Consider the following 218,715-nt stretch of genomic DNA (forward strand, 5'->3'; position numbering starts at 1 on the left):
TTATTGTTTATTTTGTCTATTCTTTTCTTCCATATATACATAGTTCCATCAATCTTTGACTCACCTGAAGCTTTGTATGGTTTGCTTTAATCACTTAATATAATCTGATAAAAAATTATAGCTAACTTTGTTGTCTTAGGTATTAAGCACCAAGGAAATAATTATTTCTGAGCCATTTATAGCATATGGTCAATTTAAAGTAGATTATTATTCTTATTAGAATTTTACTTACAGCAAATCACTTTAATACTGTAAAATTGTTTATTTATTTAGTTAATTTTAATATTAATAGGGTTGTCGAATTATTTAAAACTTGTAAAGTACATTGTTAAATATTATTACTAGTATTATTCAAATAACAAAACAACACCAAACTTAAGCATCAACTTAGCTTTCGTAAGTCTCCCGCCGCGTCTTTTGTCGTGTTTGTGTAAAGAGGCCCTTGGATTCCAGGGAGAGGCGCTTTTTATAAATGAAAAATTTAAAAACCTGACGCAGGAGATAAAAGACCATGCATGACGAACGCTGAACTACGTTGCTGCTAATAAAACAAAATATTTTTTTTTAATTTTTAATCAAAATTTTCTTTTTTTTATTAGAGCAAACGGGCAAGAGTCGAACCTGATGTTAAGTAACACCGCCGCCCATGGATACTCTCAATGCCAGAGGGTACGCACGGCTTTTTAAGAATTGATACGCTCTTATCTTGTAGGACCCTAAGTTGAATTGGTTTGGAAATATGTATTTCAGTTGACAGCTGGTTCCAAATGGTAGTGGTGCGTGGGAAAAAAATGCTCAGTAGTGGAACAACGTACGTCTAGATGATACGGGTGGAATTTCGTATTCTGCCTCGACGTCTGATGATGAAACTATAACTACCTGATTCACAAATTTTACAAATGGCCTTCTAATTCTATATAACTAAAAATATTAAATGCATCCGTAAATACTTTTAAATATTTAAAAAATAAAATAAACAACAATACAAAGAATATGACAATTCTCTTAAAAAAATGCGATGTGGCATCTTAAAATACACACATTTGACGTATCTTAGAAATGCTAAAAAATAAATCTCGTGCGACATGGAATATCAACTACCAACAATATAAAATACCAACTAGACCAGAATGTCAGTCCTGAAGTTACTAGTAAATTGATTACTTAATGAAAATAACGAAATTATATATGTTATGTTAATGTGACGAAATATTTAAAGCTATAAATAATCTTAATAATACTACAGCAGCAGGTTATATACTCAAAAACTACTGAAGTGCTAAAATTCTCCGCACACCAAAGTATTCTTACCCACCTCATAAATTTATCTTTTACACTGGCTATTTTTCCTAGCTGTTTGAAACTATCTATAATGAAACCTAGGTTTAAAAGGTAATATAGGGGATATTAGAAACTACAGACCTATAACTTTAATACCAACTTTAGCTAAAGTGCTGGAAAAACTTATGCACGATAGGTTGAGTTCTTTTTTAGGCAAATTCGATGTAAAAAAATTAAGATTTTTTTGATATGAGCCAAGCATTCGATTGCGTAGACTATAGCATTCTACTTCAAAAGGGTAGACTTTATGCAATCCGAGGATTACCTTTGGCTGGAAAGTTATCTGACTGGTCGTAAACAATATGTTGAAATCACACATACTTCCATAAACATATTGAAAGGAGGTACAAGTCTGTGGCTATGTATTGCCATAAAGGCATTCCTCAGGGTAGCATGAAATGAAATGGCGCTACAACATTTTTAGGTCTGGGCCTCAGATTTCTGTATCTGTTTCGTGATCATTTGTTAATTGAATAGGCAAGTAGGTGATCAGCCTTCTGTGCCTCAGGGTAGCATACTGGGCCCATTACTGTTTCTCCTGTACATTAATGATTTACCCAATTTGTTTAGTAATATATGCTTTCTATACGCGGAAGATATTTCAATGGTTGTGACCGAAGACAATACCCGTAACTACGAATCTTAATTAAATAAAAGAGTAATAATAATGTAACGGAATGGTTGGACAGTAATAATTTAAGTGTAAATATAAAAAACAGCAACTATATACAATTTCGGAATCATAATAATAGCATATCCAATAACGAGTCAATTGAAGAAGTAGTATCTACTAAGTTTCTAGGAATAACACTAGACCTAAATCCATACCTGGAAACAACACATTACATCTATATATACGCGCCTTAATAGCTTTGTGTTTGCTTTGAGTTGAACTCGCAAAGTGGCTTCAAAGCAAGCAGCAATTATGGCTTATCACGGCTATGTTGCCTCAATTCTGCACTATGGTATCCTTTAATGGGGAAATTCGGTAAAAATTTATTAGAGCTATTATGGGCGTTGGACTCCTTGTAAGCTGTAGACCATTTTTTTACGAACTCCGTATTTTGACAGTACGAAGTTTATATATTCTTGAAGCAGTTATGACTGTAAAAAAACATCCAAAATTGTTCAAAACATTTAAAGAAACTGGCCTTTATATACCGAGGGATCCAATACGGCTGCATGCTCCACCACGATGTCTACAAAAAATTGTTACTTCATGGCTATAAAAGTGTTAAATCACCTTCCTAGAAGCTATAGATCACTGCCATGTAATTCTTTCAAGGGGAAGTTGATTAAATTTTTAAAAGCAAAGTGCCTTTATAGCGTAGGTGAGTAATTGGACCATATATTTGACAAAGATTGTAAATAATTTAACTTTGAAATTATCTTATGTTCTTAATAAGACATTATACAAATTTATATGACATTTGCATGTCTATTTATAAAAGGCTAATTGTGCTGATATTTGTAATTGATCAATCTAAACACTGCACCACTATCTTGGCAAATAAATGATTATTATTATTATTATAAATGAAAAACTATATATTTGTAGAAGTATTTTCCACAAAATTTATTCAATTGTTAAATTTGAATACGAAATTAACGTTTTGTTTAAAGTCTTAACAAATAATTACCATAATAAAGGTTTACGTTCGTTAATAAAATGTTTATTTATGTACATAATACAAATGTGTATTTGTATGTATATAAATATCTGTATGATAAATCATACTATTGAATACTACCAAGATTTAACGCAATGATTTTCTTATCTGTTTGTAATGGAACGGTGCAGGGACGGATGGAATGATATTAGTCTTCATTAACGTTTTCTTACCAAGTAACTTACAAGATTCATTGCGCAAAGTAAAAAAAGGTTCAAATACAAGAAGTTTTTTTATATTGATTTTCTAAGTGTTAACATAAAAAATGTTATTCGTCTGTAGAGAAAAACTTTGGAAAACCTTAAGAAAATTAACCAAAAAATGTCGTTTGTCACATAGGTGACAAGAAAATTATACATTGAATAACTACTTAATTCAATATTTTAATTTTCACGGACTCATTTCCGGTTCAAAATCTTCTTTTCTATTTCCATCACATGGCGTTCGAGTACATGGTCTATGTTGTTCCTCTATTTCACCTGGGGCACATCGGCCGGCGACGCACAGACGCCTTCTGGATATTATTCCGTTCCCACATGTAACTGAACAATCACCCCATTTGCCCCAACGACTCCACACTTTATGGCGTTTTGTTAAGTCTTCTGACAAATCTGAAAAGTTAGGTTATTTAATGAGATTTCTTTAAGATCCTATTAATTTTTAAAGGCGGGTCAACGGTCCTTGTAGGTTCCGTTGCACAAATATGAATTACCCCAATTGACTCCAAGTCATTGTAATGTCATGGTAAAGCCACAGAACAACTTTTAATAGTCAAAGTTCTCAGATTAAGTAATAAATGTTAGGTTGCTATGGTATGTTCTGCTGCCACCCGGATTCTCGACCCCAGCTGTGCGCCATCAATTATTTTTGCTTGAATGAATTGTGAACATTACTCAGGAAACTAGTCAACAAGTCATAAGCTAAAACTCAAAATCTAGACAGCGCGAACTAACTATATAACATTATAGTTAGCGCCGAGTTTCGATTCCTGTAGTCCCTAACACTCGCTGTATTCAGGCATAGGCTGATAATCTGAGGAAAAGGTAGGAACAGATTCTGAAATACATCTGGTCAACTAGGGACAATTTAGACATTCATAAAGGATCGTGTAAAATAAACGATAATATTTTTTTTTATACTCTATTGACTAAATATTTGAGTCTATTCTCCAACTTTAATATTGTTCTCTTTGAAGTAGACACTCTTGGTCCATGTGGTTCAAGTGCACAGACGTTAATTAAAAATTAATATTGGCGCCTGGGAGATAGTACCGGTGAACGTTTCCTCGCTCAAAAAATAAGTATCGCAATATAGCGAGTAAATGCTGCCAGCATTAAATGTACACTGCCACAGGGACCTAACTTTTTGAATTTGTTTTAATTTTCTATGTATCCATTTTTGATTACTTTTATTATTACTACGTAGATCCAGAATATTGTTTATTACTTACCAGTATTAATATTCAATGATAGCGACGGTGTTGAAATAGATGTAAATATTTCCTTCCATTTCCAGCAAGTGGACTTGTTTAACTTACCATAATTATTTTCCTTTGCAATCAGATCTACCAGCTCTTCTATTTTAATATTAAATCTATCATTAAAGCTATATTGATCACATGATATGTGTTGGCGTATTATAACTAATAATAAAGTTGAATATGTTTGTAAATTCATTAAAAATATAATTAAAGCAGGTTCTAAATTATAAACTTGCCAAGAAATATAATGAACAGAAATAAATGTCACTACGTATAATGACGGTACTTTGATGTTTCAAAGAACATGATATAGTACCGACATATGACGTGCTTAGTCTGAAACCGTGAATAAGTACGAGTTGGCAACCAGCTATATATATGTACGTGGTGATTCGACGTATTATCGTTAAGAGGAGATAGACATGGTTATTTGTGATAATTTCATATATGTTAATGCAAAACTAAATCATTTTTTCAAAATAAGTGAAAAATGCAATATCAAAAATTTATTTACATTTTTTTCTGATTTGATGTAACAATCTGGGTAAAAAAATCTGTGCCATGGACATACTCAAGCGCGTCAGATATTGATAGCATCAATGTCCTACGTATTTTTAATAATGTTACCTACATTTATGTTAATGTGATTGTTTGTACGCAACGAGGGAGGACGTACGTATGGGTTGAAAATGAAAAAAAAATCGAGCGCGTCAGATTTTGTAAGGGGATGTTAAGTGAGCCTAAAAATCGATCTCATCTAATAATCTTACGATTTGGATGCGACGCAAACTCGCGTTATTAGAATATGCACGAATAATATGCGCGTCGGATTAAGATATATATGGTTCATCTTTATGTCCTAGACATGATGTCTCATAATCTCACGATTAGCTGGAGGGATTCACCTAATCTGATAATTAAAAAATAAGTAAATCATTTAGCTTAATTGGGAGGTGGGCCAATTTCTCACCAAACCTGGCAATATGCTCTGACTTTGCTTTAGTGATTTCCCGTTTGAAGGACCTAGAGGCTGAATTGTATGCTTTTTTACGTTCACTGATGGCCGCATCACAGGATGTCGCCCCTTCTGCCCAAGCTTTAAAGCATTAATGCATTATAAAATACTTTAAAAAATTATGAACCGGAACAACCAGTTAACCTCGATGATATTCTAAAATATTATTACATTTTTCGAATGTAAATTTTGTTGATTTTTGCATAGTAGTTTCACCACAAAATACACACTTTATAATATTACTCATAGTTAATATTTTTAGCGAATATAGGCATCATGCAGCCGCATGTATTTAAAAGAATCAACGAATCTTTACTTCGGCATGTGAATATCGTCAGTTTATATCTTTTTCGTCATCCATGAATTATTTCTTTCAAAATAAAAATAAAACCAGCCACGTTCGAGAATGGCGAGATGACGATGTTTACGTCACTTGCAAATTGTCAGATTAGTGAAATATACACTTTTAACCATGTAATTAACTCACCCTACTTTAATATGACGCGCTCGAGAATATTTAATGATTATTTTTTTTACCAATCTGATCCTTTATTCTTGACGAGCGGCCATATATATGGGGCTTATATTTGGTGGAGGTACTTCACTGGGTACAAGGTATCCCCCTGTATATTAATCTGCCACGCTGTAGTAAATCCCGAAATCCCCTTTCGGGATCCCCTACTATTAGGTGTTCAGACATATAAAATATCAGCAAAGAACGGTACGATCCGTACGATCCGAAGCGTCAACCCTGTCGTCAAACGCAAGAAAATTTTTGATTGTTCGCTCCCCGATCCTAAAATGTGTAGACTTCATTTTATTTAGAATTAATACATAAAAATTGAAAGCAAAATAAACTTTATTCTATTTAATTTTACTATTTATTTTTAAGTAAAAGTTGAATTATATCTGACCTCACAAAATTTCCTGAGGTTCCAAAATGGTTAAACCATTATAAAATCATTCCTATAAATTGCTAATTATTATTGTATAGTGATTTTGTCTCAATGTAATATTAAATACATAGATCGATGAATACATTGTTAGGGTACCTAGGTCTAGACAGGTATTTAAGCAGTTAAAATAAAACACGAATTATTATTATTATTATTTTTATTTTAAGTCGAGTACACATTGACACAGCATTTTGTTCGAGCCGCTGACCTTATGCTTAAGTTCTTATTAGGTATTTAGTTCGCGTAAGTTCAGAGCTCGAACAAAGCCTACGTCAGCCATTTAGAATTAGGTTTTACAAATACCAAAAAGAAAAAATTTAAAATCCGGTAACTACACATATATAAAATAGAATTTAATGTTATCACAATAAGACTAGATAAATAGCAATAAATTAAAATCCCCCTTGCTTGAGCGCTTCCCAATTAACTACAGGCTATTATTCTTCTAAAACAATATAAATAAATATAAGACGCGCAAACAATTAAGCCTAGTGAATCAAAGCAAAAACGGTAATTAAAAGTATTTTAGGCCCAACAGTGAATACCACTACAGCGTTTAAAAATAGTCAAAAACTTGAATGCAATTTTCAATATAACGAAAAACAATTTAATTTACGATACTAAAATATTAAAAATCAGTCCAATATAATAACAAATTCATATTAGGAATCCCACCCTTATTAAGTCAACATCAGGATGTATTATAAAATTAGTTACAACGATGGAAACAAAATATTGTAACTAATTGTATAATTTCACACAGAAGAATAGTTCAACGACTGAGCTATTGTTCTGCATGTTAGTGTCTCTATCTGATAAAGTCCCCGACGCAGGGGACGAAAGAATGAATGTGAAAGAAGACTAATAGAAGTGAGACGCTATGAGAATAAGAAAATAATTAGTTCGATAGATTAAAAAGACCTTTTTGATTAATGTGAGAATACGTAGAAAACATGATTATAGTCAAATGAATTATCGATAGTTATAGCACAAGAAAAATTAAAAAATAAATGTCCCCAACGGTTTACGGGGAAAACAAATTTGTCTCTTATGATGTCTGGCATGAGTCCATACTCATTGCCTTACTTTGCTATCAAAAAAGTCTTTATTACACCATACGGGTTGTGTAATAAAGACATCTTGCTGTGTTTGTATTTCCGGTAATTTAAATCGTCAGTAATGTAACGTCCACGATATCCTAGGAAACTCTTAACGACGACTACAAAATATTTACATTTATACAGGTTATATACATATAATTACGGTCACCTACTAAGAAGATATGAAACCTTATAACTAACACACAAATTGCGTGTTTATTTCTTGCTTACACAATATACGTAACAAGTTCTCAATCGAAATGAGATTCAATGTCTTTGTAGCAAAGGCACGGTGTGTCCGCAATCTAGTAAATTAAATTTAAAATTTAGACATTAAACTGGAGCGCCGATTCTGTATTTACATGGTAACATCGGAACTGCAACAAGTCTAAGTCTAAGTTTTGCGTCCGTCGTATCAAGCTCAAAATGTTTGGACCCAGGATGGACATCCGAGTTCGTATGTACAAGGCTCGAACATCGTACTAACGAGCCCGTCCGTAATTAAGAGCTTTAGACAACTTGCGCCGAACACTCGGCTGCAGCACAATATTTACAAAAACCCGTGACAATTGTCAACTCCACTTTGAGAATTTAACGTCACACGTTATATCCTCTAAAGCTCTTTTCCAAATCCATACAGCCAAGTAAACGACAAATAATGATAAGCAAATTTTAAGAGTATAATGAACACATCGGAAGTAGAAAAATTATTGCTCTAAGATCACTCGCAATATATTATAGATCAGGTTGGAGTTGATGTTATAATAATCTATAATACACCGAGGACGTCGAGCGACAATGTAAATTAAGTCCTGCGATACAATTGCCAAAATCCTGAGAAAACAGAAGATTTTATAAGTCAGATCTAAGCCAAAACAAACTAAATATAAAACAGAAAAGTAAAGACACAGAGAAAGTGGTGGTTAAAAATAGATTCTTGTAGATCGAATTGTTGTTATTAAATAAAAAAATGATATCTTTTGTATCTGTAGATATACTGAGAACGATGTTTACATAATTGTGTAGTGCTATCCATAACCATCAAAGACAGCAGATTATAGTTTAGTCTTCTTTACAGCCAAAGACCAGTTTTAAGTAACACGAGGTTTTACCGACATAAAATTTCTAGATTCGACCTTACAAACATACGAGCACTTAACGTATGTTTGTAAGGTATTAAATTAGCATGATCAAAGTATAATATCACAGGTCACAATACAGGTTTTACTCGAATTTATTTGCACTAAAAGTAACATGCTGAAGTTCCACCTAAAACTGGTCAATAGGTCGTTTTGTGTCTTTGATGGTTATAGATGATTTGAGGGCTAAGATGGTCACCTCAATTGTCCATATGTTTTGCGGCTCCCACACCTGAGGTTTTAGACAAAGTCGCTTTGAGTATGACCCACTAACCAAAAGGATTTGTATACATACATCCAAATTCATTTGGCTGAGTGTCACGTAAGATTCAATGCGGTTTTGTCTATTACCTTTAACTGTGTACAGTGCAGATGTGGAGGTGGTACTTCCCCGTTCGAACCTGGACTAGTTCTCCCACTTGCTTTTTGTTATTTATACAATAACGTATTCGGTCTCAAGTGAATCAACTTTAAACGTTCAACCAACTTCAAGTATTTTCTTTAATAAAAAATCGAAAATCGACTTAGGAATGTGGTATCTATTAAGAATCGTGTACTATATATGTGTATATAACGCATGATATAGGCCACAAAGCTTACTACGCAAGAACTTTCTATTTATAGCATCGTTTTGGTTTTTAAAAATACACTCGTCAACAACCAACTAAATTGACATAACATATAAAAAATTTTTTTTAATACAAATTGGGGGGGCAAACCAGCCATTTAAGTGGGTGTGTTGCCGGCCTTTGAGGGAGTATACTCTAGTAGAGTTTAACGAATTCTAGAGTAGTTTTTAAACAATTGGAGGTAATCCGGTAGGGGCTAATCCCGTTTTATACGCATCTCAGATAGCAATAGCAACGGATGTTGTCGATATCGATGTTGAACACATTGATATGCAGAAGGAACGGAGTGGGCAAGAAAACACAACCTTGTGGAACGCCTGCATTTACGAGTCTAGGTTTGGCTCCGTCGACTAGGATTTTAATGCTCCGTCCTACAAGGACATTATTCAGCCATCAACATAATCCAACAGGCAAGTCGTATGGCGGTTGTTTCGAGAGAAGCGCTCCTTGTCAAACTCTATCGAAGGCTTTGTCTATATCCAAGCTAGCGGCCAATGCCTATCCCCTACTTTCCACACGGCCCCTACGGCCCACCTAAGAGTCAGATAGGCAAGAAGTTCACCAGGCGACGTTCAAGCGACCTTAGCGAAACCTCACTGACAAACACTAATTGCTGGTTGTGCTACAGATATAGCAAAAGCTGCCTATTATGATAGAATTGAAGTTTTTAGCTACAGTGCTACAGATATAGCAAAAGCTGCCTCTTATGATAGAATTGAAGAAGAATTTAGTTAGCTTGAAAAATAAATAAGTGGTTTCAAAAGGTGTGTAGCTGGATGAGTGAAAGAGCCGTGTGAGCACCGGAGTCAACTTTCTTAAGTATTGATCGAGGGATGACTTGACTTAGGGTAAGGCCGCAGACTAGTTTGCTCGAATTGTACCCGGAATAATAGACGGTAAGGTCACCGAGTCATCGAGCGTGGATATAGACTTAAAGAGAGAGGAAATAAGCTGTGCTTCCTTTTTCGCCGAGTGAGCTATCATATCGTCCTCCCTTTGCATGAATGGTAGAGAGGGCTGGCAAAAGTTTCCCCAAGTTATTTTCGCTAAAGACCAGAAGGTTCAGAAGGCATTTTGGCGAGCTTCTCACCGATTCCGCTAATATGTTCCGATTTCACCCGTCAAAAGAAACACTATAATATCAAGACCAGACAATAATCAGTGGAAAAAACTTCAAACATGTGCAGACGTGGGAGGCCACGAAAAAATTACAACCCAAAAACACTTTAAATCACTGGAACATAGGACTTGAATGAACCAGTTCAGTGCGACAAAGACGGACGACAGACACATTGAAACTTTAACAGGTAAGTCACGACAATTTTAGTCGAGATTACGTGAAATGCAGCGTTGGTTATAAGACTCAAAATCTCCCGAACGGGGCAAGATAGTAAGCAATGTAATGAAGAAAACAATGTAAGGCAATTATAAATAAAATGATTATTCCCAAAAAACCTTTGCAAATTTCTTAGACATGCTTATATCATACAATTAACGAGTTATGAATTTTATTTCTAATTATTTTGTAGCCGTCGCAATTATTTTACTAAAACACAGTCCTACTCATTATACATTACACAGGATTTTAATATTTTGATTATTCGAAGACCTCTGTCTCCATTTTAAACAGCTAACATACAGAATTTTAATTTAAGGACCAAAAATGACAAAAATCTTTACCATAAAATATAGCAATTTGAAATTATATAGGATCTCGACTAGCGAGATACCTTCGATTACCTCCAACAACCAAGATAGTTAATCGAGTTATTTATTGCTGATAATTCAAAATCAATCAATATTATATTGTTGATAAATTTATCGTTTAGAAAATAGATAATAGAAGACAAAACTTCAATATTATTGCATTCAAATTTCTCTCTGAGATACAAGTCTTATATTAGTATTAATTTACTGTAAGAAATAAATTATTACTTATACCCGCAACATTCCTCTTATGACAAAACCGCGGTGTAATTTATTGCCAATATAATACAATTTCCTAATGCTAATAAATCTAAAGGCAACTCTGGGTTACAAATAAACGTTGGAACTTTATAACTGCCTATTCATATTGTCTTCTATAGTAACCTACACAAATATAATATTATAGACGTATTAAAAACGTGATAAAAAACGGATTTTTATATCTATATGTCACCGTTAAATTGTAAATATCGTTAGATTGTAATCTATCTCGCGAGATTATGAACTGTCGAAAGATTGTGATCCTCAACGTACTGCTTACAATTTGACGTATGATTATTCGGTAGATTGTAATTAATCGAAGTGAAACCGTCAAATTGTGAAACGGGACGCAACTCACGTGCTGATTTAGTTGGACGGCATATGTCCCGCGACACCATATTTGTTTGTTCTACGGTCTGCTATAAAGCTCACCAATCAGGGACAGCCTTCGGACAGTTGACAGTTTGACAATTTTAAGATTGTAATTTGACGGATTCACTTCGATAGATCTTCCGAATAATAATACGTAAAATTGTAAGCAGTACGTTGAGGTTCACAATTTTTCGACAGTTCACATATATATATATTTATATATATATATATATATATATATATATCTAAATTGCAGGACATTCATCACGATCACATAACTATGGAACACTGGAAATTTTAAATAGATATAGAACAAATGCAGACATCTAACGTACAAATGTCTTTGTTACAAAAATGTACACAATAAAAATAACCATTACTATAGAAATAGGATTGAATACACGATATTTAAGCACGAGCGTAGTCATGAAAGATGAGGTCAAATAAGTCAACATTTTCTTCATAGATCGCTTAGCCAGGCAAATTTTTAGTTATAGAATACACATTTATTATGAATGGGAATTTAATGCCGAAACATTCATCTTTTTATTTTTAATGAACCTTCTATGTTTGCATATACTATTCTATGAAGATATTGTATATATAAATGTATTTTTTTTTAAATTAACTTCTACTGTCAATAGGGACCACTAACGTCAAAATGATCGATATAAGTTTGCTCTAGGACACTTTAACGACTAAAACTTTAACATTTAGTATAAATCATAAGATCTACCTAAGTTTTCTATATTTATTGCAACTTTGCTTTTCACATTACTTACACTGACAATTATCCTATGTTATCCAACGACAACAATACTAACTTTAGCACAACACAAAAATACACAACAATAATTATGTAGCGATATCTTTCTAAGCGTTTAATAACAGGCACGTGTATAACTTTATGGTTACTAATATTAACTTAATTTCATTGACTGGACTGAGATCGATTTCTTTGGAATATCAATTTTATGGCAATGTATTACCGATTCCAATAAACACATCTGAATCACATTGACGCATAATTTCAACGCTTGATTTTATTTGAGCATTTATAAGAGGAAGTTGTGACTAGTGCAGCTATACGTTTATATGAACAAACTTATGAACTAATGGAGTAATTATTTTAAATTGTGATATTGTCTATTATAACGTATTTGTTGTAATTAAATCTACGTGCTATAAAAGCCTTTTTGTCTATAGACATCTCAATGCAATGAATTGTGAAAATTCTTAAAAATCGAAATAATATTTAAAATTTTACTAATGCCCTTTCAACGAAAATCTCCAGGCTTTACTACTTTCAAGAGTACTGTGAATTAAGCCAATATAAATTAATTTTAAGGTGTCATTTCAGATATACAAATATATTATGAATAGTTTAGCAGCTGAAATCCATATTAACCGGCATCTTAGAGTCGATTAATAACAGGCGATAATTGACCTGTACCGCTGCCAATTTAATCAAGCGACTTAAAGAGCAACGATTTCCCTCCCAAAACCTGGTGTGTCTTTTTTCTTCAACATCTAATACTAAACAGGGCATAGGTTATAACGACTATAATCCATGAGGTCATCCATGAGGGATGAATACAATCCAAAATTAACATCTGAGAGATATAGTCATAATTTAAATCAGTTAAATCTCGTATCAGAAATGGCACCTTACAAAATGTGACATAAATATGTACATTTTTATACATTCAACAGTTCCCAAAAGTTAGCATGTTTCGGAATTCGGATAGGATATTATTTCATTTACTGTACCCAAGAAGCAGGAACCCAAAGCGGCTCAGATTGAACCCTCCATGAGGTTTTTAGGAGCTGTGATAATGCACTTGCCAGATCTTCATTGACAATCTCCTCATCAAACATGTAGCCGTAGAGGAAGTTGATACGCGTCGACGAACGAATAATATCGTGAAACTCTTCTTCCTGAAAATTTTAAAACACTAGTTAATCTTTAAATAAAAATTCTAGCTCAAGATAAAGAAAAACCTTGATACTTTGCTAGCCTTTTAAAAACAATTAATATCAAATACGGCAGACACTCTCACTAACCGCGAGTGCTGAAAAGAATTATATTTTTATAATGCATTACATTTCCCGATTACATCATAGAAAAGATAAGATAAATTAAAGATAAGTAGATAACATAGTATTATAACGTCTCCCCTTTAAAATAAGGATCAAAAATGGCAGCTCTCAGTTAGTCTCGGATAAACATTTAAGCAGTAAAGGCTAAAAAAATAATATTTGTAAAAGTACATAAATAAATATACTTACTGTAAAAGCCCTTGAACTTTCTTTATCAAAGGTAGAACGTGCGTTAGCGTTCGTTCTGGTTTCAACCAGACGTTCAAATGACGGCGGCTTTACGAACACAATGTAGGGACGTAAGCGGGTCGTGCGGAGCATCTTCAACGCTTGCCAATGCGGACTCAAGACGCATACACGACCTGTTAAACATATGATAAAATAATTTGGTGCTCGTTATTAATTAAGTTATAATTAATTAAAGCAACGTTTGGACTTTTACTATATATAAAAAAATGTTCTAATAGAATGAACGTGCTCCTCAGAATTTAAAACATAAAAACAATGAAACCCCGCAGCCTTCATTACTTAGTAACTCGATATCACATAAACTAATCGTTATTTTAATTTCATTACCAGAATTAACGATCGTCTCCACGCTCTCCGCCGAAGTCCCATACAAATTCCCTTTGTACTCGCCGTGTTCGATAAATTTTCCATCGGCAATATCTTGTTCCATCTTCTCGCGGGTAACGAAAACGTATTCCTTCCCATTTTGCTCGCTGGGCTTCAATGGTCTCGATGTATCTAAAATGAATTATTGAATATATATGTTATAAAAGTTCCAGATACAGTTGATATCGAGGTCGAATGCAAACGGCAACATGGGTGGGGCCAAAACAAAAACAGCAGAACAATAACCGTTAAACAATACCGATTTTCAACAGAATCGACATAGAATTTGCTTAATAAGGATGTCGCATACCTCAACAAGACATCAAAACAGGGACGCAACAAGTTATGATTTAACTTGTAAGGGCTACGACGCATGCGTCAACAAAAGATGGACGATCTAATTATCGACTCGGTGCTATTTTAAACCCATAGGCACAGTACTCTCACTAAACTTGGCACTTTTAAAGGCTTTATTACAAATATCTGTATAGATCTATACAGATAAATGTCAGTCGTTACTAAATAGATATTACAAGAAAGAAACGTGTGCAATTCACACATGGTAGAAAACCTTCAACACTTTTGGTTTCAAGATAATGGAGATGACTGTAATTGAAATTTTTAAGATAAAATCAATTGTTAATTAATAATACTATTTTATAGTTAATAATACTAATCTATACACTTTTTTTACTATATAAATGTACGTAGTTGGCCCCAAAGTTCTGTCACTGGTACATTATCTTTAAAAAAATATTACATTCTATTTTTGAATGTTTGACTTGCCTTAAAACAAAAAACAATCACTTTCCGTAATTTTTCACGATGGAGTGGACATTGAAAGAAAACCGAATAGCTGTTATTGCGTTGCACCGCTGTGGGCACTCGCCTAGTACCAATTTCAAGTTGCTCAAAAATTTGAATATAACGCTTAGGTTTAACCGTACCGTAGGTACAATGAAGTCTCCAGAAAAGAAAATAACTGACCGGCCACGCTCCGCAAAAACACCAGCAGTAATCAAAGCTATCAAGGCGCAGATAGCAAGAAATGCTGTCCGAAAACGGAAGTTGATGGCTTTGCCATTGGGTGTGATAGAGTGGGCACTCGCTCACTTAATGCTCGTCTTAAACCAATAAGGCATTAGAGTTCGCGGGCGTTGTTAAATCGGAACGCGAAAAACCGACACCGTGATCCTCTTTACGGACGAAAAAATTTAAGAAATTGCAGAGAAGTACAATAAACAGAATGATAGTGAGTACGCTAGGGGTTTTGAAGAAGCTGAAAATAAAGATCAGAGTGTGCATCATGGACATCATCCATCATCAGTAATGGTCTGGTTGGAAGTGTCCTACTACGGGCCAACTGAGGTTCATTTGTTTCACATTACGATGACAAGTATAGTTTTAACTGAAGTAAAAAACAAGGCACGAATAACTATTAAATCAAACTACTCGGTTTTAAAATACCCACGATATTAAACACACACATGTTAATGTTTTTATAAACTCAAACTGTCAACTGTCAAAATTTAATAAGAATGGTAAAAACACAACCATGACAAAGAGACAAAATTACCTAACTGTAAACGGGTCTAGACACTGATGCAGGATATCCCGAGACTCAATTAGATCTGACCCCAGACGAAGTACCTCAATCGATCGCAGCATCAAATGTACTATTTATAAATACTCACTAATCAAATGAACTAAATATAAACCTACTGTTTGATGTACAGCTGCACACTATTTCAGTTAAATGCCTAATGTGTGCACGGCCCGGGCAGGGATGCAACTAGCTTGAAGCCCCTGACAACGCACCTCAGCCGATCGATGTTTATTGTCCTACCTCACACGTTTAAAAATATTTAATTATAAACATTAGAAAACACGTCTGATCACAAAGATTGATACGAAAACATTTAACAAATCTTTAATTATATTAGATTCCTAAAGTGCATGCGCGGCCCGGGCAGAAATGCATCTGGCTTCAAGCTCCTGAGAACGCACCTCTACCGATCGATGTTTATAGTCCAACCCTACACACGTTTCACAAATATTATTTAAAAACATTTGAAAACACGTCTGATCACAAAGATTAAAACGAAATAACTGAACTAATCTAGAATTCTGTTAAATGCCTAAAGAACATGCGCGGCCCGCGCAAGCTTGCAACTAGCTTCAATTTCCTAAGAACGTACCTAAACGGATCGATGTTTAAAGTCCAAGCCCACACGCTTACAAAATATGAAGTATAAACATTTGAAAACACGTCTGATTACAAAGATCAATACGAATAAATCGAACAAATCTAGAATTCTGTTAGATGCCTAAAGTGCAGGCGCGGCCCGGGCAGGGATGCAACTAGTTCGAAGCCCCGGACAACGCACCTCAACCAATCGATGTTTAATTATAAACATTAGAAAACACGACTGATCACAAAGATTGAAACGAACTAACTGAACTGATCTAGAATTCTGTTAGATGCCTAAGGTACATGCGCGGCCCGGGTAGGAATGGCCGAGTTGTAGGAATGCAACTGGCTCCAATTTTCTAAGAACGTACCTAAACGGATCGATGTTTAAAGTCCAAGCCCACACGCTTAAAAAATATGAAGTACAAACATTTCTAAACACGTCTGATTACAAAGAACGATAAGAATAAATTGAACAAATCTAGAATTCTGTTAGATGCCTAAAGTGCCGGCGCGGCCCGGGCAGGGATGCAACTAGTTCGAAGCCCCTGACAACGCACCTCAACCGATCGATGTTTATTGTCCAACCCCACACGTTTCGCAAATATAATTTATAAATATTTGAAAACACGTCTGATCACAAAGATTGAAACAAACTAACTGAACTAATCTAGAATTCTGTTAGATGCCTAAGGTACATGCGCGGCCCGGGTAGGAATGGCCGAGTTGTAGGAATGCAACTGGCTTCAATTTTCTAAGAACGTACCTAAACGGATCGATGTTTAAAGTCCAAGCCCACACGCTTAAAAAATATGAAGTACAAACATTTCTAAACACGTCTGATTACAAAGAACGATAAGAATAAATTGAACAAATCTAGAATTCTGTTAGATGCCTAAAGTGCCGGCGCGGCCCGGGCAGGGATGCAACTAGTTCGAAGCCCCTGACAACGCCCCTCAACCGATCGATGTTTATTGTCCAACCCCACACGTTTCGCAAATATAATTTATAAATATTTGAAAACACGTTTGATCACAAAGATTGAAACGAACTAACTGAACTAATCTAGAATTCTGTTAGATGCCTAAAGTACAGGCGCGGCCCGAGTAGGAATGCAACTGGCTTCAATTCCCTAAGAACGTACCTAAACGGATCGATGTTTATTGTCCAACCCCACACGTTTCGCAAATATAATTTATAAACATTTAAAAACACGTCTGATCACAAAGATTGAAACGAACTAACTGAACTAATCTAGACACGTGTAGGACCCCTAAAGAGCATGCGCGGCCCGGGCAGGAATGCAACTGGCTTCAAGCTCCTAAGAACGTACCTAAACGGATCGATGTTTAAAGTCCAAGCCCACACGCTTAAAAAATATGAAGTACAAACATTTCTAAACACGTCTGATTACAAAGAACGATAAGAATAAATTGAACAAATCTAGAATTCTGTTAGATGCCTAAAGTGCCGGCGCGGCCCGGGCAGGGATGCAACTAGTTCGAAGCCCCTGACAACGCACCTCAACCGATCGATGTTTATTGTCCAACCCCACACGTTTCGCAAATATAATTTATAAATATTTGAAAACACGTCTGATCACAAAGATTGAAACAAACTAACTGAACTAATCTAGAATTCTGTTAGATGCCTAAGGTACATGCGCGGCCCGGGTAGGAATGGCCGAGTTGTAGGAATGCAACTGGCTTCAATTTTCTAAGAACGTACCTAAACGGATCGATGTTTAAAGTCCAAGCCCACACGCTTAAAAAATATGAAGTACAAACATTTCTAAACACGTCTGATTACAAAGAACGATAAGAATAAATTGAACAAATCTAGAATTCTGTTAGATGCCTAAAGTGCCGGCGCGGCCCGGGCAGGGATGCAACTAGTTCGAAGCCCCTGACAACGCACCTCAACCGATATATGTTTATAGTCCAACCCCACACGTTTCACAAATATAATTTATAAATATTTGAAAACACGTTTGATCACAAAGATTGAAACGAACTAACTGAACTAATCTAGAATTCTGTTAGATGCCTAAGGTACATGCGCGGCCCGGGTAGGAATGGCCGAGTTGTAGGAATGCAACTGGCTTCAATTTTCTAAGAACGTACCTAAACGGATCGATGTTTAAAGTCCAAGCCCACACGCTTACAAAATATGAAGTACAAACATTTCTAAACACGTCTGATTACAAAGAACGATAAGAATAAATTGAACAAATCTAGAATTCTCTTAGATGCCTAAAGTGCCGGCGCGGCCCGGGCAGGGATGCAACTAGTTCGAAGCCCCTGACAACGCACCTCAACCGATATATGTTTATAGTCCAACCCCACACGTTTCACAAATATAATTTATAAACATTTGAAAACACGTTTGATCACAAAGATTGAAACGAACTAACTGAACTAATCTAGAATACTGTTAGATGCCTAAAGTACAAGCGCGGCCCGAGTAAGAATGCAACTGGCTTCAATTCCCTAAGAACGTACCTAAACGGATCGATGTTTATTGTCCAACCCCACACGTTTCGCAAATATAATTTATAAACATTTAAAAACACGTCTAATCACAAAGATTGAAACGAACTAACTGGACTAATCTAGACACGTGTAGGACCCCTAAAGAGCATGCGCGGCCCGGGCAGGAATGCAACTGGCTTCAAGCTCCTAAGAACGTACCTAAACGGATCGATGTTTAAAGTCCAAGCCCACACGCTTACAAAATATGAAGTATAAACATTTGAAAACACGTCTGATTACAAAGATCAATACGAATAAATTAAAGAAATCTAGAATTCTGTTAGATGCCTAAAGTGCCGGCGCGGCCCGGGCAGGGATGCAACTAGTTCGAAGCCCCTGACAACGCACCTCAACCGATCAATGTTTATTGTCCAACCCCACACGTTTCGCAAATATAATTTGTAAACATTTGAAAACACGTCTGATTACAAAGATCAATACGAATAAATTAAACAAATCTAGAATTCTGTTAGATGCCTAAAGTGCCGGCGCGGCCCGGGCAGGGATGCAACTAGTTCGAAGCCCCTGACAACGCACCTCAACCGATCAATGTTTATTGTCCAACCCCACACGTTTCGCAAATATAATTTGTAAACATTTGAAAACACGTCTGATTACAAAGATCAATACGAATAAATTAAACAAATCTAGAATTCTGTTAGATGCCTAAAGTGCAGGCGCGGCCCGGGCAGGGATGCAACTAGCTCGAAGCCCCTGACAACGCACCTCAACCGATATATGTTTATAGTCCAACCCCACACGTTTCACAAATATTATTTAAAAACATTTGAAAACACGTCTGATCTCAAAGATTGAAACGAATTAACTGAACTAATCTAGAATTCTGTTTAATGCCTAAAGTACATGCGCGGGCCTCGCCCGAAGCCCTTGACAACGCACCTCAATCGATTTTCTAATTATAATTTTATAATTTAAACATTATAATTAATATGTTCAAGAAATATATTTTTTTTATTTACTAAGTCTTGCCTTTAAAAAAAATTAAATGTATCTTTTTTACTATCACTGCTTCAATTTTTAACGATTACATTTCAAACATATAAACTATATACATAAACAACACTTTTCACAGAAACCTAAACGAGGGAATTGAGAGGAGTCTACAATTCAATTAAATGCTTTAAATGCTTACGCGGCCCGAGTTTGCTAATACATAGAAATTATTTAAAATACTAACTTCAAAGTATAAATTCCTTAATTATAAACGACTCATTAGAAAGGCTGATGCGAACAAAGTGAGACAAATCTAGAGTGCAGTTAGATGCCTAAAGTGCATGCGCGAAACGGGCGTGGATGCAACAGGCTCGAAGCCCCTGACAACGCTTATTGATCGAATAACAACTTACTGTTATGATTTATATTTTAAATATATTTATTTACGCAGCCTAAAATCTTTTTATCTTTACAATCTTCTATTAAGTATCACCGTTAAAATGTGTAAAAAGCAAGGTAACACATTACAAAAATATAAATATACACCTGAAACTAAACACTGAAACTAGCAGTAGCACTTCTAGATAAGTAATTGTTTAAAAGTATTAAGCATGAAAAATGTATTATGCATAGATAATAAAGCAATATTGAATTAATCCAAAATGGCTCATAGTAAGAGGTAATTAATGACAAAAGCATAGATAACGCAATTAGTAATTATCAAAATATATTACCGAATGATAGCGAAGAAATCGACATTAATAATTTTATGACACAAAATCACTTGAACAATAAATACTCACTATAAATACGTCTGTCTGCCAGCTCTGCCTGGATCGAAAAGGAGGAATCTAGACTTCAGTGCAATGGCCTAAAATGCATGCGCGAGCCTGGATGCTATAATCCTTTGTCCCTGACAAGGCACCTCTATCGATCGTGCATTATTAAAGCGTCATATCTCTGGGACCTTATGCATTTATGATACATCATATACTATGAATGTACCAATTTATTTGCAGATAAAAAATTTATTATTTTATTATTATTATTTATAAACTAGCTGTTGCGAGTTGCTAAATTTCAACGATAAACGTTTATAACGACGATTTTAGCTAAGTATGGTTCTTGTTTCTGCATTCCCGCCATTACTACATTCAACAACCAGACCCAATGCCGCAATACAAACTGGGTTTCGTTTCAGATAGGTTTCTCTTTTACATGGGATTGGGTTCAGTGGCGGATTTACCAACAGGCTGAGTATGCTTAGCCTTAGGCGGCAAATTTGGGACCAAAATTTATTTTTTCTACCTCATACAAATCAAAAAGATTTCTGTAAGGTAGCAAAAGAAAAACGAAGTCTTCCCTATCACTTGTCATTGTACATTCGGAAAAGCAAACTTCCATATTCTAGAGTGAAACAGCTAGATCGCCGCTCCAAAGCTGTAATCGACATCAGCGACCTCAGCTCACACTCTGTATGAGTGAAAAGAGCAAAATTACAGAAAATGTATTTCCCTCTTAACCCTATCAGCTTATACATGTCAGTCCCACTACGTGGGTAACACTGAAAATGTTTAGAACTGGCCCGTTAGAAACATTGCTAATAAAAACTTTTTTTGAATTTCAATTTTAGAACTGTTTGGTAACCTAATGTAGTATATTGCATTCAATTGTCATTAGTTTTTGTGAATTGACGGCAAAACTAAAACTCTTGTTACACGTGAAAATGAGCCTAACTGAAGAAAATTTTCGGTCAATGATTTATCATGACTTTCGTTGTTGGCTTACTCAACAACAAAGCTATGATAGGATGCGATCAGCATTTCTTAATGAAGACCCATCAAGGGCCACTATTTACAATTGGTTTAACGAGTTTAAGCGTGGACGTAGCAATTTCAATGATGATCCGCCTGAGGGCTGTTCTTTAACAGCGACTACTGAATATAACATCAGTGCTGTGCGACGCATGATAGAGGAAGATAAGAGATTGACCTATCAGCAGATACGGGCAATCCTAGGAATTGGTATGAGTCAAGTTCAAAAAATATTACACGAACATTTAGGCGTCAGGAAGCTTTGTACCAGATGGATTCCCCATACTTTAACCGACGACCAGAAACCCATGGACTGGTGAATATATGAGTATGGCAGTTGTCAAGTTAATAAGTCATCCGCCATACAGTCTCTGCAACTTTCATTTATACCTAAGAGCTACATACTTTATACAAATAAAAATATTCGAGGTATTCGCCTTTCGAGCCCTGAAGATGCGGTGAAAGCGTACGAAAGTCCCATAGAAGAGACCCATAAGGAAGAATGGGCCCACTTTCTCAGTGGTTCCATGGAATGAGACGATGTGTAGAGAGGAATAGAGATTACTTCGAAACACAATAAAAGTATTGGCAACTTTCTACATTCAGCCGTTTTTCATTTTCTAAACATGTTCAGTGTTACCTAGGTACTTGGGTACTAGGATTGGAGCCGGCGAACTGGATGGACTCTGTATAATTTTGTGCTTAAACAACAAACCCCAAAAAAGTAGTAAATTCAAGTCGATTTTTTTATTTCTATACGAATCTGTCAAATCTATCTTCAGTAATAAAAGCAGACACGTAAACAAATGTAACTCATGTATTTTATACCGTAATGACATCTAAATAAAACTAAAGATAAAAATATTTATTGAAGTCTAAACAAGTCAAAGATGGACAAGAACCGATGGACCCGCAGGCTCCTTGAATGGAGACCTCGTCAGATCAAAAGACCACGCGGTCATCCACCGAATAGGTGGACTGACGACATCGTCAAAGAGGTTGGCTCCCAGAGGATAAAGGCCAGTGCCAGTGTATTGTAGCGAAATGGACTAAATAAAAAGGCTGATGATGATGAAACAAGTCAATAACTAACAATTCTAATTAGAAATTGAAGCCTTGATTCCAGCATATAATGTGACTGAACACGCATCTTTGCGTTTATTCCCTGGTTCCATAAGCAATTAAGCCAGTGCTGCGGCAGTCATTTCTTAGGGGACTCAATGTTTGTGCATCGTTTAGAGCATCTTTTGGCCTCTAAAATCGAGCATGCTTTGTTATCTCAGAGGTTGCGCTAAAAAATGACCTGTTTTTAGCTCCTATGAAGATCTGAATGTTGGTTTAAGTCAGGTTTAGGTGTTCGCGTATTGTGACTAATTTAGTTGTCATGAGGGATGTGGTAGTTAAATTTCAAAACCACATTTCATATTATTGTAGCGTCTAAATTTAAAAACGTATGAAACCTACATACTGCGCTTGTGTCTATGATTTGTGATCATCAACGTTATGGCATTTCATTACTATGCATAACATATTATCGTTAAAGTACATGGAATATGTGGATAACTAAGAAACCCGTTTTCCCATACAAACAAATTTAGGTAAAAATCAACTCAACTGAAATCCGAGAGCCAAAAGGCAAAAGGGGGCAACCGCGTCTTTGCCTACTATTACAAAATTTCCGCATAAGCGCCGCAACGTCGGATACAAATATTGTCAATCGTCTGATGTATTTTTATTACAAATTGTTACATGTACTAAAAGCGAATAAACGTTATTGCGACAATTTATCACGTTATCGTATCTAGACGTACAAGCCGACATAGAAAAGTGTTATTTTTGTGATCAACAACAAAAAACCAATCTCGTAACGCACCCATAAGTATAAATTATGTCCAATTCATTTTCCCATATTATCGTTTTTACTAAAAAAAAAGGTCTGCAACGGTATAATGTACGAAATTAAATATTAAGTAAATAGTTACTCTCACATACACACACAAAAATGTAGCAGAAACACGAACATTCATATTATATTTTAATGTGTATAATGCTGTTTATGTATATATGTAGAATAATTAAAAATCGTAGTTCCCTATAGTAAACGATTTAACTTTTTTCTAGATTATAAATATTGTATTGTATAATTTATTATAGCAAAAATAAATGCAAATGTAGTAAGGACGCAAAGCAATCAATATTTTCAAGTATTTTTTTTTACAAAACATAAATCGGTGTTTGGTTTTAACTAAACTCTTTCGTCTCTTTTCGTCAAATAGTGTTTACTCTGTTTTGTATAGAGATAGATAAAAGACGGTAATTAAAATAGTTTAGATGTACCGATTTATTTTTTATAAGTGAGTTAGACATCACAATACTTATTTCGAAAAACATAAGAAAATAAAAACTTTTACATGTATTATGCACAAATAATGTTTGTTTTTATTTACATTTAATTATAATTCGCATATCGCGCTGCACAGCGAAGTTTGTCATAGTTTTTTTCAAATAACAGTTTAGGCACACAATAGGTCATAATAGCTCTGGCGCTCTGATTTCTGTATCTGCTTCGAGGACAATTTGTTTTTTATTCTAATATGTCCGTGTTCAGCCTTCTGTACCTGATACACAATGTCGAATTTTTGGGTCTAAGGTAAGCCGGTTTCCTCACGATGTTATCCATCACGGTACAAGTGAATGTTGAATTCGGATATACAATCAAATGATTTATTCTGTATAGTGGAATAACTTATTTAAACGTAGTAATCACTATAACTATTTTAAAAATATGGATAATAGATAGATAAATAGATACGAGTTAATAATAAAATGATAGCAGTTGGCTATTTGGTTCTGCTTCAGCCCGTCGTACGCAAAGCTATACACCGCTAGCTAGAAATTATATTCGCAAAAGCTTACATTAAAACGCCACACTAAACTGACATATTAGATTAGCTAAGTATACAAGCCTATATATACTTTACAACCAGAAACATGTATCTTCTTATATTAGGTCCAGGAGCCATGCATTTGACAATAGGCGTATAAAAAGTAGGCCGAGTGGGTCGTGCAAATCCCGGAATGATTCCCACTGGATACATTACCAATTCTTAATTCTAATCTAAGGAAACACACCCACACCCACACCCACCCACATTTGACTAGACACAAAAGAAATCGGTAAAATTCAATTAATCAAAATAAATTTGTCAAAAGCGCTAATATATTAGAAAAAATAAATGATATACAATATTCTGAAAGTAAATGAAATATACGTCGTAAATTTAATAACTTAAGGGATCGGGTATATGATATGAAAATAACCATTTAACATATGATATTTACTTTTGCATTTATTTTTCACATAGTGACGAAAACATATTTAAATACAAAATTTATAATCTGTTAATAAAGTCATATAACAACCTCCGGTGTTTTTTATTTAATATAAGCGAAGATGTCCAGTCAGATGTAGCAATTCAAGTTAAAGCAAACTATAAAATGATAATTTTAATTTGACTGATGTATCTAACCCTTTTTTGCATAATAATTATGCTTATACAAAATTAATAATGTATATATCATTAATAAATAGAAAAATATACTTTTTTTTAAAATAAATAAATGTGTTTCTTCATTCAAGTAATGTGTGAGATTTGGGAACCCTTTTAAGTAAAAAATACCTGTGTCAGGGATTCCAGCTCTTTCATAACAAACTTAATTAAACATTCCTTAAAATATTTAATTTATTTTTTGTTATTAATTTTTAAATGTTGTCAACACGCTTGAGTGCATAAGTGAGTGTGTGAGTGAAAATGCGTGAGTGAGTGAGTCAGTGAGCGAATGAACAAAGTCTGTAACTTATTTGTTTTAACACTTCAGTATATCATTGCTGTTTAATGAAAAATACGCGGTAGTTCAATTAATTTTTTCTCACAATTTGCTTAGATTAATTATTAAACGTTAAGCGTCAGTATATTTACGACCCTGATTATTAGAACATCATTTAACACATCGGTATTCATCACATCTGAACCCTATTTCATAGAAGTCATATAAACGTAGAAGTAAAAGGAACGTAAAAGGGAAATATTTATTTTAATCAAGGTTTCTATGGCTTTACCTCACTGCAGTGAGGAGTGTTGGCCTAGTGATTTAAGCGAGTGCCACTCAAACTCTGAGGTCGTGCGTTCGAATAGCGGCTATGCACCGATGGACTATTTATTCTCTCACACGAAAAAGTCACGAGGCAACCGGCATGTCTTAACAAAAAAATCCACATGTCAGGCATAGAAGACTGATAACCTAGTTGCCTATAAAAAAAATATCACGAAACATAATAGACGTTTCAAAAACGAGATTTATCGCTCTTGAGGACCGTACTTCAAAAATGTATTGGATTTACACATACGGGAGTCATATTCTCCTTTCGTTATGTTTCCGTTAAGGGTAATAGCAACACTTAAGGGAGCGTTTAAGTATTACGTCACGCAATTTTTGGAGATTCTTGACACCCCCCCCTTAAACGTGCCGTAACGTTTTCTGTATCCAATAGCAAAACGTTTCGTGACTCTTTATACCTAAAACTTACCATTATGTGGTGTAAGGTCCTTGAAAGTCGAAAATAATATTAACAATAACGCGTAATTCAATCCTCGTCCAGCATCGTAACGTTTTATAAGAGAACCCCCCCCCCCGAATTCGTTACGTAATACTTGAACGCTCCCTAATTCACTCAATATTTGAGAGTACTCACATGGAATCGGCGTGACGTACTTTTCCGGATCGGTAGCTATGAGACGTCGCCTCATTTCATTTCTACCAACACCCGGTGCCCCAACCAATACAATAGGTCGAACAAAACCCGGCCTTGGATACAATCTTGCCACTTCTTCGTATGTCGGTATCATCTCCCGATCAAAATCATCATTCTCTTTTATATCGTAGATGATTTTCTTCACTTTAGGCGTAGATTTGCAAGGAAGAAGCGCAGTCGCGTTTGGAGTCGGCGAACAAGGTGTTTTTGGGCTACAGTCCGTGTTGCCATTTGTTGGTGAACATAGAGCTGGTTTGCCTGAAGGAATAAAGTTATTATAAATCTTAAAAATATATTAAATGTTTTTATTTAATGTAGAATTAAAAAACAATTTTTTTTCTGAATAAGCAAGTATTACGTAACGAATTTTGGGGGGGGGGTCCCCTCTTGTTAAACGTTATGATGCGGGGCGGGGATTAATTACGCGTCATTGTTAATAAGTTTTAGGTATAAAAAATCACTGGGGTTGGTCATGAAACGTTTTACTATTGGATACAGAAACGTTAAAGCGCGTTTCAAGGGATGGGGGGGTTTGTCAAGAATCTCCAAAAATTGCGAGACGTAATACTTGAACGCTCCCTAAATCAGAATGTATGCCTGACTATTTGCACGTCTAAGACACACCGGTTTCCTCAGCTTATAAAAATCATACCGTCCGTAGATTGTGGATCACTTTGCCGCTCATGTATAATCCGACCTTCCTGCAAAGCCCGAGACGGTATCAAACCCGCTCTCATAACTTTATCGTTTTCTCGCCGAGCCTGCCACCTAAAATAATGTTATAAAAACCATGACTATGATGATTGTAAAAAAAAAGTTTTTTTTCGTTTTTGCTGTTTATGCTGTGTCTACATACCAGTATGCATCATCCTGAGAAACAATATGCAAGATATCGCCCTTTTTGAAATTAAGACCCGCCTCCTTACAAGGGATGTATGGATCTTCATCCGAGTTATAATTAAAAAGAGCTCGCACTCTCACTTTAGACTCCCGGGACCCACCTTTGCCAAAAGAAGGCACTAGCTTGAATGTTATTGTCCCCTCAGAATTTTGCTGAAAAGTGTATATGACTATAAATAATGAACACTTTACTTTGTATAGTGCATTTGTTTTGGAACCTAGATCGATAAAAAAAAATCGGTGCCATCAAAAAATATACAATATTAAATCATATACAAACATTTGTATGCGAGACTGTATTTTTTTGATTCTGATTTTTTTTCTGTAAATCCTTTGCAGTGCATTCGTGTACAAATACATATTCAATCTGGATATGTAGAAAGTTTTACGTACTTTATAAACGTTAATTAACATACGAAATGACTATGTTAAAGCTACTTACTAAAATATCGAGTACATCAGCAGGCGTTTTATTTTCGACACTTATACCGTTCACTTCAATGACCTCATCGCCAGCATGAATGAGGCCGGATCGATCAGCCGCCCCGCCGTGCATGACGCGAGCTATTACTATTTTACCAGTCTCCTCGTCTGTCTTAATAGTGGCACCCTGAAACATCGGTGGTGACCATCACTCACAACTTTACCCTGTAATAGCCTGTTTTAAAAAAAAATCTATTTATCTGTCCCTAATTGACATAACTAGAGTATACATATTTACGACCCGTTGAACGTTTTTAAAACAAGTAGACCAGCCATTGTTTTGTCCGGAATGGAACGTAACACTCCCGGTTATACACACATTATCTTAACTACGAAGTCTATGAAAACTGTGCCATAACTGGGACGGAATAGACTTATGGCATATTTTTTCAGAATCATCAATCTGACATTACCACCATCATCATTTCACACTTTTCATATTCAACAAAAAGTCAATACCATTTAAGCCGCATAAAAACGTGTAATCGTAAACTCTATTTTATATATAAAACTAATATATTACATATCCTTACACTGCAGCACTTATTTTATAAAGGTTTATCATAGATTTTATTTCAGTAATTTAAAACAATTTGTAATGAAATAATATTTTAATACATCAAAACATAACCTGTATAAAAAAATTATTAAGATTAAAAACGATTGATTGGACGATAAACAGCAACATTACTAATTCAATTGACAAAATCCTATATCAATTATAAATGTTAACTGTAATTTATTCTTACTGAAGTCATTACTAAACTTTTCTTTTGCAATGTATAGAATCTCTGTATACCTTGCATTATATAAACTTCTCAGCCGATTATTACTATTGTAACCGAGTCTTTGTAAGCTAAACCATTGTTGAAAAGAGTGTCCATGGAGTTTCTTGCCGGTTCTTCTCCATGAGACCCACTTTTTGGAACCGTGCAACTAGACGTTTCATAAGAGCCTGCAAAGGCCTATTTGAAATAAAAACTTTTGATTTTAAAGAAAACAATTTTTAATTTAATCATAGGGCACAATTTATGTTAGCTAACATAATTGCTTAAAGTTCTTGAAATATTGAGTTAAGGTGAATAATGTTGAATAAGTTTCAATAAAATGTATAGTCATTGCGTTAACCAAAGATAATATATAAAGCTATATTTACTATTACCCAAATATTGATTTTAAGTCTTCACAAACCAGCGTATCTAAATTACTGAAATCTACTCTATAATATGCTTAAAAACAATATTTTTAAGGGTCAGGTACTAAAAAAACTTCATAATAAGCAATCTGTATCATGTTTAACATAAAGTGATGATTAAAAAAATTTGACACTGGAGGGGGTTTGCAAACCACAATACAAATTGGGCCAACATCTAGATATAGCAGCTATAAAAAAAGAAGAAAATGTTTAAGGTGGATGAGTCGACAAAAAATATGAAGGGAATAAATGATGAAAAAGCAAGAAGTAATGATAAAACTTACCACAATTGGTTCTGCACTCAGTGCTCCACCCTTTTGATAAAAGATCCAAATTGAATATTTAATTTAAGAAAGCTACAATGGTAATGAATACTTATTTCACCGTCAAAAGCTTTGTCCTTGAAATTTAGATTTTAGTAATAAATATAAAGTACATAGAAATAATTTCTTTAAGAAGTTATAAATTGAGATTACTTTTGAAATAAGAATAAATTTGACTATAAAGATTTATAGCTTTAGTAACACATAGCTGCTATTTCTAAATGGTAACACATTATACAAATTACTTTTTATTGGTATTGTGAAAATAATTTTCTTTTAAAAAATATTAATTTTATACAGAAACATGATGATTAATTAAAAATTAGTTTTATTTTAACTGTTTATTTTTGTTTTTTTCTTTACAATATTTATTATTTAGTTTTAGTAGTAGGTGTTTAAATATAATATAAACATTATATTAATAAAACAAAAATCTAAAGCTAAATTCAAATAAAATATAACTTACCAAGGGTTCATCACTTTTAACTAATTGTACAATTTTGACAGTTTCTTCATCCTCATCTCCATCTGGAGGAATGTCTGGTAAATGTGGGTAATAATCTTTTTGAGCTACTGCATCATGTGTGCATAAAATGGCCTGTAATTAATGGGCAGAATTCAAAAAACACAATTGGGAAAAAAATTCTTTGTTCTAGAATACTACATACTATATATATGAAGCCAACAAGACAGTTTCAAGCCAATAAGGTTTAGAGAAATACATAAATAGTTCAACATATAAGAGCATAAACTTCATAGCAATTTATAACTGATTTATGTTATTGAATATTTTTATAAGTTTGGAGCCTAATAGTCTATATCAGTAAAAAAGCCAGCTTTATTGACAGCTAAAGCAAAACAGCCGAAAAAAGGTTTGCTATAACTTACCTTAGATCATAAATTAAGTTCTACCTAGACAAATTGTGGTACAAACATACCTGAAAATGTGGTTTTTGAAGTAAACTCAGGAGCTCTTGAAATTCTTTAGAGACAGTTTTCAATTCACCAAACATTTCTAAAACTTCTAAAGTAACTTGCATTGCATTTGACAACAATGGATAAAATTTGTCATCCTTTCCTTTGGCTACTATTTTGTTATGTACTTGGACAAGAGCATGCAGTTGTTTGGATTGTAACAATTCACTAAGAAATGCTACATCTTCACCACCTGACTGTACTTCCTTTAATGATGTCAACAGTCTACTCAAGGCTAAAAAATTTAATTTTAAGTCATCATAAGGTATCCAGTTTTGTTTTTCAGATTAATATAGTATAAATTACAATATTATTTTACTGAGCTTTATATTCATGATGTATAAAAATAAGTAAAATTACGAAGCAATACTTACAAGGGTCCCAATTATTATCAGCGGCGTTAGGCATCATCATCGTTAGGATTCAAATTCTTGATAACATAACAAGTAACCAATTAAATTGTCATGAATGGCTGAATTCAGAAAAAAATCATATCTATACTACATACTAGTAACATAAGCCATTTTGAATTAAAACATAACATCAGAATTCAGTACAATGATGTAGACTAATGAAATCACTCACAAATAAAAATACGTAGTGATTTTATACAAAAATACAAGCTACTAAAATGATTTTTATTAAAATCACTAGCTACAGGCAAGGACTGCAGGGGTATAAACTGGTAAAGACCATGTATAGACTATAGAGTATAGAGTTTATTGACTATACTGTCTACTTATATTATATATGTATGATTTTTGTTGCCCAGCTAGAAGCCTTGAAAGTCATAAATCAATTGCCAGTTTGGACGGCATACTTATAATTATTCTTTTTAGCACTTTTTTGACTCTATCAAGACTCAAAGTTGTAATTTTTTAATACAAATTTTATATATAATATATAGTAGGAAGGACTAAAATATGTAGCCAAATTTATAAATTAGTAAGAAATATGTTGGTCCTTTATTTGTTAAGGACATCTTGTTATCAGTGCCGATTAGCCATATAGCAAGAGTAGCAAATGCTACGGGCCCCGCTCTCCAACGTACCCGTAACCGTAATAAAAAAATATAACATAGGACTGTAATACGTGGGTAACACTGAAAATGTTTAGAACTGGCCAGTTAGAAACATTGCTACAGAAAACTTTTTTGAATTTAAATTTTAGAACTCTTTGGTAACCTAATGTAGTATATTGCATTCATTTGTCATTCGTTTTTGTGAATTGACGGCAAATCTTAAGCTCTTGTTACACGTGAAAATCAACATAACGCGACAAAATTTTCGGTCAATGATTTATTACGACTTTCATTGTGGGCTTACTCAATAACAAAGCTATGATAGGCTGCGATTAGCATTTCTTAATGAAGCCCCATCTCGTGCCACTATTTACAATTGGTTTGACGAGTTTAAGCGTGGACGTAGCAATTTCAATGATGATCCACCTGAGGGCCGTCCTCTAACAGCGACTACTGAATATAACATCAGTGCTGTGCGACGCATGATAGAGGAAGATTGACCTATCAGCAGATACGGGCAAGCTTAGGCTTTGGTATGAGTCAAGTTCAAAAAATATTACACGAACATTTAGGCGTCAGGACCACCGACATTATTGCCATGTGAAGTTATATTCCGGAAACGTACTATCCGTAAAGTTTTAACTTCCCAGGACATCCATAAGTCGAGCGGGCCTGATGGCATACCCTAATTGTGCTGCGTAGGACCACAAGCTGAATTGGCTCCGGTCTTAACGTGCCTTTTCCGGTACTCGCTCGGCATTGTCCCTAAGTGCTGAAAGACCGCTTCAATACATCCGATTTCTAAAAAAGGCGATTGCTGTAATCCTTCCAACTATGGCACAATAGCAATTACCTCCTTGTTATCCAAAATAATGGAATTTATTACTCGGCAGTAATTTCTCGGGCAGTTGTCGATGAGAACCGGAACAAACATGTAACTGAAGTCAAAAATCTGCTACTGTCGACGACCAGTCAATTATAAAATATTAGGGTAATAATGTCTACTAGATAATTGTTTAGTTCATTAAATAAAGCAGGAAATAAATAATATACATTAATATACTTTTTCCAAATTATATCAAATAACCAAACAATCATTTGTATTATTTAGAAACTATTAAATTAGCATGGTTGCATCTGCATTTCGTATCGTAGTTTAAACCTGTTATATATCACTCATCTATGGTTTCAACCTATAGGAAATTATAACATGCGCAGTAACTTAACATTTAAAGAACGCGCAATGCTTTATTATTAAGAAGGCGATATTATTTTGTGTTATTTGAACAATCTGTTTTAAGAAGAAATGTATTAAAGGAATTATTGATTAAAATAACATAGCTACTCAAAGCACTGATTCCAAAATAAAGGTAAGACAAACTGTCCTTATTGAGCTGTATACAGTAATACCGGCATTTTCTATGTAGCTATTTGACATATTTCCAAATCGGTTATCGGCTCTCAAAAACATGGCGCTGTGGATCGATCCAAGAAAATAAATAATACATAGTTTATCTATGTATCGTAACGTTATAAATAGATAAAGTTAGTATCTATGTAACGTTATAAATAGATAAAGTTAGTCAAAAAAGAGATATGGCTAATTTATTATCTGTGTATTAGGACCTATGTATTTGGTATAATATGTATAGATAGTGTGACAGACGAGGTGACAATCCGCCAAATACTGCGAATTATATTTGAAATTTGGAAAAATAATTAATAATTACTTGAATGTGAATACTGATTTTTCTATTTTTTTCTACTACCGGTTTTTAATTAGATTTTCGTCTGGTATTCGTATTATGTAGTGACCTCTCACCAGTAGTGATACTGACTTCGCGCACTGTATACTTAAACGACGAAGCACGAACCTAGTGGTAAAGTACAATATCTTTTAGACAATGCTTAATTATAACTTATACGTTATAAAATTATAGGTTTTAATAACATATTGTGTCTGTTATATTTATGATTAACATATTTACTCATACATATATAAGGTGTCAGTAGATTAATTTAAATATTATTAATTGAAATCCATTAACAATTAATTATTAGTTAAAAGTATAAAGTTTTTGATTGTATAGAACTTGTTCATAATATTATCTAAAACATACATATATTTTTTTCTCTAAAGTTTGGCTACAGAGATTGCTTATGTACCAATCCCATAATAGCAAGAAATATTAAAAGGAAATAAATCTATATAATAGGGACCCTATCATTTATTTCCTTTTAAAACTACCCTTTTCCAGAAGGTTCCTGAATGATTTTTGGTTTACATTATGTGGCCTTGTAGCCAGGTATCTAACTTTTTGTTTGAATTATTTGATGTTTGATGATGTCATATTTTAGTATGAAGTAACATCTAAATGCAAATGAATTGAATACAAGTAATATTAATGATTAGTATGTGTGAGCTATATCTATACCTTTTTACTACCACTTATAAGTATGTGTAAATCCATTTCTTACCTTCATATTTTCTTCATCATAGTATTGTGTGTATGTAATTTAAATTATGATAATAATTTAATATAATTTTTTGATTAAGCGAAAACTTGTTGTTTTGCATGAAATATAAATATCCTATAATCATATTAAACCAACCAAGACAGCATTTTATCAGTTACATTCCTGTATCACTTTTTATTTTGTATAAAAAATACATATATTGAAATAAAAAGTTAAAAATACAGTTTATAAAGCAACATTATTATATTGTTATTGTAGTGTTAAATTATTCATTTCAAAAACAATTTAATAGTAAACTTACCTCAAATGTAAAATAGAATTCATATCAGGACAATAAGACAGTCTTAGGATCATAGACAATAAGATATTTACATTGGATTGCAATTTAAGTTTTAAGTCATATTGTTGTGTACTATGTTAATTTATTAATAGAACCTGTTTCCATTTGCTGAACACTAGCTATGTGTTACAGTTCTACCCACATTGATTTTCCTAGCGCTTCAAAATGTGTTGTGACCATTATTTTGTTGAGGTGGAATTTTAAATATCCCAAGATCGTTATTAAATTCCAATAATGTCAAGGGCAATTTTGTTTCTTAATTATGATGTATAAGATATTTTTTGGAATACCAATACCAAACCAATCTTAAAAGATAAATGTGTGCTAACATAATATGACTTGAGTCTATGCAACCGAAGATTTGAAAAGGAGTTGTTTTTCTAATTTTTTCCCCGTTGTTACTAATAGTAGCATGATGTTAAAATGTCTAATTAAAACTGCCAACAAAAATAAAACTTTTTTTCCATACATATGGTGAAATTATTCTACAGAACTGTGGACTTGCTTCTGAATTAAAATATCTTGAGATTTGCTATTATTCAATTGATTGTATATGTTATTGCATAGTTATTATAACTAGTTTTATTCACTTCTCTGGTATAAACTTTATTTAACAACTTATTTATATATTTTTAGGGACATTTATTTCAATTCGAAATAACATTGATTACATTTTATTTACAGAATATTCGATGATTCTATTTATTCAGACATTGCTGTGGTGTGCAGAATACTTCATTTTCTTACCCATATCTGCGTTTGAAAAGTGAAATCGTACTCGTTTCATATGTCTGCAGCAGTAAAGTACCAAGCACCAAGCCCACAACAATGGATGATATCTGCACGTCATCTGATTTAGTAAAAGATTCACAGGAAATTATTTATAATACCACAAATGATCTAGACGTACACAATGATTTTGAGTTTTATGATTCTGAAGATTCTTTTAATCAAACAGCACAATCAACTTCAGTCTTAAAAATAACATCTGCGCATGATTCTGTGTTGAATGTAAATGAAAAATACGTTAGTCCAACAATAATGAATAAGAAACAAAGTGAAATTTCAGAAATAAGAACTGATTTTGTTGCAGTCATAGAACCAGTATTTTATGCCTCAACACCAAATAATTCTATTTTATCAGTGAACACAAATAATGACCATGATCATGAAGTATTGACTACTTCACAAGAGGCTTCTGCCAATGCAATAATTACTCAACATGATTCTTCTCGGTTGAACGCCAGCGAAGTTAAATCTTTGGAAAAAATTGATGTCTATTCGTTAGCAACTAAAAATGTAACGAGTAATACCACTAATTGTGTGGTAAATACGAAATCTGAAAAAATATTTACGGAGCTAAAAATTGAGAATAGCGATGATGATTGTAATACTAAAAGCCAAGTCTCATTCGATTCGGGAAATGAAAGGTCGAGCCACAAATATTTTATTGATTTGTCAAGTTTACCTGATTCGTCGCCTCCTAAAAAAACAAGTGAGTTAGAGAATGCGCATGAAAAAAGTAAGATTTTCAACATATTTGTCGATTTAGGTGATAAGGCACCAGTAAAGGACATGCCCAGTAGACTATCATCAGCATTGAACGTAAAAAGACAAATCGATAAAAGTCAACCAGCTCCAGAAAAACCCAGTAAAAATTCAAAAATATTGAATGCTGAAAAACGCCAATCTACATCGACCGAAAAAACTACATTGTGTAACAACTACACACTATCTGAGTTTGAAGCAATAGAAGCTTTATGCAACGACCCAAATATAAGTCTTACTGAAATAATTCATATACCTAAAACAAAAAAGAATAAAAATGAAAAAACAAGTTTGTCTCAAGAACCATTTCGAAACCCCAGTGAGCAAAGCAAACCTGCAAAATCTAAAGAAGTTTTTCAGAAAGCCGATTCTTACGTAAAATTGTCCGACTTGGATAATCCAGTGTCACAAACAGATTTATCTGAACGTCTCGAAACAGCAAATGACGCCCGAATGACGAGATCTATTCCAGACAATAACTGGAGAAAACAATATCAGTCTACCTGTGTATCGATAGGATTGTTAAGTTCCTTTCACTCTGAGAACGCATTGAGCTTAAATAGACTCTTTCCGAATTTGAAGAATGATATCAGTAGAAGTATGCCCGGGTCATTGTCAGCTAGAACATCGCTATTAAAGTCTGGTATAGTTCCAAGTCCCGGAGAGACTGATGAACCGAATATGACGTCGGATGTTTCGGAAATTAGCAGTGTCCAAAGCAGTACATGCCGCTCTATTGTTGGTAAGATTATATGTTTTTAATTGTTTAATTTTTTCGTGTGTTTCAATCACGGCGATGCACCAATGGATTTTTCTTTCTAAGTGCGCATCTGACTAACTTGTACGGTGACGAAAAACATCATAAGGAAATCGCACTGCCTTATACCCAATAAATCGACGGTACGGGTCAGGCAGAAAAGGCTGATCACCTGGTTTATTACGAGAAATAAATGAAATAGTTCTGAAGTAGTTGAAATATGAGCCAGACCTAAAAGTTTCTAGCGGCATTGATTTTTAAAACAACGTTTACGTATATATAGAACGTTTTTGTATTTAACAATCACTTTTTAACCGAAGAGTGTATGCACCATATTATTTTTCACTACTAGAATTTACGAGTAGATTCGGATACCGGGCTTGAAAATTTAGTAAGAAGATATTTAAATTTTTAATGTATGTATAGACTGTTGGTGAGTCTAGTGACTTCGATGGTTATTTTACAGTATTAAAGATGCTTGAATATGTTTTAGTATAAACTTTTTATTTTCCAGAAAGTACAACAGAAGAGTCAAGTCATGTGGCAAATTTGATTGTCAATTGTCAGTCCCGTTTAGGGCAAGATTTACTTCGAATGTTCATAGAGGAAATAGCGCCGGACGTTATAGTAGAAGTGGCAGGAAAACGTATTAAGGCGCATAAATGTATTTTATCTTCCCGGTAAGTTTGTATAAATGTCGTTAATTTTATATGTCCCATCCATTTCACACAACTTTGTATCGCATGAATTATGACGAATGTATAATATAACAATTGATTGTAGACTGTTTTTTTTTTAAATTACCTTTCCATATTTTTACTTGTCACCCGTCTTATTTATCTTTTTTGTCTACTTTTCTCTCTTGTCACATATGTTTTGTCCAAGCACGTTTCAGTTTCAATCATGTATGAATTGTTTTATTTTGTATATTTCGCAGTAAAGTAGTTAAATCAGAGAGCTAATTGAATCTCTAGACAGTTAATTAATTCCATAAATTAATTAATTAATCCAATCAAGTCGCTAGCATTTTGATTTAAATAAAGCAGCGTCGTGAACGTTTAACTAACTGTCTCACCGAAAGCCAGCGTGTTGATTAATAATGTAAAACAAGCCTCCGCCATGATTATTTCATTTGTTATTGTTATTTCGGTGTGATCCTGAAAAACTGAGAGCTTGGAAAGTCCGTGTTTTCTTTTATTGTAAATAGTTAGTTTGTGTTAGGTTACTTTCGTTGCCTAGGAACGTTTAGGAAAGTCGTTAAACGTTTCGTTCACTCACTTGTCTGACTGAACATTAGCGACTAGATTGAATATCGATTTTTAATTAACTGACTTCAGATTCATTTAACTCTCTGCTTTAACTACTTTACTGCGACATATACACTGTTTTGTTTTATTATAAAGCATGCTTCTATTTTATTCTGAAGATTTTATATTTTTATTTCTCTGATTAGCCAAATTTATAGCCATGTGCTAGCAAGTTGTTTATTAATTAAGCGTTATTAATAATTTTACTATGTGTGTTTTGACTTGAAATATTCAACCAAACTAAATATATCAAGTATTATTTTCAATGCCATAAATTTAAATATTTTTTTTTCAATGTTGTCAAAAAATATCCTGTCATTTGTATAAGTTTATACAGTATTGTTAATGGGTGATTCTATTGCAGATGTCAATATTTCGCTCGTATGCTCAGTGGAGGCTGGGTCGAAAGTGCTGGAAATGTCATTACTTTATCGTTGTAAGTAACTATATAGAAATTAAATTTTCGGTATATGAATTATTTATGTCAAATGGGACGATTTTCACTTGCATTTTTGGTGATTTCATGGAATAGTTCCTTCTCCTTTTTATTCTTTTACTTTCTATTATTGTATTCTTTAATTATCTTGCTAAATAATAATGAAACTTAAAGTTGAAATGCGTAATTATTTTGTTTCTGTGTATAAAGTTTTATTTGTATATGGGATGGTAATATAGATTTTTTATTAATAAATGGTTATTCTTTTGTATGTAGGTAAACTTTGACAACTTTATTTTGTCTTCAAGAAGATCTCAGTCCCAACAGCAATTAAAAGCATTTTTAAAGCAAATTCAATATATCTTGATTCCCCAAACATTGAATTAATTAATTGCTTGAGACTTTAGACACACCATTGTAATAAATATCCGTTTTCAGATTTTCCTTTGAGGCCGTTCATTTTGTGCTGTGCCATATATATTCGGGGACGTCCGATCTTCCTGACAGTATACGCATTGTTGAGTTAGCAGCCATGGCGGATATGTTGGGACTAGAGGGACTCAAGGAAGCAATTATGGTCAAGCTTAAAGTCACTTATTGTCATAATTTCCATACGGTTAGTGTAATTTATTGTTTTATATGAAAGTACGTATGTATGTACACCTTACATTAAAATTAAGTTTTTAAGTCAAATAGCCCTTTATCTATTTTATTACGTATTCTCGGCTAATGGCCTGGTCACAACTCGTGTGGTGGGCCTAGTTGGCGTATGTACTTTAAGTACGCAAAACCTTTAAAACTACTCCTGCCCATCTATCGTCAGAGGCCAACTTATTTGTCGAACATGAACGGCCCAATATTGACACATTTAGCTCGAATCTAAATGGTCTATAGATAGGTCAAATCACAGATGCGCAAATCGATTCACCGTACCGTCTTCATAGTAAAATAGACCATACATACCAACGTCTTTTGTTGTTCATTATTTATGTGTAGCCTATGTTTTAATAAAGTCTCTCCCTTCCGTTCTATGCCCGTGATTTGAGAACTGGCAGCAAATGTAAAATTAGAAGCATTTCATATATATTTCGTTTTTGACGTTCATAAGTGTACGTTGTGTTACTTATATGAATAAATTGAATTAAATACAAGAACTTGTGTTTCAGCCGTGCTCAATTTGTATTGTGGGTGTCGTGGAGTGTTTACCGCTGTCGGCTGTGTATGGGTTGGACGATCTTTACCGCAAAATCTTAAGATGGATGACAAAACATTTCGCGACAATATGGCCGACTAAACCCTTCGCTACATTACCAAAGGAACTCTTAGAAAAATGTTACCAAGAGCATGTTGTTAATTTATCAATTGATAATTTTCTCGACACGGTGTATGGATGCGGAAGCATAGGTGAGTATATTGGTATTCAAGAAGATACTTCATCTTTTAAGCATCTTGGCGTTACTTCTATGTCCCAAAACATCTAAACTGTTGGGGCAGTTCAAGTATTTCGTAAGCAGATTTACAGCAATTTATATCCTCTTGTCACCAAAATTATAGTACATAAACGTATAAATATTTTGTAGGCATTCTCGAAAACGCATTTCGTTTTCAAGCATAAACAATATGTGGGTAATATGTGAGAATAAAGTAAATAATTACTCTTGACGTAATCACCAAATAATAAATTCATTGTACCCTATATAGTGCTTACGTTATACTTGAACGGCCCCATATGTCTGGTTCAATGATATATTACATAATCATTATGTATCGTAAACATTACACTTATAAATATCCAGGCTAAAAAAAAATATTATTTGTGTTCCTACTACTACAATTTAAGTTATACTAAAGATATCCGAAGATGAACGGGTATTTTAAATTAACACATTTAAATAAGCAATTACTAATCCAACTTTGTTGTGTGATGGTGTGAATGTGAGTGTGTGTATGAGACGTGTGCTCATATTATAGCTTATTTAGCATTTATACTATTACGCATATATTCGGGATAGATTAAATAAGTTGAGGGTAAAATAATGGTCGTTGTATGTTGTGTGCGCGGTACAAAACTGAGTTCGTTGCATAGTCGGTGTTAATGTAAGGAACGTGAAACAAAGCACGATTTCTAATTGCTGCCATTAATGTTATCTTATGTTATGATGTCGTGCCTTTGGTCTCCATATTTCTTCGTTGACTACGTAATATCCATTTAAGCGTTTGTTTGATTCTATATCATCATCTCGTTGTGTTGAGGCTCAAGTCGTAATCGTTTTTATTTTTCTTATAGTTGGCAGACTGGAAAATACAAAATGGGCTGACAAAGTGGCTCAAATGTGTCGACGGTTGGTCAACGCAGCCGCGCATTTTGCTGCACCGAAACTAGTTCAAATCCTCGAATTAGTTGCAACCGTTCCAAACGACTCAGCGCCGTTAGCAAAGCAGGCTTTAAAAGACTGTTTAACAGCAGCTATAGAATGGGCTCCACCAGGCGAAACCTGCAAAGCATACGCCTTTTTATCAAACCTAGTTAAAATAATTCGATCGAGGGCAGATCTGATTTTGAACGTGAATGGCAAAGTGGCAGATCCCGATAACCTATTGTACACAAACGCGAATAATTGGCGTTTGCAGTGTGAGAATACATTGGTCAGAGCCGCACCGCGCGTTGTTAGCACTCAAGCATTTAAAGATTTACCATCGGAGTTAAGGAAGAGGCTGAGAGAACTTGGCTGTATTGTGTATGGACATCAAGCGAACCCAACATTCTCACCCATTCCAGGAAGATATACCAAAAGCATGTGTCAAACTAAACCTTGCGAAGATGTAATAAAAAGCCTTGATATGGAACACGTGCGAAAGTCGTTCGTTCCCTACAAAGCCAAACCCTACACGGTAACCACAGAGAAAGTTAAGTGTGAGCGAGAAAAGAAAAAACCGATTTTAGTACGCACAACGCGGGCCCAAGAAAAACGCGCTATATACAATATGTCGAAGACGGGGCCTGCGAAATCGACTTCACAAAATCCATCAGCGAAAACAACGCGTTACCTAGACCCGAATACAAAGATGCCGCAAAAGAATTTTATTAATAAAGTTATGTCATCTACCGAGAGCTCCCGTAACTCGAGTCCCGTGCTTAAGAGGAATGAGAAGAAGCAAACTAAAGCAATGTCCGAAGATAGCCTTGCAACGACGTCGAGGCCGAGAACTGCCGAACCATCGACGGATTCACTTAGCGAGTCGCAAAGTAACAAGTACGGCACCTATACCAAAACAAAACACGCCTTAAAAGGATCTATCGAATGTAAGTAGTGTGTGTGTGTGTACTTTGAGTTTGTATTAAATATACATTCAAATTGATTATGACCTCATTCGCATCGATTCTTCATCGCAACAGTTCTTTATCAATTTTAGTTATTATTTTGGATAATTATGTAACAAAAAAAGCTAGTGGCGCTACATCCCATAAGGCCTCAGATATCTGTAGTTTTGTGACCATTTTAACTTCCTCATAAACGACAAGCAGATGATCAGCCTTGTGTGACTGACACACTCCATCCATTTTTAGTTAGTCTTGCTGGTTTTCTCACGATGTTTTCATAAATGCGCATACACAGAAAGGCCATTGATGCACATACGTGATTCGAACGCACGATCCTAGACAACACTGTCGACTTTAATAATTTACAGTATAATAAGTAATAGTAGTGGCTATAATCATTATCAGTCTTGGCATGGTCATTAATCATATTATTTTATAGACAACTATGCCTTATATTTTTCTTTGATATGCGGGTAAGGGTTTGATATGCGGTGCAGAATATTTGTGGATTCAAACACTCCATTTTCATCTTGCGATTGATATAAAGGCTCTGATAAGTCTCCGATACTTAAGCAGTAGATTTATATTTCAATAAAGTGTAAATTACTTTGTTACAGCAGTAACGACGCAACATAGTATAAACTCCAATAGAAACACGAGTACAAAAATACCTTTATATTCACATGCTGGATCCAAAACTGAGAGCCAATGTCGTCGTCAGTTTGCTCAGAATGCTCAAAATGAGACAAAAATAAATAAAACACAATCCAGTAGGATGACAACAAATATACCTAAACCGAAGATTTCATTCCCTGGTTCCCTCATGATGGCTACTAAAGCCAGTTCAGCTAAAATAGTGACGAAAGTTGTGAAGGAATCCGTCAAAACGAAGAAGGCGCCTAAAAAAGCAAAGGAGGTGGAATCAAAGCCAATTGGAAGATCAGGGACGTTCTTAAAGGATGAACCAACCTTCAGTGAAGAATCAAGATTAATGAGTAAATAATATTATTTTCGTCCTAGCGTTATGCTAAGCTATTATACATAAAATTTATTTTTACCGTGTGTACTATGAAATATTTTTTTCCATTCCTTATGGAAAAAATAATAGTACATAAACGTATTATTTTTTTGTAGAAATCCCCGACGAAAATGCATTTCGTTTTCAAGCAGACAATGTGTGTAAGAAAGTAAATAATTACTGTAACTGTAATCACCAAATACGAAAATCAAAGCTTACGTAATACTCGAACGGCCCCTAAGACATCAGCCAGTCTTATTTGCTGTATTATGTTTTAATATGATTATTTTCCTTTGAAATAAAAAATAAATTACCTTTATGCTTTCTGTATACACGCAATGACATTGCTATTATTTTATAAGCGATCTTGTAACGATACGTATTTTCTATACACCTATAAAGGTTGTATTGCTTAGTATATCAGATAGAAAATAAACTATTCCTGACAAGCTAATGTGTTGATTAACTCTTTAGGCTTAAATAGATCTTATAGGTTTTCGTTTATAAGATCGAAACACAGCAGCTATATAAAATCTTAAATAGTCTCATCCCCTGATATTATAGATAATGCGTCAAGAATGACTAGTCTCGAGACTTCGTTAATTAGTCTTAGTTTTAAATATATTAACTACATTACCATCGTAAGTCTATTTATTGACATTCCAGACAAGCTCGACGTTAAATTTAATTTGATAACAAATATTTTTTTATTATATTTCATTATACTCTGCTATATTGTATAAATGTATCGTATAGGCTATTTTTCTTTCTTACTTTTGTTCCATAGTATATATTTTATATGAGATTCTATAATCTTACGTACGTTTAAATGTTAACTATACGTTAAGGTGTTTATTGACATTGTATTTTAAGATGGTTAACTTAATAATAAGTGATAAATTTATAGACTTTTTTTTGACACTTTTCTGTTTTTTACTATGGTGTTACATTTTCTTTACTATTTACTTTACCATAGTTTATATTATACTGAATTATTTATACTAAACACATCAAGGCATAATTTTTATTTTACCAGAACACTAAATGTTGCTGCTTTGGTATTCTAGACATGTATTGCCAGGTACTTGTAAAAATAAAGGCTGGCCCTGGATTAATGACAAACGATGATAACACCTAAGAAATCGTTGGAACTTAATGTGTCAAGTACTTAAAACAATATATTCAAAACAATAGAAGATAAATTAGATGTATCATTGTTGTTTTTTAGTTTTTATTGTAAGAATAGTTTTTTTAGATTTACTTTTGAAATGATCTCAAGGATGCACAGTATTTAATTGTTTGGTCAAGCATCAGCCATTTTTAGAGACTATTGTTTTTCTTTATTAATAAAGTACGCTAAGCTAAGCTCTAGTAATTGTGATTATTATTCGAAGACTAAGCAATCGACAGACTTTAAGGACTGAAAGAGGTTATCGATTCAACCTATAAGTATTCTGTTTCGCATTTCTGCAATCGTTTTTACTTTTCTGGTTCATATCCAACATTTCATGTAACTTTTAATATTTATTATTTAGTTGTTAAATGTACAATAGATGTTTTGCTTGATGTTTAGTCTCGAATAAAAAACGTAAACGTGTTATTGTAATATTTATTTTTAAACAATATAAATAAAATTTCAATCACATTTTTGGTTTTATTCGTATAAGTTTAATAGTTTAATTCGATAAATTTTATATTTAATTTAAAAAACACAAAACCAATTACATTTTGTACTTAATAAAGGTTGTAAACATACAATAGGCAACCTAATCGTTGAGATACAATATTGCTTTCGCATATTGTAGTACTAAACCTACTTATATTATTATCTTCCCTGGCTATATTAATTATTAGTGTTTCAATATTTCAAGACGTTCATAAGTGCACATAGTTATCAAAACGATTAAGTAAATGTTGATTTTACTAACAAATATATCTATTTCGACTAAAGAGCAGTTGTAAGAGTTCCTTTCAGAGTAAAGCACACCATAGAGTTACGAGAAGTAAGGTAATAAATAATAAGTAAATCCATTTAAATAGTTTCTTTTGAACTAGCGAACTTGTTTCCCAACTACATGCTTCTTTATATTTTAATAGGCCAACCAAACGTAACGCTAATCGAGAAGACGTCCGTACCTATTAAGGTACGTACCATTAGGTAACAATATATTTTCTTAGTTATGATTACAAGGTTGCTCATATAAGGTCCTTACATATGAAAATACGTTTTGTCGTACTGGCCACTGACCTCAAATATCTCCTCTTTGGTTAGAAATGCCAAATTACATTTTTTTACAGCTGTTTACTCGTGCATTTGCTGTTCGAAAACCATGATTAATTTCATTTTCCCGTTTTAATTTATTTTCTTTGCTTCACTATTTATACAATGGAAAACATAAAATATCTCGTTTTTTACCAGTTCCATCGTGGCACCAGTGTTGCAGTAACAGCTCGAAGGATTGATGATGTGTATGGCGGTGTCGCAATGGAAAACACAGTTCGTTTTGGGTTCCAACGTTTTCGTTCTGGAATTTTCGACCTGCAGAACAAGCCCCGTGGACGGCCAAAGCGGATCTCAATCCATTTAAATCAAATTGGGAAGGTCAAAAAGCTTGAAAGGTAAGTACGTACCTCGCAAATTGAGCGCATCGACTATTGAATTATATTAATGATAGAAATGGGGTCCTGTACGATAATCGGAAGCGCTTATCGCAATTGCTAAACCCTTCAGGACCAGCCAGTTCGTACAGCCAGCGAAAATTGACTCCGAAAAAGTTACTTGTGAGCGTTTGATGGACTTGTGCCGGTGTCGTTCACTATAGCTTTTTTAAATGTGGCTGGTGTCTATTGTCAGCAACTGCAAACCATGATGGAAAAGCTTGCTGCTAAACAACCAAGGTCTGGTCAATCCCTCTAGGCCACTGCTGCTTCACATCAACGCTAGACCACACACTGTACAACAGACTGCTACCAGATTAGAGGAGTCTAAGACATCCACCGTACTCCCCGGACCTTGCTTGATTAACACGTTTTTTTCAAAATTTGGATAACTTCTTGCAAGGTAAAAAATTCAACATCCGCCTTCAAAGGTTTTATTGATTCCCGACTGAATGGGTTTTTTAGTCGGATGGGTTTTACGGGATCAATGACCTATAATATGGCAAAATTGCATAGATAGCAATGGTGCATACATACCTTTGTACTTTGATTAATAAAATATATTCTATTTAAAGAAAATGTAATTATTATTCCCCCTATACAAAACGACAATTTGATATGGACCTATATATGGTCTAATCTGCTATAGAATTTCACATACTTATTAATAGTGAAATGCACACTTAGTGAGATGTGTTTAATGGCTCAGAATTTTACGGTAAGTGGGGTGATTTTTTATTGTTTCTCCTAGTTTAAATTATTTACAAACAAAAAAAACAAATATTCGAAATTTCAAGCAAAAGTATTATTGACATATTAAATATTTGTTTTTTTATTTACAATTATTATACATTTCCTCAATTTTACAAAGTTCTATTACTTGGGCTTGCCGGGACCCGCCGCCCAGCTGCATGCACTAACTAGGTCATCGGCCTAACGGCGACGGCCGTCTCAAAGCTCCTCAACTCCACCTATTGTCTCTTGCGCAAAATCCGGCCCACTTAGGCTATAAGCCAATTCAACAGCATCGATCACATAACACATTTTTATAATATATATGTTATGACTTGCGCTTTATTATTTATAGTATAAATATATTTATTTAGCATACGAAAAGTACAGATATATCATTATCTCTTTGAAAAATATTTATTTTGGTAATAATGTCTTTCATAAATAATTTTCTTCAGACATCAATTTTGGAGAATTGTCATCGTCATTTATGAGAATATTTCTCAACCACTTCTTCACCTGTGACTCCTGAATTTTTTTTATAAGAAAGTCCGATAGGTCGTGAATATAAAATATTTGTCCTCGCGTTTTTGTTATTTATTGTATGAGTTCTCATGTCAGTTTTTAATTCAAAATTTGCTTTACTAATGCTTTCCTTCCTAAGCATACTGTTTTATCAATCAATCTATTTACATTAATTAATACGTATTTTATTAAATTACTGTTCTTACAAAGCCACTAAAATGTAGAGGTAATCGGAACAAAATGTTAAGCCAGTTATGTTATACATAGGTTTATGTTACTGTATGAGTTACTTATGGTCAGAGATTTTTCAAAATTTATGACTGGCTCAAAAAATCTATTTCAATCATAGTCATATAGCTTAAACTTATTTTTTTTAATTTCTAATAAGATTTCAATATTGACATTATTCTAAGCTACAGCATTGCAAATGATAAATAACAAAAATAATTAAAGGTAAATAGGTTAACGGTAATACTTAGCTACATAATAAAAAAAATCTGTGTCATTAAACAGTTTATTTGACAATCGGTGTAATTCTAGATTTGCCATATTTCATTCTATTAAAGTCACTATTTATTATTTTAACATTGTTAAAGGTTGCAGCCGTTTTAAGTGTAATAATACCTTAATTCACGTCTGAAGTAACTACTTTCCTTTGTGCCTACTAAGCATAACATTTTCTTAATATAACGTCTAAGTCGTCAAGTTAACTAAACTGGTAAGAATAAAAATACTTAATAAAATAGATATTAATTTAGACCACCATTAACTGGCAGTTAAATCTAATACTTAAACTAAAAGATGGTAAATATATGCTAGAATGAAGAGGAAATATTCATGTATGCATTAATGGTAGGCAAATAAATAAGTAGTCATAAATTAAGTCTTTTATTGAGAAAACGATACAATATAGCATAATATAACAATACCACACGGAAATTTTATTCAATTTAAATATTATTGTATTTACTTAAAGATAAACCTAAGAATTTATTACTTAATCATTATCAATCCAAGAAACCTTACCCAACATAATATCCACGACATATTCACAAGCGGTATTATAATTTTTTGAGAATAACAATATTTGCCAATGAACCGAAACAATTCTTAATATGGTTGCTTATAATCACTCCAAACTAGATACATAACTGATCTTACGATTTACATATTTTTAAAGTGCTACACCGCAGAGCTTCTACATGGTATGAATAGTTACTCGACCGACCATTACATTCAAAGCCATAATGCATTTATCACACATTCACAGGCAAAAACTATAACTACATAATAAGAATAATTTTAAATATATATAAATATATATTGAACATCGTTTCTTGATATAACCGTTATAATTTAGGTAATAATACAATTAAAACAGAAACGATGTCTCGAGTAAACGTTAAATTTTCATGCAAATAAATGTCCTGTGTTTTTACAGCATATATTAATCTAAGTGCATACTAATTTTCTCTATAGCAATATCATTAACGAGATAAGCTGTTACGGAACTGTTTGTACAGGCAGTGGCATTATTAATAACTATTGTACTTGTTCGTATGACTATTAGACATTAGTTACCAAACGAAAAACGAAACAAATGCAATATATTTTAAGATGACAGTATATTTAGTATTAGTAAACGCTTTTGCTCGTGACCACTATAAGTTCCCTGTCCTTCACCAATTTAACTTCTGGGAAACGAATAATATTTGCTTAGACTAGCCAATATTTTGGAATTTCTTAAATTTGGGCAACCTAGAATAACATAGGTTGTATTTTTATTGTATGACATTTTTTGCCAAGTGACCACATCAAATCTTCGGAAACCCTCGACACAATACATTATTTCACTTGGAAGCCTTTAACCGCGACTTCTTTCTTAAAACTTCAGAACACGTTAGCAAAACGTAATAGGAGGTTTAATACGTAAATGAGAAAGAACCACTTCCTAATTATCATAGAAAATATTTTATTAACTAAGCCACCTGTTTGGCCTTTGCAACTTGGGGCATGGTGTATTTAACAGTAAAATTTAACTTCTATTCAGGCCAGTTAAAATCATTACCCAAAAGAGTTATTGAAGTTACAAATGATTCAGAATTTGTAAAAAATATGGATTTTTTTTAAACATGAATCAAATGTAAGATGTGAAAAAATTACATCTATTAAAAATTCCTAATCTATATATTATTTTTTAAAATGACGTTAATTGATTGGAACAACCATGTTATTGCCTACACGGCATAAATTTAAAGCAATATTTTCTGTATTTAACGTTGGACAACACAACAATAACAAATTTGACAACAAAAAAACTTTGTTGTCATATAAGTTGTTACCAAAATGGTTAAAAGAATTAAATCGTATATTCGGTGTCGCTATCGATTGATCTTTCTATCCCGATAAGATGCAGAAGGTTCGCTAAGCTAGAATAAGTAAAATGAGAGTAAGAACAAACAAATTTTATTACACTATATAAGTAAAGCAAAAAACATAACTCGGAAACAGAAAATGCATCTTGTTGCAATGAATATCCAGCCAAAGCTCCATTTGCAAACTCTTCTTAAATGGTGAGGACTTTTTATTTTGCAAGTCGTCTGTTTAATGTTAATAAACATTTTCGCAGACAGTAGTTAACCATTTTCCCTCAACTCATACGAAGGCACTTGTATCTATATTAGATTTATTACAATAATAATCAAGCGATAGCGACATCTTTCTCAGTAAAGGACTAATATTATACTTAAGTGAGCTTGTCGTTCGGTGAGTTAATACAACATTAAAATTTTGTACATCAAATTTACTGTGACTGACAATGGTACATTTCAATGCTGTTTGCGTCCAAATTTAGTTAAAGGTTAATTCATTTAGCAGGGAATCAATTTTATATTTTTGAAGACGGGCAGTTTGTAAGTAAATGGAAGACATGTATGGTTTAGACTCAAAGCCTATCATGCACACGCATATGACTGGTAAAAATATTCATATGGTCTTAAAAGAATTGTTTTGAGTCTATAGTGAATGGAAGTAGTATTTATAAGTAAATATTAATGAGATTCCCTGCTAAAAACAGAAAATCACCACGTTTTTATAATCTACAAAATCTTTCAATAAAAATATTAAGGGACTAAATTCTTACTTTCAAAGTAAAATTTAGAATAATGCCAGTAGGGGTATGCTGACCTGCCACTAAATGTTTATTTTTATTGCATGGACAAATTTGGAAAGCTTAGAAAACTATACTAATAGGAATATGAATTTATAACGTAAGCATGATGCTTCTAAATCCACAACTATCTTACATAGTTAGCCATGGAGAAAAGCAATGGATACATATTTTTTGACATATGATTAATTGAAATGAAACACTTTAGTGTTGTTGTGCATTGTTTATTAATAAGATGTATCTATTTAAAAATAATAAAGTCAGATATTAATTACTTTTTAGAAATACCTATGGGTTTTTTAATATACATTACTTTCCTCCACAGCTTACATTTTGACATACACATACATCACCTAACAGGTTTGAATAGTCAAGTAATAATGTGTGCACAATTCGATTTGCATGATTAGAACACAAGTTACATTGGACAATAGTATCAACATTAATAAATATGCCCTAAAATAAAAACATAATTATAATTTTATTAACATTAAAAACAAAACATATTACCAGCAACACTGATTAAGTGAAGACGCGGTCATGGCTGCAAATAATATAGCATAAAACGAAACATTTAGTCGCATTTTAACCTCTCGACAAGCCCACCGTTCAAACTAACTGGTTCTAATTCATACGATGATGATCAAAATCACACACAAATAGAAACACAACATCCAATACGTGTAACGCGCAATGAGTTCAACAAATGCGGCACTGAAGCGGAAGTTTGCAAGATCGAAGCTGCCTTGTAATGTGGGCGTGTCTGTGGGGGTTAATCCGCGAAATGGGGGGGCTATTATTCACATGAAAAACTTGCCAATGATGATTCCCAAAAGTGCCATAGCCAGGGTGATACCTAACCATGGTACAGAGAGCTGTTCCTTCCTATCAGGGGCGTACGAGTGGCCACGTTGAGCCATGTGCTCACCTCCTACTTGTTGATGCAAACGCAGAAGCTCCTCCTGTAAATTTAGTATGGAAAATCAGTCTTGATCAGTCATGTCGTGGTAGTTAATAATGTGTTTTAATCGCAAATAGCCATTAAAAATCAGCAGTTCAAAATCGCTATGCAATAAATTTTTTAATCAATAAGAGTAAAGTTATTCATATAAAAAATAAGGTTTTTATCACACAATAAATTTATACTTTTATGAAATGGTAATGCAGGCTTTAATCATGCCGCATGCTTGTCATACTTCATAGCCTTTGCATAAGGCACTAGTTGTAAGGAAATTATGACATATTACCACTAGTTCCAAGAAAATTTTATCTAATTATTAACCATCGCTGTTAAATTTTGATGTAGAGTAGGTGAAGAAATTATCATTACTTTCTGCAGATGTAATCGCGGGCTCAATTACACGAATTAGCCAAGCTTAGCTGTATTAATTAGGATTCGCTTGAGCAGTTATAAATAAACAGTCAACTCATAGGCTGGCACACAGCATTTTTTTTTTACAAAAGTTGAAAACACAACAAATTCCATAAATCTATATACAAAATATAATAAAAAATTAAGTGTCCTTACTTTTAGTCGCAAGTTTTCGTGGCGTAGTTTACTCTCTTCCTCTCTAAGATGAATAACTTCGCTTGATACTTTTTGCATATCATTCTCAACGTTTTCGGACTTCGAGAAAGCCTAGAAAAAAAGATAATCATAAAATATTCAATTATATACAACCAACGGAAATTTGACAACTAAAAACTAAAATCAAAAGCAAATAAAATTTAAAATGCAATTGTGAAGTATACATTCTTGTAGTATGAATTAAGGAAATCGAAAGTGCAATATGAATTCTGACTATACCCTAAAAAGTCCACTTCAATTTCTGAGATGTCCGAAACTATAAGTGGCTAAATTAATTAAAAAATAAAACCGTTTTTAATAGTTTCCTATTATTTAGCTTGTGTGAATACACAAATCTATTCAATATTCCATTCATCCATAACATCAACATAAATAGTATTGTAATAATAAATTTAAAGTATAGATAACAAATAAATATAAGACAGGTAATTTGAGGTTGACAATATAACCAAACAACACAGGATGATATCAAGTCTATTACAGCAGTCACAAAATACTTACACTCACACAATATTGACTTTTAATAATAATCAGAAGTTTTTTGGTTTCAGTTACAAGAGTAAAGGAGCGCATTCAAACTTCAGCTATAAGATGTTAATAATTGCACACTTGTGTAATTAAATATCATTAAAACTACTTAAAAATCAAAATTATAAAAAATGATCCATATGTAATACGCTCATAAATAGTTTACAAAACCGAAGTACCGTAATCCTTACAGAATCATCTGCTTTCTCCTCCTCGTCTATTGCTTTCATAGATTTTGTAACACTGACTAACTCTTCCTGTAATAAAAATATTTAATCTTGCCAAAACAGAAATGTATTCACATTTAGTAGGAAAGTTAAGTTTCTACTTAAGGCCCTATTTAAAAGTGATTTTCTGGATAAATATATAAAAGGCAAAATAAAGCAAAAAACAAATCAGGTGTAATAGAGTTTCACACTATTATATTAATATTGTGATATCATATGCAATATATTTATTTTGCAACTGTTATTTATGAAGGCTAAAGGATTTCAATGAGTCATATAATTTATTAGATAATAACATCAGGCAGTATCATATGAAAAATATGATAACTAATTTAATTATTTTATTTAATAATTTTCTTTTATAAAACATAATAGTATGAAACTCTAAAGCCTTAACATAGAGAATACTACCTTAGACACAGATTGCGGTGCTGGAGGCTTGCCCTCTTCAGCTACAGCCACCAGCTTTTTAGTAACTTCATTCTGAGCTGCAGTATCACCCGCATCCTGCTTTCAAAGAACATTGAGAAAAGATTCTTTATAAATATAATCCTATTTATTATAACATCAACTATTTTATAGATGACTTACATTTGTATTGCCTTCCCGTGGGGACACAAACACACAACGTAATTTGTAATCCATGAGCTGGTTAGGATGCGTTTCCTTCCACTGAAAAAATATATTAAAAATGATTTATACCTGTGACTATACCAAATCTATGTCACAATGCTGTTTAAACACTTACTACTTGATCAATGTTGGTTTTATTGTCAGGAGCAATAACACTCTGCACCATGAATTTATGTTTATGGGTCTCATTAGGATCTACATAGAAGTGTTGTGGAGTGACTGTAATAACAAATTGTTTGATAAGAATATATATTTTTAAAAAAAAGCAGAAAAAAAACTATTGAAATGTATTAATATATATTCAAATAATATTTACTTGCAATGTCCACTTTTGCGTTGGGCTCGAGAACACCAGAGTTTGGTCGAACATAATACTTTTTTGGTGCAGTTGTTTTAATTTTGAATAAAACAGTATTACTTGTTGGATTAGTAAGCTTCATGTGAGTTGTATGGCCTTGGTCAAAAAGCCCTGAAAGATTAACTACAATACTGAATTAGGTAAACTATACAATTAAGATTATAAATCATTAGTAAAATTTTGGAACTTGGGCATTTTACAGTTTATTTCCAAACATACAAAAAATACAGATATTTACTGGTATTTATAGAGAAGAGAGTAATTAATAAGTTCTAACATCTCCAAAATAGTAAGTAGTTTAACATCTTAACTCATAAACATAAAACTATTGATTGTTTTATTCTAATAACTGGGGTCAATTGGGTAGTAAATAAATAAGAATACATTATATAAGTAATTTTATGTAATAATAATAGTAAAAACTAAACTTTAGTATGTTTATAAATAACACTGTAAATTTATAAAATAGGTTGTAAAATTTACATAGTAAGCTGAAGATTTAATAGTTATAACCCAAAAGTTGAACAAATTTGAGCTTGATTATGACTTAAACAGTGTTCTATTTTATATGTTTAAAAAATGACTAACTATAAATGAGTAATCAATAATTTATTTGAATGATTTCATATCAGTTAACACAGCTTATAAATATTATTATTTAATATTATTAAGCATCACTATTTTAGTACTAGTAAATATATGACTTGAGTAACATGTGGTATTCTCATCTAAATATGTGAGAGATAATACCACTGACCACATGAAACTCCTCTTAGTATTATACATATTAAATTTAAAAAACAAATGGATTTTGTTGTATCAAAATCGTTTATTATGACTCGACAACGAAAATGGAGAGATGGCTAATCAATCAATTACCACCCGACCCATTGCAACGTTTACGCGATTACAGTGCTTATATACCGATACAAAATGAAAAATGATATTGGAATAATTCTTTAAACAAAAAAGTTTGACAAAACCGCACCCTGAAAAAATACTGAAATCTTGAAATAGAAACTCCATTTGTCACTAGTTAACATGACCTATGTTGCCCAAGTCCCAATGCGGCTGCCGAAAACGCAGTGATTGGCAAAGTTAGTGTATCTACTTACCTTTAAATTTCAGCTCATTTTGTGGCTCTATTATTAGTACCTGGTTAGGCATTTTCTTAAATCGTTATATCACTGATAAAAATTAGAAACAGCAAAAATTTTATTTCTGCGTTGTCAGTCACAGCGAACGGAAAACGAGAAACGACCGAAATCCAAATGGCGAGTACGACATGCGCAATACGCATGCGTTCTCAATTATTCTATTTTCTGAAAAACGTTCATAGACAAGAAGCCTGTATGATCTCCTAGTATATTCAACAAGCATTTGCTTAGTGTACTTAAATTATAATTATGTTTAATGATTTCAGTTTAATTATTTAATAATATTGTAATTGTATCTTCTCGGTAATTAAAAATATTTAGTGATATCAATTTTAATGAAATTTAATATATTGAACGCAACTTTGATCAGATAATTACTTGAATATGAGTTGGCAGATATGAATTTCAGTTGTCACGATCCAAAAACAGCTAGTTCTTGTTCAGGTCAGGTCAGGGATAAAAATTCAATTTTTAAACAACTTCAAAAAGTAATATTAAAAATAATAGATTTTCTGTACAAAAAATCCTAGTTTGTGGGTTTGCTACAAAGTTATGACACTTCGATGACAGTAAATTAAATTGACACTCCACTACTATATCTGTGGTCTTCAGCTTGCCGCCTGCGCATAGGTCACTATAAAAAAATACACTGAAAAAACTTCCAGTGTCAAAATTTCTACAAAAATAAAACAAACACAGTAGAAATATAGCTTCATATATTTAGTCAATTATCGAATATCTTATATCTTGGTCTTAATAAGAAAGCGAAGTTTCAGTTTAGCCACAAACCTCGTTCAACTTATAAATTACCATTCTTTACATTTATTTTTAAAAACGTATTGTTATAATTTTTGTGTTGCATAATATGGCCCGGTAAACAAGTCAATTATAATTATGAATTATTCTAATATTTGTATTATACTGAACGGTTGCATAAAACTAGACCGCGGCTTACGGCAAACAGTTTTCTTTAAAAACGGTCATTGTTACAAACAAGGTATATTTAGGAGTTCTGTACGTTGCCTTCGAAGCTACCCATACCTTAGACAAGCTCAGGATGATAGTGTTACGGTGCTTCCATCTCCTCAGGAGGTATTTGAAATTATTTTAGTACTAGAAATAGCATAGTACAACAGACCCAGGCAATACATAGAATTTCAAAAGGACTGAAATTTAACCTACATTGCACAAGTAAAAGTAAATCATATTGTGGTTACCATGATAATTTATAAATGTTTGATTTTATTGATGTAATATAATTCCACTAGTGTGCGTCTTATTACATAAATATATTTTGGTATTTTCTAGGTGACAGCAACACTGAGAAAAAATGAATTTAACAAAGAATTCACATATGGCACTATAAAATCCTATGACTCAAATCAATTGGCTTCAAATAATCCAATTGAAGACACTAGAAGTGAGGGTCAATGTATTTTCACTCCAGGTACATACATACTCATTAAAAATTACCATTTATTAATAAATCTTCAAAGGACATCCAATAAGTGTCAGTAAAAGCTTACTTGCTTTGATATCACAACTATTAGCTGCAGGAAATTCTCTAGTAATATAATTTTATTAGCAGTTCTTTGTAAAGTAAGAATGATAATGATTAGTATAAAATTTAATTATTAATTAAAATGTGTATAGTACAACTTAATAACAATATTAAGTTGTAAATAATACTATAAGTTGTAAATAATAACAATATTAAAGGGTTTCATTTTAAATTGTCAGTTTAATAAAGTTGAAAGCTTTTACTGTGTTGACTAAACTTTTAATACGTGTAAATTATATCACTTTGTTTATATTCTTTCGGCGTGAAAATAGTATTTTTTTTGTAAGTCTTTCTAATTTCATACTTCTTACTTAAAGAAAAAAGAAAACTAACCACATATGTCTGGCTTTTACCGAAGTGTGTGTGAAACATTCACTATGTTTTTTTTTCCAGGCTTTTTAATGGGAGTCTTTGATGGACATGGAGGTCCAGCTTGTGCTCAGGTTATATCTAAACGAATGCTAAAGTATATTGCTGCAAGTCTATTATCTGTACATAATTTAGAGAAAATTAAAAAACAGGAGGTCATGGATAATTTGATAGAAACATTCAATGATAAGGTGAGTAGATTTATGTTCCTTTACCATCTTTATAGCGGCCCCATTTATCTACAATACAATTCTTTAACTAGATGATGCTAACTACTCAGAAAAATCCTATTGTTGTGGTTTGAAAGATCAATTGATATTTTATTTATCTATTCAAAGAACCAATGTTCAAATAGGTTCTAATATGTACTTGTCTAGTCCTGAAGGACTATGGAATTTCACTTAAATGTAATATTTGTTAAAATCTTAAGTTGACTAATTATTGAAATGCGGTGGTAATAAGAAAAATTATAATTTTGTTACACTTTACAGGCAGATATAGTTCAAGATTTAAAAGTGATATATGAAAAGAGTTTTCGGAAATATTTAGATGATTTGTCAAAATTGCATGAAGAAGGTGATGTTGATGTTCAAACTTGTTTGGAAAAAAGTATACTTCATCTAGATGATGACTTATCAAAGGAAGTCTTAGACCCATACTCAACCGATGGATTTATCAACCACAAAACATTATCTGTTGCATTGTCAGGTGCTGTTGCCTGCATTGCCTATATTGATGGACCTCATTTATATGTAGCTAATATTGGTGACTGCAATGCTGTCTTAGGGACTATGACTGAAGAAAATGAATGGATCTCAAAGAAGATAACCAAAGAGCACAATTCAGAAAATATAGATGAACTAAAAAGGATATGGAATGAACATCCAGAAAATGAGAGAAATACAATTATCAGACGTGATAGACTCTTAGGTGAATTAGCACCATTAAGGAGTTTGGGTGACTTTAGATATAAATGGTCAGCTGACATGTTAGGAAAGCTTGCTGTTCCTTTAATAGGTCAAAGAGCAATCCCCGCAAACTATCATACACCTCCATATTTAACTGCAAAGCCTGATGTCTTCTATCACAGACTGACTCCAAAGGACAAATTCTTAATTATTGCATCAGATGGAATCTGGGATATGATGACGCCACTCCAATCTGTGAAATTAGTTGGTGAACACATGAAAGGAAAAGTGTTTTTCAATCCACTTAAATTGCCAAAAAAGAACATTCAGTTGGGTGATATAAATGAGTTATTATTGCATAGAAAGGAGAGTTTAAAAAGTAAACCAAAAGATAGGAATGCAGCAACCCATTTAATAAGGCATGCTATAGGTGGTACTGAATATGGTGTTGATCACTCAAGACTCGCTCATTTACTCAGTTTGTCACCAGATGTCAGTAGAATGTTCCGAGATGATATGACTGTTACAGTTATTTATTTTGACTCAGAGTATCTTCGACAGTGCCCGGCTTAAGTGGTGATATTTGTGCCTATTTAAATTTATTGCGCTGTGAGTGTTTGTTTTATCACAAATTTTTATATTGCTCATGCACTTAAGTCCTCCTTTATAGAATGAAATATTTGATTTTTCAAAAGTTTGCTCATTGTATATCAGAACTTGTGCATTGTTAATTGTGTGATTTGTAAATGTAATATTTTTTGTTGTTTATAGTGTCACACCTTTGTTTAATGAGTAGTCACCTACAAGTTTCTTTACTTTATTATGGACACCTAAACTAATGTTTGGCCTAATTTCACAGAATTGTTAACATATTGAAGATTGATAAGCTAAGCTTATGCCAGAATATTTACGTATGAACCTTTAAAATACTGTTTTCAATCATGATGAAATTTTGTTTTATATTAAAAATGTTTCTTGTTAGTTTTATTCCTTGTTTAGAATTTTCCTCATTTTGTTGTTTCTTAATAATAATTTTTTTTTCTTTACAGCCTAAACTTTAAATTTTTTCCAAATCATTAACATATGTATTTATTTCTCTGGCACTTATACAAAAAATAAAGGGAATAGGAACATTTGTATATACAAAATGATGTCACTATGTATATCAATTCTTAAAAGTAAATATATGTTGACTGTCTAGATGATGGTAATTTCATGATATAATAGGTTTTACTTATATGATATTTATGGTAAATTCTGGTAATTTCGTGCATATACTACGATGCTGAGAATTATATTTCTACTCAGTGGATTCCTTTCCTAAAACTAAAAGAAATATTTGTATCTACTGTTCTGATTATCTTAATTGGCCGGAGTGGTCTATAAAAATATTTAGCTTTAAATGTTGCATACACATTAATTTTATGTTTTCCAAGTTAAAGCAATAAATACATTATGTCATTATTTTATAATCACTATTTCTATTTCCAACTCTTGCATGTTGTGGTAACATACCGGATAATGGGTGGTCCTTTGAATTAATGAGACACACTTGACAAGCTCAAAAAAGTTGTTTATTCAGAAAGGTTGTGTGATTTCATTTTTGTTTTATTAGTTTGTGTTAATTTCTTTGCATGTATATTATATACTTAGAACAATCAAACAACAAAAATGCATGTCATGTGTTTAAGATTTTATTATATTGAATATCTACCTCAACTTTAGTTTTTTTTCCTCAAAGTTATATCAATGTAAATACCATTACACAAAACAAATTAATATATAATTTGTGTGATAACTTGTGTTACCTTCTTGCCATATTTATAACTTAAAATTAAAACGTTATTTTTACTTATAAATATTAACAAATAGCATTCGTATATACGACTTTTACCGAATATATGGAGAACAGTATTATATAGTACTGCCAACCATTGCATGATAGCCTATTTATTTAAAATACATGAAGAAACTGTCATAGAGTTTGTGATAAGTGTAGGTCCTTAAAACTATAATAAATAATAAGTTCCAACTGCTAAAATGCTAACTGTCTCCAAAATAACAATATTTCTTGTATTTAGTGATTCGTCTTGTATTTAACAAAGTGAATTAAATGTATAAAACGATAGTTTAATTATTTATTTATATTGGGGTATGATCATCTTAATCTTTTTATTCCCATAAGCGAAATTATACATCGAATTGATGATTTAAACCTTCTTTGGTTTTAAGTCGATTAAAGTGCCTTTGCTAGTATATTGGTGTATCCTAATTTTATATGTCGCAGAAAAGTTGTTATATCAGAGAGTTAATTGAATCTCTAGACAGTTAATTAAATGTCGATATTCAACCAAGTCGCTAAAGTTTCGTCAGACAAGTGAGTGAACGAAACGTTTAAAGAGTTTCCTAAACATTCCTAGGCAACAAGACTAACCTAACCTAATCATTTACAATGAAGCAAAACACGGAATATCCAAGCTCTCAGTTCTTCACGATCATACCGAAATTACAATAACAAATGAAATAATCATGGCGGAGGCTTGTTTTACATTATTAATCAACACGCTGGCTTTCGGTCAGACAGATAGTGTAACGTTTAACGTTTTCGATGCTGCTTTATTTAAATAAAACTGCTAGCGGCTTGGTTGAATATCGACATTTAATTAATTGTCTAGAGATTCAATTAACTCTCTGATTTAACTACTATACTGCGACATATACACCAATACGCAACGAACGCCCACCGAGAGCTACTGAAGTTTCTTAAAATAAATATTTTGTAACAATTCAAGTATCTTTTAGTATATTACAAGTCTAGTATTTTCTTTTAATTACATCTGTTTAATGTTCAATGAAATAACATGAAATAAAACTACATATTGGTTAAAATTAAACAACGTTACCATATCAACATCTTTATTAATAATTTATAATAAAAGTGAATATTAGTAGTAAGTAAAGTAGGCAATTACTATTTACACAGAATTACTAATTTCAAAAATATAGAATGCAGCGAACTGAACTTCAAATTGTTTCTTACAAATGTGACAGATGCCAAAATTTGAAAAGAATTTACGAAATAGAACAACACAGTATCAAACAACAACTATAGTCTATACTATGGGCAATATTTAGTGATGAGAGTAAACGCTAATTGTGACTGTGTCTAATCCAATAAATCTAAGTATCGACTGAATCTGAGGGTTAGTCTACGTCAAATACGTGTATGAAAAATCTTTAGATTTATGCACGCCTTCCACAGCGAGCGGAAAGTACCCATTACGGCCTCCGCTACATTTTCATACATGCCGTCTCCGCTTTGGTGGAAGCACATGTATGAAAGTCATCGTTACCAGTATAGCGGAGTCCGTAATGGGTCCGTTCCGCTTGCAGTGGAAGGCGGGCATTAGAGTCGCTTTACACTTAGCGAGTAGCGATTAATTGATACAAAACAGCTGCCAAAATCACGGATATATAAATACTTTAATATACTTTTTACGATATATAACTGGTAATTTAGTAGAATATTTGCAAAGAGATGTATGCGATGGATAATCAAAATTACATTTCTATCAAAATTGATTTTTTTTCAGTTCGCTGCTGACAATCGATAAATTATGGAAATGTTTAACAATTATAGCATCATAGTGTCTCTGACCACTTCTAAAAGGTAGCTTATACAAATACGAATTAGAAGTTATGTATTTTATCTCTTACCTAGAGTATTCAGCAAGTAGTGATCAAAGTATGGTTAATATTGAATTTAAAAGGCTGTATGTGCCTATTCACATTTTACAACAGACACCTAACAACTATATTTACTACATAAACGCACGACACTTGAAAGTTGTATTAAAATTTCTAAGAAATTATAAGTATAGACATTTGTGGTATATTTCTTGAAATGGTTTTGTGAAAAGGTTTTAAAAATAAGCGGAGTTAGAAGCGTTATTTCTGTGTTGTCTGTTTAAGACTTGCCAACTACAATTCAAATGCAAACGTTCACTTAATACAAAGCACAGCCCGCAACGGTTATCCTACTCTAAAAAGTCTACTTTGTTATGACTTATAATGCTTGAAGCCTTAAACTTACCTACAAATTGACAAGCATTTGTTTTTTCACTTTTTGACAAATAATTTTTAAATTTCAGATAATTTCCTTAGTTTAGTAGTAGCTGCAGCAGTCCCGACGTTTATGTATAAAATTTTGATGTTCTTTAAATCCGACATGGAAACTTTGGGGTTTCGCAATACAAAATCTTAACATTGAAGTCGGGGTTGCTATTTATTTGCGAAAACAATTGCTCGAATCTCAAAACTTAATTTAAAAAAGTGCAATAAGCACCACAGGCGGTAATTTTTTTGCACGAATTAAGTAAATATAAATGCAAGTTATGTACGTCAATACTTATCTTTATTTTACTATTAAAATTCATTTAATTCAAATCTTCCTTAATGCTACCATCCACAACCTTACTCGCCATTACACATTTTAAATTTTTCTTATCCATTTTAATTTTATCCAAAAATTTAACGACAAAACGCCTTACATTAACTGTTTTATGTAAAATTTATCTTTGATTTTTTTATAATTTTTGAAGTTGGGTATAATGTTTCTAAAGTATATCGGGTTGTAAAAACCCAGCGTACGCAATATGCCAAAACAGATTGTATTGTCACAAATACGAAATACAACAATTGTCTGCCTGGATCGTAACACTTAAAAACCTAACAACTTTTAACAACAGCAATATTTGAATTAAATGCTATCTGATGACTCTGAAGTGTTATAAAATATATGATTACTATCCTATTATATCCTGAAATTGGAAATAAGAACGGTAAGTTGTTTACACAATGATTCATGATTTCATTAAAAGATTTAAAACTGTGAAACATTTATATATGACGCCAAGATTTTAATAAAATATTCTTTGTTATTATACACATATAAAGTATACAATCGATTACTGCCTTATTAATTCTTATTAGCAGACAGATAACAACTCGTTTCATATAGCAACGAACCAATCCATGCTTCGAAGGATTTTATAGACACCTAGCCCACAGCTGAGCAACAGAGAGGGTCCCTTTTCGTTTACAAATGTTTATGAACAAGGATGTAGATTTTATTTGAAATATCCAGTAAACAGCTAAATGTGTGTTTGACATAAATGCATAGTTCTATATATGATTTGTATGAGTGAATATGTTTCTATTTATGAATCGATAAATAGTTACAAAATTTGTATTGTGCAAAGCGGTTGGATTTTTCTTTTTTACGCAGTTTGGCATATCATTATTAAAAGTGCAACAAATGCTTATAGACTAATACATATATGGAATGTTTTGTACTTAAAATGTTTGTCATGAAACAGTGAATATGGTTATATAAGATTTAAGAATTGTTATCTGTGATCTCTCGCTCGGATTTGCTTTGCCACAAAATGTTAATTATTACTTTGTAGTTGACATAAATGGCATGAGTATTTTATCAAGTCCTTTGTACATAATTTCAAAATGGGTCAGGGATAAGACAGCCTTAGGGATGTCTGCGTTCACGGATTTTGAACATGCTCCGTCAATGACGGCATTGATGCTTCGATCGGCCAGAAAGCTGGAGATCTTGCATAATTTGTTGGAGAGGCCCTACATAGGCTGGAAGCTATGAGAGAAGCGCTTTATGGCACACCCGATCGAAGGTTTTCGCTATATCCAAACAAACCGCAAGCTCCTCCTCGTAGACTCATTGCTTCTGCACATATATGGGTAAGGTCAGTTGATCGACCACTCTAGATATGGCCTGGAGATGGATATTGTTAATAGCTCCTATTGTTTTGTAGATCAAGGAGGTTATGGCTTTAGGAAGATAGTTTGAGAGGATGCTATCAGAATCGCTCTGTTTATGAATATCCAAAGAAGTTAAGACTTTTTAAATATTCATGACGTAAAAAGATGTCGGAATATTTCTGGTGCAGTACACTTATTTTATGTTCTATTAACTGTAGATTTTGTTGTGTAGATGCAATAGTTATCTTTAAGTAACATAACTCCTAAAGAAACATTAAAACTGTCAAAATTAACGGAAACGTTGCTCTTTCTGTTCTCTACAAGTCATTGATTTTCGATTAACGCTATTGTTCTGATAAACTGATCCACAGAGAGGTTCTTTTGTTCTTCTGATCTTTTAAGAGGCTTTCATGACTGTTATCAGTGATTCATTGTTGTCTTAATCCTTATATTAATTATTATGAACTTTATTTCATATAACTTTAACCAGAATCAGAATAAGAGAGCAAGAGTTTTCGGATGAACGTCTAATTCAAAGAGCAATTTTGACTTTGTAAAGTGACCCAACACGTCATGGATACGACACTCTAATCCTGAATTTATAACGCTCCAGCATGGGTCTCTATTAAATACTACAAATTTAACGGCTACAAAATCATTATATTTTTTAATGACCAAATATTATATTCCTAAATATTCAATTATGTTAAACGGTATTTGCGTGTTTAAAAATTATGAATCATTTGGGGTTTTTTACGACAGAAACATTTTTGTGTCAGATGTTTTACCTTATTTTAGTAATTATACACGACCATGTCGTAATTTTTTTCCTTTGTGTAGGGTACAACACACAATATTACAGAACAAATATGGTACTCAATTTTGATCCATAAATACACCGATAACAAATTAAAAGAAAGTAAATCCAATTATAAACCCGTTATGCAAGATTAAATAATACCAAAACCTACTGTTTTTATTTAAAATATGTTGTTTAATATACGAAGCAGTCCATAGTAATGGACATTCTCATTTTGAAATCCAAAGTAGAATGCAACACGTGGCGTTAGTATTTAATTAAAGGAGAAATCCGGCGAGAGAATGACTGTCGATTAATCTCCCCCAAGGGAGAGAGCTTGTACAATGCGAGGGTCGGCCTTACTGCCCTCACGAAACTCCTCCAGTGTTAGCCTATCGTCGTGATTCTTGTCCATTTGGTCGAAGATCTTGTCGACGCGCTTTTGTGGGGTGTTTTCGTCCTCCGGTTGGGGTGTTTGACCCTGAAACATTAATAAATCTCTGTGTTTATGAATCGATAGTTAATTTGCCGCCTATTATACAAAAATATTTTTTACTGATACCGTGTTCGTATATGTGTTACGAGTAGTTCTCACTCAACAGATACTTGCAAAAAAAATATTGGTTTAGTTTCTTCTTTCTTTTTCTCCCATGCGTTCTTGAACATAATTAGTTAGGGTCAGATATGTTTTATCACTTTGTATGACAAAACATTTGTCCACTATTTTATTTGATATTGTAAAAGCGCTATTGAATAGTCGAAAATTAACTAAATTTTCGTATAAATGTATTTAGCATCCCTGAAACCCACTGAAGCTTTGTGATGTTTTGTGTGCGTGTTTTAGTAAGTACTTCGGCTAATTAACCTTACAAAAGCTGTGCATGTGTTTTTTTAACTGGAAAAATGATACTTACAACCATCTGATATATAGCATCCACTATGTTATACATCTCGTCTCGTGTTATATATCCGTCGTTGTCCACGTCATAGAGTCGAAAAGCCCCTAAAATGTTAAAGATGTTAAGACTAAAGAATATGTTTTTTATCTTTCCTTGCACACAAACGCAAAACGCAAAAACTGCAGTCAAGAGGTAGTTTTAATATTGCTTTTCCCTTTCTATAAATGCGCTCATAAAGATTGCTGTTGACAACAAGTTAAAGGTTCAGATTATTTAAAATGACGTATTTTTGTGTGTTGCGTAAATTTAACCAATTAATTTACGCTACTGTATTTACATTTTACATAAAGTTTTTTAAATACTTACAATGCAATTTTTCGTCCAAATTTCCTCTCGATGTGACAGATAGGGCTCGTATGAATTCTTCAAACTCAATTGACCCATCCTGCAAAAGTATGAAAGATTGGTTTTCTTATTTAATTATATTTATTGCGTTAGGTATATAAAAAAAACGTATGTGTACTTATGTACACGCGTTATAACTTATAAGTTATACCTCTTTGGCGTAACAAGATAAATATCTTTTCAACAATTTTATTCTACGTTTGTAGAAAAAACGACACTAAAAAAATAAAAAAAATGTTGACTATAGCTAACTTCAGGTTGTCATTTTCCCCTCACGAGCCAAAAGAAGTATAACTTCAAAAATATTATTATTTATGAAATCAGGAATAAAACTATTGAACTGTCCTTATCATTTTCGTCCTACTTAGAAAGCGTTTAATGTTATTTTTTAAGAATACTCAGTGGAAGTTTATCAAAAGAGTAGGTACGCTTCTAAGGTAAGGTAAGAACGATCTCCTGAAAATAATCATAGACCCTTAAGCTAATAAATTAAAAAAAATATTTAACTCGAGAGCCTTGCCTTTCACCTACGTATTATTGTTAATAAAAGAAGACTAACATCTGTCCGAAATCTAATTTAAGTGAGTGCGGCATATTTTAGAGCAAGTTCAAAAAAGCTCTGGTGATATTTCTTGTGGTAGAATAAAGTGTGTGTCCCACGTTTTTGTTTTGAAACCAATAAGCATACTTCGAGTTTAATTGGTATAAAAGCAATAGACCAAACAACAAACCACCTTTGGTTAATTTTATCCCTTAAATAAAATTTCTTCTTACAAAATTGAAGAATTCAATAACTTTATATTGCAGAGGCTTAACGTTTCTAATACGGTTGATTTAACATTCTTGTTAACTTTCACGAATTTCCTGTTGTGTTATAATTCATATAACGAAGGCGTAATGGTGGTAGTAAACGATTATTCATGAAATTAACTTTTGAAATGCTTTTGGGCTTTAGATGATAGGATTTTTAGGCATACTGTACAATTTCAAATAGAATCCGAGTAATAACTAGATCCCCCTGCCCCTAGTTGAGCAATATTTGTAAAAATGCAACACCAACAAGCACGATAACTTAGGCCCCACAACTGCAAATTGTTCGGTATGTCATTAAATTAAGAGGTCGCCCTATTATATAACATTGACTAACCGTGTCGGCCTGGGTTTTTGAAGATTGTATAATTAGTAGAAATTTACATAGACATTTTTTAAAATTAAAAAGTATTTCGGCTATCACTAGAATCCAATTCGTTCACTAACGAGGCCTTATGAATATTTACCACTGCAGTGTTACCAAGTTCTAGGTAAATAATGGCAATCGGTATAATTTGGATAAATATTTTACCAGCTTTGAGCTTATCTCAATACTCTGTGAAGTCATAATGACATGTTAACAGTACAATTTTTTTTAATTTGTAGCCTTAACTTATTTCCTAATGCAAAAATATCTAATTATCTCATGTGTTAGTGAATATTTTTTACAGTTAGTATGTATCAGGAACAATCTCCAGTAAAGGCCTCCTCCAGCTTAACAGTACTAAGGAAAGTTAAAATGTTATGAGAATTTCATGTGACACATAGTAAACATAAATATAATAAATCTAAAACACGAATGGGTTTATCATCATGACATATTAATTAAAATATAGACTATATTTTAATATAATATAGACTACATTCCCGATAAGGTTTATTTGCAAACTTACGTTGTTTTCATCGAAGACTCGAAATACAAGTGAGGCAAATTTGCTCGGGTCACCTTGAGGGAAGAACTGCTTGTAGATTTTTATGAAGCCCTGAAACAATTGGATAAGATTTAGGCTAGGATTTTACATATAAAAGAGCAAATGACAGAAATGGATGTTAATAATTTTGTTTCTTTTAAAAATTGATTTAATTTGACTATCAAGTTTTAGTTAATGAATTTTAAAAAAAATGTGTTGAATTTTAGTAAACGTTAACATGTCTACAAATTTATGAATAGTTTACAGCAAAATATAGTTTTCAATGTTATATAAATATGGACATTACTAAAGAAAGTATTATAAAAAATAAATGAAACACACCTGTTCTGTTAATAAGCCGTTAGGACAGTCTTTTAGAAATCCTTTGTGCCTGTAAAAGTAAAAAATTGTTACACGCACATTTCAAAACTTCATAAACGCGAATTTGTTACATATTGCCTTGCTCGGTTGCTGTACTCATAGTGTGGAATTAGGTCAATAATTTAAAATAAATATATTCATTTTTATCAAAGCAGGTAAACGTTATAATACAGAATAGAGTAACTCTAATTATCGCACACGAACTATAGAAGTGATTTTTGAAGGTAATGATTTACTTAACTGTGAACTTATTTTCCGTCCCAGCCTAAGATGTTGAATTGGAAACTCGATATCCTTTGGTAGGACAGCCTATATATAATCTTTTTATGACTAGTTAATCTATATTACAATGTCTTAGTTTAATAAAAGATACAGCACGAAATGTCGCGGTTTCAAATTATAGCGATAATTATTGCGATTTTCGTTTCCCCTGGAACGAACGAAACTAAATTAACAACCTATTTATTCTTTTAGCATAAAATACTAATTATAAATGATATAATTAAAATGTTTATGACGTCGGTTTTTATTAAAAACAGTTAATTTATCACTGTTTATAGCTCAAAATAAATTAAATGCCTCATTGAGACTTAATTAAACATTAAATAACTTACCAAAGCCGTATCTCTTTTTCGGTAACTGAAACAAGTAATATCTTTATTATAAATTGTTACCAAAGAAAATGTAAAATATTTCTAAAAACATCTGAAAGATTTTCCTGTATAATTCAGTGTCATAAATCAAGTAATATCCAGTGTACACAAACACTTTTAACAACCAGCAAAATAACCAGTGGCTACAAGCCTTGCTTAAGTTTTCTGTATGTCTTGGCCTTCTTTATAGGAAATTGACTGCCTTATGTGCTTGCCATACGTTTTCTTGCTTGCTTTATGGTTTGTTCGCGCACTAGCAAGTATTAATTGCACACATAATAAGTCGGAGTGCACAAACTCTGGGTAATCAGGTAAATCCCTTATCTTACTCTATATATTTCTATAATGTTTATTTCCTTTAATTATTATATATATATATATATATTGTTAAAATCGTTATTCATTTTAATTACAAAATAAGGTTAATTAATGATTGGATAAGTGAATATGGTATAACAATTATAATTTAAAAATCTTTTCAATTTAAATATAATGTCCTTACATATGAAATTGACCGTTTGTAGTTCTGGCCACTTTGACCTCAAATATCTTCTCTTTAGCTAGTATTTCCAAATTTATTTACTGGTGCATTTGTTTTTCGAAAACCATGCTTTTCCATTTCATTTCCCCTTTTTAATATTTTTTCTTTGCGTCATTCTATTTATAAAACATGTAATTTCGCGTTATCTACGAGTTCGAGCTCTACTGTGGCACCAATGCTGCCGAAACGGCTCGAAGGATTAATCATGTGTATGGCGGCGGAGTCGCAAAAGAAAACACAGTGCGATTTTGGTACCGACCTTTTCGTTCTGGAAATTTCGACATCCTCACAAATTGAGTGAAGCAAATCGACAAATGAGCGTCGACTGCTGAATTACATTAATTATCTGGCACAATACGGATTTTAAATCGATTACCTGTGATGGAAAGTGGATCCTGTATGATAAATGGAAGCGATCATCGCAATGGTTGAAGCCGAACCAGCATACCACGAATAGTGCCCCAAGTGAAAATTGACTCCGAAAACGTTACTTATGAGAATTTGGTGCACTAGTTCCGGGGTCGTTCACTATAAATATCTTAAATCTGGCCAGAATAATATAGATGTCTATTTTCAGCAACTGCAAGCCATGATGGAACTGCTACAAAATCAAAGAAGCTTCAATTGGTATGTATTCAATTGGTATGGTAGGCTTCCTGGACCTTATCAACTCTGATGGGACAATCGAAACTGCCTTCAAAAGTTTTATTGATTCCCGTCCTAGATATAAATGGTTTTTTGATAAAGGGATCAATGAACTACGTATAAGATGGCACAACTGTAATAGCAGCGTGGAATGACTATGGTAAATTAGTTGAGTAAGTACTAGTAAAGCTTGCTTTCTAAAATCTAGATTCACAATACTGTTTACACAATACGGAACGACTGCAAACTGCGCCCTTACTCTTAACTTAAAATAGCGACAGCAATAAATAAACCAAAGTTTTTGTATGCAATGTAGTTCAAGTTCTCTCAATATCTGTAGCACTGATGTCGCAACATTGGGATCACACGGATCAAAATCTCATTAATGGGATCGAGGTCGCTGTTTCGCTATGAATGTATAAAAAAAGTACCGTCTCGAAACAATTATGAATTGTATTTAAAGTTATGAAACTCAGGATCTAAGTAAACCCCTGAAAAGTTAATTTGAGATTACATTGTTACGATAATCAAGCCAAATCTCTTGGGCCCAATTCGTCAAAGCTTGAAATTGGGGAATTGAACTTCAAGTAGCACGGAATTCGAGGCAACTTATACTAAACACTAAGATTTAGATTATTCGAATATATTATACATATAAATATATTCGAATAATTATTGTGAGAAACTACGTAATTACAACGTTAATTAATATATATGTGATTAATGTTACATATCCTATCTATATTTTTCTGTTCCATTTTCTCGAGAAGATTTAGCTTATTTTTAACAATTTCACATATGCAGGGTATATATTTAACGTTACAGTTCGTTTGAGAACAAAATAAGCTAGACTAGTCGGATCGCTGGTCGCTAATCTTTATTTGTCAGTTAACCTAATACTGTTAAACCAACGTTACTCAATCTTCCGTGGTTAACTAAATTTAATCCCCGATATCCTGGGTTCTATGACCGCAGAAATAATAATGGTTCCGGGTTGATGGACACAGGTAGATCACCAACTCGTATTGAAGATAACTCATATATAGGTAGGTGTTTCTTTGCTACCCAATCGAGTGTTATTCGACTACTAACATTATTGAATTAAGAAAAAGTTAAAAAAATAATATTTTATCTTGTGCAGCCAGCACTGCAAGTGCATTTAAGACCGAACTCAAACCGAAGATATTTTCTATATGTGTTATAAACACTTGCTTGTATCTCGAAGGAATGTGTAACATCGTGAGGTAACTGGCATGTCTATACTAAACAATTGGCAACGTGTGTCAGATGCACAAGTCTTCTTTGACATAATGGACAATTTATACGGACAGACTAATGTGCGCCAAAACTAACAGAATTTACGTTATATTATTCTAAGCTACCCTACTTTAATAATCGCGCAAATAATCACGTATGAGTTACCTATAAGCCTGAGATAGACCCAAGGTGATTTCAAGATCTTTTCTCTATTATGCAAATCATAAAGAGCGGAAGTATACTTAATACGAGATTTATGCTAATCTATCAAACCTTTTTATAATATCATGGGGAAAAGTTTTATATAAAAACTAATCGTAACATAGAGCGTTTCAATATTGTGACAACACCACTATGGACAGCTTTAGAATAATTTTAATATCTGTTATATTGGTTAGTAAACTAATTAATAAGGATTTTTTTCTTTTAAATTGTTTCATTAATATCTTTTGTTACAGGTCATACCGTTCGTTCATTGTTTACCTCAAGGATACTTTTATTCAAGACCCGATAACGTCTTTGAGTTACCAAGAGTTGAAAGTGATAAACTGACAGGACATACCGGACACGTATTACAAAAAACTGTCTCATTTAAAGTTTCACATGAAGATCATCAGCCGTTTAATGTTTATACCGATGGCGTTTTTATAAACCCCAATCGTCCTGCTACTACTGGATATTATAGTAAAGGAACGTTGCAAAATGATAATCCTTACATCATTAATACATTGAACGGAAACCCCATACAAAATACCTACTCATCCTCACAAGACACTAACTCTTTCCTAAACAACGTCAACAACGGATATTCACAGGCTAATCATCTAAGTAAGATCCCGCCAGATATTTTAGGTGCGACCAGTCAAACAACTCAATCACCGTCAATTATAAAACATATATACTTTCACGTTCCGCAACCGGACATAGAAGAAAACGTTCGTCCGATCAAGCCACAGGCAAAGAAGACGTACAGGATTGTATTCATAAAACTTCCCGCCCAAACGTTATTCAATTCACAAACTCAATCAATAATCAAACCAAGTGCTATCGAAGAAAAGACGCTTATATACGTTCTAATAAAGAAACCGGAAGAGAAACAAACTATTGTTCCCACGTCGCACAAATTGTCAGAGCATGAAGTCGTCTTTGTCAAATATGGAGAAAATAAGGGTACAAGAACTGAGACCGTTGAAACACCACGAAGGATTCTATCTAGCTTTCAAGATCAGTCGTAATGAAATTATGCTTGGGAGATCAATACTGAAGTGTATACTGTATTTAAAATTAAGTGCTCTACCGTTAATGGTGTTGACGCATTGTAAATTACATTTCTTTGATATGTTATAAATGCTATGTGCGTATGTACCAATGAGTTACAGATATGCAATGTATTAATTGTAATCTCATATAATTTTATGAGAGAAAATATGTTTGCTAAACTGTAGATAATCAGATATTTATGTAAATAGAAAAGGTTGATAAAAAAATTGTAGTACTTATAATTAAAAAATTTAAAAGTACGTCATTAAATGTTCTTTACAATTCTATCTTATTTATTTTAAAGGGCATACTCATAAATCTTTTAAATCGCATAAAGGGATGAACCTTGGTAACTATTTGGAATAAGAAACTGAATAATAAATCTGCGCATCTTTTATTTATTAAGTAAAGTAATGTTTCTCGACTTTCCGGGTGCTATATATCAACGGTGGACATAATATTGAGTTCATAACATATTACGAGTGACGTCATGATAACTCACGCGGAATTTCGTATTATGTAACCCACATATATTATATAATTTTATGTACGCTATTGCAAAGCTATTATTATATATGCTTTATTATATTTATATCATTCAGCGTGGAGACTTAGCGAGAACTAGGCTTACCTACGTATGTGTTATTATTGAAACATTAATAAAATGCTTTTAAATAGTATTTGAAAGAGTTTTTCATATATTCGAAAATTATACGAGAACGCATTTAATACCAGCGGAATTAGTTTCCCTTTGGTATATTCCGCGTGAACCTGAACTTAGTGTATTCATAGATTCGATCTATGATAGCAAAGGCCAGATTGACAATATGATTACGCTACAATAGCGGCATACACTTGGTATACATTAGGATAATTTTAACTTTATTTTTCTTTTCTTTTTACCCAAACTTAAATTGCAAAACAATTTTTTTAAATTTAGTTATTAAATTTATTTACAAACTAATTCTTTTTTAAACCTTCCGTACCAAAATAGTTGTTTTTATCAGAAATCTGAGAGAAAGATAAGTAAGAACACAAAAAATATGTATTGCGATAGTCTATAGTCCTGTTTAGACGTTAAAGCCATAGGCAATAGTAGATTTAGTTTAAAAAATATCACATTGGTTCACGATGAACCTATGTATTTTTAAATATCAAAGAGCAATGTATACATATCAGCCAGGTCCTGTCGAGGATAAAATTATCAAGTCTATGTAATCATTTGAAAGTAAAATAGATGTAGCCCTTATATCGGCACTGTGATTGATATCAGTGGCTGACAGGGGCGATGTGAACTGATAAAGCCTACTTCCGGTGCGCTGAAGGTTAGCCAGACCCACTGAATACTTTTTAAAACTAAGCTGTAGGCCAGAACAAATGTAATTTGGCAAATTTGGAACTTTCGTTATAAAAATGTGTTATACTTATGATATCACTGACCCGTCCTTTATGGCTAATAATATTGTCAGCTCTTTATAACATTTGTCGTAGATTTTTGTTGAGACTAAAAACTTAGTTTTCCTTCACCGTACGAGTAAGTGTTAATTGGACATATATAACTATCTATTGGTGCACACTAGGTTCTAATACCCGTCAAGCCTATTATACTCAAAAGTACGTTCTGCTTTACTTATCCAAGTAATAATTGAAATATTAATAGATAAAATATTCAAATGTAGAATTTGTTTAGTTTCAATGTACAAAATTGATAATAAAACTTCCAAAATAGGAAGTAAGTACTGTAAGGGTACATTTTACTAGTAGAATAGAAAATTGCTAATATTTTATCAAGACGCCTGATACTTTCACCTTTGGTGTATGTGTATATTTAAAGTTTGCTCTATTTGAATGGAAACATATATATTAAAATAAATGTTACATATTTTCCTTATACATCGATCATGTTGCCAACTGTCTCGTGGTAACAAAATCTAAAGTCGCTAATGCATACTAATACAAGTGGCATTCTTAATTAATTGGAACATTGGATAGTTTTTATTAAAACCATACAAAAGTATCAATGAATATAGAAGTCATCTGTGGCGGGGTTATTGTAAATATTTGCTAAAAGAATAGACCAGGAGCTTTAAATTACGCAGATCTATCGAAAATGAAAGTTACACAGTGATATATATTTTCGTTTTTAGGCCTTCGGATAGAAATATTATATTATTATTCATTTCTTAGTACTTCTGAGCTACATATCATACAAATCCATTAAAATGAACGTCAACGCTACCAAATCTAATTTAGTTTTCAATTTGCTTTCGATTAACGAACTAAAATATTCATATATTAGTAATAATTTTCCATATTTTCAGTATGTAACTCCGCAACACTAACAGATAATGAAAAGACATTGTTGTTCAAGTGCACAATGACTATCGCAATCGGTAAAATCAAATCAAATCGCTAGACTAACCCAAGGAGGGTTAGTCAGCTTGTCATTTCAATACAGATATAAAAATATATAATTTTATCCTTCATCATAATAATATCTTCCATCAATTGAGTGGTGCAAAACATGATGTTTATAGTTTTTAAATCAGCTCGTGCAATGCCAACATATACAAGACGCTTCTCGCTTCGAAACATTACAATGAAATTTTGAAAATTGTTTTTATAACATAAAAAAATAATTGTAAGTATTGATTGACCAGTTCAGGCCAAAAACTTGGAAAGAACTCTTCGAACGAAGTTGAAGCCTTAATTTAAGTAAAGATTTTGCTCTTACCGCTGCACAGTTTCTGTTAACGATCTCTCAACACCACAAAGCTTTTTTATTTTCTCAGTCAGTAATTTTTAATTATACGAGAACAATGCGAGAGAACAATCCCTTGCAGTGCAAATCGCTCATCCCCACAACGAAATGCTAATGAATAAAAATATTCATACTGTTTGATACTCTGAGCTTATCTTATATGAGAGGTATAATTAACTATAATATGCATTTGAAATAATTTTAAAAATTAGCTGAGACATTATTAAAATAAATTAATTAAAAAATAGTATAATTGTTTGTGTGCTGCGCTCCTCAAGAGACTCACTGACTAAGACTGATGTTTCATGCATTTGTATTTAAGTAAGTTAGAATTAAAATGTATGGTGCTCGGAAACCCGACAAAATGTTTGTTGTATTTTGTTAGCATCATCGAAATACGCTCAGTTGTGTTCCCCTAAAAGTAAAAATTGGAACGACTGATCGGGCCGTTGGATTGTGATTGGCCTAGAGACGAGGTTGATTAATCAAAACCGAAGCCAGTTAAAATGCCAGTTTTATCCTTATCACACTTGTATACCTGCGTAAATGTAAACGGTGAAAAAGAAAATTAATTAAGAATAAGGTTCATTTGTAAAAGACAATCAGATTAGAACCACCTTCGTATCTAGAGAAACATCAAAGAATTTGTTTAAAAATCTTGCGATCTAAAAAGTAAATTCTGTTTTTGTAAGATTTTGTATGCCTAATTTAGTAAAACAAAATAAAATGAAAGTTCCGTATATGAAATTACATAGAACATACACACATAGCCCTTTTATATTCTTCTATCAAAATAAACGGTAAATATTAAGTCATATATTACATTTTTTTATTATCGAAATATTAAAAAGAACCCAAACATTGTCTTTAAACCAAACATCCGTGCTTGTCAAGTGTTTAGTAAACATTTATAAAATTTCCAGTAACTTCACTCAAGTTTGTACTGTGGACTTTGCAATGTGTGGATACCGTGAAATAACGGTAAGTCATATAAATGATTTCTTTTATAGCACGTATTTAAAATATAATGAAATCGGGTTGCCTGAAAAAGGTCGGTTCAGTCAGACTTTTAAAGTTATTTTATTTAACTATTACATTTCAATTAAAGAATTTTAATCGGGAAAATCCTTTAACTTTTTAATGGATTTAAAAAAGCCAGTAAAAGTTCGATTTATGCTCAGGGTGATAAAGCGATTAAAAATATAAATGAGGAATTTGTTGGTTGTTGATTGATAGTTGGCCGAACTCTTTTGAGACAAGTTCTTTCTAAAATTATGTAGATAAAATTATTTTTAATAGTTTATTTCTTTTGCCGTATAAAGATCATTGCCATGTTTTAATTTAATATTTAAAAAGAAATGTTTAAACAAATAGTGCTCATACTAGCTCATATATAAAATTGTCACATATATTTACACTTTTGGAGAGCCTGTTATTGTATTTGAGAAATAAATTATGTTAATCGTTTCTTGATAAAAATAGGTTATGTTATTGGATTGATTTTTCAATAATGTAATGTTTTAATTGTGCTTTAAAATAAATGTGTGTAAGAAGTGTTTGAAAATTTCCAACGATTGACCTTTGAATTTTTATTGTTATAACTTTTAATTAAAACTTCTGTACATTTCAGAATATACTCGTACTGTTTGCGTTAACGACAGCTCAAAGTTTACCAATTAACAATGGCTTTAGCGTGAAATTCAGTTCTTTATTGAATAAGGAAGAAATAAGGCCTAAAACATTTGGTGCCCTCTTCGCAAAAATACCCCAAGAACCCCGAGCTGCTCCAGAAGCTCTCAAAAGAAAACTACTCACTAAAGTAGATTTCCTTGGTGCTGGGTGTACTAACCAAGTAGCTAAAATCCTCTATCAAACACCGTTTGCTGAAAACGACAGCCTTAACTCAACATTAACTGAGTCGAATTACATTCATATCCCAATTATTCAACAGCCAGTTGAAGAGTATAAAATTTTAATAGCAGCAGCGCCACCTGATGTGAAGATTAATGCATTCGATGACAGACCATTGATTGTATATATCGTGTTTCCAAATGACGCACACACGGATAATGTAATGCCAAAAATATATTTCGTACATGAAGCAAAGGGACATATTGATATACATAAGAAGAAGCTCGATCCAATTATATTAGTTGACCATAAGAGAATGGTGACGACACTGAAGAGCAATGAAATTTCTAAATTTGTTAAATTCAGAAATAAATTGATTAATCATTATAGAAGTGTAAATAAATGATTGTTAAATTCTACAAATTTATTTCAAAAAAAGAATATAAAAAAACTTCATAAATATATTATATATATACTTCATAAATATATAAATATATTTTCAAGTATTCTAATATATAACATGAATAATATTTACAAATTAAGTAAACCAAAATTGTTTACTAATAAGAAATAATATTTTAATTAGACTATAGCTAAGTTGTTAAGTTACACTTGAAAGCAATAGAAAAAAATAAATTGTACTCCTTCGTAAGCACTATTTTTATAACAAGCGTGTACTGGGCAACACAAGGCTGCCGAACGATACAAATATAAATTTGATTGAATCCTATATTATAGTAGTACTCAAAGTAAACTTACTAATATTTCTAACAAGAACCAGACTAGTACTTAAGAAAATAAAAGAGAGTTTTTCCATTCCTGGCGTATTTAATAAATTCCCTTCGGTTATTAGAAAATACGATAAGAGGTCGAGCTGATTTGCCCTTGAACTTAAAATAACAATTTTGGGCAAACCACTCGGAATATGAAACGATATTTGAGTGACTTTTATAGGGCAAATTCAGAGTTGCAACATCGGTTTATTTAAATTGATTTAGATGATTCATTAAAAATAGTACCAATAGTCTACCAAAAAGTAACAAGCGTAAGATAATCTCCAGCTATTGTAGTAGGTGTTAGCTGCGTGTGACGCGATGTGCTTACGTCACTCGTAAGTAATTAAATAAGTAATTTTGTCTAAAGCCCCAAGTTGTTTTTAATGTTCCATACACCAGGGTAGAAAGTGTATTATGACTTAATTCGACGCTTATTTTTTGTGTATGTCCGTGCACAGCTTCGCCCGTTGACTGATCTTCTGAGCACATCTAAGGAGATGATAATGTTGAGAAAATGTTGTATAATTTAGTAATTAGTTTTCGTGATATAAATTGAAGTATCTCGTTAAACATTAATTAATTCGAAATTCTGCAGTATTCTAATATATATATATATAAATAGTACACTTTGCATCCTAAAATTTTATATTTTTGTCCCAAAATTTAGGTGCTCAGATCTTTTGACACAAGTCGACGACTTAATCAAAATTAGCTCAGAATCTGTTCCTAATACGTCAAGCTTACGTACTTCGTTAATTCGGTCGAACTGAGATGTTGTACCTGATGGGCACCTTATAGCATGCCTCGATATATATTTGTGTACTAGACATTATACAACACAAAATTAATTTTCAATTTGAACTAATAGGATTGCGCAGAGAAACGTTCGGTCAGTCAATCTTTTCAATTATTATATATGACAATGTTTTTTTACTATTCCACAGGAAATAGGATAAATAGGAAGTAGGATAGGAAATAGGAAATAGAATACTCTTGTTTTTTTCTTTATATTGTCACCAATCAAATCTTCGACTTTTTATGTTTCGACGAATTTTTCATGGCAATTTTTTATGAATATTTTTATGAGTTACTAATACCACAAATCATAGTCAACAAACTTTACTAGGGGTTTGAATAAAAAATCTAGGTTAAAGCTGTAAATAGACCAATCGAGTTTGACAAACGACGGCCATGAATTCTAAATGAATTGCTAAAACAGAGAATTGTACAAAACAAAGCTTTTAAAGTTAAATATGTTTTTTCGAACGATTTTTGACTTTGACTTTGCTGAAATAATTTAAGTTTTATATTGTCATAAAATCACGGATTATATGACCTAATTTTATAAAATTACATTATTACCTCCGAGTTTTATGTTACAATATCGCGATTATATGTAGAATGTTATATCTATAGAAAATTATCAATATTTTTGTTGATTTATCGGAAAAATTCAAAAATAACTTGGCCGATTTTAAAATTTTCTTTCAGGATTACAATAACGTAGCATCCCGTCCCTGAATAACGTAGGCTACATTTATTTCCAAAATATTTTTAAATGAGCAGTCCAAAGCCGGGAGAATCTAGTAAAATACCAAAAGGATTAACATGCACTTACTACACTAGTGTTAAACGTTTTGCATAATCTACTTTTCAAGCAAGTTAAAGCTGAAGTTATAAGGATTACGGGCTTGTTCGACGTAGTTTTACGTGTTTCACTTAAACACGATCGAATTAGTTTATGACTTTAAAAGCTTTAAAACAATATATGTACATTGCTTTATCCGTTAGATTACATTATATAAATCTATTTACTCATATTATGTAGATAATATATATCTTTAGGTCACCAGGACTTGACCGGGTAAATTGATGAGCAAGTAAAGATCAAGTCAACTATATATTTTATTATTATATCGCATATGTAGTATGTGTCATGTAGATGTAACAGCAATGGCAGCGTACAGTAACGTCAAAGCTTAGTTATTAATTTAACTGCAAAATCAAATATACTGTAAGGATATGGCAGAAAAGAAAATGGTGTAATGCTGTTCAACTTAGCTGTTACATTTATTAAAACATGGAATGCATAGACGTTTAAAAAGTATTTATATCAATTATACAACTAGTATCGTTGCGTTAGGCAAAAAACGCACATTGAGCACGCATGAAATTCTTAAGTATATGTTACTAGTTGTTGTGTAGTTCCTGTCGTACTATTGCTTATTAATATATAAACGCAAATATATTACATTACTTACATAATTAGATGGTTCACCATACCATATAATTATTCAATATTATTTTTCGAATCCATTGAATATTGCCATTACGATTAACGTCACATATTTCCGCGAAATTGCAATATTCCCCTGGACTGTTTTCACTCAGAAAATCTGATCAATGAATATAATAAATTCTATGTATACGTTATTAAAAAATATTGATTATTTACTTAAGTCGAGCATACATCCGATAGGTTTATCATTCAGAATAACTCTGCCGTCTCAATATTAGCAATGCGCTTTTAAAATATTGTAATGGCTCATGAACCAATATTGGAGGGGAAAATTTATTCAATCTAAGTTTGAAAATTAAATCAATTCTGATAAGTACTAATTGAGCTAAACAATAAAGAGACAATAATGAAACCGGTTTGTATAAAGAGGAGGATAACTTGAAGGACTCAATGGAAATAGTATTTAAATAAAAGAAATCACTCAAAACAGATTTCAAGAGAACATCATGGAACAAAAGTCAACACGATATGTTTTCCAACCGTATAAGAAATACTTTATTGTCTTATTCTGCTGTTCACGAAGGACTGACCGAAGGACCGAAATAAATAATATTAATAAGTTCAATTTTAATGGCGAGTAGACGATCTTGCGCCTGTTCTCGTGGTACTGCAATTGGATGAGATTTTATCGTATATGCGTTGATATGCTCAAAAAGGTGTATCGTAAATTCAAGGGTATGTATTCAATGTTGTAAGTTTCAAATGTTACTTTTGCCCAATTAGCAGTGCTTACTCTGTCGTGTATATTATTAGCAGCGCAGTAAAGGATGTTAAGTGATTAAAAGAGATTACACGGCATGCACAGGTACTTTGTAAGTTCCAATAGCTGTAGCCAACGGAGTAAACTCAAGATTGAAGTACAAGAACACAATTGCTGTGGCTATTGGGAGCTAGAGAGTTCTGGTGCTGTTCGATACAGTTTAAAATAACGAAAAACAGATATTGTTCCTTCTGCTTGTCTTAGTATAGAAAATTCTCAAAGGCGTATATTTTTATTAAGCTAAAAACATTTTCGAAAAAAAAACAGGAATAAATAAGACACGTGTCTTGCTCTATGATAGGAGGACAATCAGATTTGCTCCTACTTTACATTAAAACAGTCATGGATGTTGACGATCGCCCTCGAGTCTGGAAATGCAGCCGAGAGATTCAGTCGCGTTACATCTTTATACTGGACCAAATCATATCCAAGCACTAGGATCCTTTAAAAATTAATTAATATTATAATAGACCTTAGCAGATAGCTTTATCAGTCAGCTTCTCAGCTTCAACGTACCAATTTATTTCTTGACAACACTTGTATTTCACTAGGGATTTTGTTGAAAAAACGTATACAAATTGCCTTGGAAAGAATTACTTGTTTTATGCAGCCTTATGGTTGGTGAACTAATTTATTACGAGTACTATAATTACGTCAGCTACTATTATTTTTAAAGATATCTATATTTTTCCGCACATATAAAATATTCTCATAAATATATTGACTTGCCAAAGTCCAAATAAGTTATTCTTTAAACTTTCTTCGCATTGACTCCTTAGGGGATAATCCGCAGATCGCTCTTATAGCCCGCTGATGCACCACAAATATCGATTTTAATGTCAGCGGCATTAGCCTACAAAATAACACCATATGACGTAATACTATGAAAATATCTGAAATAAACGATCTTTATTGTATTCTCGTCAGTAAGATGGCGTATCTTTTTCACTGCAAACGCTGCAGAACATAGCCTATTCGAAAGACCTTCTATGTGTGGGCCCCACTGGAGTTTGCTATCTAAAGTAATTCTCAAGAATTTCAAGAAACTCTCAGGTATTATCAACAACGTCTATTTCCTCATCTTTAATTATTATTTGATCTTTTTACATTTGTAGTTACAAATTTAATACATTTTGCCTTCTTTAGCTTTAGATTATTTGTATTAAACCACTGAACTACACTAGAGATGACACTGTTTACATTCTCAAGTGATGGATTTCATCTTTTCACTTTAAATAAAAGCGCAGTGTCTTCAGCAAACAGTACTATCTCCATTACAAGAAATGGTAGGCCATTTATATAGACGAGGAATAACAAAGGACCAAGTATGGAGCCTTGCGGTACACCCATAGTAACAGACGATCCCCGTGATATCGTTCAATTTTGTAAGGGATTGCCAGGTGATATGGATATCCTCTCTCTTCTATGATGGAACAGAATAGGCGCAGAACCAACTTGTCTTGTTCTCAGACATCATCAGAAAAAAAATTAATGGCGTATGGTTTAATTTTCAGTCTGACGCTGGAGTCAAACTCTGAGTTCTTGTGAAGTGCACTCGAACAAGTCAGTCACTAGATCAACGTGGCAGTTATTCTTCTACAGTGGTATCGTCGGAAATATTGTGTTCGGTTCTATAATTTTCTCTCTAAAATTTACAATCGGCTTTAAATGATTTCTATTGTTTAAATATTATTACCTTATCACAATTTTGGCAGTCAGTAAAGAGAAACGGTCCTTCAAAATTGTCTACACCTCTTCGACCTATACAGAAATATTACAATATATTTTTAAATTAGTTCGACGGACGTTGCTTTAATTTCCTAATGCACTTTCTGCGCACCACCACTATGTGGATATTTACAAACTAAAATGACTTATGGTCTTTCAAGAAAAGAGCGCATCGATGTCGAAAAGGCCGGCATTGTGAATATTTGGCCGGCTGTGTCACATCTGAATATTTGCCCTCAGTCTTGTAAAAAAAAATCAGATGAAAATACAAATAATAAGGGTTACAACTTTTTACTTTTTAAATATTAATAGTTATTAAATAAGGAATGGTGTGATTCATTCTCAAAAAAGTATTCGAGTAAGTTATTGATAGTTAACCTCTTATTCAATTACTTTGAAAAATTGTTATGATCCTTTTCCAACTCGGGAACTCGCAGATTTATGTCTCAGGTGAGAATTTGTGTTAGCTCTAAAGATTAAATGGAAAATATTACGACAATACTAAAACCATTAGAGTGAAAATATGTTCTAGCAGTTTTTTAATACATGATAAATATAGAACCAGATCATTTTTTTTGTTTTTGAGCATAAAATTGTTTTCGTACCTGCCTCGGTCATTCTTAATTAATTTTTGGTTCCCGTTGTTAAAAATTCAATTATATTAACGATTATTATATTAAGAAAAATTTATTGGATTAATTGTTATTCTTGAAGCGTGATAAGTGGGATTAGGGTCGGGGTGATTTTATTCTCCGAGTAATATATTGAAATAATCCTCTGTGGTCTTGGTCTTTGATTCAGATTAAGTATATGAAAACTTTACATATAGGAATCAAACTTATTGGTATATCTAGACTATGAAGCTAACTCTAAGCTCTTTAATCGCGAGTTATGTTAAATGTAATAAATTCTCGTTTATATGCAGAGACTTGTTAATAAAATGAAAATATTTCAATAAAAAATCAACATATATCTAATTTTTTTATGTAACATAAGGCAAACGGGCAGGAAGCTCACCTGATGTTAAGTGTTACCGCCGCCCATGGACACACACCCTCACATTGCCAGGAGGCTCGCAAGTGTGTTGCTTGTTTGCTTGAGGGACCCTAAGTCGAATTGGTTAGGAAATACTTCAGTGGACAGCCGGTTCCACAAATTGATGGTCCGCGGCAAGAATTGCCTTTAGAAACGCTCAGTTATGGAATGGATGGTATTTCGTATTCTGTCTTGACGTCCGATGATTAAACTCAGCTGCAGGTATTACTCCGACCCACACCTCTGAACATTCTCCATGGTAAATGCGGTAGGAGATCCCACATCTCTACGTAACGCCAAGGGATCAAGCCGTTCGAAAAGTGACTGGTCGTCAACGATTCCAATTGGTCTTCATTAAATACTGTCAAGCGGAAGGAGCTGGTACTGGGGAGCTCTCACCTACAGGTAAATATATACGTAGTATTCCATGTGGGAATCCTATACAAATTTGCACTATATAGAGTTACAAGCGGTGGCCCGGTGTAAAGTACCGTCTCGCCTGGCTAAGCACACCAAACTTTTTAGAGGCGTTTCCTTCCAATTTACCGCGAAACTGAACGTTATTCGACACGTCAACGTCTAGTATCCTGATATTAGCGCTGGCTAAGGAAAGTGTCTTCGTAGATAGGAGTAGCGACAAAGTGGTGGCCTGACGGCCTGGCCAGTGTAAAGAGTATCCCCAGTGCTTTCATCCGCATAGCAATGAATGTTGCTACGTTGCAACATATCATTGATATGCAGAATAAACAGGGTCGGGGATAGGACACAGGCTTGTGGGATTCCAGCATTCATGGGTTAAAGGTCGGACCATGGTCCGTCGATGACGATCTTGATGCTACGACCAGCGAGAAAGTTGGAAATCAAGTTGCACAATTGATCAGGGAGCCCATAGGTTGGAAACTTTGAAAGCAGTGCTCTGTGCCACACCCGATCGAAGGCTTTTGCTATGTCCAAACTTACCGCCAGCGCCTCTCTCTTGGACTCAATTAGCTCTGCCCACCTATGTGTAAGGTATACAAGGAGGTCACCAACTGAGCTGGTGGCCATCTAGATACCACAGAAGCTGGCTGTTAATAATTCTTAAAATTTATTTTGGACAACATGAAGGCTAAAGCTATTGTGCGATAGTTTTACGGATCAGGGCGAACGACTTTTTACGGGATCGGATGTATAGAAGCGGTTTCCAGCACTTAGGGACAATACCGAGCGAGTACCAGAAAAGGCGCATTAAGACCGGAGCCAACACAGTAGCACAAGTACGCAGCACAATTGGTGGGATGCCACCAGGCCCGCTTGACTTATGGATGGCCAAGGAAGATACAGCTTTGCCGGAATATAACTTCAGGCATCGTAGTATCACTCTGCAATAATGGTGGTGCCTTCCCTTGGTAATCCAAAGTTCAAGAGCTTGACGCAAAAAGACAGCCTAGAAGTTTACATGCGTATTAATCTGCAATAATTCTTAAAGGAAAGCTAATGTAGGACCTCTGTGAGCGTTAAGCACTGAGCCTGAGCCTGAGTTCTGAGCAAAATAAATAAAATAATATCACATTGTCGCCAGCTCTTTCACACTTCGCACAAATCCAAATGACTCAGGATCAAGTAACGCTATTTTCTCATTCACAAGGGGCGTGGAGAGTAATCTTGATAAATAACTTTACTTGTTAACACAAGACAAACTTATTTATCTCGGCCCCAGTTTCACTTGTTGTTGCGACACGCCTATGAATAACGTGTGGTTACAATGTATAGAACAGAATTCCAAAATCAACGTATATTGTTGTAAATATATTCACTGGAAAACGAACCAATTGTCTTCATGACCCGTTTCTGAAGTAAATTGTGTTTCAAAAAATAAATTGCTTGGCAATATCGCGATTCGATGCGAAATATCGAAATGGATTTTAATAAAACATTATTGGATAAAATGACTGAACACATATGTGATGTCCAGTAATCATCCAGAGATTTCTACAACTGATTCATTAATAATTTTCATCACCAGCCTGTATTCTGGCCTCCAAATTCTGGGTCTAAGCTCAGATTCAAATTATGTTTCATTAATATGTCAAAATTGGATTCTGACATACGAAGGTCATACTTACTTTTACACATGAATGCACCACTAGGCATACATACCAAACAAGTTACATTCATAATTTTCTGATTGATGATTCTGCTACTGTGATTAGTTATTGTCAACATATTTCTATGTATCTTTGTAAGAAAACTTTTGCTATCAATCTTTGTCATACAATAACTCATTTTCATTGATTTCACATCCAGGTAACAACCACATTACTCGCAATGAATGTTAAGTAGCGACAAAATTTCGAATTGCAAAATGACGCGACACGTATATAAATCAATGCGTAAACGTAAATTTTAATATGTGTATAAGCGGATACGTAAAAACCCTATTACTTAGTTAGCAATAATGATTTTATTCTGAATTTCTGAAAACAAACTTTTTGTATATCACCCAGACAGCGACATTACCCCATTTTCTTTTGTTCGCAAGAAAGTGAATGATCATCCGGCCCTCGCCAGGAGTACCGCTGGCCATATTGTAAGAAGTTGCTATAGTTCTTATAGTTACTATAGAAATTACCTACGGAATAAGGTTTGCGTGCGTACAAAGTGCGCATGTCAGTAGTGAAGCTTCTTTGGGAAACGAATTTTTAAGTCTGTTTCATATTTATACAGTTCTATAACTTTAGATTTCCCAGACTTAGAGGGAGGGATAAAGGAAGATATGTTAGGAATTTAATTGTCGCTCTTTCTCACTCTCTCTCAATCGGTCTCAATGGCTCTCTCAATTTTCTTCTACACATCGCCTGATGTGCACATCTTCGTGACGCTAATATTATTATTGCGTTTAATCCGTAAAAAATTTACCCTCATACGACAATAGAAGTAATCTACAAAAATTAACTAACTCCTATAGGCAGAATTTTATTTAATATTCGACTTAATATTTGGAAAGCTGCGATACTGTACTGGTCTTTCAGAGACAATCTAGCCTACGTACTAGAGCAAGTCCAACTATCCGAATATCAAAATTTTGGATTAAGCGAATATAGGTTGAGATTGCCTTTCTGTTAACATTTGAACTATTTAATATTGCATCTATTAAATTTACATTTAATTATAATTGACAAACATACATAGTTTGAAATTCATTCTGAATTACATAGCAGACTAAGAATCCATTTCAAGATTTGGATAGAATTTTAATACAAAAAAAAGAAAAACAGAATAGGTATCAATTATTTTAAATAATTGATGAAATCCATGTTCAATCAAACAATATTTGATTTCATTTACAATGTAAGACCACAGTATCTTAACTGTAATTTACAGGGATTCACAACTAATTAGATTTTTATTGAAACAAGTATTCGAAATCAATAAAAAACCTCATTTATGTATTCCTATTTCTTCATTGAACAATATCATTATTTCCTCAGCTCTGCGCAATACTATAGTGGATAAAAAGTAAAAAGGCTAGCGCTTATTCATCCACTGAACGATAATAGATATTATTAAGTTCTTATGCAACGGAACGACTGCGGTTAGCTTTAGACGCTAAAGACCTTCATCTGAAAGCGGATCCGTAACAAATTCAATGTCCTTTAGATTAATAGTCACGATGAGGAAAACAAGGAATATTTTGGTTAAAAGTTACATACAGTTTTTTTGTAATAAAAGAAAAATTAATGGCACTACAACCTTTTTAGGTCTAGGCCTCAGATTTCTATATCTGTTTCATGATCATTTGTTAATCTAATAGGCAAGTAGGTGATCAGCCTTTTTTGCCTGACGCACCCCGTCGACTTTTTGGATCTAACACAAGCCGGTTTACTTCACCGTTCGAGCGAATTTTAAATGCGCACATAGAAAGAAAGTCTTTTATTGCACAGCCGAGGATCGAACTTATGACCTCAGGGATGAGAGTTGCACGCTGAAGCCATTAGGCCAACACTGCTCTAATGTATATAGTTTGTTATAATTCAATAAATAAATAAACAACTTTTGGTGGCCATAGATTTCTATTTTTTTTTAAGTACACTAGCGAAGTTTTTAGTAAGGACCATCCACTAGGCTGACATTTTTGTTTTTTTATAAATTTCCATATTAGAACCTAGTTTAACCATATTTGTTAAAGTTACTATTATAAAAATTAAACACATTATTATTAAGTATCTAGAGTACTTTATCTAAAAACAGAAAAAAACTTCAAAACCTTTTGCTTTAAATAAATTAATACGTGAAATCGTATGACCACCATTGTATAAAAATCCATTGTGTGGTTTTGTGCCTTGAATAGCGATAATACAGAGCTTACTCGTATAATAGAATGATAATTGAAAATAAATTATTAGAATTATTCAATAAAGCTGTAAAAGTATTGAAATATTGGCCTTGGATATTTAATTTTTATCTCTTAAAGTGACTTTGATAGGTCATAATTAATTTATTGGTTACCTACCGATCGTGATTTAAACATTATAAACATATTACATTTTGTAAGTTCAAGTTCGCCTCCAGGTTAAGTGTTAGGCAACGATATTCCTTTAATTCCCGGTTTTACTTACCGTATTAAAAGAATACATATTTCCTTTATTTAAGATTCCTCCCATTTACGGAACTAAACATTGGAGACTGTCAGAGGGAGAAAGAGAAGTGTCATCGCTGGACAATCAAAATCTATCCTTTGGCTCTTGAGCCTAATACTTGTATTACGATGTGAATGACGATACACCATTGAAACGAAAATTCTTTAAATAAACTGTAATTACAATTTATTATAGGATACTATAGCACGGCTCCGCGAACCGTGGGAAATAGAAGTAAAAGTGCTCGTTCTTTGCTTCAAAAGCCCTATAAATTGTAGCAATAAAAATAATTACATCATTCCATACTTATGACTCATGAGAAATAATTGTATAATATGTAATTGGAAAAATTCTAAGTTGAGCAATATGCTGAATTGGGTTCTCTTAACGCCTCTTAGGTACTTTTTTATATTTTGAATATTTCCATCTGATAATTGACAAAAATGGACATACATACAAAAGGTATTGAAATCAAGGTAATTATAATTAATACGTTATGTTTATATAAAATACTCATAGGCATCTGACGTATATATTTCTAATGATTGTAAAAAAATAAAATTTGAGTGCAATGCAAGTGCGTGATTACAAAATATGTAATGATTAAATATCACCAATCCTAGAAGAAGTTAAAACTTGACGTAGTTGTTTTATTGAGTAGAATTGATGACCTTCTACTGACGCCCTGCAGCAACTGCTTCAGACTAATCACAATCCAAATACTTGAGAGGGATCAAAAGCTACAGAAAGTTACAATTATTTACACAATTTAGGCAATTACAGCAAATATTTCTAGTAACATAAGAGCAATATACATAATTATGTAAAGCAATCTTCTTAGATAGTGAGAGATATCTTTATTAAGAAACTATGATGTAGTCAGCCTTCAGTGTTGCCACAGCTGTAGTTGCGATATTTTTACGTTCGTATTTACCGAAATATTATTATAAGATTTATTCTAAATTATAGATCGATCAGTTGCTTATATATCCATAGCATGGCAAAGTCATTAAAACATTGTGTAATTCAGCCTCATCTTTATTGCTATGAGCCTTTCATAACAATAAAGATGCTTAGCAATTATTATATTAATTTATAAGTAATATATATATATATATATATATATTTAACTTTTTATAGGTTTTTAGGTGTACCTGATACTTCATCGTTTTTTGAGTAAGTAGATAAGATTAATATTTATGTATAGATCACATTTTAATCCGCCGAAAAGGAACTATCTGGAATAAGCTTCAGGTCGGCGTCAACTACGTAAAACTACTCAGTAGATGAACACGAAATGCTTGGGTAAAAATTTTCAAGGAAAATTTTTGCACACGCCCTAATTAAAGTTACGGGCTTGAATAAATTGCAATTTAAAGGGTCTATACGTACTTGGAAATTTGATGCGAAGATATATTATCTGCTGCACAACCAGGTTTCAATTACCTGACGTGTCCCTATTTGCGGAAACTAATTTTCACGATAGGTGTATAGAAATGATAAAATTCTAGAGGGATGTCCTATTTGGCCTCTCAATAATTCAAAATTCTTATTAAAACAGACAGTTTCTCACCTAACAAACTAGCTTGGAAGTTAAGGCATACAAACATATATAAATTCGGGAAATGATATTAACTGGGATCAATGTGTAATCCACCAATGATAGCTCAATAGCCCAACATAAATGGTTTTATTTCCTATAGATTGGCTAAAATTTTTATCGTTGATCAATACAATAATAACAGATTTACAATAACAATTTGAATATCTTGTAGTTAATAATCCCCGAGTTAATACAAAACTATTGCTTTTTGAAAAATTTCATTGGCCGAAGTAGATCAGCCTGTCTCACATCGTCGATTATGTGGATCTCTCAATGCCGGTTTCTACATATTTTTGCACATTACGAGCAAGTGACTGCTGAATATAGTCTATTGAATTGGGATTATTAATGGCGAGACGCTGTTTAAATTAAAATTGTTTTACTTTGTTAAAAGTATTCTTGCATAAACAGCGGAAGGATGTTTTTATGATTCGGAAAGAAACGTTAAAAATTAAATGTATGTAACATTTTAATGGGGAAATTTTTTTGCAATCCAAACATCCCTTAAGTCTACGAGAATTTTTGTAATATAAATAAATAAGATACAATATTTCATTATAATATTAGTGTAGATTTAGATATTACTATAAATATTATTAAATTATGCTTAAATTCGCCACAAGTGTAAGTGGGAGACTTTCGAAATTGTCGAAATTGAAATAAACATTATGTCAGACAGGTTTCTGGTGTAAAAATCATGTAATAATCATTAAAGTTATAAATGTTTCCTCGTTGATATTATTAAAGTTCCGTTGACTCAAATTCTATTGGTGTTTCTTAAACAAATTGCCGGTCGAAGGTTATTCCTAATAACATCAAAATATAAGAAATTAAGCCATGGCCAATACATTGACTTGTACAATGATTGCGAAAATTTTCTAAGATGAAGCATTCCTATTTGTAATTATTTTAATTACATTCCAATCATGAATACGATGGATTTTATGAATGGTTTCTAATAACCTCATTAAAATAATTGTGATGTGTGTGTCAGGGCTGGTAGTGATGTGAGAAATAACCATTTATTTACATTTCTTTTGAATATAGCACGACTGATTCTCAAAGGCGGAGACACTGCATTTCCTCTCTTGCTTTGTCTACCCTCGTAACATTGTCCATGCACAGATTCCGGTTGTGGGAGCTTTTAAACTTCTGTTCGAGTTGAACAACGTTCTATTGGTCATTTTACAATAATAATGTACTTTTTTACATTCTACTACTCCACTCATTTTATTAAATAAAATCACATTTAAAAGCTAATGCCCAATGCTTCCAACTAATCTAAATTAAATTTCGTAGTTCCATCGTTATTTAGATATAATAAGAAATCGAGATAAATAAATACTAACAGCTGTTTAGAATAACATTGATTCTTCATACTTAGTCCAATAATTGCTCGTAAATCTCATAATATGAATAAGTCTTATCGAAAAGTTCAAATAAAATGTTACGTATTCAGAAGAAAATACATCATGCAGAAAATTTGCAATACATTGATGTAAATCAATGCCTTGGAAAGAATAATGATTTATTTTCAAATGCAAAGAGGAAATCGAATGAGGTCAATATAAAATACCAATTGGTGTTTCATCAGATAGGGTCTAAATCGCAATTCTTTGAGTTGGCAGATACTCAAATAATTGTAAATTCAATAAACGAATAAATTTGAATTCAATTTTGTAAGTTTCTATATTTTAAAAGGCTATGTTTGTTGTACGTAGTTTTAATTGGATACCATGTTTCATATTATAACTAAAACAGTAGATTTACATGTATAATATAACATTAAAACTATCACATCGTACATTAATACAAAAATAATTATGGGTAAAAGCTTTACGTTTTGTAACCTCCAAAACTCTTACACATTTTGTGGATACAAACAGATAGATTGGTGCAAGGTTTGGACTTTATTTCATAGAAATCAGAGAAAGCAGCACGGACATTTAAAGATTATAATCTAATATATGTCACATAGGTTAAAAGTCATCACATGAGATTTCAAAATCATTAATCCATCTCATTTTTTTAAACTAACTTCTTCACCGATTTTTATGAAAAGTAACTATACTCACAAATTACTTTTTATCCCTACTTTTTAATAGAGATATTATTATCTTTATAGAGTAATCCCAAAGAACTAAATAAAGCCCAAATAAATACTCAAAAAATGTATTAACTTTCGCTTTTCAAATTATAAAATAAATTACAAAATTATAAAATTACAAATATATATGAAATTACCAAACGTCAAATAGTCGAACACACGTCGAATTGTAAACCTGCTCCGGTTTTACCGGTTCATTGATACTTTTTAGATAATTAAACAAGCTTTAGTACCACTTATAGAAACAAATTTAATAGCGCATGACAACACACATTTTTGCTAAACACAAAAAATGCAACTTCGAGACGATGCAAAAACCCATAAAAAATTATTTTAAAATAACTATTTAAATTATAATTAATTACATTACCAAAAATTAATTAAATAACTCACTTTATTTTTTTTAATTAATTCCCTTATCTATTTATTCATGAATAAACAATATGGTATTGTAAAAAGTATTAATTTTGTGATTTTTTCTTTATACTTAATTTTTGATACTCAGTTGTGTAACTGGTAAGTCAAAAGCTTCTGAACTACATATATCTCACCAGAAGCCAGGGACACGTGTTTTATTAATAAGTTTATAATATTAATATATTTACATATTATACCATGATAAATATAGTATTTTTAATATTCCGAGATAACCTCATTTTAGTACGTTGACATGTCTTTGACATGCCTACTGAGGGTTTTATGAAGCTAGCGACGGCCGCGCTTTCAAAGATTAAAGCAATTTAAGCAGAGAATAATGTTTTATAACGTTGAATTGCCCCTTACATAATAAAAAAGTTAAACAAGGTCTTATCTATACTGGGTGAATGGCGTTACAGTGATCTAGGCCAAAAATTTACCGCAGTGGATTGACCACTTTCACTCTTTACCGACCACACACTAATCCAATTTGACTGCATTTCGTATGCTGGTACATTCATTTTGGCTTCACATAGAGATATTTTTTAATATAGTTTAACTGTAAGAAATTTAGTGTGTAATAAGATAATGTTTTAGACAACATTCCTGGCGAGAGAATGAGAGAACGCTCAATAGGCAATCAATGATCAACTACACTAAAGTACACTAAGATAATATGTAAGGAATCTAGTTGGCTGGGATATACATTTTTGACTCTTTGAAATGTCGGTTTATTATACATCTCAGTTATTTGCCGAATTAAAGTTACAACCATTAATGTCTCAATTATACAATCGTTCGTTAAAAAATAAAAAATCTTCTTGCTTATAGTTCTGACTTTCAATTATTATTTCACTTTGAATTTAAACTTTTCGATACTTTTGTCAAGTATTCGTATACCTTAATACTATATTTTATCGGCTCGCAAGTATCAATTGCGATTTGCATAGTTCTTAATACGTATCACATTCGAACGACGCGTTTTTCGATCTAAATCGCTCACGGAGCGCTTCCAAGTTACAACCATACAAAAATATATCGTAGATTTTACGTAAGCTTCGTGCTACGGCTTCAGCTAGGTCTATGAATAAATTACATTTCCTAGACAATATTTCTACATTATTATTGAAAAATATATTAATTATAATCTTCTATATAAAGATAAGTACATCTTGTGATAACACCAAATCGGCTTTTATTAATCATGTCAATACGATTGCTACCTATTGTCCAAGAAACTTCGTAAGTGACAAGTGGTTAAGGACTGGTTTTTGTATGACACGATTGTTTATACGATATGCAGCTTATACGGTTTATATACATATTATTAAGGCTACTCTGTAATCCTTCGCCACTATTATATATTGCTAATTCCATCAAAAGATCATTTCTCTGTAATTATTTTAATAAATTAATACTGATAAGTAAATGTGTCATCAAAAAATGTTTTATTGATGGTGTTGCCATTTCTATTATTCCATTAAATTTTAAAAAATATAAGAACATTTTGAAACTCTAGTACAGTTTTAAATAATACACAGAAGAAGAAATTAGTGCAAGACTACAATATTTATTATTAAAAATAGGTTTATAACGAGAGAAGGTGTTAAAGTACAAATACGTTGTAACCTCTTTCGTATATAATATGACCTTAGTATCGGTTGTTATTTACTTTTGATGCTGTTACAATTGCGAAAATACTTGTAGTCTCTACGAAATATTGTTTGTGTTGTTATAAATTATTTCATTATTGCTTATAACCTTATTTTTCCTCCTGAATTCCTCAAATTTTCAACTCTTTTTGATGAAAATATATTTTAATACTGTGTTTAAGCATGTCTTAAAAAAGTTAAATGCGCGGACGGTATGCAATAAATACTATAAACAAATTTAAATCTACAATTTAAATTTCCGACTTAAAATCTGACTGCTTAGATATAAATTTAATTAAAAATCTACTTTCTAAGGAAGACTCTGAGTACCAAATTCAACTAGATTAGATTTATTATTTACTACATAAATTTTGCTAAAATTGCACTCGAACCGTTAAGATTTTTAGCATATTAATTTTCTTAACTTAGCCTATCAAAATCCATTAGTAACGTTATAATCAGTGCTACTAAAGATACATACAATAAAAATCCCTATACAACTGCACAACAAAAATATCCCACTTTAAGTAATAAAACAGTTGTAGCACCACAAGATTATTTATTATTATTATGTCATATAATGTTTTATTACTCTTACGAGTTTTTGTGTTATATTAATAATACTTGTCATACTAAATATAGTTTACATTAGCCCACAAATCTGTGAACTAAGATTATGTAAAGAGTGAAAGTGAATTTACTTGAACCGTAGCGATTGTAAATAAAGTAACTTTATACGCATCCAACATACGACTGTTTAATTATACTTGATCTCGTAATTATATACATCTTAAAAAATATTTAGAGAAACCTTTATCTGATCTAGCACTTATAGGTAATAGGTAATAATTTCTCTATTTGAATATATATCCTCCATTTTTTGAAGTTTTGGCAAATATGTCTTTTCTATACAAATATAAATAAAAAAATACTAATATCATCATATAGATAGGTAATTAAGCCGTAATTTATTGAAATACAAATGTCTCGTGTCACAATTGACTTTAGCGGCCGTAATAAAGCCAGATTTCGTTTATATTATAATTAATTATGTTTTATTAAATATATAGTCAGACCAGACTGCGCCGAAGCCCAAAGTTATCGTTTGGGATTTTTATTGTATGTATCTTTAGTAGCACGGATTATAACGTTACTAATGGGCTAATTTTGATAGGCTAAGTTAAGAAAATTAATATGCTAAAAATCTTTACTGTTCGAGTGCAATTTTAGCAAAATTTATGTAGTAAATAATAAATCTAATCTCGTTGAATTTGGTACTCAGAGTCTTCCTTAGAAAAGTATATTTTTAAATAAATTTATATCTAAACAGTCAGATTTTAAGTCGGAAATTTAAATTGTAGATTTAAATTTGTTTATAGTATTTATTGCAAACCGTCTGCGAATTGAAGCATTTAACTTTTTTAAGACATGTTTAAACACAGTATTAAAATATATTTTCATCAAAAAAATTACAAACGATAGACTGTAAACATGTCAACAATTAATAAGTTAAATCAAAGTTTCGGACATAGAAGATCTCCACTAAGATACAAATATACGGTTTGTAAATGTCCTAAGATTACCTAAGCCATATATTCATCAATTACAATGCGTCTCACGGCTCTCACTAAGTGCTGGGCGTTTTGTAAAACACCTTACACCTCAATCGATTTGCGACGTAACGCTTTACCCAAAATCAATTTAATACCTATTGCGAGAGATTTAATGCAATGATATATGTTTTAGTATTATCATATTGTATTGCAAAACACATTAACCCGTTATTTCTTATTTCATTCTCGTTTTTTTTATTTGCATTCTTTTCAGAGTTGTCGGTTTCTGGTCCACATTGCTTCATCCCGTCAGTTCATTTCATCGTGCATATAAATTATTAATATATTTGGCTATCGGAATATTTAATATTTATTATCATGGATATATAGGTTTGATTTCAGTTTTAAAATTAACAAATAAGTCAATACAATTCACCTGAATTTAACATTTCACTAATCTAATGTAATATTGTCTCACTTCAAAGAATACTGATTGAGTCTAAATTCATGATTGGGTTTTCTTAGACAAAATTGCTTATGTAAGCCTTACTAGCGTTAGATGAAGTCACGGACATTTATTCGCAAACCGAATACAGAATGCCCACATTACTGTGTACCGTACGTACCTTTTGGTCGCAGAGGGATATTTACGGTGAAGTTGTGTCTCGATACCAACAGATTGGACAAGAAAAAGTAGATAAGGCAGTTAAATATATTAAAGAGCCCCGAAGTCATCTTGCAAATATAAATAACGCTAGTTATGATAGTTAGCCTGACCTGACTTTGAAAGGTTGGACATTTAGAAATAGTAATACTATAATAATGTTCTTAAGTTGTATGTGAAACGATAGCTCATATCAATCACTTAATTCATACAGACTATAATAATTCTCGTGTATTAAGATATCGTACTTAAATTTAAAATTTTTATCTGCGTGGTTCTTGCTTTAAGATTAATATAGCACAGTGTCAAATGACTTTCACATATACTGTACAGTGTCCCTCACACTGGTATTTTCCGCTCGAGTACGTCGCCTGGTAATGCGTTTGGACCTTCAAGACCCACACGTCCTTTCAACGAAACATGCTAACCTAGCATAAATAACGTTTAGAAGAGCTTTTATTTAAATATCAATACGCCCTTTTCCCTGAGTTCAGTGCTGTTTAAGGATTCTGTTGGTTTTCTATAAGTTGACGTAACATTAATTAATCATTTCGTTTGCGATCTGACTTTTTTTAGGATGGATTTTATGGGTATCCGGTTGGTCCCAATCTGATAAAATTTGTATTAGGTATGTTTTTCGCCTCTAGTAGTGTAGTAGAATTTCTACGCCCATCTCAAGTTTTAAGATGTTAAAATTCAATAAGTTTTTGACATACTGTGTTCATTTTAAGCACCAAGTCTCGGCTTTAGATCTTACACTATGAGTTAGCGTATTGTCAATATATGTATTCCTAATGGTTTACAAATATATAATTTAGAAAATTTTAATTCCGACAAATAATTCGTTTCGCTTTGTCGGTATTGGAATTTTCTAAATTATATGAAGTCGCTTAGCCGCCTTAATTGTTTACTTCCAAAGCTATTACTGTTAAATTGTTTATATTGTACTTAGCAAATTTTTTGAACCTCGACAACCTTTAGGCTTTAAAATATTAATTACATTTTTAAACTTTTCCAATATAATCGCTAATATATGTTTTGAGTTAAGTGTTAAACACATTAAACAATCAATGAAAGGATATTTAATTTTACGTTAATAGCTTTAAGGATTTATAAAAGGTTTTAGTATTTATTCATTCTTTATATCAGTGTGTATGTATGCATAAGATTATGATTAAGACTTTTCCTTTGATTTGGTTTGGAAATTAATCTATTAGATATATACAGTAGTGTTAGCCTAGTGGCTTCAGCGTGCGACTCGCATCCCTGAGGTCGTAGGTTCGATCCCCGGCTGTGCACCAATGGACTTTCTTTCGATGTGGGCATTTAACGTTCGCTCGAACGGTGAAGGAAACATCGTGAGGAAACCGGCATGCCATAGACCCTAAAAGTCGACGGCGTACGTCAGGCACAGAAGGCTGATCACCTACTTGCCTATTAGATTAACAAATGACCATAAAACAGATACACAAATCTGAGGCCCAGAACTAAAGAGGTTGTAGCACCATTGATATATATCAAACGTGTCGTGACAAACAGCTATAAAAGTACCTTCATATTAATAAACCAAAATAAATCTAATTTATTCGTTTCATGGCTCCTTTCATTTTGACAGAAAGAGTATTTAATTAAAAGAATTCAAATTTTGTATTTGAACTCAGCTCGTAGTCCAGTCGAAAAGTTTTTTACGATGTAATTATTAAAAATTTATGCTGTAACTTCTATAACGACTGTGTCTTTTAATAGCGCGACTATTTAATGGGATTTTCATTACTAGTTATTATTACTTAGTAGATCTAGTCTTGAGTTTGAAATCGGTACCCGGCTTATCTCGAAGTGCTCCCGGAATCTAGAGAGCACGTTTCACCCGTCCTCCTTACATATCCACCTATACAGAGGGAGATTTCATTGTCTAGATCCAGTTTCTAGGAATAAAGGATTAATTCGGCTTTAAGAAAGCACTGATTTATCACACATTAAACATAATTTGAAATAAAGAGACGAACCTGTGTTCGCTTACAATATGAGAAAAGCCTAGTTTTGATTAACAGGGAGTGTATCGTTTCAATGATCATTCTTCTAATATAAATGTATAATAGATAGATTATCGATACATAATAAAGAAAGTTGATTGGCCTTCTAAACCTCCCACCAAAAATATAACTATTACACCACAATTTTTGTCTATGTAAAATAAGTTACAAGAAAATTCATTAAGCTTTCCTGAAAGCTCTTCTATCTAAGACCACTTAATTCTCAAGCGAACATAAGTAGTAATAACGAGTTGCTAAGAAACTTGAAGAAAGCTAAACAACCATTAAATGCTGTTATTCAGCTTTAATCTTTGTTTATAAGTAATATTACTTCCATTATTATCCTATAACATTAAAATAAAAGACATATATTTGTTCATTTTACTATCAACAAGCAACTAATTGATGCAAACCAATAAATGTAAATAATATTTGCCGAATTCCGATGAAATATTAATTAACTAGATATTAAAATAATAAATGTAGTTGTTTCTGTGTATTAATGATAATAAATAACATGAATATTAAATTTGAGCGTATGAAAAATATTAACAACATGTCTACCTACTAATGAAAAGCGAGGTATTGTACAAGTTACAGTACTATGTAAATTATCGAAAATTTTATGTAACAAAGTCGTGAACTTTTACAATTAAAATTCACGAAATAACAATAGCTCAATAATATTTTCTCTTAATAGGCAAGGCGATGTTCTTTATGAACCAAGTTCATTCGAGGCAATCGGACTCATAATTGAATAATCTAAGGAATGATCCACCTAAAACGATAACAAACCATTGAACAGGAATTCTGTACCAAACATGTGTGTATACGTATGTGCTTAACATTCGCCGTTTAGTTTGTGAATCTAAGGCATGCCGGTTTCCTCACGGTGCTTTCCTTCACCGTAAGAAATAGTGTTAAGTGCGCTCATGTTAAAAAGTAATAGTATCGAATGCGATGTTAATCTCACAAAACCTCAGCTGTATAGATATCATAATTAATTGGTTTTTAATCTTTTGTCTTCTGAGGTTTCATTACTATTACAACCTTGATTCTCGTAATTACCTCTCAATACTATTGCGTAATTGTAATTGACAAAGAAAAATGCGTTTCATTCCAAAGTAATATTATTCTGCTTTTGAAGTACTTTAGAATTAGATAGTACTTTACATATAGTTCACAAATATAATAATTACGAAACGTGCCTAGTATGATATTTCATTAAAAATATGCCTTCATTAAAATGTTCACCTTGAAATATTTACGCAATTTAGCGAGAAATTCAGAGTTCATATTAATGATGTTAAGATGGGCTGTAATCAAAAATCAAGGTCAGAATATCACCGTTACTTTTGTAACACAGGAAGTAGTGGGTTTGAATGCCAAAGATTAAAGGAACCCAGAAATGGATTCTCACAGAAATCTAAATGAGGTTCGAAAATTTGTATAGACACCGCAACATTAGTAAACTATAAAATTAAAAATCGTAATCCTACCAATCTTATTTATATAATCTTTCTTTTTTAATTCGAGTCTTTCCACATGAAACACACAAAATCTTATGGAAAATAAACCGATATGTGTTCTTGAAAATATCTTGCAGTAAGCCTCGAATAAACCAACTGAACGGGAAATACAAATGTATTAAATAGTCAACCAAGGTTATACATATGATTAATGTGCTACGTTGTGAGTGCCTTTGACCCCGCATGCCCAAACGAGCCTGCGGTTATGGGAATAAAGAAGATATTTGCATAGCATTGATATTTTCACGGCCGTATATATTTCTCGTAGTCGCTATAACAATATATTTTCACATTATGGACAATAATGTACAGTTTAATGATATTCATTCTTTTGTGAAATGTCTTTGTGAATGGTCTTTCAAAACTTAAAAATTTTTGAGTCAATGTGTTAAGAATATTTATGCAAGCATAACATTGTATTTAATTGCTTTTTTCGTCAGCGGGTTTTGTTAAGAATAAGTTATAGTAAAAACGAATGTTAGCTAGTGGTGACATGTGCGTCTGAAATCTGAGGTCCTGAATTTTAACTCGGGTCTTCGTTTTTTTTTTGATAATGCAAAATAAATGACGACGTAAATACCGTTACGAAACTGCCACGTCTAATACAAAAAACCGACACGCTTTACACATAGTACAGTACAGTACTTGTCTATACTTTGATTCGTAGGAAGTTTTAACTGTTTTAACAGTTTAAAAGTTTTAACGTACTGTTTTCTTTTTTCCTACATTAGGGTCGCCTTTACGGCTTACATATTACATAAATTATATTTCTATTATGTCATAAAATACAGGAACAACAAAGGACTGCCGTTCCTTATTAATATTGAACTCATATAAAAATTATTTGAACCGGAGTTATTATCAACGCCTCTGCACGATGCTACTCGCCATGACATACACGATCTGCTGATGTTACATATAAGTAGACCATGACATTAGATTTTTAAATAATTTTTGAGACTTAGTTTAAACTTTGGTTAAAGTAAAAACCGTACGTTATTAATATTAAGCCTCCAATGATTTCGAAAAATATTTGTTCGAAAAAAAATTCAATTGTCAATATGTTCTTCCATAATACACAAGCATTTCCTATATAATATAATCATAAAATCCAAATACTACTTACTTCACTCGTACCACGTTTGGATCACAATTTACAGAATCTCTTTATAAATAATGTTATTTTGAGCGCATTCAATGAATACAACAATTTTTCCTAACGCCTCCATGGTTCCGACTCCATAGGTAAGTGCTTAACAAAATTGCCCTATCTATACAGTCTCGGTCTAGGTTACAGTAAAACACTTATAAATTGTACAGCTTAAAAATTATAATTAAAAAAATATTATTTTTCTTATATGATGCGAGACGCACCTTTGAATTGTATTTTTCATTACCAGCCAAATGTTCAAGTTATCAAGATCCCTTTATATTTTCTAGTCTCTATTAATCCTCTACTTATTAAACAACCCCTTAGTGAAAATATCTGTATAATTTTAATTCAGCGTGGTTTTAAACAACTAAGCTCGCTAATAGTTTTCTCGTGTCCGTGCATTTGTCTCCTAGCGAAGCGGCTAAAATGACGTTCATTCTTATTTATTACAATTATTATAATAAGTAAAAATATGTATTATAATAATAATACGTTTTCATCTAGATATAGTTAAACAGAGAGTAAAAAAGTAATATATAAATGATCGTTTGCTAAACAAAGATTATGAAACTTTGACTGTGTGAAGTCAATGGGAATTAGCTCCATTATTAGATACCATTTATTATTTTTATCAAAGGCAAGCATCTGATAAGCCGTCCAGCCTAGACATGCTACTTGTAAGCGTAAAGAACGATCACTCCATCTGAGGCACGAACTATAAATATATATAATAAAAATATATATCATAACGAAACGATCCATTTTTATATTGAATGCTAAGTAGAAGAAGAAAAGAAGTTCTTCTTTCTTTCTTCTTCTAAGAAGTTCTCTCCCTTAAAAAAATAACTGACTTTAAAATGCTCTTAAAACTAGTCCAGATTGACCCACAGTGGGAGATGAGTGAACCTATACAAAAAATCCCCTATTCCTGTAAACCTCCTTGGGGGTTAGAATTCCTTTAAATTTATTGTTTTGTTAATAACGGATTGTTGGTACCTAGTAATTAACATAATAATTATGAGATGTCGTATTAAGTAACATTGGATCAAATTGCTGTTCCCACATAATATTATAAGGTATATTATTACACTTTTATAAAATGTAACTTTTTAAATTAAATTAATTTGTTCTCTATTTATCAATTCTTTTCGGTGACGAATATTGTAAAAACTATAATTTGTGTGTTATGAAATAAGTGCGTATTTACGTATTTGATTAGGTCTCGATGAAGCTTCGAGGATTTATATTGATAGGGCCTTGGAACCTATTAATTAAACGTTCAAAGTCTAGTACTATTAATGTTTTCGTTTCTACATTTTTTATTTAAATACTTTTGCTTGGTGACATGAATAAATAAATGTATACCTTAATCCTATTTATATAAGGCTTCAATTTTAAGTACTATGATAGCTCAGTAATAAATTTCTCGAAATAATTGCTGGTTTACACGGCATTCTTTTGGTAAATAAAGGGCCATTTTTTGTCTAATCATTGAGTATATGGAAAGATTCACAGTTATATTCACAGTCGTCTTTTATATTATAACTATATTTAGCAATAGATTATTATTATTATATATAATGGAACTATGATTTCGTAGTAATTAACGACTGATTTAATAAATTAACAGCAGATATACCTTATATTACTAGGTAAATATATACAGATAAGTATCAATATATTAATGATAAGTTATTATTAATAATAAGTTCATTACTAAGCAACAGTGGCATACATGTGTGTGTTTCCTTTGGAAGAGAGATAGAGGAATAGACTCGGCACAAGTGCAGAGGCGCATATTAAAAAAAATGAGTTCGCGACTTGTAGACTGCCGCTTTCCTCGCTTAGCATATAAGCATCGTAATACTTTATGCTATAATATAGTATGCTGGCAGCATCAAGGAAACTCTGACTCAGGGGCCAAACTTTTTCAATTAATTTTAGTGTTATAAATAGAAATTTTATTTATTATTTTTTACGTTGGAAAGATTGAAAATAATTAATTTTATTTAACTATTAATAAAGTTCGAAATTATGTTTGTTATAATTGTCCGAAAAGCACGTTCACTGTGTAATAAATTTATTGAAATTGTCATTGAATATGTATTAAGAAATTGACATAATGCTAATGAGCATTGCGAAAACTGGACTAAAGTGTCTTATCTTGGTTGAAGGTAAAGGACATTCACAATTCGATAAGATTTTATATATTTCATAATATGAATGACTACTGTTAGTCTACTGTGAAAATAATATTTTTGTCGCTAATAATTAAATATTGATTGATTCGATTGATTGAACATAGTTTGTATGTTCTCCAAATAAAATCGATTCAAATTTGTCAACACTTTGAATGCTATATATTATAAAAGCAGTAAAACAATGTAAAACAACAAATACAATGAAAATGGTAAGCGAATTAATAAAGACGAATACTACTTGACTTTAAACTTTTAAATTAAGATTTTTTTAAATACAATAATTTTAATTTACGGACTACCCCACGAGGCACGGCCAATGTGTGGAGAATGCGACCGGTGCTAAGGCAGCACATCGAATGCGCTCAGACCACCTTGTTGAAAAGAAAGGATAGTGAATAATGACGATAGTTGCAAGTTATAGTGAAATGTCCGTAGGGATGGAGTATTCGGTCGAGATGAGCACATTGGTATTTAAGAGCGAGTCGGTGTGGCGAATGTCATCAGTTACCAAGAGCTCACACAGCCAGGTACATCTACTGTGGATTCAGTGGTACTTCGCATCTAGCACTCTAACAGAGTATCTGTTTAACCCACGCACAAGATGCGCGCATTTGTGGTAAGTTGACCGGAAGTTTGTCAGAGCCATTTTGGCGCACTGGATTTTAAAAATATTATATTTTAAAATTCTTTCATAACAGTGAAGTGTTCAGTATCAAGTACCTGTAGTGCGCTAAATAATGCCTGATACGGGAATAAATTTTTAATAAAGCAAAAATTATGAAAACTTAATTTAACTAAAGTTTTATGCTCTTAAAGCATTAAATAGGTTCCTTAAATTGAAGTATTGGTGAAATAAAAATTAAGTTAAATCACGTCTCATCAATAATCGCATCAGTTTTTAAATGTATACTTACCATTTGATTGTTATGTGCTTAAAACTTGATGGATATAAAGAGTTCATTTGTATTCCATATATTGTTTTACATGTAACATTGCGATTCTGACCCAAATACTAAATACTTATGTTACGTAATCGATCCATTTCAAATTGTTTACCGCGTTGTAGCCAACTCGATTACGTCATCCTATAGCGATCTTCTCGCTGCATCGATATCATCTCTTGTGAGACCACTGAACATCGTAATCGGACATTGCTCAGCGAAATTATACTAATCAATTCAGAGATAAGCTGGCCAATTAATTTGTATCTTATTATCATCTTCGGTGATTTAGAAATTCTCTGACTATTTAATACATGTTTATTAAACTTATAATAGGGTTCATTAAGAAATTGACCTTCTATTACAGATTCTTGCCTGTGTGGCACTTGCCTATGGGCGGCCTGAAGCCCCACTCGGCTACAATTACCCAGCCCCTTCAAGGCACGCCGCTCCATCAGGCAGTTATGGAGCCCCATCTCTTGGAGCGATAAGAGTTCCTTCTGGAGGCCACTCTGGCAGTTCGTTCGGTAGTGTCTCTGGAGGCCACTCTGGTCTTTCGTTCGGAGGCGTCTCTGGAGGCCATTCAGGTGGATTCTCAAGTGGACTTTCAGAAGGAGGCTTCAGCAGTGGTGGCGTTTCCGGAGGATTTGCATCTGATGCCGGTTTTGGTGGTGGATACGCTGGAGGATACTCTGGTGCACCTTTAGTACAGAAGCACATCTACGTTCACGTTCCACCTCCAGAACCCCAGGAACAGAGGCTGCCCCGCATCACTCCAGTTGCTCCCCCACAAAAGCACTACAAGATCATCTTCATCAAGGCCCCAACCCCTCCTGCTCCCGTTGCCCCCATCATTCCCGTACAGTCTCAGAACGAAGAGAAGACCCTCGTATATGTTTTGGTTAAAAAACCCGAAGAACAGCAAGATATCATCATCCCCACCCCAGCTCCTACTCAACCCTCCAAACCAGAAGTTTACTTCATCAAATACCAGACCCAGAAGGAATCCGACGCTGCTATTGGTGGTGCTATCGGTGGTGGTTCCATTGGAGGTGGTCTTATTGGAGGTGGTGCTATTGGAGGTGGTTCTATTGGAGGTGGTTCCATTGGGGGTGGTGCTATCAACGGGGGCTCTATCAGTGGTGGTGATTTCAATTCTATCAGCGGAGGCGCTGGTCTTGAAGGTGGTGCATCCGGTCACGGAAGCGAAATCTCTGGGGACTTCGGAGCAAGTGGTTCTGACGAGAGTGCATCAGCTGGTCACGGTGCCAGCAGCGCCCAGTACGGACCCCCCGGCCATGTGGCTGGCCCACTACATTAAATCGAAATTGGCTCTAACAAAGGTGGTACGATAAAATTAAGCTGCTTAGCGAAATCAAGACCTAGATTAATGAATACAGATTGACCTGCCACCGGAAGCTCGTGATTGGATCTCTGTAAATAGTCATCACCACCAACCTCGAGCTTCTAAGACGTACCCCTTACGTCCGCCATTAACTTGTTATTAGTGCACAGTGTTGTTATTCAAATGAAGTATTGCGACTGTTATGTTTATGTATAGCTTTTTTATTTTTGTAATAAAAATTATAATGTAATGCATTTTGTGTTTGTATAATGGGGAATGTGTAGTCCGGAACATTACATCACTTCTGAAAGTAGTATTTCTGTCGTGAAAGGTATGCCCGGAGAGTGAGCAAGCTCGAAAAACTCCTTTCTCGTACGAATAGTTTCGATCTTGTAAATCTTTATGGAAGCATATCGTTATATAACGTGAGATATCGGGCGAGCCTCAATCTTCATGACTGCTTGCTAATGACCACTTTAATGGATCATATGCGTAATCAAACTATAATTTGGTAATAGTTAAACGAATAATTATATACAATCTCTTTCGCTTAGCGTTTGCATAATAGCTGTTAGTTTAAACGTTAAAATATAATTATGATAAAGTTATTCAAGAACTTTACAACTATATTATTGTCTCCGATTATAGACAATAGAGAGAAAATAATAAGTTTTAGAATAGGGGTTTAATGCTGTTTGGCATTGACTTAAAAAATAACGAGTTCAACCTACTTAAACATTCTTTAACCATGCAACCAGTTTAGCTTTTACATAATTTTTATACTCTGTTGCCTTTAAATAGCATCTCACTTCGTCACACATCAGGTAATGTCTAACAGTGCACGTTTGTATGGTAGAAATTACATCACATGAGATATTGATAGTGTAATAAAACTATATTTATCCTTGAAATTTACTAAACTGATTCACAAAAAGCGCGTAAATTTTTATCAAAAATCACACGACATAACCGAACATTTATTTCTAAATATTTTTGAACTCGAAAATCTACCTGTTACCTGAGTTTATATGTTACATAAATATTATATAGATATTTACAAAAAACCTTCAACGACAAGTCTCTAAAGCAGTTTAAATTAACGGTGAGTATGGCATATGTTATAATACCACCACTGTAACCATTTAAGGACATAAAAAGAGGACGTACTAAAAAAATTAAAATCGAAACTACATTCTTGAATTGGCAGGTTGCCGAATACTCAACCTACATTGAGAAATTCGCTACAATGTACTGCAACCAAAAGTATCTCCAATTCAAGGACAATATAATTCGTCGTTGCAACAGAATAATTATTTGCTGTTTTGCACTCTTAAATAAAAGATACGTATCGTAAAAATGGTAAAGTTTTGATGGTTCATAACTTTTGCCTTGTTATCTCGGAGTTTGAATGTTCTCTTTTTATGAATGAATTGTTTGCAAGTAGGATAAATTAAATATTTCAGTTTCACTCATAAAAATTGCGGCATTTCTCAGATTACAAAGAAATTGAAAAGGATCTGTCTGTATTTTTAGAAGTAACTAAACACGAGGAGTTAAATACTGAAGTTGTGATATAAAGTATAAAGTGGAGTAATAATATTAAGTGGAGTTCTTTGACCTTCTATCTATTATATTTAGTTTTTATTTCTCATTTCTATGTGATGGTGGATTAACAGGCTTTTCATATAACCTTCTCTATATTTTTGTACTATACTACGTCTATTATTTCGGGTCTAAGCGTATACAGCATATTACGAGGGTCATAATAACGAGTAATGGTGAAACCATTACTCGTTGGCCAGTAGACAGACCCGAGAAATAAGTTAAACAGAACCAAAAATGTATCTGCATATTCCGGGTGATGAAATTTTAGCTACACACATACTGGTACCGAAAACGGTATACTTCCTGTTATATATGGATATGATGTTGCTCTTGAAATTACACAGAAGCAAATAATCCCTATAGAGACAAAAAACTGTGTTAAAAGGTTTTATTCTCAGCAAATTTCTTGCTTTTTTGTTAGTCTTATGGTAAAATCCCATTGCAGGATAAAATTATCTAGAGTACATATATCAATATGTTCGTGTGAATTTATAGATATATACATAAAAATATCTACGCAACAGTTATATAAATGAGTCAAACCGTGATCATGACATGTAGTCCCTGACATGTACGAGACAAAAACATGAGACAACACCGAGTTTCGTTATTAATTTCCCTTGTAGAAAATCCCGGTGACTTTTTGTTTTGAGTTAAGTTTTTTTACTAAACAAGTGTAGTATTTAATAGCACAGAGCAATAAGAAAAGTCATAATTATTAGAGTACACATTTTACACATTACCAACTTAAATACAATTTATTGCGTTCGATTTTGACTTAAACGGACGTAATATGGCGTCTCACGACGCTTGACAACGCGTAGTTGACTAGAAATATTGTTTAATAATCAAGATCAAACTGAATGCTCCATTTCATCTTTTGGTTGACATTCTCACGACAAAGCTATGCTATAAAACAGGTGAACCGTAGTGACAGTTTATAATTTCGAACTTCATAAATGATTGTAGTGTTTTCTTTTATATAATATCATATGGAAGTATGTTCAAAGTTAATTTACCATAAAATTAAACAGCCATAAATAAATTACACCATATTATACTTAATACTAATATTTGTTTTTGGCATTAGTGAAGTGTTTTATGGAATGAAATGTATTAAAATTCGTCAAATAATTCAGACTTCTGTATTTGCCTAAAACGATAAAAAACATTAGCAGCCATTTTAAGCTTTTTGATCTGAAAACTACTGTAGTAATTTGTCGTAAGGAGTTGCGGCATGTTGTAAGCTTTTAAATTTAGTGGGGAGTTATCGTATATTTTATTATTATTGATTTGTAGCCCGTGGAAGACTAGTACAGTCCCGAATCTTGAGGCGTGAGTTCGAACCCAGGCTGAGAACTTATGTATCGTGTATGCGCAATTAGTAAATCGACGATGAATCAACAGCAGATTATCTGAAGGCCTATAAATGTGTAACGAGTGTCATCTAAATTTCTAGATGCATGTATACATACATATTTATACAAATAAGATTTGGCTTTCTCATTATATAACTAAATATGGGATCATGTGATAAGAATTGGAATATACTAATAGGCATTTGTTTGTAATTAAACACCTAAGCGGACCTTGTGATGAGTATTCGAGAATGTTTAAGATTTTTAATTAGATGATTTTATGTTTAAGGCATGTCAGCTAGTTTAGGCTGCTAGTTTACGCATATAACAAATATGCGTAAAATGTGTTTTAATAATTGAAGCTGATAGGAGATTAAAGTCTCCTCGAGATAATAATTTTAATTAAGAATAATTATCTAATCAAAAATATTATATAAACAGACGAATATTGGTTCCTGTTTGCATCTTCCCTCTATGACTACTGCGTAGTTGTTTTAATAATATTATTAATCAAGCTTTAAATTCAGGATATCTATACTAACAGGAAGTTTTTGAGGCAGGTGGTAATGCCGATAAGCTCTCCCTACTCTATTAAGAATTTTACAGGCAATTTACAAAACACAGTTATGAAATCTACATATATAAACTCCTAATAATTAAATAAATTATCATTTTACTCAAAACAAGTCTAGAAAGCTAAATTTACTCCTATGCAAATAAATTAAAAAGCAATTTGAGTAAAATATTTAGGAAGTAAATAACCTAATGACTTATGGCTTATTATTATAGGGTCATGTTACTGATGTCAAAACTATTTCCGTCCTAGCTATTCGTGCAATCAATAATATAAAATGTAGGTAATGTCTGAGAGACCTTTCCTTAGAAATATATTTTTGAAAATATTATAAACATATGTATACAAAAATAGTAATAAGTTTACTAGAACAAAACATACGCATAATATTAGTACGTAGGCTGCAATTTCTGCGTACTAGTCTACGTAATTCTTTTTGAGAAAAGGAATACTTTGCTTTAATAAAATCTCAGAGGCTCTTTTATCTCTTCCTTTAAAACTTAAGAAACGTATTGAAGAAAAGCTGTGTATAAAGGCTTACTATAATGTTAACGATTATCTGGTTGATAATAGGGACTAGTGCTAGACAGGCTACTTCTAATTAATTTGTGATATTTGTTTTAAAATAAGTGTTGTTTGCCATTTTATAAGATGTTTTGCTATTTTAAAACAGTACCGAGAGATTTTTTTCGCAGGCTTTTTTCTCTCGACCCACACCCTTTTTCTTCTTTGCCGATAAGTACGGAAGTTTGCGATACAAATTTGGAATAAGTGATACCTGTATCTTATATTCCATAAATGTATTATGGAGTATAAGATACAGTCATATTTAAAAGTGAATTTAATTTAATATTGATTATCGATATGGAATGGTCTCCGTTTAATTGTTGAAGCTTCTGCAAATGCATGATGCCTTAGTAATATATATCACAAGTAGTTTACTGCATATATTCTATACAAATTATGCATTATCCATCTGGTTCTTGGTTCATACATAATAAGTGTCGTTTTTTTTATTACGTTAGCCATTAGTTTTAAAATTATTTTGTTATGCGAGAACTAATCCGTTTAACATCTGTGTAAACAAAAACATGTTCGTAAGTCTACAAGCTAAGAATCAGTTAGCTATACCTGTTTGTTCCTTCCAAAAGTTTACGAGTGCCTTTTATGCCAACTCAGCATAAAAGATAGCAAGTACTGTTTGCTACTTCGTCAGTGTTCTTTTTGTTTTGATTGGACTTCTGATATTTGTAATTGATTTTATTAGTAGTGTGAGATGAATTAATAAAACTATGGTTTTGGTTACTTGGCAAAAATCAAATACCGTATTGTGTGTCGCTCCTAATTATAATATTAATGCAACCTATGGGATGCTTTTCAAACAAATTATACCCACTTTTATAAGTATATATTATGAAGTACAAAACCGTCTCTATAATCTCTAGAATTGTCCCCATTTTATTTTGCACGACATCTTCGAAAAATTCTACCAAATATCCTATACATAGGGTGACTCATCGCCGATTTTAAACTTCAAACACAAATTTCTCGGTAGCCCTCGTTAGAGTAGTAGCGTTCGGTAGACGACGAGTCCGGATTTTTTAATAATTTTAGCGGGCAGCGCGCACCGCGCGTACGCAATAGAGGCGTACTTTTTCGTTGAGTGAAGCACAATGCAAGTTTTGTAATAGCTTTTTAAATTTATCGTTTACGTGACGCCACTAGTATTCAGTTCATTAAGTCGTTCGTAGAAAAGTTCAGAGCGACAAGATGTTTACTGAATCATTCAATTCGCCCGCGAAGTAGATCTGAGCGATCGATTAAAATAATATCAGTAATCTTATTTCTTAATTATAAGTGAATAATACAATTACTGGTACACACGCAGTTAACATTTCCGCCTGCATGGTTGTCGACGTGACAATCACTTCGATGATGTACGTGACAGGAGAGGGAATGGCGTCAAGAAATCGAAAGTTATTCAGTTTGTCTACGGATTTTCCTTGTCTGATTCAAACACATTTGTAATCGGTACGTCGCGTCGTCACATACGTACATATTGGTCTATGTTCACAAAAAATAATAATTAGACCTTAGATGCAGAGACAACTTATATGTGGTCGCTAGAAAAATTATGTTTGCTTTAAAGAAAAAACAATCCTTTGAATTATATTAATAATCGTGTCCATTTTTTATTTATTCGACGCTTTATTCTACTACTTCTAGGAACTACTGGTACGAACAAAAAATATATTTTAATAGTCCCTATATTACGGTTGATTAATACAGGTACATATATATACACACCTTTGTGTGGAGAAAATAATTAAAAGTTAGTATAATAATATTTACTAAAGGTTAACAACTTGAATTGCCGATCTTGCGCGAGTCTTAAAAAGTTCGTCGGCGAATGTGATGCCGATCCGTAAGCGACTTTCAGTATTTTTACAGCCTGCAAAAACTTTCATGTCGTTTCGAGGGACTCTTTCATTCGTCACACTCTCCAGCTCATGCGAAGCATGAGATCGTAACAACACATCTCAAAAGCTCCGAGACGTCTTTTTGTGTCTTCTTTAATAGTCCATGCTTCACAGCCATATAATGCTACTGGCACAATGTAACAACGTCGGATGAGTATCAATATGAAAGATGTTGATACTCATGTGGCGACAACATAGTTTGTTAGATTCGAGATTATAATAATTTCTTGATGGGAATCCCATATTTCATTTGCCCATGCCCTTGAGTACTCCATACCATTCGTAAATTAATACTATAATGGTGACCTCGTGAAATTTATTCTGTTATATTAATTTTAAAAGCCATTTCCTTTTAAGATGTCAAAATATATTATTAAAAATATACTGACGTTGTTTTTGCCAAGAAGAAAGTGGATATCCGGTATCCTTATTCCACCGTCTTGTTCTACGATTGGCAAAGTTCCAATAAAATTAAGTATTAAACTCATACTTTAAATTAAAGCCAGTTCTATGTCACGTGGGTCTTAATGAACATTTACAGACTTGTCAAATATCCCTTGGTTCCTGTTTTATAGCTTTTTTTTTCATTATTCATGTAGGTTTAAGTATTTAGGCAGTATTATTCTTCCATTTGAGAAGATTTGATAAATTAAGAATATTAAATCATTATCCAACAAGCGTGCCAAGTGAACTGACGCATATCTTATATTTTCGTTAACAACGTTGTGTTTGTAATTGTTTCGCCCGGCATCGAATCCTTTAGATTTAACATGGAATACTCATACGATTCACTTTATCACTTATGTTCTTTCGATTTAAGGCAAATATTAATTAATCTACAATGAATTGTATTGAACTGAACTAGATTGCCACGCTACCTTACCATTACATTTTACAGGTATTTTTTTAATGTAATAGCAGGCAAACGGGCAAGACGCTCCCCTGATGTGAAGCGATACCGCCACCCATGGACACTCACATTGCCAGAAGGCTCGCAAGTGCGTTGCTGGCCTTTCAAGAATTGGTACGCTCTTTTCTTGAAGGACCCTAAGTCGAATTGGTTCGGAAATACTTCAGTGGGCAGCTGGTTCCACATAGTGGTAGTGCGCGGCAAAAACTGCCTTAGAAAACGCTCAGTTGTGGAACGACGGACGTCGAGGTGATACGGATGGTATTTTGTATTTTGCCTTGTATGTATTAGACCTAACAACTCTTCTGAACACTCCCCATGGCAAATGCGGTAGAAGATGCAGAGAGACCCAACATCTCTACGCAACGCCAAGGGATCAAGCCGCACGGAAAGTGATTGGTCGTCGACGATTCGAATCGCTCTTCGTTGAAGACGGTCAAGTGGAAGGAGCTGGTACTGGGGAGCTCCCGCCCAGAGGGAGAAGAGTATTCCATGTGGGGCCGAATTTGCGCTTTATAGAGTTTCAAGCGGTGGCCCGGAGTGAAGTAACGTCTCGCCTTTTTGGAGGCTAATTTAGCCTTCCCTTCCAAATGACTGCGAAACTGGACGTTATTCGATATGTCAACGCCCTATATTCCGATGTTAGCTGAGGCTTTAAGGAGAGGTAATGGTAATAGAGATGGTAGATAAGTGAGTAAGAATAATAATAATAATTGATTGCCAGAATATGGTACAAAAAGGTGGTACAATAGTAAGTTCGCATATTCTGCCACATACAAGGGCGCGCAGATTTTGCCTTTAAAGGAGTTATACATTTTACATTATTAAAAGTGTAGGCAGATCGCCCGGCCTTATCGCTACTAAGAGATTTTCTCCAGGAAACCCTAATATGGAAAAATAAAAAAAGTAATACCTACTAACGGTAAAGTACAAGAGGTTTAATTGTATTCCTTAGATTAAGACCGAACTTCGCAATAAATTTATTCAAGTAAATTTTCAATTTTCTCCCCCGTTGCCCTTTCCCTTTTAAAAAACAAATTATAAAAGATAACACACAAAAAGTTAACTTAGTGATTCCTACATGTACAACTTTTTATATTAACTTAGACTATCGATTTATTTCAGCAGGTTTAATATAAGCTTTAGTTAGTATTGAGAATAAACGTAGACTATTTCTCTTTTTAAATCCTTTACACATTTTTATTATGTACAATGTCAAATTATATGATATAAAAACTTTTTTTACTGTTATTGCTATAACAAACAAGGTCGTTATTTATGAGACTATGAATTCTCTGTTCGCGTGTGAGGGTTTTGATAGATGCCTGGTAATAGCTAAAATAGAAAACTTCAAGTTCCAAATTTAAAAATTTGAAGCAATATTTTTAAATGTTATTTATGTAGTAGCCGAGTTCAGTCTGATTTGCAAGCCGTGCGATCAAACCGTGCAGCAACGAATTTGCTTTCTATACCCAATTAACACTTCAATTGGGGTAGCCACTAAAAGGCAAAACTAGCCTAAATTCATTAGCTCGTAATGGCAGCTCCATAGAGTGTATGTTTTAAGCAATTTGTTGGCTTTTACTGTACTGTTCTATAAACTGAATTGTTTCCCCCTACAACAGAGTATAGAAGCCTGGATCCACAAGCCTTCTGACACTAAAGACCGTTAAGTTTTCCTTCCTAAATAAAGATGAGATTAATATTCGACATAAATCTGTTAAGCGATGTCAATAGGAAATTATAATAATAAAGCCCGTTTATTTCCAACCTTTACAAATATTAATCAAAATAATATACAGTTTATTTGATATATATATATATTTTTTCTCGTTACTGGATATCCTAACTTCCTTCAGTACCATTGATTGGAACCCCTTACGGGTAAAAGCTTGGAGGCTTTACTCCAAATATGGAGGAGGAATATCCATGGCATCTTTCTCCATTCCTTTCCTGCTCACGCTACTATATCTTCTATGCACCTTTTTAAGGGTTCCTCCTTCTTCCCCATTGTTAGTTCCATATAGTATTTAAAGTCCACCTTTTATCTATATCTGTGCTTCTCGTTTTATTCCCAGCTCATTGCAGCTTCTGTTATAGGGCATAATCCCTAAAATTTTCGTATTAAGCCTTATTTTTCCGCTTTTCACTTTATAAATATTCTTGTAATTTTTATTACGCTTCTTTCACGCGTATGTGAATGTAGGTGAGATACAAGGCTAGAAGTTTGCCCAAGATAATTTTTTTAGGTGAATTGCTCTTTTAAGATTTCCATCAGGGATCAAAACGTTTTCCAGCTCAGCTAAATACGTCACTATACCTCAAGTTCTGTATTTTTATCTTCGAATGATAATTGTTTACCTAGTAGATATATGTAATTTTTTTATATTATCAACTTGGCAACCAAGTGCATTTAATTAATAATAAATTACATAGTAATTCCAGTCAATTATTGAGTTAAAGTGAAATCAGATACCAGAGTATCAGAGATCAGTTATAATACGCTGTGCTGATGTTACGTTAACTCAAGTCTTCACTTATTTGGCATAACTATAGTTCCATAATCTTTAAAAAAAACTCAATATATACTCAAAACATTAAAACCGTATTTCAATGTCAAAAAAGAATACCTCCGAAAATATAGAACCTTGGTTTTAAACAGTCTTCTTCGAATAGCTCGCTCAAAAACCTTTTCGCGCTGAGTTATGCAATGCACTTTGAATTCACGATGAAAATAAAAGACGTAGTAGCCACATCATTTATCATCTAATGTAACCTTAACGAAAAGTAATTTTTATTTATGAGTTTCACAAACATGAAATTGCTTTCGTTAATAACATTGATGTCCACAACTTTGCCTAAAACATTTAAAAGTTCATAAAAACTTTGTCAATTAAACAATTTAATATTTTAACGATTGATTTTGTTACATAATTACATATATCTATTTTTTACATTCACTGAATGAAATCCCAAAATATTTTTTTGTCTATTCACTGTTACTAGATTTTCTAGCATATCGCCAGCTTGATTATAATTTATTTCGACGGACATACAAAATATGAACTCTTTACTTATTGGTATACGTACAATATGAAATATATCGCACTTATGATATATTATATGTGGACGATATTTGTTTAATGTATCTTTTTTAGCTTATAGATAGCAGCTATAAACAGACAGTGCAATGTAAAATAGGAAACTGTATGATAATCAAGATTGATAATACAAATTGTTTCTGAAATTTAGGATTATTACAAAGTGGAAGGGTCCTGCCTTCTTAACTTGCCAGTCAGCTAATCACTAAGCATTACGCTATGAGGTGTAAAATAATTTAATCCGAATAGCCTAAACAAATTTACATTTATAGGTATTCCCTTGGATAATAAAATCGCCCATATAACGTTCATTTAGTAGATATTTCACGATAAATAATATAGATATTTGTCTGTCTTGAAAGTCGGCTTTTAACGATACGGGCGCCAATTTTAATATGATAATTATTTATGTGTATGTTACAACTAAACAAAGTGGAAAATTTAAATAATTCTGCAGACCAGTTCCCTAATTAATATAAAAATATATTTATTTATTTATTAACACTTCGTTACATTACAATATAAAAAAAATAACATAATTAAATCAAAAGGAACTGGCGGAATCAACTGGCGGCCTTATCTCTTCCAGGCAACCAATATAAATATATATTTATATAAGCATTTTAAATTAAATTTCGGGAATTTCAACATGTTTATTTCTATGTTTGATTTTTATAATTCGTTTTTACAATAAGTCCTAACGTGTATCATGAATTTTATAAAAAAATATAAACGGAACGGGAGTGTACAACGTTAAGTGTACACACGTTAAGTGTAACATATATTCCTTTGTGTAGAAAAATGGCAACCTCGCTCCTTCAGAACAATATCGAAAGAGACCTGGAGATGAAAATGGGAGTCGGCCCACCATAAAGTCTTTAAAGACTTTTGTACTGACGACGGAATACGATTTTCTTCAACATTTCTTCATACGATAATTTCGACTATCCTTTTACATACTAAAATGTAGGTACTTGAATTACAATAAACATTTGATATACCATATTGTTCGTATTAATGCTTCTGGTGCTTAAACATCAAAACGCAAAGCGCGGATTACAGTTGTCTGAAATTAATCACGTAGTGGATATAAATTGTTTGTGTTTCGCTTTTTGTATCAGTTGGTGGAAGATAAAAGTAAAATATTATTTGCTTAGAAATGTTATGTTAGCACACTATTCTAGTCCATTGATATGATGCATGGTGTGTTAGTTTCGGATACTTTTACACAGGGTTTCCCAGTTTAAGTGACCGCTGCAAACTTAAACGCGAATCAAGTATCGAATGTATTGAATGCTTTATTGTATATTTTATGTTTGGCAATGAAATATTTTATTCTTATACAGTTGATTGTGTGTTCCAGGACCTCGAGTTATGTGTCTGAAATTATTCGAAAATAGCAAGAGATAGATTTCGACTGTAAACGATACTGAGGCTGAGGTCCATACGGGGCTGTACAGCCGTTGATGATGATTATTATAATGGTGTACATTAGTTTTACGTTAAGTTGATAAAAAAAATACAGTTTGTTTAATGTTTTTTAGAAGTACTACTTTTCAAGTGATCATTGCATGAGTTAAGCACTAAAATTCACCTAACCTTGACCTACCAACCTTAAGAAATACATTACAAGAATTTTTAAACACAAGAATGCAAAGCCGTATTTTTATTAAAATATTTTAAAGTAAAATCTCTCGTCAAACTCACCGGCTTACATGCTTTTTAATCCTCCATATTATGAAGTAAAACTTTGTTTAATATGCTTCTACGTTTATTACCATATCGGCAGTATCATATATGTCAACTAACATGCCAGTTTTGTCAACAGTTGAAGAACATGGAAACAAATTGGAAACGTCAGGCAACTCATAGAAAACAACGAGCATTCAAGATCCCATGATTGTGTGTTTTCTTGATTTTTCCAAGGCATTCGACTGCGTAAGGTATAGCTGCGTAGGTATATATGGAAAATCTTTAGAGAGATGGGCGTTATAAAGCACTTAGTGGAAATGATTGTCAGCCTATACGAGAAGGGAGTGTCAATGGTCAGGGAGTCCCAGGCTTTACAAACCACCAAGAGCGGTTGGGCATGCTTTTGCTTAATATCTATGGCGAATATATTATTGGGGTAGGGCTGAAAGAATGGAATGCAGGTATATTGATTGGAGGCAACAAAGTCGTCAAACTCTAATACGCAGATGACACGACTTTATTTGCCTCCGCGGAACGTTAAAATCTTGCTCAACTCACAAAATGTGGATCCAGCTGGACTATTCACACGATCAGGAAAACTGGCAGACCTTGAAGTTGTCCAAAACAATAAGGGAAGATGTGATGGGGAAAGGTTAGCACAGATGGCTTCAGCAGCAATGAGCAAATTGACTTAAAAAATGTAAAACAGAAACGTATCGAATACTATCAAGAGCAAGGTCGTTAAAATTTAAGGATTTCTCTTTTTTGGCAGAGTCGTGATACGATCTCGACAAACTGGTAATCGTCAGGAGGAGTGATGGCAGGAAAAGTTGGGGTACCCGTTGGACTGACCAAGTTAAGACTTAGATTACGGGTCTCAACATCCGTTATTATTAGACAAGCGGAGGAGAGAGCAGTGTGGACGCAGCAAATCGAGGTATCGGTTAGTGTTTTTCATGACAAACACGATCTTCAGAAATGAAGATATAGACAAAATACATCTTCCTAATTGGTAACGACCGTAGTCCACGAGGCGCCATAGCAAAAAGTTTCTTGTCTAATTCAGCTAAAGTTTTGTCAGCCTCGGGAGTCGGGAATACGAAATTAACTCATATTTAAAGCATTTACTGCGCAATAAATTGTCATTAGCCAAGCTAATAACCATTGTCATCAGACTTTATGGAGTTTGATACTTATCGTGCAAGATCGTTCTTGATTTAATTGTATGATATCAGCGGAGGATATCGAATTGAACATTTCATAATCATACGTTACAGTATAATATTGTGTATTCTTTGTCAACACATACTGTAAATAAAGCGTCGGGTAAGTATTGAGGGAGCATGCTGGTAAATATTACATAGTGAACTGAACAAAGAATTACGGTAATAATAATTGAATAGACGGATTACAGATATCGAAATAATATCAATCTCACAGATCCATATGAGCTTCCATACATTTCTGCTCGTTCAAAACTCTTGAAAAAATTATAAATAGAATTAAAAATATATTAAAATTTGTCCGTTTACAAAAGCGTTTTTTTATAAAGAACGAGCAGGAGTTAATATAATGCACAAGTTATGCGTAGGGACTGAATTACTTACCACCATTCAGGCACCTACTTCAAAATTTTAGGCTACAATTGAAATGTTTTTTAGAAAAATCGGATATAACGAGTTGTTAATCTTTGGCCTCGTAAAAAACCTAGGACCTTATGATCTGCAATCGAATGTACTAGCTACCGTTGAGGCAACTGGTATAGTTACTATGCGAATAATATTCAAACTATGTATTCTTCTACGGTATGATTCCCAATGGACAGATTTGTTGCTTTTGACTCTGATTTTTGGATTTTGTTGCTAAGAGTGCAAAGTAGCTTATTCATATAATTGTACCTCCAAAAACGAACATTGACACGGCAAAATTTATTGGTGTCAAAACGAGCTTATTGAAGGTGTGTCGCTGGTAATGTACTAAAACACGCAAGCTATTCATGAATCTAGCTATCACGATATTACTTCCACAAACACTATATTATCCTTATCTCAAATTAAAACTAAAAAGGTCAGGGCTTCATTAAACTCCGGACACGGTGTTAGAACTACTCTTTCTTTTTTAATTTATAAAATAATGTTCCTTAATTGATATGATTCGAAGTCTTGCTGATACTTGAGTCGAGTGAAAATAACAACGCATTGTATTAAAGATCTAAGCCAGAAGGCAAGATGAGACTGCTTTGTGTTCAAAGATTTGCATATGTAGCAAAAGAATTTCGCATTGTTTATTTAATTTGTTTTTGAATACGCTATCATATATAAATTAAAATCATACCTTTGTGAACTGAATGAAACTTTTCAATATATATTTCATATGAAGTTAAGCCTTTTAAATTATAATAGTCTTCTACTGCATTATATTTAAAATACTACTGCATAATATTAATATTTTTAAATGATGTATTCATTTATTAAAAGAAAATTACTGCCAACGTAACGTAACAAGTTACAATTATAACAATTTCAACTTTTAGTTTTTTAGTTTATAGTTAGTTCTTTATTTATTTTTTAAAAGGACTTAAAGTAATAAGGACCAAGGATTAATCGTTATTTCAGTAATTTGTGTATTAGTGGATAATGTTTAGAGATATGTTGTACTTGTAGTACTTGAAATTCATGTAAGTAATGTTAACTTATGGTTTTTGTAGTTTCAAAAAAGTATTAGTTTGACCTGTATTGTTTGAAATTGAAATTTGAACATTTTCCACAATTTTTTGGAAACCTTGGACATATGACTTATATTGTAAAATAAGGAATCGGCAATTTAGGAATAAAATAAATTTTCATTAAAATTAGTCGAGTAGTTTAAGATATAGCAACTACGACTACGTTAATTAACATGAAATAAATTTTAATAGTTTGGTCTCTTAGCAATGTACCAGCTGGCAGAATGTCCTTGTTGTATTGTATTATTCGTTGAACGAAAATATCACCAGCTCCGGAATCACCTGTACTGTCGACCAGACACAACCTTTATGTAAGGCAGGAATAACAGATATTACATTCAAGAATGGCTGTCAAAATAATCCCAATAAATATGATAATTAGCGTGGACTTGTGTGGGTTATACGTATTTATCAAATTTAAAATAATACTATTCAATAATTAATTGCTATAAGTACTTACAGTATGTGGCGTTAGTGAGTCTGTCGATGGTATCTTGCTTCAATTTTGAATTTTTCTTGCCCATTTTTCGGTTTTGTTGATTTCTCGCTTGGTTAGATGCGGTAATAAGTCACAGAGATGTAACGTGTTACATATTACACCACCCTTGTCCTGTTCACCTGCAAAAATGTATTAGATTAGTTCTTTAAACACATTTTTAATACAGATTTTTTTTAATTTTTCACCTGCAGCATAAACAAATAGATGCGATTATTATTGAAATATTTTAATTGTAATTTTTAATTGTTTTGGACGTAAATATTCCGATATATTGCTATATACGCCCGTATTATATATTAGCTTGTCGTACTGATTTAAGTAATATTAACGGTATTGTTTATGTCCTATACAATCCCATATGACTTTAATAATTAGTTATTAAAGGTATATAATCATTCCATTTTATTTCATAAATTTTGTTTTAAAAAATCGTATACATTTAATAAAATTAAACACAGAACAAAAAACGAGGTAGACAAAGATTACTTCTAATCGCTCGTAAACGTTAATTATAAAGTGAATAGCTAAAATTATTGCTTAACTAAGCAGTTAATTTTAATAATTTAGTAGTAGTCTCTCGACAGCGTCTTAAGATAGGATGGGATGTTTGAATTATTATTCCTGTGGCAATAAAATTCGCCTTTCGACAACCGCCCATCGTTTCCTAAATACTTAAGTGGAAAGACCGAGTATAAATATATGTTGTGACATAAAAAGTTATAGCTTTTTCCTTATACGAACTTATTCATACAATGTTAGTGTATGCCACAGGGTCCACAATCCCCTATATCGTCTACGTTATAGCTGTTTTTCCATTCTCGAATATGAGCGTGGGCTACTGCGCTTGGCAATAAATTACGAATACTTGTTTGTGTATAGTAAAACGGATCCTGAGACGTGACTCTCATTTAATACAATTCTTAAAGTAATCAATATTCAGTAGATTTAATTATTGAAGTCACACACAGTCGTTGATTTTTTTTTATTTCTAACTGTAAATTAATAACATTTATCTGTACAGCGGTGCAATAGCCTTGGAATATGGGTATTAAATACCATAGTGACTTTATGTCTCATAGCGACAATCACTATAATGAAAAAATAATAATATGACTCTTATGCTTACAAATTTAATCCTGAATATGCCTTGTTAATTGTGCACCCGCGTTCAAAACAACTAAGATTTATACTCTTGGATAATATAACGTTCATGCCACTTCCACTAGCTGTAATGTATCTAGTTATATAAATGTATGCGATATTTGAACAAGTTTTAATTTTTTATGCTTAACTTTACTATTTAACATTTGTCTCGTATCGTAGATTCAATAGATTCGTAGACCTTATCAAATTGTCAAGAAAATAAAATAAAACTAAAATTATATAAACAAAAGAAGCCCCTATTCCGTGTTTAATTAAGCTAACTGGCAGAGTGGCGTGTCGAAATAATTATATTTCTCGTTTCACGAAAATATCTGCTGATACATCGTTCGCAATGTCGACAAAAACAAGCAATTTTGGGAAACGCTTATAAATCAAAACTTATGATTCTGATATTATTGAAGGTTTGTACTTCATTGTTCATATTGAAATAATACAGTTAAATCTTAATATTTCCGTTTAAAGTTAGTTTAAATAGTACACGGTTTGTTTATTATTATTCTAATATCTCTCCATTATTTTGCAAAGCTGTTAAAGACAGACGCCATGCTTGTTCCCGTTCACCCCAACACAACGAACGCGACATCTTCATTTCAAATTGGTTCAATATTTGATACTTAAATTTGAGGAGGCCGTAAATATTTACTATATTCCTGCCCTAACATAAAATTGTAATGTTTCCATATGGTCGACGTATGTATTTCCTGAAAAATGTTTTTATTTTACGCCTGGTATAATGAAAATTAAACCAGATTTAGTTTAACATAAATGAATTACGTTACATGTGCATTAAACCGTGGCATCGTTTTTCCTATTCAGATGAGGATTTAAAGGCGAAATCATAGTAAATTTCGTTTGTTTGTCAAATGGGTCAGAGGGATGCTTTCAATAACGTAATGTTCACAATATATTACCGTTCCCGCATACAAACGTTTTTAATGCTAATGATATGGAAGTTCAAGTGCAGAAACTGAGTTCACACTAAATATATATACATACATAAGACAGTGCCTGCGTTACGACACTAGGTCCCTAATTCCGATGATTTAGGTAATCGCCACGTTTATAAATATACAGCCTTGGCTCGTTCAAAGAGGGTAAGAACGCACTCTTAAAGAAACGCTGGATAACGTCTCGACAAGTGACGTTATAGTCGTACAACGCATTTTGCTATTCACTTACGTATTAGAAATGTATGATGGTACAAGAACATTGTATGACTAAAGGTTTAAATGTCTGCTTGTTTTTGGAGAATGATAATGTCTACGTAGACGCTAATTGTTCGGAGACAGGCATCTATATTTGTTAAAGTTTGCAATAACCATTTTTACGACATGTTAACCAACATATTGTTATCAACAAATTCCTCCTAGAATATAAGACTAGCTTATACATTGTAGATTAATACTTGCGAACTAAGTAACAATGAAGAACTAAATCAATAATTCTTAACAACTTTTCTAGTCACTGATGTATTTTATTCTTATCCCTACTTTATTAAGCAGCTTATTTCTTTATCGTGTAACTCACGTAAACAAAATTTATTGTCATCCAATTATACAAACTAATGTATAAAGTGAGGTTACCTTTTCTATCTTCCAGGATAAGGATCACGTACATAGTCCATCACAAACAGACACAACTTTTCAAAGGATTTTCCTTTTAAATCTGAAACGACGAAATCCACTCGTTACTACCACACAATTCAGTATAGAGCCTTCGCAATGCAATGAATACTTACGTGCGATAACATCACACCTTGTAGTTTCGAAGCCCTTTCAGATTTAAGACTAGCTTTGAGGCACCGTGTTAATATGTAACAATGCCATAATGAAGTACGATATAAATGATTATATCGTTAAAAATTCAATTTATACGGCTGGCCATTCCATAATGAGTTCAGATATACTTAGCAATCATGATAATTTCTTTGATCAAGCCAAGATAAAAAAAAGTTCATTTAATAAAAGTTATTTTAGGAGTCTTGATTTGAGGTGTATTTATTCGAAGGTTAGCATTTTCTGTACGAATACGCCCTCGGTTAGCTAGTCACATGTTCTAAAAAAATAGTGTTTTTATTTGTACGAAATCTCGTAGAAAATCAGCATATTTTGAAAATACATTAAATTTTGATATATTAGATGGCCTGAAAAGTTCATAGGCTGACACGTACATGGTGCTACCAGTATTATATTATATGACTTTTAGTTAGCCCTAACCTGCAATAGACGTGTATAAATTCGACGTGTCGTACTCTTCGTTTGTGACATAGCCAAAATATCAGTTGGCCATTAAGGTTACGGGACGTCAATGGGCATTGAAACAATATCAGTTTCAAGCTGGTAGGCAGTGAAACTTAAAAAAAACAGAAAACCGACACATAGCTGTATTTGCCACAAGCCCATAACGAATACAGGGCCTATAAAGCCAAACAATAATAGGTTCAAAAAATATTAATTTTCAATTAAAAAATAACCCAGTTCCACTACCTTCGGAGAAGGACAAAAGCCGGCGCAGTCGCAGAGCATGCGTAATATAACAAACGGCAAAAGTAAAAGTATTTTCTCTAACTTTGATTTTGTTCCCTTTGGAGTAGAGACTCTGGAGCTGTGAGATTCAAGTGGACAGGCGCTAATTAAAGATTGAAGTCAGCGCCTGGTAGATAGTGTGGGTGCCCTCAGATCAGGTGGTAATAAATAGCTTCAGAACAATTTACATGATATATGTTTTTGTTTGCATTCGAGCAATGTTGGTCTAGAGGCTTCAGCGTGAGACTTTTATCCCTGATGTAGGAGGTTCTAATCTTGACTGTGCTCTAATAGATTTCCTTTCTATGCAGTTCACATGAGAAAACCAGCAATAGACCCTAAAAGCCCATGGCGTGTGTTAGTCACAAAAGGCCGAACACCCACTTGTTTATGAAAAAACAAATGATCACGAAACAGATTAAAAACATTGTAAGTGTTCATAAATACTTAAATGATTATCGTTATAAATTTAACCACACGCTTAAAACCCAAGTTAAAAGTAAAAAGGCAAACAGGTAACTTCGCCTGCGTCACTATAATTAATGTACTTTTAAGTAAAAGTACATTATTCGAAATCCCAGAATATGCAGCCGAGGTATGTTTTTAAAAACAAACAAAAATTCAAATACTACATGTATTTTATTTCCAAACCTATATAACCAGCTGCCCACTGAAGTATTTCCGAACCAATTCGACTTAGGGTCCTTCAAGAAAAGAGCGTACAAATTCTTAAAAGGCCGGCAACGCACTCGCGAGCCCTCTGGCATTGAGAGTGTCCATGGGCGGCACTTAACATCGGGTGAGCCTCCTGCCCGTTTGCCCCCTATTTTATAAAAAAAGTATATACCTATATGGGAGAGCAACATACAAAGAACACCATCAATGTTGTGTTTTTCATACCATTCCCATTCATTGCATATAAATTCACACTCATAGTATATAAATTCACATGTGTGACAAAAATAAAGCAAGTACCTGCAAACCGGCACTATTAAATTAGTTAATATAATTTTTAATTTTCCAAAGTTGTATACGAAATTATGTTAAAAGCTTATTCAAATCTGTGAAGTTTTGAGTTAGCTTTCAGTAGCAATATTCGCTTACTAACACTTCCACGTTTAAATGAAATGAAAATTCTTTTTACAAAATTGAATATGAAAAGAGATAAATTGAAAAATGTGTCCTCATTCAACATCAACATAGGCAGTCGTTCAATAAGAGTTCCCAGTATTTTTAGGTTTATACGGTTGCGATCAAACACTAATGGAGTAGCTTTTATATTAAGTTTCACCTAATATTGGGTTTATTTGCACGATTTTTTTTACTGTTTATTCCATACTAATTACACTTTTAACTAAACAAAGTATTATTTAGTCTCTTTCAGACTAACTGTGTTTACTTTGCAATGAAAAGAGAAAGAGGTTTGGTTAAAACGCTCCATTTGAACTGATTTGTTTTAATGTATAAAGATGCTTAACTTTAATGAGGTAAACGTCCTGAATACAAATATCTTGATCTCCCATCATCTCTTAGGATATAATCCTGGCCCCAGTTACTCTCTTGACTCAATAATTTTCTCAATCAATATTTCTTAAATTAATTTCGATTCCAATAATTATGATTTCATTCAACGACGCCAAACGAAAGACGAATTAGAGAATTTTACGTACGTCAATATTGTAATTGGAATCTTTCCTCATAGGCATAGGCAGATTCCTTATAAAATACTTCGCGGCATCGCACACTCAAGCCAACACAACATCACAGAAGCCTAATGCTTTCCCATTTAAAGAAATTATCCAGAAATCTGACCAATACGTGGTTGCGCCACCACTGATATATTTAATTTAACGATTTTTGCGTAATTCGTACAAAAAAATGTTTAGTTCTATTACATATAATTTGGATTAATTTCTATTAAAATTATCATCAACGCCAATATATGTATAAACATAACGCGTATTTAAGGCAAAGCAAGCTTTTATCGTAAAAAGTAAGATATCTTTAAGAGTTTACGACGCATTTGTTAGAGAAAGACGAGATATTCTTTATCACGAATTCCGAACTAATTATCATTTACATTACGCAATCCAAGCCATAAATCTGCACTATAAGTATTCTAGGCCGAGTATTTGTTAAAATTTAGACTTGTATACCATTTTATCTTGGTGAATTTTGCTTCATTTTTATAAATATTTATTGTAATAAAATGCGTTTACTTGATTAAAATCATTCTAAATCATGGTGCCACCATTCAACAGTGAAGCCGAATGAACAATTATCCAGATCGAATCCCACTCTAAGAAGTCATATGCGGAAAGAAACTTACACGTCCAATAGCTTACTATTGGATCTCCCTTAGGAGGAGTACTCAATTTTGAATGCAGTTAAAAAGTTAGATCAATTAACATATAATAAATATATATTACCAACGCCAGCCATGACCGAAGCTATCAGGATCTTATCTGACACCTACAATCGCTCCATGGAGAGACATTTTAGGTCTCAACCGAAGAAATCAAAGCACAGCAGTAGTTTATTACAAATTTTATATTATGACTGAATTGTACAAATACAGTCGCGGACATAATTCAATTCAGCAAACATTATGGCATGGCTGTGCTCGAAAATTGGAATATAAATCCATTTTGATCTATGTTGAGTCCCTATAATAACAGAATTCACTTACCCTAAATCTAAAAGGTATTTTCTCCGTTGTGAGAAATATCTGTTGCCGTGAAAAGAGTCGATGCGTAAATAAACTTTCCAAAGAAATTACAAAGAATTTTAGTCTTTATTCTTGTTGGTATACTGATTAAAATTGGTTAATTCACTAAAACAAGCTCTGCAGGACTCACACCCCGAAGCCCAATTACGAGATGCCATCTGTGACTTCTAAGTGAACTCTTAAACTCTCCGTGACCACTCAGAAAGCTTGCTATATGTTTGTTATGATCTTCTACTATCGATATAATAAAAAGTATATTATCATTAACAATTAAATAATTTGAAAAGAAGCCATATAAAGAATGGGTATACCTAAGCGTTCCAGTAAAATAGAAAATAAAAAACATTTACACCGCGTCCTATTTAGTTACTAAATAGAATTGGCACAAGAAGGCATCAAGACATTCTAGTTATGAAGCCGTATACGTATTGTTATTTCTCTTTGTGAATCAAACAATAGCTGAACGATTGTGAATTAGGTCAGTAAAGACGATTGCATGCGTTAATTAACTTTTATCCATTGCTTTCAACGATTCTAAGGTATGGGTACGTCAGTAGTACGGATTCTGGGTGACGACTCGATACTGAGTGCATTTATCAACGTCAACTTGTGAGTTGGATGCTTATATATTCGCAGGCATTTTTGATTGCGATAACCTGCATTGACTGTATGTGTTTGTTGTTGATAGAAGTTAACTCTAGTAGCCTAAGCATTGTACTGGACAAACAACAGTATAGTACAGTACAGTACCGTTGTACAGTTTCTATTTACATTGTGGTTCTAGGACAAAGCGATCTATCCTATTTGGCAGTACACGTACATATTAATCATGTTAAACAATAGTTCTATCATATACTGAAATTACATTATTAGTGTTCGTATATATAGTTCTGCGGTCTAATCTAGTAACGAACTCGTCTCAATTCAATAATCGTAGTAAGGTAATATGTAGATACGTAGCACGAGGCTTCATTAACCAACTTCGTATTAATTATCGCTAATTAATAATTAAGCTAAGCTGTTAAAGTTTAACAGTGTTATTTGAATTCTTATAAAGTACTGATTTTATTACCAGCTCTTAGTTAAGTGACACCAACTCGGAAAGGAAGTTCTCGTTAACTTACTAAACAATTGATGACTCAGAAGTTTCTTTAAAATAAATTTTATTAATTTCGCTATTTCCCTTTCCAGCTTTTCTCCTCCTAGTAAATTAATACTTACGCTATAGAAAACTTATACATACAGGCATTTAACTAAAAACATATTCACAACAGAACAGATAATAATTATCAATATGAATTTAAAAATTATGAATATGCTTACTTAGACTATAAAACGGATAGTTTAATTGTACACTATACAATTAATCATCTATACAAGCCATTTTCTTTAACTCGAAAACACATTTTCAGGTTTAAATCCATCAACGTTCTTGATAAACTCCACTGAAGACGTATAATTGTAAGACGGAAGAAGAATAATTGTGTTAAACAAGCCTAAAAGTACTAAAATATAATGTGTAAATAAAATGATACCTATTCCCAAATGTTTTCAGCCTTCAACTGATTGAGTCAGTTAAAATTTAATAAAATATTATAGGTTCACATTTGCATGGAGCACTTAGTCAGTGCGTCGAAGGATTGGATTATTTGGTGGATCTCTATCTCAAAGCTAGACATTTACAGTCTTACAAATAAAGATTTACGCACATCGTATAAGCCTGTTTGTTATAAGAAAAATGTTACTAATAAATCCTGAATAGGCAAATCTGATGTATACAGCTGTTCTAACAACTTTTGTTTGTATGAAGACTTGTGAAATGCTTGAACAACGCAGAGGCCTAGTGTATAAGACAAAAATGGCATTATTTGATCTGATTTCGCATTTGACAGTTCAGATCAAATAAAAAATTTCACGCGAATAACACATTCAATATTAATTTAAAGTCTGCAATTATTTTTTTACGTGTAAAAAGGAGGTAACGTAATAAATTAGCGCTTAAATACATTACGTAAAGTTTAACGTATCCTATTAATACACTTTCATGGTACATCTTGTTTTTAGTCTCACGAATGCGGGAAAGTTATTTCTCCCGAATTCCACGCACAATCTGTCGTAGTCGCTTTATACGTTGACGTCACAGAAACAATAAAACCTTTGGATTAACATATAAACGACAGAGTCGGGCGTGAAACCACCCCACGTGCCCCCAGCAAAACGTCACCTACAATGATTTAAACACTTTTTTGGTACAAATTTGTTGTGCTACTTAAAAATTTACTTATAACGTGATAATTCATGTTTAATTTCTTTTAATTTTGTTTTATTCATCTTCAACAACTTCTGATTATGTATGTCTGATATTGCTAGATTGGAGCTAAATTCCGAGTTCGTTTAGATTTAGATTACGATTCGATTTTGTTCTTGTTTTGATGTCGTTGAAAATTCTTACCAACATGAAATGTAAATCAAACTAAGACATCGATAAAGAATAATTACGTCACCAAGCACTCTTAAATAAAGTGTAAATATTTTTATTATAGCTATGGTTATAACCTATTATATACTATCATAATTAATTCTCTTGTCAGATCATATGACTGATCATTAAATATAAATTATTCTCTGTCTCTAGACTTCAAAAGAGATCAATGAGTAGATACTTACTATAAAAGTAATTTATAAACATTATACCAGTCAACCTCGGCACCGAAACTTATCTCATACGATAAAGTGATAAGTTTATATGTAGATTAGTAAAAAAAAGTGCCTTTAGTTAACGTGTGTGCCTTTTACACAGTGAAATGTGTTTAACGCGACTGCCCACGACATCTGTAAAGAAATCGTAACGTCGAGGTTTAGTTCAGCTATACACCTACAATTTACGAAATATGAGAAAAAATATAAAAATGTAGTTCTTACTTAACTCTATTATATCATATCTATACTATAATACAAATTCTTAACTCTAGTTTGAGTATAGAAACGTGATTGGCCTCATATGCCTCTTCCAATCCTTCCACAGTTCCGATCAAAGCATATGTCTTTGCATTTTAGAAAGTACATAATCACTAATTATGTAGACAATAGTAATAAGATTTGGTATGAGAACGCCGAAAAACAAAGGAGGCTTCTATTTTTCCAACCATACTAGTAATGGTGATTTTTTGTTCAAAAATATTCTTTTGGGTTATAAATTTTAATTGGGTCTTGAAAAGATGAAAGTGTCAACTTAACGAGCAAAGCTAAAAATGGATTGCTTATGAAAGCTCGAACCGTCTATAGTTGCATTTTCCACATTTTCTCTAAATGTAAAACGTCAAGGTAATTCATTCATTCAGTTGCTGTTTCAAGCTATTGAATTCAGTTCTCTTCAGTGACATTTCCGCTAGCTGTTAGTTCCGCAAGTATTTTGGTGTTATTCGCAATCTTAAAACTAATTTTAAATGTTTTTTATATAATAATTTAAAAAGCTAAGTGTACATTTAATAGCTACTATTCAAATAATTTATGAACATTCAGTAATTAAATTCATCGTTGTTGTCCTTAATGGTTCCTTCTTCGGGGAAAAATCATATATCTCCCATGTTATGATAAAATATTAATATAACGTTATGCTATGAAAACCTTTCGGTTAAAATAACTACGTCGATTTAGACTATCACGGTGTTACACTTTAAGAACAACCCGATCGAAAATTGTGCAGCAGTACACTTGCTAGTACTCGGTAACTTAGATTCTAATGATTTATTTACTTCTAGTATGAGTGTTGTATATTTTCGACTAGAGCTTAAATATAATGATTCCGCATTTTTTAATATAATGGCAATAGTTTTGACTTTATGCCAGTTTCAAGTAAAACGTTGGGAAACTACACGCGAGAAAAAATAAACAAAGACACCAAAAGAAAACAAAGGGATAAGCATGATTCCGCCTTTATTTAAATTAAAATTTATTATTTAATAAAACCTTTTTTTAAAATTTTTTTTAATAACAAAAACCTTCATTTTGTCGGCATATTACATTTTATAAAAAGTAAATTTCAAATGAGATTGTTAAAATTCAAAGAAGCTTGGTGAGACAATAATCGTAACTTTAATCTCGTGCCATGCCAGTTTGGAATGAAGTACCTTTGTTCTATGTTAATCTTGGATATATTGGGAGTTTTTTTTTGCTATTGAACTTTAATAACTGCTTTTTGAGAAACAAAAAGTAGTCAAAAGGCAGCATTTAAAGTTTTTGACTATGTATTGCACGGCCATACCTTGGTTATAATTTGTATAAGTTGTTTCTTTTCTTTTTATCTGTTTTTTAGTTATGTGTGGCCTTGTTGGTGCGACTCTAAATAAATTAATATGTCCCTTGCAGAAAATATAATAAAAAGTTATAGATATAAAAGTTTCACAAATATCCTTAATAAAAAATATGGCCTATGTAAGAAATGTCATAAGTAAAACAATCATACTCCCACGTTTAACTTGGGGCTTAAACTATTTATACAATGCAAACTCCAAATACTAATGTGATGAAGGCATTGTTCACAGTAAAGCCATAGACGAAACGATATGAATGAAAAGTGTATCGTGAAGCGAGCGTCAAAGAGATAAAGGTCGGTCAATAGCGTTATTGAGTTAGGAAGCAAAACGTGGTGACTATTTAAGGTAGTATTCTATTTTTGCTTCATCATTCATGCTTTGTGCATCAGGCAAGTATCTAAAATAAAACTCGATTTTCTAAAGCGTGGATTTGTTACTCTTATAATATAAAAAACGCCCACGTCAGTACAACCTCCTAATACTTGTAGCTTAGGTTAAAGTCCGGCTCGAAGCTACATTTTGGTGAGTCGTAATAGTATGAAAGTTGTTCGCACAATATTAAAACATATATGTACTCGTTGCTTTTCTATCTATATGCTGAATAAATGATTGTTTGTCTTGATTTATGTCTGTCTGCGTGCGGTGGCTTATCACAGGCTTATCACCCACTTAGGGGACATGGTGACATTGGTTTTCATATTTCTTATATTTATATAGTTCTTATATTACTTTTATCTCTAAAAAAATATTGTTTTGCGGCTCAGTGTGACAATATTTTATCTCACATTCGTGAGAAAATACGGATGTGGCAAACCCAACAAGGGACAGAAAAACCAATAAAATTTAAATTGGTTATCATTTATGGGAATGGAGTTGGAAATTCTATAACGATCAACGTTCGTCGATGATCGTATCAATTCGAGATAGGAATATAGTCAAGTTATAACTTGTAAAATAAAATTAATCACTGTAAAATTTTATAAATACTGCGCGAGTTGGATTGTCCCATCTCAACTTAGGTATTTAGCTGGGTGTGATAAGTTTTAGTATCGAGATTCATGACATATTATAAAGCGCAATATGTGACGCAATAACGAATAACTGGCGCGTGATTGCCACTCTCTACACCGATTAAGCTTATTTATGGATTAAACAAGTATAATAAATTTAGGTGAATCTATAATATACCTATTGCTAATTTTATATGCAGGAGTAACAAGAAAACTATATCAAGAATTCTGTGGAAACCATCTTCTTAGATATGGTAAAATTTCGAATTTGTGCGTAGATTATATGTAACCGACGATTGTGTGAATAAACACAAAAGCACAAAGGTTTTGTTCACAAAAATACGACCATTAGTATGAAAGGAGCTATTTTACTCGAATCATGTTTTATGAAAAAGTGTTGCGTGCTAGCAATTTATTACCGACCACTTTATTTATGTTATTATGGCTTGCTAGGGTCAATTTATACGTATTAAGGTTACACGGATGATTTTAAGTAACGATTAGTGATAATTATTGAAACTTTAGTTAGGTTTTGGTGTACCTGCATAAAAACATAAAAACTATCGGTACTATAAAAAATCAATTAAGTATGGATACTGTTTTTTTCTTTAAAATTACTTCTTATTAACTAGATAAAAGTTTCTTTAAGCAATACAATTTTAAAATTGAAGGCAAAATTAGTAGTGATCCGTTGGTAAAACAAATTCTCAAGGTAATTATCCAGTTTCGTTCTTATATACTATAACTTATTAACTTTCCTATCCTTTTCAGTATATATTTTACTTGACAGCGCTTTTGTTATAGGTAGGGGAAAAAGTTTCTTCGCATTTTGTAAGAAAATTCACAACATTTTTTACTAGAGTGTGTTTACGTTTAACTAAAGTATGTAGGTACTTCTTCAAAAATGGTTCGGTTTCATTACGTCGTTATAAAGAAAAGTTTTGTGGTCAATTCCCAGTTCTTCAGTTACGTTGTAACTACTGATATGGCGATCTTGCTCCACTTTTTCAAAAATGGCATCCATTTTATTCATAATAGGGCGGCCAGAGCGAGAGACGAGAGATGCACCATGATGCATCTCTGCCATCAAAATTTCCGGATTGAAAACGCGCAAACCAATTTTGTCCTACTCTAACAGACACTGCACTAGCTCCATAAAAATCGCAATTTTTCTTCGCGAATTGCTTTGCATTTTTACCTTTTTTGCAGTAAAATTTTAAAATGTATCGAATTTCTTCATTACATTCGCTCATCTTCACAGTACGAAAAATAAATAAAAATCACAAATTTTCGTAATTTGAATTTGGAATTATCTTCTTGAAAATTTAAACTTTTAATGATGCCAAAACTAGCCCGATATAAATAGTATAGTCAAAGAGATTTTATTTCAAGTTCATACATACTATAATACGAAATTACTTTTTCTTTATAGACTTTGATATTTTTATTTACCATGGGACGCACCTGTACGTTGACCGAGGCAGAAGAGCAGATGGATATTAATGAACGGCTATAATAGAACAATATTTCCTTCAATAAAATTGCACAGATAATTAAAGATGGAGGTGCCAAAATTTCCACACAGCGTAAAATAACGCAGTACTGTGAAATTATTATTATGATAATACAATATAATAACTAAAATTTCAATTTCTTATACTAGCATGATCATGATGATAAGGTGAGGTGACCGAACGAACGAACTATACGAACCACCAATAATATATTTTAAAATATTAGATTTACATCTAAAGTGACTTTAAATCTGATATATCTAAAGCTCTATACCTAAATTAACCTATCATTAAAAATCTTATTGTACTTCAAGTGTAACTTAGCATACTTATTCCATTAAGAATAGAAATGTAATTAATAAAATAGTTCAAAAAGGTTTGTTCGTGATATCACAAATTGTAATAGATTTTGAATACTGGATGCGAATAATTTTACATAGAATATATAATAATTTGTCCTAGTTTAATAGACATGCGCTGAACATACTGACATTTATATTTCTAAGCATTCGTCTTTTACCTTTGTGTCAAAGAATCATTTATTTAAGCATCGCCGACATCTCGGAAAGGCGACTTTTACTATTCCTAACTTTCGTAAAAAAAAATTGAAAAATGGCATTAAATATTTGTTTCTTTGGGTCATTGGAGGTCAGTAAAAATTGAAACTAAGTTGTATACTAAAAAGTCAATATAAGATTTTTGCTTATCATGTGTCAGAGTTGTGTCTCTTAATGAAAATAATAGTTAGTAATGAGATCTTACTTGTCCAAAATAATATTTCATAGACAAATGCATTTGTCCATAGCAATTAACCATAAACAAAACAGATTGGTTAGTAGTCTCACTGTATGGAAAAGTAGCTGAGTAGAAAAATAAAAACATGTCTTTGTCAAACTGCACGTATCCTTTATACGGCACAAGCTATCTAGCATATTGCACTTAGCTATATTTGGGTGGCTATAAGACGTTCGAGAACGCTTGACCTAGTAATATAACCCACTATAAACAAATAGGTACAAGATAGACCATTCAATTACTTCGCGTATTACGAGGATCGGGTAATAACCATCTTAATTACTTCACCTTAATAGAATAAGGGTAGGGTTGATCGATAAAGTTTCAGAGCATGATAGTTCACCATCCTCACACTCATCGAAAATGTATTTCGTAGTAACAGATTTTAATTGCATTAATTCGTCGTAGAATGAATTATTATTTTTGACTGCTTTTATAACAATTTCTTTATTCATTTATTATATGGTCACGCCATAAAGGTTAAAAACACTGACATAGTTCCGAATAAAGCTCAGAAGAACCCTAAATAGTATTGCATTAGTATTGTCATTATTAGTCAATCAGTATTGCTTAACATATATCTCACGAATTGCCCTGATTGCACAGAGCTTTGTGGGGATTTAACTCCTACCCTGATAACTAAACGATACTACCAACAACAATTGAACCTAACCCGATTGCCTTTATAGGGATTGGATGTGTTGAAGCGGTCTGCTAAGCGCTTATAGCAAGCGAATACAAGCACCGAAATAGGTCCGTTAAGACCGAAGCTAACTCAGGAGCACAATGGGGGGATGCCATCAGACCCGCTCGACTTATGAAAGTCAAACAAAGTGATTACCACGTTGCAGAATATGATTTCCGGCGTCGAAGAAGCACACCGCGAATTGGTCGGTGGTGACCTCCCTTGGTCATCCAAAGGCCAATCCATTGAGGCGGCACGATGTGGGCCAGTGAGTCATCGGCCCTGTGGAATGGAATAGCAGTGGTGGAATGAAGGATTGACAGAAATTCCCATGGACAGCTTTGAAAATCGACCAGAGGGCTCGTGTCCCCGAAGGGAGGTGGGCCAATTTCTCGCAATCAGGCAATGTTCTCTGTTTGCCTTAGCGCTTTACCGTTTGGAAAGGACCTGGAGTTGTATTACTTTTTTTACGTGCGTCGATAGTCGCATCACAGGATGTCGCCACTTCTGTCGCAAATTCCCGCCTGCGGCACATTAATGAACTAAATTAAATGAACACGGCACAAAATTTGTACCCCTGGAGCATAGTGTGGTTGTTCGAGTTGCGCCCCCTAATATTTGTGAAGTCCACGGCGAGTGAGATCGATTAGTAATTGACCTATGTTGGTTAAGAAGCGCAGAATTGCAGCCTGTGCGTCCACCATCGGATGTTGAGTAGGATTCTTCACCACGAGCACGTGTGGTACCCCCCAGGGTAGTTTCTGTTTGTTTTGCACCTTCATATTTTATGGAGAGGGGGGTTGGGCCCCGGGAATATTTCTCACCGCACGAAATGCGAGTACCATCAAGCGAACCTATTGCATCACTTCACGTCGGTTTTCTGAGAGGCAGTGGTACTTCCCCGGTCATGTCTGCCCATTTTGCTTAAGCCTGAAGGCAGCTTGGCACTCCCACTAGGAAGGGGTTGACTGAACAGTGGGCAGAAAGGTCGTCACGTCCCGACGCCGGAAAAATAGAGAGCATTAAGTACTAGATTGGATAAACTGGTGGAACTCTTTATGGATTTATTAAAAAAACAAGATATATTTTATTACGCCCAAGAATATAGACTGATTAGTGTGCTGGTACTTAATGGTATCACAGAAATTCCAGCCAACTAACTATTATCTATAAATACTTATCGCTTGCATTAAGAATGAAACTATGTACCTAGAAACTCTTGAATAATGTTCAAGAACTTTTTCTTTATTTATATTATTATATTAATTAATGCTATATTAAGCTTTTAGGTAATATATACACACCATACACCGGTAAGTATGCATCTACGGCGTAGCAAACGTTGTACAACACTTTTAAATCTTTACCGAAAAACCGCGTTATATATCTTCCACAGCCCGCTTCGTAAGACACTTTCTTTTGCGAACTAGCAAAACTGTGGGAAAGACTCCCGGTGGGGGTCTTAAAAGGGATATACTACCTCCAGTTGTTTAAAGTAGGTGTATAGACCCCCCTCAAAGGCCGGCAACGCAGTCACTAAAAATGTATGTCCATGGGGAGCGATGACTGCCTTCTTTGGTCGTCCCGTACGCTCGTTTTCCCCTCTGTAAAATATATACTATAAAATATCTATATATTAGGTCCTTACATATGAAATTTTCTTATTTCGTACTGGCCACTTTAATCACGATGATTTCCTCTTTGGTAAAGAATTCCAAATTCAATTTTGTACAGCTATTTACTCATGTATTTGTGCTTTGATGACCGTCATTCATTTGTTTTTTCTTGTTTTTTTCCTGTTTGCGTCACTCATTTTACAAAATGGAAAACTTAAAGTATAATAGTATTTACGAGTACGAGTTCCGCACTAGTGCTGCGGAAACGACTCGAAGGGTGAATGATGTGTATGGCGGTCATGTTGCAAAAGAAAACAGTTCGGTTTTGGTTCCAACGTTTTCGTTCTGGAAATTTCGACCTGCAGAACAAGCCCCGTGGACTGCCTGAGACCCAAGTAGATAATGAAGTATTGAAGGCTATTGTGGAAGCGGATCCATCGCAAACCACATTCGAGTTAGCTGCAGGCTGCGGTGTTAGTGATAAAACTTTTTTAATTCACTTGAAGCAAATTGGGAAGATTAAAAAGCTTGAAAGGTGGGTTTGACTTGACTGAAGCAAACCGGCAAACGCGCGTCGACTGCTGCGTTACATTACTGAACCGGCACAATAATGAAGGTATTTTAAACCGAATCATGCAAAAATGTTATGAAAAATGGATTCTTTACGATGGTCGGAAGCGCTCAGCGCAATGGTTGGATCCTGGCCAGCCAGCCAAATCCTGCTCCAAGCCAAAAATTAACCCCAAAAAAGTTACTTGTAAGCGTTTGGTGGAGTAGTGCCGGTATTGTTCATTGCAGTTTTCTCAAATCTGACCAGTCTATTACGGCTGATGTCTATTGTCAGCAATTGCAAACCATCATGAAACGGCTACACAACCTAGGCTGGTCCATCGCTCCACGCCACTGCTACTTCACGACAACGCTAGACCACACACTGCACAACAGACGGCTACCAAATTAGAAGAGCTTGAATTGGAATGTCTAAGACATCCTCCGTACTCCCCGGACCTTGCTCCGACAGATTAACATTTTTTTAAAATTTGGACAACTTCTTGCAAGGGAAAAAAATTTACTCTGATGGGGCAGTCCAAATCGCCTTCACAGATTTTATTGATTCCCGTCCGACTGGTGTTTTTAGTAAAGGGATCAATAAACTATCTATGAGATGGCAAAAGTGCATAGAAAACAATTGTTCACACTTTGATTAATTAAATATATTTTATTTAAAAGTACTTTTTGTTCCTCCCATACAAAACGCCAATTTCATATGTAAGGACCTAATATATATTGTTCGTGCTAAACGTACTGAATGTAACGGCAAACAACGGGTGTTATAAAAGCAAAATAAATATTTCATTGAACAGGTATCCTTGAATACAATATACTTTTTTCTACAAAAATAATAGCTTAATTCTGTTTTAAAAAATGCTTGATTTTTCTTCGTTACATGTTATGTTTTTAGATACATTAAAAAAATGGAAATGGTAGAATTTTGAAAAATGACCACTACGGTTGAGGTAGTTTATGGTACATACATATGTATGATGGAAAAATGCATTTATTATTTTGTAGTCGTCAACAGAATATTAAATGCTCGAAAGGTCAATTTAATACTAGTTCTTCGAAAGAAGCGATTTTTAATAGAATATTCTATTACCTAGCAATTACTGTCAAGAAATCCAATTCAATTAATAATTGAGGTCTTAATAATCGATACTAATATTTTGAACAATGGGCAGATTTTAAAAATTATCGTTATCTATTTTTAATTCTATTAGTTTAAACTTACAAAACCAAATTTTAAAAAAAGAACCTAAGATTGTACATGAAATATAAGAATGAAAATCGTTCGAGTCATTTGGGAGGAAATTTGATGCGTTTTATAATTCATTCAAACATCACATTTATTGAAACGGAGACAACGAAACAATTATGAAACATATATAGATATGTGAAAATGACATCACAGATTCATCTATTACCTAATCCTCTAGGCTGAAATATGGGCTGATATGTCAATTACTGTAATATCCACAAACATAATTTGTTGATTGAAGGCAGATTAATTAACTTGTTGACTTAGCATTCTCTCTATGATCAGCGAAACGAAATTATTGAATAGTAATAGTACACGTTACTCCACCAGTGTTTCAGTGGTGCCACCACTGTAGCATATTTAGATTCGACTCTTAGCAAAACGACGATTGTTTTAGGCAGATGATTGCAGTAAAAATATTGCCTTTAGTGTACACTCTTATATCCGTTAAAATAGACTTATTCATTCACAAATATAAGAATTAGATAGATACGATTTTACGATTAAATAATATACATCCAGAGGCACCAAAACCCTTATTCTTGGCCTGTGTTGCATCCGTTTCAAGTTCATTTGTTGTTTTTAACAGACAAGTGGGTGATTAGCTTTCAGCCGACGAGTTTATGGCTCTAAGGCATGTTAGTTTTCTCACTTTTTTCTTCACCGTACGAGTGAGTGTGAAATGAGCACTTAGAAAGTCCTTTGGTGCCCGGAAAACAACGACCAAGAAACATACGCGCACGCGACTAGACCAACACTGTAATACAATAACATAATATGTATCACAGGCTGTGTATTTTTCCTACTCCGATGCAGATTGAGTAAGGCTTCAATAGGATACTACTTGAAGCTGTACAATTAATTATTAGTACACAAACTATGTACTTGTCGCAATGCAGATGCTGCAAGCGTGAGATAACGACTGTTAACAAAATCTCGCTTTTACAAAGTTTAGATATTTGGAAAGTGAATACAGTTTCGTTATTTTAAGTTGAAAACAATTATGTGGTCCAGGGGAATGTCTTTATACAATTGAATTTTATATAATTATTTTTCATTATAGAGGTAGAATGTATTTTAAACAGTTTTTACCAATATATAGGATGCGGTGATAAATTACTGACATCGGCGCTTTATAGAGAAAACAATGTGAAATTGCATACAAAAACAGCATCACTTTGGAAGTTACAGTACAGTTACAGTTAAGTAACGGTAAGAGTTATAATGGAAGACCTATGCTTTATACATAAAAATCATACACAAGAGTCATTTTTAAAACCGCTCCCTTCGACCTTTGAACTTATTTAAAATACCATAAGTGGTTTTAAGGGAAAATATGATAACATGAAACTCGACTTTACTATTGAAAGCAAGACTAAAATAAATTGAATAGAAAAAATCTATTAAAGACTTTTCCTACCTTACACGAAATTAGGAAAAAGTCGTATTTCTTATCGTCCTATGAGTATTTTCTTAATGCTCTCAATGGTTTGTTTTTAGAAAACTTATGTCATTGAAGAACTTTTGCGAATTTCGATGTTGGTTATAATATGTTTTTGTTGTACTATAGATTTAAAGAGAAAAGTCCTCTTACAATTAATGAAATTCTATAATAATGTTAATAGTAATAAGGTAAAATGAAATAATTTTATTATTTGTATTCATGTGTAGGATAATAAAAACCTTTTATTAAACTTTATCTAATTTAACTTTATTTATCCAATTTCTGTAAAGTTGCATATAGGAGTATATCATTTTTCGAAAAATAAGGTCATCAAGAAGTTTCATTTCTTACGTGTGTACACTAGTATGCACACATTTTAATTGATAGTTAAAATAAATATTAATATTTTGTTAATTTTTGAAGATTAAAGAGCTACATTCATGTAGGAGATTTTTTTGTCAGACTTGACATGACAGACCTGCTTAAATAGGTCCTTGTATGAAGTAGAAGATTTAGAAAATACAATCATTTTACGATTAATATGGACTTACATATTTTCGATTTGTTAGTTACAACATAAATTGACTACAGGCCCATTAATTCTAATTAGAAGGTTATACACTATTTCATTATTTACATTCGGAGATAGCTATTGAGTGCCTAAAAGGGGATTACAGTGGTTTTTACGTTTATCAATTGATTGAGGCCTTTGGCCTTTGGTTAGGTATGTTAAGTTAAACCAAAAATATTTCATATATAGGTGTGTGATGTAACATCCCTCAATTTTAAAGTCGTCCCGACTCGACGTTTAGGTATTATATGGCCTGCAATGTTACAAATTAAAATTACAATTACAATTGCTGTAAATAAACACGTCTTGATCCATTAAAATAATTTTTAATAATTCTAATCAAATATTGTTTTCATTTTTTATTACATGAAAAATATTACAACTCGACGGGACATATATGATATAGAATGGCCAAGTACTTAGGAGATATCATATGTAAGTAAAGGAGAAACCGATAACTCGTAATGAAAAGATTCTGAAGGTAAAAGTCAGAAACGGTAAATAGCGCGCATTATTCCCATATATCAAAATCTAATATTTTTCATACACGCAGGAGTCATACTTAACACCAAGTTTTAAGTTTGAATCTGATCCTGATTATGGCTGAAATATAAACTTTCCTGATTATATGAAACAGTAAAATCAAGTGAAATTCATAAACAGTGACAAATAAACGTGAATGTTTCTAGATTTCATGCCAAAAAGTTACATGTGTATACACAGTGGCCGTGAACGAAGTTGGGTAATATTTTAATGGAAACATTAAAGGATCGTTATTTCTTCTATACTAATATGTGAATATTTACAATACTCTAGATATTGATAACGCTCTAAGTACGGCCGTAGCCTTTCTCGTGCTCATTCAAATCAAAACTATATTATTAACATACAGAAACCTTAATAACTCCCGGAGCTGTATCAGGTATAATTAAAACAAGAAATATTTCTTTACTACGGTATTAACCGTTAAATATTGTATCAGAGACTTAATGATAGTCCGTTTGTATCTCCTAGAAAGGCTCAGAAGGGATGGATTTTTCCTCGCAATGCGGGTCAGGCATCATAGTATGATCAAACTTACGTATAGATTTACGTTCATGACTCAGAAAGGGTTGTAGCTGTACTGATTCATTAAACCAAATTACATGATCATTAAAACATCGAACGTCATTTGTTTCTAAGATACAGAAATTATACATGTTCCACTCATTTATAAATCAATAGCCAGGTGTTCTTTCACATGCATGGGAGTTCCTTCGTGTAATTAAAGTGTCATTTTTAATTTGTAGCGGTGAGTATATATAGAGTAAATTTTTATGGCGTGTGGAGGGTTAGTGTATTACGGTAGGGTGTGGAGGTAATCACAGTCCCACATTAAGTCCAGCAACCGTATCGCGTAACATTCACTTCAAAAAAAGGAATTTATAATTATAGACTAGATATTGTATGGTTAGTTGATAGTCTCGTTTCTCGTCAAGTTAGCTTTATAATTTTCTATTATTAAAGTACGTAGTAGTGGCTCTTCAGATTAAATCCGTGATTAGATTATATCACTTTAGATTAGATCGTGATTAAATTTTTATACTTTAAGTCTTCAAGGCTAAACATTCACACCTCTCAGAACGACGCCATAAATACATTAATATTCATATTTGCCTATTATATCTCGCCCACACAAAGTTAACATTAAATGTTCGCAGAATGTGCAGTCGAATATGTTTCACGTTTCAGTAAGCATCATAGCTAGTTGCATATAATTGATCCAGCCTTAGAAGGTATTTAGAGGGAAAACCAGTGGCGCTTTAAGTCTGGTTTTGGCTTTATTTTACTGTATTTATTTTTAATTGGCAAGTTGGTGATCAGACTTATTTGCCAGACACAAACAATTTTCTACAGCGTAAAAACAATTTTCAGTATATTGTATAGCTTTCTGAAGTTGGGCATAACTAGAAAATGTTTTCACGTAGTTGATTTATAAGTGTCCTTTGTTTGAATGTAATTAAGAACCACCGTGACTTTGCTTCTTGATATTGTGACCCATAAAAATCTTTGAATTTAATCATAAATAAAAAAAGTATACTTGCGGAACAATTCTCTTGTGCTATGACTAATTAGACATTTTAAGATGGTTTAGTCCAAACTTTAATATATTTTAGAGATACAAATAAAGGCCTTCCAAACCGCACTGTAACGCTTCTGTGCTCTATCCACAGCTGGCTTGTGTTCAGATCGTTACACCAACGCCTTAACTGACGTTGAAAAATGTACAGCATCCTCGATATTGCATGAATATCAACATCAAAGGTGTCAAGCACATAAGTGTTATAAGAACATGGAAATTGCAATGCTTTTGTATGAAGCCCTTGATCTAGGAAGCAAAATATACTAATAAATGTCTTGTGTATTTTAGTAAATTATTATGCCCTTTAAGAAGAAATATGATATCGAATCTTCATCATATATACCGCATTCGTAACTCATCTGCCCGTAGTTGGTATTTTTTACCAGTACTAAAACAATAATTAATGTATGCAATCTATGGGCGAATAAAGACAATTATTCGTCACACATAAAAAGCGCTAATGATCTGGAACTATCTTATTATATATTTTATACCAAGTAATACAAAATTATCTATTTGCGTCTGTGGTTAACTGGCCTATATCGTTAATTGGAGTTAGTTAAGATTTGGATATTATAGGCAACTAAGTGATCAGCCTTTTGAGTCTAATACTTGTAGTTGAACATTAGGTTTTGTTTATATGATGCAACTTCATAACGGCCTCACACCGTTTTCTCAAGTGTTAATTGCACGTGAAAAGAATATTTCAAAAAGCCGAAGGTCAACATAACAGCAGAGTTATGAGTACATTAACCATGATTTAAAATATATAACTTTTGATATTGTGAAACTAAATTTTACTCAGACAGAATTTATTAAAAGCATCAAACTCCGTAAAAGTCCGTAACTCTTTTAAACAATTATTTTATTATACTAACAAAGAACTCTGAAAAATTAAAATGGATTCTAATAAAAATTAAGTTGGGAACAAGTCGGATTGCGAACTTAATTTTGGGGCCATAATGCTCGTTCAATTTCTTTCGTCGCAAAGTTTGTCCCTATTAAACGATTGACGAACTATCCAAATATTTAAATTCACTTCAAAAATTCGAATAATACTCAGTACCAGTGAATAACTTTGTAAATTTCGGGGAGACATTTGTCGTCTTTACTAAGTTTTGTACAAATAAAATCTGTTAACGAAATTTTCGATCTTTGTGTCATTGTTAATTAAGCAGATGTAAGAGAAGTAAATTATTTTATATTTATATATTTTTAAAACATTGGCACTGTTAATTTCATCGCCAGAGGTATTGAGTAACGTATATGCTATTAAGCAGTGTTGACCTAGTGGCTTCAGCGTGCAACTCACATCCCTGAGGTCGTTGGTTCGATTCCCGGCTGTGCACCAATGGATTTTCTTTCTATGTGCGCATTTAACATTAGCTCAAACGGTGAAGGAAAACATCCTAAGGAAACCGGTTTGCCTTAGACCCAAAAAGTCGAAAGTGTGTCAGGCACAGAAGGCTGATCACCTACTTGCCTATTCAATTCACAAACGATCATGAAACAGGTACAGAAATCTGAGGCCCAGACCTAAAAAGGTTGTAGCGCCATTTTTTTATACGCGCTATTTATATTTATACCAATGGCGCTATAACCGAGTAGGTCTAGACCTCAGATTTCTGTAACGGTTCCATGATCAACCTTCTGTCCCTGATACCTGCCGTCGACATTTTGGGTTTAAGGCGGGCGGTTTCCTCACGATGTTATCCTTCATCGTAAGAGCGAGTATTATATGCGCAAATACATAGAAAGTCGATTGGTGCACAGCCTGGGATCGAACCTACGACTCCAGGGATGGGATAATATTATGTATTATCTTTTTTGTATCAGTTCTTACTTTTAGGCTTGAATTACATTAAAAAGCAATGTATGTAACATTCTGTGAACAACATTGAAAAAATTCCCTTCAAATACCTATTTAATGCGTGTTGCGTGCTGTACCCACGAGAATGTAAGTGCGTGCTACTATTTTACCATGCCTTCTGCTGATGGGGACAAATCTTTGTTTTTTATTATGATTAATAAACAATTAGTTACTTAAAGATGTCACGTGGAACACGGTGTAATGGTTGCAGATCCTTACAAACATTTTTAAAACAAAGAACTTAGAAATATCCACCATTCTTTTTAAGCAATATGTTATATGTATTTCTTTATTGACGTTCATAAGTGTACATTGTGTTACCTAAATGAATAAATGATTTTGAATTTGAATATAATATTTTGTGCTAAAATTTAATGGTTCAGAAATGTGCTAGCGGTTTTAGTACATTAAAGAATGTCAATATGAATTTTAACTTTCCGTTGCGTTTGTGTTGCGTTTTTGGCATCAAAGTGTGACGTATCGGTAACGAAAACTACAAAGAAATGTTTGTGACGTTCATCATAAAAAACGGTAAAAGTAAAACATGTTTTAAAAATAACACCCACTATGCGTAAGTTTGCAGCCGCACAAAACGAGCTTATAACATCAAAACCTAAAGTTGGCTCTTATTTTGTAACTTCTTATAGCGAGGCCATCCCGATCCCAATAATGAGGTATTGTTTCGCGTGATCACAAGGTTGCGACATCAGCGCTACGGATATTGAGAGAATTACATCGAACTTACAAAACATAACGACGGAATCGGTTTCGCTTTCGCCATTGAAAGTAACAGAGTACGGGCGCAGATCTTCATAAATTGCGAAGAGCCCACTTAATCACGTCTGCTACTAAAAAAGGCAACAAGTTGGTCCATTCTTTTAAAGTAACGATGCTACAGAAACAACACTGGCACATTAAAAATAAAACATTTTGCGTCTGGGTTTAAAAAGACACTAATAAATACGATCTGATGTCAATAGCTGCAATTAAGGAAAAAGTTATGTTACTATGTGGTAATGTTGGGGTGAATAATGACTATGTATTTATTGACACGAGTAAGATACGCCTTTAATACGTGTTATAAACAAATTGATGTAATACTGTTCTGTCTGTAAAAAAAATAAATAAGCAAGCAGCTTTTTTTGGTTGCTTGTTTATTTGTTTTCCTTTAATATATTGCTTATGTTCTAATGTATTTGATGACGACTTAACGGCATGAAATTTACAACAGAACCATAAGTCCAATCTGTTTATAGAAGTTTTAAATGTACTCACGTAAACCAAGGATAATATTACAATAAGATTAATTTCATACAAAAATAATTTCTATAAATATGATAATGTAGCGGTTACATTCATTTCAAAGTTTTAATCGGAATTTTAGTCGACTTTCAAAGGTATTAGGGTAAAACTATTGACGTGATTTTAACCGCAACGGAAATCAAATCAGACAAGATAATCAGATCGCTGACTGAAGGGTTTTACACCATTTTTACTTACTGAGAATCTACCCAGGTCTTTTTGGGTGCTACTGACCGTATTTAAATGTAATTTGTAGAGTATTTGACAACTGTTTAAATAGCTTTAAAGGTACTTTAAGCAAGGGAATATATACTGTAATGTAATTTTCAATGTACAGATACAGCTAATACCGCACAATGGTTCTTTTTTTAAGCAATCTATTGCAGTGAGGAGAAAATTTCTTTTATTTTTCCTATGTACATTTTTGTATGAGTGCTAGTTGTTTGCAACAGCTTTTTTTATTTTTAAGTAAAAATATGACAGAAAGCAAACGGGCGTTATATATACGAATTTTATGCGTTCAACCAAAAATAATTTATAGGTGTCGGAGTCAAATATTGAGTTATGTAATTGCTAATGTAATATTTAAATCATTTACGTCTGGATTGTCTGGAACTACTCTTAACGGCATTTACATAATTTTCATCTTTAATTTATGTCTTTTATCTGTTATTATTTGTGATTTAAATAAATTGTTCATTATTGCGATAAATATCACTTAAGCTTTACAAATCGTTATAAACACGTCCTTTACAATAATTCATTTTCAGCCAATTTATTATAAGTCAACCAGCTCATTACAATATTTTTCGATGAAAACTGCCGAAAGCTCTGTCAGTATTAGTATTTATTAGTTTAGCCTTATCGTGTTCATAAAAATGTGGCCTATGATGATGATATATAAGGATCTATTTCAATATATATGCGATGGACTTATTCACCCTAGCTACAGCGTAGCTGTATACAAAAATGTATAAAGATTTAACTGAACAGAATTACGTCCAAAAGGTGTACATTTTGATAATTAAAACAAATAGATATGGTGAGTATTTAAAGCTCAAGTGTATTGTGAAAGCCTACGAAAACAGTTGCATACAAATAGCTACATTAGCCGCAGTGTGGGGAGCTCACCCCTCTACAAAGGCTCCAGTGTGACTACGTTTTAAGCAACGCTGAGTCAATATCGAGATATCGAGTTTTTATGTGTTTTGGCCGATGTTCTGATTACTGTTTAACAACTCGATGAGAGGTACTTTGAGTTTCTCGATTAAATATGTATACTTAAAATTATTTTTGTTATCAGTGGCATTATGACCTATGGTATTGGATCCAGGATTCTATATCAGTTTTCTCATCTTTTTTTCCATATAATATTTTCGGGTTTAAGTTATGCCGGTTTTTTTACATTTCTCTTCGCTGTTGGTGCAACTGTTATTCGAATAACATACTATGAGAGAAAACATCCGTTCCGATTCGTTTTTAAAGTCCCCTAAGAGATATTTAAAGAGATAATGCAATTTTCGAAATGTTTTATCTAAATAAATGCTTCTTTATATATAAAAGATAATATATTTTTAGTATGTAGACAACATGTTAAAAAAATTGTATTCCTATTTATTAAAACTTAGAAGAAAGTTGGTATTTTTATGTGAACTTAAAGTAATATGTACATTGGCAAAGTTCTACTGCGTAAAATTAACTTTTCTGAAGCGCAGCTGCAAGACTAGAATATTAATCATAATTTGTCTGTTGTGAACCTTGCAAGGTTCGTAGGACAGAATCGTTAAAGTTGTGGCTTTTGGTGAAGATGAAAAATTAAAACATATATAAATTAAGGTTTTGCATAGAAAAATTAAACAACATGCTTAAAGTAAACGAACGCCCTACGCCTCTCTCATGAGACCTTAGGATTTTTGCACCTGTCAAAGATGATAGGCAATTGCCTAATTAGGTGTTCATCCGTCCGTGTCTGACACACATCTATTTCGTGCTGGTATGGTGTACTGAGCAAGTGATATTTCCTCAGTTGTGGCTCAAGCCGTATTATATAATACAGCGTTATTTCAAATACATTTTCTATGCGATAATGGCTGACATCTGCCACTATTACACCGTATTGTGTGTTCTGTGCATTCTGAGAGTCAAGAATATTAAAGTCTGCTAAACTGTGTTTATTATCATTAATAATTTATCCATATAATCGAACAGGATTTGTGTCAAATAGTAAATGTAAAATCAAAAGATCAAGTCCTAAAAAATAAGTAGGTAGGTAGCTTTTTATAGGTATATGCAATATTGAAAATTTGGCCTGACTAGTCCGTACATAAACGTTTTTATTTACAGTAATAGTGTACATTAAATGCGTATACGATGTAACTACATTTCAAATAACAATGTAGGTTCCTCATTTCAAGTTACGAATAGTTAGAATTTATGTTGGTGTACTATTCCAAATTCAAAATTGTCTATAATTCCATTACTGCTTGAGTAGAATATATTGCCACGTTACCAGTGGTGTAGCGCAGTCGTATACCCTCTTGTTTGACGCGATGTTCTCGTTTTAACATGTATGATTGTTGAGGGAAAATAAATGCATTTTTACCTTAACTACAGAGATAACTTATTAAAATTGATTATTACAAATAATGAGCTAAAAAAGTCTAGAAAATTATAGTGGGACTTTTGTTATTCTATTTTTTTAGGTAAAGTGTTTTCTGAGAATGTATTCAATTAAATAAAAGGATGGGGCTAATGACGTAATAATGGGGCACCTGCTTCAGACCAAAGAAGGTTCAGGCACGTTCCTACACATTTTTCATATTTGACAAACGATTGGAGTAGCTAAATGTCAATACTTTTATTTTTCATTAGTAATAAAGCAACAGACCAAAATAGAATGAATCGCAATTCCCATAGTTCCAACAGTTAATATACCATATATTGCAAAAGTCTTACATCGACCAGGGGGTTACATAATATAATTATGTCACCTGGGATGTCATGTTCGGTCTTGTTGGATATTAAAAAAAAAATCTCGGCTTTCGTAAGTAGAGGAACTCCATCCTCACATGACAATGTAATTTTTTTGTTAGATCTAAAACGTGTTACCAATCCCTGAGTCCTTACTTACAGAAGCCCCTTAAAGACTTGAGCGAGCACATATCTTTGTTTGGAGCCATGTGTGTATCTAAGTACAAAAAGTAGAAAAACATGAGCATGGAGTTATAAAGGCCAAAAACAAATTATGGATTCTGGCTATTATTAGTTCAATTTAGTCAATATTGTGTCATCCGATATTGAACTAAATTAAAGATCTGAGCTAAAATCCAGCTTCATTCAGTCAAGTTAAATGCCATTACTTATTACCTTGTACCTACAGAGAAAAATCAATTACAGTTTGTATAAGATTGTTTTTCTTCGATACTATATCGAGGTTAGAAAGAATTCTAAACTAGGTAGAAGTTTTGTTTGTAAAAAAAGGGACATTTTAATGTATAAAAGTTACAATATCTGTATCAAAAGGTATGTCTTAAAATACTGTTCTGTTATCAATTACTCCACGCTATGTTTTCTTTGTCTATATGATCAAGAATTATGCTCACATACATTTTTGCAGAGCCTCATAAATTCGGGGTAAAGAATCGCTCGCTTAGCCACTAGGGTACACTGTTTGCTGGATTAGTATTGTGTTATTTTGAACTACCTTATCTAATTTGGCTTTTTAGGCCTAATTGTTTTTACAAAGGCAATATAAATGATGCAAATAATATTCATATGACACAAACAAAATCGTTATAACGTTTTAGCCTCATCCGGGAATTAAACCTAAGAATAATCACTAGACCAATGAGGCGGTTACCTCTACAGTTGATGTTAAGCTTTCCTACTCTTAATAAAAATACAAGTCTTAGTTAAATAATAATTATCTTGGGTACGCTGCTCATAAACACATTTTATGACCTTTATCTGTCAAGCGCTTAAGATTAAGGGTATAAAACTGCTAATTTCAGCGCTTAAAACGACAATGGATTTAAGATTTGCGCTGATAAGCAATGGACTGAAAGTAGTCGCTATTTAACTGAAATTTGTTCCTAACGCATCAGAAAATGGGAGAAGATAGGAGTATCATAATACCGACAGTCCAAGTTGACGCTGTGAAGTCTAAGTTGCCGATTAGTTGGCAAAGGTTCTCTAGTATTGAAGGTTCTCACATTGGGTTGCTGCACCAGGGAGAGCAGATAAAGTATGTAATCTATAAGAGTCTATACAATATTTATGACATAGACGAGTGACTTACTTAATTGGATACCTGCGATGAAGATTAATATAACATTAAAAGGAACATAAAAACTTTTCACTACCATGTGATTCATTTTTCAGAAACTATTCGGCAATTAATTTTAGTAGCACTGCACTTGTTCGTTCTTGTCCGCTTTACGCCCTTGATTTGAGTAAAAACTAAAATTCTCGAACAACTAAAGGTATTTGAATGAATATTTTAACTTTATTAGCTTTTACACTAGATTACTGTTCAGATGAACTTAAAATAGCCTTTTGCGATATGACAAACACATCGGACACAGAAATAGGTCGACTCAGTTCCGAGTCGTTGAGCGCGCCACCGGAGTGTGTCCTCCACAAACCAAATCAACTTTATATTGAACCCTTAGCTCTACTTACGACGAATTTTGCGTCCCCAGGATAGAATGCCGGAAAAATTAAATTATATTGCAAAGGAAAATGGAATGCAAACATTATCGAAGGCCTTTATTTAAACATGAACGAAAATTTTCTAATTATCCCTAATTCCAATGAAATAGTTATATGTTTTGTAATACTAGCAGTTTTTTATTTATCAATCTTGTTCACTTTTATGGCCAAAGCAGACATTATTAATACAATTACAAATTAATAATAATAAAAAATACAATTTAATTATGAACACAGATTCACTAAAAATCTAAAATTACAATATGACAATGTTATCAAAGTGTTTTTAATAGCTCAGTAGTACGATGACTTCTAAAATTCTAGATTCTTCCACGAATTCTAAAATAATAGATAATAATTGATCCCGTTAAATGCAATAAAAAATATCGTAAATCTACAATTTTAACTGAACCTGTATCACTCGTGATTAACAAATAATAATATCATTCATACAACTATGAAATAAAAATTCAAAGGTAGTTCTAACTAGTAACTACTTCTTAAAGGTAAATCGGACGAGAAGAAATGACTGTCAAAGAAAACTGTCCAACGCTCTGAATAATCGCGAAGTTTGTTTTGCATAATCAATGATACTAAATCAAGCAATCATCGTAGCTGCAATGTTGAGTTCTATCATTTAAAGTTTATTAAATGAATGAAAAATGAAATTGAAAAAAAATGTAATTCCCTGCTAAGCTTAACGACTGATTCATGAATAGTTTTATCTCAAGACTGTTAACAATAACAAGGATTAATTAATACTTTTATCATTTGTAAGAGTCGCCTTTGCAAAGTTGTTAATAAAGGATTTACGAAAAGATTACGTTTACGTTACTTTACTGAAATAAGTAGGTGACGTATTACAACTATGTTTTTTTATATGTCGTAAAGGACTTAACAATAAATTATGCTATGTTTTCTTATTTGTACTAAACTCATATTGGATCAAAAAGACTATTTAAGGCAGATTTATAGCATTTACAATTATAAAATCATAGTATGTGTCTTATTACACTTTTTGAACTAAAGAGCTAATTTGTCGCTCTCCTTCAAGTCACGTTTTCGTTATGATGAAACAGATACAAGAACTAAAATTGTAATTGGACTAATTCGAGTTGTATATCCCATGTTATATTATAGTACATTGTAACGATGCCGGAGATAAGCAGGAAATAAGCACAGTTGACGATTTCACTTTCAAGAAATTATCATTTTATTGAACTGTATTGTATTACAGTGGCTTACAGAAATAATAAAGCTGAAGAAGGAATCTACTATTATTAATTTCGAACTTTTATGTTTTATGTTAGTTTTGGAAAATGCAGAAATAACCATTTCTGTGTTAAAGAAGATTTATAAACTGGTTAACCGAAGTAATATTTAAAAAAAGGGGCGCTACAATCTCTAGGTTTTGGGTTTAATTTTCTGAATCTTCTCCGTAATAATTTTTTTCTTAATTCACGAGAAGGAGCCCTCTATGCCTGATACACACCGTCGAATTTTAGGTCGAGGGTATGCCTGTTTTCACGTGATACTTCACTTCACCGTACGAGTGAGCGTTAATAGCGCACTTAGTAAGAAAAATACACGGTCGTGATGCGAACACGACCTCCGGTTGTTTTTTTTTATATCCTTGTATTAAGAAGACGTGCCAGAGCGATTTTTTGAAAACGCTAAATCCGTTTTAATATAACGAATTTTCAGACCATAACATCTTAATATTTCCTAAACTGTATTTATAACATAAACATAATTGCTAAGTATGTTCCTTCAGTCGGGACATGCTATCATAGGAATATAGAAATTGGTGATAAATAGTAGAAAAAATACCAAATGACTAGCAAAAACCACCATGATGTCATTACAGGAAGAAACCTATTTCGATAGAGTTGCTAGTTTGACTTAGATTAATTAGTAAGATTCAGAAGCACTACTTAGCGTAAAGTTTGACTAAAGTTCGTCATAAATGTATTGGATTTATAACATTCGCGAGTCATAAGTCAAGTCTCGTATCTTTATCTCACCCTCCGTGTTTCTAAATGTTGACTCTAAATTACATGTCTCTCCAATTTTAGTTGAATTCTTTGTAGAAATTAAAGAGTTTTCCGAACATTCGCCAATAATATTACGATTATATAATAAAATGTTACGGTTGAAAAAACCATAACAATTTATTCATAACATTAGGATGTAAATATGTTTTGTTTGCTATTAATTTTAATTTAATTAAATGATGGAAATAGAATATAAGACATTCCTAAAAAAAATCTTTACAGAAATAAGAAAAGGTCAGAAACAGTAAAAAAGAAAGTAGTTTAGTAATATAACCCTATCACAGCACTATATAAGTACGATATATAGGTACATGTCCACTCCAGAATGCGTCAATAACCATATCTGACTCGATCGATTCAACACTATTGAATCGATATGAACTTGCACTGTTCACAAGTTGAAATTTACTTAGATTAAATTTAAAACCACAAACAAATTTGAAAAAAAAAACAAAATTAATCACACACACTGTACTGTACTCAAAAATTGTCCAATTCCAAAAATGCTGGTCAAAACCGCCTTTTTTGAAGCAGGTTGATAACTGGCCGGCAACCAATGAGAAGAGGGCGTAGAAATAGTCGGCTAATACTTAATAAGTGATTGGCGTCAGAGGAAAATACAAGAAGTACATTGACAGAACTAACATTAAACTAAGAGAATTTCATACTTTCATCTACAGCATCTACATACGTATTTTTTCTTTTTCTTTTAAAACTTTTCTACTTTACCTTGGAAATTCGTTTAGTATCAGCTTGGAAGGAATAAACAATCCAATGGCAAGTATGAAAAGCTATAAAGATAATGCAAAAAGCCTCTAAAATAAATCATAAATATGTGACATCATTACGACGGAGATTTTCTACAGACGTGTGTGTGTATGTGAATTTTGTCTATTCTTCTAAATATCCACCAATATTATACTAATGTTTTTTTTTCAGATTTAGCTCGTTCACCTACATTCTACTAATAATAAAATAAAAACTCAAGGTAGGGTAGTTCTACAATAATTTTAAAATTACATGAAATTGGGCAATGCTAGTAATGCAAACTTATTACCTCTGAAAGCATTATGACATAAAATTCTCCCCCTCGACAATCTTTACGATACTTTTTATATATCTTAAATTCACTTTTATTCCTACCAGAATATTAAATATAGTATTTTTATTACTTGAATGCTTTCCGTGAATAATAAAGATAATCTTTTATCGGAGTTGGCGAACAAAATATATAGGTTCAGATGAGGCAGGGATGTCACCTCCTAAAATGAGTCGAACCCGAGTTGGCTGTTTTGTCCTATAGTGATAGGATTTATATTTAACTAACACCTATGTTTGACAACATACATTCTCATCAATATAATAATTGTCATAGATGTATACATCTATTATATTTTAAAACACAACCTGTTATAAATCTAAGTAATTATAATTTTTTGACAACGCTCTAGACTTAACTGGAGATAAGTTGCTTACTAGTGAACACGTGAGACGATAATAGCTTTATTGTTTATACTAATTAGTAACTTAGAGAGTAGGCCTCCAGAGTCGTATTATTTAGTGTAACAACCCTGAACTTCCACCATAATGATAATATAGAGGTGGAAGTATGTCTCTCTTGGGGCTAAGTAGATATGTGTAACGCTGCGCTGTGTTTTTGCCCAACCGTATATATCCAAAATAATATGAAAGCTTTACGTAAAACCAAGGAACTGCACGCTTATTAACCAATACTGCTACGACATTGTGTGAACAGAAGTAAAGAAATTCACGTAAGCAAATATATAATAAGTTCAACACAGTATCATTTTTTTATTAGTATTTCAGTCTTATAAGAGTGTAAAACATAAACTTACAACAATATAGGAACATCAGTATTTTTAACACAAAATGTCTCATACATATACAGTATTTTTAGGCTTTTAATACCATATTATATTTTTATATTGGTTTTAGTTAGTAGTAAAGTTTTATTTTACGTTTTTGTTTATTAAGTGTGATGTGAACCACAAAAGTGGTCACGTGTGTCTGTATCAATAGATTTTTTAAAATAAATGTATATTTTATTAAGTCTTAAGTATAGGTTGGAACCCCATTTTGGGTATAAAATATTGATACCCGCTGTTGTTGAATGTTATCTAGGAATTTAGTCCCTCTGAAAGGTGCAACTAATGTTTCTATATTTACATTAATTATCGATAGTTATACGTTCAAAGTGTATATGCGAATTTTATATTAAGATGGTGATAAAATGCTAGTATTTCTGCCGCATACAGCTAGTAAACCACCAGTACCTACTGAGCCCTGTGCCTCAAAATAAAAGCTAGCATTTCCCCTGTGTCGTTAAATTTGATTCTAACCGTCGTGAATTCGATGTATTGTTGTGATGTAGTGTAGCGGATTAACTTAGAAATGCTTAGTACTTTATTCATTATGGTTGAGGAGAAGCATTCGCCTGTTATTGGAGAGTCGTGATTTTATGGTGCATCTAATAACTTTAGTTTTGTGTGTGGTATTCTATTTCTAAGGCTCGTTAAAATGTTTCGTTATTTATTTTATTAATGTTATTGTGTGATAGTGGCCTTGGTATGTACTAAGGTTTTATACAATATATTTTAATATTATATTGTTGGCTGCGTGTGACTTTCAATCCTGTGGTGGTACAAACTGCGGTATGGTCTTTTAGTTGGTTAGTTTCGGTGAATATGATTCAAATATATTTATTTTATTCAATAAAATATAAGGTAAATGTCTGAAATATACAAATACAAATATGGATTTCATTTAATCATCTATTTCAAGATCCAACTTTGATTTTAAATATTCTACTCGTATAGTAACGCATCATACGTTACTAGCGAAATTGTAAAACAAAACAACATCAAAATCAATAGTAAAAGCATTAAAAATCGTGTTTATCTCAATCACATTCTCGTTAACTCACAAAAGAGTTACTTTGCGCCTGTTTCATTGGTATTTTTTGTAGTGTGTGTGTAGCCCTCTGCCTACCAAGCCAAAAAAGACTTATCATTTCGCCGCGAATCGAACCATTCACGGTTGCGATGAGATATAATTTCTAAATTAGAATTATAATTATTTAATCATGTCAAGTACATTTTCGAAAATCTTAGACTCGTACTTGAGATAAACAAACAGGAATAAGGTAAAGTAATCAAGTAATCTTAATTACATTTTGTAGGAAAAACTTGGAATGGAATGGAAGTCGTAAAAGTTAAACGATTCTGTTACTAAATCTAACGCATTCACCCAACGAAGCCATGGATCGAAGACGTGTGTAGGCGTGACGCTATGATTAGTACGTTCGCAAGTGATTTCGATGGTGAATATGTAGAGAATTAAACGAAGAATATAACCCTTCCGATGTTGACAATTTATGTTAACCTCATTTTAATATCGTCGCCTAATATCAGATATACAAAAGGCGCCACACCGCCATATCGAGAACGGTATTATGTAGTGAAATTATATTTATTTTAAACTTTTTTCTACCATTATAGTAATTCGATAGAAGAGAAAAAATTATAAACCCTTCATGCATGCTTCGTACACCTCTGAGAAAGGTAGTGCGCGTAAAAGTTATCGTTTCCGATGTCTAGGTTAATCGGTAAAGTCACATGCCCAACTTCTCTGACACATCTGCATTGTGTCCCCAAACGTAAGGATTTCAAAAAGTTACCGACTACAAGACCTTTGGCCCAGTAATATCGTTGGTATCGTCGATATATGAATTGAAATTAATACAGGCAACGATAAATTTTATATTATTTACAATTGATCCATTACATAAAAATATAACGTGACTTGTTTTACAAATGATAAATGACTTCCATTTGAATATTGTTAAAGGGGCTTAGCCATTTAATGTGTATTCGAGTGAAATCATCCGCCCGCGCGGTGAGCGGTTACCGTCTACTTGATGTAGTTAGTTTAGAACTACTATATCTTATATATCTTAACTATTATTTTATAGGGCTAGTTTATACGCAGTTCATTAATAGATGATTTTGGATTATTTGCTAAATGTGATATCGAGTGGAGGTGTATCAAACAATATGATTTTAACATAAATAAGTTAATGTAAATAATAGTTCCAACGTGTCTTGGAACTTGGCAGTGCAAAGATATATTTCAATTACTATACTTCGTGAGGTATATCATATGAAAAAAGTTTACGTGTGTCATAAAGGTTGATCACCTTATCTAGTTAAACATTTTCTGTGCAAACCCATAGTCTTAATGCGCAAACAAAGCGAATTTTTCTGCGGTGGCAGTTTACCATGATTATCGTTAAATCTCATGCATATTTAAACGTTAAGGGTCCAGTCCTTTTCCGTATAATTTAAGATTGCTTTGACTTTTTCGGTTAAAATATATATATATATATATATATATATAGCTCAATTTATATATATATATATATATATATATATAAATTGAGCTGCAATGTTAAATATAAAGTTTTTGATAATCCTTTACAGTATAATTTTAGTTTAATGTTATTTTTGAAGGGATTCAATTTATATCACCTTTCTTTTATCTAATAAGATATGTAAGGAAGCAAACCCCCTGGGTGGGAATTTCTGGTTATAAAACAATTTGTTCTATAAATGAACAAGCTGTTTCAAAATGTCTTTATACCTTATCTAAGATATCCGTTTACGACCCATTTCAAATAAACGTGAAGTCAGCCCTAAATTCTTAAGGATAAAAAGAAGTTGACCCCTAAACTGAACGGCCGTTATTGATGTGATCAATCTATGTTAATGTTTCGATAAAACCTGCCTGAAAATGAAAAATCGATGAACTGTATTCACTTGTTTATATAATCTTTTAAATAAGGAAAAATTTTGAACTTGTATCATTACCAAATAATAATAATATAAGTTGTATGTTTACTTTGTGTATAATATATTTATTAATTATTGAAACAAAAATAATCAGTTAGGTCGTAGGTTCGTGCCCCGAACTTGCACTAATGTACGTTCTGTCATTGTGCGCTCTAATACACTCTCTCCAACGATGAAGAAAAATATCGAAAGGAACCCGTATGTCTCATATAGAGACATGTGCTAGAGAGAAGAATAGATAGAATAGATCACCTATTTGTCTATAAAAGGTATATGATCAAAGAAAAGGTTGCAATCGAAAACCAGGAGTTGTACCGTCACTCGTTTATTTATTTCAATTAAGTTCTCATGAAGCTCTTTTAAAAGACAGATCATCCCTTTAGATAGAAGAGTGAATACAGGTTTGGTTTTTATTCTAGACTGGACAAGTGTTTGTAGAATCACTGTGCCAGAGAACAAAATTATATTTTGGGATTATTATACCATTCTTTTTATTTTGCATACTTTGAAGCAACACGAAAGTTTTCATAGCTACGCTGATACTACAGCACGCTACGAACTCGTAGCAACCTCGTAGCAAGGCAAAGTACCGCTTACGTCTATCTGTTTTATTAGGGTATAAAATAATTACTTTCTATAAGTAATAAACAAAATAAAAAATAAATCAATGACGCAACAACCTTTTTAGGTCTGGGCCTCAGATTTCTGTTTCTGTTTCATGATCATTTGTAAATTGAATAGGCAAGTAGGTCATCAGCCTTCTGTGCCTGACGACGTTTTTTTTTGGTCTCTAAGGCAAGCCGGTTTCCTCACGATATTTTACTTCACCGTTCAAGCACATGTTAAATGCACACATAGAAAGTCTATTGGTACACAGCCGGGGATCGAACCTACGACCTCATAGATGAGAATCGCACGCTAAAGCAACTATGCCAACACTGCTCATTTATAAGTCATGGTACTCCAAAGAAAAAAAACGGAGCTTTATGGGTTTTGGTCTCATATCATTGATAGTTTTTGTTTACATATTACGGGAGCGAATCTCTGCTTTTACGCTCATTAGAGATTTATGTGAACTAACGATTTTAACATTATAATCCTAATAATTATTTCGACAAACATATTTCTATCTATTTCACTGAATAAATTATTTAAAGGTGATAATCAGACCTATGCTAATATGAAACAAATATTACTGTTATGTCGGTAATTCACTTTAGCGAGTGAGCATAGAAAATTCTATCGATAATGGAATAGCCAAAGTTTAAATGGCATTTAGTTAACTTTAGTTAAAATGGATCTTCGTTGTAAAGTAAACATGAATTTGGCTTGAAAGTCGTGACTGGCGAGAGAACTGTGCTCAGCATTAAAATCGAAGAACGTATTTCCAATGGAGTGTTGAACTTTTCACGTCATCCAACTTTACAAAGGAAAGCCTTTTAACGTTCGAAATGGAGCTTCGATTGCCAATAAAATACAGCATCACTTATACGTGTCATCACAAATATTCCGTAAATGGCATCATAATTAGCGAGTAACTAATATGTTTCACCTGTTGTCTTTGGTATCTTAAAAAAATGTATGTCAAAGGGTTCAAACCATATATGTTTTTGTATATAATTTATACAAAAGATATCCAAGGGCTTTACTGCAAAAATATATCGATACAGTGTAAGCGTATTTGCTTTTGGTTAGAATAAATAACTTTAATATCTCTGGTATATTATTAAAGGATAGAAGAAAAAACTACAAATTTCATAAAAAAAATAACAAAGTTACACGGAAATGTACTTGTCCCTTGCGCCAAAGTTACGGGACAATAGTGAAGGTTCACAGTTTATTGGTAAACACGAAGTCTACGTTATACTTGATTTTGGTTTTATATTCGACAAGCCAAATTCATTTTGTCCCTTTCGAAATAAATTGACTTTTTCCATTGCCCCAAAACATTAATGTACCTGATCAGAAACGGAGAAAAATTTGGTACCGGCCAAGTTTTCCTTAATGCAATACTATAGTTTCGTTCTCATGTTATTTGAAAACTGAAACTAAATAATCCATTAACCAAGTATAATAAACGGCTATACTTGATAAGGATTCTTATATCTAGAAGATAAAAAACAGCACAAATTCAAAAAAAATATTTAATTAGGGTGTAAATTTAGGTTTAGTATTAAAAAAAAACATATTTATCTTGCTTGAACAGCTAAATAATGATCGAATGATCGGTTGTGTAGCTGTAGCCTGAAGCCGTATCTTCCTCCTATGTATCCACTAATTACAAATAGAAGGCGAAATTATAGATAGACTACAAACAAAGAAGTTAGGTTTGCAAACATTTCATCTCAGAACGACAGTGCATAACATACATTTATTAGCATCAGCAAGAATATGACAAACCTTAAAACAAATAATTCATAGTAAATTTCGCAAACATTTTTGTATTAAATTTATGTTTACAAGTCCCCGGAGGAATGTACATTTTACGTTGTAAAGCTCATAACAACATATTCTGCAGTTGCATTTTTAAAACGAACAATTCTTGACTGTACACATCTTCAAACATTAACGAGTGTTATATTTCACTGAAAAATACGAAAAACAGAATAGTTGTTTGTTTGTCTTAAGTTTTAATTGCTTTTTTATCGTTATCGTTTGCAAACTCGAAAGAATTTAGAATTGTCCAAAATAAAAATATTTGTTTCCTTTTAGAAGAATAAAAAACAATATGTTATAGAAATATAATAAGAATACACAATTTTCATGTCACTAAACAAATATTTGAATTAAACAAACAAAAGAACCAACACATACTTTATTCTTTTAAGTTTGGTGTGCCCGAACATACGTAGACTGCTCATAATATTACTGAAACCTGTTTAATATTAATGGATACACTATAAATAGCAACTAGTCGTTATTGATTATTTGGTATATTTAGCAAAATTATTCATATTTGCTATGCATATTTCCTACTGACCCTTCGAACTCCGCCCCGATCTTTGAGCAAAATATTTAATGTATTTAAGGTATGAGGGACGTAAAATATCCCTCATAATACGCTTACTCGATTTTTAGGATGTATTTATGATGACTTAGGGGTTACGTTTAAGTAGGCTATTTTTTATCGCAGGGAATCAAATTAATTCAAAGATAGAGGCGGTACTCTTCGCGATTCCTGGGTTTACTAAGTAAATTGGGTAATGCTAATTGGTTTCATTCCACCCTTACTTCACCCCATTACAATGCACGCTTTTGCTTTTTAAGTTCCCAATTTTTTATACACAATATAAAATATAGCGAGTGACTGCATAATAATTTTGCATTAATGTTTAACTTCACTTAAGTACGGTTAAGACCAGGCTATTACCGCCCACAGACTTATTTACTTCACTCTCTCTACAATATTCTCATTCTAAAGCACCTGCGATCTCACCAAATTGCCTCACGTTTGTCTCTGTCTCACAGTAATTTTATCTCGTACTCACTCATTTTTTGTATGGTAAATGCGGTAATTTTCATAAATTATCATAAAATTATTCGACTAAGAAAAATAAGGTTATTAATAAACTTGTCATTTAATATTTCATAGTCATGAAATTTTATTTAGCTTAACAGTTTTATATATTATCGCACAGCATACTTATAAAGCAGAACACGTTATATAACCATCTTGAAAATGCGTAAAAAGTTCAACTTACCGGCTCCGCTGGTGTCGGTGTGAAGTTTATAGCGCGAAGCTGCAACGGGAAAAATATATAAGGTATTTATGAAGGTTCCGTACGAGTGACGCGGTTGCGGAACTGAGAGCTCGTCAGGAGCGTGAGGGTAGCACAGGTCCGTTGCCTGGGCCGCCCGACTGAGAATTGGCGGCGCCCTCCAGGGCAGTGTTGCCAACTCTCGATTGGGAAAGTGCGCTGAAGAATCAAAAAGCGCTATATTTGACCGTCGTTCTGTTTTAAACGGCTCTTTTTGTGCAGGTTATACACCATGATTGTTATTCCAAAGTAGATCTTTTAAAAACAGGTATGTTAGGATTTGATTGAATTATTAATAATGCATCACAACTCTTGACGACCCAAATAAAGTTTTAAATTAAAAGCAGTCTTAGATTAAGCGCAACTTTTTTTGAACGCTGCTGGTTTCGAATTTCCTCTAAATCCGGCGCCAATGGCGCTGAGTTGGCATCAGTGCTCCAGGGTTATATAACAGACACAGCGCAGCGGCACCCCTCTCCTCGCTTTTAGGGAAAAGATGAATGAGGAAAGTTTCCTAACGGACGTGAGTCCATGGAACGCACTAAAATTCGTGGTTACATAAAATCCTATGGCACATGCGCGATGCCAACCCACGCTAGGTCGAGATAAGATGCATCTTGAGAGTATACGCGATGATTCCTTAATATATATAAGCCATTTTATTTGAGAGTAAGTCTTTTTGTTAGTCCTTATTGTTCCGATGTTTTAAAAACAAGATTATTTATTGCTTCTCTCCGACTTTGAGCCTATAGGAGCTACAGCGATTGGAAGTGCTATGTTTTATTATTTCGATTCGCTTTTTTTTTCTTTTTAATCATACAATCAGTCTTTGAGACTATAAGTAGATGCGTTGAGTGCTTCTTGACGTATTAGGCGCTACTCTCAGTGGAGTCTGCCTATTCTTCCTTCTGCCTCAGTCTGTTGGGTTGTCCTGGTCAAAAATGTCTGGCCGTCCTGAGCTGTCCTAGCTGTCCTGCTAGCTGATTGGGGTGCTATTGAGGTCTTAGTTTGTAGTTATAGTTTTGGAGAACCATGGGGTATTTGATATTTGCTTGAGTATGTAATTTTGAGCTCTTTGTATTATTATTATATTTGAAGCACTAGCAGATCCTCAAAGCTGTATTCCATATGTCCATATTGGTTTTAGAATAGTTTTGTATAAAAGCAACTTATTGTCAATGGATAGTTTTGAATTTCGTCCCAGTATTTATTTATTTATTCATTTGGGAAACAAACAGAAACATCTCTAAAAGTATAAAACAAAAAAGAAATATAAACATAGAATTAAAACATGTATATAACGTATCCACAAAAAGTTTCACTGATAAAAAATAAGATATAAAGCAAAACAAAACATGACATGACAGCAGAATGTTATTTAAGTAGACAATACAATACAAAATATTTAAGTAGACAATACAAAGTTTATAAATCAGGAGAACGACAAATATACTAGTAGCCATAATGAATAAGAAAGATACAAGGTTTAGGACTTTAATAGTTGTTTTAACCTATTCTTAAATGAAGCAGTAGAGGAGTGCGAAAAAAGATCGATATTAGTAGTAGCCAGTAGAGACCCTTGTATTTGTGGTTAATTTCGTCACGTTTTGTGTAAATATGTTTTTTCCAGGTGATTCTGCGGTCTAAATGCATTCCTGAATATTTGACTGTATTCTGATGTGGTAATTGGGTGCCATTTAGAGTGGGGGGGGGGGGGGGTTAGTCTTCCTTTTGGAGCGTGAAAGTAAGTATTCGATTCGTATTTATTATTATATATTACTTTCGATTCGTAAGGTGGAGAAATGTTTTCGTCGTCACATGTATTGCATTAAAGATATCAAGACCTTTCTTGGAATCATATAACCTATCATAATAAATTACTTTACTTACTTGTAAGTTATCTTTACAAAAAATCACTACAATTATTATATTTGAAATAAACATACTCAAAGTTCTATATCGAACTTATAAAAACAGAGATTTTACTTTGCAACTTCACTTTAGAAATAATACTTATCCATCTAACTGTTCGCCTTTATACTTCCTCATAATTTTCCCTTTCACCTTTTATGTCCAAGACTAGCTGTAGGCATGCGTCTGGTGACTTCAAGCACTTTTCATTATCATAGGAAAATTTATTAATATTTTATTTATCAAGTGTACTCATTGAAGATGTAAGTTGGCACCTCGTAGATAGTAGCAGTGACAGTGCATAAGTATCGCAATACAGCGAGGAAATGCTGCCAGCGTTAAAGGGACCACCATTTTTAAATTTGTTCTATTTATTACTATGAGAGTAAGAAATGTATAAATTTGATTGTTATGTTTAGGTTTTCATTAATAAAGTATATGTCTCATCAATTTTAAAGGATATATATTATATCATTGTTTGTCGGGACTCAAATGATTAGTTGCGTGATAATAAACTGATTCTCGGTCATTTTATAATTCATCTATTCAACAGTCACCAATTCTGCAATGCATATTAACGCCTCGAAACGCTTATAACCTAATTAAGATCTTAAAATATGTATAATATTTACATAGTGCTTAGATAGATTAAAGATTAATTAATATGTATGCCTTGTATGTGTAGCAACGAATACATAACAATTGCAATAATTAAATTGATGACGCCGGACCTAATATAAAACTTACTTACTTACTATATACCTTGGCAAAAACCAATATAAAATATAAATGATAATATGATTTCAATCAAATTACACAATCGTTTTAAAATTTAACCTTAATTCAATCAACCAAGATTTAATTTCCATTGAATAAATCTTATCCTATATATATATATCGTCCTTATAGTACCGTCTGTACTATAAGGACGATAGATAGCATTTGTTTATTCGATGAAGCTTCTACTTATGCCCTAGATGAACATTAACAAGGCAAGTTATCCGGAAAATTAATGGATAAAATAAAACTTATTTAATTCCTTATAAAAAAATTAAGTTACGTTTAATTAAGTTTCGTTTATAAAGGAAACCCAAAAGATAGTAACTCACTCAGTTTGTCTTCTCGAACAAAGGACTTGTCTAATCCAGTCCACTTGTTGTTATAGTATTCTTAGCTAAATATAGTTCGTATATAGTAATTTTAAAGGCATTCCTATTTACATAAGAACAAAAGAGCCGAATGGCACAGTAATCCATGGAACAAAGAGTGAGAATACAAAAGATTACATCATTAAGGTCAATTTGTGCGCCCTTTCAAAATAGGTATAATCACACCAATTAGCGCCCTGTAAGTGCCATCTAGACCAAATAGTATTAAACGCTATTTACAATTTAGCAGTCGCTCTATATTTGTTATTTTCGCGTTATCTATGAACTGTATACGTACTTATGGCTTAACCATTAGATAAACAAACAATTAAACATATGCGACGTTTAACTAAGTCGATTATTTCTACGACAACGTCCCGTAAGACTTTTTAAACAAATTATATCCACATACAAATTTACTTTATGCAATTAGGAACTTCATTGAAGAAACGAGGAATAATATAAGCTAGTGAATAATATTTCCTATCGTATACATAAGCCAGCCATCGGAACTATCTAGTTTTTGTAGTACAATAGAATTGTATTTGGTGGATAAGCAACCTGTAGTTAAATTATAAATAAAATATACAAAAATCTACCTTGTGGCCATGGCCATGGTCGTGTTATTAGAAAGAAAGAATCAAATAAACAACATAAACAAAAAATAAATATATATATGGGTGAAACAACCTGTAACAGATGTCATTTCAGCAGTGCAATCAGTCAACCACCTTCCTAGTAGGAGTGCCATGCGGTTGCTTTCGGGCTTCAGCCAAATGGGCTGGCACAACCGGGGCAGTACCACCGTCTCACAGAAAACAGGCGTGAAGTGATTCAATGGGTTCATCTTATTGTAATCGCGTTTCGTGCGGTGAATGAGACTCCCGCTAAATCCCTTAAAACTAGTAACAGGTTTCGACTCAGGCTCTGTTTCTGCTACAGATTCCCTGCTCGAAAAGATCCCATCCGCTGAAATCGTGATACTTGGTGACTCTTAAAACACACTCCATTCATCATTGAAGGGTAAGGGAAGGTCATTTGAAGGGAAACGCTAAATTAGCCTTTAAAAAGCTTGCTCAGCAAGGTGAGACGGTACTTCAATCCGGGCCACCGTATAAAGCGCAAATTCGGCCCCAGGTGGAGTACTGTTCTCACCTCTGGCCGGGAGCTGCCCAGTACTAGCTCTTTCCACTTGATCATATTCAACGAAGAGCGGTTCAAATCGTCAGCGACCAGTCTCTTTCCCATGGAGTTGCAGAGAAGAGATGTGGGGTCAATCTGCATCTTCTACCGCATTTACCATGGAGAGTGTTCAGAGGAGTTGTTCGGATGAATAAATGCAGCTGAGTCTCATCATTGGACGTCAAGGCAGAAATACGAAACTCCACCCGTATTACCTCGACGTCCGTCGTTCCACAACTGAGCTTGTTAAGGCAGTCTTTGCCGCGCACCACCACTTTGTGGAACCAGCCGCCCACTGAGTATTTCCGAACCCATTCGACGCAGGGTTGATTGGAATCTCTAGAATTTTCGTTTCAGTCGTCTCAAAAACTATGAATACATTTTCATAAATTAATGTTAAAATTGGCTGGGGCTTACAAAACATATATATTTCAATATAGTTTTGAGTTTAAAAAGTGTAAAAGATTAGAAACCGTTTGAATATTCAATTTTTTTATTACATAACTAACTGATCCTAAACTTTTTAATATCCTCTGTTAAATGATATGATCAGCCTAAATATGTTAATAAATGATAGGCGCCATCTACTAATATGTATTGTTACTAACAAGAAAGTTGAAATAAAATCTAATTATCAAAAACAATTTAACTTTGTCAAAGACATTTGTATTGACACTAATTTTATTTATTCGCGCCCCGATCGTTATTTCACTTATTGTTAAGGTGCTAACTCGGACGAACGTTGTAGTTAAGACGTTTTAGGCTGGGTTATATTTCATAAAATAATCAACGACCTGGCCCCAGGGTATATTGCATTTAATCATTATCCGGTAACTGATGTGCATGTGAGTGTTATTTTGTGTTCACGAAATAAGTTCAATAAAAAATCTACCTTGATCGTGAGTGAGCCATTTTAACTGTCACCATCTTAAGCTTTGAAAGACGACGACCCTATCGCTAACCTTGTGTTCTGGGCGATCTGTATCCAAACACATTTGAAATCGCGTGATTCAAAGTAATTTAAAGCGAATCACCTTTCGGATGACGTACACAATACGGTTTACCTAAAATCACACAATGTATAGGATTAAACACATATTCGTCGCAGCATTTCAAAAGGTAACTTCTAAATATGAAATTATTTAAATTATTATTTCTAGCTGTATTATGTAAAATAAAATGTTATGACGTTATATTTTACTTTGTAATGCCATAACGTGTTTTTGTGTAAGTAATGTACAGGTGTAATGTATATTTAAGAGAAATTACAAGCAATACTTTTATATATCTAAACTAAAACCCCGTTTTCCTATTGAAACAAATTAAGGTAAAATTTGTCTCTAATTCATTTACAACTAACCCGACAGTCAAACACTGTAATGTCGCGTATTGACGTGCTAGTTTGGTGAGGTTAAAAGAATACTTAAATTTTAATCATAACAAACTCAAAACATAAGTTCTTTTTAAAATATTCATGATTGTCGTTTAAATAATTGAATATATACCTATGACTTAAAACTAAAATTTGTTGTTACCTAACCTTTTGATACATTTTTGAAAGTGGTTATTACAAATAGGCTCCGAATTAAAAGTACCGGAAAAAAATAACAATTCTAGAATACATATTTAAAAAAAAGACAAACATTTACATGTTTACCTTAAGACCCTAATGTGTCACAACTGCATCACCTAATTTTTATAATGCTAGCACTATAGGCCTACTCATTTTAAAGCATACGGATTTTCAATAGAAAACTGAGTTACTACTAAAGTTACTACGGATAAAAAAAATGATAATATTGCAATTTTCAAGTACGAATGGAGGAGTAGAGATCAATCCTAGTAGCTACATCTGCTGATGACGTAATTTTGGAAATAACGTAAAACATAAAACTCAACATTGGAATTAAAATCGAGACAGGTTTTGACGTCACGGGTTAAGTGTGTAGAGAATTTTTGATATGAAAGGCGCTACATGAGGGCCATCTAGTTTGTGCATGTGTAACTACTGAAATGTCGCTAGAACCTTCGAAATAAGTAACACGCACATTGTACGTAGTGGTGCTAGGTAATAGGTAATACTACATTGCAATTTATGTCATTATTATACATGTAATAATAGAATGAAACATAATATGTTTAATAGCAATAATTATAGTAATGGGTATAATTTAAACGTTTATACATATTCGAAATTCAAATACTGCGTCAATAACATAGACAAAACAATATATTATCTTTAGCTAAATGAATTATCTGACATGAGTAGAAGATAACAGTTTAGATATCGTTCATAAAGTATGAACGATCCAAAAAAAAATATTTTAAGTGGATGACTCTTCCTATGATGACCTAGCATTTATACAATTTCGAAACATTTTGACGTAACGAAGAATAGATTTTTTTCATTTCATATTTTAGTTTGTAAGTCAATCAGATTTGCTGTCAGTGTGACAATCTCAGTGCAACTCTCAATCGGTTGTCATACGTCAGTCTGACAAACGTCAAAGATCACATACAGCGACCATCACTAATAAAAAAAGTAGAAGTGCTGAAATACAAATCAAAATATTATAAAAAAATCTCTAAAAAAATACACACTTAATTTAAGGTATATTAACAAACTTTAGTTCACAGACGTAAGTGCATGTATAATGAATTTGAACTGTCAGAAACATATATGTCATTAGAAAGAGACAAACTTTATCTCCTTTTCTTTTTCTTTATCAAAACACTCAATACCTTCTACCCTACAATCTACCTACATTAAATACTATAGATATACCTATTACCTACATTGAAAAAAAATCCTCTATTAGATATTCATGTTTCTGCTTTCTATTTATTGTTAATTCAAGAATATAATGAAGAAACCTGAAGTAAGTATATAACTTATTGATTATAATATAGTTTCAAACTTTATTTCAACGATTTACGCTCTTTAACTGTATCCGGTATTTTTCTGTTGTAATTAATAAAGTAACCACGAATATTGATATAAAAACATACAAGCTTCTCAAACATAAACTGTCAATTGCTTAATAAACGTACATACAATAATATATATGTTAAAAAAAATAATTTTAGAAATCGCATCATATTAAATGTAACAGCAATGTTAAGAATTAAGAGATGTTCTTGCATGTTCAAGTATGAATATAGTATTTAAAAAAATTACATAATTATTGAGCCAATATCATTTTAACTAGGTAAGCAAGAGTAGCACGGAAAGTAGTTCTGGGTCCAGCTCTGGTTCCAGTAGCAGCGGATCTAGCTCCACCAGTTCAGGATCAGGTTCCAGCAGTTCAGATTCAGAATCCTCTACATCAGATATTCAACCAAAAACCGAACCAAAATCACCAAAACAAGGTCCTTCCAGTGAACCAAAGAAGGAGAAAGAATGCAAGCCAACAAAAGCAGCCAAATCTAAAAACAAATCCTCAAGTGAAGTAGACAGGTCAAAAGTACCCAGTCCCAAACCAATGCCGCAAAAACAAAGAGGTGGAGCAAAAAAGAAAAATGCAGCTAGCGTATTAGCTAAGAAAAAACCAACAGCAAAAGCTGCAGGGGCCAAATCTGGAACGGCAAAAGCTCCAAACCGAATAATCAAAAGTGAAAGCTTGTCCAAGAAGAAGAGTATATTTTCACCTGAAAATAGCTCGGATTCTGAACCAGAGAGCAAAAATAAAGCTAAAACTGGATCTAAGGCACCAACCAAGGCCAAAAAAACACAAAAGAAACAAACTGAAGAAAAAAATGTTTCACCTTCAAAAACCATTGAAAAACCATGTTCAAGCTCTAAAGATAATGAGGTTAGTGGCAAGAAAAAAACAAATAAGTCAAACACACCTCAAAAGCTTGCAAAGAAAGTGCCAGAGAACAAAAATCCACAATTGTGTACGTCATGTCCGTCATCTGGAGATTCTGGATCATCAGAAAGTGAGAAAGAGATAGAAAAGAAAAAAGATTCAGCTATAGCCAAGCCTCCTAAGGTACAAATTGTTTTCTAATATTTTGGGTATAATTCATTACTATTTTCTTTGTTTGTTGTTTAAATCACATACAAATCCTCTCTTAATCACAAATAGTTTTTCTGAGCCTTCTAGCAGTATAAAAATACTCAAAGTTATTTAAGTGATTTTAATATATGAAAAGCTGATGGATGTTTGGTATGTTGTTCTTGTATTAATTTAAACTTATCAAGTCTGGGTTAAGTAAGGACAACTAGACATTGATTTAATAGTGACAGTCCATAAAATAAACAACTTACTTATGCTACTTTTTCTATACAAATATAATTGCTTCATGAATAAAAAAATATGTTGATCAATAAATTTAAATTAATTTTTTTTAACATATGTATGTACAATCCCTAGAATCAGTCTTCCATATATCAATAATTCACATAGTATCGATATAGCCCTTTAGGTTTTTAGGAAGTATATTACTTTGAGCCTCTATTTAATCCTGGATAAATTATTTTTATTATTATTAACTATTTGCTGAACCTGGTATCATATCCTGAAAAACATATGTTGTAAGCATACCATATAAATACAGTGAGCTCCGGCACTTTGAAGTAATTGATTTAAAGAGGTTGATCAAATATATATAAAATACATTATTTTAATATCTTATCTATAACACTTTTTAGTTTAAGTCAAGTCAAAAAAGTCAAATGTTTAAAATACTTTTTAATAATCAATAAGTAAAATATTTTTTAAATCAAATGTATGATTTTTTAATTTGTGTGTGATTACTACCTAGATTAATGCCTAGGGGCGCGACTCACAACTCGGTGATCTTGAGTTCGAATCATGGTTGTCCAATGAAATTTTCTTACGTTGAGCCCATATTATGATTCCCTTTACGTCAAAAGAAAATCGTAAAATAAACCGGCACGCCTCATTGCAGCATTTAATCGACGGTGTGGGGCAGGCTGCTCATTTTCTTGCCTATTAACAAGAGATAGATAGATTATTGACACTACCTGTAAGAAAGATATAGAGTTGTCAAGAAACAAAAAAGGGAACAAATTGTTTTTATTTACCCAATTAATGCGCGACCTTGTAGATTCATTATAAAACATAAATCTTTTCCATATGGTTGTGTTTCATATCAGCAAGACGCCCAAAAACCTAGCACAAGCCGCGAAGCAGCTGAAACAGTTGGTACTGTGCCGAGGAAGTTAACGCGTTCGAAAACCGCTCGGGCCTCACGAATGGCAAAGCTCAATCCGTCAGATTCTGACACCGAATCTGATGCTGAAGGAAAAAGCACAGGAAAGAGGTAACTCATATTATGCTTTATGAATATGTGATAGGTAGCTCCTTCACCTATTGCCAGTACTTATTTTTATTAGTACTAATCAATAGAGTTATATATAGAATTGATAGGGTCTGCATATATATATAAGTTCAAGGCCTTGTAAAAGTAAATGTATTTCCAGTAAAGAAGATAAAAAGCCAACCAAAGCCCGAGTGGCCCTGGTTAAGTCTCCAGTCATCCCATCTCAACCAACAGTTCCCTCTGAGAGAAAGTGTCCAGTTAGAGGATGTGACTCTACTGGACATTTAGGTAACATTATTCATTTATTCGGCCTTATTTTAATACGTGAACTGAAGATTGAAGAAGAGGCTGTTTGTTGTTGTGTTTGTTGCGATGCTATTTCCATATAAAAAGGTAAAGAGGACTTTAATATGGCTGCTGTCCGTTTAGTATTGTTGGTCCTGGCAGAATATTCCTGCTTTGTATATTATTCTAACTATTTATTCAACTGTGTATTTTGTGTATGTAAATTTTCATGTTGTGGTTAGATAAATAATATTCTTGCCTATTTAATTAAAAAGCAATATTTTCAGGCGGAGTAGCGGATAGACACTTTACCTACGACGCTTGCCCCGTCTACCATAACGTAACCGGCCCCTGGTGCGTAGCTGCGGCAGAAGAACGTAGTGCTGCAGCCACTATTGGGAAAAAAGCTAAGGCTTCGATGACTCACCGACCACGAGCTATGCCCACAATCGATCAGCGTGCCTATCAGCTCAAAATCAAGGTGAAATTTGTGTTTTATTTAAGTACACTTACAATTGGATCGTGGGTACGGAAAAGAAATTAATATAAAATATATGTATTTATAAAAAATAATTAACCGTACCAGTTACCACGAATTTTAACACAAACAATCCACACACACATTGCCAGTGTGTTTTATGAGTGTTTATTTGTTTTATGGTCTAAATGTCTTCGCATATATTATTTACAAACAAGTTGGTGACTAGCCTTTTGTGTCTAACACATGTCGGTGTGTTTATCTTAATATGTAACGGTAACAGTTTAGCTTAATAAAAAATGAAAGCTATATATGTTCCATTTGCGACATGTGTTTGGGATTTGCAGAGTATGCTTTTTTTCAGGATTTGCGAAGCAAATGGAAAGGCAATGACCAAAGAGCAAAGTCGAATAATGAAGACTACAATGAAGAAAGGGAGCCGGTCCTCGATGGATTTGCGCCGGATTACGATCTCAGGCTATTCCGGGATGCACAGGCGCTGGCTGCTGTGAAAAAGGAGGAGGGATTGGACGATATACCAACGGATAAAGGGACTAGGTTTGTGGTACACAAGTTGTTCAATAGTGACCAATTTAAGGCACTTTCCCGGATTTTTTATTTCAATGTACAATGCAATAGTCGTTTGTATTACAAAATTATGACTAACATCAAAATTCTTTCATGTTGCTGACAGATCTAGTTAATAGTCGCGCGCCACGCACCGCTTCGCGCTTTGTACTCGTACTTCACTTCTAGAAATGTAACTATCTTTTGTGTAAACATCATAAAATGATATGCTGCTATGTATGACTTTAGTTATTTATATATTCCTTGTACTTTTACAAAAAAATGCATATCTTTTGCATTATAAAAAAGCCATACTGTGTTTTTCACGTTGTTTATTTGTGATAAGATGTATGAGAAATATGTTTTGTTATAGATTTAAATTTAATGATATTCTGAAGTAATACGACTTTGTGTCCTTTAAGAAAAAAGCGCTTTCGCTATAAAATTTGTTCATGTTTCTAGTATACCCATAGAAAAAAAGCAACCCCGGTATTACGCCGTTATTCTATAACTTCTAATAGCGGTCGCAATTTCGTTGGTTCTTACAATATCCAATTGATGTCGCAGCTTTGGGAACGCCTGGTACAAAAACTTATCTTGGAATCACTTCTGACAAAGCATATGCTGTATGTAAACTTTCTTGGTAAATTCTACCAACTTTGACACTTCACTTCAGGGGTCACACAACCCTTTGCTGACGCGTATAATAGAGCTGCTTTTGCGTTTGTATCATTCCGATGTGAACTATCCAGTTTTTATTGCGCACAGAAAATTTGTAACGACATTTCAGATATGTGGTGATGGGCAAATATATGATGGAGGTCCTATACCAATCTCCATATCCAGGAGCCGCGGCGAGGGTGCCGCGACTTTTCGTATGCGAGTTTTGTTTGAAGCACCAGGCTTGCGAGACCGGCGCAAATCGACACAGAGCTAAGTGCGTCTGGCGACACCCTCCGGGGGATGAGGTGAGATTTTCCTTACAGTCAACCCTAAATCTATACTGTACTGTTATCGTCATCTCTTTCGGTCAAATTGTGTTTACCCTATGCTGAAGAGAGACCGCTGAGGTTCGAATTAACGATTCTGACCAACAAGGCCGATCACCTCTTGAATCTCTTCTCAAATAAAATACTTGGCTGCATTGCACCTTTTATAAATATTGAATAAAGCCTCTTTAGTTCCATGCTGTAAAATTTATAGTTATATAAAGATATTTTAATTTATATTATGTCGTGTTCTGAAATATAGAGCTATTAAATACCTCCTCTTGAACTTACCATTTGGATCTGTTCTTTGCTTCCTCCATCCATTTCTCCCCAGAAACCTTTATGATGTCGTCAGCCCATTGCTTTTGTGGCCTTCCCACGTTTCTCTTTACTGGTCCTCCATCGGGTGGCTTCGGCGGTTCATCTTGCAATGTTTTAATTTCAATTGTAAGGCGAATAAGCGCGTCAGTGATCATAGTTTTCGCCCTGATATGGTATTCGTATTTTGTGACTCTTGTGCACCTTTTACAGTTACCAATATTCCGCCACGTAATCAACATTACTACACACCTTATGTTTTCTTATATAAATAGAGTGCTAATTCACTTATATGTAGAGAAAATTTATTAAGAACCGTACAGACCTTTATTACTCCGTTTACAACTTAATTTAATTTTTTGTGAGAAATAAATATGTTCAATCGTAATGTTGTCTTGCTCCTGGTCTGTTTCTTTATGCTGGCTTAAATAAATAAATATAATTACGTTAAACAGACACTTCTTACATATTTATTACACTGTTCAACAATATGAAGTGTGTTTGGGACAGATTTACAGAAAAGATTCGCTTAGCGTATGGGAAGTGGATGGTCGCAAGCAAAAGCAGTATTGCCAGCAACTGTGCCTGCTCGCAAAATTCTTTCTCGACCATAAAACACTGTACTATGATGTTGAACCATTCCTCTTCTATGTGATGACTACGGCTGATGGAGAGGGTTGCCATATCATCGGATACTTCAGTAAGGTAAGCAATACATTGTTGAATAACACAAAATACATACCAAGTCCGTATTAATCTAAAGAAAGAAAGAAAACTGACGTAACTCTACCAAGAAATTTTAAATCGTAAAATAGGTTTTTAATATTTGTATGAAACAATTTCGTATTACGCTAATGAATGACTAGAGCCTAAGATTTTTATATATATTTTTTTTGTTACAGCTAGCGGTGTGTGTGTTTATATATTATATATACATATATATTGTAATTTGTAGAAAACTAGGATCTGCCTTTTATGCTTGTGTGTTTTTGGGTCTTAGACGTGGTTTGCTAATTGTATACGCAGGTATGAATTGCGTACGTCGAGGTTCAAACGTCGACAATCATCTACTAGCTTATACTGTCCGTCATTTAAGCATGTAAATAATTATGACTAGACGTAGAAATCCCTTGACGTAGAATCTATTAACATATTCTGTGAGAAAAAAAATCTATTTTTTTTAGGAAAAGAATTCTTTCCTGAACTACAACGTCTCGTGTATACTAACATTGCCTCCCTATCAAAGGCAAGGTTATGGGCGACTGCTCATTGATTTTAGTAAGTATAGTACCTAACTGTTTTGTTTGGAAATATTTCGGACTACCCTTAATCAAAATAATTAATCAAGGTAGGCTTATATGACCTTAGATTGCATCCATTTCTATGATCACTCTTCTTTGACACGTGCTATCAATTTTTTTTTGCCTACGACGGGTTTACCCAAGATGTTTGCCTTCACCGTAAGAGCCACTTGGTCAACCAGAAGTAGGTAAAGTCTATTGGTGCACAACCGGTTCGCTAGGGTTTGAGGGTTGCTTAAGGCACTCTCCCCAACGACAACGACTGCTCTACCCTCATAAAACAAGAAATTCTCTCCTAGGCTACCTTCTAACGAAAGAAGAAGGCAAAGTTGGTTCACCGGAAACCCCTCTATCGGACCTGGGTCTCATCTCTTACCGGTCCTACTGGAGGGAGGTGATCCTCAACCAGCTGTGTATTGCCGAGGGACCTGCTCTTAGCATACGGGACTTGAGCAAGAATTTGGGCATAGCGTCTTCGGATATTGTGTCCACTTTGCAAGAAAGAGGACTTATGAAGTATTGGAAAGGGAAACATATTGTCTTGTCCAAGGAGGTAAGGGTCCTATGTATGATTAAAATATATACAACATTATTGTAATAAAGGTCGTATTGTATTGCTTCGGTAGACAGAAATGGATCAACGTACATTTTTTTTAAAGATTAAAAAACACATGAACGCACATTTAGTATCAAGATGATTTCTGTTGAATTATTGCACTGTTGGGACCTCAAATCATAACAGTTCTCTCTCCGCACAGACTCCTAACAATTGCCACCATTGAAGTATATTGTTTCAATAAATTATGTTTAATTTACCAGGAGGTACTCAAAGAAGCCTATCTGCGTGCAGCCGGTGCACGTTCCGTGGACCCCTCCTGCCTCCGATGGTGGGGCCGACCGGCGCCGCGCTGACCCCGCGCTCGGCGTACGCGCACGCGCCGAGAGCGAGAATCGCGAGAGCCGGGCCAGGATCGCTCACAGCCGGGCTAAAGGATAGCTCAGTGTACGTCGGCACGAGGCAGTAGTTTAAAGGAACCAAAATTGCGAATTGTATCAATACTCCAAAGGTTATTACTGCCAATTTCATCTAGTGCCAATGAGAAAGATGCGGATGGACCATCTGTTGAAGTATTAGAATAACAATTTCTTGATGTTAATCTATGTATGGTAATCGAATCTCAATGTTATGAGGGATATTGTAGGTACAGTTGCGTGCATTAAAATTAATGGATTAAGACTTAACTTCGTATTAAGCCTTTTCGCCAATCTTTTGAACAACTGAGCCTGTTAAAATTAATAGAAAACTCACGTGATGTCGCGACTGTACTCCTGAATAGATGTTCTTGTAATTTCTGAGCGTACGCGCTCTTTACAATTAAATTGGTGTTGTCAACTAAAGTTATAAAATCTATATAATCTGGTTTATATAATCCTTTGATGTATTACCGTTAATATAGATGTTAAATTTGAAAAATCCTGTACTACATTTTTGATGTCTTAATAAAGAGTAATTCTGAACTAATTGTTGTATTATAAAGTCCCGGAAATACGCAGAAGTCGTATTAAAGTGTACTACTAGTCGTTTATCGGGACCTCATTGGACCTAGAGCAGTGTTGGCGTAATGGCTACAGCGTCCGACTCTCATCCCTGAGGTCGTAGGTTCGATCCCCAGCTGTCAACCAATGAAACATTCTGTCTGTGCGCGTTTAACATTCGCTTGAACAGTAAAGGATAATATGAGGAAACCTTAGACCCAAAAAGTTGACAGCGATTGTCAGGCACAGGACAACCTAACCTAACCTAATTGCCTAGATTGACCTGAAATGACCACGAAATAACAGAAAACTGAAGTCCAGACCTGAAAAGACCACAGGTTTCTTTTTCTGAGCATTAAATATTAAAGGACTACTTTGTGGTAAATCCATATTCGTGTCAACCCTAACTGAAAATGAACAAGCATGCATCATGATTTGAATATTAGGAATTTCATTCACGAAGCAATAGTTAATTCGATAATAATAACAATATAGGAGTCGCAAATCAGTCGATATCTACCAAGTCGTGTTCCGTTTACAGTTTTCATTTGATTAAGATAATAAAAAGCCGTGAGCGTCAAAATGGACGGTCACTAGTCGTGTAATACGTTAAAATGTAGTTTAAAAATCACTTCGCTTCTATTTTATTCCTACTATAAGACATTTGCGTCCTTAGTATATTGGGAGAACCATAATTTTAGTGACCGTCCTGGTAGATTCCTAATCCCAGGTATTCGGGCGTTGTTGCTATGACTCGGCGTGTCTTAGAAAATATAATTAACGTCTCAGCCACCAACTTACATTTGACCAGCATATAAAGTCATTATGCCCTTCACAAGAGACCTACTTTAATGAGATATTTATAAATATTCAAGCTTAAATATCATGACTCTACTAAACAGTGTACATTGTCTTTTGGTGTTTAAATTGCAATCTTTAAATACAAATGATAATTGGATTAAACTGGGAAGTGCGAAACAAAAGCCCAAAATATGGCGCCTTCGTATATGGTCTAGTGAAATAACCTAAACCATTATAATTTCCTACAAATATAATAAAAATATATGCGAAACAGAATGCTAAGTTTTTCTGGGTCTTTTGTCGTGTGTTTTTTCTTGTACCATATACTTGTTCAACAACAATCAACACAGATTTAAAAACTTCAAGGTTTATGATTTGCGTTGCGAATAATCTAGTAGATGTCAAAATTACGATTAGCATACATGTATTGAAACAGCAAGACATTTTATTATTTTTTATTACACATAAAACACGTATTAAACCCGCATATGAAAATACAGTAGTGATTTCAGTAGACTCGAAAGAATGAATACATCTCAACTTATTATAATAACTAAACAAGAAAATATTTTTAAAAAGTACGGTAAAACCTTGGAAGAGACAAAGTGCGGGTGTCATGTTTCATAAACACCGATAAATAGACACTTATAATAAACATCTAGATAATATGAGCATTTTAATTATAGTCTAAGGCTGAATTTCTTTGCTCCACAGATTTTCCACTCACATCTATTTACGATCTCTAAATTCCATCTTTATCAACTCAACCAAAATGTCAAATTCAGCCTCTACGGTTACAGACACATAACACCGAGAGATTAAATATAATTACTAATTTAATACTTGAATTATAGTGGCTTTCAATATCTTATATATCGCTGTTTCTTAGTCCTTAAGATCTAATAAATGCATCTTATCTGGGTTGAATAAAGTGGCTTTCAATATCTTATACATCGCTGTTGTTCATAGTCCTTAAGATCTAATAAATGCATCTTATCTGGGGTTCCATGAGAGAAACTTTAAAATTGTTTAACGAGATAACGTTCTAAATTATGATTGAAGCTACTAAGAATAATACTGCTCTAGTACGACAGACACATTGGCGAATATTGCCATAAATAGACGGGCAACACGCGCCCAATGCACGACGTTAAACATGTATGACACTGGATTACACTTCATAAATAATGCTGACTAATGAATTTCAATGTCCAATATCTGAGATCAAATAGGTTTCCATCTCTCTCCACCAGACCGTCGCACCAAGCTAACCCATTATCGCGCACAAATCGGACATTGCTTACATCTAACATTTAGATATAATTGATTATATTGAACTACACATCAAAACTACACATTTAGTAAATATCAAAATACTGATTAAACATATCAAAGTACTCAAAGGAAGGAAGTTAAAGGCGTAGGATAGGGAAAGGAAAAGAAGAGTAGAGAAGAAAAAGGGAAGGCGAAAGGGGAAAACTGGTGCTCCCGTTTGGGCCAAATAGGCTGGCTTCGTTGGGAGGGTGGTCGCGAACCAGGCGGGCGGAAATTGCCCTTCCACCGTCGGGTTTAGTCGCCTCTTACGACACCCTTGTGTCCCGACATGGGGTCGAGGTTTGTATTCTTAGACCGCCTCGACACGGTCACGGCCTCATTAATTACTTCTTACGTTAGAGCTCTGCATGTAAGAAATAATTAATAAGGTGAGCAAAAAATGTTCTTATACAATTGTTAATACTTTACCAATCCTTTGGTAATTTTATATACTGATAGTTGGTTTAATAAACGCATACGGTCTGTGGTTATCACAGATATAATCGAGCTTTTTCTGAGCATTAAATATTTACAGTCAAACATGAGTATCATAGTAGAAAATTCTCTTTAAAATACTTATTACAAAGAAGACATTAAATTGCAATTTCTATAAATGCCGCTAACTCAAGTTTAGGTAACTGTGTTAAAGTTTAGCTTTTAGTACTTATACCGATACAAAAAATGTCTTCTTTACCTTCTTCTTCAGTAACACAATATTACACGACCATCCGAGGTGCTACGCGGGCCTTGGTAGTTTAATTTTTATCGCCCTTACTCATAAAATCTCATTCAATGCTCTATTGTCTCTGTCAAATTAAATTTACGATTGCGTTACGGTGTAATAAGATTCGTTTTTTGTGATCTGTGATACATTGATTTAGTTTTTACAAACAAGAGTTATTATTCCGTCTCTAATACTATTTACATAGTTGCATTATTATACAATAAGTATATGTTCAATGGTTAATAATACGATACATTTAATTGCAATAAACTTAGATAATAATTCTTTGTTAAACAAATATAAATATTCATAGAGCTCAGCTGTAATTGGATCTAAAATAGAATATATATAGATGTTATTTTTAAGTACATAATTAAATCATTTAAAAATTGAGCGTTTATATAATTATTAATTTCAACAACACTATTAGGCTCTCAACTATAAAAATTATCAACCCGCCCGTTGCATACTTGCCTATTGTTTATATCCACAAGTTTCAAGCCTTTTTAAATATTTAATCCTATACATACAATAATATAAGTTTATTTAAAGGCCTGTATTCAAAAACGTGTAAAGTGACAATCTAATCTTGAGCATCGCCATGGTAAAAAACGGTTTGCAATCTTAAGATTAGAGTTGAGTTGGCTCACACTCGGGTCACTAAGGTTCGATTTGGAATACAGGCGATGCTAAAGGAATGTCAACCAAGCGATTAAAAAAAGCATGATTAGGGTAGCAATTGCTATTTTTTTAAACAAACATAATTAAAACAGGAAGACTGTTGCCAGCTGACTGTCTTTTGAGTTAAAGAAGTGGCATTACACCTACCCTCGCCGTAATCGATATTATGCGTAAACAAAAAAAAAAATAAGTGAATTTTGAACTGAAATTTGGCATTTAACTTACTTGCTAGTTGTGCGTTGGAGTATTATGAATACTTCTACTAAACCTACGTAATAATAAGCATTCACTGCAAACTCTAAAGATGTTACATTGCTCTTTAACTCATAGCAAATACGTTTTACATTTCCACGAAACTGGATCTACATTCCTTTTCATTGGTGCCATATGGACAGCCATTGCAACTGAACTATGCAAACAATGTCACTCATTACTTACGGACTGTTTAACATACGGTATCGATTTCCATGTAGTCGAACGTGAATCTTGCTTATTACTACAAGAACGATATTATCTATATACAGGATTATTTATACAATTTTTTAACTTAAATCGCTTTAAAATGCCGATTTTTAAGATAAAGAATATTTTATATATCGCGTATTATTTCTAATTTATTAAAAAAAAATGTTTGATAAACCTAGGCATTACATTTCCCATTAAAACCGTTCTGAAGATCTAATATAAACATAATTGAAAATTATGATATAACGACCGTTCGATAACAAATTTGGCACAACTAGAATGAAAATCACAACATAAACAACCTTTATCTATTATTATTAATTATAAAAAAAAACTTAGGAAATAAAAAATGAAACCAAAAATAAAATATCATAATCAAATTTATTAAATAACAAAAATTAAAGTACTGGTAAGCCTTTCGTATACAAGGTTTACGAATTAAATGTCTACAAAAATTAAAATAAAAATTATAATGCAATAATGCCAAAATACGATAATTAAATATATTTGGCAACGTAAAAGCTAAAACAATATTTTGTACCTAAAGAAGGGTAAAAAATAAGAGAAAATTGTTAAAGATTTTTAAAAAATGAAATAAAATATAATATCGACACAACACAAAATATATCTTATTCTAATTGTGCGTATCATTTCTAACAATATTTTAATTTTTTTGTTTTGATTTTTTTTTTAGTTTTTTTATAAAAATCTACAATCTATATACATACTATATAGAAGTTTAATACCCTCTCATTATCTATATTTACATTTGTATTAATAAAAATAATTGGAAGACTGCAATTAAATCATACCTAAGACATATTATTAGGTCAAGTTTGATGAGAATGAAGTTATAATCATAACTGAAAATAAATTGTGTAGATAATTGAAATAAAATCTATGAAAAGGAAACAGCAATAGTTTTTAACAAATGCTTTAAAACGCTTATATGTATGCCATAAATTAAAAGTCTAGTAATTTTTTTTCAATGTGCAGCAGTTTTAAACTTTAGCCAACATAGAAAACCACCGAAAATAGAAACTGCAACGCTTCTAAAACTTACATCGTTGTACTGTTCTACTATTTTGCGGAGGTATTGATTTAAGCAAATGCATGAAGTTATTTAATAAATAACAAATCGTGCTTAATGTTTCTTAACAAAAAAGGAGCCAAACTAATAATTTCTACTTCTTTTAAATCTCACTATTACAAGGCACAAACAGACGTCACTCACTCTTAACATTCACTGTACAAAATATTATTCTGATTCTAAAATATATTCTGTCTAATAAACTACGAAAATATCAGAGAAAAAAAGGATTTGCTCACAATGCCATCGTAAATAAAACTTTAAGGCCAAAATAAAGCAGATCGATTTCGAAGTTTAGGTCATGTAGTGTATACATGAAGCTATGCTATAAAAAATATACTAATTCATTTGGTAATGACATTTGAAAAAGAATATATATTATCAGTAATTTATTCTCTAATCAAGTAGGTTTGGCTCCTATTTTGTGAACAAAAACGTATCCCTGTATATCCGGGACCATATTTAAAAGGCCTATAGTCTCACTATATTCTCACTGTTTTATTAATTTAGCTAACGGAGTATACAAATTGGTAAATAATAAATTGTTTCCATAAAAAAATCGAGTCATTCATTTAAATGATGACATGATTATGGCGGAACACAACAAGTAGACTTTTGTAAATCTCACTAACTTTTATACGAAATAGAAAAATTGGTCAATATATAAAAAAATATTCATTACATTTAATTCATATTAAATGATTTACGAAGTTTATAAGGGCGTTTAAAACTTAAACCTAAACTTTCATCAGCCCAAAATTGTAGTTTTGTAACAAATTTGTATATAATGATTATAATTATAAATTATTAAAATTCTCGATTTTTTCATAAACCGTGAAAAACAATATTGGTCGATCGGCAATCTTTTATCAAGATCTTTGTTTTAAGATTCGGTATGTTAAGTAACAAATTAATATGTAAATTTGTCAAAAAGCTTCATCAAATTTGAAAATGGGTTTATTGTTATTATAAATTCGTTATAATCGAAAAATGGAAATTTATTAAATTATAATTATAGTTCAGTTAATAGTCACAGGTATTTTACAACTGCTGATCCTGTTTAGGTGATAGATATATAACAGATTTGTTGAAATGTATGAACTACATTCAATAAAACAAATTTTAAAATAATATTAATAAATTGTTTTTAGATGTTTAGCGAAAAATGTTTTGGTTCCGAATATTTATAATTGTGCGTTAAGCCTCAAGCCCGAACCATACACTAAAACATATTAGGCGTCATCAAACGTATATTACACTCACATCAGTCCACGAGTCGTGACGCTCTCCCTCACATACGATATAGTGCACAGTTTAATGTATAAATAAATCATTTTTATTTATACATTTCTTGTATACTTTACCGTAGACGGGATTTAGTCATTGTTGCACACTACGAGAAGCCTCGGCGTCGCGTCGTGTAATGTTAAAGGCTTCAGTTTTCACAAAGTCAACCGTTTTATAATCGGTACGCGATTCCGCAGAAAACGATTTTGCATTCTTGACGCGTGCGCTTTCATCTTGTTCCTAAAGAAACACTTGCTTGATAAAATACAAGTCTTTTTGTAAATGAAAAATTCAGTGGGTAAAATATGAAATCACCATCAGCGTCATTAGCAAAAAATTATCAGTCCAAATTGCATTGTTATATCTTATATCACCTGTCTCTTTCCATCGCAGCTTATACACAATTGAACAGAAAGAGACGACAGTAGTTTTCATATTTTATTTAAGACAATTCATTGAATAGCTATAAGATTAAATCGTATAAAGAAGAATGTAATACACATTCGTCTCTTTCGGTTATATTATATTTATATTGTAATGATAGTACTGAAAAGCGCTTTAGTTAACAGAAATAACGGTGCAAATTGATTTTATTGTATACATATATCTAATACCTTGGAATTCGTTTTGGGAGAAAGATCCAAGTCAAGATACTGCAACGTATCCGATGCTTTGGCACGCCTAGTCGAAGTGTCGGGAGGCATTGTCAATAGAGTCTGAAAAAAGAAATTAAATTTAAAAAGAATTCTTGCAATTTCAAGACATTTGCACTTACTTAATAATAATAAACAAATTATTATTAAGTTCCAATCCAAATTCTACAGAAACAGTACACACTTAAATCTATGGATTTTACGGTCTTTTTATGGTCTTAGATATTCTAAAAAAATAATATAAATTTTTACTTTGTGACTCTCAATGAAGTTAATAAATTGCTGAAATAATTGAAAACAGACGACGCTGATATGTGTAAAGTTGGGTAACGCTAGATATGGCGCTCTTTACGAAATTTCAATTCCAAAAAATATTAAGAGGAAGTATATAATAAGAAGGTTTAAAACGTTATCGATAATTTAATGACCCAAAATCATACATTTATTATACAAATTGCGCCATCTATGCTTAGATTATCAAACTTGATCCATCAGCGCCATCTATGTTAAATACTGTAAATCCCATACAATGAATTCAGTCAACTTCATTACAGAATTCATCTTTGGAATTGCTATAGAATTACAGAGTAATGCCTGCCTTCCACTGGGAGCGGAACGGACCCATTACGAACTCCGCTCTCGTAACAATAATTTTCATACATGTGCTTCCACTAAAGCGGAGACGGTATAAAATCATCGTTACGAGTATAGCGTATAAGTGACTCTTTCGTCACTTTCTGTCTCATATAGTATACAAAAATACAAGCCAACCATACCCAGAGTCGTTCATTAAGATATAAAGATCTAGATTTACCCATCGGCAATTAGGAAAATTAAAATACTGACGACTGTGAGTGAGACTTTTAGTAGTATATCAATTGTTTCTTACCTGAGCGGCAACATGATTCATGTGACAGATGCCCGTACTACCAATTCGTGGCTTCAATGCCCTGTCAACTATCGGCGGCAAAGACGACAAATTGCAGTATTGCTGTAAAGACTGAAATTTTAATAACATTTAAAATACGTTCAACGGGTTAAACTTAATCTAAATATGTTTTGGTTGCATAACGCTTTGCAAATAAATTTACACTTATCTGCGACAATCAGTACATTGACGAATCCCTGAATCACGCTATCTAGTGTTTCCGACTGCTGACTATAGAAATCTTTCGACAACAGCCACTGGAGCCTTCAAAGCTTCACCCTTTAGATTGTTATTAATGATAAAATTGTCAGTTTTTTTTCAGTTTAGACTGTAGGTGTAAAGTAGTTAAGAGTAGTATATGCATCTACAGCTGTACTCCACAAGCTCAGCGAGCTTATCGCGCAACTTCAATAGCTTTTTTAATAGACTTAAAAAAAGACAATATATTTTGTTATAAGTGGTTTCGACGTTTACAATATGCGTTTTTTTAAAACGTTTGAACTGTGTGCTACGATACGTAATATTAAAATCGATAAGACAAATAAAATTAAAGTTAAGTGAAAAACGTGCAGTACATGACCAAACCGAGTATAAAACTTATGGCAGGCCCGGTATTATTATTGCTAATATTTAAAACTCTAGTTTACAATTACAATTAAGTAATATGGCACGCACTTATTTAAGGCTACATGAACAACAACGTAAATCTTGTTTCACAATCCAAGTAGTTTAGAAAGCTCCACAGAGATGGCGCTAAAACAAACCGAGTAGCGCCACCTAGGTCTTTCAGGAAGTAGACACAAGGTGGCGCTTTACGCCAACGCAATTTGTTGAATATTTTTAATCATATCGATATTTAATTTATTTGCATGTGACAATATGTATGAACTTCCTCGAGTTTCAATTTTAATTTTAAATACGATATACAATCTTATTCCTCAGCTTATATTTACAGCACACAAATTGCAACTTTAATAGAATTCCTACACCCCATTTTGATAGCGTGTTTTAGATTTAAAAGCGAAAGCATTCATTGCATTGACGTAAAATACTTGTTATTATCGACAAATGTTTTATTTCTCTACAAATGCAAGCATATTTTATATTTTCAAGCCCACCTATGTGGAAACAAAATGTTCTTAGTGGTAATGTTAATGGTAATTATGATCATTTTGCATCAAGGTGACTGTTTTAACCGACTTCAAAAAAAATTCACTTAGTTATTACTGTTTTAAACACATATTACAGAAATGTATAGAATATATTGAATGTTCGATTTGTTTGAGGTCGGTCTTTAATAAAAATATTTTGTTAGTAATATTAATTGTGTCGCGCAAGCAAAATGTGTTAGAAATGTTAGTGAACGGTATTTACATTGTGTCTTACATGGGTGAGGCAACACGCGTTATCATCGACCCTTGGCCGATAAACGACCTGCTGCTCTTGTGACATTCTTCGGGACGAACGAAGCCAGGGGAATGGGGGCTGAAATGGTATTGCAAACGACTCTTTTTTTCTGTACGTGCATCAAAATAACAATGTAAATGAATAAAAGTATAAATCCAGACAAATATTTTGGCCAGTCAGCTGTGTAGACTTTGTTTTATAAGTTCTATCACCTACTAAGAATGTTAGCAAACTTCTCCCAAGCCCAAGTCTGTCTGGCCAAGATACATGTCGAGACTAATATTTAAATTGATAGGTTGCTCTAAATTTATTAATCGAATAATTAAGAAACTTAAAGCCGTATAATAAAAATATAGTAAGGCTACATCTATCAGTTAAGGTATTGCTCATCAAACGTGTCTAGCGAGTATTTTTACAGCGCAGTTATATTTTTTTTTGTGTGAATGTAACAATACATGATCAGTAAATTACGCCCATTTAGAGGTTAATTTTTATGATTATAAACCCTTACAGATGTATCGCCTTCCGGCTCCTGTATCTTTGGTCCCTGGAACGATTCTCTATGCTCTTTACTGAAGCCGAAGCTCTTCGGCGGCCGCGGAGGTACCGGTGGCCCTAAAATTGTTGAAATACTAATTAGGATAAAACTAAAAATCTAGGATAATAAATTTCATTAAAAATATTATTAATAAAAACTTTATTTTAAATTTTCTTATTAAAAAAATTCACACATTTGTACCGAGTTTGTGTACCCTACATATAAATTGTAATATTTACCTTCTTCTGAACTGCCTATTCTTTTAGGGCTGCTATGGGGCTTCGCCCTTTCTCCTTTGTTGAAACTCGAAAACCTCACTTGAAGTCTGTCCCTGATGCCACTCCCAGATGCTCTCAAATTAGGCCTATTCTCATCATCGAGCCCCGGTCTTACGTAAGATCTAGCAAGTAGCCAGGTATCCGGTATATTACCGTATCTCGCTGTAAATAATAACCGGAATAATATAATAATAACCGGAGCAATAAGATCTACTTCTTGCACGACCAAATGCAATTAAACGAAACAAACCATCATTTTGTATTTCGTTTCACCTAATGTACCTGCTCGTACTAAGCTTGAATGTACCAAAGGAAATAGAATATACTTTCAACCCACTTCAAAGAAAAAATTGGTAAGTTTCCTCCTTTGAGTTTCTTATATGAATAGGAGAAGTCAGTTCAATTGAAAGAGATATTTGTATCAAAGTATATTGTAGCTCGCTTGGAATAATTTAATTTGAAAACGCCTACAAATTTGCCCACCTACACTAATACATACCTATATTAGAATGACTAGCATTGAGCGATTTACATTCCTCGTCGCTTATATTAGATTCATTTTCAGATAAGTCGACATTATTTATACGAATGTGTGGATGGCTTAAATACTGTGGACCTTTTTCAGGCCCCTCGAAGGTTGACTTAGCTCCAATTACTATATTATTAGGATCGAAGGTGAAGGAACTTTGGGAATCCTAAAAGCAAATAATAAGTACAGAATAAAAACATATGCAAGCCTTCTCTATGGCGGACTTTCATCAAGCATACCTACTAAGGCGGCTGCGTCAGAAAAAAAGTTTCAACAATTTTCAAAAAATTCAATAAGGCAATATTTCAAATGATACAATACTAATTCTGAACAAAACTGTGAAATATTTAATATTCAGTTAATATTTTTCAATATAAGTTTTATCACCGCTTATTACCTATTTGGTAATATTATTTTTACCTAAACAAAAAAAAACTATTTTTATTTGAAGAAATCGCAAGCCGCCTTATAGAATAACGTTAATATGCAAACATCGCAATACAAACATCACAAATAGCGACTATGACTACTTAGCAGCATAAAAATCATCTACAAATTGGTCAGAGTACTTAATTAGATAATTTGATATTAAAAATGACCAGAGTCGTATAATCTCCTCTGGCCAATTTGCGGATGGAAGCTCAAGAAAAAAAAAACGTAAAATAAAAATAGTACCGCGGCACGGACTCCTGTTATGCATTCAGATATCGGTATATAAGGTCCTGTACCCTCCGAAAATTCATACTGATCATTCATAACCGTCATTGTGCTGTTTTGGTATGTACCTATAAAATAAATCGTATTCCTCTTACTCGTACTCTTAGGATGTCGCCTTAGCCCCATACGCAAACAAACAACATTTGCAGGTGAACTTCGCATTCGCTTTATACCGAAATTAAATCGCATGGAGCGAGGAGCTAGGAGCGAGGGGCGGGGGTGGCAGGCAAGGCACGCCACCGATAACCTACCCACTAGGGGGCGTTCTCATACCACCCGGAAGAGCCCCTTCCCGTCGCGATAGCAGTTCCTCACACCACTGCTGCGCTACCTACATTCCCACACCAAATGCTTCGTACAAAGACAAATAATACAGAAAATCACGACAAATCAGATATAAGGAAATACATCAAAACATAAATGTAAGTTATAAACATCAAAACGGAAATGTTACACACCAAGAACAAAGAAAGATAGAGAAAAGTTTTACATTTGAACTTACCAGTGCCGGGAACGACGATTTCGCGCAATTCTTCACTTGCAGTTATAACTTCAACAAAAGGTTAAACGAAATTTTAAAAAAATGGAAATCATTGGAAATTAAAAACAAATCGAAACAAATTTATTTGATAGAACACACAAAGGATTGGAATATCTAAGTAAATCAATATAATAATATGTTTTAATTAAACTTGTTTAACACTCGACACGTCTTGCTTATGCGACTGTTCGAGAGCGAATGTTTCACCTAGGCACCGGGCTAGATGCGCATGCCGGGTGGCTGGGCTCTAGACATAAAGGGATGAGGGCATGTGGGCGGTAAGGTGGGTCTCGAACATTCCATTTACGGGAGATAAATTTCCAGAAAATTATGTTCGAAATAGAACTACGTAGGTTGATTTGCTTTCAATATAAGTTTTAAAAGCATATCCAATTTTCTCGAGATATTATTGTCAGGTTCCTTTGACGTGGCGTCTTGAAAAAGCTTTTATATCTATCAAAGAATACATAAAGATGACTTGATATGTTATGACATTTTAGAAATGCCAACAAAAAAATATTAATGTTTTCAAATGTGTGGTAATAAAAATATTTCTTTAATATTTTGCGAGAGAATTTCATTCCTAAATAAAAATATAACAAGACTATATATAGGGAACTTATCTATTTGTTGTACTTGTGATATGTATATATCACATGATGTCATGATATGCACATATAATCTGTATATCTAAGGTGTTATTTGAAAACATTTAAACATTCAGGAAATTATTTAAAATTTGTAAATTAAATTGAATTAATGGATAGCTGCGCGGAAAACAGATTGAAAAAAATCCTTCATTAGGAGTTCTGTCACCGAAAAGAGTAGCAAGGGATGTAATATGGTTGAATGTTCAAAAATGGCAAATATCTCAAGATAAAACGAGATACTTACTAAACATAAAAATATTTTTCTCAAACGCCACAACATCCGCAGGTACCACATTAATAATTCATTATTCCGGGCGTGTATATGTGAACATATGTAAGGTGTGTATATAATGTAAGGTAGAATAAATGCTTATGCAGGATTTCAGTATTTTCATGACCCTCTTTGGCTTGATCCAAATCCCGAATTGTGATTGATCAGAAAATAGAATTAAGTTCTACTTGTCCTTAGTCCATGTTACGTGTCCTAGGATTCAAATGGTCGTGTTTGTATACCGTATTAACGTAACAGATTTTGTATGGTATTCCGTATAACTCTTAGCGAGTGGCTGTACCCATTCCTTGTCTTGGTGCTTACTGGTATCTACGATAAGCCTAACCCAGCCTAAAGCTGCTTAAATGTCAAGTAACGCTCTTACACGCCTAAACTATCCCTACAGATAACAATACCCCACAATTCAGTTTTGCTTAGAATTAAATGCAAAAACGAAATATATACAAAATGGTTTTACAAACAAGAAAATAGGTAAACTAAAACATATAATACAAATAAAATAATTTTGCAAAAGTTGTAACATGATCCATGTTGCTTAGACATTTTTAATATGTGTATTTTATTTAACAAACAATTATAAAAAATGAATTACAATAAATCTTGTTTCGAACAAAACAATAGAACAAACAATAAATACACATGCAAAATTAGAGAATATATAATTTGAAGAAGATAGAATAAGTAATAAATAAATTATTTTTATTTATTACTAATGGTATTTATGATTAACTACATAATAAATCAATCAGTGGCGCTCCAAATATTTTAGTTGTGGGCCTCTAATTTCTAAAAATATCCTAAAATATCCTAAAAATAAACAATTGCAATTTGTACGGATAAAAGATGGACCACCGAAGCCACATGGAGGGGATGTCCAGAAAAAAGAAACTTGGGGAGACCACAAAACCAATGGGCTTATACCATAATTAAGGTTTCTGGGAAGAAATGGATGGATAAAGCTAAGAAGCAGATCCAAATGGAAAGTTCAGGTAGACTTTACCAAAGAGTATAAAAACAAAAGTTTAATATGTAATTTTGAAGAGTATGGAATTAGAGTGGCTGTATTATTATTATTTATTCATGATGATTGTTTTTAAGTGAATCACTGCAAAAAATAAACTGGTAGCAGAGATCTCAATAGTATCTAGTATCCAAGGCTAACATGTAATCTATGGTTATCATAAAATAAAAAGTTTACTGTTTTTAAACAAAATCACTGCTGGTCTATAATTAAATTCAATAACTCTGTATACCATACAATTTAGTAAGCAAATCAACACACTTAATAAATAAATGAATAAAAGACTTACTTGTAACAACTGGTTCCGGAGGTGTGCTTGTAGCCCTTAAGCCACAAACACGACATATTGCATCAACCCACTTTTCCATATCCGCCTCACAATCTGCTTCTAAATGATATGTTCTTGATTGAGTTTGAATTGAGAAAACTGAGCCACGTATTCGAGGATCCAGTATTCCAGTACTGTTACGAGTCATGTGCAAACCAGCATCAACCTACCATATGTCACTAAATATTAGATTGAAAATCACTTTAGTTAATCATTAATATAAGCGCTATATTAATGTACATCAGTACCATGACTATTCTAAGATTTTTTAAATATTATTCTCAGGACAAAATACAAGTATATAATTATTTTCAGGACAAAACTCCCACAGAAACATTTAAAATTGTGGAAATATGATAAAATAATCTAAATAATCAAACTTACATTTAGCTAATCTGCACTATATTTTACAAACACTTTCCATAAATTTAAAATATAAAAATCAAGTTCAAATGAAATAGATGAACACAACTAGCAACTTTAAGTATAAAACATAGAAAGACAAATTGAATATCATGCAAAGTAAAAGCATATCATATTATATAGTTTACATTAACTTTACTGGGAATGTAACTAGTACTGACAATGTCTGATGCAGGGTTATTTGATAATTGCCAAACAAACAATTTTTTTTACTTTCAATTAAATAATTAACAGTATTGGGTAACAATGTTCTCTATTTTCTTAAAAGAAATTAAGCTACTTGCAGTTTGTTTGATTTATAAAAGCATTAAAAAGGCAACATAAATTAGTCTAGATATAATTGATGTACTACTTTTTTTGTAACAATGCTCAGTACTTTTTAACTAGTTCTTATTTGAAAGCGTTACTTGCCAACAGGTCTGTAAAGGGTAGATATGTATTCTTTTCATATAAGTACAATATTATATATTATTGAAAAATTAATTAAGTGAATAAAATGGTTTTATATATAATAACTAGTCTATAATTCTATTTAGTAAAGAATTTAGTTTTTATTAACAAAATATTTTAATGTTGTTAATGATTTCCTACATCTGTTCCAATATATACAATACACACCTATATAAAATAATACTTTATACATTTAAATTTAAACATCAACAAAATAAAAAAATGGTATGTAACCATACAAAGTGACATGCTTCCTGCATAACATAAGAATTCATGCAAACATACCAACGGAGAATGGTTACAACTATTGATAACATTCTTACTCTTATATGTAGGCACTGTGAGACACTCTTATATAGTTTACATGCATGTATCAAATTACAATATTCACTACACTATCTATTCAATCAAAACTGGTGACATGACACTCATTATGATTATTTCCATCAATCTGAGGCTACTACTATTACAACCTATTGCTGCAAAGAAATATTTAAAATCAGAAACTTACTTGCTCACAAAGATCAAGATTTATGGAGCCCTTTAAACGCCGCCTGTTTCTATCAGAGTAGTAGTCTAGGAAGTACTGCCCTGGTAGTTCACCAGATTGTCGCAATGCAAACCATCTTCTCCGCCATTTCTGAATACCACACCATTCGAATTTAGCACACATCAGGTAAAAAGATGAAAATAATAATAAAATCTAAATAGTGATCTAATATAAATCATGAGAGAAGGCAGTCGCTAGGGCTTATTTGTAAAAAATCTTGGCACTTCTAGCCCCGTAAACTATACTTAGTAATTTTGTTTGTTTACTTACTATTTTAAAAATTCGTCTTGATGGTGGTGATTTTGTTAACCAACCCTCAAAAACTATATTTCTAGACATTATATTTTTGAATATTATTCAATGAAATAAAGTGAGTCACAACAAATTTTTATATTGAATACGATAGATTCAACTAGCAGGCAGACACTGGCTGTAATTTTACTAGATGACATTATTGACAATTTACAAGACCTGACATTTTGCTCTTCAAATAGAATATCAATTCTGTAGAGACACACAGCCAAAAAAAAGTAATGAAATTTTGAGCGTTGATTTTAAATGATTGATAACGAATTTCCATTCCAATAATTGTCGTTTTTATCCTTTTGAGGTTTATAACAATGGATTCTATACAACACCCTTCTAATCCTCAAAGCAATGTTTCTAAATTCACTGGTTACGATCCTGATAAGTAAAGACAAGAATAATATGTTTAAAACATTAATTTACTGTTTAAAATTAAAGACACAGTGCTTATTATATTGCAGATATGCTATTGATGATGTATCACTAACAGTGAAGACGAATGAAAGTTTGACACCAGGAAGGCCCCCGGTGTTGACGCAACAAACAGTTGGAAAATTCCTTCAACCATTGACAAGAGCTTTAGTAGAAGTACCACCAAGGTTTGTTTTAAAAAATTATTAAAGTGCTACTTACCATAAACCATTCTAGCGATTTCTTTTATACTGGTAATTGGTACATTTACTGGGCATAGAACATGAGGCAATCTCCTCATCAATTCTTTTCAACTTGGGCCTTTTGAGTAGAGACATTTATTTATCAAAATTCATTGTTGCTGGTCAATTTAAAAATGTTGTCTAACGAAAAACCTATTTGCAAAAAAAATATAGGTTTTTTTACTATCGCTATCAAATAGGAATATAATTATAATAGTCTTAGGCATACTACGCAATTTTTCATTTTGTATTTATTCGTGTAGTAAGCGCCTTATGGATATTATAATTTTAAAGATTAGTGATTCTGATCGCTTAAATAATTCTCTTTGATACCAGGATGTATATTGATACAGTTAGTTACGTTTTCAAGCAATTGTGTTTGATAAGTTAATTCCTGCATACCCAAAAGTACACGATTACTAAATTTTTGGACTGGATTAATATTAATTACCCAAGCTTTATTGTAAATTAAAAAAATAATAAATTATTCATTACATACCTTTAATTCACGTCCTAATCTGTAGAACATAAAATTCTTCATCAGCTTATACAAATGCATCATATACTTTTCTATTAGGCCAACAATAGACGAATTACCCGATGCTGTAATAGATAAAATGGTCAAGAAAGACAAAGCTTTCTGGGTTGATAAACCTGGCACCAACGCTTACACCTTACACGATGCGTATTATAACTATGGCATGACAACTGAAAAAGTCTTACCGCGTAAGTTTGATCTCTTCGAATATATTATGCACTCGAAGTTGACCTTTAGAAAATATAGAATACAAAGGCAAGAGCATCAATGTATAATATCTTGTAGGAAACTTACAATTTCTCATTTGTTCAGCGCACCAAGACGTGTTCCCTAGGTCATATCAGTATGACTTGGACTGCGTTCAAGATCGGCGTCAGCATGCATGTGACGAATTCAAGCAGACTGGAAAACTTCAGGTTGTTGTTCCATTTCAATGTAGATTTAAATCACAAATATTGTTTTTCATTGTTGCGATCCTTGCGTTAGGTAAAGGATATAAGAATATTAAACGGTATATACGGTAATATATGGGCGATATGTATGCAATATGGTGCATCTTTGTCAACAGACCTTGTATTTAGTACCTTTGTCTTTTTGTGTTTTATATTGAATTTGTTCAAAAGTCTTTGGTATGTCATAAAGCGATTGATTTCTCTGTACAGAATATAATTCCTAGTTGTTAATTAGTGTATCTAGTGTATAAAAACTTAACAATCCTCGAAAGAAAATTAAAATATCCTAGTACATATCATCTACAGTTTACCATTATAAAAACATTCAGATGTTTTCTAAACTTTAATTTATTTTTACAGAATGATACACTATGTCGTGATTGCACGAAGATGACCACCGCGGATGTCGTATATCCAGTTTTAACTCTGGAACAAACATCGGCTCAAAAACGATGGAGATACTATCCAGATGTATCTGCTACTCTATCTCCTCAAGAGATAAGTGTTATGATGCAGGAGTAAGTACTCTACCTATACACGTCGGTCCTCTTAACAGGAACTATACTCTTTAGTGAACGTAAAATAATATGTACTTACTTCAAATACATATCGAAAGCTTCAGCGTACCGTGGTCATATGTGGAACATCAGAGACATTAACCTACATTATTCATATAATAATTGTTAATATATAAGTTTGTGCAGAGTTCACTGATGTATAATAAGAAGAAGATAATAATAAGTCTTCATATATTCATCCTCTTTTATATGAAATTACATTTTTTGTTCTCATAAACGTCCAGTATGCGTTAAGACAGACGACAAATATTCTTAAAATACTCTTGCTCTAAATATAATTAAACTTATAAACAGTTCGGGAGTATATATGCAATTATATTATATTAATTATAATTATTTTCAAAATAGCATATTTGTCCGGCAGATTGTTTGTTCTACCTCTATCGGTGGAACTGGTTAACGTTTTGTTAATTACAACAACTTCCCTAATTCTTCTGTATTTTCCCAGTCTCCTTTATTGTACAGTTATCATCAATGTTAAATTTATCATACGTTAAGTTAACGATGCTATAATTAATTATATCGAGCGGTGACGCCGACGCATCCTGAATTATAATAAAAGCAATATGTTTATTTTTGTATATTAGATAAGTCCTGGAAAATTACAGTGTAATATTTACAAGTATTATATTATAAGGTATGCCGTTCGAATCAATACTTTCTTAATTATTATACATTTGGTTTTGTTATTTAATTTATGGTTTTGTATTAGGTAACTAAATAATAATAAAAATATTTAAGTTAATGTTAATTTTGTATCTCCGTTCTTATTAATAAATTAATCTTATTGCGCTCTGCACTCTTTAAATTGAATTTACCTACATTTTCTGTTTTTAAAACTGTAATGAAACGCCTTGTAATCAAAATTGTAATGTAACAGAACAGCTATTGATTATTAGTTACATTTGGTAACATTCAGAGTCTAGACATAGGCAAAGTATCTCGTATGTGCAATACGTGTTTGTTTTTATTAGCGAAAACAGTGTAGTACAGTTATATTAGTAGGTAGTCTATGTAATAATGAATTGCTTGCAAATTATATTTATTGAATTCTTAAAAGCATTTTAGATGAGATTCTACGCAGACAATCTCGTGGGCAGTAAATAATTATAAGGATACCTTACGATCTAGAGACAAGTCTTAAGTTTTAATTCTCTATACCATGTTCTATGATTTAGATGTTTGTTTATTTCAGGATAATATTTAGAGGTCTGTGAAAAACGTCATGTATTTTGAGGAAGGAAAGTCATACGTAGCGCCAAGTTTGGACTATGCATCTTAGGGCTATCTCTATCTTTATCAGAGTCAATTCTACAGCCTAAATCTCTTTTAGTAAATATCAAATTACCTTGTACTAACTAATACTTCTCTTTCAGTGTTGGTCGCCCTTTCCAGAACGAAGCATGTAACTGGTATTATGAGCATTATAAACCAGTGAAATATCCTTGTATTATGAGAAAATTCTCGAAATAACCGCAACATTACACATATTATCCAATTTAAATCATCGTATTTTATGTCTAATTACATTTTTTATTGGAATCAGATTATTAAATATTATTATTATGGAATTGATACGAAATTAAATACAATGAACGTACACACGTGTTTTATTGATTTTTCTATATAAACTCGAGAAATATTATGTGGATACATGTACACCGTAAGGTTACCACTCAATTTATTTAAAAATTAAAGTATTTCTTAGAGAAAGATATGTATTGTTTTAAAAAAAACTACATTTACACCGCTCTCATAGTTGTGGTACAATGACGAGAGGCAAGACATTATCGTGGATAGTAATTGAGTTGATAATAAGAGCCGGAACAGGAAATTTATGGTGGCGGTTGTTGAAGAAATGTTTAAATAAATGAAACACTGTTCGAAGCTAAATGTTGAGAACAAAACCTTATAACTAACAAAACAATTAGGGTGGGATTGCGATGCTGAACTAATAAAGATCTGGGACGTGAGATATCAGTACTTAAAAATAAGTGACACACATATCTATCTATAATGAAATTAATTTTTGTCCGTTTGTCTCGCCAAAACTCGAGAACACCGAATAAGCTAATTTTGATTTTTAAACGTTTGTAGAAATATGGAAATGTTTAAACGGTAAGAAATGTGTATAATATATGATAATAATAAATAATAAAAAAACGACATAGAAGATTAATAAGTAAATGTAGTTGAGGTATTTATAGACTGTTACTCTATGAGTACATATGTACTTTGTACATAATTAACTCACAAACAGATTTTGATGAACTTTTGTGTGTATTTAGTTTTACAATTATTATTTTTTAATGAGCGACCTGTTTGTAGGATAACGTCTGTCGGGTCAGAGACGGAAAGAGAGTGTAGGTAATACAATTGATTTTGACATATAACATATTTGGTAAAGGTAATGTTATCATATAATTTATGCATGAATGAAAACTAGAGCTTAGTTATTACAACCAAAACTGACTGTAGTTTACGTTAATGATTAACATTTGGTATGAATCGCTCTTTATTCTTAGCTAAAATATTGTTGTAAATTAACTAATGTTAGGTTACATAACTCGCCCCACGAATTTATAATGGTATTTGAAACAGTCGAAACATACTAATTTAATATAAAAAATTGTTTTTATGATACTCTATATTCTGCGAGGAAAGCTGTTTTATTTGATACCTATTGGGTAAGTACAAAAATAATAATATGCTATCAGGTCGCGATGCCATCTCGGATTTCAAATGATTATGAAACGTGCATGATATGTAAATGTAATTTTCATAGTGTGCATTGTTCATGTATTATCATAACAAATAGGAAAAGCTAAATAAAACCCTTTAAAAGGAAGTTTACGTTAATTTCAGTTGATATGACGAACCTAAAACTAGCTTATACAGTCTCTCGATAGCAACAGGGTGTGGACAAATCTATAAGCCAGCCACCCGTACCCACACTCTACAGTAATAAATCAATGCATTCGAGACATGCGCTCAATGCAATGACGCAGTTGTATGCACCTACATCCCTTTCAGGGTAAATCTGGGAGGTGGGTTGGAGGTGGTTAGTTCCCGGTGCCACCCAGCTCCCGGCTTCCCATTTACATATATATATATATATCATAGAACTCGAAGGATTTTTTATACATTTTGTGTTACCGACACACAATCAACTGAGCTATACAGTTGATGAATTTTAAGTATATATGATGAAATGTAATCTTTTATTGAACAAAACTAATGAAACATAAGGTTTCGTTTTTAAGGCTGAGGACTGTCCTAAAATTACTTTCAAAATCTATACATTAGATACACTTGAAATCTTATGTAATTTATTGTGTTTCAATTTTTACTATGTTAGACACTTCCAGCCTTAATTTCCGTATATTGATGGGACAACCTCACACCCCTGTAACTCCTGGTCATCGATAAATATTTGACATGCGCTGAAATTGACGCATTGCAGATAAAATTGCATCTGCGTCTTATCTCCGGAAATGAACAAGGTTAATTATTGCCCTTTGACATTTCATCCCACACACAAAATGTTTCTATTTATATTAAGCCTTGTTTTATTTAAGGTTTGTGTCCCCTAATATTCCTATTAACTAGCACTATTTAAGTGGTCACAAATCGTAATATACTATTTAATCGTTGCGGGAAGATATGCATCGCTGAATGTACGCCACAGAAAACCCATCTATAATCTATAACACAATAGAAACCTTTAACTATGCCGTGATATAGAAGAAGAAAAAACAATAATTATTATAAAATATGACAGAATCATTCTTTTGTTAACTTCAAAATTTACAGAAATATGTTATAAAACTGAAAATTTTAAAAAATAAACTCCCATCCCTTTATTATTAACAATGTCGAAAAACGATGACAGTCTCTTCCTATTGGAAGTATTGATAGATAAAATTGTATTTGTTAAAAGTCCTTGTTTTTCAGACAAAGATTTTAGAACATGTGTTAACATCGAGTGCAATGGAGTTGAGCCCTTAGAAGTATGTGATGATGAACCGAATGTTGGGATTGCAAGAAGTGGTGGGCCATTCGTTAAGCAATTCAACACAGGAAAATCATGTCTCTTTTCGCTCAAAGAAAGTGATATTAGTGCTGCCATGAGCAAATTTCCTGTAAAAGTAACGGTGTATAAATCGCTTCCATGTGGTTGTCTACCAACAAAAATAGTTATGGGTGAATGTACAATAGATATGACAAAAGAATTTGTTGAAACAAGGAAGAATTTCCTAGAAGATCCAAGTAGTGTCAGCTATCAAGCATTGAAGGACTCATTTCGATTCGTTGGACCTGACGGTGATGAGACCGGGGAGATTGTAATGTTTTTACGAATATCCTGCTTCGGAAAGTTGATCATAACTTCATTTCAAGGGGCAAGCGGTGGCGCTCCTAGTTTGGGGGGAAAACCAAGAGGAAATTCAGGGCTTGTAGATAGGTCGTGTACTCCTAAAAAGGACTTTCAGTCAACAGAGGATCCTTGCGTGTGTGGTGCAGCGAGAGGCCATGGCGGGGCAGGTGGTTCAGGTGGACACACTTGCACTGGAGGTGGCGCCGTTTGTCCTCCTGGTAAACTAGTTAAATATTTTTAATAATTTTATGATCAAGTTATTAATAAAGTTTAAGTTTAATAAAGTGTCATAGTAGATACAACATTTTAAAACCATTAACTACATTTTAGCCCGAGATCCTTACAATACTATGCCGTGCGTAGATCCTGATGATCCTTGTTATTGTTCTGGACCTAAACCTGCTGAAAAACAAAACATGGCCTGTCGAAACACTGATCAATATTGTTTACATGTTCCTAAAGGTGAGCAGTCAAGAATTTAAATACTATGTACTTTTTATTAAAAAATATATTTGTAGTAAGCACTAAAATTCAACAGCTTATTGTTACTCGAAATGTATAAAAACTTTAGGTTCAATAGGGCAAAAATATGCCCAATACATTTTCAACTAAACTGTTAAACTGGTAAACAGAATTTATTAATGACCAGGTCGCACTAAGCAATTTGAAGAGATAGGGACAACACTCGGTGAAAATGAGCTTAAGATAAAAGTTCCTGCTAGTGCATCAATCATCAAGAAAATAAGTCAAACGCATTGCGCTATGCAATGCCCTTTCAGCACAAAGTCTGCTGATGGTGGACCTTGTGAGCCCCCGTGCGGGAAAAATCAAATAAGTCTAGCACTGCCGAGTGAAGCAATCTGTTGCCGTGGAGCTCGACCAGCTGACACACAATTCACCTGTACAACAGAAGGGTGTCTTCAATCTACCAAGCACGGTACACAGGGCACCATGGCTCGTGGTGACAATCAACAGGATCTACCTAACAAAGATGTATATGTACTTAAAGTAGCTAAAACGGCACTTCAAGGTGATAGGAAATGTAAACTGGAAATAGAACTGGCGACTCCAAAGGCGGCAGATAAGGATCCGCCAATAACTAAACAAAATACACGAATTCAATCTGACCTTGACTGTGAATGTTGTGTTAGACGCATTAAGAAACAGAAGACTAAAAAGAAGCGTTGATCTATCCAAAGTTTAATATTTTACTTAATATGCAATATTAACATTCAAAATTTTAACTAACAAATTTTATTTTAATTTTTAAAACGTCTACATAATTCATACGTTTATACATTACGCATTACGCAGATTGCTGCCCGACTGGGAACAAAGTCATATTCCAAGTACCAACGGATTCTTGTGGAAATGGACATAAACAACGTGCATATTTTAATTTTACATCTGACGGTGTTGGTGACTTAGCGCGAGACGAACCGGGACATCTAATATCTCCTACCGCGGAAAATTACCCAGGAGCAGTTTATGACTTTCCAAAACAAATAATAAAAATTCGTGTCGGTAAAGTCATAGAGATGCCTAACCGAAAGTCAAAATTAGAATACCAGTTTATCACTCCTGTTGAGACGAGAGAAAAAGTTATTCCAGTAAAAGACACGCGTACAGCCCAATGTGTGCCAACATGTCCCGACTGTTGCAGAAGGCATTGTTAATATAAAAAAAAAACTTTGTGACTTATTTTACTGTAAAATTTTGATTAAAATATTGATATTGCAAGTTTTTATGTTCTTATTTTAAAGTAGTATTAAGATTTTTTTATTTTTATATATTCTTACAAAGAAATAAAATGCACACATTACCGTAGGTGTCCTGTCGAGCTCTCTATTCTACCAAGAACTGAACGATGAACAAATAAATAAATTACTCACACACAGCAGCGTGGAAATTCCTTTAGATAAATGTAATAAGCTTATGAAAGTGTATAACAACGTATTACTTTTACCGTCCTGGGAAAATAAGATACTAAAAACCTCTAAGATGTCGGCTCCAATGAAGTTATTATCTGATGACACTTCACGCACTTATACAAATTCGAATTTGTCCTACAGCTCCTTGACGAGCACCTGTTGTAAAAGAAATACAGAAGCTTGTTATTCAAGAAGTTCATATAACAGTTTTGATATAAGGAATTATTATGAAGCAGAAAGTGCATTTGGTGCAAGGGAAACGACTGTATACATGACCCTTTTTGATGAATACTGTCCTAGTAAAAGTTCAGGTACTCAGGCTACAGCACTTATAAACAAATGTTTTCAAGTTCGCAGCAACAATAACTCCTACGATATGAATTCTGACCAGTATTCCACCTACACGATGTCAACTGTACCGCCACAAGACAGTACTCGATACGTTTCAGGTACAATGAATTATTCAGAAGTTTACTTTTTCGGGAGAAAGAAAGAGCCAGAAAAGGGGATGGGAGGAAAAGGATCTAAAACAAAACTATGTAAAACTGGACAACCTCCATCTGCAGCTAGTAAAAGTACAACTACCAAAACGACACGATCTAAAGACCAAAGTACTTGCTCATCTCAAACAAAACGGAAATTGGGCGCAAACACATCAACAGGTACTTATAAATCTGTTACAATAAAAGACGATAAGCCTGAAAAGCCTTGCCCTGCTTTGACTGCATCAAAGGGGGAGATGATGGCTACTGTATCACATATTAAAATAGGACCAAAGGAACCTTGCCCCGTGCATGGTAAGGAACCGTGTCAGGGGCCAAAGTGCATTGTAGCATCTTCCGGAGAAAATTCAGCCCCTGTAAAGGTTACTACAGTTACAAATGCACGAAGAGGCGTTTTTGAACTAGTTATTAGAAGAATAACAGGTGCACCACTAGCCAAAAATGAACTTCTTCTTGAATGGACACCCCCACCTTCCCGTCCACCTCCTTGTGGATCACCATGCCCTATACCATGTACCTTTTCAGGACCATGTAGACCCTCAAAATGTAAATTAATAGTTTGCAAACCATCACCATGTAGGCCTAAATGCTGCAAAAAGAAACCATGTGGACAGCCGTGCCGACCGCCATGTAAAACATGTTGCAAGACAAGCTGTTGTGGAAAACCTTGTAGCTCTTGCGTTCCTTTTCCACCGCCACCATGTAAGAAGCCCTGTAGCCCTCCATGCTGTAGATTACCATGCAAGAGTTCACCTTGCTTGAAGCCATGTCCAATTGGTCGTAAGCGCCCACGTAAGTCGAAAAGTCAACCGAAAATCAAAGCGCACAAGAAACATCAGTCCCCGTGCAATAATAGAGTTAAGGCATGCCCTGTAGTAAAGTGCCGCAGCATGCCTGGATGCTGTGCCATACCATTACCATGCCCACCAAGAAAATGCTGCTCAGTAGCCCCATGTAAGCCGCCCAAGTGCTGCAGAAGTAATTGTTCATCCTGCTGCGGTTGCTAGATCTGCAAATAGAAATAATTCAGTATTTGGTATATTATTGTTAATACATTGCTAGAAACTGTTTTGTATTTTTATTTATGGAATAGCAGCTCGACATGACAAAGTACTTATTATTTAAAATACACCTTTATTTATTTTTCATTGAAATATTACGTGCGTCAATTAAGAATAAAATATATAAAATTAGAGCTTAATTAATAAGATAATTTTACTAATAACATTTCAATGTAATGGTGTAATTAGAATAATTGGATATAAAATATAAAAAATACGACTTTCAATTAGGAGACTATTTCAACCTTTCACAATTTACAGGGAAAACAAATTGTATTTATATTTCTACAATAAGACGACCTACGCAGTATCACGAGGTCATTTCTACTTGTTTATAAAACGTTTACATTATTTATTCGTATTAAACATCTTTGTTATAGTGTATTTTTCTCTTACAATAAAATGTTTTATCATTCGCCTAAGACTACTTATGAAAAATTATTAATAGCACGCTCTGAATTGAGCCGCGATGTTTTTAGTGGACGGGACTTAATCAATTGTTATTATCTATGAGACCACAGATAATAACTATTTATTAATACATATACAGAAGTCTGCTCTGTTATGTGCTGTATAGAATCTTTACAAAGTGTCACTGATGAATCAAAATTGGGAATAATACAATTTGACATGCATTAAAAGTTATAATTATTAATTTCGGCCCTAAAAATTTATACAATGGCAGCTAAATTAGATTCAAAGGGAACTCAAGTACAAGGTAAAGCTAAGTTGATGGATAATGCGGGGAAAAGAAAGGGACCATGTCCTCTGTTGTGTAATATGATACCAACCAATGTACCGGGACCTGGAGCAGCACAAGTAGTACTTCATCCGAAGAAAGACGTATTTGTTCTTAAAGTGAGTACAATAGTTAACTAACTAAATATAAACAAAAAAAGAGTCGATACAAGCTCTGTAGGGCTGGCATTTCTATATCTGCTCGTGATTATTATTATTTTTTCTAATGGGCAAGTAGTCTACTGCGTCTAACACAGTCTTTTTGGGGTTTCAAGCTTACCTTACATTTTTCTTTGTCGAATGAGCAAGTATGAAAGATATAAGACCGGCTTCAAGTACTGACTGAAAAGGAAAAGAAATAACCATATAAATTATTACTACCAAATAAAATCCAAAAACGAATTCATATCTGAAAAACTACTTACTACTAAATCGATTTTGATCGAACAGGATCATATCGATTTGAATTTTCCGAGAAACTATCATATTTACGTATACTGTAAATACAACAAATAAATCACGTGTTCGGATGGCTAAATAGATGGCATTGTATAATTCCAACAATATCACATACATCGTCAAACTAAGAACCCCATTTTTTGGAGTTGGTTCAACATACTTTAAATAACTATAGAAACAAACTATTATTAATCTTTACAATGTTATAGCTTTATTAAAACCATAACCGTGAAATTTTCAAAAATTATTCAAATATTCATTGACAATATTTATACATAACCCTTGTTGAATCAGAGAGGACAGTTTTACATATTACATACGTAGATTAAAGTAATATATTCGGATACAAATGATTAAATACAGGTAGCAAAAATTGGGCCGAATGGAGATCGTCGTTGCAAAATGGAACTGGAGTTGGTGACCCCAAAGGGGCCCGAAAAGAAGGCACCAGGGCGAATCGATACCCGAGAGACCCAATGTGATCCTGAACCTTCCCCGTGCTGTTGCGCAAAAGCTAAGAAAAAGAAAAAATAATGCAAAATTGATTCAATACAGTAAATTAAATAGCTTTTCAGTTGGGATTATATTATTTCATAAAACGATTTTGTATCTCCAATAACACCCACGGCTTATAAGAACCCTGGAGTCGCTTCATTACGTCCCACTTGTATAGAAATGTTTTTAATTTGAACTCGTCAATTTGATTTTTAAAAGCTTTTTTGTAACGTCTCCAGTGGGTAGATCCACTCCAACGCAAATCTGCCATAATGGTTGCTTTTATCAGTTGGAATGCTAAATCAATTTTTAATTATAATTTGCCGAAGGCCTTGAGCCCTCACTGCCCTTAGAAATATAACTCGACTTAAAATACTAATATTCAGCTTACCGACAAACATATATTAGTATATATGGCTTGATCAATACAATGAAGTAGAAACATATTTGTATGAAAACTTGTGCAGCTCTTGGAAGTATTTGGAACCTGACGAAAATGCGTATGTTTAGCGATTTCTTTAATACAAATACGACGTAAAACGGAGTTGTGGGAGTCCACTACCGCTGACTTAAGCCACGTAGGTTATTACAAAGGGGTCCAGCCCTTTGTAACTTCTAATAATGACAGCGAAACCGATCCCGACATTTTGTACGTACTTTCGATGTAAGTATGTATGTCCTTTTATTATTTGTTAGAAAAAAGCATTTATCTTCTATCATGGACTGATAGAATACGTGATGAGTGTAAATAGTAAACTTGTGTAAATAGATAAAAGAGCAGAGATATTTAGTATTTCCGCGTGACTCTGTCTATGGTTCATATCATTTCCATCCTCTTTTTACATTCTTCACATGATTGTCTATACAAAAACGTCTTGTCAGAGAAGTATCATGGCGTCATTACCTCGAAATTAATAGTTAAATAATATTTAAACCACTTAAATTCTAATCATGGGCAAATCTGGAGGGCCTACGACTCGTAAGCCGTATGAAGAGATTGGCGCTATCTTTAACGGAAATGAGGTAATGTATGAACTCGGCGTAACCCACAATCGAGTATAGGACCTACTTATAACCGACACACGACTGTGTCTGCTCCATGCCAATATTTTTGACGACTCTTTAAGAAAAGAAACTTCAAACAACAAATGTACGACTTGCACAAAGAAATGCTCTTTCTGTAAAGGATAATACATACACCTTCGCTTATGTTATCTAAAAGTTCCTAACAAATGTCTAGATACTATTTCAAAATTACAAATCGTAATTGGTACTTATTGTACGTTTTATCGAAGAGACTAACATACTGCCAAATTATCTTAATTTAATTAATAATAAACTGTTTTTTTTTATAAAGGTTAAAATTCGTGTTCCGAAAAGTACTTCAAAACCTCCGAAACTGACAGCGTCCCAGCTGAAGTTGCAAAACCAATGCACCTGTGAAGATAATGAGTCTGTCTGTTCTGAAACCTGTGGTCTTCCAGGTCAAGGAGGCGCTGGAGCTAACAGGCTTAATTTCCAGGTACTTTTTCATGCTGGGCCCTTGAGATTTTTGTAGTGGCCAGCCTTTTTGGAGGATGGAGGATTTTTTACCTTTATACCTTGCAGGTATTAGGTATATTGAATTCAATACACTGATAAAGATTGCACCAAACGGCTCTTATTTGTATATAATGTGTCTAATAATAATCAACGGCGGTACAACTTTTTAAATCTAGCCTTCGATAGATCTTTTTAAGTCTAAGTCTTTATTAAGTGTTTTTTTTTTATTTTTATATATTTCTTTTTCTCATATATTTTCCTTCACGGCATGTGTTGATGAAAAAAAATGTTGGTGCACGCTAGAGCTCCAACGCGCGAGCGCAGCGTTGAGAATCGCACGCTTAATCACTAGGCTTACACAGCATATATATTTATGTAAAACAAATTCCAATTTACGATGTAGTCTTTTTACAATCTCAGGAGTTTGTTCGTGGAAAACTTGGATACATGATATACGATGGTTCAACATTGCATCGTGTAATATGATCAATATAAATAAGTACTGCTGTATTATTACAGCAAAAATAAAATAGTAGCTTTAGATAATACACCTATATTTAAATAATGCTGACCTAAGTACAATTTTAATAATAAAATATTTTATAAATTTCAATATATAGTCATCAACTTATCCTTTTTCTTGGTAATGTTGATAAAAGCATTGAATATGTAATGTACATAATAGTTTATCAATATTCCAAGAGGCAAATTTTACATTTTTATTAAACATACCTTTTTTAAGAGATGTTCGTCGAATGGAATCATCTATTGTGGACTATACAGGAGCTGTGCATGGATATAAAATAAATTTCGATGTAACTGAATTATTACAAACTAGTAGTAGTAGTCGGAAAATAACATTGCCACAGAACAATGGGAAAGCGAATTATTGCAAGTAAAAAAGCTAGGAACACCTAGTTTCGACATATACATGTATGGTAGAAATATACGTGTTGCAGCGGAGGCGATATCGTTCTTCAATCCAATTGACTGCTTGCTTGGACTGATGTGTTTCACTTCATTACAGATACCTGATGATATATGTGAAGCAATGACCAAACGTACTGCCTTAAACTCTGAAGTAGTGTACAGTAAGGCTGAGGCTCATGACAATCTTTGTAACGTATGTAATGTCACGCCTCAAGATGCTCCAAAAGGCGTCCAGGCACAAAAAGTTCTCCACCCAGACAAGGATGTGTTTATCTTAAAAATTGGCAAGCAGACTGATGAACCGAACCGCACGGGAAATATTGAGGTAAAAAACGCTTACATAATATATAACTCCATGTATGTCAGTATTATAACACATAAATGTTGACAATTTTTTAATATGAAATCAATTTCGTTGAATTTTATTTTTTATAGTATTAGTTGACACTTCGTTTATATTTTTATATTTAAATCACAAAAGGTACCCCCCCACCTTAAATATAAAAATTCCTCATATCCTGTAAATGTTATTGAAGGTATTTACAAACTTATATCTCTCATCGTTGAAGCAGCGTTCGTAAGAAACGTTTTCATTGGACTGTCTTTTCTCCTTGTTAAATAAAAGACAAACGAGTTTTTGTTCTTTCTTACGACCTTATCAATATAATAAGTAAGCGATAAGCTAGCTTTCAAAATCCTTCAGTAATAGAAACCAACACTTCCAGGCATTAAATCTTCTAAACTTTACCTTTGAACAAACATGATCGAAGTTTTGTTTTAATAGTTTAATATAATTTGTATCAATAGGTTGAACTGGTTACACCACGCGCTCCCGCTAAAGCGAAGCCGGCTGCGCATTCATGTAAAGAGATTCAATGTGAGGACCAAGATATACCCTGCTGCGGTCCGTGCAGAACCTGCAAAGCTGTGGTGCCCAAGAAGCGGAAGGGCAGGCGTCCTAAATGTTGCTTTTAATTACAAAGATATACATGAAATATTTTTACGTTATTAAAATTATGAGTCCAAATTGGTTATTTATTAATTTTAACATCAATTCCGAAATACAAGAAGATATTTGTGATAGACTGATTGTAGGCTTCAAAGATGTATATTTATATTTCGGCTGTAAGCAGTAGTTTTGGTATTGTGCTATGAATAAGTTCTAAACGTTATGAATCATTTAAGAGTCGTTCATTTAGAGATTAACGGAAGCTGTTGACTCTTTTTGGATGGACCAGCCAATGTGGCTCTACGTATAAAGTTTATTCTTAAACAGCTTAAGCAGCTTTAAATTTCGTGGCACATACATTTTCGCGATGTATTTGAATCTCTATCTCTAAAGGAAGATCCACTAGATTCACCCACGTTTTGGTTATTTATGTTGAACCGATTCAAATATTTTTTAACGAACTCAATAAATCCGAAGGTTATTAATTCGATACCTTACTTTCTGGAGTGAGTTCAAATATAATTCCGCAGTCCGTAGCCATATTTGTGTGGTCGAGGAGTCAAATTAATCGTACTTGCTTCGACTAGACAGGATTTTGTAATCGGCTCCATAGTTTTCGAAATAATAAGTGAAATGCCTTATAAAAGTCACCCACCGCCGCGTTTCGTATATGTCCCTGCCAACTACCTTAATTAGCCGTTCAATTAACAGCCTAGCCTTTTAACTAAACGGCGCCGTTTACCTAACGGCCTGAAAGATATTCAGCCGTAGCGTTTGTTGCAACATTTAATAATCTGGCTGGCTAATGCTTAGGCCATTCTTACGATAGTCATTATTTGGCAGAAATAAAAAAGATGAAACTTTGATTTTTGTCATATGACATAAAAAAAATATTTCTTTTAAAATTAAATTGCTTAAGCCAAATTCACATTGTTATTGTCACTACACTCTTTCATTGAACAAGTACAACAAGTTGTTTTTCATGAAACTGAAAACACCATCTAAGTGGTCGTTTGCCAATGCCATATAGACAGTTTAAAGACTTTCGTTTCGAGTTTGATAGTGGCAGAAAGTGTAATTAAATTTAAATTAACAGGCTAAGCAAGTGATGAAATGTCATTGATCCAAGTCATTTGCCTCGCTGTTTGATCAACTGGCTGTACATCTTTCATGCCGATAGTTAAACGGCGCCGTTTAGTTAAAAGGCTAGGCTGTTAATTGAACGGCTACTTATGCTAGTTGGTTGCGACATAAAGCTGAATGAAAAGGTTTTGGATTGAGCAGTGGAATTTATATAATAAGTACACTATATATAGTTTAGCGATATGGTGGAATGTCTCACGAAAAATTTTAAACTTCTAAAGTTCATCTCTATATTGCTATCTCCAAAAATGCTATATTAAACTATAACACCTATATCAAAGTTGTCAAAGTTCATTTTAGATCAAATAATATAGCGAAAGAAATGGGTGTTTTTTTTTTGTTGTTTTAAATAATAGATTTAGGTATATTAAATTAGTATTGAATATTATGAAATATCGCGCCTTCGTTATCAAAATAAGTCTATTAATATTAAAATAACCGGTTCCTTATTACACATTCGTAAATTTGCTTACTTATTGATTTGTTATTATAACTGCAGAAATATACCAAAATTATTTTATTAAGATCGAAAAATAATTAAACCACACTTTTGACAAAAGTTTCATGAAAATACCTTTTTATGTACGAGATGAAAACGTCACAATGGAGCACACTGACGTCTTCCCCCACACCCCTTGTATTGGGAAACATTTTGGAAAGACCTTCATTGGCGTATTTAATTCTCTTGACTAATGAAGAGAAATAAGAAATGTTAGTAATTCTATTGAGTGCAATTCTATTTTATATTAGGCGACATTTCTTGCTTGCGAAGGAATTTAACTATTACAGGTGTTACTATTATTATATTGCTGTAGAATGTGTAAATACAATGCCGTAGTCCTTCACCTTCCTTTTTTCTGAAATCGCCTAAAATCTCGCTTTTTTGACAATACTTTATATATAATCGCTGTTACGGACATCTGCTTTATGCAAGAACTAGTTTTAGGCGAATCGCCGTTTGTGCCTTACATACTAACTAAACGTTTTTGCATGCATATTGTACAATAGCCTCGGTAGAATGCGAAAACGATCCCGTAAGTCTTCTTATACGGTATAGCAGGGTAGGTATGTGTCGAGCCTGTTATGCTGTTATGAGTGGCAGAGAGGATGTCTGTAAGTGGCTTCTTACATTTCTGCGTATTCTAAGTTAAGTTGAATAAGCAAGTTGCATTTTCTCTTTGGTTATAAAAAATATGGTATGCCTGGAAGTCGCTTTTTAGGAATATGCCGAATTATGTAACTAAGAATAAATAAATTCGAATGAAAATTATTTTGCTCAATAAATGTTTATTCAATAAAAAAACAAACTATCAAATGACTAAATTAAATATTTAGACGTATTATTTTGAGGCTTCGTTTGAATTTATAGCGGAATAATTACATGTTGTTTTCGTGTTAGTAGAAATTAATGTTACTGACATACGGTTCACTGGTTACATACAGGACTTAACAAACAGGAATAATTAATAGTTGGTGGAATAAAATATTTATGTATAGAGTGCGAGATGTGGGTATAGCCAAGAGTTATAGTTAGCTAAAAATGTATAATATTTCTGTACATGTACTGTGCGAACGTGGATGGTGAAATCGGAATGGGTAGTTGATACCTGAACCAAATCCAAGAGGTACTAGAGAAGGGACACGTTAAAAGTAACCATAACTGACGAGCATGCATAGTAAATGTCATGAAAGTAGAGAAAAGAGATGGGCACGCGAGTACGTAGCAAGTGGAGACATATGATCTCTGCCTACACCTTTAGGTAGGGAAACCGCACACCACCACCACATGTAGGAAAAAGTGTCATAATATTTTTTCACATTTATTTAATATTTAGCAGGGCTAATAATTGGTGACCCGCGAACAGGCAACAGCCGACTGTGGAAAAACTTGATCATAGAATATTAGGTTGCAACATGCAGCCTTTAGGGACAGCTACGAAAAATTATGTATGCTCGATGTATATTTTTTTTTGAAATCTGAACTTATTAGATACTAAGAATTATTCCTAAAAGTCTTGGGAACTGAAATTTGTGGTCTTAGGCGAGGTTTTATCCACATTTAACCGAACATTTTTAAATTAATGACAAATAATATACACTGGCACCATCACATTTGGACATATTTACCAGTATTGGTCACCTCTTATTATATGTACCTGGACACTAGTTCAATAACTAAGTGTACTAGCGTTCAGACCCAGCTTCGAACGGCTCGATTTTTATTTTATAATATGCAATATACATAGTATCGTTGACGTGTTTGTAAATATTGATGTCTTCAAAAAACCTTAGATATTTTTTTCACAACTTGTGTTCCATTTCCACCTTTCATATGCTATTGAAATTTTCTAAAGCCTATGTTCATCAGGAATAATCTAAGATTATAATGCTGATTTTTTTTTTCAAATCGGTCCAGTATTTTTGGTGCCTATTCAATACAAACGAACAAATCTTTTCTCTATAATATTGATGTAGAAAATTTATTTTATGAGTTATGTAAAGTGCCATCTATGAATTGTGTATCAAAGTCGGCTCTTTTAAATTGCCTTATTGAGAAGTAAGACTTTAACATATTCTTAGTTATACCACAAGGGGGCGCTCACACCAATTATGTGTTACAAATTCCGGAGCTATAAGAAATTTAAAGTTAAAAGTACATCAATTTACCAACAGAGCGGAGGTGAATCGAAACTTCTATAATAATTAATTACTAGTTTCGTTTTTTAATAGTTAATAACAGGCATATACAGCCATTTCTTAGTACATATAAAAATATAAAATAAACTTATTTATTTTATATAATTCTGAGTTAAATGTTTGAAGTGATTATATATTTTTTGTTTTAAAGGCACTAGAGACTCGTATATACTGGTGGTACTGGTAATAAACTTAAGTTAAGTTATTACTTATTTAACCAAGGGGTCAATTTATTATGTTGGAGCGCATACAGAATAAATTTGCACGACATCTCTATAACAGACTGTATGGCGCTTATCCCTACTATCCATTAATGTACCCAACATTATTTGTCTTAGGGATGGTGGGGTACAATTAATTGGAAACCAGACGGGACTTACAGTTGGCCTACTACATAATGAAAGACTTGAGAGGTGTCGTGTGCAACCCAAGTGTGCTCCAAGAACTGGGTTCCTTGGTACCTATGGGATATGAGCGACGGCGAAGGCATATGTTATTGTTGGGCAAGAACCAGTCTGTTGCACAGATCCCCCCAGGACGTTGCGACTGCTGAATGCTGTCTCCGGCACTATCGATTTATTTATCTGTTCCCAGAGTGAATTCACATTAGCGATATTGTGTAAATTATGTGTTTATTATTATATACGTATTTTATTATATTTTAATTATTTAATGTTTCTCTACATTATCGCATTGGCATAGGCTAAAAGGATAATGTATGTATTTCTGTAATAAATAAAAAAAATATAAAATCATATCAACGGGATGACGGCGTTTTTAGGCATATGGCGGTTAAGAGTCTCGATTTAGAGTCGATAAGTGTATAAAGCAAGTAAAAACTTCAACATAGCCTTGATTGTACAATAAATAACACATGTAAACTAATAAGGTATTAAGCAAAATAACATTAATTAATACATTATTTATAAAACGGTTTTATCGATTAGGCGGGGGCCTGGACTCCCGCGCATTATCGTGAAACCCGGCCTCACCGTCAATATCTTAGTGAAAACAATAATGAAATACATATCGTAGTCGTGATAAGCAGTAATAAATAAATCCTGCGGTTGCCTTAATATTGTCAGATAATCATTATTTACACAATGATTATAGTAAGCACAATAAGTGGCGTTTTAGCCAATTTAGGATGATACAGTAATATTACAGCTAAAAGCCAATGTTAACGTCATGACGATAGTAAGCAATGACATGCATTAAATTTGGCAACAGGTTTTATTATAGCTGGAAAAGATTCTTCAAGACGCTTCATTTTTTTATCGTTACCAAGAACTTTAATCAAGATATTTAATTATCAAGAATTTTTGCTCATACAGTCTTCCATTCTTTTTTTTTAAGATGTTCATACGATTAGGTGTTTCTGCGATTTGTGTTTAACTAATATTTCTAATGTAAGTAATGAAAAGAGTATTTAAGTGTTAGTGATTTGAGTAGGTATTCGATTCGTTCGTACTTGGGTTCTGGTCCTTCGTTTTGTTGTACTGTTCATATTGGGGAGATGAGTTGCCATAAGGCAAAATGAATGGCGCAGTTTGTTTTGAAGTTAAATAGGAAAAAAACGCCCATATTATCAAATTTTGTTTTTGTTCCCCTAGACCCAATTTTAAGGTAAAATACCGCTCTTTTAAGTTCAAACAAATATCTAAGGTTTATTAATCTATAATATAACACTTTTTTCTTAGTCAGTCACCATGCCGATTTAGAAATGTAGAAGTAGGATCATCTTTCGTTAAATACATGTTGTTTTTAATAAAAAGCCGTATATCCCTTATTTTATTCCCTTTATTATATTCTTTAAGAAGTGTCTGGTAATGTGTTTATACACAATGTGTGTTTGGCAACGGTACCTGTGTTTAATGAAAGGTCCTCAATTAGGTCTCGTTATTATTATAATGATTTAAAATGAATGACGTCAAATGACATATTTGAAATTTAAATGTGGATTGATTAAAAATGGGTATCAATGCAATTGCGTCGCAAAATTCATAATATTATGAAATCTTATCAATAGCCACAGTTTTCACAACTGGATAAAACTATTTAAATTATTGTGAGCATCACAAATAAAGTAGCAATTCTATTTAGTCCAGCATACGTTTGATTCGTAAGAAAATAATTACTTCCAGTTGGACACAGAAAGTGGCCTACTCGCTTTACAAAATGTTGAATGAAACAGTCACAGAAATATGTCTGCTTCATGCGCTTTATGTCGTTACAGGTTTTCAAGCATTGATTCTATTTGACAGCTATGCTGAATACAACAATTTTAATACCTATTAATCTATAAACATAAAATTTCCGAATATATTTGTTAATTAGTGTATATTCAGTAGTTCTGACTCGATAAGTATTTATTCACCCCTAGTGAGAAGAGTGATTTTCATCCTCTTCAATTACTAAAGAAATTTTTTACATTATAAAAACGAATGGTACTATATCGTTTGGAATTTGATACCCTCAAGGCGTGCTTATGTAACGCTCTCAAGGCCGCTTCACACGGCGGCTCTTCTCTATTGAGACATCACCTAAGGTATTCTAGTCCTGGTGTTGAGACTCAAGCACACCAGGCCAGATGACACGACGGTAGTATGCAGGCGAGGACCGACTGCTTTGTCCTATGAACATAATAATTTAAACCATAAAAGTTATGCTGAAGATGCCGGCCATGTTCGTGCATTGTTATTTAGTTATTTTACAAGCGTTGGACACCAACCACACGGTTATAAAATAAATACATATAGTAAAAATATTTAAGCAAATCATCACCATCATATCTTTAGAGAAAATTCGGCCAATTTATCGCAAATCACAATGAAACCCGTGCAAATTTGTGAAGAAAAGTCTGACGCAACATTTTACATCGCATCATCATTGAAATCCGCCAGTCGCTATATCGGAGCGTACATACACTATAGTCTATTTATTATCAAAAACCTGTTTCACCGGTAAAATAATTTCAGATGTCTATTTAATTATGCCTTAGTATAATTACAATATTACCATTGTTTATATACATTAATTTGTTATCCTACTTAAATATATGGGTGGAACTATTAAGCAATCTCTTCTAGACGTTCTTTCATTTTACAAGCATTTATTGTTTGAAAACGTAGCTACACGTAAGAATTATTTTTAGTAATTAAACGTTTTTAAATAACACTCAACTTTCGTGGAGAAGAACTAGCATGTTCAAGGCCTAACAATGATCTTATATGTCAGGTATACGTATAGATTTTTCAGGTCCTAGCTACTTTAAAATCTATGCCTATCGAAAACTGATTAACGGAAATAGGTTTCTAGGACAGTTAATAAAGACAAGAGACGGCTAAATTATCCACGATGAGTGCGCTTGATATGGGAAATTAATAGTCCGTGGATTAACTACAGGTTAATTAAAACTTTAATAATGTACTATTTGACATGAATACTAAAACACTGATAGTTTTTATGAAGGTTAGTCAGATTGTATAAACTTATGCCAACATGACAAAATGCGATTTGACTTGCAGTACTTATTATTATTACAAATATCATTCAGTAACACTACCGAAAAGGAAGAAATAGAATGCCGAGTGAACATTGGATGGAAAAGATACTGGAGTCTAAAGGAAATTCTAAAAGGCACCTTCCCCCTACATCTCAAGAAGATGGTAATGGATACATGTATCCTACCGATTCTAAACTACGGCTGCCAAACATACTACACAAAAATAAAAACAAAAATAGCTAACTGTCAGAAATGTATGGAAAGAAGCATAGTGAATGCAAGAATACAAAAAATAAGAACTAAAGATATAAGAGCCAAAACCAACTTATTAGACGTACATCATCATACTCGTACACAAAGTGGCGATGGGCAGGACACCTAGTGAGATACAAGGAACATGGTAAGGCGAGGAAAAGAAAAAGACGCCACCCGAGGAACAGATGGATCGACGGAATAATTCAAGTAGCCGGTAAAAACTGCAGCAGAAAAGCAAAAAATAGACAAGCATGGAGTGAACTAGAGTAGGCCTTTACCCTACGTGGGGTTCCAATAACTTTTTTTTTTTTTTTTTTTATAAAATAGGGGGCAAACGGGCAGGAGGCTCACCTGATGTTAAGTGATACCGCCGCCCATGGACACTCTCAATGCCAGAGGGCTCGCGAGTGCGTTGCCGGCCTTTTAAGAATTTGTACGCTCTTTTCTTGAAGGACCCTAAGTCGAATTGGTTCGGAAATACTTCAGTGGGCAGCTGGTTCCACATAGCGGTGGTGCGCGGCAAAAATTGCCTTGAGAAACGCTCAGTCGTGGAACGTCGGACGTCGAGGTGATACGGGTGGAATTTTGTATTTTGCCTCGACGTCCGATGCTGAAACTCAGCTGCAGGTATTAATCCGAACAACTCCTCTGAACACTCTCCATGGTAAATGCGGTAGAAGATGCAGAGTGACCCCACATCTCTACGCAACGCCAAAGGATCGAGCCGCTCGGAGAGGGATTGGTCATCGACGATTCGAACCGCTCTTCGTTGGATACGGTCAAGTGGAAGGAGCTGGTACTGGGGAGCCCCCGCCCAGAGGTGAGAACAGTATTCCATGTGGGGCCGTATTTGCGCTTTATAGAGTTGCAAGCGGTGGCCCGGAGTGAAGTACCGTCTCGCCTTGCTGAGCACACCAAGCTTTTTGGAGGCTAATTTAGCCTTTCCCTCCAAATGACCGCGAAACTGAACGTCGTTCGATATGTCAACGCCAAGTATTCCGATGCTGGCTGTGGCTTCAAGAAGAGTGTTTTCGAAAAGAGGAGTAGCGACAAAGGGTATTTTTTTCGCGGAAAACGCGCAAACTTGTGTCTTCTTGGGGTTAAATTGGACTAGGTTTAGTCTACCCCAGTCCGAGACTCCACGTAAAAGAGTTTCGACTTCAGACACAAGTTTGTTCCGGTACTCATCGACAACTGCCCGAGAAATACCTGCCCGGCCAGTGTAAAGAGTATCCCCAGTGCTGTCGTCCGCATAGCAATGAATGTTGCTAAGTTGCAACATGTCATTGATATGCAGAAGAAACAGGGTCGGGGACAGAACACAGCCTTGTGGGACCCCAGCATTCACGGGTTTAAGGTCGGAACATGCTCCGTCGACGACGACCTTGATGCTCCGATCGGCTAGAAAGCTGGAGATCCAGTCGCATAATTTCTCAGGAAGCCCGTAGGCTGGTAGCTTCGAGAGCAGTGCTTTGTGCCACACCCGATCGAAGGCTTTCGCTATGTCCAAACTAACCGCTAGTGCCTCCCCCTTGGACTCAATTGCCTCTGCCCATCTATGAGTAAGGTATACTAGAAGGTCACCAGCTGAACGACCACGACGAAAGCCGTACTGATAGTCGCTAATCAGCTGGTGGCCCTCTAGATAACTCAAGAGCTGGCCATTAATAATGGATTCCATTATTTTGGAGAACAAGGAGGTTATTGCGATTGGGCGATAGTTGGATGGATCAGTGCGATCGCCTTTTTTAGGGATCGGATGTATCGAAGCGGTCTTCCAGCACTTCGGGACAGTGCCGAGCGAGTACAGGTACCGGAAAAGGCGCGTCAGGACCGGAGCCAACTCAGGAGCACATGTACGCAGCACAATTGGAGGGATACCATCCGGCCCGCTCGACTTATGAATGTCCAAGGAAGATAGTGCTCTGCGAACAGCACGTTGCTGGAATGTGATTTCCGGCATTGAGTTATCACACCGCGAAATCGCCGGTGGTGATCTCCCCCGGTCATCCAAAGTCGAGTTGGACGCAAAGAGACAGCCCAAGAGGTCGGCCTTCTCCTTCGCAGTGTGGGCGAGCGAGTCATCCTCTCTGTGCAGCGGTGGTATCGATGGCTGACAAAAATTCCCTTGTACAGCTTTGGCGAGAGACCAGAAGGCTCGGGTCCCAGAAGGGAGTTGGGCCAATCTCTCGCCAAATCTGGCGATGTGCTCTGACTTTGCCTTAGCGATTTCCCGTTTGAAGGACCTGGAGGCTGAGTTATATGCTTTTTTATGTTCGCTGGTATTGGCATCACGAGATATCGCCGCTTCCGCCCATGCATTAAAGCATTCTCGCTTTCGACGCGATGCCGCCTTGCAAGAACGCTTAAACCAGGGCTGTGACCTGCCACCGATCGGCACCGCAGAGAATGGAATAAAAAGTTCCATGCCCTGCAGAACCACTTCGGCGACAGAGGCAGCGACGGAATCTGGAGCTTCCGACGAAAAGCACATAGGCCCCCAAGGGTAGGACGCAAAGAAAGACCGCATCCCATCCCAATCTGCTGACCGATAGTGCCAAATACGACGACAACCCGAAAAACGGGGCCGAGGAGGGCGCGTAGTAGGCACAGTACTCCGGACCACACAATGATCCGATGAACCCAATGGCGGGTCAACAGAGACTTGATAGGTCTCCGGATGTGAGGTCAGCAGAAGGTCCAACAAAGAGGGTTTATGACCATCCACATCTGGTATTCGCGTAATCGCAGGGACCATTTGTGACAGGTCGTAAGCTAAAGCAAAGTCGTGAAAGGATCTTCCCGCGTGATCGGTGGTTTCCGAACCGAGCCAATCGGCATGGTGAGCGTTAAAATCGCCAAGTATCACGATTTCAGCGGTAGGAACCCCTTCGAGCAGGGAATCTGTAGCCATTTGGATGTGCTCAATGAGTCGCTCAGTTTCGGTATTTCCGCTATGGGACCTATACAGGCATGCGTAGAATCGCGGATGGTCATCGCAGTCTACGCGCAGCCAGAGGCTAGATAGGTCCCTTCCTTCAAGCGACCCGAGGCGACGAGAACAGATATCCTCTCTGACGTACACGCAAACTCCCGCCCGCGGCACAAATGAATGTTCCAATTTGTACCCCGGGTAGGAGAGGTAGGAAGTATCAGCCGGGAAGGATATCTGAGTCTCAGTAAGGAAGAATAAGGCCGGCTTCGCAGTTTCGAGGTGAAAGTGAACCGCGTTAAGATTAGAGTTGAGCCCCCTAACATTGGTAAAGTCCACTGAGAGCGTGGAAGGGGATGCCTTCGGTAAATTCTTCCGTTTGCCCCGAGATCGAAACTTATAGTTTTTTGAGCAGTTTTTGCCCACCCCAGAATACGAAGGGCAGCCTGTGCATCCACCACCGAATACTGATTGTTCCGATGATGGACGCTCAGAGGGGGATTCTCCACAGCGGAAACGTGTGGTACCCCCCTGGGGTAATCTCTGTTTAAACTGCATCTTCATATTCTGGGGGAGGGGGGAATTGATGGGCTCCGGGAGTCTCACTCACCGCACGAAACGCGAGTACAATAAGATGAACCTATTGCATCACTTCACGCCGGTTTTCTGTGAGACAGTGGTACTGCCCCGGTCGTGCCTGCCCGATTGGCTGAAGCCCGAAAGCAACAGCATGGCACTCCCACTAGGAAAAATTTAAAAAATTTAGTTTTAGATGAATACTTATTAGATAAAAATGTTATTTATTGTTGGAAATAAATAGGTTTTATTATTATTATTACTTATAAGTAAACTATTCAGCGTCGTTGAAGGGAATACGTAGTTTTTGTCGGTACATAAAGTAGTGCAAAGAAACATTACATTGTATGGAAGATTTAGGAGGTTTGACGTTTATCGTGACGTTTTGGGTGACATGGAGTTTACATTGACCCCGGGCTACGAGTGGTCACAGATATTTATAATGAGTAAGTACCAGAGATTAGAGAATTGTGTTTTGGTAAAAAATCATGCTACGTGACCTTCGTGTAGTAGTAGTAGACAGTTATGTACATGATAATATTGACCATGACTTAGTTCTTATTAATACTCAAATATATAAATAATATACATTAGAATACTTCATTAATATTACGCTTAAAGTTAAATAAACAAAACAGGCTTTTTACTATCGTATCTACATAATCTATTAATTAATATGATAGGATTCCTAATCGTTATGTTTATAAAAATACTTATCATAAAAAATAAATAAAAAATGTATATCAATCCGCTTACATTTAGTAGCTTCGTAGGTCACGTTGCAGGATATACATTATACAGTATTTACAATATTCTTAACCATAGTAATAAAAATATATTTATAAATAGAAAATTTAAGCTATTTTAAAAAGTTTGGTCCCTGGGGAAAGCTGTCAAATTTGCACTTGACAACTTATTCGTTGATGGAAAGGATACTATACTTTCCTGCTTTGAGGGAGAAAAGCACCAGTTGCAGTTTGTAATAATTACAAAATATATTCGAAAATGATTCGTCACTGTGACTAGGTAAAT

The 218,715-nt window shown here is 33.3% G+C and overlaps 11 protein-coding genes across 32 annotated transcripts; 7 read left to right on the forward strand and 4 right to left on the reverse strand.

Annotated features, from left to right (window-relative positions):
• Nucleotides 1-11,914: 11,914 nt before the first annotated feature.
• Nucleotides 11,915-31,232, reverse strand: LOC123718942 (MAGUK p55 subfamily member 7). 3 transcript variants are annotated; one of them, XM_045675952.1, is made up of 12 exons: nt 31,150-31,189; nt 30,939-31,036; nt 30,528-30,799; nt 30,056-30,187; nt 29,551-29,580; nt 28,031-28,198; nt 27,545-27,741; nt 27,341-27,456; nt 26,629-26,946; nt 14,347-14,517; nt 13,960-14,132; nt 11,915-13,608 (listed from the first exon to the last, which is right to left on the reverse strand). In XM_045675952.1, the coding sequence occupies exons 2-12, from the start codon at nt 30,976-30,978 to the stop codon at nt 13,432-13,434; spliced, it is 1,794 nt and encodes a 597-aa protein (XP_045531908.1). In that variant the 5' UTR covers nt 30,979-31,036; nt 31,150-31,189; the 3' UTR covers nt 11,915-13,431. The 3 variants fall into 3 exon arrangements, with proteins under 3 accessions (XP_045531908.1, XP_045531907.1, XP_045531909.1); XM_045675951.1 differs by having other exon boundaries at nt 30,939-31,232; XM_045675953.1 differs by lacking the exon at nt 29,551-29,580 and having other exon boundaries at nt 30,939-31,232.
• A 1,615-nt stretch (nt 31,233-32,847) lies between these two features.
• On the forward strand, nt 32,848-44,379 carry LOC123718758. 3 transcript variants are annotated; one of them, XM_045675532.1, is made up of 8 exons: nt 32,848-32,955; nt 35,088-36,693; nt 37,223-37,388; nt 38,380-38,451; nt 38,890-39,067; nt 39,618-39,855; nt 40,739-41,755; nt 42,391-44,379. In XM_045675532.1, exons 2-8 carry the CDS (start codon nt 35,232-35,234, stop codon nt 42,774-42,776), a joined length of 3,519 nt encoding a protein of 1,172 aa, XP_045531488.1. In that variant the 5' UTR covers nt 32,848-32,955; nt 35,088-35,231; the 3' UTR covers nt 42,777-44,379. The 3 variants fall into 3 exon arrangements, with proteins under 3 accessions (XP_045531488.1, XP_045531487.1, XP_045531489.1); XM_045675531.1 differs by lacking the exon at nt 32,848-32,955 and adding an exon at nt 33,261-33,465; XM_045675533.1 differs by lacking the exon at nt 32,848-32,955 and adding an exon at nt 33,261-33,465 and having other exon boundaries at nt 42,394-44,379.
• Nucleotides 44,380-47,578: 3,199 nt separating this feature from the next.
• Nucleotides 47,579-54,493, reverse strand: LOC123719037 (vesicle-associated membrane protein-associated protein B-like). 7 transcript variants are annotated; one of them, XM_045676128.1, is made up of 8 exons: nt 54,325-54,493; nt 53,168-53,320; nt 52,967-53,070; nt 52,810-52,890; nt 52,630-52,728; nt 52,171-52,248; nt 51,404-51,514; nt 47,579-50,837 (listed from the first exon to the last, which is right to left on the reverse strand). In XM_045676128.1, exons 1-8 carry the CDS (start codon nt 54,374-54,376, stop codon nt 50,676-50,678), a joined length of 840 nt encoding a protein of 279 aa, XP_045532084.1. In that variant the 5' UTR covers nt 54,377-54,493; the 3' UTR covers nt 47,579-50,675. The 7 variants fall into 7 exon arrangements, with proteins under 7 accessions (XP_045532084.1, XP_045532085.1, XP_045532083.1 ...); XM_045676129.1 differs by having other exon boundaries at nt 52,630-52,725; nt 54,325-54,492; XM_045676127.1 differs by having other exon boundaries at nt 52,183-52,248; nt 53,168-53,332; nt 54,325-54,491.
• Nucleotides 54,494-54,815: 322 nt separating this feature from the next.
• Nucleotides 54,816-59,249, forward strand: LOC123719036 (pyruvate dehydrogenase [acetyl-transferring]-phosphatase 1, mitochondrial). The gene is made up of 4 exons (XM_045676123.1): nt 54,816-55,458; nt 55,675-55,813; nt 56,321-56,487; nt 56,788-59,249. The coding sequence occupies exons 1-4, from the start codon at nt 55,261-55,263 to the stop codon at nt 57,775-57,777; spliced, it is 1,494 nt and encodes a 497-aa protein (XP_045532079.1). The 5' UTR covers nt 54,816-55,260; the 3' UTR covers nt 57,778-59,249.
• Nucleotides 59,250-60,173: 924 nt separating this feature from the next.
• LOC123718602 (frequenin-1) lies at nt 60,174-160,483 on the reverse strand. Of its 2 annotated transcripts, XM_045675251.1 has the most exons (9): nt 160,338-160,483; nt 122,274-122,355; nt 119,488-119,645; nt 67,814-67,838; nt 67,161-67,209; nt 66,801-66,890; nt 65,059-65,137; nt 64,708-64,796; nt 60,174-64,274 (listed from the first exon to the last, which is right to left on the reverse strand). In XM_045675251.1, the coding sequence occupies exons 3-9, from the start codon at nt 119,549-119,551 to the stop codon at nt 64,107-64,109; spliced, it is 564 nt and encodes a 187-aa protein (XP_045531207.1). In that variant the 5' UTR covers nt 119,552-119,645; nt 122,274-122,355; nt 160,338-160,483; the 3' UTR covers nt 60,174-64,106. The 2 variants fall into 2 exon arrangements, with proteins under 2 accessions (XP_045531207.1, XP_045531209.1); XM_045675253.1 differs by lacking the exon at nt 122,274-122,355.
• Nucleotides 102,805-104,836, forward strand: LOC123718601 (pupal cuticle protein 36-like). The gene is made up of 2 exons (XM_045675250.1): nt 102,805-102,912; nt 103,605-104,836. The coding sequence occupies exons 1-2, from the start codon at nt 102,898-102,900 to the stop codon at nt 104,556-104,558; spliced, it is 969 nt and encodes a 322-aa protein (XP_045531206.1). The 5' UTR covers nt 102,805-102,897; the 3' UTR covers nt 104,559-104,836.
• A 6,921-nt stretch (nt 160,484-167,404) lies between the features above and the next one.
• LOC123718882 (histone acetyltransferase KAT7-like) lies at nt 167,405-175,380 on the forward strand. Of its 2 annotated transcripts, XM_045675839.1 has the most exons (12): nt 167,405-167,514; nt 167,845-168,627; nt 169,758-169,924; nt 170,085-170,212; nt 170,497-170,690; nt 171,052-171,245; nt 172,045-172,222; nt 173,072-173,266; nt 173,464-173,469; nt 173,746-173,839; nt 174,162-174,415; nt 174,682-175,380. In XM_045675839.1, the coding sequence occupies exons 1-12, from the start codon at nt 167,500-167,502 to the stop codon at nt 174,772-174,774; spliced, it is 2,301 nt and encodes a 766-aa protein (XP_045531795.1). In that variant the 5' UTR covers nt 167,405-167,499; the 3' UTR covers nt 174,775-175,380. The 2 variants fall into 2 exon arrangements, with proteins under 2 accessions (XP_045531795.1, XP_045531796.1); XM_045675840.1 differs by lacking the exon at nt 173,464-173,469.
• A 1,259-nt stretch (nt 175,381-176,639) lies between these two features.
• LOC123718407 lies at nt 176,640-191,476 on the reverse strand. Of its 6 annotated transcripts, none has more exons than XM_045674843.1 (12): nt 191,336-191,476; nt 191,027-191,155; nt 189,604-189,808; nt 187,313-187,360; nt 186,769-186,878; nt 186,064-186,259; nt 185,526-185,726; nt 185,260-185,363; nt 184,728-184,826; nt 183,303-183,404; nt 182,375-182,476; nt 176,640-182,000 (listed from the first exon to the last, which is right to left on the reverse strand). In XM_045674843.1, exons 1-12 carry the CDS (start codon nt 191,402-191,404, stop codon nt 181,854-181,856), a joined length of 1,512 nt encoding a protein of 503 aa, XP_045530799.1. In that variant the 5' UTR covers nt 191,405-191,476; the 3' UTR covers nt 176,640-181,853. The 6 variants fall into 6 exon arrangements, 5 of the variants coding, with proteins under 5 accessions (XP_045530799.1, XP_045530798.1, XP_045530797.1 ...); XM_045674842.1 differs by having other exon boundaries at nt 183,303-183,413; XM_045674841.1 differs by having other exon boundaries at nt 183,303-183,413; nt 184,716-184,826.
• A 104-nt stretch (nt 191,477-191,580) lies between these two features.
• On the forward strand, nt 191,581-195,179 carry LOC123718712. Of its 3 annotated transcripts, none has more exons than XM_045675445.1 (6): nt 191,581-191,756; nt 191,833-191,970; nt 192,602-192,750; nt 192,848-192,978; nt 193,375-193,532; nt 194,969-195,179. In XM_045675445.1, exons 1-6 carry the CDS (start codon nt 191,686-191,688, stop codon nt 195,063-195,065), a joined length of 744 nt encoding a protein of 247 aa, XP_045531401.1. In that variant the 5' UTR covers nt 191,581-191,685; the 3' UTR covers nt 195,066-195,179. The 3 variants fall into 3 exon arrangements, with proteins under 3 accessions (XP_045531401.1, XP_045531402.1, XP_045531403.1); XM_045675446.1 differs by having other exon boundaries at nt 192,875-192,978; XM_045675447.1 differs by having other exon boundaries at nt 191,862-191,970.
• A 2,180-nt stretch (nt 195,180-197,359) lies between these two features.
• Nucleotides 197,360-201,444, forward strand: LOC123718902. Of its 3 annotated transcripts, none has more exons than XM_045675878.1 (3): nt 197,360-198,185; nt 198,298-198,429; nt 199,796-201,444. In XM_045675878.1, the coding sequence occupies exons 1-3, from the start codon at nt 197,465-197,467 to the stop codon at nt 201,406-201,408; spliced, it is 2,466 nt and encodes an 821-aa protein (XP_045531834.1). In that variant the 5' UTR covers nt 197,360-197,464; the 3' UTR covers nt 201,409-201,444. The 3 variants fall into 3 exon arrangements, with proteins under 3 accessions (XP_045531834.1, XP_045531835.1, XP_045531836.1); XM_045675879.1 differs by lacking the exon at nt 199,796-201,444 and adding an exon at nt 198,617-199,414 and having other exon boundaries at nt 197,365-198,185; XM_045675880.1 differs by lacking the exon at nt 199,796-201,444 and adding an exon at nt 199,282-199,701 and having other exon boundaries at nt 197,369-198,185.
• A 2,571-nt stretch (nt 201,445-204,015) lies between these two features.
• LOC123718676 lies at nt 204,016-206,646 on the forward strand. Its single transcript, XM_045675374.1, has 4 exons — nt 204,016-204,177; nt 204,512-204,676; nt 205,724-205,951; nt 206,434-206,646. The coding sequence occupies exons 1-4, from the start codon at nt 204,106-204,108 to the stop codon at nt 206,599-206,601; spliced, it is 633 nt and encodes a 210-aa protein (XP_045531330.1). The 5' UTR covers nt 204,016-204,105; the 3' UTR covers nt 206,602-206,646.
• The last annotated feature ends 12,069 nt before the right edge of the window (nt 206,647-218,715 follow it).

Source organism: Pieris brassicae, chromosome Z, assembly GCF_905147105.1.
Source record: "Pieris brassicae chromosome Z, ilPieBrab1.1, whole genome shotgun sequence".
In the NCBI taxonomy this organism is placed as follows: Eukaryota; Metazoa; Arthropoda; class Insecta; order Lepidoptera; family Pieridae; genus Pieris; species Pieris brassicae.

Excerpts from the sequence above, each read along its gene's own strand:
- LOC123718676 (XM_045675374.1), top strand. The coding sequence starts at position 204,106 with ATGGGCAAATCTGGAGGGCCTACGACTCGTAAGCCGTATGAAGAGATT. Across the intron at positions 204,677-205,723 it reads CTAACAGGCTTAATTTCCAG|ATACCTGATGATATATGTGA; the intron begins GTACTTTTTCAT and ends ACTTCATTACAG. Across the intron at positions 205,952-206,433 it reads ACCGCACGGGAAATATTGAG|GTTGAACTGGTTACACCACG; the intron begins GTAAAAAACGCT and ends TTGTATCAATAG.
- LOC123718882 (XM_045675839.1), top strand. Across the intron at positions 170,213-170,496 it reads TGACTCTACTGGACATTTAG|GCGGAGTAGCGGATAGACAC; the intron begins GTAACATTATTC and ends CAATATTTTCAG. Across the intron at positions 172,223-173,071 it reads GACACCCTCCGGGGGATGAG|ATTTACAGAAAAGATTCGCT; the intron begins GTGAGATTTTCC and ends TGTTTGGGACAG.
- LOC123718712 (XM_045675445.1), top strand. The coding sequence starts at position 191,686 with ATGGATTCTATACAACACCCTTCTAATCCTCAAAGCAATGTTTCTAAA. Across the intron at positions 192,751-192,847 it reads AACTGAAAAAGTCTTACCGC|GAAACTTACAATTTCTCATT; the intron begins GTAAGTTTGATC and ends AATATCTTGTAG. Across the intron at positions 192,979-193,374 it reads AGCAGACTGGAAAACTTCAG|AATGATACACTATGTCGTGA; the intron begins GTTGTTGTTCCA and ends TTATTTTTACAG.
- LOC123718902 (XM_045675878.1), top strand. The coding sequence starts at position 197,465 with ATGTCGAAAAACGATGACAGTCTCTTCCTATTGGAAGTATTGATAGAT. Across the intron at positions 198,186-198,297 it reads TGGCGCCGTTTGTCCTCCTG|CCCGAGATCCTTACAATACT; the intron begins GTAAACTAGTTA and ends ACTACATTTTAG. Across the intron at positions 198,430-199,795 it reads TTGTTTACATGTTCCTAAAG|GTGTCCTGTCGAGCTCTCTA; the intron begins GTGAGCAGTCAA and ends ACATTACCGTAG.
- LOC123718942 (XM_045675951.1), bottom strand. The coding sequence starts at position 30,978 with ATGATGATGCCTAACGCCGCTGATAATAATTGGGACCCTT. Across the intron at positions 30,188-30,527 it reads TTCAAAAACCACATTTTCAG|GCCATTTTATGCACACATGA; the intron begins GTATGTTTGTAC and ends CATTAATTACAG. Across the intron at positions 29,581-30,055 it reads TTAAAAGTGATGAACCCTTG|GGTGGAGCACTGAGTGCAGA; the intron begins GTAAGTTATATT and ends TTTTATCAAAAG.
- LOC123719037 (XM_045676124.1), bottom strand. The coding sequence starts at position 54,376 with ATGCCTAACCAGGTACTAATAATAGAGCCACAAAATGAGCTGAAATTT. Across the intron at positions 52,729-52,809 it reads CACGGGAAGGCAATACAAAT|CAGGATGCGGGTGATACTGC; the intron begins GTAAGTCATCTA and ends GTTCTTTGAAAG. Across the intron at positions 50,838-51,403 it reads ACGAAAACTTGCGACTAAAA|GAGGAGCTTCTGCGTTTGCA; the intron begins GTAAGGACACTT and ends CTAAATTTACAG.
- LOC123719036 (XM_045676123.1), top strand. The coding sequence starts at position 55,261 with ATGAATTATTCTAATATTTGTATTATACTGAACGGTTGCATAAAACTA. Across the intron at positions 55,459-55,674 it reads TGCTTCCATCTCCTCAGGAG|GTGACAGCAACACTGAGAAA; the intron begins GTATTTGAAATT and ends GGTATTTTCTAG. Across the intron at positions 55,814-56,320 it reads TCAATGTATTTTCACTCCAG|GCTTTTTAATGGGAGTCTTT; the intron begins GTACATACATAC and ends TTTTTTTTCCAG.
- LOC123718758 (XM_045675532.1), top strand. The coding sequence starts at position 35,232 with ATGGATGATATCTGCACGTCATCTGATTTAGTAAAAGATTCACAGGAA. Across the intron at positions 38,452-38,889 it reads AATGTCATTACTTTATCGTT|ATTTTCCTTTGAGGCCGTTC; the intron begins GTAAGTAACTAT and ends ATCCGTTTTCAG. Across the intron at positions 39,068-39,617 it reads ATTGTCATAATTTCCATACG|CCGTGCTCAATTTGTATTGT; the intron begins GTTAGTGTAATT and ends CTTGTGTTTCAG.
- LOC123718407 (XM_045674841.1), bottom strand. The coding sequence starts at position 191,404 with ATGTCTAGAAATATAGTTTTTGAGGGTTGGTTAACAAAATCACCACCA. Across the intron at positions 187,361-189,603 it reads TCCGGAACCAGTTGTTACAA|TTATAACTGCAAGTGAAGAA; the intron begins GTAAGTCTTTTA and ends CTTTTGTTGAAG. Across the intron at positions 184,827-185,259 it reads AGCCGGAAGGCGATACATCT|CCCCCATTCCCCTGGCTTCG; the intron begins GTAAGGGTTTAT and ends ATACCATTTCAG.
- LOC123718602 (XM_045675253.1), bottom strand. The coding sequence starts at position 119,551 with ATGGGCAAGAAAAATTCAAAATTGAAGCAAGATACCATCGACAGACTC. Across the intron at positions 67,839-119,487 it reads ACTCACTAACGCCACATACT|TTACCGAAAAAGAGATACGG; the intron begins GTAAGTACTTAT and ends TACTTGTTTCAG. Across the intron at positions 64,797-65,058 it reads TTTGGACGAAAAATTGCATT|GGGCTTTTCGACTCTATGAC; the intron begins GTAAGTATTTAA and ends TTAACATTTTAG.